General features: G+C 37.9%; 1 protein-coding gene across 2 annotated transcripts; it reads left to right on the top strand.

The window, feature by feature from the left end:
- Positions 1-5,798: 5,798 nt before the first annotated feature.
- On the top strand, positions 5,799-177,300 carry ABCA12 (ATP binding cassette subfamily A member 12). 2 transcript variants are annotated; one of them, XM_019807562.1, is made up of 53 exons: positions 5,799-6,162; positions 17,537-17,630; positions 59,838-59,991; positions 71,753-71,844; positions 74,783-74,880; positions 77,520-77,705; positions 79,192-79,370; positions 85,321-85,433; positions 89,840-89,915; positions 93,461-93,576; positions 94,885-94,991; positions 101,731-101,987; positions 102,085-102,197; positions 103,415-103,539; positions 105,632-105,805; positions 108,632-108,796; positions 109,119-109,329; positions 110,290-110,429; positions 112,210-112,329; positions 115,309-115,399; positions 117,559-117,738; positions 118,309-118,624; positions 121,555-121,669; positions 127,577-127,906; positions 128,991-129,060; positions 129,149-129,283; positions 130,716-130,871; positions 131,784-131,970; positions 134,269-134,487; positions 135,697-135,893; positions 136,662-136,822; positions 138,224-138,460; positions 139,004-139,151; positions 141,731-141,983; positions 142,582-142,668; positions 143,474-143,567; positions 146,271-146,398; positions 148,987-149,074; positions 150,766-150,871; positions 154,805-154,859; positions 155,444-155,621; positions 157,336-157,451; positions 158,676-158,835; positions 159,935-160,188; positions 162,230-162,434; positions 163,553-163,662; positions 163,959-164,100; positions 165,098-165,232; positions 167,282-167,385; positions 168,835-168,927; positions 170,401-170,506; positions 173,392-173,529; positions 175,247-177,300. In XM_019807562.1, the coding sequence occupies exons 1-53, from the start codon at positions 6,094-6,096 to the stop codon at positions 175,352-175,354; spliced, it is 7,791 nt and encodes a 2,596-aa protein (XP_019663121.1). In that variant the 5' UTR covers positions 5,799-6,093; the 3' UTR covers positions 175,355-177,300. The 2 variants fall into 2 exon arrangements, with proteins under 2 accessions (XP_019663121.1, XP_034511019.1); XM_034655128.1 differs by lacking the exon at positions 59,838-59,991.
- Positions 177,301-220,045: the final 42,745 nt, after the last annotated feature.

Below are 220,045 nucleotides of genomic sequence, written 5' to 3'. Positions count from 1 at the left end.
TTTTTCAGCCTGCCTTCTGGGGGAGGGGCCTGCCACGCCGATACTCAGGCAACCCTGTTTGGGTAGAGTCTTCCCTGTCCTCTGCGAGGGGGAATGGGGATGGGCACCCTGTGAGCCGGTATTTCCAGGCTTTTGTTCTCTGGCGGCTTTCCCTGGTGGTTTGCTATGCCTCTTCTGAGAGTCAGAGCAGCAGCGGCTGAAATTCAGCCTCTGTCTCAGAACAGAGAGATCGTGGATCGTTCTCCACTGATGTTCTGGCTACTTTAACTCTGTTTCTGTTGGTGCTGCTCAACCCTGCAGCATCCCAGGCTGTGCGCCCCACACCCGGCGTCCCAGCCCTCGCTTCCAGGGCTGGCGCGTCTCTGTCCTTTGTGTTTCCAACCCCACCAGCCGCCAGTCGTCAGCTGCCCCGTGTGGGCTCCCGGAGCTCCGGAGCTCCCGTTCTCAGTCTGCTGTCTCGCGGGTGCCGTCCGCGAGTCCGCCTGCTCCCCCGTGCAGGTGGCCTGCCAGCTGCCAGCCGCCCCGCGAGTGCTCCCGGAGCTCCCGTTCTGCTGTCTCAAGCGTGGTCCGCTCCCCCGTGCAGATTGCTACCGCTTCCCGGCGCCCTGACACGGCGGCTCCCTCCCCCTTCTGTTTAGCTTCCGATATCTGTGCGCGGTTTCACGGCTCCCTGCTTCATACCTCTTGATACTCAGCGCTGGAGATGTTCATTTGTAGAGATCCAGATGTATCTTCCTGCGTCTCAGGCTGATTTCGTGTGTTCCTGCTGGTCTGGTACCTATCCAGCTCAACTCAGGGGACCAGCTGAAAAAGGGGTCCCCTACTCCTCCTCCATCTTAACTCCCCTCCTCTCTTTCTTTCTTTTTTTTTTTTAAGATTGATTTATTTATTTGAGAGAGAGAGTGGGGGGAGGACCAAAGGGAGAGGGAGAGGGAGGGAATCTCCAGCAGATTCCCTGCTGAGTATGGAGCCCAACATGGGGCTCAGTCTCATGACCCTGTGATCATGACCTGAGCTGAAATCAAGAGTCAGATGCTTAACCGACTGAGCCACCCAGGTGCCCCCAACCACTAACATTTTTATCTTCCCACAGCATCAGTTTTATCTCACTTTTTCTCTTTAGAAGAGTTGCCAGGAACTTCCCATTCTGAATCCTCAAAATGGCATCCTGAGTTCTTTAGCATTAAGGTCCCTCACTCTTCAAATTTGATCTGCTACCAGTTCTTAGAACTAGTCAGGTCAGAGCTCTCACCATTCTCCAAAGATATAGACTTAATCCTCAGTCCAGTGTTTCTGTCCTCGGGGCTCAGAGTAGATGAGGAGAAAGACTGACTATGACAGAAGGTAATAAGGAGTTGATTATCTTTATAAACGGAGATCTATAGGAAAAGAGATGAAGAGGTGATTAATTCATCCTGGAGTGGGAGCATGGTGGGTGGAAGAGCTGGGAAAGGTTTCAGAGAGGAAGCAACACTTGAGTCAGTTGTTTAAGAATGAGCACAATTTCATTTTGGGTCAAGGGAGCAGCACAACAGAGCCTGAAAGTGAATAGTCTTCATCCAAGGCATTACAGCAGATGGCAGCAGGGATGATTGAAAGTGCAGAGACACATCTATTGGAGCTGGCAAGGGCCACACTGGGAACTTCTTTGCTGTTCTACCAAGCGCAGCCTTCTTTTTCCTGACTTCCTGGTGCAATAATTCTTTGTGCACTTATTTTGGCAATAATTTTTCATTTTCAATAAATCTCTACAAGTGATTTATGGTTCCCTAGAAAACCAGGGAAAACCCTGAAGTTCTTTTCTTTCCTCTCCGTTCTTCCCACACAGTACAGTACACAGGATTGGAGGGAGTGTGACACAGAGATGAAAAGTATTGATGTAGGAGTTGAGATCCCTTCTCACCATCCCCATTTCTAACTGGGTGATCTGAGGCAAGTTGTATCCTCTCTGAATATCACTTTCTTCCTCTGAAAATGGGGATAATGCCACTTTCTACATGATAGCCCTCCTATGATGATTCAGTAAGAGCTTAACAAATGTTTGCAACTCAGTTATTCAATAAGCATTAATTGAACGCCTAGTATAAGGCAAGCTCTATGTTAAATCCCATTATACAGTAATGAGATATACAAAAATAGGCTTTATAGTCTAGTATTTATTATTATTAATGTAGATATTTTATTAAAACAAGTTAATGTATTTCAGCTATGTCAATACCCTATTCATGGCTGGGCCCACTCCCTCTTGCCATGTTCCTGGAGTGTGCTACATGATGACTGATTGCCAAGAGCTGCCATTCCATTGCTTACGGTGCCTGTTAGTTACACAGTTGTGTAGCCTTGGCTGAGCCACCATTCTAACTAGGTTCAGTAGGTGAAGTGACTCTGGAGGTGATCCTAGATAAGTCCAACCTTAGGAGGATAACCATGCATGCTCAAAACTAATTCTGTACATGGCTCAGTCAGATTTGGGCTGTTTGAACAGTTCTCCAAAACTTATCATTACTAGAATTCAGGAAAGCACAACGCTGGAATCCTAGGATTAGCTAATTTTTGTGCAAGCTATTCCATGATAAAGCTATCTATATTTTTTTGATTTTACTGTTGGCAAAGTGAGCACACAAAAGCAAATACTACCTAAGTTCTGGTAGACTCCTTGCTTGATAGAGGGATGCATCTGTTGATCACCAAGAAGTAGAGTCAGCAACATCAAAGAAAGGTAGGAGAGACAGATATTATGGTTCGAGACTTGGAAGTCATCCTAAATGCAACCTGGGTCTGCTGGCCCTGGCAGAAGCACTGGAACACTGAGTAACGTAGCAGATCACTGTGGTCCAGCCAAATTGAGTAATTTAATTTCTCAGTACAACTGTGGGAATCAAATCTGTCAACAGTTTACTGGTAAATGTATTCATTCATGGATTGTGTATTATTCTAATTTGCCTCTGTTTATTTGCTTTTTTTTTTTTGCAGTTTAGTTTTTTCGCTTTTTAAAAAACATTTTTTTTTTAGCAACTATGTGTCCTGGGTATGACTTATTTCTGGTTGCTAAATTGTTCTTTCTTCCCTCAAGGGGGACTCCTAAAATATCTGCCAAAAGCACCTCAACCTGTAGTCAGGTGTAGGGCACAAAGCTGTATCTTTCTCTGTGTTAAACAAAATAGAAAAGATTTCACTATCTTTAATCTCCTTCCACATTCTCTTCCATTTCCTTTTGGTTTGTCTAATAATTGCTTTAAGTTCTATTCTGATCAGAGATTATGATTCCTGATTTACATAAGCTATAGCTTCCAAGATTAATGTTAGCTAAGGCCTTTTCTGAAATGAAATCATGAAGGATGCTTTCAAAAGTAAATATTAAAAGAAATTTGAAAACCTGAAAGGAGAGAGTAAAGCAGATATGGCCAACATAGATGCCAGAATATAGATATTTAGAGTGGGGCAAAATTTGGAGGTCTCATTGTCTATGTACCCCACCTTAAATTACTTTGAATTATGTCTTATGAAAGAATACCCCAGTCCCCAAGTAAGTGTGTGTGACACTTAGAGTTATGACATTATATGCCTTCCAGTATAAAGGAAACCCTTACATATATTAACACTTAATGCATAGTTTTGAAATTACGTTGAAGAGATAAATCTTCTGGGAAGTCATGGGTTGTAATAAAATACATAACCATCATCAGAAAATTAGAGGTAGTAGATGAAGGTGTCCAGGCAAGAGAACAGCCTGAGAGAGAGACTCTTTAACCAAAGTTAAACCAACAACAGAACAACTCCCATGATTACACTGGAAAGATGACAGGCAGCTACTAGGAGAAACCATTTGATACTTTTAAAGCTGGCCTCTCATCTGCATCAGTCACGTGGTGAATCAGTACTTTTTAAGCTCAAGTAACCTGACTGAATTAAGTGACTCTGAGCACTTGTAATATCCCTTGATAGGTAGCATCACATCCCCAAATCCCACCTTGACTTCACAAGTGCACAAGTGAATAATATTTGTGAACCAACCATTAGTGAGTTGTAGATTGTGACAGATGACAGAGAAAGAAAGCAGGGAGCAGGAGCTCAATTCATCTGCAAAGCTTGAAAAAGCCGGAAGTTCTTGGACACTGAATCCTGGAACTGGTGAAGGAGGGTATTACCTCCAGAGGCACCCAGTGTCTGAAGAGCACCTTGTCTTTAACCTTGTTCAGAAAAAAAAATTCAAGAGCCAAATTCTTGATATTCAGGACTGACTGCCTAATGGGGATTGGGCTTGGAAAGACTCATCACAGTAGGGACAGAGCCAAAGGTGAGGTAATGGGCATGTGCCAGCATGGCTCCAATCAGCTCCAGGCTGGCTGTCATCAACATTGCAGAGTCGGCATGAGGACCAGGAAGCTGAACCAGCATTTGAACTCAAACATTGAAGGGAGAACTGAAACATTGCTTTTTACTGATTTCACAAATAGAACGTTGATCGATCATAGAAAGGTGTGAGGTGTGAGGACGAAAGGAGGGTTTCACTAGCCTTGGCTCAAATAGTCTCTTCAATATTCAATTACATTCAACAGCAGTTATTGAGCATTAATCATTCTAAAGTATTTTGATATAAAATAGTTTATGATCTTAGAGTTGACAATCTAGTGTAAAAAATAAGAAACACAGGGTCCTTGAGAGAAATATAAACAAAGAACTATGCTGGATTCAAAGGCAGGTGAGAGGATTTCCTAAGGGTATTTCTCAAAAGGCATCATAGAAGGCATCAACCTGAGGATGATATTGAGAGGTAGGATCTTAGAGAGGGAGGAGTTTATCTCAGGTTAGAGGAGATGGCATAAGCAAGTCAAGGTCCAGAAAGCAGAAGTATGTTTGCACATTGTAATATGCATGAGTTTGGCAAGCAGTCAGACTGTAGTGGACTATTGAAAAAGTGGCTGGAGCCAGGTTGTGGAGGCACTGATATCAGAGGGAGTAGTTTGTCATTAAGGTGTTTAAGCAATGTTACTCCTGGAAACCTTTATGCCAGAGTTCTCCTTCGCATGTATCCTGAAATCACAATTAAAATTACTTAATTAGAAAGTACCTTGAATAATTTAAGCATAGAGCCTTTTTCTTTTCTCCTAATTTACAATAGATTTCTTTTGCTGATTTGGATATTCACGTGCACTAGAACTCTGCTATATCATAAAGTTAGTAAAGTCCTGGGTCAGCCTGTGTCGTCTTTAATTATAAAAACCCAAAACAACATGACTTTCCTGCAATGGATACATGAACCCATCCCCCAAATGAGGGAATCCATTGTATGTCATTTATTCCACCCACAGACTACCTTTTATTTTCTGAAATTTGTTTAACCTAATAAATTGTAACAGAAGGTGAAACCTGGGCAGCACACATAGTTACTTCCCTCCAAATCAAAGCATTCCACTTAAGTTCAGGCTAAAGATGGAGACTTTCTCCATGGTTGAGGTTCAGAGTGTTTTAGCTGAGCTCTGGCCTTATTGAGTTAAACCACTCTTAATGACAATTTAAATATTATGAGTCACTGGGCCCAGAGTCTGTAAAATGCTATGTGTCCTGCCTCTGCTACTATGTAGAAAAGAAGGCGAGAGAATGTAGGACAAGTCCTACTGGCCTGGCAAGAGTCCCACCTAATTCCTCATGACGTGTCCAATGCAGGTGACACCTTCTGGAAGGTGTGATAGGCAGTTAATTTCATGGAGAGTAGGAGGTGTGGGTTCAGCTTTTTTTTTTTTTTACAGTAGGGCATTATCTGAATGATACTTACTCATTGTCTATTGAGGCTGGACTTCATGCAACAAGCAATAACTGGATGTTATTTTAAAAATAAGCAAAGCCACTGACAGGTCTGGTCTGGGTTCTTGTTTCAGAGGGAAGAGTTGGTTGAGAAGTGCTCCTTGGTCAAGGATTAAGCCGAAGGAAAAATCCAGCAGCCGAAGAACTGTGGGTTTCTTACCCCAGCCCTCAGGAAAGCTATGCCGTGAAAGGGCTTTGACCCATTGATACAGCAAGTTGGACAGGGTACCAATTCTTCTGTGGGTTGGAGGAAAAGAGAGGAATTTTTTTGTTCGTGGTGTTTGAAGGATGGCTTCCCAGTTTCATCAGCTTCGGGTGCTGGTCTGGAAAAATTGGCTAGGTGTCAAAAGGCAGCCGGTGAGTAGAAAAAGGGAAGGGGGGGTTGCCCAGGGACAGTACTCTAGGCAATCCTAAAATGTGATGTTAATAAGAGGTAAAAAGAGAAGAGTTTTAAGCCATTTTCTAAAGCAGAAATAAGATATTTGGAAAACATCCCTATGTCTGTCTTATAGCTAATGGGGCAAGTCTAAACATACCCCCAAAGCTGCCTTTTGATTTCAGTAAATTGAAAGGGTAAACCAGGACATGCACTTTGTTGCTGGTTGAGTTCGAACTAGTGTTGAATTCTAGGTTTCAGGTCAAAATGCTTTCAGAAATTTTCTTAATAAATGTAGCTAAAAATGAGATGAAGAAAAATATAAGATGAAAGGAATAATAAATGGGAAGAAATGCATTTGAAAACCAAAAGTGATGGAAAGCTTGTTTGAAAAGTAAGATATAGAAAGGAAATTGTTTGAAGGCTGTTGGTATAGAAAAGCTTCTACAAAATTTCAGTACCTAAAAATTATTTACTAGAAATGCCAAACAAGAGTCAATATCTATGCCATACTTCAGGAGTATTATTGAATCACTTAACTTTACGGCTACAGTCTGTCTACTTTATTTATTGCAACATCTTTTTTGTGTTCTTACGTTCATGTTGCTTTTTAAATTACAAAGCTAGCTATTAGATCCTCATCAGTTAGGGCGTAGGGAGATTGAGAAAGGAATTGGCTTCTATGGGTCGTCACATATTCAGAAGAATGTATGAAAAACAGAGAAATTCAAAAAGGCTTGCCATATATTTCACTTTAGAGTGGCAATTCCCAGACTCAAATGAATAATATAAATATCATGCAGATAATGTGGTCCTGGAAACCATCTGTGTACCTAATCTCACTCTGAGTTTGCTGGCTGTGCCTGACACCTTACTTAAGTGTTGTGATGTATATATTGAGAAAGAGAAGGAATGTTACTCAGCTTTGTGAATGTGGTGGGTAGGATTTAAGAACCAAAAGATGTTATGTGATTGTACTGGTGTGGGGTTTGGACATAAAATTTTAAATCATTAATATTTTTTAGTTAAATCATTAGTGTTCCTTTTCAATTGGAAACAACACAAAAGAAAACCTGCCATAATTATTCCATGGTAGGTTACATGTGGAATTCAGCAGGAAAAGAGTCTGGATATGTGGTGTGGTCAGAAGATGAGAGTTGGTTTTTTGGTAATGCTTCTTGAAAACTGCATGACCTGAGTAGTATAGCTGTTCTCTGAGTACTGGTTTTCCTCTTTGCAAAATGGGTCCAGGGCCTACCATATCTGTCTCATAGAGTGGTAAGAACCAAATGTGCCAGTGTATTTCAAAGTGCTTTACAAATGGTGAGACACTTGGCAAATAGATTATAGAGGGATTTGGAGTGATGTGTGTGTCGTATTTTATTCAAAGAAATGATGAAAGGAAATCCAGGAGAAGGGAGTATGGGAAAGAGGAAGAAGTTTATATATAGTTCAGTTCTTAAGTGATGAAAACTCACTAGTCAAAAATAAAAGCAGAGAGGAACTGAAAACATATCTGTTATTGCTGATAAACTGAATGCTGAGGTTGTATATTTTCCTTACAACTCTATTTTACCTAAAAATTAAAAAGCCCTCAGGTGAATACATTTTTTTCATTGAGAAATTTTATCTTTAGAAACCGTAATAAGTCCTTTCCTTATCTGTAAAGTAGCTTGTATATCAATTTTCTACTTTAGAGTTTTTCTCTATTTTAGTCAATTTCTGTTGGATATGGCATATTTAAAGGAGGTAGAACTCAGGCATGCTAAAATATTTTCACCATGATACCTTGTATTATTCTTATGTAGTCAAAATCCCTAAAAAGCCCCTGGTAATTATACTTTTGCCCAAAGAAAGAAAATACATGATCTGTTAGTTCATTTGGGGATATCAGAGGGTTCAGATCTTAAGGCTACCTTGAGACCCAGGACAGGTTATGTGTTGGTTGCAGGAAATGAAATCAGAAATAGTTCTGAATTTGGGGAAATACAGAAGTCCCGCTTGATTCCATTATGACCAACTAGAGGAACACAAGAGACCTTTAGAAAATGGTGGTGCCCAAAGGAGAAGGAAAGACAATTCTAGGTGGAGGGCAAGAGGGCAAAGAAAGGTACATCCCTTCTTCATAGGTTGGCTCGGGCCAGCCCTATTTCCTCCTCTTGGAGAGAGGACGTGAGGACACAGGTGGAAAGGATATATATGTGATGAATGAAAAAAATTGTGAAAAGAGAAACAATAAACAAATTGAAAGAGAATGTGAAAAGAAGAGGTATATAAATTTGAGGAGAGGATGTAGTCTGTATGTAGTGACCGGACTTTTGTCATCCACCAAGCAATTATTTAAAATGCAAGTATTTTTATTTATCTCATAATCTTTCTGAATATGATACTTTAAAAATGCCGTTTGATACTCAGGAAAATAGAAATGAAGCTATGTGACACTGGAAATATATAGTCTTTAGTGAACGTTAAAGAATAATCACTACCAAGACATCCTCCTCCACTGTGTTTTTAAGAGATTCTATCACAAAGCAAGATGGTGGGAAGGATAGTCTGTAAAGGAAGAAGTTAGGAATCTACTAATGGAGAAACAAATGACATACAAGAAAAAAAAAACAAGAAAAACAAACGTATAGTGAAAAATATTAGAGCAGGGATTACTGAGGAAATATATTATAAAAATATACACTAGAATAGAAAGTGAGAAAAAGAATTTCAAACACTTATATAGTCTAAGAAATAGAACGGTACTAGAACAAGCTAGATGTTGAGTTTGGCTACAAAAAAAAAGGAAGGCAGGGTTTTCAATTTTGGAGGTGACATCCCTCAAAATTGTTCTGAGAGTAAATGTTTCTCTTTAATTTTTTAATAAAATCAAACATCAGAATTCTGGAATATTTGGGATTATCTAACTGCCTTAATTCTACAGGGCCCCAGAGAGCTCAAGGCACTTGTCCAAGGTGACACAGTGAGCTTAAGGACCCAAAGTCAGATTTCCCCCAAAAAAGATTTATTCTTTTCACTACCTCCTGATGCCTCCCTTTTGCCACTGAGTTGAGTTTCCTTTTCCAACATTCTTGGATCCCTGCTCAGAGTTCAGTCCACCAGTGAAGAGATCATATTTACTAAGGAGGCCTTAGATATTGCTGATTTTCTAGTATTAGTGGTTACTTCAATTCCCAATTATATGGCAGAAAAAAAAGTGAATGCAAAAAGGGGTGTGAAAAAAATACATTAAGCACCAACAGAAATGTTAGGTAATACAGAAAATCAATTAGATGCAGTTGCTACCCTACTGGGCTTGTAATTTAATTCTAGAAATAATACAAAAATGAAGACACATTCCACTGGAGATGGCTAGCAACAGGGAGGCTCACCTAATGAGATGCTAGTTAATGATAGGAAACTGAGTCCTGGCACAGCAGAGACTGCAGGATGAAAGACTAGATAGTGCAAGATCAGAGTTTATCTTTCATTAAGAAGATGAATTCTAAATAGGCATATCAAGGATTGACTTCAGATCTCTATAGAAGTGGAATCTAATTCCAGACTTACGACAGAAGAAGAAAAATTACCTTGAGCTATTTATTTTAATCTAACTGTTGGGCTAGGGGGTCACACTTTAGCTCAGTTGGTAATAGAACCAGTTTTTCTATCACATTCCCATAACTTGACTGATTTCTAACACATTTTTTTTTTAAGATTTTCTTTATGTATTAGAGAGAGAGAGAGCAAGCATGCACATGAGTGGGGAGAAGGGCAGAGGGAGAGAGAGAGAGAGAGAAGCAGACTTGATGCTGAGTGCGGAGCCCTCAGGTCAAGCTCATGACCCTGAATGACCTGAGCTGCACTTAACCAGCTGAGCCGCCCAGGTGCCCGATTTCTAACCCTTTGGCTAAAGTTTGATACTTCCTCCCCAGTCCCCATCTTGCTCATATAACATCCCCTCACAGTGTCTAGAGAAAGAGGAAGTGCTAGTTTCGAAATTTTGGAGAAGTTGGTCAATGCATTAAGGTAATGTTTTGACTAAAGCAATTTAGGATTAAACTGTAATCTCAAATTTAATTATAAATTGGATTAAAATAAACTAGGTCCTGAACAATTCAGGCAAATACCTGATCAACTGTCCCAGGCCCATTTACCTCTTCCAGATCTATATCATTTATTCCCTTAATCCTTTTTAATTGTTGAAAAAAATATTTAGATCTACCTGTTGATATTGGTGCTTGTCTCATAGCAGACATGCACGTTTTGTTAGTTTAGTCAAATGATAAAAAGCAAATGAGAGGTGCCTAGGTGGCTAAGTTGCTTAAGCATCTTGATTTTGGCTCAGGTTATGATCTCACAGTTGTGAGATCAAGCCCTGTGTTGGGCTCTGTGCTGAGCTTAGAGCCTGCTTAAGATTCTCTCTCCCTGCCCCGCTACTGCCCACCCCCCACTGGCGCACTCTCTCTGAAAAGAAAAAAAAAAAAGCAAGTGAGGTGAAGGTGTTTTAGGAATGAGAGCAATAGAAAAATAGATTAGTTTAAAGTCCAATAAAAGGCGTTGCTTTAATATATGCATCCTAGAAACTTTACCAATCTCAAGGGGTGCCTAGGTGGCTCAGTCAAATAAGTGTCTGCCTTCTGCTCAGGTGATGATCCCAGGGTCCTGGGATTGAGCCCTGCATCAGCAGGGAGACTGCTCCCTCCTCCCCACTCTTGTTCTCTCTCAAATAAATAAATAAATCTTTAAAAAAAAAAAGAAAGAAAGAAAGAAAATTTACCAATATCCAAAATGTATTGTAATCTGTAAGTATAAATTTCAGAAAATGTCCTCTCTTCCAGTTTTTAGATGAGTTGTTTCTATGGATGGCAGTGTTCAGTAGCAGAAAGCCCAAGTAACTGAGAGCTCTGCCACTTCTGTTTGCTTGTTTTGGGGGGTGGAACTAAGGTTTATTCCAGATCTAAAATACCAACCTCCTTCTTCAGAGCATGAACCTGGGAATCTTCTTATTACCACCAAGTAACAGTCATTCTTGATTTATGGGACAATGCAAAGGAAAAGAACGGGAGAAGAAAGAAGAAACAATGTACTGTATACGTGAAAAGTTGGGCATTTTTTACTTTGAAGCTTGTAATAAAAAGTTATGATTCTAGGGGCCCCTCCATGGCATAGTCAGTTGAGCGTCTGGCTCTTGGTTTCATCTAGGGCCTTGGGTCTCAGGGTCTTGGGATGAGCCCCACCTTGGGCTCCACTCTCAGCAAGGAATCTGTTTGGGATTCTTTCTCCCTTTCTGTCTGCCCCTCCCATTCGTACTCTCTTGCTCAAATAAATAAATAAATAAATAATTTTAAAAAAAAGTTATCATTCTAGGTTAAGGGGCAACTTTTAAATGGTTTTCAATGCTCTTATACATTGAACTAATAAAAGTATAGTATTGTGATCAAATAGAGCTAGTATTATATCCTATAGTGATTTGACCACACAGCTTAATGATAACTGTTCAGCTGCTGAAGCCAGACTCCTAGGGTTCAAATACCAGCTCTGCCATTTAGTGGCTTATGGAATGAAGGCTTATTTAATCTCTTTAAGATTCTGATTTCCCAACTGCAGGAGGAAATGAGGTGATTATATTAAATGAGAAAATGCATGTTTAGTATTTAACATAGCATCTCACACATTTTATTTTATTTTATTTTATTTTATTTTATTTTATTTTATTTTATTTATTTATTAGAGAGAGAGAGAGAGAGACAGCGAGAGAGGAAACACAAGCAGGGGGAGTGGGAGAGAAAGAAGCAGGTTCCCAGCGGAAGAACCTGATGCGGGGCTTGATCCCAGAACGCTGGGATCACGCCCTGAGCCAAAGGCAGATGCTTAACGACTGAGCCCCCCAGACGCCCCTGGCTTTGCATTTTTTAAAAGAATTACTTTAAAAATAATTTCTAAATTTTAAATTTTGGAACAGTTTCAAATTTAAAGAAAAGTTGCAAAGAAAAGAAAAGTACTGTTAAAGAAAACAGTACAAATAACTTTCTTTGTAGAGCCAGTTGAGATTGATGCCCCATTACCCTGGATACTTTAGTGTCTCTATTTTACAAACAAGGACATTCACCTTCATAACCCAATATCACCTTCAGATCTTTAGACACAATTCAGGCTCCATTATTTGTCCCAATCATATCTTTTATAACAAAAGATTCCAGTTCAGAATCACGTTCTGCATCTAGTTTTCATGTCTCTGGTCTCCTTCAGTCTGTATCAATTGGTTAGTGTTTCCTTGACTTTTGTGACCCTCACACATTTTGAACCTTTCAGACTAGTTGTTTTGTAGAGTGTCTGTCGTTTCCATATTTTGAGACTCTGGCTATTTATCTTTGGTAGGAGTGCTACAGAAACCATGCTGTGTTCTTGCCCCATTGCCTCACATCAGGAGGTACCTGATGTCACTTTGTCCCATTTTGGGGGGAAACTATTTTGAGACTGTGTACCTATCCCTTCCTCATTAAACTTCCAATTTATCTGTTTGCTTATGTATTTATACCTATATAGATTACAGGATTCCTTGTTTATTCAGTTAAATGTAATTTTTTATTGTGTTAACATATTTTTTTAATATTTAAATTTGGCCAGTGGGTCAAATTTGATGCTCGAGTTTGTGATAGGCTGGTGTCTGTGTCATATTGCCATCACCCTCATTTTCTTTTCTTTTTTTTTTAAAGATTATATTTTTTATTTGAGAGAAAGAGAACATGAGCAGTAGTGAGGGGCAAAGGGAGGGGGAGAAGCAGGCTCCCTGATGAGCAGGGAGCCCAATGTGGGGCTCCATCCTAGGACCCTGAGATCATGACCTGAGCCAAAGGCAGAAATTTAACCAATTGAGCCACCCATACTCCGCTCTGCATCATTTTCTGACATTCTCTAAGCAGTATATCTATCACCCTTCTCTCTCTCTCTCTCTCTCTCTCTCTCTCTCTCTCTTTGTATGTCTGTACATATATTCTGTAGCTTTGGCTGGGCTTGGAAACAGTGACACTCCAATAGCAATGAGCACTCCTAGCTCTCAGCTGTATACTTAAAGAAGCTAGGGTTTCTTGGAAAAGTGGGTATTTCCAGGGTTGGGACAGAGAAAATATATAATGAGGCAGAAACAACTTTTCTGAAACCAGAAAAAAGGAAATAAATAAGTTATACCCACCCATTTATAGCTAAGTTTCATGTCTCTCTATGCATTTTGAAATCCAGGCATTCATACCCGTATCTTTAATTCTAACCCAACACTATAGCAGTCTTGTTTTCCTGTTTTTCATGTTAATAATTCCCCTGATGGATAGTGAGAAGCCTGGCTCCTCCCCAATAATGTATTTACTTTTTTGGTCTACCACACTGTGTTGAAACCAATCCCCTGCTTCTCACCATGAATAGACACCCTCCTTACCCCACCTGGATTTTGACCTCCCATGTCTGACTTCTGAACTGTGTGTTTCCTCTTCACCTTGTTAGGGACCCACCTTCTCTGTGTTACTGTGGTGCCTTCTGTCCTACTATGGAATAGCCTTTCTCTAGGCCTCTGAAAAAGGATTTTTAGGTGCTGAATTGTTCCAGAAGGGAAAGGGAAGAGAAGGAGAACAGAATGGGATATCTCAATGGAAAATAAACCCTGGAGAAATAAGAGACAAATGCTATAGCCCACTAAAGAACTTTACACTACTCAGTGTGCATATGCCTTTAGATGTCAAGAGTGCGGGGTAGGGGGTGGAACACAAATGAGATATAGAGGCGAATGTGAGATAATTAAAATATTAACAAAAATATGAAACTTTTAAAAACTGCTTTTCCCTTAGTTTTCAAGTAGCTCCAATATCTATATGTGTAAAATCAATATATCAGCCCTTTCTCCAAACAAACAAAAATGAGTCATGGCTCATTGGTTTAGTATTTGGATACTTGACACTGCATTTGCTTCTAGGTTGTTTATGATAATATTGAGAATGGTGTTGGGAGCAATCCTGCTGCTATGAAAATTTAAATTTTGTTTATTTCTTTCTTTTGTGATTAACTTGTCAACCTTAACATTCCCAAGATCATAGTATGGAGGGCTTTGTGTTCATTATCCTTCTAAAATGCAGTATGCAGAAATATTCTCCAAACCTCTCTGACCTAAAAATCCCAGGGGAAATCTTTTGATAATAGATTGCTTACAGGCTTGCTGTAGTTTTTGCCTATAACAGAGTCCAAATTTCTTAAAGTATTCTGATACAGATTGCATTTTTGTCTGACTTAAATCATGTCTAAAATTAATTTCAATGTTTATCAAAACATCCTCATGGAACCATCAAATTAGATCCATTGAAAGACAATTTAAAGATATCCCATGACATATGCCCTTTATTTTAATGTGAATGTACGTATTTGTTGGTACAGTTGGTCTCTGTTGCCCACTAATTCTCAGGAGGTTGCTATAGAAAATGAATAGATGCTCCTGAAAGTAACTATGGGGCACTAAACCTTCTCAGATGATTTTTTTTTTAAAGAATAACTATGACTTCAAATATAAAGCCACAAACATTAAATTTTTAAACCCCAATTCTTTGTAGTCTACATTTCAAATAAGTCATATAGAATAATAATAGTACCTGTATCTTCAAAGAACAGACTCTCATTTTCTAATGTATCAGGGACTAGGCTAGAATAACACATATTTCTATAACACTTACATTTTTCTGATAAACTTTTTGTAAGGCATTATTTTTTCCTCAGAGTAGGATAATTTTTTTAAAAAAATCTAGTCTAAGTATCTTGATATTCAGATCCTCATCCCCTCTCTGCTTCCCAACTGGGTATGTGACTGTGGGTAAGTTAATGGATAAAGCTGTGCTAACCTTCTGCAACACGGAGAATAAAAAAAGAAATTTGGATCAGATCAAGGTTTATTAGCCTCTACTGTGTCATGGATGTCTTTATCAGGCTGGTAAAGCCTATGGTCCTTCTAAGAATAGTGCTTTGAAATCAACAAAATAAATAGAATTACAAATAAAACCAATTATATTGAAATTCAGTTATTAAAGTATTAAAACACAAATTTATGATATGGTAGTATGTGTTTCTTTATTATAGCACTAAATAAATAAACAAATATGGTAAGCCCGTAACTACTATAATTTGTAACGTCACCATGAGTAGAAACTGACCTTTGAGGTATCTGCAACAACACTAATGTGATTTGAAAATATCTGTGATTTTTATTTGTAACAAAGTCACAAGTACTTCTAAGAACATTGTGGCTTGTTGCCCACATTCATCATTAATGGAAATGCTAGATTTTGATCAAAAGGTAGAGAAAATAGAAGTGTAATTTTTTTTTTCCTTTCCAAGTTTACAAATGCCCTGAATGAATTCTATCCATTAGTTAAAGGAACTTTCCTACAAAAACATTCTAGGACTTTATAAACGATCCTGCCAGTTAGGTAAGGTGGCATACATTTAGAACTACTCTACTCCAAGTGTGGTTCATGGACAGCAGCAACAGTGTCACCCACCTGCAGCTTGTTAGAAGTGCAGAATGTCTGCCCGACCTCAGATCTACTGGATCTGAATCTGCATGTTTCCAAGACGCATAGGTGATGTGGTGTGCACAGTAATGCTTGAGAAGACTGCTACGGATGAAGCTGTTCAGCCTGTCTGGGAGCTTTTTAGCTACGATCAAACCAAGTATCCTAGGATTGCTTAGATCTACAGTCAACTTCTTCCATTTGCTAAAAATTTGCTCTTAAACCTGCAGTCCAAGAAGTTGGTTACAGGCCTTTCAGCAAGGACAACAGTGCTGTAGACACCCAATTGAGATTTTCATAGTTACTTCAGGATCAATAATTGAGCAAGATACCAAGAGCCCCAGGCAGTAGTTTGAGATTTGTCAGAAGCAGATTGTCTCAGAAGTGGTAGGGTATGGGGGAAAAGTGGTAACAAGTCTGCATAGAAACATAGGTCCGAGTTGAACTTTATTAAGCGTAGGCAAAGCAGAAGAGGGTGGTTCTTGTCTCACAGAGTTGAAGAATGAACCTCGCGGACAAAAGAGAATGAGCAAAGTAATAGGATTTTATTAATCAAGGATACAGAAAAAGCTCTTAAGAGTGAGAGGGGTCCCAACCAGATTGCCAATGTGGGCCTCCACCAACAGTCTTTTATTTAGAACTGACCAGAGAGCTTGTGGTCTTAACATTCTTGGGATGTCTTGGTTTGAGTAAGGACTAGCCATCTTTAATCGCTTACTTCTTCTTTGGGGTCTAGTCATTTTTTTGTCTGCCATAAAAAGAACCCACCTCTGACAACCAAGGCAGGGTGGCCTGGTTTATGCCTCAGCATTTCAGGGATTTTTGGTGAGCCTAGTCATGTAGTCCCCTACCTATCCCTCTCTACCTAACCCTGCTTGTCCATTACTCATTGGCAGTATTTGTTCTGTAGGGTTTGGTTTGAGCACTGTTAACTGTTTGCATATCACAGTTGATGTTCTTGCGAATATGTGTTTTTCACTGCTCTGGAACCAGTTTTATAGGTGTGTAAAATATTAAGTAGTTCACGTCTTATGAACAGAATCATGTCTATGTGGCTAGAAAAGCCACTCCTGAAGTATCTTATAGTGAAATCCTCTAATAGAAATTTCGGTGCAGTGTAAATTTATCGAGCATCTGTTTTGTACAAGTGGAAATTCAGAAATGAAGAAGACACTGTTCCTGCCTTAAGAGAATTGCCAATTTATTGTAAGCCAAGAAAAAAATATATAGATAGTTAGATAGATGATAAGAGTTTAAGTTCTATGATAAAAGCAGACACAAGATACTATTTATAGTGGTATGGGGGGGTGCATAGAACTTTTTAAGTTCCCGTTTACTCATCTGCTCATTGACCCACACTAATTCATTCCTTTACCAATGTTTATTGAGCCATTATCCAATGTCACACACTGATCTTTATGGTTGACTGTAGAATGCTGACATTGGAAGTGGTAGGTCTAGGTTGAGATTATTTTGGGGTTTTGTATGCCCTGTTTAGAATGTTGAACCTTATCCAACAAGGAACTAAAAGATTTTTAAGTAGGGAAATTACTGATGAGATTTGAATTTTAAGATCATCACTCTTGGGACAGAGGATGAGAGGTGACTCTAAACGGGGCTTCTGAAGCTCATTTTAAGGAAGATAGCATTCTTGTGTTCACTTCGAGTTCTCTTGTAGCTTTAAAAATCTCTCATTCCTTTCTAATTAATAGTATTTACGAGCAAATATCTGGTTTGTGTTGGAATTTTATGTGTTGTACTTTTTGTGAAATTTTTAGTTCAGCAACATAATTAACATTTTTTTCCTGTCATTATTTTGCAGCTTTGGACCCTTGTCTTGATTTTATGGCCAGTCATTATTTTCATAATTTTGGCTATTACCCGGACCAAATTTCCTCCAAAAGCAAAATCAACTTGTAAGTAAATGAGATTTGTTTGTTTCCCTAATTTTAGGATTTCGGGATTTTTTCCCCCCAAGATTTACTTACTTAATTTGAGAGAGCAAGAAAGAGTGTGTGTGTGTCTGTGCACATTGGGAAGGGGCAGAGGGAGAAGGAGAGAGAATCCTAAGCAGACTCCTCACTGAGAGTGGAGCCCAACACGGCACTCAGTCTCATGACCTTGAGATCATGATCTGAGCCAAAACCAAGAGTCAGACGCTTAACCAACTACGTCACCCAGGTGCCCCTAATTTTGGGATTCTAGTTAAAATTTATTTTGATGCCTCCTTAGTGTTCTATTCTAAATTTTTAAATAGTGTTTCCACTTGAAAGTATTTGTATAACTACTTAGTGTGTTTTGAATAAAACACACTGCTTTTTGAATTAGTTAGAAAGGTGAGCCTGTAAGATTTATCTAAAAAATTATGAAGCAGGTAGGAGCCAGAATATATTTTAATCTTTGTAAAATTTTGACTCATTTATTATTCACCTCATAATGCTCATTGTGGTATGTACGACACAAATAAGTGGCAGTCTCAAGCCAGATCATCCTTTACTTTCATGTTGTAGCAGAAACCATAGACTGGTATTTGATCAGCTGAACAAATGAAATGCAGAGTACTGTACAAATCTCTTCTCTCTCTTCAGGGCTGGTATGAGTGGTGCAAACGTATCAACACATTTAGTTTGAAAGAACATTGTTTTCCAGTTGGTGCTATTTTAGCTACGTTATTATCATTACCTAGTTGAAAAATGGGCACCATGCCAACTCAGGCCATTATTTCCTTTTGGATCCAGAATGGAGATGCAGGAAAGCCTCAAAGAAGTCCTCAGAACCGAGGGGGATGAGCCCAGTGATCTGACCGGTGGCTTTTTTTTTTTTTGCTTTTGTTCTTAAACTTTGGAGCAGTTTTCTTGGTAGAGGAGTGAAGGTTAGGTGAGATGCTTGATGTCTCACAAAGCGGTCATCTTCTGAAAAGCTTCTCGTAGGCCAAATTTCTGTAAATCAGATTGTATTTCAGGTAAATTATGGTAATTTGCTATGTAAAAGAAGACTATACTGAATTATTTGTAAAGAGAATAATGAGCTAGTGACTTTAAAAAAATAAGGGGTTTTCAATCACCCAGTCCTAAGAAGATGACAGCCATGGCAGAACCTTGATTCATACACAATAGAATAATTTGGAAGAGAACATCAGTTCAATTAGTGTAAAGTATTTAAACTCTTGGTGCTAGAATAAATAATTCCTTACATTTGAAAAGCACCTTTCCATTTCTAAAGGATTTTTGCTCAAGTTATTATGCAGAGTTGTTGATGAGATGTTATTAAGTTGTTTATAAAAGCAGCATAATTGTGTTCTCTTCATACTGTGTGTATATTAGTTCTTTATAACAGATTAAGTCCATTGTATATTGTTGAAATTTATGTATTCTTGCTTACCTTAAGTAGCATGGACTTCAGAAATAATGCATTCAGCACATAAGGATAAACACTCTTTGAACTGGTTTAAGATGCTAATTATCAGTTCACTAACAATAGTGACAAAAGGAGTTTATTAGCTTCTTTCAACAACTTATTTCTGCCAGTTTCTTGTTTATAAGGATTTTTTCAGTTATGTAATGAGTTTCTCTCAAAAAAACTTACAAGACAGAAATACAAGGAGTGTGAGTGAGTCTTAATTGGTGCTACCTGATGGAATTTAGAGATTCATGGAGGAAACCATGGAGAGCACTTATAGTTCTACTAAATTATGAAGAAAAAATTGGAAAAATCCATATGATGAGTGCTTAAGACCTAATCTTTCAAAGGTTCTGCAAAAACACAATATCCAGAAGGAGATGAATAACCACCTTTTACTATGGACTTATGGTTTTATGCTAACAATAGTTATGAGGTGATTGTCTTTATGTTTGTGGGTAGGAAAGAACAGAATTATAGGGAAGTTCACACATTGGAAGTATTTCTGCTAGTCTCTCAGACCTTATAAGACTCAGTTAAAAATAGTTTATTGTTTTTATTAGAACTTTATGAGAACTATTAGAGGGAAAGTACCCTCTCATTTTACAGAGGAGAACACTGGGGCCCAAAGAGAATGTAATTTTTCAAAACTCAGTCATGTGGGATAGGAGAGAAAGGTTTTGGAAACTATCTTTACTTTGTTCTTGAGATTTGTCTCATACTTTACCCTCTTATACATAGAGCCAAGATACAAACTGTGTCCAAAATGTCAACTCATCCTCTAATCAAGCGAGTATAAAATATAATTTTATAATTGAAGGTGCTATCTGTAGAGCAGAGTAGAGAATCTGAAACTAGTATAGATGCAGTTGCTTTTTCTCCCTGTTGTGGTAGAGAGGGAATAACTCCAAAATGAAAATTTGGATTCAGGGATTTTTATTCTTTTTTTTTTAAATCGTTGTTTTTCTTTGTTTCTCATATCTATTATAGTGAAAGATTAAAGGGAGTTCATAATAATCAATGATAAAAATAAATATTTCTTGGTCTCATATGAGCCTGATGGTTAGAGTGGTGATGGCCGTGTTACTCAGTTCACAGTGGAGAAAACCAGTGCCCAGAGAGAGTAAGTAACTTGACCAAGATTGCACAGTTAATAAGTGGTGCTGTCAGGATTTGAACCCAGGCAGTCTGACTCTAGACTCTCGTTTTAAGCTTATGGATTCACATTTCTTACATCTGGGAGTCAGTACTAATTTCTCTTGTTGCATTGTTTAGGTTTCAGAAAAGTAGACTAAAAGTTAGAGATTAGGAACATAAACACCCCATCTCTGTCTCTATCATGAAATCAAGAAATAGGAGGAAAGGTGCATTACGATGTATGAATCAAGAGTCCAGTGAAGACATACAAATGGCTAACAGACACATGAAAAAATGTTCAAAATCATTAGTCATCAGGGAAATTCAAATCAAAACCACACTAAGATACCACCTTACACCAGTTAGAACGGCAAAAATTGACAAGGCAAGAAGCAACAATCGTTGGAGAGGATGTGGAGAACGGGGATCCCTCCTACATTGTTGGTGGGAATGCAAGTTGGTACAGCCACTCTGGAAAACCAGTGTGGAGGTCCCTTAAAAAGTTAAAAATTGAGCTACCCTATGATCCAGCCATTGCACTACTGGGTATTTACCCCAAAGATAAGAACGATTTCTCAACATTTGCTGCAACATGGACGGCACTGGAGGAGATAATGCTAAGTGAAATAAGTCAAGCAGAGAAAGACAATTATCATATGGTTTCTCTCATCTATGGAACATAAGAACTAGGAAGATCGGTAGGAGAAGAAAGGGATAAAGAAACGGGGGTAATCAGAAGGGGGAATGAAGCATGAGAGACTATGGACTCTGAGAAACAAACTGAGAGCTTCAGAGGGGAGGGGGGTGGGGGAATGGGATAGACTGGTGATGGGTAGTAAGGAGGGCACGTATTGCATGGTGCACTGGGTGTTATACGCAACTAATGAATCATCGAACTTTACATCAAAAACCAGGGATGTACTGTATGATGACTAACATAATATAATAAAGAATATTATTATAAAAATTAAAAAAAGAGTTATCCTAAATATTAGTATTCAGTGGAGAATTCTGCCTTTCTCTGACTAATTCCTCATGAATCATTGTAGTTGTAATATCATCGAAATCAGGTCCCGTTTAACAGAGTTAAAATCCTTTCTGGGCTACCGTGAGTGCTTCAGTGCTAGGCGGGCAACAGAGAAAGGAAGAAACTCCAGGCTACACTTCAGCTGAAACTCAGCTATGGTGAGAAAGGAGTTATCTCGTGGGCACATTATGCTCCCAGAATAGCTGGGCAGGTGTGTAGGACTGATACATCATTTAGAACAAATATAATTAGTGACTCAAAGGGCTCCCTCCACGGTTTTCTTACTGAGGGATGTCTGGAGAAGTCTGGATGTTTGGCGAGCCAGGAAGCTGCTGCATGTCTGCCATGGTGAGCCCCTGTCCTGTGCATGTTACTTACTTCTTTTTTTTTTTTTTTAAAGATTTTATTTATTTATTCAACAGAGAGATAGAGACAGCCAGTGAGAGAGAGAGAACACAAGCAGGGGGAGTGGGAGAGGAAGAAGCAGGCTCACAGCAGAAGAGCGATGTGGGGCTCGATCCCATAACGCCGGGATCACGCCCTGAGCTGAAGGCAGACGCTTAACCGCTGTGCCACTCAGGCGCCCCATGATACTTACTTCTGGCACCGCCTGCCTTCACTTACGCCCTTCTGTGTCGCCAGACACAGCTTCGTAACTAGCTTCTGCAAATAATAAGTCCCAGGAAAGGAAGGCTTCCCAAGCCTGGCAGACGGGCCCGGATGCTTCTTGTTCACGTAGAGAAGAAATGGGCTAAGGCACCACATTTGAAATAGTTCCAACCTCTTATAATCTGTACATGCAGTGACTTGTCAGGAGGCAAACTTTAAAGCCAAAACATCATGCTTAGGAGCAAAGATAAACATAACAAAACAAACCCTCAAACGCCTTTAGACTAAGCCCAGCTCTTATGTAGTGAGTAATCTTTGTCTCCTTTCAGCACGCACATACCCACGAAGTGCCGGCCAGCAGTTCCTAATTTCTGCGGAGCCCACTACTTTTCAAGAACAAAAAAAACCAAAAAACAAAACAAAACAAAAACCACCCTGCCATCATGAGATAAGTGGACTCCAAAAATTGCAGTCTTGCCAAATAACGAGTCACATTTTTATGAAGTTAATGAAAAACAGTATTTTTCAAGTGGTCGAAAATACCACTAAAAGCACAATGGAAATTATACTGTGTAAGACTGACATAGCCTGGATCAAACTCTATCTCGAGACCATCACTTTTAATACCTCGCCTCCTCCAAAGAGAAGAAATTCAGCCCATCTCACATCTGAAAATGAGCTGCTGGTGGAAGGCAGGATCCAACTGCTAATTGAATTGCATCCAAATGTGTGCCCTGAACACTACCCATCTGGGTGTGACTCTGTAGCTTTGGTAAATGCACGATCACCATGACCAGCATGTCTTTTGACCTCCAGAGCATACCTTTTGTCTTCAGGGATGCAATAAAAGTACTAATGGGGTGAAAATTTATCGAACACCTTAGTACATGTCAGACACCGTGCCGAGTCCTTCACATAGATTTCCTTAGTGGATACATCGTCTCTATAAACTACGTAGTATGATTGTCCCAATTTTAGAGATGACAAAACTGAGGCACAGAGATGCTAAGTAATCTACCCATATTCACATGGGTACTATGTCCCCGAGCCTGGATTTTAAACACTGTTTTACCTGCAGATTCCGTAATTGTATTCAGGTCGTGATTGCCAGCAATGGCAATCCTAAGGTCCGGCTCATTTCCGTTTACAGCACCTCCTTTTCTTCCTCATACCACCTGTTAGCACTACCGTAGATGGAACACGGCTATAAAATTGAACTCTATTGGCTTTTCTACTTGTCAGTAGCTCTAGGAAGAAACGTGAGAAGGAAGATTGAAATTATTGATTAATTGGTGGCTTGTGGGATCCCTGCGTGTTGCTGTCCCTACAGTCCCTGAATTGTTAAGAGGAAGCTATTGTGTGGTTTTATGTTGAAAGAGCCGATGAGAGTTGTGAAAGTCAGATGAGCCAGGCTTTTTCTGGCCCTGCTCTTGCTTCTGACGTTCCATGTGGCCTGTTTTCAGCGAAGGGACGGCAAGTGCATGAGGACAGGATTCCATTCTGGGGTACACCATGCTCTCCAGCATGCTTATGATTAAACAGTAATAGTTGAGGCACCCATAGTAAATAATTTCCTTTTCTATTTTGATTGGCTCAAAATTAATGCAAGTTTTGTTCTGGGAAGCTCAGAACCCATCATCATTCATCTCCTGCCAGGTGTTGCCCCACCTGATTTCTCCATTCTCACGTGTGCCAGCAACACCAGGCAGTCTCCCAGCTTAGAAACTTCTGAGTCATCCCTGACTCCTCCCGTTCCTTCACCTCCCATAACCACGAGCCTTTGAGACAGAATCTATCTTGTGAAATGTGTCCTGGAGTTACCCCTCCCTTTCCATCCTTCCTGCAGTCCCTTGCTTCAAGGTCTCATTGTATTACACTTGTGTTTCTTCAGTAGCTTTTTATTTTGGGGGGGGGGCACTCTGGAAGCCCAGCCTCTAATTCTTCCCCCAGTGTATCACAGATAATCCCTTAAAATATTCTTTGGGTCTATTAAGTTTCAACTCCCCTTTGTCCTACTTTCAAGACCTTCATAATCAGGATTCACCCACCCTTCTGTTCACTGTGCTCTGCAGTATGAGGCCTTTGCCTAAAGAGGCTGTGTTCATTCCCATGTTCATTCCCACTTGGACACACATGCTCATGCCTCTTCCTCCTCGTCTATCAAAAGGCAAGCTCACATCTAAGGCTTACCCTTTTGCCTTCCCTGCTCATTCAAAACTCCAGTTATTTCTCCTTATATCTCTCTTGTGGATGTACAGGCTAATGGTAGTTTTTGAATGCTTTATGCTTTAATCTCGACTCACTCATTAGACAGAGAGTACATCAATAGCAGAAATCATGTCACAGCCTCACACTCATATCAGATACCACATGATTCCTACCAGAGAGAACAAAATAAGAATGTAATAAATCATTCAGAATTTAGTACAGTTTGAAAGATATGGGTGATTGGATTATAAAATTCACCCAGACATGCATAGTAATAAAGTTCAATGTGAATCTGAGATAGGTAAAGGGCAAGAAGTTAGCTTGCTTTTGGTTTGGTTTTACTTCTGAGATCCAGGTAAATCTGACTGTGTCCTATCAAAAAATATCTCTAACATTAATATCGGGGCAAGAAAAGGGATATAAAGCTCCCTCACTCCACCCCAGGTAGATCCACCTGGGAATTTCCCTCACAAATACCTAAGAGTTTGTGTGAATGTATAGCGAGATTTTTTGTGTGGGAGAGATTATAGCTTGCTTCTTGCTTAAGTTTCAGAAAATGTGACAGCAACTTTTGAATTTCCCAGCCAAAGTGCCATCATTTACTTCTATCATCAGCAAATCAGTAGTTAACAATTTTGGAGGGAAACATTACCCTTTAGATGGCACCATGGAGATAAACTCTGTGAAACTAAAAAATGGAGACTATGACTGTGTCCCCTTGCATTCTGCACCGAGCTGGAGGAACCCAGCAGGAGGGAGGCAATGTGAACATGGCCTGGGCACACTCCTGCAAAGGGGCAGCTGCAGCTCCTGCTGGGGGCTGCCCATCTCCCCCTGCTCCTATGGGAAATTCTGCTGTGCTCTCACGCAATGCCGATGGGCACACCCTGATGCCAGATAACAGGACAAAAGGATTTCCCAACTAATGACCTGTTAGGCTTGGTACACAGAGTTGCATCAGAGAGCCGGAAATATCTTGAAGTACAATAGAACTTAATTTAACAAGTAGGAAAATAGGGGCACCTGGCTGGCTCAGTCAAACATTGGGCTCCTGGTTTCGGCTCGGGTCATGATCTCAGGATCTCGGAATCAAGCCCCAGGTTAGGCTCTGTGCTCAGCCAGGAGTCTGCTTGAGATTCTCTTTCCCTCTCCCTTTGCCCACCCACTCCTCTCCTTGTTCTTTCTCTCTCAAATAAATCTTAAAAGAAAAAAAAAGTAGAAAAATACAGAGTAAATAGCAGCTTCTGATTATACAGCGGAAGATTTCTTGTCTTCTGAGTTTTATTCCCCCATCCTTTCTGCATCATCCCTCCTTCTGATGACTTACCTTACTAGCTTCCCGGAGGTGACAGCCCCACTGGCATCGTCTCTGGGGGCTACATGTCTTCTCTTTTTCACTCCTTATCTCTCTCCTTCCCTTCATAAAGAGCAGAGGGGCTGCTGTTACTCTCAGGTAGGGACTTCTAATACTCAAGTCTATATGATAAAGATACATAATTTATTATTTATAAAAGTCTCACTAGTAAGTCATCTCACTCAGTGGATGTTTCCAGTATACTCCTGAAGCTAAGAGGCAGATTTAACAAAGTTCAACCTATTCTTCACTTATCCAAGAGCACAGAGCCCAGACACAGGCTCCAGGTGAGGGTCTGGCTCTGTGGTTGGCTGATGGTGTGTTTTCCCGAGTAACTATTAAGCATCCTAATAAGTATCACCCAGGAAACCTGGTCTAGGAAACCTTAGTCATTTTCTGTTGCTCTCACTATTCAACTTTTCTCTTGCTCTTTGATTAGGTCATATTATGTCTTTTGCTTTGATAAATGAACCAGTGTATATTTTTAGAATAGAGCAGCCCTCATGGAAGAAATGGCGCAGCATACGGTATTTGCTGGTCTTGAGTCAGTTAGAATTTTATTGTGGATTCAAATTAGAATGACTTATAATATTTTCACATTAAGAAAAATAAAATCTGTGGTTATTTAAAAATAAAATATTTTGGTTTGGGTTATATATTTACATATTTATATTTATATGTAAAATTATTATTGTGAGAGGCAGTATAAGGGCTTAGAGTACAGACTCAAGATTCATACTGCCTGGATTCAAACACAAGCCTTAAGTAAATCTCTTGGATGCTCTGAGCCTCAGTTTCCACATTTATATATCGAAACTAATAATAGCACCCACTTCACAGAGTTATTGTGAAAATCGAATGAGATAATATTTGTTAAATACTTAGATAAATGTCTGGCACTTAATAAGAGCTGTAATTGTGTTGGATTTTATATTTTATATTTATATTATTTATGATATTATATAGATATAGGGTATAACATCAATCATTGACTATCATTGAGCTAATCTAGTATCATATTACTTGACAGATAAGATAACTGAGACTCAGAAAATTTAGGACTTGATTATAGTTTCACATTTATTCTTGCTTCTGTCCCATATTTTAAGGGTACCTGTTATGTCTGCGCTGATCAAGAAAGCCATGAACCCTCAGAACAATCAGATCTATAGGAGGTTAATAAGTGTGTCAGAATCTGTAATAAATAAATACGCAATGTGGTAAATTCCACAGTGGAGGTAGGCTCAAAAGCGAATCAGCAGAGGAGAGAGAGAGTCCAGACAACCTTACCTGAGATCAGGGCTGGGACTATGGGGATACTAGTGCAAGCAAACTTGGAGTGGTTAGCAAAATCTCGGTAATCAAGGTCAATCATATTTCAATACAATATTCTAAAATATAAAAATTAATTTAAAAATTCTATGATGAACAACCATGAGAGACTGTGGACTCTGGGAAACAAACTGAGGGCTTCGGGGTGGGGGGGGATTGGGATAGGCCAGTGATGGGTATTAAGGACGGCACGTATAGCATCAAGCACTGGGTGTTATACGCAAATAATGAATCATGGAACACTACATCAGAAACTAAGGATGTACTGTATGGTGACTAACATAACATAATAAAAAATTATTATAAATTTAAAAAAATTCTATGATGAACAAAATATTAACATTTTAGATAAAGTCAGGCTCAGTATTACTGACTTCTTTTGCCTTGGGCTCCAGTGTGGCTCCCACAGCAGTGCCTGTGATATCAGGAACATCTTCACAAGGAAGTCCTACGTCTTAGCATGAGTTTTAATGAGGAGGAGTTTGTCAGCTAGACAACCAGTGTCTGCATTCCTCACAGACAGCGACCAACATTAGTGGGGCCACAGGACATGACAAAGTTAGATATGCCAGGAATTAGGAGTTTGTTTTGTCTGGAAAAGGATTTTTGTTGCAGGTAGGGAGCTGAGGCTACTTGGTCAGTATCAAGAAGACTGAACTTTATTTTGGAGAGGATGAGAAGCCGTTTGAACTTTTTCTTAAATTAGCTTGTTTTAAATGTAAAAATATAACATGTTCATATTTTTTCTGGTCATGGATATACATGCTTATTATTTAAAAATAAAATATGTATGCATATTGTAAAAAGCAGAAGTCCTGCATAATCTTGCCTTCTAAAGATTTAACTGTTGTTACCATTTCAGTGTACATTTTCTCAAGCTGTTTTCTACGTATAAATGGATTAACTCAACCACTCTACCTTAATCCAAATCATATAAATACACCTGCTGAAAGATGTGGATTACCCTGGGCTTTCTAAACAGGAATCTGGTGGTGGTGGTGGAGGGGATGGCAGAGACGAGCTGGATGATGAATGGATGAGGTGCTGTAGGGAGTGGGGCTGTGAGGACCAGACAGTCTACAGAACTCCCCAGGTGATGCTGATGCAACTTGAAGTGTGAGAGCTACCTTTTCCTTTCTTTTCAGTTATCTTCTCAGTTATCTTGTAAATCAGTTGCTTTTTTACTAGCTCACTACTGTGAAAGTCAACCAGGGAATGGATTTAATTCTTTGATTAGTTTTGGGGAAAACTTTGCCAGCAATCCCTGCTTCATTTTAGCACTGGATCTCTCACTGTAGTCCTCAGGATGCTAGAAGTCACACACCATTTTCATGTCTTATGAAGATCACATCTTCAGGGCAGTTGAGGAGAATGCCTCCACTCTGATTAGTTTGATAACTAAGGATGAGAGTGTTCATGATTTCCTGAACTTGTATGCACATGGGTTTGTCAAGGATGATTTCATAAATGTAGTTGCATGGGAATCTAGTTCCACTTTGACAAGTACTGCACACGCTAACATAGTATCGCTTACTTCTAGCTTCATAAATATCAGGAGAATGAGAAAATGTCAAAAATTGGTTTGTGGAGGTTCATACTCTACAGATGTGCATAGGCTGTGAAGAGTAGGTCTGTGTTCAGTCCTCAGGTTGCTTACAGTCTAACTCTGGAGTGAAACACATGCACACACACAAGTTATATGCCATAATAGCTTTAAAAAAAATTAAATGTAACTAAAGTAAATGTTAAATATAGCTCTGGGTACAGTGCTTTGCACGTAGTGGGAACTCAAATATTTAGTGATTAATTGACAGTAACATGTAGTAACAGTCCAAATACTTAGGAAAAAAAGTATTAATAAGTCATATTGGCAATAAAAACTACTGAAAGTTTTAAAATTATTGTGCGCTAGTTTCATCAAGAATTACTGCAGGACTTAAATTAAACTTGAAAGGAAGACAAATGAATGTGCTGCATATGCAACAAGAAGAGATGTGCCCTTCAAGACTGAGGAAGGTCATGATCAAAAACTGACTGAGGATAGGTAGACTGGATCAGCCAATGGAGAGTGTCAGTGCTGGAGAGTAGGAGAGACCAAGCTGCTTCTGATCATGTGAGGCTTTCAACACTAGACCGAAGAGTTTGGATTTTCCCCTTATAGGAAAAGAAACACTAGAAGGCCGTGAAGAACCATTTAGTTTTTCTTTTTCCAACACGGGAGATAAACTAAGGGAAACTTGAAAAGGTCATCCACCATAATTGTTTATCTTCACCCAGATGTTTCTATCATAGGCTCAGTTATCTATCTGTAAGAAATTTCCTCCCCGAACTCAACAGCAACAACAGTGAACATTTATTATCCTCCAGTTCCCATGGGTCCAAAATTTGGGAGTGGCTTAAGTGTGTGGTTTTGCCTTAGGGTCTCTCATGAGATTGCAGCAGTTTTACTGGAGTTGGCTTCCTAGGATAGCTTGACTAGGGCTGGCGGATCTGTTTTAAAGGTGGATGGCTGACATGCTTAGCAGGTTGGTACCAATTGTAGGTCCCAAGTTGTGGCTTCTCTCCACAGGCTGTTTTAGTGTTTTCATGACATGGCAGCAAGCTTCCCCAGACCAAGCAATCCAGGAGACAGTCAGGCAGATGCTAGCCTTTTTATGACCTAGCCTCGGAAGCCTCCAACCACATTCTCTTCATTAGAAACAAGTCACTAAGCCCGCGCTCATATTCAAGGACAAGAGAATTAAGTTCTATCTTTGGAAGGAAAAAGTGTCAGAGATTCTATAGACACATTTTAAAACCACCACACAGACTACCAAGAGTCAGTGATGTAATAGTAGTATGTGCTGAACATGCTTGAAATATTCAGCCCCACCATGGGCGAGTTCTTATCTGCTCGAGGCCATACTGCATTCCTCACACCTAGCACAGTGCCTGCCTGTGGAGGCATCATTACATATTTTTTGAACTATTACTGTTTTATAGATGAAGATTCTTATTTTCAGAGGTTGTAGCGACAGATCTAAGTAAGTGTTGAAGCCAAGATTTAATCTGGTCTTACTACTCAAATCCACTTTCTACTCCCAATGCTATCTGTCAAGCAGAATCATTCATCTCTATTAGAAACACTCACCTTGCTGTTGGCATAGCTACCAGAACCACTCTCTGGAATATCTCCTGGTACTTAGTCGTCACCCAACAAATATTTGTTGAACAAATGAACAAGTTTGGTACAATACCTGAAGGCTAGAGATACAAAGAAATCTGTTCAAATTTACTTACAAGTCAATGGAAGACCGTGAAATACAGGCCAGAATGCTTGCCTCTTGAGCAGGTTATTATTTTGTCATATTCATTGAAAGTATGCTGTGTTTAAAGTGTAGAAGTGAGATACTAGAAATAGAGAAAATGTAGAGTTTCTGTGTTTTGAGCAGCTTATGATCTGATGACCACCTGCAAGGAATCTATGGAGAATGAACTTTATATCATTGCATCATTATTTTGAATATAGTCTCTTTGAGAGTGGGAGTGGAATAGAGTAGAAATAACTGTGCATCATCTAGAATTTCCCTCATGTGAGTAGTATTCTGCTTTGACATTTAACCCATAGACAAAAGGAAACAAATACATTTGAGTAGAGCATGACATACTTAAGCTCTCACACACCTTTCTACACAACTACTAATGCTATTACTCTGACAGATTTTGTACCAAATTGAACCTAATCTGCTTTGAAAACTTCACTTGCCTCCATTGAATCCTGTTAGTTCTAATTAGCTGTTTTAAGATTGCATGCTAAGCAGAACTCTGAAAACTAGAAGAAACAAAAACAAAGCAACAGAACTTTGTTATAGATCACATTTCTTTTGGAGGCATGCCAAGAGCTGAGATTTAAGGTCTTTATTTTGTTGATTTATCTTTAGTTTTATGTGGAAATTTGGCATTACGTAGATAATCCGGAAGGCAAATGACAGGGATGAGTGAATCTCATAGGCGAGCTCAGTTTTGGGGTTATTACGAATCCTGTGTTAACATTAGGTGATGTAACCAAACCTCCAGAACAATAAGCAGTCCGTTTTCCTGCAGTGTTAATTCAAAGAGTATCAAATTTTAGTTCAAATAAAACCTAAAGCAAATGAACAAGAGTGGGATTAGGTTAATCTTAAACATTACGAAGGTTGCTTAAGGTATTAGAGCCATGTTCCCGATCCCTACTTTCGTTGCCTAGATTTCTAGACATCTAGATGCACACACCCACTGAACACTCAGCTATTCATTAAACAAATACCCATTTATCATAACACTGTGTGGAATCTAAAGGTGAAGAACACAGGCTTTTTAGATAAAAATATCAATAATCAAGTTGTGAGGGCAAGACTTACCGTGCCTGACCCTAAAGCGCATAATCTATTACATAGTCAACTTTGATAAGGAACAAAGAACAACAGATGCACTAATTTAAAAAAAAATACAATCCTTGGAGGCTAGAGAAGTTAGCAAAGCTTCATATTGTGAGTAGGACTTAAACAGCATCCTGAGGAAGGCTAATAGGATAATTGGATTTGCATGGAGAAGAATGGGACTTTTTTTTTTTAGATTGTACTTTTTTTTTTTTTAAAGATTTTATTTATTTATTCGATAGAGATAGAGACAGCCAGCGAGAGAGGGAATACAAGCAGGGGGAGCGGGAGAGGAAGAAGCAGGCTCACAGCGGAAGAGCCTGATGTGGGGCTCGATCCCATAACGCCGGGATCACGCCCTGAGCCGAAGGCAGATGCTTAACCACTGTGCCACCCAGGCGCCCCTAGATTGTACTTATTTTTTGAGAGGGGGAGAGAGCACAAGCAGGGGGAGTGGCAGGCAGAGGGAGAAGCAGGCTCCCTGCTGAGCAAGGAGCCGGATGCGGGACTCAGTCCGACCTGAGGTGAAGGCAGACACTTAACTGACTGAGCCACCCAGGCACCCCAAATGGGACATTTTTCAAGGGAAGGAAGTTCATGGTGTTGGGGATGTAAGGTGAATGGTCTTTACCTCAGGCAACCTTCTCTGAACCTCTGTCCTAGGTTAGTTTTCACCCCCACTCACCCCTCCTCTATATAATTGTGATCTACAATGCATGTATTTATATGATGCTTGTGTCTCTGGTCTCTAATTCATGAGGCCCCTGCATAAGCTTGTCTTTTCCACCAAATATCAGCAGTGCCTCCCAGTAAAGAAGACACCCAGTAAAGAAGTTTTTCCTCCCAATTCCATCAGATGCTACTGAGAAATGAGCTTGAATGGGTGATACAGGTCCAAGAGACCCAGAGTCTCAAATACCAGGGTGATGTCATTAGGATGCCCTTACCTGATAAGCAATAAAAAAGATCACATGGTAATGGGAATATTGTATTTTGTGTATATTAATCAGATAGCATGGGAGATTATATCAGGGTGAGTAGAAGGCAGGAGCAAGAAAAAGAATTACACATTTATTGAAATTACAAAAAGTGGTGGGCACTGTCACTAACACAACTGATGAAACAAATGGGAAAGAATGAATGATACTGGGAAGTGTCAGTAGGGGATGGTAGAGATTGGCTTTGGGGGATAAGGAAATAGTTGGAAATGAGAGAGCTCTCGTAGTTTTTAATCTGCTATAATGAGAAAATAGAGCAGCAAAAACTATAACAATAGTAATGATCCCTTTATGTAATATTGTCTTAATTATTGTAAAAATCTTGAGATTGAGAGAGTCATTATTCTGATTTCCATTTTACACATGAGAAACTCAAAACTCTAGGCAAATTGAGACTACTGATCAAACCCATGGGCCTTTGGTCTGGTGTTCAAGTCCCAGTTCAACCTTAGTGACCTTGCAAAGTCACTCGACTTCTCTGAGCCTTGGTTTCTTCATCTGTAAAATGAGGATAATCAAACTACCTATCTCATAGCATTTTGGAGAGAGTTAAATAAGATAACACATCTAATAAGATAGCATGTAATAAATTAATCTGTGATATCAAAGAAGAGCTTACCTATAGTCTACTGATGTATATAGTAAGTGCTCAGTGAAAGATTTTGATTAGATGGCTTGTCCAAGATTAAACAGCTAGTAAGTGGAAAAGCTTGTGACTTGAACCCGGGCTTTTTGATGTATTTATTACACATATCTGTTGATATTAGGGGGGAAAAATAAGACATAAGGATAGAGTGGTGAAAATATTTGTCGCTTACTGGCCAAAGGACAACCCTTATTTATTGCAGTCCATGCATTAAGAAGTTGCATCAGAAACTGGGGATGTACTGTATGGTGACTAATAAAACAAAATAAAAAAAAAAGTACTCATCCGATGATGGAAGAGAAAAAGAAAACTGTGTTTCTCATCTTAGTTCTGCCAATCTAAATTATCCTAAAATTTGGGAAGCGATGTAAATTGCTCTTTGGTTTCTATGCTTATGTGCTAGATCATATATGTGAAATTGTGCCAAGAAGCACCCTGGATAAAAATCCTCTTAATGCTAAATTAGTCCTATAATCTTCAGCAACAGCCAGTGTTAATGGAACTTGTTTCTCTTCGTGGGGCTGCGCTTTAAAACTGAGGGCAATAAAAATGGTACATCAACTGTTTATAGTTGAGAAGCCAAGTACATTTTAATAGAACCAACATTTGAAAGAATTCTACTCCCTCCAGTAGGCCCCGACAGCAATCACACAGGAAGAGGAAATTGATGAGAAAATATTTTCTGAGAGCAGAAATATTCAGAGGATTTCTGGCCTGCACATTCATTTGTAAAAGATAGCCCTTGTTTTATTATCATATCCTTGCTAATATTTGTTTCGATTGCCTTGCATAAGGGGGTTCCTAATAGTTTTAGAGAATCAATAATCACTTTTTTCGTTTTGAGATGTTCTTGTCCCATTCTTAGGAGAAGGCACATGGATATCACAAAACAATAAGCAAGAAAAGATTATACAGTTTATAAGGAACCTAGTTAAGCATAAGTAAGGCTTAGGGGAAAAAAAAAGAACAACTTCGGCTATAGTTAAAAAGAATCCAATCAATCCAGAGTAGGTATTCATTCACTTTAGTTATAGCTGTCATATCTTTGGACCCTTATTTGTACAGTAGAAGTCAGAAGCACCAAAACCTTCTTTGTTTTTTTTTTTAATTTTTATGGGGAGGTTATAGCTTTTATTTTTTTATGATTTTTTTATTATATTATGTTAATCACCATACAGTACATCCCCGGATTCCGATGTAAAGTTCGATGATTCANATGATTCATTAGTTGCGTATAACACCCAGTGCACAATGCAATACATGCCCTCCTTACTACCCATCACCAGTCTATCCCATTCCCCCAGCCCCTTCCCTCTGAAGCCCTCAGTTTGTTTCTCATAGTCCATAGTCTCTCATGTTTCATTCCCCCTTCTGATTACCCCCCTTTTCTTTATCCCTTTCTTCCCCTACCGATCCTCCTAGTTCTTATGTTCCATAGATGAGAGAAATCATATGATAATTGTCTTTCTCTGCTTGACTTATTTCACTTAGCATTATCTCCTCCAGTGCCGTCCATGTTGCAGCAAATGTTGAGAATTCGTTCTTTCTGATAGCTGAGTAATATTCCATTGTATATATGGACCACAGCTTCTTAATCCAGTCATCTGTTGAAGGGCATCTCGGCTCCTTCCATGATTTGGCTATTGTGGACAATGCAGCTATGAACATTGGGGTGCATATGGCCCTTCTCTTTACTACGTCTGTATCTTTGGGGTAAACACCCAGTAGTGCAATGGCTGGGTCATAGGGTAGTTCAATTTTTAACTTTTTAAGGGACCTCCACACTGTTTTCCAGAGTGGCTGTACCAACTTGCATTCCCACCAACAATGTAGGAGGGATCCCCTTTCTCCACATCCTCTCCAACAATTGTTGTTTCTTGCCTTGTCTATCTTTGCCATTCTAACTGGCGTAAGGTGGTATCTCAGTGTGGTTTTGATTTGAATTTCCCTGATGGCTAATGATTTTGAACATTTTTTCATGTGTCTGTTAGCCATTTGTATGTCTTCATTGGAAAAGTGTCTGTTCATATCTTCTGCCCATTTTATGATTTGTTTATTTGTTTCTCGTGTATTGAGTTTGAGAAGTTCTTTGTAGATCTTGGATACCAGTCCTTTATCTGTGGTGTCCTTTGCAAATATATTCTCCCATTCCGTGGGCTGTCTCTTAGTTTTTTTGACTGTTTCCTTGGCTGTGCAGAAGCTCTTTATCCTGATAAAGTCCCATAAGTTCATTTTATCTTTTATTTCTCTTGCCTTTGGAGATGTGTCGTGAAAAAGGTTGCTCTGGCCGATGTCATAGAAGTTGTTGCCTATGTTCTCCTCTAGAATTTTGATGGATTCCTGTCTCACATTGAGGTCTTTCATCCATTTGGAGTTTATTTTTGTGTATGGTGTGAGAGAGTGGTCAAGTTTCATTCTTTTGCATGTAGCTGTCCAATTTTCCCAGCACCATTTATTGAAGAGACTGTCTTTTTTCCACCGGATGTTTTTTCCTGCTTTATCAAAGATTAGTTGCCCAAAGAGCCGAGGGTCCATTTCTGGGTTCTCTATTCTGTTCCATTGGTCCATGTGTCTGTTTTTGTGCCAGTACCATGCTGTCTTTGTGATCACAGCTTTGTAGTACAGCTCGAAATCCGGCATTGTGATGCCCCCAGCTTTGTTTTTCCTTTTCAACAGTTCCTTGGAGATTCGGGGCCTTTTCTGGTTCCATACAAATTTAAGGACTATTTGTTCCAGTTCTTTGAAAAATGTCCTCGGTATTTTGATCGGGATAGCATTGAAAGTGTAGATTGCTCTGGGTAGTATGGACATTTTAACTATGTTAATTCTTCCAATCCATGAGCATGGAATATTTTTCCATCTTTTTATGTCTTCCTCAATATCTTTCAAAAGTGATCTATAGTTTCTAGCATATAGGTCCTTTACGTCTCTGGTTAAGTTAATTCCAAGGTAACGTATGGTTTTTGGTGCTATTGTAAATGGGATGGATTCCCTAATTTCTCTTTCTTCAGTCTCGTTATTCGTGTATAGAAATCCAAAACCTTCTTTGAATGAGTTCTGGCCAAGATTTGATTTTTTTTTTTTTCTTTTTAAATTTGTTCCAACTCTCCCAGCTATTTCAGTGTGCAGGGACCTTAGCAGATGCCTAGTAAGTATTTACTAGATGGATGGATATAGGAGTGCTTTATGGAATGACTAAATCAATGCATCACAGAGGTTTCCCCCAAAATACCAACTTCCTGTTTACTACTAAAACTCATTTGAGGAGCCACTGTGTTACATCACCAACATCATTCAGCATTACCAATAACCAGTGCATGATCATATCTAGGGATTAACAAGCCTTCGTCCAAGAACAGGTTTCTTCATTCTCATTTCCCTTTCTTAAATTTCATCTCCTCCCATTTATTAAAATCCTTGTTTTTCACTGATGACAAAGAACCCCAAACTAAGCTTCTGACAGCTTTGTTTCCAAATCTCCCAGTCAACTCATGATAAATATATCTAATCCAGCTCAACTCAAGCTACTGAAATCTAATGGCTTTTCATTATGGTAGACTAACTCAACTGCAATACCTAAAGAAAAAAAATTAAGGAAATGTGGGTTTGTTAGAAGTGTTCAACAAATCTATTACTAACTCCCTTTTCTTCCCTTTCTCCCAAACTGGCCATTTCGTAATGTGGGGAATGGATCTCCCATCCTCCGAGTGATCCATAGCAATAAAATGGTACCATCCTTTCCCTTCAATTTCACACCCTTCAGTTGCCAAGTCCAGTCAGTTCTTCCTTCCTAATGAAACTCTTCTGTCTTTACCTCCACTGCCACTGTCTTAGTTTAGGTCTTCCTCCTATCTCTTTGCTAGGACTACAGCACCTTTTTATCTGGTTTCTGCACCCCTGATCTAGCTCCCTTTGGTCTATCATTTATACTGATGCCAGTTCTTTTCCTTTTTTTTTTTTTAAAGATTTTTTTAAATTTTTAAGTAATCTTTACCCCCATTGTGGGGCTTGAACTTACAACCCTGAGATCCAAAGTTGCATGCTCCACTGACTGAGCCCGCCAGGCACCCCTAATGCCAGTTATTTTTTGAACCAAATATTTCCATGCCATTGCCATGCTTAATATCATTCTGACTCAACATTACTTTTAGGATAAAATCCAGACTCTATCACATGGCACCTAAAACTGTTCATGTTCACACCTAACTCTTTAGCACCCTCTCTGGCCGTAATTCCCTCCCTATCAGTCACAGCCATGTACTTCGCACCCCAGCGACTTTCAACAGACTACGGAAATTGCTGCCATTATGTTATAAGTGGGGTCCAGAACATCCAGTCATGTAAAATGCAGGAGCCTGTTTTGCAAGGATAATGAAATGACCTGGTGAGCCAATTGCTTTATATCTGAATTCAAGTTTTTGCATTATCGTGGAGTTTTATTGTACTTCAGCCTTCTCAAGGGCTTTCTTACATTTATGCCTTTGCATATATTATTTTCTCCTTTCCCTGTCATTCTCTCCATTAGCTCCAAGTTGTCCTTCAAAACTCATGGTAGATGGCCTTCTCTACCCCACCTGCCCACTTTACCTTCTGCCACAAATTATATTAGAAGTCCAAATTTCATACTTTAGTATCAAACACAGTGCATGACCCTGTCACATAGCAAGTATCATGCCAATGATAATTGTTTAGACACATGCTTCTTTCTTTTCCTTTATCTTCCCAAACCCCTCATCTCACAGACACACACACACACACACACACACACGTATTGTGCATGTGCACACACCATTTAGGATAAGAATTTTATTTTTCATATCTGTATTTGTTCTAAATACACAGCCCAGTGGCAAGCACAAAGAATAAATTCATAATCTAAGTAGAAGCTAAAGATCTGCATTTGCAGTAAACCATTGGAATAAATATTTGCTGCTTCGTGCTTTCTAATCTGTTAGAAATATCCTAAGCTGGGCACCTAGGTGGCTTAGTTGGTTGAGTGTTGGCTCTTGGTTTCAGCTCGGGTCATGGCCTCAGAGTTGTAGGATCAAACCCCGAGTAGGGCTCTGCATTCATTGGGGAGTCTGCGTCTCCTCACCCTCTCTCTTTCCCCCTCCCTCTGCTTGTGTTCTCTCTCTAAATAAATACATAAATAAATAAATCTTAAAGAAAAAAAATTCTCTCCCTCCCTCTCGGCTCCTTGGCCCTCCCCACTCCTTATCCAAATATATGTATATAAATATATATCCAGTATATAAATATATAGCCAGTTTGGTCATTCATGATCTCATTAGATTCTTCTTCATAGACAATAATTGTCTGATAACTTGAGATAAGTGAACCTATGGGTTTCCTCCCTCACAATCTTTTTGGCAACATTTGCAATGACAAGTCTTGCAGTTTGCCATCCATAAAAACATTTATTGGCAAGCATTCACGAAAGAGGTCACATGAACCTGTTCATGAAGTTCCATAGAGTCCCAGTTCCTTGTCCTTGCAGGCACTCTTAACAAAGGCCTTACTGGAACGTTGCATTGGAGACACCTGTAACCATATGTCTAGTAGCAGTGGGCTTTAGCCCAGAATCACTTAGTTACTGCTAGAGCACAGGACTGAATGGGACTCCTAGACCGCAATACACTCCTGAGGGTATCAGGACCCTGGGTTTGCTGATCTTCACACCTTGTTCATGCAAAGGTGGAGGTACATTTATAATATTTTCTAGCCAAGCCACATTAACTTCAACACCATCCATTTCACCAATGAAAACTTGCCTCTAACACCTCTTACGCTTCCTAACACATTCCAGGGCTGCCTGAAAATAAAAGCAGGAGAAGCATTGCCTTTGCAGAATGTCATCCTAACTTGGGTCCTCCTAGAGTTTCTCATTTAGATTTAACTTCTCCTGGACTGTGTATCCCTGATTTGGGAACTTCAAAAATTAATAGTCTCTGAATTTTAGGTTAGAATTAACTTCAAAATTAATGGATAGTTGCTAGGTTAAATTTAAGGAACACACTTAACCCACTGTATCCTAATGTATTTTCAAGTAAAGTATCAACTATGTAACTTCAGTTACCTCCTAGATCTTATGGACAATCGCACTGATTTTTGCCAGCCCCCTCCTAAAGATTGTGCATAATAAATGCCGCTGACAGCAATGAATTTTGGCAGAAAGATTGGTTAACTGAGCACATACTTTCCTGCCACAACCTAAAACATTTCCCATTTCTTACTCCCTCCTATGTTCACCTTAAGTTGTGAATGCTCTCTCATTGTCCTGTCTTCAACCCAGGGGTTCTGACTTCTACCACCATTATTACTTTTTATGTTTTATATTAAAATTATAGAATGGTCTTCTCACTCAAATTTGAGGTCTGTCGATTACATAGTATCATTTGATTCTTCAAGTGCTTATATGTTTAATATCCTTGTGGAAGCATATTGATGCTTTGTCAAACATTTCTGCCCTTCCTCCTGCTTTCTACTTTCCCTCCTTGTGGCAGTAACTCTTTGTAGCACTTTTACTTGCACATATAAAGTGCTAGAATGTCTCTAGAACGGATGAGTGACATTCCAAGTTACGGAAAGGAGAAACTTATCCTTGTCTGCATAATGCTAACATGAAAGAGATGGAATTTCTGCATACAGAAGCCAATTAATTTAGGCTAGTTCTTGTTGGAGTAAATCCCATTATAAAACTATTTATGCATGAGAAATTAATATTTATTGTACCAGGACTATGGTGAATCTTTTACATATAACATCTCATTTGAGCTTTACCATAGCACTTGGAGATAGACGCTGGTATCTCCTTTTGTGTCCTGAAGAAAAGAGGAAGTGAAATCAATTGTTTCAAGTCACATAGTGGTGAAGCTAAAGCCATGATCTTAATTCCAGGCCTGGGCTATCACCATACAAATTCTTTTTATAACCTATTGCCAAAAATATTTTGAAATCTTGATCTGGGTCACTTAATTTCAATTAATACTTACAGCAGCAAAATCTAATACATCTAAAGTACAGGGAGCTCGTTGTAATTGAGATTTAGATGCTGTAACATTAGCTTCTTGCATAAGCACCAGACACTATCATCAACTCATTGGTTCATTTGTTCAATCAATAATATTTTTTGAGCTCCCATTCCAACCATACTTTGACAGCTCTATCTGTGGCATAATATCCATCATAAACCCTTGCCGGCAAGTCAAATTGACCTTCATGGAGAGTTTGTAACTAATAGGATCCTAAGTTCAAATGAGCATATTGATCTCTGTACAGTTGGGATAAAAGTTATGAGAAGTTTCTGGCCCAACTCCCTCTTTGGAGGGGTAAGGATTTTAGTCTTAGTCGCTGCAAATTTTGGCTTAATCTTACAGCCATTTCAGGTCAGTAGAAGACTATCGTTGATCTTAGCGTTTGTATTTCCTTCTCCAATTTTAAATCTTAGGCTTTAAAGAACTACAGAAAGACAAAAACAAACATTTTCTTTGAGTAATAAGACAATCAACTATTGTTACTCAGATTGACATTTAATGAATAAAAGGTCACTACGCTTTTTTGCTCCTTGAAATAATGCTGTCTGTAAGTGTAAGTTGTGATTCACATGTAAATTACATATTGATATGTTGGGTGCAGTTTGAAAATATTCTTTATAAGAAAAAGGTGGAAAGAGAAACCCGTAATGATAATATTAATATAAACATATTTCCATTTTGAAATGATGGCTTACAGGGAAAAGATACACAGCAGTTAAAGCTAAGTCATTCAGCATGGCATACCACATAGATTTGTCATTGGACTGAATGCCCATTACTATTTTTTTTAAGATTTTATTTATTTATTTGAGAGAGAGAGAGAGATCATGCACAGCAAGGGGAGGAACAGAGGGAGAGGGACAAGCAGACTTGGTGCGGAGTGTGAAACCCAACCTGGACCCAATCCCACGACTCCAAGATCACAACCCAAGCCACAATGAAGAAACGGAAGCCCAACCGAGCCACCCATGCTCCCCTGAATACCCATTATAAGCCACTTGACATGCCACCTGAACTACTCTTCCTCAGCACATCCACCTAAACTAGGGGTTTCAACCTCATTGTCCCCAAGAGAGCACCATGATGGTAGTATATAGAACTTCCAGTTAGTATTAACATAGAAAAATAATGAAAAGTGGTATTATGCTAATCCAAAAGACAACTGAGTGTGGTTGATTTTTTTTCCCTTCTTGCAAATTCTTTCTGGTTTTTCAGTGTAAAGGGACTTTGCCAGGTAATCTCTTAAGATGCTCAAAGTCAACTAGTGTTTTTAGATCACAGGGTATTCCCAGCCTTTCTCTTTGGTTCCTATGTTGCATCCAATCCTCTCTGATACTTTTGTACTGAATGCTGATGTCTAGATCTCTCATTCTGATGTCTTACTCAGGGACAGCTTCATGCTCAGGACAATTTCCAGCTTATTTCTCAATCAAACTTTCACATTCCACTCTTCATTGCACCAGACACCTGTTCTCTCCTAGGTGAATCTACATGTTAATGACTAATAAACACTAATCCCTGTGAATAAATCAGATATTCAAAGCCTTACATATTTCAGGTAACATAATCTGGTTTAAAACCATACATATCCAGGAGTGCCGCTGGCCTGCTCAGTGGTGCGTGTGACTGTCGNTTTAGAGGTGGGGGGGCACCTGGACCTCCATCAGCTTTCAGATCACACAATATAAACAGACTGATATGGAGGAAAGAGTATGGGATTTGAAACCTAGTTTAAAGTTCCAATTTTGTTACCTACAAATGTCACTGAGCTTTTATTACCTAATCTATAAAAGAAGAAATGATGCTTACTTCCCATGTTTATGTGAATGAGGCTCAAATGTGATGTTATTCGTGAAAGTCCTTTTAAAGCTGAAAAGCATTAAAACATGCTAGAGTTACATATAGTTACGTATGTTATTATAGTAGTTACGTATGTTATTATTATAGTAATTGAAAAAGACACTTGCTTGAGCCAACACTTCAAGATCAAGCAAGTTGTATGTATTCCAAGAGCTACAAGAGGACTGGCAGTTAGCAAGGGGTTTGTTTTGGAATGGTGGGTCACAGGCTCAGGTGTTTATGCATCAGCCTCTTCATTGACTCTTCACAGGCCATTGATCCTTCTTGTCCCTCAGTTAGGCCTGAAGACTATCAGGCTGGAAGCACTGAGGTGAAAGAAGGCAAGTGCTTGAACAAGGAAGATTGCCCCAGGCCTATACTCCTGTGAACTCTGTAGCACAATTATAAAAGTCTTATTGCAAAATATAAACAAAATGATTCATTTTAGTGGGTGGGAGAGACATCCTGTTGTTGGAAGTGAGTCGAGCATGGGGGCTGGGAGGAGTCCTACCTAGCGCTAAGGTTTGGACTTTATCCTGAAGGTGGGAAGGCTGCTCAGAAAAGAGAGGGTTGACACCTTATGATGGCATTCCATGTCTGTGTTTGGGCACTCGCGTCCTTTCAGCTGAGGACTACATAACTGTGTAACACTCTCGGTGAGGACAGTTCCAGTAGTCTAGAAACAAAAAAATACCTAACGTCTTTTTAAGGTTGGTTTTGTGTTAGAAATTGCAAAATCCTCTATTTATTTCATAGTGGAAGAGAACTCCATTCTGAATCTCTTCTTTCTGAACACGCTTTTTTTCCCTGTCTGAATTTCCTCTCTTGCATTCTCTTCGGCTCTCCTAAAGACATGTAGGGGTGTGTGTGTGTATGTGCATATGTGTATATGTGTGTGTGTAAGTACACAAATAGATATAAAACATATACCATGCAATAACAAATACATATAATATGCTTAAACGTACAATGTTAAATGTTATCTCTGTGATGCATTATAAAGTAAGTAGTGTGTATTAGGGTATCCCAGTGTTTAAAAGTAATTCACCATTATTTAGGGGAAAACTAATTGTAAATCCTCTCATTTTTGCTTGTTCGTTTTGTCAAGAAGTGAAGGTAGATAGACTAAAGAGAGCCAATCAAGATTAATTTTAACTGAAGCTTTTGAATACAAATATGTACAACATCGAATTTGACGAGATAATTAGTATCTTCCTTTTCTTGGCCAGAAATTGGCACCGTAGAACCAAATTAAGGATAAACCAAATGATTCTCAACTTTGATCATCTAATTCTTAATTCTCAACCAACTAATGGGGGAACATTCTAGCATTAGTCAAGGAAAGATTGAAAAGAAAGTAGTAAAGGAAAGGAAAGGAAAGGAAAGGAAAGGAAAGGAAAGGAAAGGAAAGGAAAGGAAAGGAAAGGAAAGGAAAGGAAAGGAAAGGAAAGGAAAAAGAGGGGAGGGGAGGGGAGGAAAGGAAAGGCGTGGCTTAACTTACACCTCCTTCAAAGAGTTACCTTGTTATTCTAGTCCTGTCGGTATGAAATCCCAGTTACCGCAGTAAGCAAGAAAATGGAGTTGAGTGGAATATGGCACTGAAGATAACAATCTTGACTTCCCAACAGAGCATCCCACTGGACATGGGAAGGAATGGTTGTTACTTATGGCCACTGACTGGACTATCTCCGGTGTATCATTCACTCCTGCCCTTTCTTTTCTAATCCATAAGGTGTAAATAAGTAACTTTTCTTGGGGTGCCTGGGTGGCTCGGTCAGTTAAGTGTCTGCCTGCCACTGAGGTCGTGATCCCAGGGTTCTGGGATTGAGCCCTGCGTAGGGCATCCTGTTTGTGGGAGGCCTGCTTCTCCCTCTCCTCCCCATTCATGCTCTTTCTCTCAATCTCTCTCTCTCTCAAATAAATAAATAAAATCATTTTAAAAAGTAACTTTTCTCTTTTAAATCTCCCAGAGCAATTGTTTCTTAGATTTTTAAATATCTATTTTTAAAGCATTTTGAAACTTAATCAGGAATGTTTTAATTTATGATAAATCATTGCAAATTTCTGACTCTTAGCTGCATCTTAAGGGGATAGTATCCACTTTATGTTTTTTAAGGAATTTTAAGAAACTACACTAGAAGTTATTAATAATAGACCTTATTTCCCTGTCAGCGAGCAAGAAAAATGATGTGGGACTGAAGATGCAAAACAGACCTTCCAAATACAGGCAGATTACTCTGAATTACTATATGTAACAGAAAAGAAAATAACTTTAAAGAGTTGTTGTAAGAATTACAAATGATATATGTCACATAAAGGAATAATTATTAGAAATACAATAAATTATAGTCATCCCATTTATCCTTTGTGGCATCCAGCCCCAACCCGTATTTTGACATCAGTCCTATTATTATGTCTAACTTTAATTTCTTCCCAACTGTCTATATTGCATCTGATTTCATCAGCCTTTTTAAATATCAAAAGTTATTGGCCTGGAATTTAAAGTTTCTGTTAACTATTTTCTAAACATTTTATTAAGTAACACAGAATAAGAGCTGTCCAGTGTTGCCAAAAGGAATAATTAAAGAGAGTCTGGTGCTTTGAGGGAAATCGGTGCCTGTCTAGTAGCAATTAAGCAAAAGCTGGCAACTCATTTTGTTGACTTGATGATACAAAACAAGAGGGACAATGATCAGGAAGAGATAAAATTGAATTGGAAGAGTTTGATGGAATTTACCCTGACTCCACTGTTCCTTTGAGCATAGTAAGCAGTCAGTGAAGTCACATCAATTTTGATATTTGAAAACTGAAGATTGGCTTGAACTTTCAGATATCTTCCATGTTTCATTTCTATTATTTACCAGTATTCTCCAGGACTGGCCCTCATGGTTTGATATTGAATAGCTAGTAAGACCCCCTGATTGACACTTTATTGTCTCAAAGCCAGAAAGAAAGTGTTGTGACTTCTGAGTTTTAGTCCTTTAGCTTCATGTAGTTGCTCATGTTTTTCTAAAAAGAAACCCACCAGTGTCTACAGAAGGGTTTTCTTGTGTCTTACGGCACAGCTTTGTACTTCTTTCACCATTTCCAGGTATCGAATTGGGAAGAGGGGTTGGTGTGAGGAATGCAATTTCAGTGTCTATTATCTCTGAAGATGAAGCACTTGGAGACTTTTTGCATCCTTCTGTTTTTCTCCACATCATTAGGCTGAAAGAATAAAAGCATCTGCTTGCCTCAGATACAAAAGAGGCTGCTACAAAGTCCACTAAATATGCATAAAAAGAGACAAGAAGGAAGAAAAAAATTATATATTCTAAGCTACTCACCTAGTTGATGTGCTGATTCATATCCCAGTTTATTTTAATTATTAGATGTATGGGAAGGATTTAATTTCATTGTTAGCCCAGAGAAGTCTAATCCTGGAAGGGCAGTTCCAAAATAGGAAAAGGGGGTTGGGGGTGCCTGGGGGTTATTGTGTCAATTACATATAATTCTCAGTTGTTAATGACCCCAAAATAAATATGGGGCAGCTGGGGTTTGTTTTACTAACATGGTGAACTCCCATGTTTTCTCCTGCTCCTCATTAGTCTTAAGAGTGAAGGTAGTTATGGTTCTCTTGTCCACCAACAGCATTTCCATGTTATGTCCTTAAAAGGTGTTCAGTGGCCATTCTGGATTGAACTGAATGAATAATGATGCTGCATTGCTAACGTAGATAACACATATTAGAATAATATCTACCCAGAAAGGATAACAAAGGGCAAATTTATTAGCTGGGCTGCATAAACTAAGACTTTTAAAATTAAGAGGGGATCTGAAGGCAATATTGCTCACAACTCAAGAGTAACAAGAATTCTCGGATAGCAGGCATGTGGTAAAGTCAGAGGAGTCTATTAGATCAAGATTCTCTCAGATAGGCAAGAAGGACAGAGGCTAAGCACAATGCCCCATGATCTTGTGTTACTCTCATCCACACAATGATGGAAACCACTGACCTGAGTTTGGCAGTGAAAGCTGTAGGAGCCTGAGAATGACAGGGCATTGCTTCCCTTGGTTATCATTTTTAAAAATCTGAAGAAACTGCAGAATGAAACTGATCCACTAGAAAAGCTGTATCATTCACCATTAATTGTTGAGAGTATCTTTAAAGAGCTGCCAGCTGGCTAATAGCTAACCTGTTTTGTTTTGTTTTGTTTTAATGTGAGAAAAGAGATCCTGGGAATTCACATTAGGTGTGGGCCAATTTTTCCTTTAAGATAAGGAAAAAAAAACTGCCCAAGCAGTTCATTTGATATAGTTTTAATAAATTCAGTTATGTCTTTTTAACCTGCTGAAAGTCCTTGAAATAATTAACTGAGTATTTGCAGTTAGATAAGCCAATAGTAGTTGGCAGTTTGTTGTGATCTTCCCACAGGGCTCTGAATGAAGGGCCCTTTAAATAAGTTGGGGAACAAGTTAATAATAGATAAAAGGTTAGATCCCAGATAATTCTGAAAACCAGTTGAGATACGCAAATATGTAAAGTGAGAGCATGACAATCAGTTTGAACAGTGTGATGACTTTTAGAAGCCTAGAAACAATTTTAAAACGTATTTATTAATGATTCAGAAGCAATGCAAATAAATGGTACCTATTTGCCAACAACAAGTTTGGAGGATTATGAGAAACTCTTGAAGGACTTAATTAAGCTCAGTAATGGGGTAAACACAATAGCAGATGATGCTCAGTGGAGAGAGGATAGAGGTAATATATAATGAACAGTTTGGAGTCGTGCATTTAATGAGTTCTGAATTAGCCGTGCCTCTCAGGAACAGAGACTCCCAGCTAGTATGGTAATAAACTGGACAAGGAGGACAATGGATTAAAAAAAAATAGATTAATGAGTTACTCACAACATTGACAAAAAGTGCATGGAATTTATCAACCCAGAAAGCATTGTTATAAAGCTATTCTTGAACTGGCTTGTAGGTTAGATTGCATTATAATGAACATTCTGTGATATTTCAGTAGCTAAAACTTCCTAAATTTTAATGTAATTCCAGTATACAGGTGGTTCCCAACTTAACGGTGGTTCAGCTTACGATTTTTCACCTTTACTATGGTGTGAAAGCAATATGCATTCCGTAGAAACCATACTTCGAATTTTAAATTTTGATCTTTTCCCTGGGCTAGCGATATGCCTTAGGATCTTCTCTCATGATGCTGGGCCAGCAGCCAGCTGTAGCTCCCACTCAGCAATAGGCTGTGTGTTCAATCATTTTGCTCAACTGTACGCTAAATCTGAGTGTTCTGAGCATGTTGAATGTAGGCGAGACTAGGCTATAATGTTCAGTAGGCTAGCTGTATTAAGTGCATTTTTGATTTTTGATTATAGCATTTTCTTTTTTTTTTTTAAGATTTTATTTATTTGACAGAGAGTCAGAGAGCGCAAGCTGGGGGGACTGGCAGAGGGAGAAGGAGAAGCAGACTCCCCACTGAACAGGGAGCCCCACATGGGGCTCAATCCCAGGACCCTGGGATCATGACCTGAGCAGAGCCAGACGCTTAACCGACTGAGCTACCCAGGCGCCCTGGCATTTTCAACTTACAATGGGCTTACGGGGATATAATGCCACCATAAGTAGAGGAAGATCTGTATTATCTTTAAAAAGAAAAGTGTGTGCTATTTCAAACATATTGGCAATCATAAAAGCAGCGCAAACATTCATGTATCGAATTCCGAACTTTATCAAACCCTAACATTTTTAGCCATATTTCTTTCAGGATCATTTGTTTAAAAGAAATGAAACATTAAGCTACCATTGAAGCCCTTGGGTAAACCACTCAGATTCTAAGTTCTCTCCTGCCTGCCTGCATCCCTCTCTCCCTCCCTCCCTTGCTGAAGGATGTCATTACAATTTAATTGGTGTGTAGCATTCCCATGCTTGTTTTATATTTTTTACTATGTATTTATATACCTGACTACATTATATAATGTTACTTTGCAGGCTTTGGGTATTATTTAACTTTGTTGTTGTTGTTGAATAAGTTATGTTTATTCCTCCTTGCAGCTAAGGAGGAGTGCCCACGGTGAGGAACTGTACAGTGACTCAGTAAGAGGGTGCTAGAAGGAACCTATTATAGGAGTTGGACTTCGGGTGACAACTGAGGAGGGTCCTAGGAAGCAGAGCTTTGTTCTGAAATGGGTGCTCTGAAGAACCAGGGATCATTCCAAGATTCTTTGCAGAAGGATGTCTTTGATAAAAATTCCTTTGCTATGTAGTCTATCAAGTGGTTCTTTCTCTTTTTCCCCTTTTATATGTCTCCTAGTATAACTGTAAGGGCTTTTTCCAGCTTTATTGAAATATAGTTGACATATAGCATATTAGTTTCAGATGTACAACATAATGATTTGGTATGTGTATATATTGTGAAAGGATCACAATAAGTGTAGTTAACACCCATTACTTCACATGGTTACCAATTTTCTTCTCATGCTGAGAGCTTTTTTTATTTAGATTCAATTAGCCAATGTATACTATACCATTAGTTTTTGATACAGTGTTCAGTGTTTCATTAGTTGCGTATAGCACTCAATGCTCATCACATCAAGTGCCCTCCTGTTGCCCATCACTGAGTTGAGAACTTTTAAGATCCACTCACTTACCAACTTTCAAATATATAATACAGTATTGTTAACCAGAGTCACCATGGTACATATTAAGTGCCTAGGACTTATATATCTTATAACTGGAAATTTGTACCTTTTGACCAAGGCTTTTAAACTTCATAGAAATGGTACCCCAACCTAGCATCCTTTTGCACCACACTTTTTAGACTGAACACTATGTTATTGCTCAGCATGGCATTTTGTATGTTTAGTTCCATTGATTTCTGCAGCTTTAGTGAATTCATTTTGACCACGTATGCCCCATGCATAGATAGATCACAGTCTTTTTACCCATGGTCTTTTGATGAGCACCTAGCTTATTTTTTCAGTTATTTCCAATGGTATTGTGATGGATGTTTTAAATATGTCTCTTGGTGTATGTGTGCACATGTCTCTTGGGGTATATCCCTACAACCGTGCATATTTTAAACTTTGTTCAATGTGGTCAAATGCATTCCATGGTGATTTTACTGATTTACTTTTTCCCCACCATGGGATGAGACTTCCCACTGCTGTGTATCCTCACCAACACTTGATATTGTCAGACTTTTTAAATTTTTGCCAATCTGATAGGTAAATGGAATCTTGTGGTTTCTATTTGTATTTTTCTGAATTATTTCCTTTTAGGAAAAAAAAACTTTTTTTCTTAGAAAAAAATCAGAAAATACTAATTACCATGTTAGCATTTTTTTTTCTCTACAACTTAGGAAAATGCCCCTTAGGGATTTTTCTCTTCTTTTTTTCCTAATGATTAAAAGTGATTCTACATAGAAGGAAAGAGAAGGCCCTTAATATGTTGTGGTTACAAAGTAAGCCATAGGTCACTTAAATTGTCTCTTTATGATTGGCAGAGGTCTTGGTAAGAGAGTCTCTGGTTTAGGAGAAAGTCAAGGCTGACAAGAAGATGAGGTTGCTACCTGCCAGCAGTGCTGCTTGAAAGAAAAGGTTGTGACATACATTTTCCACTGGCAGGTTGTCACACATATCATTTGCAAATAGACGGAATATGAATACCAAAGACATAAATATTACACAGGCTGTTGAGAAGTGATAGGATCCAAAACCAGACACTTTTTTTCCCAAGTGAATAGACCATCTGTTGAATTAGAGATGTTACTAAGCTTCTGTGTTTATGGGACTTTCTTTTTTTCTATGCAATGACCCTGAGAATGTACTTCAGTGGCTTTTATTTTTACACTATAACACATATAATTCTCTGTGATAACTGAGATTTCCAAATGAAAAAAATAGTTGTTAGTAGCATACCTTTATAAGGGTAATTACTGAAATTCTTTTCTCCATATCATTACTCTTAATGGGTTACTGAGATCACATTTTAATTTCCAAACATAATTTTCATCTTATGTTAAGTGCTTAATACTTCAGCATGGCTAATCTCCTTTTACGGAGATTCTTCTACTTGTAATAGTTTGATGGATGGGTGGTCCAGATTTATGTTTCCTGCATAAGTGAGGACATGATTCAAGGTAGAAGGTCCTGGTTGCGTAATAAATCATTTGCATAGGATTAGAAAGATGCTTTTTTAACTCTTGCTCCTGCTTGGTGCTTCACTCACAAGAGTAATTCCTAAAATTTCTGCCAATATGTAGTTCCTGGCAATGACTCATAACTTAGTCCAGACACCAGAAAGGCAACTGTTTGGGAAACAAGTTGAAAGGGACCCTTTTTCTGGCTAACTCCCAAACAACTTAGGGATAGGACCCATTAGGGATGGGTCACTGGGATGGTGAGTCACTTTCATTGGTGCTCCTTTTCTGGGTGGAAGCAAATACACTAAGACCCACTGAAGTTCTTGGTGCCTAAAAGGTATGATTTCTCTGAGTATGGGAAAAGCTATACCTCCCCTAATACGTTTATTTAGTCCTATTTTATTCTGGGACACTCTAAATGATTGTTTCTGTAGTTCCTTAGGTCACTCAGATTCAAATTTGCAGCCAACTTCTAATAACACACATACCTTTGGCTCTTACTATTGTACTGGCTTTATTCTTTCCTGTGCTTGTTTGCTCTCATTCTGATTCCTCATTACCTTATTTTTTCCCATTATAGAGTGTGTACTTTTATAAGCTTCCCCAAATCCTTCTGGAATGAAATTCTCTCTCCCAAGCAATGTCTTAGACAAGTGTTACTGAGGGACTCCCACAAATAATAGTCAGGCACCGTTGTAATGGACTTCACAAATAAACACCAAGGTTCTTGTTGAATTACTGTATTTAAGCCAAGTTAGTGAGATGGCAGCTTACAAGTAAGTTCTAGTACATCAAGACTCAAAGCCAAGATATTTCCTTACATTAAAAGTTCCCTCCTGGAGAGGAAGGAATAAATAAATATCCAGTTCCAGATTCCTTTTCAGTTGGGAATATGTGAGATCATGAGTAAAGGTACTGTTTTCCAAAGTGTGACCTATGGAATGTTCATTCCCAGGAATCTTATATAAAAACAGGAAGAAAAAGAAAAAAAAACAATTAATATTCTGTACTCAGGTTTGTGGAAATGTGGAATTAACTACAGGTATTCATGTTTTTTACTGAAAAACTTCTCAGAATCTTTAATATGCAAATGTATTCTGGCTTTCCCAGAACAGGAGATGAAGCTTAGTTTCCTAAACTCATTTGGCCCCAGAGCTTGGTTTATGGAAATGCTTCTGCCCCCCCCCCCCCTCCCCCCCCAGCCACAACCGCAGCATCACACTGGAGACCACCATGGTGGTGGGAGAAGAATCGATTCTGCAGTTCATCCCTGCTGACCCCCCCACCCCCACCCCATGCACAGGCAGGTTTGAGTTAACTCCCTAGACTGCTGAGTGCTATCACTGTGGGTAATAATTAGTGCAGCACTTCCCTGACAAATCCGAAGGAATGCAGTGGCACAGGAGGAAATACCTCCACCCTTTACTTGATGCTAACAGATGTCACTGGATCTGTGGAAGGGGGCGGTGTCTCAGGGGAGTCTGTGGCTGATGGGGCGCAGCACAGTGACTCTCAACCCACTGGTACCAGGTCTTCTTGATGTTGGCAATCAACCCAGCCATACACCAGTGTGGATCCAGCTTCAGATCAGCCCTGCCCAAAGGCTGTGGGGCACTTTCCTGGTTAGCTGTATCTAAGAAGAATTAGGAGACTAAGTTTTATAGGAGGAATGTTCTACAATGGAACAAGAATCTAGGGTTCATTTTTCTTTTAATGTTAGATTGGAAGGAAATAAAACAATTGCCAAGATTCTGTTTGCAGATGGCCATGGCAAGGAAGATTTTTTAAAATGCAGTTGTGAACCTTTGTTACTGCTGAAAGACAAGCTTCAGTTGGTTACTGTTAGTCCTGTCTAAGAAGACAAGTGGACCCTACTCACCCAAGAAGAGTTGTAGAAGTCAAGATTCCTTGCCAAGTGCAGATTTTAATAGTATTAGTGAGTATTTTTAAACTCCAAATTCAATCCATGTTCATTATCTGGCACGTATGAATTCAATTATTTCTCCTAGCCTTGAATCAAATAATTTTGTTTACAATTTAAATAAATAAATCAAGCCATGATCTTTGGAAACCGTCACCCAACAGGGTCTCCTTAACCTTCAGAAAGGAAGGAGGCACATCTCTTCTGGAAACGAAGAAAGATGGGTTATGGAGCCCTTTGGGCTGACCATCAGTTCAAGCGTTCACTTAAGGATCAAAGAGGTAACATGCAAAGAGATAGCAAGGTCCCAAGTCTAAACTGCCATATCCCTTTATCCTAAAAGTAATAATAAGCCAAATATATAAAAAGGGCAAGAATCTTTTTACACCTCCTGTAGCACCTGCAATTTTATAGCCAGGGTGTACATTTCAAAACCTGTTGGTTGTGGTACTTGGAGACAACTCTGAGAATTTGTGGGAAAGCTCCCAGACACCATCTCAAATGACCCAAGGTTTGTTCTTGGTCTCTGTGGCATAGAAAGATGCCATCGTTTTGAGCATAGGACCTTCTTACCCACTGCTTTAAGGATTAAGCATCTTGCCGCAGCTCTCACTGCCAGAAACAGTCTAACTTTTTGCCAAAGGATTTGAACTTGGAAAAGCACCTGTATGATGGAGCAAGACTTGCCTGGGGAGAATTGGGAAGAATGTATCATGGTGCCACACCCACGGAGCACGCAGTAGTTGAAACACTGTACCAGGTGATAAAGGTACATATTATGAATTACGAGGGAGAGAAACACCTCATGCAATACTCCTGACCATTCATTGGTTCAAGGCACAGAGATGGGAGGCTAGGTGGAGCAGCACAGTCCTGCTCACTGCGTGGTAAATGACACACATGATGCAACAGCAGTCTGACGAGCAGTGGGAACTCCGGATTCCACGCGGCCTTCCCTCTCCAGTCTCCACAGTGCCTTACACAAGTTCTCTGATTAATCTTCCTTGTGCCCTGTGAGGTGGCAAGGCCCATTATCCTCCATTTGGTAGATGTGGAAATAGAGACACAGAGACGTTAATTGACCCCTGGTGATTTAATGAATCAGCATCAAAACCAGAAGTGGTACCTGTTTTTCAAATTCTCAGTCTGCTCACTCCAAGATATACTAAAACTTGGCCGAACAGAATGTTGTTTTCATTATATCATTATATCATGTCATATATCATATATCATGTAATTCTGGATCCATCTCTGGCACTTAACTTTTCATGTGACCTTAAGCAAATTGCTTGATCTCTCCGAGGTTATCTGCAAAATGGGCATCACCCTTGCCCTGCCTGTCCTATAGGACTGTCATGGGGCTTGTATGAAATGATCATTGTTTAATTCCACCAAAAAACAGGAAGTTTTTTTTTCTTACCAATGTTTTGCTATTTATTTTCAAACATATGCTGTTTGTATACATAATATTTCTGACAATTTAGGAAAGCAAATGACTTCTATATGCATTTTATATAATGAAATTGTGATGAGCTTTGAAAATAGGTGGTCTTTCTCTCATACACACACACACACACACATAACCTAGAGATATATTTTTAAAATGTTTAAATGAAATATTTCTTATTTTTAAAAAAATAAAAGGATGAGCCTTACTTAGCACCTTACTCAGGGCCAGACACACAGTGTCTGTTCGGTAAATACTCACTAAATAGATGATAGCTGGATTCTCTCTGTGGATAGTAATTTCAGTGGTTGATATTATAGATGTCGATGTGTACTCACTAGATTTTCAAGAACCTGAGACCTAAATAGCCTATGATAAGTATTACTGGTTTTATCAATATTGATTAATCCATTCTTATAAGGCACATAAATATAATTCAGTATTATCCATTGTACTTACTATCAGTTGAACTTACTGTATCCATTGTTATCTACTGAACTTATGGTAATATGGGATAAAATTTGAAATTTTGCCCTATAAATAATAAAGATAAAGATGAATATTATGTTAAAGTCCTAGATCATGTAGTCTTCCTGTGACTTTAGGGGTTCATTCATTCATTCATTCATACAGTTAATAATTGTTTGCACTGTGTCAAGCATTGTGCTAAGAACTATGTAAGATTTTTCTTTCTTTCAAGTAGCTTATTCTTCATCTAGTCTCTCAAAAAGTGCAATTTTATTGAGCTAGTGACTTTGCCTGAAGAGTCAAAGTCATAATCAGTATTAAACCCTAGGCTGAAGTCTCTCTGGGTAAAAAAAATTTAAAAAAAAAAAAAAAAAAAAAAGCCCTCATTCAGAGAGATTAGAATCAGGAAGAGCTAGTGTATTTGAGTTTACGTGGTGAAGAGTTGGGGAACAGGACACTTCCCCTCAGGGATCAGCTCTCTCCTCCAAATGGAAAGGGCCTGTGAAGAACCAGAATAGTCCTATGGGTTCCTGATACAACGTCATAAAATAATTTAAAAGGCTAGGTTTATGCCATTTATATTTTTAATTATGTCTTAAAAATGTTGTTGAGATCAAAATTTGCCGGAAAACTATAAGAATAAAAAGACTTACTTTAATAAATTATTACAAATATCCTTCTGAGATTTATTTCCTTTCTCATATTTTCTTTATTCTTATCTGGTTATTTGTTTATAGGTGATGTTTCTAGATACACTTGTCTCATTTTGTACTCTTGTCATGACGAGAAATTGTTGTGGTGTTTCATGAGGAGACTTACCACTTAATTGCTCATAAGGCCTGATATGTATTCTGCTAATGTGACCCTGTATCTAAAAAGTTAAGAAAACTATAACATGCCAAATGAATAACTTCGTATTTTAAAAAGGCAGAATTTCCTTCCAAGGTACATCATTCATTTCTTTACTGGGGTAAAGACCAAATTCCTTTCACCTGGAAACATGAAATACCATCTAGGTTGGGTTCTGACCAGCTTTGAGAAAAACACAAAGAAACGCAGTGGAAGTTCTCCAATATCTACCATTATTATAATATCTACAGATGTCCCCAAGGCAGCCTACAGAATGCTTCCTAAGCCTAATGATGCCAAATGGAAGCAGCTTCATTATTGAAAAGACTGTGACATTTCTTTCTTTAATAATACAGTAAATAGAAAACAGCACATTTGTGGATAGTGCCAATGAGCAATGTGCTCCTGAATTTATTATGGAAGTGGGCCAAAATTCTCCTGTGGAGGTGAAAAAGGAAAAGAAGAAAAGGAAGATATTGGGGGAAATGTGAGTAAAGAGATACAGGAGTTGGTGAAGGGGGAGTAGCAGGAGAAAGAAAAGAATGGAAATTGAGTCAAAAGAAGGGGTGGTCAGTGGAAAGGAGAGAACAAAAGACTGAGAAATCGAGTAAAGGAGATATTAGGGATATTAAGTAAATTAAGTAAGATGAAGGAAGAGAGAAAGAAGGATGGGGAAGATGTGAAAATTTAAGAAGGGAGCAAGGCAGGAGAGGGAGAGGGACAAATATGAGGTCATCCCCCCAGAGGTTGGCAAACGAGAGCCTGTAGGCCAAATCCAGTCTGTTGCCTTTTTTTGTAAATCAAGTTTTATTGAAATACAGTCAGGCCCATGAATATACACACTATCCCTGGCTGATTCCATACCACATTGATGGAGTTTAGTTATTGTGATGGAGACAGTTGAGTCTCACAGCTAAAAAATATTCACTGTCTGACTCTCCTGCAAGTTTGTAGTTCAGTCCTGTTGTTGGCAAACTTTAATGTGCATCAGAATTACCTAGAAGGCATGTTAAAATAAAGATTGCTGGACCCCATCCCAGAGTTTCTGATTGAGTGAGTGGGATCTCAAATTTTTATTCCTAGTATGTTCCCAGGTGGTGCTGATGCTATTGGTCCGGGACCTGTGCTTTGAGAACCACTGCTCTAATCTTTACATTATGTCACACAAGTATTGTACTGTGTAAAGAATTTTGTGAAGAAAGGGAAAGGGAAACCAAACCTGATCCCCTTTTTAGGTAAACATAGATGTATAGGTTGATATCACAATTCTTTACAGAGTATTTTTTTTTAATTCTTAAACTGACTCTTTTAATAATGCCAGTTTCATTCTTTAAACAATGAAACTGAATTTGATTAATTAAAAGCTTAGCTAATCAGTGATTTATTCCTAAAAATATTTTATAGTTTGATTTGATTCAACTCCCTGAAACAATGTTGGAATCTGTCAATGTTACTATTTTGTAGGTAATATTAACTGTGTCCATTTTATGAGAGTAACCTCTCCCCACCCATGAGTGTTTGCTCAGACAGCTTCACTGACTCTGCCTGGAGCCCCTGAGAAACTAAACCATAGGAGAATTGGGATCTTGCTTACTACTCACCCACCTCACTCTCAGAATATACTATAGTCTTCTGCTCCAATTTCCCCATGGAATTGCAAGGGCTTCGATACTATTTCTCCTGGAGATAGTCCTGAATGCTGTTCTGAGTGTAAGACCTCTGCGAATCATGATACCAAGGAATTTATCTTGCCTTAACCCTCCATCCTAAGCCCCAGAGATGGTGTGTTTTTTTTGTTTTGTTTTGTTTTGTTTGTTTGTTTGTTTTTTACTTACAAGTAGTGCTGTGGTTTGCATAGTTATGGTGTTCCTCTACGTGTGTCCTTAAATTTGTGCTCTGGCTGTGAATGCGGGCAGCCAGTTTTTAGCTCTAACTTTGCATGCTCCATGCTTGCTGCACGGAAGTCCTGTGAGGGATCGAGAAACGTTTTTCTTTTTCCTGCATGCTAGCATTTACAGATATAAAGAGAAACATGATTTTGGAACCTGAAAGTGCCAGAGACACCTTCAGAATAGAATGAGTTCAACTTAGAATTAGCAGCTCTTTAAAATGTGTGATGGTTTGATTCCACCATTGCTCTGAGTGGTTACTTCCTGACACACACGTAACCGAGATGGGCAGAAGACGGGGAAAAAATCCATTCCCCTCCCTCAAAAACCACTAAAGAGTTGAATTATAGTTAGTTTTAGAGCATCTCCAGATTACGTGAAAAAGTTTCTATGTATGAGAAACTATATTATGGATATCAAAGAAGGATGTGGCATAAATATATGCCACAAGTCTACCATACTATGGCGAATGAGTGAACACTTAAATCAGTGATTGTTGTTGCAGCAGATTTCCTTATCTTAATGAGTGTGTGGTTCTTAGTTAAAAGGTGAAATAAATAATGCAGGCAGTCCATGCTGTGCATGGCACTGTGTTTACTATACATGTTCACACCCAAACCAATTCCTCATTTGCACGAACCCATTGTAACAGGTTAAATATCAGTTGTCAGAAAATCCGTGTGAAGTATGAACTGTCTGTACTTTGAACATTGTAGGAACTTTTAAAAAGTTTTTAAAGCAACCCTGTGATGAATTTTCCTATAAAGAAGGCATATCTGTAATAATCACACTGAGGAATCTTGGGTTTAAACGCTTCCAAGTTCCTCTCTAATAATTTGAAAGTTATAATCAATGCCAGAGGAGCTAAAATTGAATGTCATGTGCCGTCTCTTTTCAGATCTTCTTCCCGTGATATCTTTTCCCTTTTTTCCCTTGTCTTCCTGTTGTGATACGGCTTCTCGTGAGTTGCTGTTGTTCTTAGCACTGCCTGGCTCAGCTATTCCATAACCTCGATAAATGGCACATGGCAAAGGAGTCATCAGCTTCTGTTGCCCTGCTCGCTGCTTTCCATTCAAAGGACCCACTGCATGTGTTTGAGATCAAACAGGAATAACACCATTTGCAGACCCCCACTCTGGGAGAGCAGCTGCCGTTGGGATCTGTGCAGTAGGGTAGATCACCATTAGGGCTGAAATTTCACCACAGAATTATAAAGGTCTTGCTGTTACAGTCCACTGTGGCAGAATTTTGATAGACAGGTGATGTGAGAAGTTAACGGGCAATTTGACTGACTCTCCAGCTCATTCAGCGAATTGCACTACAGTGAAAACAGGGAAGGTCCACCTCCCAGTGAAGTTTCCACTGGGTTTAATGTTAGGAGAGATGCCGGTCTTTCTAGCGTCAGAAAAGGATGCATCTTAGAAGGTAGTGGTGAATAGTTTGGTGGATTTAAGGTTTTTCCAATTTCTTCTGAATTTCTAAAACTTTAATTCATACCAGTCTTATTTCATGTATTAGTTTCCTATGGCTACTCTAACAAATTTCCACAAACTTAGTGGCTTTAAAAAAAACCACTAACTTATTGGAATCAGGGTTGGGAGATGGGTGAAATAGGTAAAGGGGATTAAGAGGTGAGAACTTCCAGTTACAAAATATATAAGTCATGGGGATGTAAAGTACAGTATAGGGAATATAGTCAATAATATTATATCAACTTTGTTTGGTGACAGAGGGCAACTAGACTTACTGTGGTGATCATTTCATAATGTATATAAATGTCAAATCACTATGTTGTATACCCGAATATAATCTAGTATTATATATCAACTATACTTATTTAAAAAACCCACCAATTTATTATTTTACATTTCTGGAGATGAGAAGTCTAAAATTTAGTCTTAGTGGGTTAAAAATTAAGGTGTCAGCAGGGCTACATTTCTTCTGGAGGCTCTAGGAGAATTTGTGTCCTTGTCTTTTCTAGCATATAGAGCTTGCCTGCTTTCCTTGGTTTTTGGCTCCTTCCTCCATCTTCAAAGTCAATGGTACACCATCTTACAACCTCTCTTTTTTTTCCCTCTTTGCTTCTGGCCAACTTTCTTATTACCCCTTCCTTTGTATTTCCAATTGTCTGTATGTAGAGCTGTATTTAAGTGACTTAGATCAAATTTATATCTATTATTCTCTCTGCTAATATATTAATGCATGCTTAACTGTGTTGCTCTCACTATTTTCTTTTTTAACGTTTCCTCTTTCTTTTTGTAATGAAAATAGACTTGTACTGACACTCTTTTTGACAGATTCCTGTAGAAGTTAAGGTTTTGCTTTTTAGTTTTCAGCTTGGAATTACTCTTATAGTTTCTAAACCTGCCTTTTTGAAAGCTCATTGTCTCCATATTCTCCCAAAAGGAGGAACATAGTGTTTTAATATTAGACCTAATGGCAAAAAAGTTAATGCTTTACAGTTCGCCTGTTTCTTGACACTTACATGCCATTATCATTTTTATAAAGCAAATGTTAGAGTGAAGGTTACAAAACCCTTTACTCTTGCAGTTCTTGTTTTCTGTGATCTTAATTGGGAGAATTTATTTATTCAATTATTATTGGTTTTTAAATAGGAAAAAATATTGTGTGTATAGGATAATTAATCTTATTTATGTTATGTTAAATTTTAAGGAGACCAAAAATATTTCCTGGTATCTGGAAGATTGGCTGCATTTATAATGACTTTGATAACAAAAGAAGACATGTACATTGTGGGAAAAAATAGTTACTATATAATTAAATGAAAATAAAAATCATGTGAAATATATCTCTGAGGAAATCCCTCCCAGTTTTTTTGTTTGCTTGTTTTGTTTTGTTTTGTTTCAAGATAGAGAGACAGAGATAGTGAGAGAGAACATAAGCAGGAAGGAGAGGGAGAAGCAGGCTCCCCACTTAGCAGGGGGCCCGATACAGGGCTCAATCCCAGGACCTTGATGATATGACTAGAGCCGAAGGTAGACACTTAACTCACTGAGCCACACAGGTGCCCCTGTTTTAGATTTTTAAATATACTTACATTTATATATTTTTTAAAGATTACAACTATTCTGGTCATGCTGTTTTGTGATCTACTCATTTTAATTGGCAAGATATTATAACTATTTTCTATATTATTTGACAAAATTTTTATTAGCCGTATTGTGTTTTATCATATGGATATACTCTGATTTATTTTTAAAACACAGACATTCTTGCAGCTAATTCCAGGAAAAGAAATTTGTAGGGCAAAGGCATTTTTACATTTTTTTGATACATTAGTGGACCCAGATAGTCATAATCCAGAAGGTAATTTCACAAGACAAGAGTTACTACACTTCCTTCCCTTCCAAGGCAAATGCCATAGTGATGTAATTATTGTTTTTTGTTTTGTTTTGTTTTTTAATTTCAGGTTACCTTGCACCTCGAAACCTTCCTAGTACCGGCTTCTTCCCGTTCCTGCAAACCCTACTCTGTGACACAGACTCTAAATGCAAAGACACACCCTATAGGCCAAAAGATCTGCTTCGTAGGAAAGGGATTGATGATGCACTATTTAAGGACAGGTAAGGGCCCTTCCCGAGTGTGTTCAGTTGTTTTGAGAGATCAGAACTTGTTTCCTTATGAGAGATTCAGGAAGCCCTCCTGGGTTAGATATACGACTTTATTCTCTATATCTGCAAATGTGGTGATGTAAATATGAATGAACAATTTGGGTACACACTGGAATTACCATGTTTATGTGGGAGTAAGCATAATCTATTTTGGATGGATTACCCAAACTTGGTGGCCAAGGCATTCCTCTTTAACTTCCTCAGAGATTCTCTGTTCTACCTCAGATTGTCAGTGACACATGTCCTAAGCTTGATCACAAGCTTCAGATAAAGGGCAATGTTAGGGGTATTATCTCCTGGAAACTTGACATATTTATATTACTCTACATGGTACTTCCAGATGTAACAGACACCAGGAGATGCAAATAAGGAAATTAAAGTTTTAGAAATCGAGGGTGCCTGGGTGGTTTAGTCAGTTAAGCATCTGACTTCTGCTTGGGTTGCCATCCCGGGGTCCCAGGATCAGCTGAGCATCTGGCTCCGCATGCGGCAGGGAGTCTGCTTGTTCTTCTCCTTCTCTCTCTGCCCCTCCCCCCACTCATGCTCTTTCTCTCTCTCTCAAATGAATAAATAAAATCTTTAAGAAATAAGTGAATAAAGTTCTAGAAATGAAATCAATAAAATTGAAAGTATACTTAATAAATAACAACCTTTAAGTGAGGTTCATATGTATCCTATTTTGTGGTGTAAGAGGCAGCTGAAGAATAAAGATAACGTAGACCACTTACAACCTGACTATAATCTCAATTTTCTGTCCTGGGATTCTAAACCTAAAGAGACTCCAGGAACCCACCTGTCTGTAGAACTGAAAACAATATTGTTATCAACCATGAGCTAATTCTGGCTGGAGATTTTTTTTAAGTGTTTCTCAAGGAAAGGTTACATTTATCTCTAATCAGAGATACTTGATTCTGAAATTTTAATTTAACTTCATTGGTATTTACACCATTTCTCTATTAACATTATCATCATGATTTTGGTCATCGAATAGTATGGGTGATACTTTAATAAGAGAGAGCAACAGCAAGCTGTTTAGCGTAAAATATAAACATATCAAGAATTGTCATGGACAGTAGCTCATAAAACGCAATTGTTTAATTGCTAATTCACACTGGTTTTGTTGTTTCAGTAAGTTAATGAGTCTTCATGCTTAAAACATTCTGATGTTCCTTCATTCATTTATTAATTTATTCAAGAAATAATGACTGAGAAATTTCTATGTGCCAGGCACCATTCTAGGCACTATGACACAGAAGTGAATCAGACAAATCCTCTACTCTCTTGTTACTTGCATTCTAAGGAAAAACAAGCAAAAAATGAGCAACCAAATAAATAAATAACAGAATTACTGGTAATAACAATTGTGCTAGCAAGAAAAGAAAGCAGGTTATGGGCTAGAAGTTGAAAGTTAGGAAGTCAATAGGGTGGCAAGAGAAGGCCTCTGCTAGCAGATGACATTTGGGTAGAGACCGGCAAGGACAGGAAGAGACCAGCAACAGCATATGAAGAGAGTGTTCCAGGCAAAGCAGCAGCAAATAATCCTCAGGGGGTGGGTGATAAACCTGACCATTTAGAGGAACAGAAAGTTAGCTAATGTTAGTGAGAAATGATACAAGGGGTAGGGAATATGTCGAACAGAAAGACAGGAGAGAGAACATGCAGAATCAAACATACAGGAAAAGGGAAGGGATTTGCATTTTATTTTTAGTATAATGAGAAGCCATTGGAAGTGTTAAGCAGGGAGATGACATGACATATTATGTATGAAACCAGCATGTTCTAAGTGCATACAAGCATTACCTCAACTAACACCTGCATTACCCCTGCAAGGGGACCAAAAGCTAATGAGAGCCTGTACCCTCTTGTGTAATCAGAGTAGAGCTAAAATGGAAGCATGACCTCTTGGTTGTTCAACTAATTCATAGATGGTCTGTGTGCCCCATGTGAGTGGTGAATTAGGTATGATCTGTGCCTATGTTCTAATAGAAAAGGGAGTATTTTAAACCAGTTATCATCATGGGAGAGAGTGCAATGAAGAGTACCAGAAAAGTAATGAAGGAAGACACCTTCCATATTTGAAGCACAGAGAGCTTTCAGGTGGAGTAATCAGGTAGATCTTCACGAGGGGGTTGTTCCTGAGATAGACATTTCATGAACCAAAGGTAAGAACAGACTTGGAAATACTGATGTCCCTTATTAACAAATTGGACTGCAGCTCTCTCTGGGGCTGTCAACTTTACATCTTTTTTTTTTTTTTTCATGAAGAACCAAGTTACAATGAGGGAAATTGTTAACAATATCTAAGACTATAAATGTACCTTCCCCAAAAAGAGTATTTTTCTGTCTGATATCATAGAGAACCACAGTTACAGAGTTGTCTGAGATGAGCCACTGAGTTGGTTTTGGAACTAGAGTTAAAGTCCAGCTTTATTTTATACTCCGTTGATGATTCTCTAGGCAGATGACCATGTGCACTTTTTTTTGTTTTATTCTAACCCCCAGGTAGTTTGTCTAGCTCAAACTGTATATTGCTGTATATTCAGTATTTTCTCTAAACTACCAAGTAATTGGAACTTAATTTAGAAAATTATGTTCAATAATAAAATTGCATTAATGATATTTCCCACCATGCTATTAACTTTTATGGTTTATACGGCCGTGCAGTGAAACTGGGGCATGGCTACTGGGTAAGCGGTTCCACTAAATTGCTTCCCTTTGGTAAAGGAAGATTCACCAGCATAGCTTCATTAAGACACAAAACAGTCTTCTTTTCTGTTCTGTAAGTGCAGGGAAGAAAATGCCATCTTTGGCCTCATCAAAAGAAGCCCACCATGTTTATTTTAATAGACTCCTCTTCTTGAAGACGGGATCACACTGCTGCCAGGGCCAGTCGCCAAGTGTTTTGATGTTTTTGCACCGGCACCAGCCTTCTCTTATTAAATTCATACTTCTTTAGGCATTAGCTTCAGGATGAAGCGCTTTGAAATAAAAATCCAACACCATACTCAGCATCAACTCTAACTACCTAGCTGGAAAAAGAAACATTACATTTGTGCTTTTCTTGCTCACTTATACAACTGATGATCCAACATCACAGGACTTACCCTTGTGGTCCTTCCTCCCTCTGCACGGCCTCTAAGAATACATCAGAACAGTGGGAGCCCCTGGCTGTGCCATCTTTCACACAGTTGGTGAACAGTGAAGATCGCCCTCCAGAGCTCACAGGGTCATTTTTGGAGAAGTGGTCAGCATTCCTGAGAATCCCGTGGGAGAATTGCCTCTGTGGATTCACTCCCTGGCTCTGTCATGCCGACACACATCCTGACCTGTGCTTTCCAAACTCATGCCTCTGCTCCTATTGGCTTATACGGAACTTTTAATAGAGTTAACCATAAGTTATTCAGGGATAATTTTATGTTTCTACTGTTTAAAGATTTCATTTTTTTTATTTATTTGAGAGAGAGAGAGTGAGTGTGCGAGTGCAGGGAGGAGCTGAGGGAGAGGGACAAGCAGACTCAGCACTGAGCGCAGAGCCCGACATGGGGTTTCATCTCCCAACCCTGAGATCATGACCCAAGCCGAAATCAAGAGTCAGATGCTTAACTGACTGAGCCACCCAGGCACCCCCAGGGATAATTTTAAAATGCCAGGGCTTTTGTTTAGTGCTAGAAACTATGGTTGTGTTTAGAAACTGGTCTAAAGATATCATTAGGAATGTAAGGTAAATGGAAGTGGAACAGATGTGTGTCCACGTTTGAAGATAAGGGTGACGAGGATGTGTAGGTCTCATACTGTGTTAACCTCAGAGTAATATATAACCATTTTGTAACCATTTTAGAATCATTTAGTCATGTAAAAATTAAGGGCTAAAGTTTTGTCTATCAAAAAGCAAAGGGGTGGGGATATTAACTGCCATGCAGGCAAAATTGTTAATTCACTGAGTAATAGTGTATTGAATGTGTACCGTGTGCTGAAGACTCTGCAAGTCAGGGCAGATACCAAGATGTATAAGGTGTGTCCTGTGCTCTATGCAAACTTACAGTCCAATGGGAGAAAGAGACATATGGACAGGTAAACAGGTAAATTACCATATAACATGGTAAATGTGATGAGTATTTGTTTAGGTCTCACTGTGCCCAGAGCATGAGACAACAAAGGGTGGGAGATATGTTATTGGAAAGGAGAGAGGTTTGGGTGGAGCGATGTCTGGAGAATCTCCAGAGGCCTTTAAGTGTGTGATCATTAAGGACAGAGAGGGTGGTAGATCATGGACTAGAGGAACCTGTGTTTGACATAGGCCACAGAGAAAGAATCCCAGAATTTAATGAAAGTGAGAAAGAGAGGCCCTTGCGTGGCTTGGAGGAATAGACAAATAGTGATGGAAAAATTTATAAATTCCCTTGTAGTGTTGCCAGATTAATCAACCTGTTTCAGGACTGGGTAGAACATACTTTATGTAGTATCACCTGAAAGATACTGTGATGTTATCTCCCCCATATTCTGTTTGTTTCTGACACACATCTACCCCCTAAGACATTTCCTCATCTGTCCATCATAGTACCTTTAAAAACTTTTCGAAGGTATTAGTTCAGATACATATCTCTAAAGTTCCTCCTAAGAATAAAAAAAAAATCCTAGGACAGAGGAACATACTAAGACATTTTTAAAACTTAACATCTTAATAAAGGTTTTTGGATTGGTTAGCGGGCCACCTAGAAAAGACATATATTTTAAACATGGGCAAGCAGGGATTATATCTGAAGCACAGATGATTCTGAAAGAATGAACATTAAGATGAAATAGAAGAGAACAATGAAAAAAATTAAGATTTTCCTGTGAATGGCATCTGCTTGGTTGTAGCCAAGAAGGACAGCTGCATCAACTCAGTAAGGGGGCCTCAATGGCATACAGTGTCTTTATTTGTAGCTAGAAGTCAATAATAAATGTCGTCTGAAGCTGAGATCAGAACTGGCCTAGAGCACATCTCCTATCTTCTTTCCAGGTGTCATTATATACCTGTGTAATTATTCTGGGGAAAAGGGGGGAAAATATAAAAAGTTTAACTAACCCTTAGAGGCAAAAAAGAATGTCAGAATTTTCTTTCTAGGGCTTGCCATATGTGCCTTCCCTGAAAGTAATTCTTTTTATAGACAAAATTTACCGTGGCACACATGGATACCACCTACACAGGTAATCTTTTCCACTCACAGGAAATAGACATCCAGTGTGAGTGCATAAATTCTACCATTATGATGATATCTATAAATGTGACATTTCACAAATGTTGCTGTTGGTAGACATGTCTGAGAAGACGAAAAATCTACTCTGGGCCTAGTTTCCCTTCCAGTATCTTAAATTTAACATTTGAATCTGAGCTGTTTCTTTCATTGAATTCCATTCCAAAATTGGGACCTATAAATGCCACCGGGGCAGAACCTACTTCTCCAGCACCATACAGGAGAATCCCTTAGACATCCCAGGGTCCTGTACAAATATCTGGGGCCCTTGAAACATAGTTAACAGATCCTATGGGCCACTTGGAAATGTAATGCAGGCTTTCTTGCCCCACCTAGAGGGTTGGATTTTGTGGACTCATGTGAGCCTGTGTGCTGGATTCAGGGGGTTTCTAAGTTTTGCATTTGCTTTAATATTCTTCCCAGAAATACCCAGTAGGAGATAGATTCTCTGAGACTTCCTCAGAGCTTTTGGAGTTCTTGAAGAGGATTTTTGGTGGTTGTTGTTGTTTTTTGTTTTGTTTTGTTTTTTTCATTATCTCTAAGCCAAGCAATCTCTAGGAAGTTGGAATGATTTTTTTTTAAAAAAAGAAAAAAAAAGCATTTTTTTAAATTTTAAGTCAATTAATTAACATACAATGTATTATTGGTTTGAGAGGTACAGGTCTGTGATTCATAGTCTTGTATAATACCCAGTGCTCATTACATCACATGCCCTCCTTGAATAGGATTTTTAAGTCTCCAGAGTTCGTCCTAGGGAGTGGGAATGGGGATGAGTCATCACAGAATCTTATCTGTAATAGTCTATTGCAGGGTTTTTCAACATCAGCACTATTGCTACTTGGGGTCAGATAATTCTTTGTTGTGCTGTGCATTGTAGGATGGTCAGCAGCATCCCTGTCCTTTACCCCCTAGATCACAGTAGCACCCCCCCCCCAGTTGTGACAAGCAGAAAACACATCTCTAGTCATTGCCAAATGTCTGCTGGTCAGGGGGCCAAAATTGCCCCCAGTCGAGAACCACTCTGCTAGTGAAAAGGTGAAGGAAAATGTTTAAGGTAGGAAGAGCTTTGAATTAAGGTTGTGATTCTAGAATCTTGCTCTATAAGAAACACAAATTAGATCTCTGATTTAGCAGCCCCTGTCATGTGTTCTCATTGTCCCCTGTGCATATCCTTACTTAGCTATTATTATTAGCTCAAATAACTACCATTATTAGTCAAATAACTCTTCATTTGACTATTCCATTATGTTATATATGTAGTGGGAATTTAATAAATGTTGGTGAGTTAATCAATAAATATGGTAGGTACAGTGCATGATTATACATTAATGTCTGCCATGCCATTCCTGGGTGTTTTCTCTTTAAGGACCTTTGCAGAAACAGATATGCAACAATGGAGGGCGGGCTAAGTAATTAAAAATATATGCTTCCTTAGCTATCTGTTCTTCCAAATGCTATTCCTTATTATCTAGTATTCAATGATTGCCACGTGCTAGGCCTCCTCCCATCTGCCAGTGCAGTACATTGTAGTCTTTTCTGAAGAATTATATAGCTTAAGAATGGAAAAACTAAGGGGCGCCTGGGTGGCTCAGTCATTAAGCGTCTGCCTTCGGCCCAGGGTGTGATCCTGGTGTTCTGGGATCCAGGCCCACATCGGGTTCCTCTGCTGGGAGCCTGCTTCTTCCTCTCCCACTCCCCCTGCTTGTGTTCCCTCTCTCGCTGGCTGTCTCTATCTCTGTCAAATAAATAAATACAATCTTTAAAAAAAAACAGAATGGAAAAACTAATCATCACTACAAATGAAAAACTCCTTTCATAAGTAAACTTATAAATAAATAATAAAATGAAAAAGGGATTACAAAACCCGGGGTGAGATCCTTTTCCTTGTCCTACTCACTAGCCAATGCTTACAGGTCCAGATCTGTAAATAATAAGGGTACATCCATTTGGTGTCCGGAGATTTTGAAGTTTCTAGTATTTCAGAGGGATTATATCTGGAGCACAGATGCATAAGAATGGGACTTCAGCTCCATCCTGAAGATTGTGCCTGTGCCATTATTTTTTGACAGTTAATATTTTTGAGTGCCTAGAATGACAGGACCCAGACAGGCACTGGATAAGCACATCTGTGTAGTACTCACAACTCTTGCAAGGTAGGTATGTCATTCCTAATTTGCAGATGAGGAAGGCAATGACTGAAGTGTTTTAGGAAGTGGTGGAGCGGGGATTCCAGAGGTATCTTCTAACTCCAGAGCACTTTCTGCCACACCCCAGCATTACTGTCTCTTTTTATTTAATCAGTCATCTGATCTTATGGTCTAATACTATGCTAGGTGTTTGTAATAAGAAGATGAATGATACCTGGTGCCTCCTTCCAAAGATGTCACTGCCTAAAATGGCGAAGTGGTAGGAATAGGTGCACAAACAGAATGCACTAAGAGTCGGTATGCATGGAGAGAGTACTGTTTCTCACCTCTCGTTCCACGGCTGTTGTACTCTGTCTATAAGTGTGGTCATGCTAATGAGAAAGTTCAGAGAGTACCATTAACTCAGTAGTACTGACTACCTTCCTGCCCAGCATTAGTAATTTTTTTAAATTTTTTATTATGATAATATTAGTCACCATACAGTACATCATTAGTTTTTAATGTAGTGTTCCATGATTCATTGTCTGCATATAACAACCAGTGCTCAATGCAATACAGGCCCTCCTTAATACCCATCACCGGCCTATCCCAATCCTTCACCCCCTTCCCCTCTGAAGCCCTCAGTTTGTTTCCCAGAGTCCATAGTCTCTCGTAGTTCATTCCCCCTTCTGTTTACCCCCCCCCCTTCATTCTTCCCTTCCTTCTCCTACCGATCTCCCTGCTATTCCTTATGTTCCACAAATGAGTGAAACCGTATGATAATTGTCTTTCTCTGGCTGACTTATTTCACTTAGCATAATCTCCTCCAGTCCTATCCATGTTGCTGCAAATGTTGTGAAATCGTTCTTTTTGATGGCGAGTGATATTCCATTGTATATATGGACCACATCTTCTTTATCCATTCGTCTGTTGAAGGGCATCTCGGCTCCTTCCACAATTTAGCTATTGTGGACAATGCTTCTATGAACATTGGGGTGCATATGGCTCTTCTCTTCACTACATCTGTATCTTTGGGGTAAATACCCAGTAGTGCAATTGCTGGGTCATAGGGTAGCTCTATTTTTAACTTTTTGAGGGACCTCCACACTGTTTTCCAAAGTGGCTGTACCAACTTGCATTCCCACCAACAGTGTAAGAGGGATCCCCTTTCTCCACATCCTCTCCAACATTTGTTGTTTCTTGCCTTGTCCATTTTTGCCATTCTAACTGGAGTAAGGTGGTTTTGATTTGAATTTCCCTGATGGCTAATGATTTTGAAAATTTTTTTCATGTGTCTGTTAGCCATCTGTATGTCTTCTTTGGAAAAGTGTCTGTTCATATCTTCTGCCCATTTTTTGATTTGATTATTTGTTTCTCGTGTACTGAGTTTGAGAAGTTCCTTGTAGATCTTGGATACTAGTCTGTTATCTGTAGTGTCATTTGCAAATATCTTCTCCCATTCCATGGGTTGCCTCTTTGTTTTAATGACAGTTTTCTTTGCTGTGCAGAAAATTTTCTTCTTGATGAAATCCCACAAGTTCATTTTTTCTGTTGTTTCTCTTGCCTTTGGAGATGTGTCATGAAAAAGGTTGCTCTGGCCGATGTCGTAGAGGTTGTTGCCTATGTTCTCCTCTAGGATTTTGATGGATTCCTGTCTCACGTCGAGGTCTTTCATCCATTTGGAGTTTATCTTTGGGTATGGTGTGAGAAAGTGGTCAAGTTTCATTCTTTTGCATATAGTTGTCCAATTTTCCCAGCACCATTTATTGAAGAGACTGTCTTTTTTCCGCTGGTTGTTTTTTCCTGCTTTGTCAAAGATTAGTTGCCCATAGAGCCGAGGGTCCATTCGTGGAGCCTCTATTCTGTTCCATTGGTGCATTAGTAATTTAATAGGGACTTAAAAGAATTAATTACCTTTGCTTGGGTGAAGTAAACTGCATTTCAATATATAACCTTAATTCATCTTTTTACCCACAGTGCTCTCTTGTACATTTATTTTGTAGTTTCCATTTTTAGAGTTTAAAGACAATAGTTTTTGTTGGGGCGCCTGGGTGGCACAGCAGTTAAGCGTCTGCCTTCGGCTCAGGGCGTGATCCCGGCGTTGTGGGATTGGGTCCCACATCAGGCTCTTCCTCTGTGAGCCTGCTTCTTCCTCTCCCACTCCCCCTGCTTGTGTTCCCTCTCTCGCTGGCTGTCTCTATCTCTGTCGAATAAAGAAATTAAAAAATCTTTAAAAAAAAATTTGAAAAACATCAAAAAAAATAGTTTTTGTTGTGCAGTGACAGTGGACATATGCTGTCACACCACATTTTGTGAATACAAAATAAAACTGGGGTGGGGGGGATTTGTAGGAAGTTGAACAGCAAAGCCCACTTAATATCCTCATCTCTCACCCCAAAAAAAACGCACAGCAAAGCCACATACAAGGAGAGGGATCACCTCCCCACTCTTGTAATATGTATTCATGAGGGACCATGTAACCATGGGTACTTCCCGTGGTCAATGACAGATCTATTAGAAGAGAGGCCTCCATGGTTGCTTGTCTGGAAGCAGCCCATTTTACTGTTGAGCAAATTGAGACCTGCTGAGCCAGTGGCGTGCTGGGAAAGGGAACAGCTTGTCTTTCTTTGGTCTTTAAAGAATATTTGAAGGAGTAGTTTTAGGTTGCTTCTCTGAATGTGGGAAGATGGGCAAGGTGTCCTCTGTCTAGTAGATGCAGCTTTTGCTTCTCTAAACTTACATTTTCTTGTTTCCTATCACCTCTTCTATTTTTCTCTACCACTCCCATTTATTATTCAGTCTCTGTTTTCTCTTGCTCCTTCTTTGCTCATGTTGATCTTCGTTATTCTCCCTTTGGTTTTTGGTGCTGTCCCTGTTCCTTAAAATTTTTATGAAGGCAGTTTTCCCCTTTATTTTCAAAATGTGTTGATATTCATAGTATTTCAAGCCTAACTAAAAAAAAAAAAAAATGTTGTGAAAAAGAAAAGTGAACCCGACTTCCTCAAACTTTCTAAAACTTCTGTTGAGAGAAGGGAAAATGTACAGGTCAGTTCTTATTTTTATCTGAGCAGCTTTCCCATACAAATAGTCAGCATAAGGAATGTAAAAAGATTTAGGAGAATACAGTCATGGTCATGAATAATTCAGATATACATTAAGAATGCAGAACTTTTGGAGCAACCAGTGCATTTTACAGAGAATATTGGAAAAACACTAGGGAATGAAAACAAATATCACCTCTTCTTATCATTTTTACTAAAAGGACAGACTAAAAGAAAAAAATCCCAATTATAAATCACAAAGTACCCTGGAACCATGATTCAGATCTTACCTCTAAAAAGGAGGTTAAATTGAACCACAGCAGTGAATAGAACTTCTTGCTTTGTCACTATTGTATTTTTATATCTGTCCTTATATATCTTAAATAAGGTTTTTTGTAAACAACTACACAAAATTCACCAACTTTTAGGGATTCCAAAAAGTATTCACATCCAGGCATCTGGACTGGTTTCACTCTTGAAATATATACATTTATTTTAGGCATTTACTTTAGGTATATCAAGTATTTCCATTTTGATAATCAAAAGGCAGTGAATTTTTATAAGGAAGGTTACTAAAGGTCCAGTAATGTTTTCTTCCAGAAGCTAGTGTGATCACGATGTATGGGGATTCCAGGCACCACAGTGCTATTATTACCACATTGATACGTTCAGTACAATAAAAGATCTACTTACATCATTATACATTCCTTTAACACCTGGTGCCACCTGTAATGACAGCAGCCACAGGACTTGGCACAGACTAGATACTCAGTAAATGTGTGTTCCTTCTTTCTTCCTTGAATCTGTCTTATAAGTATTCAGTTTTGATAATCTTCAAAAATGCCATCTATAATTTAACATATAAAACTTGTTTTTCTTTCAAGGTTGACAAATAAGCAGTCCCTGAAGCTCCGTTGGGCTCTTACCTATTTGGGGTCCATCATCTGTTTAAAAGGAAAAAATATATGTGTGTGTGTGTGTGTGTGTGTGTGTGTGTGTGTGTCATGATTACTTTCAATATTTAGCTCTAATGTCTTTTTAAAATAATTTCCTTTTTATAAGATTAAAGTAAAAATAACTATTTTAAACCTCATCTAGGCCATTTTCTCTGAATAAAAATTTACCTTGTAGGACACCTTATATATTCATTGGTGTATGGTTAGGTGAGTTCTTCCATTACAATCCTGGAAAGTAGATTAAAAATTTGTAGGTCCTTGGAGAGCCCTGCAATATGCCACATAATCCATTGCTGTAACTAACGGAAATTAATGTGGATGAAGTTACAGAGTTCCTGCTTTTTCTTCACTAGTGAAATTCTGAGAAAGTCATCCAACCTGGAGAAGGACAGCAATTTATCCCTCCAGAGCACCAAAGTTCCAGAAAGAAGGCACACATCACTTGGTAAGCTATTCTCTTCTGTTGAGTTTAGGGTAGGCCTCTTGGAAGAGCCAGCAAGGTCTAATCTTTGAAAGGGTGATGTTTTAACTTTTCAAACAGAGATGGAATGCCTAGAATATTCCCAAGAGATGTAAATATTCCTTAAGGTTGCCTGAGTGTGGCAGTGCAATTACACAAAGTTCTTGAGAATAATTGGAAATTAAGTTCTTACTAAAATACTTTAGGAGCAAAAGCCTAGACGGTACTAAATATGATGTTGAGAATTACACAGCTTCCCAGAATTGGCTAGGGACTCCAGTTGTCTGCAATTAGATGATGCTGGGATGGTTAGAAAGCCCAGTAATAAAAAAAAATTACCATTTGCAACAATATGGATGGACCTAAAGGGTATAATATTAAGTGAAATAAGTCAGAGAAAGACAAATACCATACGATTTCACTCCTATATGGAATTTAAGAAACAGATGAACAAACAAAGAAAAAAGGGAAACTAAAAAACAGATTCTTAAATACAGAGAACCAACTGGTTGTTGCCAGAGGGGAGGTGAGTGGGGCAGGAGGGATGAAATAAACGGGATCACTCATCTTGATGAGCACCGAGTATAGAATTGTTGAATCACCATATTGTACACCTGAAACTAATATAGCACTGTATGTTAATTATACTTCTATTAGAAAAAAAAAAAGTTATTAGGTGAAATCTCAGAGATTTACCCAAACTTTACATTTTAGAAATGAGGACTCTGAGGCCCAACAGAGTTACCTGCCCTGTCTATGCTTCTCCATCAGACTTGATTCTAGAGCCGCAGCCAAGCTGGTACTCTTTCCACTATACCCTTGTTCCTCCCCTTCAGTGCTTAGTATCACAGTCTCTCAGTGGGACTGTGTGCTTCCTTTAAAGCTAGGCCAGGGGCCTTCACACTTCAGTGTGCCGAAAACCTTCCAGCTGAGCTGCCTGAGCCTTACACCCAAGTAATTCTGATGCAAATGGTCATGAGACACTCATTAGAAGCCATAAATTGAGAATAAACTCTCAAAACAGCAGGACTGTTTTACATTTATTTGACAAATATTTATTGGATGCCTACTATCAGGTAAGCTCAGTCTTATGTCCTGGGGATTTATTAGTGAATGGAACAAAGATTCCTGTGTGTTTGGAACATGATTGGTGCTCTGGAAAAAAAGAAGTACTCTTAAAAATGCCATGGGATATGTAAGGTTCTGTAACGTTGTGTAAGTTGGTGGCTACTGTGGAAAACAGTATGGAGGTTCCTCAGAAAATTAAAAATAGAAATACCACATGATCCAATAATTCTACTACTGGATATTTACTCAAATAAAATAAAATACTAATTTGAAAAGATATATGCACCCCTGTGTTTATTGTCGCATTATTTAAAGTAGCCAAGACATGGCAGCATCCTGTTTTCACTGATAGATAAATGGATAAAGAAGATGTGATACACACACACACAGAGAGACAAATACCATATCATTTCATTCAGAAGTGAAATCTAAAAAACAAAATAGATGAATAAACAAACAAGAAGAATCAGCCCTATAAATCAGAGAACAAACTGATGGTTGCCAGAGGGAAGGACGTGGGGGGACAGACAAAATAGGTGAAGGGGTGTGGGAAATATAAGCTTCCATTTATGAAATAAATAAGTCACAGCAATAAAGGTCACAGAGTAAGGAATAAAGTCAATGAGATTGTAGTATTGTTGTATGGTGACAGATGAGAGAGCATAGCATAACATATAGAGAAGTTGACTCACTGTGTTGTGCACCTAAAACTAATGTAACCTTGTATGTGAACTATAGGCAAATAAACAAACAAAAAACTATGACTTTAAATAACAATCCAGTGCAAGTTGATGGACCAAATGACTAAGGTCCTGCATTAATGTAGCAGGAATACAGTAGTGAGTGGTTCTGAGGAGTTAATGTTCTGTTGTGAATGATCTGAGGGTATTTGGCTGGGTAGCTTAAAGCACAGTAGGAAGATCATAGTGTTGTGGTCCAGTAAGCTTTGCTTTGCTCAGTAGCCACAGATTATGTTTCTACTCTGGCCGCTCATCTCACAAATGTATTGCCTGATCCAGAGGAATCGGTTGGTAAATTCTGCAGCCCCACAGGCGTTATAACAAAACCTAGATGGGCCCTCCCGATGATAGATCACTGTATCTTTGAATACTAAGGTTCTTTGCTGTGAGTATAACAAAGTGTCTCTGTCGAGAATTTCTGAAAGGTAACATACTAGCTTACTGAACATCCGTGCTGTATAGGTATGAACATAATCTTCTAGCTAATGCTCCTAACCCAGGACACCTGCCACATCATAAATAGTACTAGACGAGGCTACTTTGAGAATTACTTAATTACAGTATGCTGTAGTTTGGACTAATTGCTTCATCCCATTTATTTGATCTGAAATATCTTTCAAAAGAAAACACTTTGGGGAGGAAAGAATTTATGATCCTAAGCAGATTTCAGCCTCCCAATTGAATAATTAAAAAGACAACCATTATCACCAGATGTGCATTGGCAGATCCTTTGAACAGATGTTAGATATGATGGATCTGTGGAGCTCGTAGAGGCACCTCAAGTCCTCTAAGCCTACACAGAAATGATTCACTTTATTAGGCAATAATATTGGTGATGAAGTTTAATGACATAAACTGGAATGAAAGCAAATGACATCTAAAATGATTGGAAAAAACCCAAGAGCAGACCAAAACCATCACAATTTTATGTGAAAAGAAATAATGATGGGATTTGCCATTTTGCCAGTACAAAACTTTCATGGAAGATGCGTATTTGAGCACATTCTTGCTGTGGGGGATGTAAGGGCACAAGTGATATTTATGGATTCTTATGTGAATCTGCCCATTTTTGTGTATCTGTTTAGAATGCTAATCTATTCTTTCTTCTGTTACAGCCACAGTATTTCCCAGTCCACGTTCTGTTTTGGAAAGTACCAGAACGGATACTTTCAATGGTAGTCAAGTCCTTGCCCGGATCCTTAATTTGGAAAAGGTAATTTCACTCAGTTTTGTAATGGACTGATAATAAACAGCAGTTGAACAAATGCCTCTGAGGTTAATAAAAGGACCTCCCACATAGGAAGAGATTTGAGACCCCCTCCCATTTGGAGTAGCATCTCAGGAAGATTCTTCTCTCAGGAGCTCTTCCATAAAACAGCTTAATTCTCAGACATTCTGGATTCTTTAAGGTCTCGGACATTTATTTATTTCCCTGTTAAGTGCCTTAATCAAACTTAAGATTTTCCTTTAGTAAGAAATAGGGTAGCATTATATATGACCTCCTAACTTTCTGAAACAGGGAAGAAAAATGGTATATGACAGCAAATGAAGCTCTAATACAAAACTTGCTGCCTCATCCGTACTGATAATGCCTTTGCAAAATTTGAAGCTATGGAAAATATCTCCCTAAAGTAGTAAAATCCTTTTCTTTGGCATAGTTTAGAGAGCTTAACTATACATCCTTCTTATTTTAAGCTTCCAGATTGCAAATAATAATAATAATAATAATAATAATAATAATTTCTATCAGAGGCATAAACTGGCAGCCTGTGAGCTAAATGTGTGTATGTGTTGGGGCGGGTGGATTTTAGGAAATTGAATTTGAATGCCTTTAGACAGAATGGGTACCCTTCTACTGACCACAATCCCCCCTTTTCCTTACTATCTTTCATCCAGCCAGATTCATACATTTATTTGGCTGGCCTTTGCTTTATGTGCTCTTCAGAAATTAAAGAGAGATCGTTTTTCAACATTTGCTAATAGACTTTCTCTCTCTTTCACTCACTATCTCTCTCTGTCTTACACACATGCACACATATGCACATTAAATAATATATTCATGTTTTATGCAGTAGACATTTCTTCCACCTGGATGGAACATAGGTTATAGAACATAGCTTTAACTTCTGTTCATATTCCAGTGATCATAACCTCTGTTGCTTAATATGTCTCTGTTACCTCTGAATTAACATTCTGTGTAAGTGAGGCTTCTCAATAAACTGGTTTATATAAACAAGCCAAAGGACAACGCAAAAAGGGATTCCAGGAAAGGCACTATTACCCATCAAGGCAATTCTGACAGTGCTGGTTGAAATAGAAGACTTTCCCATTCAGTTTAGTCTAGATGTTGAAAGTCTAGCTCTAACAAGAATAATTTTTGAGATACCTAAAACTCCCTATTTGGCGTAAGAAGCCCCCAATATGCTCAGTTAATTCTAATTTAAAGGCTCCCTAAATCAGACCAGTATATAAATGGGAGAAAGTTATTTTATTCTATTCTATTTCCTCCATATTAGTTCCCAGAAGCACAAAGTCTTCATTGGATCAGTTAAATTCTTTAATATCTAGAGTAACAACACTGTTCTTAAAAATACGGCTTCATTGTATTGAAACTCCCAAGTTCCCTTTCTCATATGGAATGAAATTTCAGAATTTTGTGAGGCAGCACAGAGTCGTATATCCAGTGGAGATAAGTCAAAAATGAATTTTCTATGTATAGATACATATTTTTAGAGTAGTTGGAGCAGGGAAGGGATGTAAAAATTAGGATGACATATTGATGCCTGTGTCAGCAGTCTCTCCGATTCCTCTTTCTTTCTCTACTGTTTTTTGCAACCCTTGCAAAAATGAGTAGAGAAATCATTTAGGAGTGAGTGTATGTGTAATGTTAAGAAAGAGATATGGATGAATGACTAGAAGACTTGGCATTTAGAGTATATTCTATAATAAGTGGATCCCGTCTGGTTCCATTCACTTAGAAGTTGCGTCACTGGAAGGCAGAGTGTAGCTTTTGTGACATAATCTTAAAGGGGAATATAAAGTTAATTGGCCCTCACCTCACAGGGTTTTAAGAATTAATTGTTAGGAAGGACCCATTAAACATTATAACTAAATATTAATTGGCTCTGTAAATACCTAAACAGCTTAAAATGGTGAATGTGATCACTATTATACCCGAAATTAGTGCTGTGTCTGGTGTCTGTGACTGGTCTGTGCTGTGAAATATACGGAGGATGTAGGATTCCGTTATGAAAACGCTTTTCAATTATTGCTGTTGTTAATTATATACTTTTATGTATCTTCATGTATATGTTTCCCTTTTCTCTTCATATGTGTAATTCCTAAATGGAATATTTGCTTTATAAATGAAACATAATCCATGTTGGTCCACCTCTCTAAAAAAACATTATGGGTGTTAGATACCAAAGCTCATCTTCTCTGGAAGTCTTCCAAAGATGGCAGCCAGTTTCCCCGTGAAGTGTCACAAAGAGTTAGGACACCCAAGTCTGCTAAGTGCCCCGGAAAAACTCAGGTTTTTTAATCTGAAGATTTTTGTCAGAAAAGATCTGGTGCATTTAGTTTCTCTGGTCAGAGACAGGAAATTAGCTCAGTTAAACAAATCATATATGACTCATTTAAAGCGTAACAATGACAAGAATTAACACATTCACACATTCTCTTGTAACTTTTCATAAATAAACCAAATGTATTTTAGTGTTATTTTAATACTAGATATAATGCAGGGCCTTAAAATGGTGATTGTGAAGGCAAGTCAGTTTCCTTGAAGACTAGACTACTTTGTATCTATATTTATTAACATTCTTATCCCACTCTTCTCACACATATTTTTAGCTGTTAGAGCAAAATTCAACTTCAGAAGACATACGAAGAGAACTGTGTGAGAGCTATCCAGACTATACCGTTCATTACGCCTTCTCTTGGACAACTCTAGGGAAAAACGTTTTTAACAAATTTTGCCTATCCAATATGACCTTTTTAGAGTCTTCTCTCCATGAACTAACAAACCAATTCTCTCAGGTGAGTGTAAATATTGTAATTTGATCAAGACCTCTTAAGCAATGAAAGGAAATGTATTGTTTCCATTCTCGTATCCACAAAGTGATTCAACTTGAGTTGGAGTTAAGTCCATAGCCCACATGGACTGGGAAATGCTGACTGGAATATGTGCTCACCCTTGGCACGGATTCCTCACACAGAGATTCACACACAATATCTAATTCTAAGTCATGTCTGCTTTCCATTTAAAGGTAGTGTCAGTTTAATAATTTAACTATTGGAGCCATATAACTCTCAGAAATTAGAATAATGGGTTATCTTTTTAATTTTTCTCACTAACATCAAACCTACTTTGAAAAGCTGAATTTTGATGAAACAATATATCCCTCTCCTCAAAACATTTTACATTAGGGACAAGGACTTTGTACTGTAAAGTAGTAATGACCACTTTTATGTGCTATTCTTAAACTACGATATGTAGAAAAGTCACCCATAGTCTTTATTTAATGAAACCCCACATACAATGAAAGACCACAAAAACACTCAGAATTTTCTCAAAATTTTATCTTCTTGATTCTCTGAATTTTATTGTAATTTTTGTTAAGTACCAGAATGCTTGAATTACCTTTAGTAATCTGAGTTTTCTAGTGCACCAGATTAGAGACACTGTTAATAATAACCCAAATTCAACACAGAGCACTTAAAATGCTTTCTAAACAAATTCAGTAGTCATGTAGGGTAGAATGTATGCTTAAGAATACATTGTTCAAAAATCACATTCTCGACATGAAAGAGCTAGAATTACAACTGAACAAAAGCCTGACTTTACCAGTATAAATGAGTTTATTAAGAAAATTACTTTGGGTGGGAATGTAATGAAGAAATACTTTACTTTGAAAGTACTTGCTGGATCCTATGATCCAGAGCAGGAGCAAAAGTCACGGTTTTTATTTGTTTGCTAATAATATAAGATGTGATTATTACATAGGTTCCCTCACTATAAATCATTTACTATAACTAAAGTTCCTGGTATGGCTGCAGAACTTTGGAAATATTTTCTTCCATTAAGTATGTTTGTTTGTGTAGTTATATTAGCAAATATAGTAGATTTAAGGGTTCTGAACCCAAATAATAAATAATATAAAGTCTGCTAATAGATACAGAGAAGATATGTCTAGAAGTCCTAAACCAGATCCTAGGGAAAAGCAAAAACATTACTCAGAAGATAATTTCATTTTAAGAAATTAATTTTATTTCCAAAAATGCAATTTAAAATATTTTGTATAAATACAGCTCTGTTAACCAAAATTTCTGGAGGTATAGGAAAAAATCCAATTATGTTTAAGGATATTAGAAATGGTTATAATTTTTCCAAGTAAAGAATGACTTAAAACTATATGACAATCAGAATTACGTGAAAATCTAAATTTTTAATACTTTTGAAAACAGTACGCCATGTGATTACAAATACTGAATTCCCATTTTTCCCTGTCTGTCATTTTGTAAGGTATCAAGTGATCCCAACAACCAGAAGACAGTATTTCTGGAAATAGTCAAAATGCTGTCCTTCTTCTCACAAGTCCAAGAGCAGACCGCTGTGTGGCAGCTTCTTTCCACTTTTCCGAATGTGCTCCAGAATGATACAACACTAAGCAGTCTACTTGATGTTCTTCGAAATGCAAACAGGTAAGAAAATATAAGAATGAAGGGGGACAAATAGGTCTTTTTTAAAATTTTTTTATTATTTAGGGCATTAGTGAAGCAAAGAAAAAACACACACTGCAGTCATCAGGGTTATCCAAGAGTATACGAGGGAGTGAGGAGGGACACTGATCTTAACAAATCTATTGTCGGTTGTTATTGCAGACCTTCTGAAAAGGAGGTGTGTAGCGGGACCAGTAGTAGATTACATTGGCTCAGGCTCATTCAGGGACAACCAGAACTCTGCATATAGCATTTAAAATGCCCAAGAATAAACTGTCCCATTGGGTTTGAGTTGATACCATCCAGTATAAAACCACCTTTTGGTTGGAGTTTTAAACTGGGCTACCTCAGTGGGGTTGGCTCCCCGCACGTGCAGCCAACCTGTAAATGCTCTTTCTAAACCTGCATATTAGGTTGGCTTTATTTGACATAATATGACCAAAAATTTGAAATTATTTTTGCAGGAGAAACCCCCTTTAAAGGCTACTTTCCTTATAAAAAGTTCAGAATGTAGCCAGCATTTAAAATTTAATGGACTTGTACTTAGGTTTCGACTTTGACTCCTGTCTAGTTAATTTGGAAATGTGCATTAAAAAGAACAACAGCAACACTACATCAACAACTATCAATTATTGTGTCTGTTACATACCACTTTACTGAGCCCTTTATATATACCACATTCAATCCGACAACTAAACTATTAGTTACTTTGTAAAGGAGGTAATAAGAAGGTCATGAAAATTAAGTATTTGATGATTATACAGCAAGGAGGGTTTAAACCTAGGTTTTCTAACTCCAGAATCCAGGCTGCCTCTCTGATATGTCATTAAGAGCGCAATGTATTCTGTCCCTAATGTCTGAGGTACCAGAAGAGAGTGTTCTCATATTCTTTGGAAAGCTTCCAAGAGCTTATGTTTGTTCAAAGACCTTGTAATAAGACCTTATGTTGGTACATTAATCTCATTTGATCCCACAACAATGCTTTGAAATTGAGACAACAGATATCCCCATTTTTTAGAAGAGGAAACAAGCCCTTTCCAATGACTTTCCCAAGGTTCAAGAACTAGTAAGTGACAAAGGTAGGACCTGAAGTCAAGGAATCTGAATCCAAGAGCTATGCTTTTTCCACAATAGCCCATCATAAGTAAATTACAAAAGAAACAAGATATTAAGAAGTTCGGTTCTCTAGACTGGTCCTCATTTTAGCACGTAGGGTAATTTTCACCCAGAATTTTGGCACTTCATCCTCTTGCTCGTATTTATATTCTGTCTTAACAAGCAAACAGGTAAATCAGTTAAAGGAGAAGGAGAATCATTTGAATCATACAACATAGCAATAAAAAAGAGTCAAGGTAATAAACCGACCACAGTAAAACATAACTACACACTCACTAGAATGGATAAAATTTTAAAAGATGGACAACCCCCAATTGTTGGCAAAAATGTAGAACAAATAGAACTCTGGAAAACAGTATGATAGCTTCTAATGAAGTTGACAGTAGGCCCATATGATGTAGCATTCTACTCTTGGATATTTACCCAAGAAAATGAAAACATATGCCCACATGAAGACTTGTATGCTATGTTTACAGATTTATCTGTAATAGCTAAAAATTGGGGGGAAAGAACAAATATCCATAAATAGAAATACAAAAGAATTATAGTTTGTTTATACATTGAAACTACTCAACAAGAAAAACAGATTACCAAATCACACAATAATGTAAATAAATATTATGAATATTATGCTGGCAAAAGAATGTAAACACTCCACCTGCCCCCCAAAAATAATACCTACTGGATGTCTAGATATTACCCCATTTATATGAAGTTCTCAAATGATAGAATTAATAATTTATAGTGTTACAAATTTGATCAGTGGATCCCAGAACAATGGTGGGAGTACAAGGAAACTTTCTGGGGATTATTGAAGTGCTTTGTATATTATTAGCATGGCGGCTATGAGAGTGTATACATGTGTTAAAACTCACTGAATTATCACCTAAAATAGGTGCGTATTATTGTGTGTGAGTTATACCTCAATGAAATTTGGTTAAGAAACAACAAATAAAAAACAAAAATCCCACTGAATAATATTCTATAGAACATAGGAGATCCAAAAAATAATTTAGGGTTAAAAATAAATAAGTAAATAAAATATTTTAGGCATTATTTTGGTGAAGTAAATTATAGAGGATGGTCATTTTTTGTGGTTATTTTAATTATCTTAAAATTTAAAAGAAAATTATTACATATTATATAGCATTATGCAATAGAGCGTGCTGTCTGGTAATGATGACAAATGTTGTAAACCAGTCTACATAATAATGAAAAAGAAGACAGAAATAGCTTCAAATATTTTAAAGTAAATGACATATCAGGCACTTGGGTGGCTCAGTAGGTTAAATATCCCACTCTTGATTTTGGCTCAGTTCATGATCTCATGGTTGTGAGGTTGAACCCAGGGTAGGGCTCTGTGTTGGAGCCTGCTTGGGATTCTCTCTCTCTCGCCCTCTGCCCCTCCCCCCACTGGAAAAAAAAAAGGTAAATGACATTTGACTTTAAACAACTCTTTTTTTAAGTTGCAAATATTTAATTTGGTTTTTTGTTGCTAATTTATACACTTGTTCTTTCTAATACTATAACCTTTGGCTATCTAATATAGCTTTCTAATGTGGATTTTGACTAAAACTCTGAATTTTTAACTTTATTTAAATTGTAAACACTGATATTTGATTCATTTAATGGTTTTCATGTGTCATTATAATGAAATCTAAATACAGATTAAATATTTTCTTTTTTTTTTTTTAAGACTTTTTAGAGAGAGAGCATCTACATGCACAAGCAGGGGTAGGGGCAGAGGGGGAGAGCGAGAGAAATCCTCAAGCAGACTCCCCTCTGAGTTCCCCAGTCCCCTCTGAGGCCTCAAGCAGTCCTCCCCAGGACCCTGAGATCATGACCTGAACCGAAATCAAGAGTCAACTGCTTAACCAACTGAGCCACCCACACTTGCTGAGATTAAATATTTTCAGTGAAAATTGAGCATCAGAGTTGAGATGCTCCATAAATACTTTTGATATTGATTAGCTATTGAAGTGATAATATTTTGGATGGATTGGGTCAATAGGATATTTTATTAAAATTAATTTCATCTGTTTCTTTTAACTGTTTTAACATGACTACTATAACATTTAAATATGTGGCTTGCATTATATTTCTGTTGGAGGGCGCTTTTTAAGCCATTTTTTAAAGATAAATCTTTTTTATTATTATTAAACTGTTAGTGTTATAAGAGCCATAATTTCCTCACATAAATTACTGTATACCAAATTAAGTTCTCATTGGTTTATCTTATCCTTGTTGATCAAGTAATAGAGATAAAGGAACCCCACAAAAACTTCAGTCATTTTCTTCAACAGCTTTTTATTTATTTGAGTTGTACATCATGTTTTTTTTTTTAAGATTTTATTTATTTATTTGACAGAGAGAGACAGCCAGTGAGAGAGGGAACACAAGCAGGCGGAGTGGGAGAGGAAGAAGCAGGCTTCCAGTGGAGCAGGGAGCCCGATGAGGAGCTCGATCCCAGGACCCTGGGATCACGCCCTGGGCTGAAGGCAGACACTTAATGACTGAGCCACCCAGGCGCCCCAAGTTATACATCATTATTAACCCATCACCAAAACCAGATTACGTAATGTTAATCTCATGACAGAAATTAGCAAAAATGAGCAATCTCAAAAAATTCAAGAAGTATATATGGAAAAATTATATGTGCTTGTCACCATTTATAGAAAGCTGTGAAGAAATACAAATCATGAAAATTCTTTCATAAAATTATCTTTACTTACAAGGTGACTTTTTGGATAACTTCCATTTTTATACAATAAAGAGCAGGGGAAAATCTATGAAATAAAATAAAAACATTTTAATCAATAAATGGTTCAAAGGATTTCAGAGAGTATGAGGGCTGGGTATCTATTTTTTAGTTAAACGTTTTGTTAGAAAAAGATGAATTAACTCTACTGACATTTTATTAATGATATTAATAACAGTAATGCTCACAGTTATAATGAGATTGCCAATTGTTCAGTCTTTGAAGGTGTTACTGTGAGACAGCAGAGCAGGTGATTCAGGCAGAGGGCCAGCTTGGGTGAAGGCTGGCAGAAGTCTATAACCTGAGACCATCTAACTGGTCCCCATGGTCACCAGGATTCAGAAGCACCCCAAAGTCTGAGAACCAGGAGATTCTTAGGGCAAATATAAAAATGCCTGAGGTATCCACTGTTATGTATATAGAGCAGAGATGAAAAAAACAACTGTGCCTCTATGGCCAAACACAATAACGAGTTAACAATGCCCGTGGGCTCTGTGCAGAAATGTTCTGCCCTCTTCCCGCCCAGCAGTGTTGGGGCAAAGTTTCTGTGCCAGAGGCAAGATGTAGAATGGAAAGAACATAAACTCTGAAACTAGACAAAATCAGCTGTACTTACGAATAGCTGGGTAACCTTTGTCTACATTATGTTTAATTTTTTGAGCTTTAGCTTTCTGATTGTAAAACAGGGCAAATAAAGTGGACTTTAGCGAATTATAGAGGACTAAATAAAATTATATATACATTTATTTACACATATGCACATACCTATATGTGTACCTCATACTATACTAGAAACTAGAAGACACTCAAAGTTTACTTTTCCAGGGATGCCTGGGTGGCTCAGTCAGTTGAGTATCTGCGTTCGGCTCAGGTCATGATCCCAGAGTCCTCAGGCTCCTTGCTCAGTGGGAGCCTGCTTCTCCCTCTGCCTGCTGCTGCCCCTGCTGTGCCCTCTCTCTGACAAATAAATAAAATCTTTTTTAAAAGTTTACTTTTCCAAATACAGCTGTTATTCATAGCTAGGGAACTGAAATTAAATGACCTTAATCTAAATATTAAAAATTTCAAAAATATTGTAGAAAACCATGAAAGTATGTGCACATACAATATCTATTGCTGGAGTGAGCCTTTAGTTGACGAGGATACATAGGGAAAAACTTAGCTAATTTGTACATTTAACCCTATGATGGCAGATTGTTAATAAAGCCTGTTGTTCTAGTTATTACTCGTGTAAGTTAAAGCATTCCCCTTGATTATTGATATAAATCACAGTATTTGGGGAATTCAGATGTACAGTGACAACTTTTTTTAAATGGATAAAAAAGACATTTCTTAAGAAAGAAATTCATTTTTGAAAATATGGAATGAACTCCAATATAAGTGAATTTTATGATTGGCCTTGGAAAGTGCAGACTGCCGATCTTACTTTTAACATAAAAATTCTAGGAAGATAATGCCAGTTAGTCTCTATTACTTTTGAGCTACCCCTGGAGTAGTGCATATGGGACACTTAGAGATTAGAATGCTGTCTATAATTAGGACAAGCTCCATTTTTTTTCGAGAACATTACCATTTGTTTAGCAAAAATAAATTTTAATCAAATGTTTAAATAATTTTTATTCCTGAAACAGTTTCCTTTCTCTCTGGGCTTGATTTTTAATGAAAATCATTTTTAATGAAAATAATTTCCAATATTTAATTTTTCCCTTAAAAAGGAAAAAAAGGAACCTTTGCATTGGAAAAAAGCTATTCCTAACCACTTTTAGTCTTAACAGAAACAACTGATGTGAATTTTACTCCCTTACTTATAGGCTGTTGAGTTCCCGAGTCTTTAGAATCTGGGAAACATCTTAAAACGCTCTGTCTGGTTCAAGAACATTTTGGGGGGATTTTGTGGATGAACAGACAAACAAGTAATTAAGTGACAAAAGCAGCATCTTGTCTGTTATGCTATAAGAATAATTTTCTATACTGTTATCATTTTCTCCTTGAATTAACCTTTTGTTTTTGTCTGCAAACCCTGAACAATGCGATCTGGTTTGTTTTTCAACTTGTTAGCGCGCTGCTGGTCGTGCAGAAGGTTTATCCACATGTCACAACTAACGAAGGTTTCAAAACTATCCATAACTCTGTTAAACATCTGCTGTACACTCTGGACTCTCCAGCTCAAGGTATTGTACTTCCATCTTACTGTATTCAGTTACGGGACACGAAAACTCTTAGAAATATGAAACATGGTGCAACCGAAGTAATCATTTGTAGATGATACTATTCTTCGATAGGCAAATATGCCTCGACTAAATCTGGATGTCTAGCTAATCAAAGAGAGGGAGAAATGGCTGAAAAAGAGGCTGTGACTTTCTAGAATTTTTATATTTAGGTGGAAATGATCTTTCTTAGCTTATAAAACTATGTTTATACTTGGCATGTAAAATAAATATGAGGACCAAGCCTCAACAAATAGATTTCTACCACTTTTTGGAACAAAAGCCTACACTGAATTGCAGTATTTTTACCCTCATTTCCAAATTTTGGCTTTTTAATTGGGATGAATCTTTCATTGGTAAAAATATGTCCCTCAGTTAGCCATCTTGAAAATACATGAACATCAGCATATGAATAGATTGATACAAATCTGCTGTCATTCCCAGTAAGACATGCTATGGCATGTTGCTAGTGAGTCATACAATGTCGCCTTTGCATATATACAATAGCATTATATACCACATACATGCAAATATGCAGATGTATACACACAGACACATATAGGCAAAAACTGAGGGCCATAGAGAATAAATCTCTACTTTCAACTACCAAGTAAAATGGTTAACATTTACCTCTTCCGAATGAGTTTAGAATTACGTTTTCTCAGCTGATTTGTCAGTTTTCAAATATGTGGATTTTACCTTTGGATTACAAATTAAGTATCCTGAGAGCATCAGGTCACAAGCTGATTGATCATTATACTCTTGCTCATTAAACTGTTAGTTTTCATATGGATAGCAAGTTTGGATAGGCTTTGTAGAATTCTCATTGGATCATCTAACATGCCATTGGAAACCAATTTCTGTTAGGCTAGAGCATTTTTTATATCTACAATTACAGAATTAATGACTAGCTTGCAAGATTGATTGTTATTAAATTTAATGGTCTTGACAAACATTGTGAAAAAATGCTTGCTCTTTAAAAAAAAATCCAGGCCGGAAAGCCAGACTGTATACTAACAAACACTAATTATTTCCTCTATATTTTTTTTATTTGCATTTTGAAGACTTGAGAACTTTGAGTTTCTTCCTACCATTCTTTTTCTTTTCATCTTCAGACTCACACCTTATAATTTTATAAAGTAAAGGGATAAAGTTAAAAAAATTCTTACAAAGGACAAAAGCCCATCAGTGGTCTGCTTAGAAGCCAGAGAAGTAAGCAGCACTTCTAATTAACTGAGGCATCAAAACATTTTTCCGGGTGAACAGTACAGCTCAGTTTTCAATATTTAAGAATGGCCATGTCTTATGTCTATGCATATGCTAATGATTTTGGCGTGTATTAAAACATGTCTTTGGATGGTCAGGTTGACCAGGAAATACATTCAAAGAAATGTGTTGCTGTTTATAAAATTTGAGGTGCTTACATTCGTTTGTTTTTTTAATTTCCTACACTTGTGACTTCATCAGTCTGAAGATTAATACAGTAGCATTAAAGTCAGTTCCTGAAAGTCATTAGCCCCAAATCCCTACCTGCTTGAGCAGAAATTTTCTGGTCTTTGAAAAATTCTTCTAGGTATTTCTGGGAATTCTTCAGGGAATTAAAACTTGTCATTTGAGGCCGAACCAGTGACCCTAGTTTAACAACTCAGGGGTCTCTAGCCCCAGGAACAGATACCTGCCATGTTGCCAAGGCCACCTGGTGCTTAGTCTTCATGGCTTTTAGCAGTATTTGTGAAAACAGCACACTTCTCCTTTGCTTTGTACTCAGTTAAACAGGAGTGGGGTGGTATCTCACTCATAGTTGCCTGGGCGATCTGTAATGTATGACAGAGCTCAGGTAGCTTTGAAAGTCTCACACCACTCTTTCAAAGAAGGACAATAAGAGGCAGTACTTTTTGTGTCAATGCTAAGTGCTCTACTATTTTAAATCACTTTCTTCATGAAAATAAGTCTATGAGATAGAATTATTATTCTATTTTACAGACAAAGAATCTGAGGCATAGGGAGGCTGGGCACTTTGCCTGTGTTAGCCTCCTAGCAAGTGACGGATCTGAGATTAGAACCTGGATCTGTCTGTCCCCAAAGCCAGTTACCTTGAACTCTTTTGCCAGATGGCCTTACTCACATTTACTTTCTGGGACATACACACACCTGATTCCATGATACTTCTTGTGGTCATGCAAGTACCTGCCATCATCGGATCTCAGAATGGCTCCCACTTTTAGCCACTATAGAGTTTGACTCATCATGACAGATTCCTTCCCACGTAGGTTTTTCTACAACCATCCCCCCATTCCTGCTCTGATTCCTACGAACCTTTCCCATCCCCCGTCTGAGATTCAGCACTCTTTAAGGTTTCTTTAGGAGACTCCTCAGCAACCCTGACAATATGGAGATTCTAATGAACAGGAAGAAGATTGTCTCCTAATGTCCTTGTCTTAGGGATCTAATTCTCAGCTCTGCCCCAGTTAATATGCTTTAGTATTTCCGTTTATAAACATTGAGTTTTGAGAACAGAGATTATCTTTGTGACTCATTGAAGTTTGCTCTTTTGCAAAGTAGTAAATATATGAAATTACTTCTTTAAATGGCAAGCCATCCTTACTGATGAAGAGGTTATCTGTGCACTAGATTTCTATGTCTATGCGTGCCATTTTTAAATATGCCTAATTCTACAAATAAAAAAGAAGTAAAATCTTAACTTTTTAAAGATCTGTAAAGGTTTCCACTCTGTTTAGTGCATGATTTCTTCCAAAGTATTTTATAGTCCAGAGGGAAAAGTGGCCGGGGAAAGGTCCCTACACAATGCCAAGTCTATCAATGTCAAGATATGTACAAAGTTAATTTCTATTAGTTACTCATTTTAATAGCTTGATGAGGAAGAGAAACTCCATAACCACATAGTATACAAATGCCAATAAACTTCCTCAGGATCACATACGAATTCAAACTGAGCAAGATTTGATCTTGGAAAAATGGTTTATATACTTTTACATTGCAAATGTATAAATCTCAGCAGAGCCCTATCCTTGATTCTTCTATATATGCATGCCCACAAACAATAGGTATTACCATTATTAATTAGTCTTATTTATTCTGGATATCTTCATTCTTGGTTCTTTAACTCACTGATGCATTGCTATCCCTAGAGTAATAAAATTCAGCTGCACCTTGAGCAGAGCACAGGAGAACTCCGCTCTGCTGAACAGGAAAACTGAAAAAGCCCTGTGCCAGGTACTAGGAACGGTACATTACTCATACATCACTGATAAAGAGGTGGACAATGAGGTCTTTCATTTAGTGATAGTCTTTTTTACACACGTACTAATTTAAATAAACTCCTTGATCAGCACCAGAAAAGTATGGGTGATTGCATAGTTTTGCAATAGGACTTTTATGGAAAGCCTTTAGAACATACTAACTAGGGACAATGGAGGAATTATTAATGTCAGTAATAAAATATCCTATTGGAAGAAATTGGATCAGTGTTAAAAATACCAGCACTGAAATATACTGGATTATAAGGAATAAGTAGTATCTCAAGAGAGGCCTACAAGAATTGATCCCATTTCCCTAAGGGCCTGAATGAAAGGTTTGGATTTATGATTTTTGTTTATGCAGTAGCCATTAAAAGTACTCTCATGTTCAATTTTTCATGTGAATACTGTTGCACACTTACTCTTTTATGATGCAATGTTATGTGGCAAGCTGAATCAGCAACGTATTTAACTTTGAGGGGCAATTCACAGTGTTGAATTAGACTTTCCCCTACAGTTTCTATTAGTTAGCGATTGCCTTCCACACTTTGAACCTTCATATTATTTGAGACCACTCAGAACGGTTCTGTTAATATGAGCAAATCTGCATTCACAGCTGCATTCAGTTGAAATCACTGGCTGCTTTTTAAAGATGGAAAATATAGATAGTGATAGCAGATGTTTCCTAAGGCTACATTCTTGACAACTGAAGGCAAAAAAATCCAGTGACCCGTAAGACTGAAATTGGGCCTCATTTGATAAACAAATCACATGGTAGACAATCTGCATTATAGTATTCAACAAGAGTCATCTATGGATACAGGTCTTAGGATAAAATAATGTAACGTTTTGACAGAGAAAGAATTTCTTAGAAATGCATGTGCTTGACCACTGGGGTTATTCTGATTATGAGGCATCTATTAGCTATAAATATCCTGAATGTTTCCAACAAAAAGAGCATAGATATCTTTTGTAAAATCCTTTGAAGAGAAAGTCTGCAGATTTTTCTGCATTTTCTTCCCATTTATTTACCTGTGATGATTTTTGCTAAGAAAAATAAATCCTTGAAGCAAGTATGTTAAGCACTTACTTATATAAATGTCATTTCTGTAGGTGGCTCTGATAATGAGACACATCTGTGGCATGAGGAAGATGGGCAGTTACTATCCCCAAGCAGCCTGGCTGCACAGTAAGTCTGTCTTTGTTGGTCTGTTGGTTTTTCTAAACTAGTAGGTAATTTGCCTGAATAAGCAATCAACACAATTTATAAACATAATTGATTTATCAATTTGTAAGACTGAAATAGAAAAATCCACTATTGGCTGACCAAGAAAAGGACATAGCTGAAATGTAGTGAGGTTGAAATTTATTTTTTCATATTATCCAGTGACACTTTTGGAGAATGCAACATGAGTATCTCTTTCAGTTGTATCATCATACATAACTAAATCTAGTGTGTCCTGTCTGGATTGGTTACCTTATGTCTCTGAGGAAAATCTAGGTGGAGGTCCAATTTTCAACTTTTTTAAGGTCTTTCATTATGAAAGTTGCAAAAGCATCCAATTGTTCACTTTACGATTTATTTTGGTCTTTAACAATCACAATATTTTGTAAGCCAATCAAGGTAATACAAAATTTGTTTGCTTCCGTAGCATTCGCTTAGGTAAAACTGTTTATAGATAATTTAATTTTGGACTCTTATTGGGGCATGTAAATATGTTGTCCCAGAAATAGGCAGTGGAAATGACAGCAGCAGCATTGGCTTCTAAAGACCATTAACATAAGCAGTTCTCTGAAGTAACTGTAATAATCATGGTAGGGAATGCATGAGGTCGCCTGTAGAAGCTGATTGAAGTAAATTCCTATAGCTCAAGGCAAATTTAGAGACTAGACGGCCTGTTATGTAAACGTTGTTTTGGCCTGATAAATGATACTATCGAAATTTTTTGACTTTAGTCCCAAAGGATACGTTTCTGTGCTAATGGAAATTTGTACAAATAAAATCAAATGGCAGGACTTACTTTTAGCCATTTTTTTTTTCTGAAATAGGATCTATTCAGTTGTTTATAAACTTCCTATTATTTAATGAGAAGTTCTCCAACTCTGGGTGAGTTCTAGGCGAATTCCGTAAACAACCACCTCCAATGTCTGCTCCCACATTTTTCCTCCCCTAAGGTGGCTGAACCAGGTGCTCTTTCCAGAGCAATCAAGCAACCGTGGACAATTTCCCCCTAGTTAGGATGCTGTGTTCCAAAAAGTCAGGTCTTTTATACACATTCCTTATAGAGCCATCAAAAATTCTTTTTTAAAAAAACTTTTGTATTGAGACAAATGTACGCTTATTGTTGAAACCAGGTACCTTTATCAGAGCCTTGAGGCATCCATAGCATTGATAATACTAGCACTTCAGAACACAAATTCCACAAACAATGTATTTGCTGGCAGCTAGCTGACAGTTTATTAGGAAGAATTCAATACTTTTAAGATGGTTCTTGTTGAGATTAATGAAAGTAAGGGATTTTTTTATCTTTGGACTTCCTTTCCATTCCTATTTTAAAATAATCACAGAGTGGGAATGTTTGGCATAAAATAAAAGATATTTTTGGTCCAGAATTTTCTAAAGAAGCCTGCTTAAAAATATTTTCTCCTCATTACTCTTCTCTCTCATTGTTTTTGTTCTAAGGTTATTATTTGTATTATTCTGTTTATGTGTGTGCACACTCATGCATGCACACACACATAAGTTCATCCTTCATTGCAAACATTCTTAGAAAATAAGTGGGATTATATACAAAAGATACATAAACTAAATGGTTAAAGGAATAACTAGATGTTTTTGCTAAAGCAATGCACATACATATGGAATCTTAATTTTCAGAATATATTAAATGTAGTCGCCAAAATCTTGGCAATCAAATGTTCTTCCTGAAACTAAGAGAGTGGCTGAGATAATAGTTCAAGGTCACTGTTAGTGCAAAATTCTTCTACTTCTATTTTAAGCTTGAAAATTCACCAGGAGAATCCCTTGTATCATTCAACATGGAAGAATATTTTGCTATTGAGCACTATACCAGGATGCAAATGGCTCTATGCTATAATAACTACAACACATGGAAATGGTTACTTTTTTTTTTTTTTCCAGTGTGGAGGCTATCAGTTGCACTTATTTTTATTTTTTTTTTTAAAGCTTTTGTTTACCTGAGAGAGCAGAGTGAGAAGAGCACATTGGGGGGAGTGGCAGAGGGAGAAGCAGACTCCCTGCTGGGCAGGGAGTCCCACCCCAGGCTGTATCCCAGGACCCTGAGATCATGACCTGAGCCAAAGGCAGACGCCTAACTGACTGAGCCACACAGGCGCCCCTATCAATTGTATTGAAATGAAGGTCAGCTATCTGACCAATTAACTGTGCTCTGACTGCCACACTAGAGAATTCTCTTGCCCTCTTGCCATAGATTTTTTTTCTCTTTAAAGTTCTTCAAGGACCCAGTGGTATTAACCCACATCTAAATACCCTAAGAGTGGGGCGCCTGGGTGGCACGGCGGTTAAGCGTCTGCCTTTGGCACAGGGTGTGATCCTGGCGTTATGGGATCGAGCCCCACGTCAGGCTCCTCTGCTATGAGCCTGCTTCTTCCTCTCCCACTCCCCCTGCTTGTGTTCCCTCTCTCGCTGGCTGTCTCTATCTCTGTCGCATAAATAAATAAAATCTTTAAAAATAAATAAATAAATACCCTAAGAGTGCTTTTACGTTAATGCAAACATTCTCCTACATGTTTACTAGCTGTGCCAGGATAAGGCTCTTCCCTCAGTATTTGAATAAAATCTAAGTTAAACATCTGACAGAACTAGTTAATTTGTGTATTGTGTGTCCCCAAATCAGCTATTGATGTTTATTCTATCTCTCCTGTACATGAAATTCAATCATAGACACTAAGGGAAGATGTTACAAAATAAAGAGATGCAACCTTATAGTTGAAGTGACACGACACACACAACACACAAGTATGTACTCACTCATACTGACGCCTCCGAAATCCTAGGCTGTATTTTCACATGCCGGCCAGGTGGAAGGGAGACTTGAAAGTGGTTAATTTTGAAGCACTGAATTGGTGGTTTAAAGAAAAGGAAGGAAATTATATTCAGTTAGATTCCACTATTTTTTTTTAAAATCATAATTAAATAAATTTAAATTTATTTGAAGAATGTTGTAGGTGGAAGGGATTAGCATATCATGCAGCCCCCTACATCTCATTTGACAAGGGAAGAAACTGAGGCCCAGAGGGGTTTGCCAGATTTAAAGGAGAAAAGAAAAGAAAACATAGAGGACTCATAGGTTGTACTTATATTGAAAAATTATTCATTATTAAAAAAAGAGAAAAGAAAAATTATTCATTGTTTATCTGAAATTCAGATTTAACTGGTAGTCCTTTATTTCATCTGGCAACCCTAGCCCTGTAATTTTTTTTCTTTCATATGAATGTGCCTAGAAATAATCTTAAGATCACTTATGACTGGATATTTAAGTAAATCTACAGATAATGCCCACGAGGAAGTAAGTGCTCAGAGGATACAGAGCCAGTGTGCACTTTGGCCAGAAGGAAGAAGATGTTCTGTGTCACAGTTTCAATGCCCAAGACAGCTGATGCCAAACAACCAGGGACTTAGATGATCTCAACAAAATAGCTTTATTCTCTTTTTATATGACTTAATTTATATATTCTTTTCTAATTTTATAGGCTCCTAATACTGGAAAACTTTGAAGATGCTCTCTTAAATATATCAGCAGATAGTCCTTATGTTCCTTACTTGGCGTGTGTGAGAAATATCACTGATGATTTGGCCAGGGGATCAGGTAATACTCTTCTTAGTAGTCAAAATGCTGCTTAGGGTTGTAATTCTGTTCTAAAAAGTAGTAAGTCTTTTAAGACATTCACTTAAAAAATCAAGAGAAAGGTTTTTAAAAGATTTTAGTTTCCATACGCATGAGTTTCAGCTTGGTAGTTTGGTATATGAGGGGAATATCTAATTGTATGATTATATTATTACTTCTGTTCCTGCTGCTGGTACCGCTGGCCACCTGGATGAACTTTAATGAATGATGGCCATGTAACAGAGACTATGATAACGACCACCCAGACAGACTTGCCAACTTTCTGGAATTAGTTCATAAAACCCTTAATGACATTTTCTGTGTCCTTAATAATCTTAGTTATCAAAAAATAATGAAGAATGATAATATAGACTTCCCAAAGCAAGTGTAAATTATATAAACAAAGGATTTTTGTGTGGCAGACTATTTTTGCTTCCCACCCTTACACACCTTCTTTTCAATTTTCTGCCTACATGGACAACCGTGAAGATGACATTTAATCAAATGTCTCTTTTCCTTTTTCAAGAGAAAATACCAATTTTTTTCAAGGGATCTTGAAATACCAACCTTTTCCAAGGGATCTACATTCACTTTTCCCACACCAAAACAGTTTCTTGAGACTTAATGGCAAGCAAATAGCACAAGTATTTAAGCGTGGTCTCTGTTTACTAGGCATGAATTAATCAAGGTTGGAAGGGCATATATGTGTCACAGTGATTATGCAATCTATTCTCCCCAAACACTTCAACTTAACAGTATATCCAAAAGTCAGAAATACAAGCAGATTCGGGGCGCCTGGGTGGCACAGCGGTTAAGCGTCTGCCTTCGGCTCAGGGCGTGATCCCCGCGTTGCAGGATCGAGCCCCACATCAGGCTCCTCCGCTATGAGCCTGCTTCTTCCTCTCCCACTCCCCCTGCTTGTGTTCCCTCTCTCGCTGGCTGTCTCTATCTCTATCGAATAAATAAATAAAAANTAAAAAAAAAAAAAAAAAAAAAAAAAAAAAGAAATACAAGCAGATTCAGTTCACAAAGAGCCAAAAATGCATAGCACCTTTGCTAGAAATATTTTTGTCTCTATGCATAATATTATGAATATTTTAAAAATAATGAACTCTGTAGTCTCTATGGTTCAAGGAAAGGTTAAATTTTCACTTGTCTTATATTTAGATTGAACTAGGCCATTATCTTAGGAAAAACTTAACAATAAATTAGGATAAAGGTATTTTTCAAATGGGTTTCCTAAATGACCTTGTAGTTCACATAAGGTAACTCTTCTCTCTCCCTTTACAGAAAATTTAAGACTCCTGCAGTCCATAATTTCATTTAAAAAATCTTTTCTTCAAAATGGTTTTTATGAGGATTACTTTTCTTCAGTTCCTGAAGTCCTGAAATCAAAAGTAAGTCATGAAAGAAAAAGTAAATAAATAAACCTTGACGTTTCTATACTACTGTGGCAAAATGTATGTTCAGTTTGTTTTAAATCTGTATGTTCATAAATATTGGTCCTATTTTGACTAGATTAATACCAGAAAAGGGGGGGACAAAAGTGTTCTTGTGCTATAAAATGGCATTTTGTTCTTAATTAGTGGATATCTCCATATGATATGACCCATAAAGGCCTAATTACAGTATTCACATACATAAAGGAATGGCTAATAATATAGTTATCTCATTAAACTTCATAATTTCAGAATAGTATTCATAATATGATTTCTAATTTAAGTTGGCCTCAGCTTTTAAAACTATAAAAGTTGTTCTTAAAAGCTGGTATTTAGACTTCACAGTGTGCAAAAGTCTCAGAAGTTGACTAACCTTATTTTTCTTGTCGTCAGAAGCAGAAACTAATAAATCATATTAAGATGTATGATATTAAACAGAGGAGGGAAAGCAACAGAAAAAGTTTTAAACTCTGAAGTTTGAATTGGTTCACATTTATCAATTATTCTTTGTTTAGCTCATGCATATAGTATCCAGGTTATCATGATAATTCATTTCATTTCTTAAATAACCCTGTTAAAATTTGAAAGCAACTTTCCTAGTAAGAACAGCAGTTTAATTGAATTTATGTAGGCAGGGATAAAGCAAAATTAGAACCGGTTTATTCAGGGCAAGCAAGATGACTTTCTGTATAGTCAACATGGTCTAATTAAGCAGGCATCCAAAACATATGTCCATGTGTATTATAAGTAGGTGATGCTAGTGAGATTACCTACATTTTGTCCTGGTCTTCTACACAAATCACAATTTCTGATGCACCTAATTTAGCAGTATCTTAATTTGTTTGTGCAAATGAAAAGGAAGTTATGCATTCATCTGGAAAATTCCTATTCATCCTTCAAGGACAAGTTTAAATGTCACTTCTATAATATTAGAGTATTGCCTTTCTCCCTGTTTCCCAGCGAGGATAATAGTTTTGTGTCACATAATATTTACCTATTCATTCATTCAATCCATCATCTCTGATCCCATAACACTAATCTATTTCTTTAAAAGATGTAATCTCTAACCCCAAAGTCCTTATAGCAATCCACTGTAACATTTGGAAAAGCAGGCTGATAATTATGACACAGTGAGATAAGTGTTGTGGTATGTGGATAGACAGGATTCTGTGTATGGAGGTGGGAGATTTAACTCCGATTGTAGGAGATGGAGGTAGAGAGAAGAAATTTCATGGAGGAGATAATGCTTGCTCTTACAGGCTGATAGGATTAGGTTACAGTCCTACATTGCACACATAGAGACCTGAATTTGTTAAGACAGAGGTGTGAACCTGTAGAACAGATATAGGTTACCTGTAGTCATGTGCTCATCCGGAGCAGAAGGTGCCTTTGGGAGAGGCAGAAAAGGGGACTGCAGAGAGTCTGGGCCCAGATCCCAGAGTCCTTTTTGCTTAGTCACAGAGTTTGAGTCTGGTCTGGAAAGTTGTGCATTTGAAGAAAGTAACATTTTCATTTTAGAAAGAGATCTGTCTGGGAGAACTATGGAGTACAGATTGGAGAAAAGCCAAGTAGGTAATTTTTTCAATAACCTAAGCAAAAAGTGAGCCCTGCCCTTTGTCAATGGCAGAGAAAGAAGGAAGAGCTGGTTTCAAGAATGGGGTAGGAGGTTAGGTGACACAACACAGCAGCCAGTGGGCAGAAGGAACAGGAATCTGATAGCAGTGAGATTTCTGGCTATTGGAACTTACTACTTAGCATTATAACTTGTTGTGTAAGTAAGGTCTGTTTCCCTCCCTAAAGGCTAAACTCAGATAAAATGTTGCTTTCTGTGTCTCTAAGGCCCCACATTTAGCACATAGTAGGAGCTTAAGACAACTCATGGATATGTGAACAAATGAGGGTGTTAAAAAAGAGCCCTAGTGATGTAATTGTGTCACCTGGACAATTATTCATTGTAGTTCTCAACTTATGAAGAAACCAGGCAGCACAAAATATACACCAGGGAAATTGAAACAATACGTTCTCAATCATTTACACTCATGGAATGGGAAATAGTTGTAAGAATAATTTAAAACAGCATCCAAGTTTAACATACTTCTCCACTTGGAGGTTACACTATGAAAAAAGTTCTAGAAGCCACATAAGTGGAAATAAACTGCAGTCCTGTCCCTTGGGTAGAAAATCTGTTGTCATTTACAGCAAGCATGGCTGCTATCTGCAATCGACAGAACCCCTACATTCCAAGACTGAGCTCCGTGAGGAACGTTGCTAATTCTGTCCCTCTACTAGTATATTCTCAGCACCAGGCGTATAGTCTGACGCATGGAGAATATTCAGTACATATCACTGAAAGAATGAAGATAAATTCTTAGAGTTTTACAGAAAGAGATGATTTAACTTCCTTGCTTTGCCTTTTCTGGTAATTATTGTCTTAATAGTGATAGTTAGGGCCTACCCACTCTAAAACTTGTGGCATTTCTAAGAAGGTTTAGACCCTCCAAAATATCAAATGCTTGTCATCCAAAGGTGATTTCTCTTTCTGTTCCTACCCCTTTCCTAGTCCTAACATTGTATTCTTCCCGAGCATTTGCGTTTTCTCCTTCCTTCATTGAGAGAGAGGTGGCTTCCTGATTGGGGAACTACACATAAAGTGAATATTCCCCATAGTGGGCAGAAATATGGGTAATGCAATATTTTTATTATAACACCTTCAATTTTTTTTTTTAGATTTTTATTTATTTATTTATTTGACAGAGATAGAGACAGCCAGCGAGAGAGGGAACACAAGCAGGGGGAGTGGGAGAAGAAGAAGCAGGCTCATAGCAGAGGAGCCTGATGTGGGGCTCGATCCTATTAACTCCGGGATCACGCCCTGAGCCAAAGGCAGACGCTTAACCGCTGTGCCACCCAGGCGCCCCAACGCCTTCAAATTTTTAAATAGGTTCCTTTCCCCTGCCAAGAGCCCAGGAGCATTGCTGTTTTATCACTTTTATACCTATGATATTTTGAGGGTTTGTTTTGTTTTTGTTTTTGAGGGGGGCGGGGTCAGAGGGAGATGTAGAGAGAGAATCTTAAGCAGGCTCCACGCTGAGCTTGAGCCCAGTGCAGGGCTCGATCTCGCCACCTTGAGATCATGACCTGAGCCAAAATCAAGAGTTGGACACCCAACCAACTGAGCTACCCAGGTGCCCTGATATTTTGAGTTCTTATTTAAATGTAACTACATTTCTGATTCAGATGCATTCAAGGACCACGGGCACTGGGGAATCCAGTCACAGCTAGACATGGAGTTAGGTATGGGTCATTGCTCAAGACTGACCTGAGCGCTTATTCACTATGTGGACTAGGGTCATTATAAAGGAGAGAAGGACCGCACATGAGGTTCTGACAAACCTACAATCTGGATTTGACACACTTTTGAAGACAGAATTTTAATTCTTTGAATTTATGATTTTTTTAAAAGATTTTATTTATTTATTTGACAGAGATAGAGACAGCCAGCGAGAGAGGGAACACAAGCAGGGGGAGTGGGAGAGCAAGAAGCAGGCTCATAGCGGAGGAGCCTGATGTGGGGCTCGATCCCATAACGCTGGGATCACGCCCTGAGCTGAAGGCAGACACTTAACCGCTGTGCCACCCAGGCGCCCCTGAATTTATGATTCTTAATGATCCATGAAGCTTCTAAAAATTTAATGCATGTATTGCTTTTAGAAGACAGTAGTAAATAATGACAAATACTAAATGACCATCAGTTTGCTCCTTGATGGATGTGCCCCACAATGCATTCCACATTATTGACCCTGAATTAAACCCTTATTTCAGAGAACCAATTCTACTTCAGTAGCAGGGCTAGATTTCCAATTTCTCCTTCAATAACTTTTATCTTATCAAGCCAAGATTATAGTGTATAGACTTTTACTGGTTTCCCATACATGTATGTCAAACTTGCAATTAAAAAATATATTCAGGTCAAAAAATATATATATATATACATATATACGTGTGTATATATATATACACACATATATATATACACACTGAGTAAAAGTCTCACATTTACTATACCCTCAAAGCTTGATTAAAACAAATTTATTGGGCTACCAGTATTTATCCTTTTATTTAAGAAATCACTAAAAGTCGCTGGAAGATGTGGCAGAAAGGCTTCCCTCCATTCATTAAAATTTAATCATAGCTAGTATTTGGAAAATCAAAGGAAGGAATAGAGTGGCAAACCCATAGTTACAGCTGGTAAAACAATTGGACCTGTAATGGAAATTTTCTCATAGAAGTAAGACTAGTGAGTAGAATTTTAATATGCATGAGGCTATTTTAGATAGTTCAAAGCCAGAAGTCAATTAGAATATTAAATACAGTAAAAAAAATAGACCAATGATATTTACTATCTAAGATGATCAGTGTTTAATTGCTACTATCTACATGTAGTTACTTTAAATCTTTCATCTAAGACACATAATTGTGCCTTTCCCATTTGATATATGGAAAGAAACATCCCTAAACATTTGCCTGTATCATAAAATATTTCATTTCTATTGAAATGCAAATTCTGATTGAAATTGAGTTGCAATGACTGACACATATATTTGCTTCCTTAGGTGTTGCTCCAAATTATTTGACTTCTTTTTTTTTTTTTTTTTTTTTTTTTTTTTTTTTTTTAAATTTTTTTTTTTTTTTTTTTTTTTTTTTTTTTTTTTTTTTTTTTTAAAGATTTTATTTATTTATTTGACAGAGATAGAGACAGCCAGCGAGAGAGGGAACACAAGCAGGGGGAGTGGGAGAGGAAGAAGCAGGCTCACAGCAGAGGAGCCTGACGTGGGGCTCGATCCCATAACGCCGGGATCACGCCCTGAGCCGAAGGCAGACGCTTAACCGCTGTGCCACCCAGGCGCCCCTAAATTATTTGACTTCTATCTCTCTCTCTATGTTTCTTTTTTTTTTTTTTAGAGACAGAGGAGGGGGAGGGGCAAAGGGAGTGGGAGAGAGAGAATCTTAAGCAGCCTCTACACTCAGTATGGAACCCAGCGTGAGGCTTGATCTCAGGACCCTGAGATCATGACCTGAGCTGAAATCAAGAGTCGGACTCTTAACCAACTGAGCCACCCAGGTGCCCCAAATTATTTGACTTCTTAAAAGGAATATCTTCCAAGCACAACAGAACTTTCAAGCACTTCCAGAGAACAAAGGCACCCAGTTTCCCTCAATAGATAAGAGGGTAGAAGATAATGTCCAAAACAGTGGAGACACTTCTGAAAATCCAAGTATATTCCCAACCATATTTTAAATGCAGTCTTATTAAAATGCATGTGGTTCACATGCTGTATTTTTAAAAAGCTTTTTTCTTGTCAATGAATTTTTTGTGGTAAAATACGCATAATGTAAAATTTACCACCTGAAACATTTTTTAAAGATTTTATTTATTTATTTATTTAAGACACAGAGAGAGAGAGAAAGCACAAGCAGAGGGAACAACATGTAGACAGAGGAGCAGATTCCGCTGAGCAAGGAGCCAGGTGAGGGGCTGGATCCCAGGACGGTGGGACCATGACCTGAGCTGAAGGCAGCCGCTTAACTGACTGAGCCACCCAGGCCCCTCCGACCTGAAGCATCTTTAACTGTACAGTTCAGTCTTGCTACATACATCCACATTGTTGTGCATCCAATCTCCAGAGCTCTCAATCTTGCAAAACGGAATCCCTATACCCATTATAATAACACCTATTCCTCTCTCTCTCCCTAGCCCCTGGCAACCACAATTACACTTTCTGTCACTACATATTTGACTACTCTGCACTCCTCATTTAAGTGAAATCATCCAGTACTTGTCTTTTTGTGACTGGCTTATTTCACACAGCACAAGGTCCTCCAGGTTCATCCGTGTTGTAGCACGTGTCAGAATTTCTTTTCTTTTAAGGCTGAACAATGTCCCGTTGTGTATCTCTCTGACTGCATTGTGCTTATCCATTCACCTGCCAGTGAACACTGGGGTTGCTTCTGCCTCTTGGTTAGTGTGAATAATGTTGCTATGGACCTGGGTGCACAAATATTCATTTGAAACCCAACTTTCAATACTTTTGGGTATATACACAGAAGTGGGATTGCTGAATCATACAGTAATGCTGTTTTTATTTCCGAGGAAACTCCATACAGTTTTCCACAGTGGCTGCATAATTTTCCATCCCCACCAGCAGTGCACAAGGGTTCCAGTTTCTCCACATCCTTCCCAACACTTGTTTTCTTTCCTTCTTTCTTTTTTACTTACCGTAGCCGTCCTAATGCATATGAGGGAAAAAGACTTTTTTTCCCCCAAACCCACTTTGCTGTCTGCCTTTCCACACGATTTAACATATAAACTAAAATATAAAGTAGTTTTAAGTATTTGTGATTTACATGGGATAAAAATAAACCACATCTTTTTAAATCTTTGAATCTACAAGATCTGAGTCCAGTTGGGAAATACAGATCTAATAGGTCCAAAAGTTTTATGAAATTTTTAAGAAAGCAGTAACCTCAAGTGACAGAAAATAATGCTTTGCGGTAAAACTTGCCAAATGCCAACTAATTAAACACATATGCACAATGTTTTTTTTTAAGTGAATCAATTTTGGTTACTTATTATCAATTACCAAATATTTATAACAATGTACCTAATCTACTTCCACTCCTTCCCCTTTCTGGAAAGCTGTCTCAACTTCGAAACTTGACTGAACTTCTTTGCGAACCTGAAACTTTCAGTTCAATAGAAAGAATGTGCCAGCTTTCTGACGTGAGCTTTGGGAACCTATGTGAAGAAAGTGCATTTCATGTGCAGCTCCTCGAAGCAGCAGAGCTTGGCACTGAGATAACAACGAACTTACTGTACCAGGACAATATAATATCTAAAAAACTGAGGGATTTGCTCACCGGGGATCCAAGCAAAATGAATGTAAACATGGATTGGTAAGTATCTTCATTGCCTGTTTCCTTGGTGAAACCCATCTCAAATAATTATGGCTGTGCTTAGTTCAGTGTGGTCTTCTCTTCTGTTTTGTTTCAGGTTTCTAGAACAGGCACTGCAGATGAATTCCTTGGAAAATATCACACAGTTAATGCCGTCCATAGAAGCCATGCTGCATGTCAATAACAGCGCAGAGCCTTCTGAAAAACCAGGTGTTTCCCCATCCATATTTTAAGTGCTGTCTTATAAGAATACGTGTGATTTTCATGCTACAGTTTAAGAGAGGCTTTTTCGAAGTTCCCAACCAAATCTACTTTGTATCTGCCCTTACACATGAGAAATCTGAAGCTTTCAAATATGGTTACTTGTCTAAAATAAACACACAGAAAGCCAGTAGAGGATGAAATAGGGAAATTTGATTTCACAGCAAAAAGACCTTCAAGATTTTAACTAGTTAGATCATTCACCTTTTATTTCTCTGATATATTAAAGCACATTAGCTAGGCTGGAATTTATTTACCTCCATGAAAATAATCTGATTTAAAAAATAAAAAAGATGCACTGCTGTCTATAGAAATCTCAATTCAGAACCTCATATTAGTATTCAGAGCATCATGCCCCATGCAATATGTTTCTTCTTTGCATAATACCTCAATACTGAAAAGAAAGGCCTTCAGAATTTTGGACAACAGGCAGCCAAAAAATTCAAAGGGCACAAAGTCCAAAAATAAAGGGGGCATATTTGCATAAGGAATACCTCATGAAGAAATCAAAGATATTTGCAGAATGGAGATTATAATCTGCTAAAATAAAGTCAAAATATCATTTGTTATGCATTAAGTGACCCAGATATGAAAAAATTATAATCACTGTTCTAAAAAAGTTTGAAGTTAAATACATTCCATTTAAAAGTGAGGTAGTGACTATTAAAAATCCTTTATAAACTGTAACATGCTGGGCAAAGTTAAGGAAAAGTGCTTTGCAGCATTATGTGGCAGATTTAGCAAACCTTGTCCTAAGTTGACAATATTATATGATCCGAGGTTGAAAAGCATTTTGAATTTGTGTGATGTTTTAAATCAAATGGAAGGATATATATTTAGTGCATTATGTAATCAAAGTCTGTGAGGAAACCATATTTTTTTTTGAATCAACCTTGTGTTGTAGACGTCTAAGGAAAATTTATAACCCAGAACAATCTATTACCTTGGGTCAATGATACCATAATTGGAACAAGGCTAAATCATATAGAAATAGATCCTAAGATGCAAAGTTCACCAAAACTGAGAGAACTCTGCTCCTCACACAAGACATACATGTGGAGTGTATGTTTTAGTCTAGAAGATTTCTCTAATGTTAGTACGACAACTTAAGAAGAATTACACTGCAACCAACACGTGCTTTGTTTTCTTTCTTTTTTTTCTCGCAGGTCAGTTAATAGAAATGTTTAGAAATGTTGAAGAGCTGAAGGAAGAACTGAGGAGAACAACAGGCATGTCCAATAGGAGTATCGACAGTCTGCTGGCCGTTCCTATCCCTGATAACAGAGCTGAGGTGGGGCAAGATGTATTTGTACCTACAGCCAGATCCTTAAAGTTTAAATCATGTGTAGTGTTTGTTGAGCACTTATCAGTAAAACACTGAGAAGCTGCTTGCAGATCTGGTGCATTTTGTATGCAAATGATAAAATTAGAGGCTGAGTTCCTAGTGGGGTTAGAAGAAAAGTCCTGAAGCAAAACGGTCACCACTGTTTTTTCATTTCCTTCTAGTTTTCCTTCTCCTTCATCTTCCCTCCTTTGTGCTCACTTTTTCCTTACCTCTAGAAGGTTTTCTTAAATCAGGGGTGCCATCAATAATTCTGTATATGCACAATCGCAATCACATTTTCTGAGACAAATTTACACATCTGTTATGATGACATCAAAGATTTCAGTAATCTAATTGGGAGAAAAAAACAACAGACCATTTACAATTTGTTGAAGTGAATACTCAGTTTTGCTTTTTAAAAGTCCGAAGACAAGACATAGTATATAATATAGATAGCATCCAGGGAACTCTGGGCAAGTTTGTGGGTATAGTGAACATGTTTGGGTGTGAAAATTAATAAGTCAGTTCCTCATAGGCTGATAATAGGGTTTTCCACTCGAAATGTCTCTTCTTTTATCCCTTTTCCAAGTCCATTGTCTGGAAATGTCATAGAAATTTTCCAAAAGAACTGTAGAGCTTAAGGCCTCATCCGTTCAAAACTTAATGTGACAGAGTGTGTCATTTCTAACCACAGCCCAGCTATTCTCCAATATTGGATAAAGTTTTTTGAAAGCCTTGAAGACTGCCTTTGGGATATATTTAGGTTTACTTGTGTCCTCTTCATTGGTTCCCTCCTATAAGAACTAAAACTGCTTTGCCATCCCTTTTTTTCTTCTTGTTCTAGCAAGTAGTCATCATTGTCCTTTTCCCTTTGATCTCACCTTTTATTCATTTTTTTTTAAAGATTTTATTTATTTATTTGACAGAGATAGAGACAGCAGCGAGAGAGGGAACACAAGCAGGGGGAGTGGGAGAGGAAGAAGCAGGCTCATAGCAGAGGAGCCTGATGTGGGGCTCGATCCCGTAATGCTGGGATCACGCCCTGAGCCGAAGGCAGACGCTTAACCGCTGTGCCACCCAGGCACCCCTCACCTTTTATTCATTTTATCCTAAGATCTGATTTTAATAATCAAGCGCTTGGCTTCTGAAGAGTAGGTTCATTTTACTAAATAAAAACATGTAAATGGGGAGTGTACATTCTTAATATTTTCAGAAGGAAAGAGAAAAGTTTCAACAATTTTGAATTTCCTAAACTTTTCTCTTGGTTTCAACTCAATGGCAAGAGAGACTACTTACTTCTCATATACACACCTCACTTTTCAGATGGCATCACTGTCCAAGATGGTTGATTCAAACTATTACATAATTCTGGGCTTTTTGGTTTTTGCCCTTTATCTCTTCATAGAGATACCTAAAGGTTCTTGTGTAAGATTAGAACTTCAAATGATTTTAAAAACAAAATGCAATTTAAATACACTAAATAAAATTTTAAAGGGAAAATGAATCTTAAATGAATATTTTCCCCAAACTTAACTCCAGATCAATTCTTTCTTGGTGCCATCACTCACCCAGTTATTCAAACAAGAAATCTCAGAATCATCACAGACTCTTCTTTGTCTTTTTCTCCGTCTTGTTTCTTAAGCTTTCCAGTGAACTCTGGGCTCTCTATAGTTTTATTAATAGTGGCTAGTGCTTTATTTTTGTTTTCAAGATTTATTTATTTATTTGAGAGAGAACGCGTGTGTGCACAAGTGGGGGGGAGGGGCAGAGAGAGAGAGGAAGAGAGAATCTCAAGCAGACTCCATGCTGAGCATGGAGCCCAACGTAGGGCTTGATCTCATGAATCTGAGATTGTGACCTGAGCTGAAGGTAACTATTGGACACTTAACTGACTGAGCCACCCAGGCACCCTGTGATTAGTGCTTTAAATGGGAAAAAAAAATTGAGCATAATTTATCATATTTTTAAATGAAATCTAAGATTAAAGAAAAACCTTTCTTTTGAGAGAGAGCTCTCAAAGGATTCACAACTAAAATATTCTTCTTCCTCCAACTTGCAGATTATTTCTCATGTGTTCTGGTTGCATTCTTGTGATGCTAATATCACCTATTCTAAAATGGAGGATGCGATGAAGGAATTCTGCAGCCTGCCTCTTCCAGAAAGATCCCGGCAGTCTTACCTCATTGGACTCACCCTTCTGCACTACTTGGACATTTACAACTTTACATACAAGGCAAGTTGCTGTGGCTGAAATATTTCATAGTCACAGTTTAGTATAAAAATATTTGATTACATGAGTATGCTCCCTGATACTGTAATAAATGAGATATGTTTATACAGCTTTTCGAATTATAACTTTATTTTAGAGCTAAATAGGACCTTAGTGATCATACCCTGCAAATTTGCACATTTTATAGATAGGAAATTAATATTATTGCCTGATTAACTCTCAGTTTGTATATCCAAGGCCACGCATTAAATTTAATATATATAATACTAAAGTATGAAATACAGACGTTTTGTGTGTGTATGTTTACAGTGAATGAGCATTAATTTGATAGGATAATAAAGATTAGAGCAAAGTCTGTTGTTGGGTTTTGTTGTTGTCGTTTGTGGGGTTTTTTTTTTTTGTAAAAGAAAGTGGGGGGGGTGGTGTTAAAAATCTGTGTGTGTGTGTTTTTTCCATCAATTTAGAAAGAGGCTACTGTTACTTATGTAACAGTACATACAAAAACAAAAAACAGTACAACAAAATAAATGGGTCATTATCAGAACTTAGAAAAGTCAGTAATGACTTCATCTTACAATAAGTAGATGCTTCATAAGTACTTGTGTAATACAAAACTGAACAAAAAATATAAACACAGAAGAATTAAACACCCTTTCCACCTAGGTCAAAGTTATTTACATGTTATTACAAACACTGAAAATAAAGTTTTTCCCTTTAAAGTAAGAAGAACCGGAAACAACATGGCTGACTTTTGTTGTTATAGCAAAGGGGGTGAAAATGTTTGGACTAGTTATCAATAATCCTATTCTGGGCCATCATTTTCTCACACCTATATTTCTGCAATGGCCTCTTAATTGGCCTCCCTGCCTCCACACTTGCAACCTCCCCACCACCACCCTGCCCCACCATCCCTAAGCAGCCAGAGTGATCCTTTTAAAACTTAAGTCACATTATGCCAACCCTGTGCTCAGTACCTGCCAGTGGCTCCCCAGTCTAAGTAGATCCTCCAGATCCTACAGGAACCCTATGATGTGCAAAACCCTTCCCATCTCTAAAATTCTCTTTCCATATTGGTGACACCTTGGGCCCATGGCTGCTACATGGAACCACTCAATATTTCAAATGCCAAGAATAGTGCCAGGCCCAAAGAGGCCCTCATCAAATACCCATTAACTAGACAAATGGTTGTTTTACATAAACTATTAACTTAAATGCATATGAGGTGAAATTACCAATTTTGTTCATCTAAAATGTTAATCCTTATTTTATAATGACTCTGCAGAGCAGATACCAAACCAAATATTTTTTGTTGAGCCTAGTAATTAAATACAAGCATTTGACAAGCAGAAGACCATTCCTACTTCTTTTAGGTATTGCAAAGAAAAATAATGAAAAATTTCTCATCGCTAGTCAATTTATTTCACATCAGTGTAGGAATGCCCAGAATTTTGATGGAACTGGAAGAAAAATTGAAATGTTGACTGTAATTTAGAAAAAAAAAATAATTGAAATTAGTATCTGTGCTGGTGAGGTAATTGTGTCTTCACAATATCTCTCCAACTGCATCTTGTGCTCATAATGGTGGTCTTTGACTTTCCTGGATATCTTAAGAGCTTTCCCTCTTCATGGGCCTCACACATCTTTCCTGCCCTGCCTGTAACATACCTCTGCTTATTCTTCCTCTGCTTTGTTCTCCATTGGGGTGCCATGGGGGAGAGATCTTTCTTGATTCTTAGCTAAACTCTCTCTGCCTCCTCGTATTCCCCAGTCTTTTCTTATTGTTTTATTTGCAATCTGTTCCTTCTATTAGACCAAGGCTACTTGAGTGGAGGGACGGTATCTCTTGGTGTACCAGTATACCCATCCCCTCACCCATGCTGGGGACATAGCAGGCACTCAATTAATGCTTGGTGATTAAATGAAAGAGAGAGTGAAATTACTTTAAAATTTTAAAATGTTTCCAGTGTATCTTCATGCAGCAGAAAAGCATTGTAGGATTATAATTAAACTTGAATCACATGAGCTTTTTGACAGAACTTTTCTGATTTTAAGGATCATATTATGTGATTTTTTAGCAACAGTATATCCATGAAGAGTTATGTAATTGACATTTGCCCTTCTGACTTTTAAAATCATTTATTTTTGGCAACTTTATTGAGGTATAATTTATGTACCGTAAAATTCACTTATTCAAAGTGTCCAATTCAATGATTCTTTTGGTAAATGAATGGAATTGTGCAACTATTACCACAATCTAATTTTCAAACATTTCCATCAATCCCAGAAAAAAACCTCATGTCTATATGCAGCTATTTCTCATTCTGACCTCTAGCCCATGAGACCCCTGATCTATTTTCTGTCTCTAGAGATTTGCCTTCTTTAGACATTTTATGTACACTGAATCATACAACACATGGTTTTTGTTTGGCTTTTTTTACTCAGTAGAATGTTTTTGAATTTCTTGCATATTGCAATATGTGTCAGTATTTCATATTTCATATCTTTTTTATTGCCAAACATATTCTAGTTAAAGGACGTACATTTCATTTGTCCATTCATTTGGATCGTTTCCACTTTTTTGGCTATTGTGAATGATGCCACTATGGACCTTCACATACAAATCTTGGTGTGGACATATGTTTTCATTTCACTTGGATAAGTACTTAGGAATATAATTGCTAGGTTGCATGGTAAACTTATGTTCAAGTATTTAATAAACTTCCACATTTTTTTTCCAAAGTGACCATGCCTTTTAAGATTCTTACCAACAGTGTGTGCGGGTTCCAATGTCTCCACATACATCACTTATTTTTATTCTGTTCCTGTTAGGTATTTTTCCCTAGGGAAGATCAAAAGCCGGTAGAAAAGATGATAGACCTCTTCATGAGGCTAAAAGAGATTCTCAATCAGATGGCTTCCGGCACACATCCGCTGCTGGATAAAATGACATCCCTGAGACAAATGCATCTGCCCAGAAGTGTTCCATTAACACAGGTAGGAAAGTCACCTAGTAATGTGCTTATTGGGAAATTCCTTTTGTCACATTAACTTTTATTCGAGATTAGTTACAATATATTCAGCTACAAATATAGTACATTGGGAAAAAGCACCTGCAGGAAAACTCTTACTCTGGCAAAGTTGTTGCCACTTAAGTCAGTGAAGCTCAGCATTCTGCATTTACATTTGGGGTACATGTTTTAAAGGAATTAGGGAAGCTATAAGGTTACTCTAAGCATTACCAGGTTTTTGCCTATATTGTTCTCAGCAGCATTTACAGCTTTCTAATGTTAATAAATCATGGATTTTTATCTCATAGGCAATGTATAGAAGCAACCGGATGAAAACACCCCAAGGATCATTTAGTACCATCTCCCAAGCATTGTGTTCCCAGGGAATCACCACTGAATATTTAACTGCCTTGCTGCCCTCTTCTCAAAGGCGAAAAGGCAACCACACCAAGGATTTTTTGACTTATAAATTAAGCAAAGAACAGATTGCTTCCAAATATGGAATTCCCACACATACCAGTGAGTATACCTCAAAATCAACGTAGTAACATCATCTCCTGACAACATGGTCTGCTGTAGCTTAGCCTTTTATAATCAATGAAGTATTAGTTTTCCTCAGCACTACTACAGCACTTACCACACGCCAGACATGTTTGCGTATTCACTGATTCACGCTTTACAACAAGCCTGGGAGGTGTTCATACTAAGGGGAAATGAGGCACAAATACAGCAAGGAACTGGCCATGGTCACCCAACCTGAAAGCATCAGAGCCATGATCGGAACTCAGCGGTCTGCTGCAAACTCTAGCCTCTTAACTACAACATTGAGAATTCATCCGTCACAACATCACCGTCCTTGCTAGTAAATAATACTTCTAAAAACATCCTTTAAATCTGCTTAGATAATATTTTTCTTAACTTTCAAGAATTAGAAAGTTGTACCACACATGGAAAAGTTCTGAATGCAACAGAACTATAAACGTTTAGTGGCACATCGACCCCACGATGCTTGGAATGTGAAATTCCAGCAACTGGGCTCTTCCACATAATATTCAGGTATTTACTATAGCAATTGGATTGACTCATTTCTTCATCTTTTTACTCATTCAGCATTCATGGACAACTCTTATGTATGTGGTACTACTATTCTAGTAGCAGGTTTTTGTATATTTTCTGAAATTAAGCATTGGTGAGGTGAATCTGTTGGAAGATATCCTGAAATGTGATTTTCAACCTTTCTAACTCCTCTTGACAAATGCCATCCTTTATTATAGGCTTGATTATTGGGTTAAACTTTCACGACTAAAAAAAAAAGATTTGTTACTATACTTTCTTACTTTGATGCCAGAGGCCTCACAATTGTTAATAAGGGAAGTAAAAGGGATGTATCTTTGGGTGTGATAATCTGTGTCAGTTTACCATAAGGTAATAGATTTTAGATTCACATACTAAATGGTTTTTTTCCCTTTTTCCTTCCAGCACCATTTTGCTTCTCCCTTTATAAAGACATCATTAATATGCCTGCTGGACCTGTGATTTGGGCTTTCTTGAAACCTATGTTGTTGGGGAAAATTTTATATGCACCATATACCCCCGTCACAAAGGCAATAATGGAAAAGGTTTGACCATTATAACTCAGAGTTTCTATCTAGGGTACTAAGATGATTTTAAAGTAATCAACTTCCAAATTTACTATAGCTGACTCAGCTTTCTTTATATCTTACTACTATTACTGTTGACTTTCTGAAACTCTTAATTCTCAAACTCTGCCCTGTATATGTATAAACAAAATAGACTGGTTGGTAGACCTTTGAAGAGACATGAATCGTGTTGAAACTTGAGAATGAGGTTAGTTGAACCAAGACTTCAGATTTTTCAGCTTATCTCCAAAAGCAGAAATTTTTTCTACAACTTGTGTCTAATTTTCAAAGTGTGTAAAAATAATGGCACTAGAAAAAAATAACATTAGAGCATTATATAACTAGTTTGAACAAAAACAGTCCCTAAATTATAAATTATTGGCTTCATATTAGGTTGCACAATTCAGCATGTTATGTTTATGTAAAAGATAGCGATTGAGAAAGACATTATTAATAGTAACTATACTTATCATCTACCCAATTTAACCATAATTACATTTCTCTCCCAAATTTTAATGTTAGCTTTAATGATTTGAATTATTAACTTGCTACTTTTAAAATGATAGAGTGAAAGTAAAAAAAAAAAGGAGATCTCTGCTTTACCATTTCTTGGTCATTAGACAATAGTTTTGGTGAATAAAACGTTATTTTAGATCTATATAAAAATGGACATGAGTTCATCACTGGTTTCTAGAATGTTCTTTGTTTCTGTTGTTTGCATTTTGATACCTTATTTGCTTTATTGGCTACACTTCTGTATAATTTTTGCATAAATGAAGTCGTTACCTGCTTATTTCCTAAGTGCAGTCATTTTTTTGTCTTTCCTTTTTGTTTGGTTCTCTTTTTCTCTCCTCTTGATCTTACTTTTTCTTTTATGTAACTAGTGATTTTTAGCACTCAAGGATGTGTTTTTCTGTAATTTATGCACATTTCTCTAATTCTTTATAAGTTATTATGCTAGTCACACATTCATATGCAGAGTTTTTTGTCATTGTTTGCATTATTAAAATGAGGTTACATTAGAATGCTTCTCTACATATTGCTTTATTCACACAACAATACCTTGTGGAAATTCTTCCAACTCAATTGGTATAGTTTAATTCATTCTTTTTGAAAATTGTAAACTTTTTCATACATAGAATTTACTCAGCCAATCCTCAATTGTTGGGTGTTCATTTTGTTTCCAGTGTTTCCTTTTTATTTATTTTTTGCTAATGTAAATAATGTGACCGCAAATACTCTCATGCATATTATTTATACAGTGGTATTTTTATTTCATTGAGATGATTGTTTAGGTTTGAGGGATTGAGGAATAATGTATTTTATTTAATGACTGTTGTCAAATTGCTTTCCCAACAAGGCTGTAACACATCCATTTCCACCAGTAGTATATGTAAGCATCCTTCCCCTATCCTTGAACTAGGGTACTTCTGTAGTGGTAAAGTTAAATGTATCATTGGAAAAAATGACTAACTTCTGGAAACTTCAGAAGGTATGTCCTCATTTTGACTGTAAATTCACTGTGGATAGTGAAGCAAACCCTACATTTTCCAGAATTGTTAAAAGTGATTTTGACCCTATTAGAAGCTGCCATTTAAAAACTTCTGACCATGTGGGAAATTTCTGACACTGTTTTTTTTTTTTTTTACTAGCTCCACCTTTTAGAACCGTTTCTTAAAGCTCTGTAACAAAATAAGATACCTTTCTGAAATATAGGAAAAATAGTAATGGACCAGATCTGTTTTTCTTTGTCTTTTAGTCTAATGTAACTCTGAGGCAGCTGGCCGAATTAAGGGAAAAATCTCAAGAGTGGATGGATAAATCCCCCCTTTTCATGAATTCTTTCCACCTGTTAAACCAGACAATTCCCATGCTCCAGGTAGGAGACGGCTCTTTCTCTTCCATAGGAATTATTATTCTTTGAGATTTTAATCACTTTCATTATGGAAATTCGCAGATAGTAACTCAGAATCCATATTCAATAGATTAAATTGCCTGTCCTCCAGAGAGAAAATCTGAGACAGGATAACAGATCTGTCACTCACATTCAGAATCATCCTCAGCTCCCATGATGCATCCTTTCACTCTAATTCAGAGATAAGCCATCTTACAGGTTGAACTTGATTCATAAATACTGACATAAATCTTGTTTTCCAAAAATAAAATGCAGTAAAAACTACTTAAAATATGCTTATTTTATTTGTTCCTCCACTTTAAATTATTTTTTTGCTATCTTAACAGAACCAGAGTTCCTAAAATATTAATATTCTGAAGAAGAACATTAAATTTGGGGAGTTCTTTGGTTGAAACATACGACACTCTAGGTTAAAGATTTGACAGTGCAACTCAAATACAATGCACAATGGTTAAAAAGTGTAATTGGCAATTCTTGCAAAAGATACAAGGTTTTCTGAAGGTGATGAAAATAATGTGAGGAAACGGTCCAATCACAAACAGAGATGTTGACAACCAACGATGGAGCAACAGAATCAGACCAGTTACCAGCTAGAGAAAGGAAAACTGGCAGGAAGGAAGGCAACATAGGAACTTCAAGAGAGAATGGCTTGCATATCGAAGTATTGAGAGAGGCCCAAGGAAGATTGATGGAGAGCTAAAATATATTTGCCACTGCTTCCCCAAAAGGGCCTTCTTATAATCATGCTCAAGGAGCTAAATATAGAATAAAGGATTTGTATGTAGCACACGACTTTGTCAGAAAAATTACACCCAAAGATGCTTTGCTCAGTCTTTGTTTTGACTAACGATTGGCACATAGTTACAATTACAATCTGGCTCTTATTATAAACAATATATAAAGTTTATGTTATAATATTATAAATAATAAAATACATTTCTGAAATATATTTAATAAGTTAATTAATTTAAAAAGTAAACTTTGATCAAACAGCTTCCCCAAAATTTACTGTTAAATTTGGTCCTAATTTTAAGTATGTTCATTTTAAGTGCCCCCCCCTTTTTTTTTGATGAATCTTATAACAAAGACCACTTGAGTAGTACTTTATTGACATATGTATTTTCCTAAATGGAAGATTGCTCCTTTTTTCCTAAAACTTTTTTCCTGTGGAGCAGGAAAAAACCCTACACATGTGATTTCATTAAGGAACGTTTTGTTGGCTAAAACAGTGAATGAACAAAAGACACAATCTATGCTTCATAGTTCCAAAATGCAGTAATTTGCTGTAGAGAAGCTCTGTGACCATCTCCATAAAGAGGCCATCATCTAATGGAGCAACTTTATTCTGTTCTAGACCAAAACAAATCATTATTCTCAGTTATTGAGGACAAACTTATTTCTACAAATGTACACAGAATTTGAAATTCAAAGCTTTTAGCGTCACACCTGGCTTTGCCAATGTGAACCTCGAGACAAAAGATGTAAGACACTCGATCTACAGTTTATAAATCTCTAAAATGAGTGTCTTGATAGCCACTACACAGATGTGTGAGGATCATATGTGTGGAAGCATATAAAAATATTACTTATATATCCTAGGACTGATTGCAAAAGGAGTGGTGGGAGAATGGCCATGTGGCTCTGTGGTTCATCTTTGAATTGCAACTAACACAGGGCTTTGTTTATTACTAATGCTCTGATTCAGTTTTTCCCTGATGCACAAATTACTTCCTGGTAAATAGTGAGACTTTAAAGGATTTGGCTTAGCACAGTCTGAGTATATCATAGCCATTTGTCTACATGCTGCCAACTACTCTTAGATCCCTTAGCACCTGTGGATTTAGCAAATTAATTCTATTGTATATATTCTCTGTTAATACATATTATTCATTATCATATATCTCTATGATAACAAAACTGAAGATCTTGGTAGGAAGGACAGAATAATAAGTAGTACTGACTTGTCCTCTAAAGGGAAAACCAACTTAAGCCTGGCTCACATAAAAACTAGGCAATGAATTAACACATAGGATAAACATCTTTTTAATCAAGTTGAATTCTCTGCCTTCAACTTTCCCCTTGGCCCTTACTGATTTTGTGTCCTCAAGGGACCTCAAGGTGTTATGGAAAACTGTGTGAGAAAAGTAAGGTAAGCTGTATTAGACAGTGCCCAGTACACAGTAACGTCTCAGTAAGTGTTGGTAGAAGCTATGTCTGCTAATTCGGAAGATAGCTATAAAGTCTTTATGTGTCAAAGCATTTACGAAATTTTCAGTCTTTCCATGGATATAGAGTAATTTAACGTTTTATCATCAGTTCATTTTTCTATGTTCACATAATTGTGCTTTTTACAATATAAAATGATAGTGTAGCAATTTACATTTGACTGTCCTGATAAGATGAGTCATTTCTACCTGCTTTACAGAAAAGTAACACGGAGCTGGAAAAAGCCAAGTGCTTGCTGAGAGCCCACAGCTAGGGAGTAGTAGGAGCAGGGTACACAGTCAGCTGTGGTATGAAATTCCATGTAGACATCACAATGTTTAGAAGTTGTTTTAGTTTGTTTCTGTTGAACAAAACTCAACTATGAAATTCAGCCACTACAGTTGTGCACAGCATATATCAAAAAACAAATGATGTAATAGCCATGGGTAAACTGACTGTTAGGGTAAATATAATTTCTTATTGTTGATAATTAGATCTGGCTACTTTAGCATGCTGACCAGTTTGTCTATAGATAAGAAAAAACCCAGCCTTTCTAGTCATGAGCAGCCGTGTACCTTCTTTTTCTTTCTCAAGGACTTGTATGTGAGCCCCACAAGGTGAGGCACTGGTACTGCAGAGTGGGGGTTACTTCATTTCACTGAAGGTATTATTAGAGAGACAATCATTAGACACGTTTTCCTCTTGTATTGAAACTGATTCCCTATTATTATTTGTTAGAATACTCTAAGGAACCCCTTTGTGCAAGTTTTTGTGAAATTCTCTGTGGGACTTGATGCTGTTGAACTATTGAAACAGATAGATGAACTCGGTAAGTCCAGATTCACAAAACTTCTGTTCACTAGTCGTGTCAGAAATGTGAAAAACATGGTTGCATTTGAAAACATTTTGTTTTTTTCTGTATTTGATTTTTAGCTAGTTATTCTAAGTAGAATCTTGGATATATCTATCCGTCTTTTCCCCAGATAGTTGTATAATTACAAGTAGTAACAACTATGTGGATACCCAGTATCTGCAGTTAGTTTCAACAATTATATACTTCCTGTAAATGCAGCTTTTCCTGCAATCATTGGTCGGGTGGTAGGTTGCTAGAAATAAGAGGACACTTTTTTTTTTTTGATAACTTGATGAAAAGCAGGTCCTTAAGGACAAAGGAAAATGAAATGGTTTATGTCTGGCTATATTTAACATTTTATCTCCACTGGCCTCAGTATCAATTTGACTAACCCAGAACGTACCTGGAAGAAGTTATTGAGTTAGCAAAAGCAAAACAAAGCAATGAAGACACTCAAAAGAAAATAAACGTGAATCAGTATTCAAGGTTGGATCCTCCTCTCACGGTCATTTAAAAGGAACAGGCAAAGAGGATCAAAGGAAGCTGTCTGAGCTTATGCATTCCCTCTGCCTCATCCCCACCTTCAACCTAAGGGATGCAAGACATCTGATTCAGTCTGTGTCTGACTCACTGTTGCTATGCAACCACAAGTATGAGGAAGGGATTGAGAGCATCTGAATTTGGCTGCAGTAGAGCAAGTGCCCCTCCTCCTCCCTGGTGCTACTGGGACATAAGTGACATAGGTTGTAAACCAGTAGGGAAGAATTATGCTTACATTTGTCTTGTATATAGTTGTGTGCACTTCATGATAGTTGACTGAATTTGACTGAAGAAAGATATTAGTGGATTTATTCTCTGAAGCTATCATTTGGGTAAGAAACCATTTGATACAAATATCAAAAATATATTACAAAGTTCACAAGTTTTATCTTCCTAACTTTAGATATAGAAGGGGAGTTCTAGAATTTAAAATTAGACTAAAATGAACGTAGCAGAGACTTGATGTTCCTATAATTGTATATGTAATTTAGTATCTAAGAGTTTATATAGTTTGAACTGAGGGAGCACTGACCCTCATAGTTCTTGTTTGATCCTCTCTGCCAGCATGTCTAAGGAATCCTTGGTGTTGTGTTGATTTCCAATGGCCACTGGAGGCCACTGTTCAACCACAGTTTTACCCCTCCCCCACCAATGTCTGTATCAAACAAACCATTTCACTTTAAATTCTAATGAGAAATGCATTTAATAAGCTGCCCTCTGTGAGAAATTAAGTCTTACATTGGACTGTGGAAGAGTCATGTTTGGGTTCTGTGAGGAGGGATTTATGATACTCACAACATTCTTGGTATTCATGACGATCAAGTCAGTGAAAATTTAATTGGCCAAATGATTTATTAACTTGCAATTTCATATTTACCCTTTGTCTCGGTTGATTTCCTCATAAGGAATCATGAAATTGAAGAGCAATTAAATCCTCTTTCTTCCAGAGTAATTACCTGAAATAAAATCTTGATCATTTTGTCTAGATTAATACAGATATCGATAGAGATAACTCACATAAGGTTTTAAATCAAACAGTTTAAGAGAAAGTTGTTCACTATGTGGCGCAGATTCTCACAGTCTCCTAAGAAACGACTCTGCAGCATGCCTTATTGAATGATAAAGTTTATTTGTTCTACCCAATCTACATAGATTTTCCTTTAAGTTCTTACATTCACATTATCTGAATAAAGTGAGTGTGTCCATTTACTGTAAACTTCCATCTCTAGTTTTCTTCCTGACTATGTGGATGTATTTTTTAAATTATTCACCTTTAGCCACTGGCTAACCTAATTGTTGCAGAATATACTTTTAAGTTGGCTCATATCACTCTTTGAACTTGGGTCTACTCTATCAGTACTAGCTCAATGTTCTGTTCAATGAGTATTTGCACATCTGGACCCATTTTCCCAGGTGTTACTAGATATTTTTATTACCAGATATTTTAAATTCTAGTAAAATCTACAACTTCCTATTACTCATAATCTAAGTAAGTACTGACCAAAAAGTCAGTATTTTGTCCCATTACTACTAGAAACAATATTACAATACAACATTATAATGTATGTTTTGTCTGTTTTGTTTTGTTGCTTTAGATATTCTAAGGCTGAAATTAGAAAACAGCATTGAAATCATTGATCAACTCAACACACTATCTTCCCTGACAGTAAATATTTCCTCCTGTGTATTATATGACCGTATTCAGGCAGCAAAAAGCATAGATGAAATGGAGAGAGAGGCCAAAAGGCTTTACAAAAGCAACGAACTCTTTGGAAGTAAGTGTTATTCTACTAGAGTTTGTGCTTCTCTTTGTACTAAAATTGGCCAAATTCTTCCCTCACCCCTTTCATCGAGAACTCAGGAAAGTAGTCTGGAGTGGGGGAGGGTCACTGTCCCCTCTGATGTCCTTAGAAATGAAAACCTTTCATGTAGTCAACCCACTATATTGTCTGACAAGACTTCCACAAGAGTATGATTTTGTTGGCATGGTTAAAATGAAGACTGAAATGGATTACATAGTTACAGGGTGAAGTTGAGTCCATAACCAGTCAAGATTATTCATTTTATTGTGTGTGTGTGTGTTTTTTTTTAATTTTAGTAAGTGGTTTAGAGTGATATATTTAATCTGGCCACTTAGTTTGTAATTATATTCTCAAACTCCTGCTTTGAATCTCTGAAGTTGTCACTTCCAATTGGCCATCTTTTCTGTAAATTAGGAGCCTGAACTTACTGTCACATTACAAACTCAGTTGCCTGTTTGGCTGCCCCCTAAGTGTACCCTCCAAACAATGAATAATGTCAACCATAAAATAACCTTTCTGCTGTTGTTGCCATTTTATTTTTAGGTGTTATTTTTAAGCTTCCTTCTAACAGAAGCCAGCACAGAGGCTATGACTCTGAAAATGTCTCACTTCCTCCTGTCATAAAATATACCATCCGCATGAGTCTCAAGACTGCACAGACCACAAGAAGCCTAAGGACCAAGATTTGGGCTCCGGGGCCACACAATTCTCCATCCCATAACCAGATCTATGGCAGGGCCTTTGTTTACTTACAGGATAGTATTGAGAGAGCAATCATTGAATTGCAGACTGGAAGAAACTCCCAGGAAGTAGCAGTCCAGGTCCAGGCAATTCCATATCCCTGCTACATGAAGGACAAGTAAGTCCCTTTTAATAGCCAACCACTTTTTTGAGAACTCATTTCTGCGTATTCATTCACATGGATCAAGCGAAAGACTCTTTCATGAAATTTTTGTCAAATGCTTGTTTCTAGGCAAGGGTCCACACCACAGGGCACAGCTCCACTCTGGCTGCCTATTGTTACCAGAATGATGGTCAAGTCCTTATCAAATCATAACCTTTAGCTTTCCAAGTACTGTGGCACTTGATGCAGGAGAATTGGACTCCAGACCTGAGTGCGGGGCTGCACGATTTGGATGCTACCCACTTTCTACTGGTCTTCCCTTTCTCTAAACAAGACAATCTTAACATCTCTTCCAACTCTCAAATTTCACTAAAAATCTACAAGTGCATGGCCAATCTTAAGGAAGAATTTTGATAAAACACATTATTGATCTCTTAAGATAAATATTATGCCATCTGAAACTATGTTATGCACTACCAATCCACTTGCTAGGAATCTTCATCTAAAATGGTTTTGCTGGGGCACCTGGGTGGCTCAGTTGGTTAAGCGTCTGCTTTCAGTTGAGGTCATGATCCCAAGGTCCTGGGATCAAGCCCCACCTGGGGCTCCCTGCTCAGCTCCCTACTCCCTCAGCCTTTCCCCCTGCTCCTGCTTTCTCTCTCTGTCTCAAATAAAATCTTAAGAAAAATAAAAATAAATAAAATGGTTTGCTAAATGGGCAAAAAGTGTAAAGTATGGTTTAGACAACTGAATTTGAATGGTCAAAAAATCTGCCAGTCGAATAGCAGTGACTGGCTCCTCCACTCTGATTGTAGCAAGGCTCATCCTCCTACATAAAAGCTGGAGGCTGAATATCACTTAACAGAAATTGCATTTGTTATCCAGCCCAATTACTGCAGTTTATATACAATTCGGATGGTTCTGGGCTTTTTTTTTTTTTTTTTCATTTTTCTTTCTATCGATGCGTCTGTCTCCTTTGGCTGCTTCAAGAGCTATAGATGAAATGAGGTCATGTAACCCTCTGTGCAGCAGTGATACGGGGAGACGGATGAGGATTCCATCCATGAGCTGCCAAGGTTAGCTGCTTATTGTGGAGGCGGGTCAGTTCCTTGCAGCCTGAACTGTGTGTGAACCGCAACGGCTTGCGTGAGCAGTAAAGACCTGTGGGTTCAGTTAAAAGAAAATTCTCATCTTATTTTCCTGCTCATCTTTTTCCCCTTGTAAATTTTGGCACCTAGGATGGTGGGTACCTGGATTTTCTTTTTTAAGAAGAAAAGTAACTGTACTCTGCTTTCTTCATGGGAGAGTATGACCATAGTATCTTCCAAATACATATAAATTCTTTATTGTATACAAGTGCTCCCACATATATTATTTCCTTTGTTCTCCCAACAACCCCAGTAAGGTAAGAGGGAGCAGGTGGTATTAAGCATATTTTCCTGATGAAAAAACTGAAATCCAAAAGGGTTAAGTAACATGTCCAAAGTTGTATAGCTAGTACCTTACTGGCCCTTCAATTAGGAAACCAGCATTTTCTCCTTATATTAAACCAAAGCTAAACCAAACCAGTCTTAAAATGCACAATCACTTGGAAGAAACATTACAGGGAATATGTTATTAACGAATGAGGGCCTTTGCCTAATTCTAGGGCCAGAAACACCATTAGGGCTGGACCTGAACCAAGAGAAAATTCATTTTACGAATATTGTTTAAGTGCCTACCCCATGCCAGGCAGTTTCCCAGGAACCAAAAAAATTGGATATGGCCCCAACCCTCACTCTTCCCTCATCCAAAAAAAAGCCCAAATAATCCTCATATCTTTGATGGTGATACACTTCTGATGTTAAAGTTATAATGAATGATGGTGATGTCATGTTCCATTAATATTTGCATTTTTCATGAGGAACTTGAAGGTAATTCCTTATCCTTACAGATTAAAAAGGAAATGGCCTTGGTACTGATCTCCAAGTGAAAATGTCAGTGGAGACTACTGTGGAAAACAGGTCAATTTAGAGTTCCTCTCATTGAAAACTACTCATTTGCCTTACCCCATAGAAAGGTGGCTAGTGTCAGAACCATGGTTCTCAAACTATGGTCCCTGGACCAACAACATCAACATCACCTGGGAAATTTTTAAAATGCAAATTCTTTATCCCACTACAGATAAAATAAATCAGAAGCTTATGGGTGAGGCTCTGAAATCTGTGTTTTAGTAAGCCCTTCAGGTGATTGTGATGCATGGTTAACTTCGAGAAACACTGCATTGGAACTTTCTGGTGTCATGGGAGACCACTCAGGAGTATATTTGGAACCTGATGAAGCCGTCCAGTGACTGCCTAGTTTAGCACATTATCAGAAAAGACATTGCTATACTGTGTATGAAACATCTCCTGGAGCATTACTTTGAGGAATCCAAGTTCTTTGTTTGCATTTTAAATTGAATGCTTTGAGTTTTATTTTATTTCATTTGGGAAATTTAGTTTAATAATAACTATGAGCTTCTAAAGAGTAGATAAATACAGTAATTTGGGAAGATATAGCTTTTAGCTAGATAAACCAATCATCATCTAATTTTATATCTGCCTTTTAGATAAGAATTTAGTTTAGACAGAAGGGTTTTGAGCTTTGCAATTATATCTATGTAATAATTATTTTCCTAGACAAGACCTACTCAAACACGCTCTAAACAATATGGTAATTTTATCTAACAGTCCAGAGCTGTTTTTCACTTTTGCAACATTACAGTAAGAAAATCATAGGTGTACTGTTAAGTCAGCTTCACATTTCATAAATAAGGGAGCAATATTAATGACTATTCTCAATTTCAAAACAGGAGTATAATTTCACTGTAAGAGGGGATGTATTCTTTATATATTACAATCTGCATAGATGGTACTCATTTGGGTTGCTGAATTTTTGTTTTTATGTTTTTGTTTTTCTTACAGCTTCCTAACCAGTGTCTCTTATTCTCTTCCAATTGTGCTCATGGTTGCCTGGGTTGTATTTATAGCTGCATTTGTAAAAAAGCTTGTTTATGAGAAAGATCTCCGGCTTCATGAGGTATGTCGAGACTCTCCTCGTATTATGAATAAGATCTGTTTGTGTAATAATTACTATGATTTTCACCATGGCGATACAAACTCAGAAAGCCTGACCTGCTCCTCATGAATTTAAAAAGAAATATTTTATGAATCATAAAGGCAGCTGATACAGCAATATTTTTTTTCTTATAAAGTTACATAGAAGTCATTTTATAAGTGCCTTTGAAAAATGAAATATAAATAATTCTGAATAAAATCTGAGTACAATTTATGATCCTAACAGTAATTTTGTCCAAGAAGTTCCTATAGGACTTAGGATCTAACTCAGGAAGTTTAAATAATAACAGTAAGAACTAGTAAGGTAGGAAGACTGTTGGCATGGTAACTAAATGAGTCCAAATGAAAATAGACACAGATATATGGACATAGACACAGACGTAGTCATAGACAAACAGATGGCTTGTTCCAGCTCCCATGAAGCAAATTCTCTTTCTGGTATACCTCGTCTTCTTCAATTATCTTCTTCTCTGTCTTCCACTGACTCATGATTTATAGCAACTAAGAATTTCATGTTATGCTACTGACTAGGTTAATAATATAATGATGAAAGACAGGATCTGGGATGTAAAGCATGATCTGTTCTGGAGCATGTTCCTCATCATTATCTCCAGATCCCAGGTATCTTACTTCTTAGGATTCATGAAAAAGCGTTGTGTGATTTGGGGATTGTGTTGGAATAAGAACTATGTTATCTGCTCATCCTGTCATGAGTCCATTCTTACACTCACTCCTGCAGCGAAAAGAAAGCAGAAACACTTCAAAACTGGGGCACAATAATTCTTGCAAGGCCTGGCTGACAATCTGACATAATGAGGTTAGAGTAACCTGTTAGCCCACTTGCGCTTTCCAGATTGACTTTGCCAGTGCTCCCAGGCTATTGATTCTTTCTCCTCATAAGGTACAAATTACTGCTTCATGTTTTCTGTGAGCTCAGCCTCAGGTTTCCAGGGGTATCCTAGAGTTTGAACCTATACTTCTTACCTTTTGTATTTGAATTCTGGCTGATCCTCACAGCTGCATTTTTATATTTCAGTTATAATTTGGTAAACTCGTCATCAGCTGGTTTGAGCTCCGTTGTGTTCAGGACTGTGTGCAATGCTTTCTCAATTCCAATTTAGTAACTCAAATCCATGCCCTAAACCAGAATTTTGGTTGCAAGCGCCTACCTTATATTTCTGTTTCAGGTTCCTGGTACTCAGAAGTGACTCTTCACAGACTAAAGGGAAACTTTAAAGTAGAAAACTGTGATAGAAACTGAGTTCTTTTCTACTTCAAAGTAAAGATCTTAAAAGCAGTATTTGTGGCAGAAACACCCAGTAGATATAAGTATTCTATTGTGTATATATCATACACACACTGTATTATTTTGTGTCTGACGATGATGCTCTCTGAGTGCATCTGTAGATGCCACAAAAAAATCAAAGCATAATGAAGAGTTCTTTCTTAACTGAAGACATGAACGACATACTTTTAATGATGAACCAGTTTCTGTTTGGTAGCTTTGTGTCTTCATTTTGCCTGCATCTACTTACAAAATTTAACTACCCGATCTTGGCCGTCAAAGTCATATAGTGGAAGATCACTGAACTTGGAATCAGAGAATCAGGCTTTGAGTCTTCCAGTTCACTTGGACTCAATCAGTTAAACTTTCTAAGTCTTACCATCTAGACTTAATTCAGCAATATATTTCCAGAATGTGGCTCTCTCACTGCCATAACAAGAAAGGCATTCAATCATCCATACTTTATCAATTCTAAGGTCAAGATTTTTTTTCCGTTGCTTCTTAAAGCCTCTGAAATTGGGATGCATTTGATGAGGTGTCATCATTTATTTGGTGGTGATTTTTCTTTCTTGCTGCCACATCAAATAATGGCATGTCTTAAAATCAGCAGCATCCTAAATTCAAAGGAATGCAGTGTATTTGTGAGATGAATTGATGGAACCAGGGGTGGAATGAATGGAATATTCTCAATGCCTCCTGCTCAGCCTTCCTGTACTGCCCATGGTTCTCATCTTACCTCCTCCTTTTAGAAGTGAAAAATCTGGGGCGCCTGGTTGGCACAGCGGTTAAGCATCTGCCTTCAGCTCAGGGCATGATCCTGGCGTTATGGGATCGAGCCCCACATCAGGCTCCTCCGCTATGAGCCTGCTTCTTCCTCTCCTACTCCCCCTGCTTGTGTTCCCTCTCTCGCTGGCTGTCTCTATCTCTGTCGAATAAATAAAATTAAAAAAAAAAAGAAGAAGTGAAAAAGCTAAGCCCAGTAAGTGAGAGGTGGCTTGTGAAAACTGAGGAGTTAGTTAGTGGTAGATCTAGGTCTGGAACTCAAATGTCTTGACTTTCAACCAAACCTTTCCACAGCATCGCTGCTTTTCTTCTCACAGTCTTATTTTTGTAGCATAGACCCTTAAAGACTTTTGAAGATGATGATGGAAAATCTCTTAGGTTACCAGAGACTCAAAATCACTTTTTAATACCATCATTTTAGTATTCACTAAGTTCTAAAGCTTTTAATTCCCTACATCCTTCTCATTCCAATTAAATAAAAAAGGTAAAAAAAAAAAGAAAGAAAAACCTTTTTCCTTCTGTAATTATTGTTAAATCTGGGCAAGAAAACCAAGGTAGTTGCTATTTCAATGAAGCCCTTAATCCTTGACCTTGTTATAGTATGACTCCAGTGAATTCCTTTAACTTGAGGAATTAGCACAAATATTAATGCCCAATAAGTTTGTCGATGAAATTAAGCCTGTAGTTTAAAAAAAGAAAAGAAAACTATTTTGAAATGGCTTTCAGTTGGGTTTTGTTCTGTGTTCCTTTCTTTTAGCAATTAAAATATTAAGGCTATACAAAAACTGATTTACAACACATGGAAAAATACTTTTTCACATTATTTTCTTGATTTATGAGTTAGCTTCTAATATAAGTCATTTATGGGGATTTCAATACTTATATTCAGCTGGAGACAAAATTTGGAGTTTTTCTATCTCAGTTCAGATAGATAACCTAAAATATCTGTGGTCTGGAAAGATGTTACCAAGAATTATGTAAGGGATTTTAGTTCTTTGGTGCTTCACTTTAGACAGTGTTTAGCTTTCTTGATAGACACCATCCATCATACGAGTGGGGATTTGGAACATTGCAGGTAGTGATCACAACATCCTTTATAACTCACTAAAAAACAATAATATAAAAATCTAGTGTTAAGAAAATTTTTAGTTGAGGTAGAAAATGGTATTACTCCTTACAAATTAGTGCTTGACAGATATGAATATTTGTGATTTCTTTCCCTGAAAGCATTAATGTCAATCCCTGTGCATAAGCTTCTCTTGAATGTGGCAACACATTTATCCCAAATCTTACAGAATCCCTTCTCGTTATTTTCTGCCATAAACTGGAGCAAACTCTGACCACTGTAGAGGGTTTTCCTTGAGCAACAGGTTATCAGATATTGATGAATTGCTTCAGGCAGGTTTGGGAGGCTTGAGACAAGTGATTCTTTGATTGGAAAGCTGGCACCTGACATATGTCACTATGAGGAGCATCTAAGGACATCCAGGAAAGTGTAGCCAGACGTTCTCTGTGGGCCATCTTCCATCAGCAACTTTGGTCTTATTTATTATAAAGAAGCTGGCAGTGAATCTGGATAATTTATGGATAACTTACATGCTCTCATTGCTCTTTCTCTTTATGAATAACAGCTGTTCTCCTCATGGCATAAAATCCTGAAGTTTAACACTGAAATTTCGTGCTAGAATGTTAAATAGTAAACACTTTCGGAAGCACCTAACTCAGTCCATTTCAGTAAGAAACAGTGATCATTCTCCAACTTTTACCAACTCTCAGGAATAGGAATCTGATTTCGAGTCTCGAAAATATCAAAATTACAGTGATAAACACCTGTAGTCTGGCCTTCAGGTTTGCCAGATTATCTTTTAATAAGGCTATGAATGGAGAATTTTCTGGATATATAAATGTTTTATACTGCAGCTATCAATTTTTGGGGAAGCAAGTCATGTTTGTTTTGGTCAGCTTGATCTCATGTCCTTGATAGTGTCCTAGATATTTTACATCCACCTTGTGAAATGTATTGACATTGTCTCCTACTGACATACACTGCTGGAGAGAAGATATTTTTCATATAAGCCACATGAAATTAGGTAGTGAATATCAGCTTTGGAGTAGTTATATGTGTCCCATAACTCCCCAGTTAATTATAAACTCAGTTAAATCTCAAAACACAAATAGGAAAGGCAATAAAAAAAGCTAACATATCATGATCATATTTGAATAGGAGAGTGTCTCTAAAATGCAGTTATCGAACATGACATGGTAATTTTCTCAAATGGGTTGGGGAGCAGCGTAAAAATTTTGAAAATAAGACCTGTGAGGTATTTTCTCATACTGATATGTAATTTCGTTTTCAATGATAGATGCATAGCAACTGGAGGAAACCTTCCATAGTGCGTCTTTGCTCCATGCTGGTTTTTTTACTTTGACCCACCCTTCCATGCCTATGGAAACATAAGTTGAGTCTTTACTGCAAAGGGCGGGAGGGCCTGGGAGGAGAGAAGCAGTAAGGAGGGAGGAGGGTGAGGAAGAGGGCAAAGTTAAGAGGAAAAGCCACAGGCTTTTTCTCAGTGGTGATTAGCTTAAGGCCCACAGCTTAGACTGTTGGCAGTCAGGTAGCTGTTTCCATGGCAACAAGAGGAGCAGCAGAGTTATCAAAATGTGATAAGTTGCAAAGGCAGGAAGTAAAATTCACTATTTTACGTGTAGAGCAAAAGATTCAGCACATTCCTTCCCCCCCCCCCCGACAAGTTAGTTTTAAAGGAGGAGGACATTGAAAATCCTTGATTTTTACCCAAAACACTGGATTATAAAGCTGTTAGTGGAGCATTTCTTTTGTTCTTTTTTAAAATGGACTGTTAGTTTCATAAGCTTAGCGTTAATCATGTTTCGTTAAAACTGGAAATGAGGCTATCCAGGTTCCCCCGAAGTGCAACATGTGACCAAATTCAAGACAACCAAGATCCAGGGGAATTTACGTCTTTCAGAATCTCTTTGAGTTAATGCTCAAACGCATCACGCTGGCTGTTTTTCTACCTTAGTGGAATGCCTTGGCCTCCAGGGATATCACTGAGTTATTAAAGAATATAAATTGAGAGAGAGGTATAGATGATCTCAGATACATGAGTTCATTTCAGGTGCATGAATGTCTTTCTGGAAAACATAGGTGACAAACCTGCCCTAAACTCCCAGTGATCTTAAGAATGGGGAAACTGTGCCAAAACACAGAAAGTCTCCCTCTAAAGTTCCATGTTTTAATTCTTACGAGTCAGGTTTCTTCTCTTTCTCTCAGGAACAAGAGTACTGATTGTGTTGTCCATTAATGTTTCTTTTTTTAAAAAATGGAGTTTTATTATCTCAGTCCCTACACCAAATTTGAAATAAACCATGTTTTTCTATGAGCTTGAAATACTCATGACTGTACAAATGTCAAATTCATGTTGTAAAATTCTGCAGGAGACACCATAAATTTTGATAATCTATTCTAAACTAATTTAATCTGGATACATCAGTTAGATACCAGTTATAAAATGAAATTGGAAAAAAAAAAAGAACCTCACCATCCAAATCATCCATTATACTGGGGCACTCTGAAAGCATATAATTTAAAATGGGCTGATGTAAATGGTCATATTAATTTTACATAGCAAGCATGGACAAATCCTTGACTTTTGAAAATCATTAAGATGTCTGGTTCCATATATATGAAGAGTCTCGTGGACATTTTGGCATGGTGCAAGAATCATTGCTATTTGAGAGAATATTGGCTCAAAAGCGGCTAACGCTTTTTCCTTTCCGCAGTACATGAAGATGATGGGTGTGAACTCCTGCAGCCACTTTTTTGCCTGGCTTATAGAGAGCATTGGATTTTTACTGGTGACCATCGTCATCCTCATCGTTATACTCAAGTTTGGCAATATTCTTCCTAAAACAAATGGGTTCATTTTGTTCCTGTATTTTTCGGACTATAGCTTCTCAGTCATTGCCATGAGCTATCTTATCAGTGTCTTTTTCAATAACACCAACATCGCAGCCCTGATTGGAAGCCTCATCTACATCATTGCCTTTTTTCCATTTATTGTTCTGATTACAGTTGAGGATGAGTTGAGCTATGTAATAAAAGTATTCATGGTGAGTCAACTGTCACAACTGAATGGCCAGGGTGTGATAAGAATTGATTCTCCTTACGTTTTTAGACTCTTAAACTGAAAGTTCATTTATCTAATTGAAAGGTTCTATGATTGCAAAATAAGCTTAACTATCCTAATGAGAGTTTTTCCTATATTGCTGTATACTGTACAAGCATAAGACAATGAAAAAGAGACTTTTCTTAACAGCACTTCTGTTAAGAAATAATTTCTGAAGAAAGATAGTTAAAATGTACTATGGTACATTTTAAAGATCATCAAAAATTCTGACTTCTTCTCTGGTCCAATCCCTTAAATATCTTAAAACCTTTATAACTGGAGTTATTCTCCTATATAAATAATTTTCATGGTTTTCATAACTAACACACAGTATTACTTATAGGCATAAAGACAAATGCACTGACAGTATATGATCAATTTTGAGTTCTTTTCTGCTTGTTTCAATTCAAAAGTATTGAATTAATTTAAGAAATTTAATGAAATCGTTAAGAATACTTTGAAATTTGGAAAGTAGAAAAATAAATCTCACTGAGAGTCATATTGAAACTTTGGTGTTTATGGAAATAGTGTTGAATAACTTTCATTTAACATTAACTGCTTTGGGTTAAAAGGACATTAAATTTCTAATGTGTTGCATTATAAGTATTCAATCGATTCGTATTTTAGTGTATTTTAATTCATAGTACTTCTGTTACCTATAATCAATTTATGAAGTAAAAACATCCTCTGGTTCATAATGGTTTTTTTGATTTTAGTCTTAACATTGCATTACCCTGTAATTATCTATTTTATAAATTTCTAAGGAGCATTTACTAAGTATAGATACATGTTTTGGATTTTTGACAAATGTTTTTCAAGTTGTAATTTTCCTGCTTTTGTTTTCTGCTATTCCCTCCTCTCTTCCTTCAGAGTGGTAGTGTGCTTGGTAAGAGACCTCTGTATTTTTAAATGCGCTTAGGGAGTTAGTGTCATTTTTACCTATATAAGTGTCCAAAGTTTTTAGTATGTTTAGATCCCTCTTTCACAAAATCTATAAGAACTATCATTGCCGTTTATTTTCTTCACAGAGTCTGCTGTCCCCAACAGCATTCAGTTATGCAAGTCAATATATTGCAAGATATGAGGAGCAAGGCATTGGTAGGCTCACTTCCTTTAAAACTGGATTTTAGTTTTCACAACTGCAGTATGTCTCACAGAAGAATAAATGTATGTGTTCACTTTTTAGGTCTTCAGTGGGAAAATATGTACAGGTCCCCAGTTCAGGATGATACCACTTCATTTGGCTGGCTGTGCTGTCTAATCCTAGCTGACTCTTTCATTTATTTCCTTATTGCTTGGTATGTCAGGAATGTATTCCCAGGTATGAACATATTTCCTACAGATATATTTTTCTATATAGTTTTCATAATTATAAATCAGCTAATGTAGATTTTCTAATATTTGGTTTGCTATATACAGTCTCAAAAACAAAAAAACAAAACAAAACAAAAAAAAAACTTAGATCCCAGAACTAACCATAATTTTCCAGGATGAGATAATACACTGGTGACTTCTTTCTCTAATGTTCCTTTATTTTATTTTATTTTATTTTAATTATAATTTAAATTTTAATTAGTTAACATACAGTGCAATATTGGTTTCAGGAGTAGAATTCAGTGATTGAACACTTACTCACAACACCAAGTGCTCATCCCAACAAGTGCCCTCCTTAATACCTATCGCCCATCTAATCCATCCCCACCCACCTCCCTCCATCCACCCTCAGTTTGTTCTCTATTGTCAAGAGTCTCTTATGAATTGCTTCCCTCTCTCCCTTTTTTTTTTTTACCCCTTCCCATATGTTCATCTGTTTTGTTTCTTAAATTCCAAATATGAATGATACCATATGGTCTTTGTCTTTCTCTGACTGACTGACTTCACCTAGTATAATATACTCTGGCTCTAGCCAAATCATTGCAAATAGCAAGATTTCATTCTTTTTGATGGCTGGGTCATGTTCCATTGTGTATGTGTACCACATCTTCTTTATCCATTCATCGGTCGATGGATAATTAGGCTCTTTCCCTAGTTTGGCTATTGTTGGTAATCTGATGTTCCTTTAAAAGATGAAGTGGATTAAGAAGCATGGAATCCAGTCTTTTCAAATAGGCTTTTGAGATGTGATAAAGCAAAAACCAGGTCTCTTAATTCTAAGAATTTACCAAATTCCAATGGAAAACACCAGTTGGGTCCCCCATCCTAGGTCTCAAGTAGTCATCACTTTTAACATGCTTGAGAGCTTTTCCATTGTTTTATTGATGTTTGTACATTTTCCTGATCTTCTAAATGAATAAAAGAATATCGTTCCATTTATATAAAATTCCTATAAAGGACAAATATAGAGATAGAAAGCAAATCAGTGATTGTCTAGAACTTGGTAGAAGCAGGGGTTATCTGTAAATGGTCATGAGAAAACTTTTTGAAGCCAAAATGAATGGGTGGTGGTTCGAATGCATGGATGGTGGTGATGGTCACACAACTTTATATTTACTAAAAATCATCTACCCCTATACTGTGATGAGTAAATTTTATGCCATATAATTATACCTTAATGAAGCTGTTTTTAAAAAAGAATAAAAGAGAGCTTACCTTTTTTGCTTTACTTTGGAAACTGAGACTACACTTTAGTTTGATATAGATCAAAGACATGAAAATACTTTCTGAACCGTATATAATGTTCTGTTGTTTAGTTTCTGATGTTTCATGTTAACAATCAACTAATATTTACTCTTCCTAATACATTTTCATTACAGGTACATATGGTGTGGCAGCTCCATGGTATTTTCTAGTCCTTCCTTCCTATTGGAAGGAACGATTGGGATGTACAGACATGAAGCGTGAGAAAAGCAATGGCCTTATGTTTACTAATATCATGATGCAGAACACGAACCCATCTGCTAGTAAGACAAGTAGGTCAACAACAAGCATTATTATGACAGAAGTGATATAAAATTTACATGACTAGTGATTTTAATTAGGTTTTTCTAAATGGTGAAATTATCATCCTTTTAGTCATGGATGAGTATGTCTACACATATGTGTTTAGACTCTTATGGAGATTAAATTGTGGCTTTTTCTGGGCTCATTAGCTCAGTTGGTTAACATATGGAGCTAATTAGGCCAAGATTGTAGATCCCTTTGTGGTCCAGTTAGACACATACAGAGAAAAATTTTGTTCCTTGGCCACAGACTACACCCCCTAGCCATCTGTCACTAGTCAAATAGAGTAACCAAGTTATAAGTACAGATAATTTATCATAGCCCATCACCAACACTGGACACAAACAGTTGAAAGCTCATGACTTACTGACATTGGGTAAGTAGTGCCATCTTTACAAAGTAAGGATGACCCATATCCATGGTCTATTTGTGATTCCTGAAGCACATGTAGGTAGTAATCAATGAACTGGAATCTATAAGCCACAGATCTGAGCTGGCCTTGTCACCATAAAATCACACTTTGTAGACATTTTTTTCCATAAGTTGGTATTATCTTTTCTGATGAGAGGAACAAGACTTAAAAAGACTAATATTTGAGATCTTTGAATAAAGGAGAATTCATTATTATGATACTGTATTCTACGACTACCTATTCTGACGGAAGGGTGATACCAACCTTAGAGAACGGGGTTCCTCACTCTCATTCATTCTTTAACCAGATGACAAGGAGGCTAAAGATAATAGATCATTTGTTTCCAGAATTATTTTTACTTAGAGGGCTGTATTGTTATAGTCTTCAATTTTTAATTAAGGAAAAGTCTAGCTCTAGCTGCCTTTTCCTTCTTTGTGAGCTTAGAATTCTTCTCTTCATTTCCTTCCAGGTCCTGAGTACATTTTTCCCTCCAACATTGAGCCTGAACCTAAAGATCTCACGGTTGGGGTTGCGCTGCATGGGGTCACAAAGATCTATGGCTCAAAAATTGCTGTTGATAACCTCAATCTGAACTTTTATGAAGGACACATTACTTCATTGCTGGGGCCCAATGGAGCCGGGAAAACTACTACAATGTATGTTACTTTTTGAACACTTACTTTTTGAACACTTTTTGAACACTTAATATTTCCTCACCTCTTTCATAAAGAATAATGTTATTACATCTCCCAGATGGATTAAGATAGCTCAATTTGTTTACTGTAAAATGGAGTCTAAATCATAGGTCCCAACCTGCATGCTCAAAAGCCAGATCAGACCCACCCGGTACTTCTTAAAATTTTTTATTTAGTGCCAATATTTTTAAATGGAGAAATGTCCCAATAAAAAGAAATGTTCTTGACATTTCTTGGATAATAGGAAGTTCAGGCAACATTGGGTCCACAGTCCTAGGTAAGGACAGTTGGTTGGGCCTTAGTGGTGACTGTTCTCTTAAAGGGGACATCTGCTTTCTGATTTATTCCTGTTCCCACAAATCTGCACTGTCTCATATGCCCAGTCTGTTCCCTTTATTTGCATTTCTATTCTGGCCTATGTATAATTTTGAGTTTACACACTCTGCTATAAACACACTCAGCCCCAGCTGCTCCTCGCCTTGATTTATGAAGAAAGAAAAGAATCACCAGCCATCAGATACAGATCAAAAAGGCTAGGAGCGGTACATGGGCTGTTCTTTCTCACTCTTCATTTAACCGGCATTTTCCTGTGTCCAAAAGGAGAAGAGATTCAAATGTTTTTAAAGTGACATTCTTTTGAATTTTTTTTGTGACTCACTGCCAGTGCTCTACATGGCTTCGCCGGAAGTCAGTGCTAAGATGCTGTTGCTGCCCTGGTCCTTATTTGAGAAAAAGTGTCAGATGCTGGATATCCTATTTAATATCATCATAAGTAAGCTCAGTGACTGCCAAAATATATTCAAATTAATTTTTCTTTTGTAAATAAGAGGGGACAAAGGAAGGTCATGAAATGAGTGAATGTGCAGCTGCTCTTATTTATAAGGCCTGTTTAAATTCAAAGTTGGCTTTCTAGTGAGCATACAGTGCTTAAAAGTAGGATTTCTAATAGGCAATAAGAGACCAATGAAGAAAAGAGATGGAGAAGGCTCTTGAAGAGGCTCTAATTTTAGCTGAGAAAGTCTCAATTTTAGTCTTCTGAATATAAAGAATGAAGTATATTGTTTGTGGTTCAGTGTGTTTTTATGGGAAGAATTGCATATAATATCGATGCCCTATTTAATCCACGGTAGTCATTTAAGGTCTATTATGCACAAGGAACAAGGTACTAGTTAGGTACTGAGAGAGAGAGTGATGAAAAAATAGGTCCTTTGCCAGATTCGTGGAGCTTACATTTTACTGGAGAAGAGAGATATTAAATACTTGCCAAGTTTACTAACCATCTGAAAGATGATGAACAACCATCTGATAAGATAGAGAATAATCACAGTGTAGAGAAAGGGACTGAAGGTGACCAATGTTCACATGGGAAGGTGAGTTAAGAGACTCTGATGGGGGCACCTGGGTGGCTCAGTTAGTTAACCGTCTGCCTTCGGCTCAGGTCATGATCCCAGGATCAAAGCCTGCATCGGGCTCCCTGCTCAGTGGGGAGCCTGCTTCTCCCTCTCCCTCTGCCTGCTGCTCCCCCTGCTTGTGTGCTCTCTCTTGCTGTCATATAAATAAAATCCTTTAAGAAAAAGAGAGACTATGGTAGTCAGGAGCAAGTGGCAGTGTGGCTTGCACTGTGGTGTGGCTAGGAACATGGGACATATGGGTGGAGGTGGAACACTAAGATAGAAGAAGGATACAAACACAACTTCTGGATTCCAGGCTTGTGCAGCCGGTATATAGGTTAATCATATGGTGAAAGAGGAACATCAGTGGGAACACAGGTTTGAGGGCAAAGATCCTGAATTAAGTTTTAAGCATGCTGAGTTTGAGGATCCTGTAAGATGTCTCATGGAGAAGTGACACTGTCTGTTGGATGTATGGTGCAAGCCTGGAACTGAGTGATGAGGTCTCGGCTAGAGTTGTAAGTTTGAGACTCCATGACTAGAGATACCATCTGCTGCCAGGGAAGTGTGTGAGTTTTTTCAAGGAGAGAGCGTACTTGCAATTAAAGTGCACAGCCATGATCGTCATTGCTACCACAGCCCCATTCCCATCATTGTCACTGGGTAGTATTTATGTAATGCTCTAAATAATTAAAAGCATAAAGGTAATTTCGTATTTGTTCCCATTTAATACCATTTTATTTTGTAGCTTGATCTTGCCTGAGGAAATACACTGTAATATTGTTTGCTAGTGCCTGAGATACATTTAGCCCTAAAATCTAGCCTAAATGTTTGGTTGACACCTAATTTATCATCTCTTCATTTTCAGCTCCATGTTAACTGGCCTGTTTGCGGCCTCAGCAGGTAACATCTTTGTTTATGGAAAAGATCTCAAAACAGACCTCCACACTGTACGGAAGAACATGGGGGTCTGCATGCAGCACGATGTCTTGTTTAGTTACCTCACTACCAAGGAACACCTGCTCTTATATGGCTCCATCAAAGTTCCTCACTGGACTAAAAAGCAGCTACATGAGGAAGTAAAAAGGTCGGTTATAGCAGCAACCAGGATGTGCATTGGTAACGCCTCTCAAAAAGAGGTCAAGCTATGGTAATAATGCCAATAGGAACATAGGAACAATAGGAATATGTCACAAAACAATTGGTTTTTAGTTTTTCTCCTTTTCTGGTATTGTATACATTTTATGTCATTATCTTCACCAGCCAATTATTACACTGAAACTGTATAACTCTCTTCATCTCAGGCTACCATATTGCCCTAAATCCTCTGTTTCTAATGGCTGCTATACCAGGCCAAGCCTCCTAACTGGACACCCAGCTTCTCCTCTCCCTTATATAGTTTATTGTTCAAAGAGCAGCTAGAGTGACCTTTTTAAATGGCAGATCAGACCTTATAACTCCAGGGTTCAAAGCCCTCTGTGGCTTCCCACCACACTCAGTGTGGAACTCTGTAATGTCCTTGTCAAGGCCAAGAGGCCTTACATGACCTGCCCATATCTCACTTCTGATGTCATTTCCATCTACTCTCCCCCCATTCACTGTGCTCTGGGCACACTGGCCAAGTCACAGGCTGGCTTGTGTTCCAGCCGACAGGGCTTCTCACTTACTGTTTCCTCTACCTAGAGCAACCTTCCCCAGATAGCCACTTGACTCACTCCTCCACTTTCCTGGTCTCTGATCAAATGTCACCTTCTCTGAGGGGATGACCATATATAAAATAGATGCTTAAAATAGCATTACCCAGGCACTCCTTATCTCAGGTACCCTGCTTTATGTATTTTTTTATTGCACTTGTCACCACCTGGCAAATTATAAACTTACTTGGGAATATGTTTCTTAACTGAATTTTATCTGCATCCCTCCTGATACATACACACACTAGAACCTAATCTCCTTATGGGTAGGAATATTATCTTCACACTAATTTCCTCCAGCAGCTAAAACATGGTCTGGCACAGAACAGGCAGGCCCTCCATATATATTTTTCAAAGAAACAAATAAAAAATGAGCCATATATATATTCCATTGTTGTATGTTCTGGGTATTAACTTTGTGCCTCCAACTAGATGATAAACAACAAAAAAAACTATATCATGAATCCTCAACAGTGTATTGCACTTTGCTGAGTATGTAATAGTTGTTTAGTAAAGACCTATTACTTAAAGTGCTTATTGTATTTTTTCAATATTCAAATATTTTATCTGTCAAAAGTAACCACCATACATTATTTTTGAAGGACGCTAAAAGATACTGGACTGTATAGCCATCGTCATAAGAGAGTTGGAACGTTGTCAGGAGGAATGAAGAGGAAGTTATCCATATCTATAGCTCTTATCGGTGGATCAGGGGTAGTCATTTTGGATGAACCATCCACTGGAGTTGACCCATGTTCTCGCCGAAGTATATGGGATGTTATATCCAAGAATAAAACTGGTATGAGTACCTTCTTACAATTTCTGTACCCAGCAGTCATAATTTTGCCCTCTGGGATGCATACAACCAAGTTTACACCTTTTCTATTTAGAAGCTCCATTAAGAGTCTCAGATGAGGTCTTCCCCTTTTCAAGTCTTCTCTTCCTGCCACTAAATTTCTGAGTTGGTCAATTAATATCCATGTTGTTGAGCACTTCACTGGCCTTTTTGAGAGCATGCACAGCTGATAGAAGTCCCAAATTCTGCCTCCAGGAGCTTAGAATCTAATTAGAGATACCAAACATACACAAACCAAAATAAACTGAAAACAGGCTAAACAAGTGCTAACAGGATGTGAAGCAAAGAAGCAATCAGAGTAGAGTGGATTAATCAGAGAGGAATATTCAAAAAGTGTTTAAAATTGCTTCTTCATAGTGAAGAAAGTGGGGGAGAGAGACAGAAGCAGAGACAGAGGAAAAATGAAAATGAAGACAAGGGAGCAAAGAAGGAGTTGCTAATGCGCATGCTCTAAATGATGGACGTTTAGCCTTTCGGCACCGTAAATGCTTATTCGCTGCCAACATATAAGAAAACAGCCCTAGATATTTAGTAACACCTCTTCTGAATTCCTCTTTGTTTATTTTGAAAGCTGCTTCTGGTCAGTTTTTCAGTTGGTTCATAAAACGTGCCTCTTCTCATAAATCACAGGATTTACTTGTGCTAACTCTGTAGATCTCGAGAACTGTGTCTACATTTTTCATTCTCAGTTGTTTCCTCTGTGTTTTCAAGCCAGAACAATCATTCTGTCGACACATCACTTGGACGAAGCCGAAGTGCTGAGTGACCGCATCGCCTTCCTGGAGCAGGGTGGGCTGCGCTGCTGCGGGTCGCCATTTTACCTCAAGGAAGCATTTGGTGATGGGTATCACCTCACGCTTACCAAGAAAAAGGTTTGTAAGAGAGAAAATATACCTCATTATAGGGTCATAAATTAATTTTTCTGTGAAATGGAGGCAGAATCTCTCCAACTTTATGAACTGCTAAAATTCATTACTAATATATTAGTTTCATGTTTCGCAAACTTGAGGGAGCATCAGAACACCTGGAGGTCGTGGTTAAACCCAGATTTCTGGCCTCACCCAAAAAGTCTCCGATTCAGTAGGTCTGGGATGGGGCTCCAGAATTGACTACATTTCTAACAAGGGCCCGCGTGATGCTGATGCTCCTGGTCTGGGATCTCACAACGCGAACCAGTGCACTAGGTTTTTACATTAGGCTATCGATCCTCTAAAAAAAGGATCTATAGCCTAAGGTCATTGGTGGAGGATCAGCCTTTTAGTTTCCCTAGCATGTCAGTCTATAATACTAAAAATTAGATTTTTTGCAATAAAGCGAATAAAGAGAATACTGTGTAGTTGTGTATGCACCTTCTGATCAGTACCCCTCAAGTGACAATGTGAAGACCAATTCAGGCCAGTGGTGCTTTGACATCTTTGAAGAACAACAGTGCTGACTAAGGACCCCTGTACCACCTAAAAATAGCATATGATTATCAATACTGTGCAAGATGTGTATGCCATTAGGTAGGCTTTGACTACAGTCATTTATTTTACATCTGAACATCCTAATGACTTCCTAATAAAAAGTAGTTTATTGTTATATTCATTAATTCATTAAGAAATGTATGTATTAGGTGTGTGTTTTGCCTTAGTGTGTGCCCAAAGCACTGTTCTAGATCCTGGGGATATAGCAGTGAACTGATGATATTAAAATCTCTACCCTTATGGAGTTTATATTCTGATAGATTTGGGGAATTCAGATAATACCATTGTTAAGTGTATTATTAAGTATATTAGCAGATGATAAATGCTATGGGTAGAAATATAGAAGAGGAGGGGGAATAGGGAATGCTGAGTGGCGCCATTTTAAGTAGGGTGGGAAGAGAAGGATCTCTGAGAAGATGACAGTTGAACAAGAGTTGGGGCTTGGGAGAGAAGGAGCCATGTCACCATCTGGGGGCAAAGGAACAACAATTGAGAAGGCCCTGAGGAGGGTGTGCCTGAGTTCAAAACTCCCAACAACACAAAGAGGCTGCTATGGCTGGAGGAGGGCAGTGAGTGGTGGGCAGTGAGGCTGGAAAAGGGATGGGGCAGGCGGGAGAATGGAGCCAGTAGAACAGTGACTGTAGACAGCTCTAGGGACCCTGTGGGACAGGGAGCCTTTGGAGGAGGGATGTGTCATCTGACTCAGGGCTGGGTGGCCCGAAAGAGTCTCACCACCCTCTGATGAGGGCCCTTGGGCATCAGCACAGTGTAAAGACAAGGGAGTGGTGACTTCTGGTTTGTCCCTAGAGTCCAAATCTAAGTGCAAATACAACATGTGACACGACGGCCGTGACAGCAATGATCCGATCACACCTCCCTGAAGCCTACCTCAAGGAGGACATCGGGGGAGAGCTTGTGTATGTGCTTCCTCCGTTTAGCACCAAAGTCTCAGGGGCCTACCTGTCACTCCTGAGGGCGCTGGACAATGGCATGGGTGACCTCAATATCGGGTGCTATGGCATTTCAGACACCACCGTGGAAGAGGTGCGTTTCCTCTTTTCTTCAAGCTGATACAACTTCCTGTTCCCTGAGAATAAATATGCATAGTTCTTTAAAAAGAGAAAAGAAATATTTTAAATAAATATTTCACAAAATCAGAAAATCTTAAAACTATCTCAATACCATTCTTATGTAAGATTGACTTCTGAAAACAAACATGTTTATCCAGTTAGAGAACACGTATCCTTCATATACCAAAGTGTTTACTTGGGTGGGGTGGGGGATGACTGAAACAGGGGAAGGGGTTTAAGAGATCCAAACTTCTAGATAAAAAATAAATAAGTCACAGAGATGAAAAGTACAGCATAGGGGATGTAGTCAATAATATTGTAATAAAATTGTAATATTGTAATAAAATTGTATGGTTAAAAAAATGTTCACTCAAAGTCACTGTCAAAAAAATTCATTTAAAGTCACAGTCATTTGTCTCAATAAATGTAATAAAAATTCAAAATCAAAATTGAGCTTAAAAAGTAGATAGGACAAACATGTTTTATGTTAATGAAGTGTTCTGGCTTCTCTTTCTAGGTCTTTCTGAACTTGACTAAAGAGTCACAAAAAAATAGTATGAGTCTTGAGCACTTAACACAAAAGAAAATTGGAAATTCCTGTACCAATGGCATCTCAACTCCCGATGATTTGTCTGTGAGCAGCAGCAATTTCACAGACAGAGATGGTATAAATCTAATGTGCATATTTTGCTTAATTCCAGTAAATGACATACATGAGAAAATCACAGGGCAAAAATTCAGCTTCACATTTTCTTTCTAAATTCAAAAAGAAGAAAGAAATATAAGCTTTTCTTTTTTTAATATGCCTAGTATTAATTAAACAAAATCAAATTCCCTATTTCAAAAATATTTTGAAGAACGTGAAAGAACTTGCTTGTTAGGGTGCTGGTGCCTACTCCTTATACCCACCAGGAGTCATTTTCAAGATGTTAGTTACTACAGCTTCAGATTTGTGTTCAACAGGTTAAAATCCTTCCTGTGATTGGTACCATCCAACAATGGACAAAGTTACCTTGAAAGGTAGCTGACTCACTGCTATTAGACATATTCAGCAGGGGAGTCATCCGAAAACTGTTACAAAAAGGGAGCCATCACTCTTTAAGGGGGCCTTTTGGAAAACATATCTAAAATCTTTCCCCTCTGTGAATAATTCAAGTGCTGAGAATATTCAGGCTCTGAGAATAAGCTTTTGGGGGAGGGTCTTAGATTTGATGAAGTCAGACTCCATGGCTAAGAACCTGTAACATTGGTTGCCCCCCACCCAATTCTTCACACAAGATAACGTTGAAAAATTGTGCTGCTTGATATTACTTTGAGGGATTGGGCTCCTTTGAAAATAACTTTTATCCTCTCTTATTCTCTTTCTGACAGTTAATTTATGCCTTTGGAAACACTATTTACTTAAGGAAGCATATAGTAAAATGATACATAAATTATGGAATAGTCATTTCAACAGTTTGCTTAACTTGGAAAAAATCTCTAGGAACAGAACTTTTAATTAAACATTTGCCTAGCTCTAAAACTTAGAAAAGATCATCTCTGATGTTTGCATAGTTTTGGAACTTGGGAGTCTCATTTGTCCTCTGCCATATTCTTCATTTATCATCTTTTGGGGAATATAATTGTCGAGCCCATGGAATTGAGGACTTTGATTAGAATGTGGTCATCTGCTTCAGGAAGTAAATGTTTTGTATTTGCCCCTGCATTTGTCTCATAATTTGAAACTATTCTTTAGTCAAAATGTTTCCCTCATTGACATTATCTTTTAGAAAGCACATTTGCTCCATTTGACACACCTGTAAGTCATCCACATGTAATTTCTCAAGAAACAGAAAAGCATACTAATTAACTTAAAATATTCAGCTCCTCTGCAATTCCCCTTTGCAGAGATATGAGTTTGCATTTAAACTTGTTCTCTCTGTTTAATTGGAATTCATTTTAAATTAAGCAGCTTTGTATTTTTCCTTATCAGCTAAATGAAGATCATAATTTTTTGTGCTGCATAATTTGTGATGAAGAATTAAAAATATCCACAGTGTTGATGGTCATCTTATCACATGTAGAGAAGTGCTCAGCCGCAGGCCCTCAGAGAGAATGTTATATTTGTAGGGAGGGCTATGACAGTAGTTGTAAGAACACTATTGAAGAAGCAACAGTTTATGGCCTTCACAGCTCCTCTTATGTTCAGAAGCCAGGGAGTTTTTCTCCACACCTGAAGAACATTCCGGGGGGTGGGGGTAGTGTAGACATTTGTTTCCAGTGAGTTCTTTTTTTTGTGACTCTAGTGGTAAAAATGGAGCTTTGAACTGCCATATAATCAGTCCAAATGTCTGAAGAGAATGTAATGAATGAGTGTTTGAACTAGAATCACACTTTGGAGGAGAGCATTTCCCTTTTCCCAAGTGTAAGGTGAATTCACTGAACCTCACATTAGAAAGAGCCAATTAGACTTAGAATCACTAAGTTACCCACAGTAGGAATGAGTTAGACTAGGCAGATGGTTGCCATTTATCTTTTTTTTTTTTAAGATTTTATTTATTTATTTGACAGAGATAGAGACAGCCAGTGAGAGAGGGAACACAAGCAGGGGGAGTGGGAGAGGAAGAAGCAGGCTTCCAGCGGAAGAGTCTGACATGGGGCTCGATCCCAGGACTCCGGGATCACGCCCTGAGCTGAAGGCAGACGCTTAATGACTGAGCCATCCAGGCGCCCTATATCTTTTTTTTTTTTAACTGAAGTTATGCCTTGTATTAGTTTATTTCATATTAGTTTCAGGTATTAGTTTCTGTTTATCTTATTTGCATTCAGTCTCTTGATAGAAGCTGTCTCTTGAATATCAGTAATTAGCAATACGTACCAAGCAGGCATTGAGACTTTGGAGATCAGGGACAATATTCATTTATCAAATTGTGGATCTCTCCCTTTGATGTGTAAAATGACTATGTATATAACTACTAATGTGTTATATATAATGATTTATAATTCACAAAGCACTTTTATATACAATTCTATGACATGGAAAGACTCAGGCCCAAAGTTAAAAAAGGAAGAGATGAACCTCATTTCAGAACCTTCAAAATACAAGCTATTCCTACCACATTACATTATACCATCCACCCATGGTTTTTGAAGTTACCTTGTCACATGATTTATCAGTCTTTTCCAGAACCGTATCAAATCTCTCCCTCTCTCTCTCCCTCTCTCTCTCTGTATTTCTCTCCACCCCCCCTTTTTTTTTAATCAGATAAAATCCTGACAAGGGGAGAGAGATTGGGTGGTTTTGATCTGTTACTGAAGAAGATCATGGCTATCCTCATTAAGAGATTCCACCACACCCGCAGGAACTGGAAAGGTCTCATTGCTCAGGTTATCCTTCCCATCGTCTTTGTCACCACTGCCATGGGCCTTGGCACACTGAGAAATTCTAGCAACAGTTATCCAGAGATCCAGATCTCCCCATCTCTTTATGGTACCTCTGAACAGACAGCCTTCTATGCGTAAGTTTCTCTCCTTTAAAACATCTCCCCAGTACCTCCATGCAATGGAATGCATGCAATGCTGAAGAATAAAGAGTTATGAGGCACTGTACCTGATTCTGCTGAAGGAATGGACAGTTTTAATTTATTGCAACGTGACACTTCTATTGCCAACAAATAACTTTTTAAGAGTTTTTGTGTTTGTCTAAAAGTAAACTTATCATAGGTCTTTATTTTTAATGACTAGACTTTAATCAAGAAAGCCAGGCTAGATGTGGCTTCCCAATCTGTTGTAATATATAGCAAATAACTTTTTATTGGCCTCACAAATATTGGATAATAAGGTCAGAATTCTGCATAATGTATTCCGTACATACAATAGGTGATCACTAAATGTATGTGATAGTTAGGAGAATAACAAGGCAGCCAAGGAGAGAGATGTGCTGATTTTTTTCCATGATACTTCTTTTTTTTTCCTGATACTGAGTCTTTCTCGGGTTTTTAAGAAGACTATCCCATAGACAGCATATTTTATTTTTCCAAATTGCTCATAAGGATGACTTTAACATGGAAGAGTAGTGGAGAATCAAGAATTTATTTCTGTCCTTTACTATTACAGGAATTCTCACCCAAGCACACAAGGCCTGGTCTCAGCAATGTGGAACTTCCCTGGCATCGACAACATGTGTTTGAACGTCAGTGATCCGTAAGTGGTCCTCGGCATTTTTTGTTTTGTTTTTCCTTTGTTTTTGACACTCCAGTTTATGTGTGTACATGTGTGTGCGTGTGTGTGTGTGTGTGTATGTATGAATGGGTGTGTGCTGCAGGCTGGAGAAGGGCCGCCCCTGAGAGAGATCTGTATTGAACAGATTTTCTCTCTCCCCTCTAGTTCATTCCATGGCTATGCTGTGCTGTAATAATAAATGTCAGGGGCTTTATAATTTTAGAGTTCTCTCATGTGCATATTGCCCTTCAACAACCCTGTGAATTATTAATCCCATTTTTAAGATGGAGAAACTGAGACTCATGTGGACGGAGATACTTGTCAAAAGACAATCTAGATTGTAAGTTGTTCAGCTAAAACTAAGACACAAGTCTGTGGCCTCCAATCCCTTTGCGCTATGCAGGATTGCCTATTGGACCTTCCAAGATGGTACATGGTGCATATGAACCTGACGTTGGTGCACTATTTTGCTAAAGTATCCCCTTCCTGTCAGAGAACAGGATGAAAGAGCAGAGAAGAAAGGGGTCAAAAAGCCCCATCCTTCCACATTAAAACAATTCAGTGAGCTTTGGTTTCAACACTGTTCTATCAGGAAGTGCTCTCTTATCCCCTGTAAAATGTCAAACCATTTGACAATGGTAGTGTAATGTATATTTGAGTTATGAAAAACCAGCAAACTGTACCTAAGACTGTGTACCTGAATTTAATACCAAATACTCGCTTATATGCTCATACATAAACATGAGAATGCACACATACCTCACTTTAATATAATTCTTACTTGCAGAAGGTGTTTAAAGGAAGACAGCCTGGGAAAATGGAGCACCAGTGGGGAGCCTGTCACTAATTTTGGTGTTTGCTCCTGCTCAGAAAATATCCAGGTAAGATGGAATTCCATTTCAGTGAAGTAGGAAAAGGAAAGGAATAAATATTGAAACTTGAAAGATCTATCCAGGTTACCAAAGAGTCAATATAATTTCATTTTATGGAAGCTAGTAGCTCAGAGATGTGGAGCGGGGCAGCTCAAAAATATTGCCTTTGAACTTCAGGTCACTGTTTTAAATCCATCTCAGAACAAATTTCCAGAGGCAGATAATTCTATGACAGTCTTTGTGGAAACCAACTAAAAATGAATTTTTGCTCTCAGTTCAGTTCTAACCAGAAAGCTCTATGTTTCAGACAACAAAGCCACCATAACTGTCATATTTGAAAACAGAGTGAGACTGCCCATTTGGTGGTCAGCTATGAAGTTAGTTATGTGTAAGTCCAGAACAGAACTCCCATTTGTCTCTAAGGAGCACCTCTAGCATGCAAGAAAAATCCACGTCCTGATAGAAACAGAAAAGATTATCCAGCCATCCCTTATGCCATCTGTATTTTATAGATACATACCTTACTTTTCTAGGCCCATCAATTCAACATACTTTTAAGAAAACCAAATTCACTGGGGAAATGAAAGATTGTTGAAGAGAAGAGGTCACTGTTAGTTTCCGAGAGTGACTAAGTTGTCAACTTCCTTCCCCATAGGAGAGGAATCTAGCAGTGTTTTCTTAATAGAGTTGTGTCATTGAACCTTGAACTATTTGTACAATGTTTTGGAATGAAAATGTTCTGTAAATGCAGCCTATTTTTATGTTTTTATGCAAGACAGTTACTAACAATGAAAGCTGAGATCCCACAAGCATCTTCTGGAATCCTTGCCTATTTCAATACCAGTCTTACCCACTGCTCAAAGAGTTTTCTAATCCCTCATTTAATCTGGTTTATTTCTGAAATTCTTCATGAATTTTCTGTAGGTCACTGTAAGAGTCAACTAACCTAGTATTTAAAGTTGGAATCTAGATAAATTTCATTAACTGAAGGAAAAAATGAGAAAGAGAGAGAGAGAGTGATAGCAAGAAAAAGACTTTCTAATTATAGAACAATGGTTACAATGATGGTTACCAGAGGGGGTGGAATGGGGGATGGGTGAAATAGGTGATGGGGATTAAGGATCGCACTTGCTATGATGAGCACAGGGTGATGTGTGGAACTGTTGAATCACTATATTGTAGGCCTGAACCCAATATGACATTGTATACTAACTAACTGGAATTAAAAACTTTTAAAAAATATGTAAATAAATCACCAAATAGTGTATAAAACTTTGGACTACCTACTCCTGCTGAAGACATACATAAACTATGGGATCAGCAATGCCATTTGTATTATATTCCCATCAGAAGTGTGAATATGTTCACCGAGAGGCATATACTAGATATTCACAGCAATACTATTTGTAATAGCCGCTCAGATTCCCACCAACGGTAGAGTGGATAAATCAAATGTTATATATTTTCACAGTGGAATTCTATGTACAGAAAAATGGGAATGCTTGATCTAAACTACACACATCTTACAGAGGAACTCACAAGTGAACAATGAGTGGAAAAAGCCAAATACAAGAGAGTATACATAATACAATTCCATTTATATAAAGTACAGAAACAGGCAAAACTATTCTGTGCTGGATTCTTTGGGAATGGTAGTGATTGGAATCTGGTTTCTGGTTACATGGGTGTTTAGTTTGTCAAAATGCATCAAGCAGCATACTTACATGTGCTTTTCTGTAATTCCACAAAAGATTAAAGCTAAATAATTACATTGTATACATAAGGGTGTCTCTAATTTTGGAACCAGTAGCATTCTATAAATGTGATCTAAATGTTGACCCAACTTGATATAAGGTGAAATTCAGCATTCATTTTTTAAAGCAGTCTGCAGCTTTGTCTCAGTGCACACATGTGGTGCTCCCCTCAGGCTCTGGGGCATCATGTGAAGGGGTGGAAGGAAAAACTGGAAAAAAGCTAGGCTTCTCCCAAACTAAACTTCATGTCAGAGAAGCATGGGAAGCTTCAGTGAAAAGTAAGTGGTTTCAGGAAATGCACAAAGCTTATGGGTATAAAAATAAGTGGTTAAAACTAAGCTCGGAGGTTGGTTAATAGTAATGTACCAATGCATTTAATTTTGACAAATACGCAATGGCAGTAATGTAAGATGGTAACAATGGGGAGAACCGGGTGAAGGGTATACAGAGACTCTCTATTAAATTGCAATATATGTGAACTTGAGCTCTGACACTCAGGTTTGGTACCTTAAAAACGATACAACACAAACTTCCCCATTGCTGTCACCTGAGAACTCATGTCCCTTAATGTCATCTTTTCAATTCTGGGCAAACATTTTTTTCTTTCCTGTGAATTATTGAGGGAATTTTGATTTATCTTAGAGTTTAATGTTTTTCTCCATGCATATCAAACTTGTTGCTAGTACAGTGAAAAGAAAATTGCACATTGGTTTACTTGTATTCTTTTTGGCTTCAAGTGAGTCCTAAATATACGTAAGTATTTATATAAATAATAACTACTCTAATTTCTTGGAATAGGAAAATGTGTTCCTTTTCAAAGTTCTTCAGAGTCAGAAGACAGTCTTATCACACCCTACCTGTTGGACCAATAGACAAGTCGCGAGACTGAGGCTCCTTGACATTGTCTATTTCCAAAGCATTGGTCAGAGAGAACTTAATTTTCAACTTTATTTTTCAGGAGTGTCCTAAATTTAACTATTCTCCACCTCATAGAAGAACTTACTCTTCTCAAATAATTTACAACCTCACTGGGCACCGCTTGGAAAATTATCTTATATCAACTGCTAATGAGTTTATGCAAAAAAGGTAAAAATACTCTATTTATAATATATTAATTTAGCATATCTTGCTTTCAAATTTTAATGGCACCTGCCTTCTGAACTTGAGACAATAGATGAAAATTTCTGGGACATCTAGATTTTTTAGTCGGCTAAGTGTCCGACTCTTGGTTTCGGCTCAGGTCATGATCTGAGGGCCTTAAGATCAAGCCCTGCATCAGGCTCCCCACTCGGCAGGGAGTCTGCTTCTCTTCCTCTCCCTCTCCCTCTTCCTCTGCTCCTCCCCCCTGCTCATGCTCTCTCTCTCTCTCTCTCTCTATTTTTTAAAAATAGATAAAAAGTTCTATTATTTATGTGGTTAAATTCTCTATTTTTTTTTAAAGATTTTATTTATTTATTCGACAGAGATAGAGACAGCCAGCGAGAGAGGGAACACAAGCAGGGGGAGTGGGAGAGGAAGAAGCAGGCTCATAGCGGAGGAGCCTGATGTGGGGCTCGATCCCATAACGCTGGGATCACGCCCTGAGCTGACGGTAGACGCTTAACCGCTGTGCTACCCAGGCGCCCCTAAATTCTCTATTTTATCAAAACAGTCTTATGTATGAATTTTTTTTTTAAAAAAAGTCAGTCTCCTCAAATTAATACTCATTTGAGAAAATTGAAAAGCAGTGGGGGTTTTTTAGGCTACAAAAATGTATTGTTAAACATATATATATACACACACACATATATATGCACACATATATATAAACATATATATATATACACACACACATATTTTTTTTTCTCTTTTTGAAGCAAGAATGTTACTGACTAGATTATGCCAATTTGGAGAGGCTTTTTTTTTTTTTTTTAACTTAATCCTAGGACCCTGGGATCGTGGCCTGAACTGAAGGCAGACACTCAACCGACTGAGCCACCCAGGCATCCCCAATTTGGAGAGCTTTAAGGCATGGCTTTAGGTGACAGTTGGCCTTAGTTCCAATATGACTCTCTCAAACTTAGATTATGATCTCTGTGTGTGGATAAAGTGTCCATGTATGGCAAGGCCACAGGCTCATACCTAAGCCACCTACACGTTTGCCATGGATGTAAGGCTGTGGTAGGCTTGTAAATGGGATACCGTGGATGGACCTGGAGGACACTCTGTATGCTGAGTGAAATAAGCCAGACACAGAAAGGCAAATACTCCATGATCCCACTTATATGTGGAATCTGAAATAGTCAAACTCATGGAAGCAAAGAGTAGAATGGTGGTTGCCAGGGTCTGGGGCTCGTGAGAAATGGGGAAATGTTGGTCGAGGGCTACAAAGGTTCAGTTATGCAAGATGAATAGATTCTGGAGAGCTAATCTATAGCAATGTGACTATAGTTAACAATACTGTATCGTATACTTGAAATTTGCTTAAGAGAATGTATCTTAAGTGTTCTTACCACACACGCACGCATGTGCACACAAAAAGAAAACAGTAACTATGAGGGGATGGATGTTTAATTAGCTTGATTGTGATTATTTCACACTATATACATATATCAAAACATTGGGTTGTACACCTTGAATATCTACAATTTTTATTTGTCAGTTATGCCTCAAATAAAGCTGGGGGGAGGGGAGTTGGTTGTTTTGCAATAACTACTGTTTCCTCCTTTCCTCCGTCTCTTCCCTCTCTTATTTCTCAATGTACATAAATGACTGATGTTCACTGTAAAATAATTAGAAACTACATGTAAGCAGAAATAAAAAGAAATTTCTCTCTACCCAGATATAACCGCTATTGATTGTATATCCTTACAGAAATTTTCTAGACACAGATACATGTAAATATTTTCAACAAAATGAGGTTTATTGTAAACAAACATTTCTAAAACCTGCTTTTAAAAAAATAAACAATACACTGTCGTGTTCTTTCCAGGTCAAAAATACAGCTCTGTAGCATCCATCACATTTAGGGTGATAGTCACAAGAAGATGAGTCTACTGTGACTGCACCATTATTTATTCAACCCAGACCTAATTTAGGACATCGAAACGAATCTGTTCTTAAAATTACTGTTCGGATTTTTTAAATCCACTTTTTTTTTTTTTAAGAAACTATGAACTGACAAGTACCAGGGAATTCTATGGCACAATTCACCTTCAAATACCCAGGAAGAGAAAAAGTATAGCACCAGGGGACAAGCTAGGGGGAAAAGTCTGGAGAATTGAAGAAACAGAGCCATTTGAAAAAAGATGAGAACTGCTCTTTTATCACTTTGGTATTAAATCATTTCTTTAAAAAGGATTTCTCAGGGCTAAAATACTATAATTTTTGACATGGTGCATGATCCAGTTAAGTTGAAGGAATTGGTTAGATTACGTATCATTTACTTTCAGAATGATTATTCCACATATGCAATTGTTTAAAAGGACTTTTTACTTCTAGTTATAATGTACACTTTAGATTAAAATATAAAAGAAATCAATAAAAATATAAAATATTTGTCAGGTAGTATTTATTTCATAGTTTAAATGTGTTCCTAATGGAAAGAAAACATTGAGCCCTTGGTCAAACATTTTAGATCCATTTGTGAGTATTTTCTCCATTAAAAGAAATATAAATTTTGTTATTCTATATAGGTATGGAGGTTGGAGTTTTGGGTTGCCTTTGACTAAAGACCTTCGTTTTGATATAACAGAAGTTCCTGCCAATAGAACACTTGCTAAGGTAAAGTATAACCTTTCTTCTAGGATGTCATACAAATGAAAATGTGAACTTGAAATGCTCAAGCATTTTCATGAGGCAAAAACAAAACATGGGTGCAATCAAGTTGAGAAGCTGTTCGGCAGAATGCTTTCCCTGTAGCACTAGGGTTCCAGTCCTGTGTATTTACCCCAGGGAAACATGTATACACAAGCAGCGGGGTACATATAAAAATTCACACAACCTCATATGTCCATATACAGTAGAATAAATGAATTGTGTATTCATTCAGTAGAACTTTCAGCAATGAAATGAGCTCAGTTCCATGCAAGCAGGTAAATATCCCAAACATTACTAATAAGCAAAAGAAAAAACAACAAAAAAACCCACCCTTAACTGTGATTGCATTTACCATAAACTTTAAGAGTAGCAAAACTCTACCATATCGTTTAGAGAGAGTATTGTGGTGTTGAGGGACACAGAGAACCCTGGAGAAGATGTTCCGGATGCTGGCAATTTTTGTTCCTTAACTTGAGTGATGGTTCAATGGGTATACTCCTTTTATAATTTTTTATTAAACTATTCATTAATATTTTATGTATATTTCTTTATGTATGTGTTACATGTTGTCATCCTTGTTTCTCGCAGAGCGTGGATACTTAACAGAATTTGATGGAGATAAATGCTCCTACTGGCTTTCCTTTTTTTTTTTTAGACTAGATCATACCTATGCTTTGAAACAAGCTAGAGTCACAGAATCACACATATATGATCCGTAGTAGTCTCAGGAATTTTAAACCATCCTTCACATATTTCTCATTTCGTAGTAAGAGACATATATAGACTTGGGGGAAGTGGAGAAACTAGTATTTATTTAGTAACTGTGATAATCCAAGCTATAGTATCACCTGTTACACAAACTGCCCGATTACATCCTCACAACATTCCTATGAGATAGATATCATGAGGCCTATTTTAACCAATTTTCATAAGGTCATATAGAAAGTAGACAGTAGAGTTGGAGATTTGAATGCCTTCTTCCCGCCTTTTGTTCCTTTCCTTCCTCTCTTCACACACACAGTAAACATTCTTGCATAAACAAAGTTCTAATATTAAATAATTTCTCTCTTGAATTTTAAATTATCAACTGGGTTTCTTGAATTGAAACACAGCAGTATTTTAAATTCTTCTGTTTTTGACAGAAAAGGTAAGGTTTATAAGTGGGAATGGAACATTAGTGTGGTAATTTACAGGTTATCAATCTTGTTGCTAAGGACACAATATTTGTGTATGTATTTGATTTCTTTGTACAGCCTGGCCTAGATGCCATTTGTTGTTACTATCATTATTACTGAGGATGCCTTAGCCCAGTCCCAGACTCCCTATACACTAGCCACAGAGATGGAGATATTAACAATATCTCCAGTTTATTTCAAGTTTTGCCTATGGAGAAGGTACAGAATAACTAATAATTTACTGCTATCACACAGGAGAAAAAAAAGTGTTTTTCCCAATCTCTGCCCATCTCTAGATTGGAGACCTGGAGGTGTGTGGTCAACACTCTTGGGGAATGGTTCTAATCTTCCAAGATAAAATAAGTTATTGGGAAATTTGTGCTCTTCTTTTAAATATAAATTCTGTGGGCTGTCAGGTGTAAAGGCAGCCAAATTTATTTGAGCACAATACTGATCTTGCCTCCTTTTGGAATTTAACAGGTATGGTATGATCCAGAAGGCTATCACTCGCTTCCAGCTTACCTCAACAGCTTGAATAATTTCCTCCTGCGAGTTAACATGTCAAAATACGATGCTGCCCGACACGGTAAAGTTACTTATACAGAAGCTTCTTATATTGCAACTTTTGCCTCTCTCCATATAAAAATGCATGTTAGATCCTGTTTCCCCCAGGTATTTTCTGGTATCTAAATCATAGATCTTTAAAAGGAATCTGAAAGTAGTAACTACCACCAGATGGAACTTTCTGGATAATCTCCTTAACTTCGGGTTAATTTAGTTTCCTCATTTATCAAATCAGGATAATAATGCTTACTTCATCCTTATTGCTGCTCTCACATCTAGTAGTTATAACTCATAGGAAAACATATTATTATTTACTTGTATATAGGCTAAGAAATTAAAAATACTTACATGCTAATAATTCTAAACATGAAGCCAGAACTTTTAAACTAAAAAGTTCTATACCTGACCTAAACTGTTACCATTGAGCCCTTACCATATGATATGTGCTTTATATGAAATATTGCTAATCCTTATCAACAGCCTTTCAGGATTAATATTATTAGTCTCTGCTATTATTTCTCTAAGGCTCAGAAGTGAGATTTGAACCCAGGTCTGTCTGACTCCTGCCTCTTCATTTTTCTAATACTTCTCTGGACTCAACCAGGCCTCCTTCCATTGGATTTCCCAGGAGGCATCCACACAGTTTTCAAAGCAGGGTTTGGGATTTGAAAGAGACTGATTTCTTTTTTCTAACTCACTTACTGTTCATCAAACCAGAAATGCCAACATCTTCTTTCATCTCCTTTCTGTTGGGCAGAATAGTGTGTGCTGGATGTTCCGGTGATTGTAGAAGTAAATTACAGAGTCAAATACTCATTCTAGCAAGAGAATCTTTCAGTCTTCATTTTAGAGACAACAGTATTTTTTTTTCCCCAGCTGCTTTGGCATTTTCCTAGCTGGGGGAACCATGAAGAAAATAACAAGACTGATAGACAGCCCTTAGATCTAGAGCGTGATGAAGGGCATAGTCAGAAGTGGCAAATTACTGGGTGTTATACGCAACTAATGAATCATCGAACTTTACATCGGAAACTGGGGATGTACTGTATGGTGACTAACATAGTATAATAAAAAATCGTTTAAAAAAAGTGGCAAATTAAATTAAATGGTAACTAAAGCTGGATGGGTTTGGTATAACCTGGTTTGAAGTACGATTGAACACTTGACTTTTGGTAGGATGTCTTCATCAGAACAAAGGATGTTTGCTTCTGTGACAGATAACGAAAGTATAAGAGCTGTAGAAATGCTAAGTAGGTGAGAACAGGAGACCAATGCCACTTTCCAAGGGTGGACTTTTGAAACCCGTGTTCAGTTTTTTATTAGTAGTATTCTTTGCCAAGACCAAGGCAATCTGGATCACTCTGGACTCCAGCAGGCTTGTTGTGGTTCCTACCACTGCATTTTTCAAGTTACAGAATTTGAAGAATTAAGAATTCCGAAACATAAACTTTATATTGACCCTAAAAGGAAATTTATATTTCAAGTTTAAAAATAAGGCTTAGTTTGAGTTATGTAGCAATTAGTAGTAGTGTGGTGCATGTATATATGTGTGTGTGTGTGTGTGTGTGTGTGTGTGTGTGTATATATATATATATATTTTTTTTTTAACTTTTCTTGTGTAGACTCATGAAAGTGGTAGCTTTCCACCCTCTCAGGAAGGAGTTTGATTTTCTTCAAAGATGAAATGTCACCCTAAAATATTACTATTGTTTTGTAATGCATGTATGGTGTCTGCCATGGTAATACTGTCTTTAAAAATCAACTCAAGTTACACTCCTGCCATCTCCCTCCCCCAACTACACCAGCTGTTTTAAGGCATGTTTGTTGAATTCTGCATGAATTGGGATTTTGCTTTAGCTATAAAGTGGATTTTCTTTGAATTCTAACGTGCTAGTAAATATCTTTTAATTAGTTTTCCCTTGCGATGTCAATACCTATTATTTTCATGGGGTTCCCTCTAGTGGTTAGTTTAACATGAAAATTCTGTTTTCTTCTCAAACAACATAGGTTTGCTTGTTTTCTCTAACAAATGTTCTGCAACTACAGTCTTTTCCAAATATACTGGCACATTATTCCCTCCACCCTCAGTTTCATTCTGACCCTTTATTGCATTAGTAGTAATGGTCAATGGCAAGCATCTCATTTTAGGTTGACAACTTATAGAGACAACAGAACCAGATAGTGTGTTATTTTTAACGTATATTGTATATGGGGGAAATCATTGAAATTTTGAAATTGAATTTGATTTAATAAGTATTCATTGATCACTGTACTCAAGACATTGTGCTGGATGCTGTAGAATCCACAGAGAAGATTTCCATATACATCTTTAACCCTAATGCATTTACTTTCTGCTAAAAATATGTGTAAAACAATTGGTTCAGCATCATTCTTCGTAGTGGAGTAAATGCATTTGCAAAGATTCCTCTGGTGAAATAGAGTAAGTTCTTGATTCTGAAATACCAAGCAGAAATAAAAGAAATGTTTCCCCCCTGCCTATATTATAATTCAGCAGTAAGGTTTAAGTAGGGCCCCAAGGAAAACTCAATCTCAGAAAAAAAAAAAAAGAGAGAGAGAGAGAGACCATTAATTTACACAAAAGAAAAGTGCATTCCGCTATAATGTGATTATAGTTATAGGCTGCATTGATTGTTGTTAGTTTCTTTGTTTTGCTTTAATTTATTTTTTAACATGTAACTATTACAGAATTCAACCTCAAAATACGTTACATTCTACTTAGGAAAAATTGTAAATTTAAGTTAATGGAGAGAATATAACTTTAGAATAATTTTTATTTGGCTGCTGTAAAAGGGTCTTAATATTCTGATATAATAAACATACACGATATGAGCAGTAAATGAGAAAGTCCTCGCTCAGCTTAGGACTCTGTAAAAACAAGTGTTTAAGGAATAGCCTCACTGCCATCCCCTGCCGTTCTTTTCCAGTTACTCAGACTGTATAGACTTCGCCTTCACACTGCAATCCCTTGGGAAACTGCTGCCAGCCGCCCATTTTGGCTATGGCTAAGTATGGCTATCAGCATGCTCTGATAAGAGGAGAAAAGAGCCTTGCTTCTAGCTCAAAAACTATAACTGACTATGGGACATCCCAATAATTTAGGATTGTATTGGATTTAAGTGACTACTTTTTCAGAGCCAGCTAGTTCTCTGAATTCTCTTGGAACTTTATGTCTCAGTGAAAATCCTCAGGGATGGCTGAAACCCCCAAGCCTTACCCTGGTAGAGGCCTAGAAGAATAGTTATCTTGGAAGAAGTAAAAGAGGAGGGATCTTCTCAGGCTACAGTATTTTCCCAGCAAAAGACAATAAATAGGAATGGGGTGGTCAGTGTTGTTTAGGAGATCCTCGTATAATTGTTCTAAATACCAATACAGTAAGTGCTACTCAAATACAAACATATGTGAGTAGATGGAGAGAATAACATGGAAAACAAAAATGTAATAAAGGGGAAATGCTATATAAGAAATGTAAATTCTTGGGGCGCCTGGGTGGCTCAGTCTTTAAGTGTCTGCCTTCGACTCAGGGCGTGATCCCGGGGTGCTGGGATCGACCCCCACATCGGGCTCCCTGCTCTGCTGGGGGCCTGCTTCTTCCTCTCCCACTCCCCCTGCTTGTGTTCCCTCTCTCACTGGCTGTCTCTCTCTCTGTCGAATAAATAAATAAAAATCTTTAAAAAAAAAAAAAAGGAAAATAAATGTAAATTCTTGCCCCCTCTCCCAAAATTCCGTACAGAATGTGAAAGCATTTTTTTTCGTTTTATATGAGTGCTATTAATTGTCTGACATTGATGAGACTGGGTGCGAGGAGCTATTTTTCCTTCAAAATAGTATCCCCAAAGTAAAATTATAGCATAAGGAGGAAAGTATTATGTATTATTCATCTAAAAATTGTTATTTCTGAATATCTACTAATGAAAAGAACTGTCTCTTCTTTAAGGCATCATCATGTATAGTCATCCCTACCCAGGAGTGGAAGACCAAGAACAGGCCACGTAAGTAGAAATAGCTGGCATGACTTCTCACTCCTTGGCATATAGTCAAGCCTCTGTATAAAGTACTATAATTGGAAATCACAGTTGTATCTGAATGAATGTCAATCTAGAAGAGCTGTTAATATAAGTCACTGACTGGGATAAAAGGAAGTTTCTGAAAGTCTGTACAGTGAGGTTGCCAAGTGAGCTTGCTGACTATAGCAGAGTCAGAATCTGCTGCTTTTATAAGTCAAGTGCATAAGTGCTTCATCATTTCAATTTCCCTGCATAGCATTTAAGTACTATTTCTATGCTCAAGAACTGTATATTCCTTGCATACACCCAGTAACTCTTGGAGACCGAGGTTTATTTATTTATTTTTTTAATCAAATATCCCTGGTCAGTTTGGATGCACTAGAGCTCTATTATGCGGGGTCATAGCCGAGTCACGTAGAAGATATTATCTGGCTGCCTTGCAGGAAGGCTTATTTGTGTCACAGCCAAGTCTCATACTGTTTGTTGATGGTTTCAGTCATGAATCTTTCTGAAAAGAAAAGAGTTCCAAAAACTTATGTATGCTTTCCTCTTCCTATTGCTCACTACAGAATGAGCAGCTTAATCGATATTTTAGTGGCACTCTCCATCCTGATGGGCTACTCTGTCACCACCGCCAGCTTTGTCACCTATGTTGTAAGGGAACATCAGACCAAAGCCAAGCAGCTGCAGCACATTTCAGGCATCAGTGTGACATGCTACTGGGTAACAAACTTCATTTATGACATGGTGAGTAACTTGTGTCATTGAAGGAAAGACAGAACTGATTTGGGTAGAAGACATCAGTTTTAGGGGCGTCTGAGTGGCTCAGTCGGTTGAGCGTCCAACCCTTAGTTTCTGCTCAGGTCATGATCTCAAGGTCATGAGACTGAGCCCCATGTCAGCCTCCACTCTCAGAAGGGAGTCTGCTTGAGATTCTCTCCGTCTCCCTCTGCTCCTCCCCAGAATCACACTCACTTACACACTCTCCCTCATTCTAAAAACAAATAAATAAATCTTAAAAAAAAAAGGCAGCATTATTTTTATTCATCCTACCTTGTTCAGATTATTACAAGTCAGTAAATCAAGGAAAAAAAAATAATTTGCCTCAGTCTTACAGTCATCTGATAGTTAGAGGAAGGATCCACCTCCCGTCATCTCTGTGGTCTGAGGACGGTCTATATCAGATTCCCCAGGACATTGATTGAAATGCAGATTCCTGGGCCCCAGTCCAGACCTACTAGTTCTGTATCTTGGGAGTGGAACCAGGATATGCTTTTTTTTAGCAAAATCCTTTAAGTTATTTTATGCATACTAAAGTTTGAGAGCCACTGCTGTGGAGCAATAGAAGTTAGCAAAATAGCCTTGCCCAATGGTACCAAATAATCAAGCTTATAAAAATTTAATCAACTAACAGTAAAAAATGTGAAGCAGCGGTCCCTGATGAATGACAGATTAGAGAAGATTAGCTGGGACAATAGAGGATGAATTTCATTGATAGCTCTCTCGTTTGCATAGATTGGTCCCAAAGTTCAGGTGGGTTCTCTTGATTCCAAATGTGCCAGTATTGGCAAAAAGCCCGGGAGGTGTTATGCATTTGCCTGGTGATTATGGCAAAATTGTCTGAGTTGCTGTATAGATCATTGGCTTGAAGAGCTGGAGAGTAATTAACTGCATATCCACTTTGTTAATGTATCCAGTGAGGTCTGAAATGCGTTTGCTGAAGAAGTCAAATCTAAAAAGAATCGTAATGACTCCTCTGGACTTAATAGGAGCTTTAAACCCAAGAAGGCTTAAAGTACACATTTCTGTGAAGGGCTACTTACTACTTAGATTCTGTTGTCATATATCTGGTGCTTATTCCAATTTCGGAGATTCCCTCCCCGCCCAGCAAATTAAATTACCATCTCCTTCATAGTGTGCATCTTGCTGCAACCTGCACAGCATTTAATATTTCTGTTTGTCAATAAAACACTGACTTCTTTGTTCATATACCTGTGATTCCAAGAATGTGGGGAACCTGCCGCCCTGCTCTTTTACCCAGAGTGGCTCACACTAATAACCAAGACTTAGAAATCAACCACCGGCCAGAGTTCCAGCATTCAAAATGAAATCACTATTTTGAGGACTGAATCTAATACTAAGATACCTGACTGTCTTATCTTTCACACTGAACCGCTGTCACCGAATGATCCCAAGTCTCCAAGCCCGGAGGCAAGAACTCCGGGGACTCTGTGTACATCTATAAAGATGGAGACTGGCTTGACCTTCTATTGCAGGAAACGAAGTCTAGAGTGAAATCAATGTAAAATAAGCCGAACATTGCAAGCAACAGGAACTTAAATAAAAATTCATTCCTTCACCTATTTCAAGGTCAACTTGTTACAGTTTTAATTACGTGGCTATTGATGTTTTTGGAAAAATATTTGCCGTATATCAAGCCTTATTTTACATATTCCCACAGGCCTTCTACTTGGTGCCTGTAGCATTTTCAGTTGGTGTCATTGCGATTTTTAAGTTACCTGCCTTCTACAGTGGAAACAACCTAGGCGCCGTATCTCTCCTACTTCTGCTGTTTGGGTAAGCTGCAGTGAAAGAAGAATGAACAAATTAAGTGTTCTTAGGTACAAGCAGAGCCTAAATCTCATTAGCTAATTTGCAGTCATCTTGGGGTTTCAGTAGCCATGAGTGGTGACTAACAATACATTACAGTTGTTAGTCCATAGTTTGTAAGGTACAATACTTCTGAAAATGAATGTTATTGTTTTTAACAGAAATATCTAATATTAACAAGTACTTACGGGGTACTGAATGTCATGCTTAGCAATCTACACACGTAATTTAATTTACATAAAAATGGATGCTTTAGAATGATCAGAAAAATGTGTGCATGTGTATGGATTTATGTATTGACAAATCACTGAGCATATAACATCATAAGGTATGTGTGCTCATGTATGTGTTTTTATAGATGTCTAACACATACAATACTATTTCTGTGTTAGGGCAATACAGGTAGTACAGGTTGATGTAATCAGTGCGAGCATAGCAGTTCTGTCTGCCCCGAGTGCATGGGTAGTATCGATTGACTTAGCAATGTAGCTGGTGAAGGATTACTTTGTCTCTAGTTCTTCTCCATCACTGGAAAGGTTGCTCCAGTATTTGCTCAAAGCAGGACATCCAGCTTCTGAGCATTCCCTGTCTGCTTAGCTAGCTTACAATAACATCATTATTTTTCCTTAGGTTTAAATTGTAAGATTTATATTGATTGAACTCTTATTTTTGAGAAAACAAACAAAAAACTTCCCTGGGTAGGATGACACCATGTCTGGCAGGACTTAATCTGTAGTGATGATTTAGAACTACTCAGGTGTCCTTGAAACAGAAGCTTCTTACTATCACCAATTTAAAAAATCCAAAGAATTTGTCAAAAAATGTTATAAAAGAGAGATCTGACTATAAGAGATCTAGCAACTTACCCCAAATGTTTATTTTCAAAACCCTATCAAAGGTGCTGCTTGTTTCTTTGTTTAAAGGATAATGTCGGGGCGCCTGGGTGGCACAGCGGTTAAGCATCTGCCTTCGGCTCAGGGCGTGATCCTGGCGTTATGGGATCGAGCCCCACATCAGGCTCTTCCGCTATGAGCCTGCTTCTTCCTCTCCCACTCCCCCTGCTTGTGTTCCCTCTCTCTCTGGCTGTCTCTATCTCTGTTGAATAAATAAATAAAATCTTTAAAAAATAAAAATAAAAAAAAAGGATAATGTCAAGGCATAATTTTAATCCTTATTATTATTAACATACAGGTATGCCACATTTTCTTGGATGTACTTGCTGGCTGGGCTCTTCCATGAAACAGGAATGGCTTTCATCACTTATGTCTGCATCAACCTTTTCTTTGGCATCAATTCCATTGTTTCCCTGTCAGTGGTGTACTTTCTTTCCAAGGAAAAGCCTAATGATCTGGTAAGGTCCATTATTAGTCCGCTAAACTTCAATAAACGTATGAAACATTTCAACATGTTCAAGGTGGAAAGATTTTCTGTATTTTCCATTATCTAATACAAAAGAGGAATTTCATTTAATTCTATTAAATTTAGTAGAGGAGAAACTACAGCCTTTTAAAATTCTTTTTAGGCTCCATCTAGGTTAATGCCTATGATTATACTTGCCCAGTGTCAAAACTATTGACATTTGATAGGGCTTGAATGGGGTGATGGAGGTGACATCAAATATATTGTATGACACTATAAAAATCATGCAACCAGTTGGTCAGCTACACTTTTTACTTATTAACAAATTGGTATGGTATGGTAGTAGCAAGGACAATGGCTTAGTTCTATGACTGTGGGTTAGAGAAAAAACCCAATTCGTTCCTTTTCAATCATGTATTGGAGTCTACTTCATTGTAAGCATCACTTTCCGTTCAGAACTGACAATTATAATTAGTGAGAAGGGAAGCACTAACAGTGCTAGGCGATTGAATGGGAAAGAATAGAGAGGAAATGAAGTGAACTGAGGAATAGACAAGCACACTCCAGAAGGAAGAAGACAATTCATGAGTTGCAAGTGGTTGGCCCAAGTGTGAATAATGTGAAAATGAGCCATTTGTTCCCCATCGAGATAGGATGTATCTCTTTTCTCACTTCACCATTTTGGTCCCTCTTCAAGTACAAATTACCTAAGGTTCTAAAACTTTACCTTACCAAATACAACTTTACTCAGGCACAACTAATATCCTGTATCAGACCCCAACACCTTGGCTATTTCTGCATTCCTAGGGTGTAAGGCAGGGCTAGAAGTGATTCAACCTCCAGGATTTGGCCTGACCATAGATCATCTCAAGGAAAAAATAATCCTTTTCTGCTTGAATTTTAGTCATAAATCTCCACTGTTTGTTTGTAATAAATACTTACATATAAATTCAGCATACATGTGAAATAATTGCCAATCTAGATGAATTTCTCAAGTTTTCATATTTGTCCACATCTAGTTTTACATTTTTGTCAATTTGTTAGAAGTCTAACACTGAGCTTCATTTTTTTTTTCTCTTCTCTCATTTCAGACTTTAGAACTTATTTCTGAAACCCTCAAGCGCATTTTCCTGATTTTTCCACAATTCTGCTTTGGCTACGGTTTGATTGAACTTTCTCAACAGCAGTCGGTCCTAGACTTCTTAAAAGCATATGGAGTGGAATATCCAAGTGAAACCTTTGAGATGGATAAACTGGGTGCAATGTTTGTGGCTCTGGTTTCTCAGGGCACCATGTTCTTTCTCTTGCGGCTCTTAATCAATGAATGGCTAATAAAGAAACTCAGGTAAATAAAACGAAAACATAGTATCTGACATCTGTGATAGAACTCAATTCAGATTATTTAGGAAGGGGTCTATAGTCCTCTTTCCATTAGTAAAATGGAAATGTTGTGCTCAAAAAGCTTTAAAAAACTGTAAGGTAATTCACCATTCATTGAATTCGGTAAATAGTTATCAAACCTTACTATAAATCTGCGAGTATTGTTGTAGAGTGAGAGAAAAAAAATTAAAGAAGCTCAACTATTAGGCTTAAAGAGATTAAGATTCAGTGGTGGAGAGAAAACACATACATAAACAAAAGATGTAGTGTTTGAGTTGAGTTTAAAAGGATGGATAGAAAGTAGAAATGAGGAAAGAGGACTGAGTGAGTAGCATATTAGCAGTGGGTTTGGGAGAAGAAGATTGAGTAAAGAGAAAACAGAATAATAAATAAAAAGAAATACACATACCATTGACCCAGCTACTCCATTTCTAGGATTTTTTTCCTACAGATATGCTCACACACATGCATAATTATATATGTATAAAATCATCCATCATTAACAACCATTCTTAATAGCAAAAGAATGTGCTGTTAACAACCTAAATGTCCTCCATGTAAGAATTGGTTCAATAAATTATATATGTTTTTTATAAATGAAACACTATGCAGTCATTACACTAACACAGTTCTGTATGTAGTATTTGGGGTTCCTGCTGATATTAAGTGAAAAATGCAAGTTCAGAACTTCATGTAATGTTTATTACCATTTGGGTTAGAAAGGAACTATAATTTATGCATACATATGCATAGACTATCTCTAATTATAGGTGCCCTGCTGAAGAGAAATGTACAGAGTTGAAGGAAACTTATTTCTCACTCTGTATTCTTCAGTACCTTTTTAATACATAATGTGCACACATAACCTAAGGAAAAATAAAACTTAAGTTAAAAATAATGAAAAGAATGACGAGCAGAGATTGAGCAAAAAAATTGTGGCTTGTATTTGAGAAATGAGTAATACAATGGATTAGAACATAGAATAAACGTAGTGAAATAGTGGGAGCTCAAGCATGTGGCCAGAAGACTATGGAGTCTATTGGATACTTGGTTAAAGAGATGATTTGGACTTTATTCAACAAACAAATAGTAGTCCAATAAAGGTTTTGACCAGAAAGCAACCTGATGAAATCGTGGTTTAGGAGATGTGATTCTGTGGAGGTCCTACAGATTAGAATGGAAGAGTCAGAGACACTGGAGCGGTTTGAGATTCCTGAAGAATTTAGATGAGAAAGAATGAAAGCCTCTGATGGTAATTGAAATAGACAGAACATGATTGATGACTGGGTGTTCCAGGCATTTCCAGTGCTAGGAGACTGACATGAGTAGATTTTGGAATGGGGAAGATTTCAAAGAAAACATCACAGTTGGAATCTCTGGGGATATCATTAAAAGAAACAGGGACATTGGGAGGAAAACCTGAATTGATTTGTTGAGTTTTTAAATTTTGTATTGTTTGGTTTGCTTTATTATATGTTAGGCAAGATACTGAGGTGGGTTTGAGACTTAGTTTTCAGGGCTGATAACCTTAACATATTGGCTAGCACCTAGTTAAGACATTCACAGTTAACAGAACATAGAGGAACATTCATGTCACTGATAAAAGAAGAAATAAAAAGTATTTTTTTTAAGAAGATGATAATTGATTGTGGGTTTGTAAGTGTTGGGTCTTACTAATGACTCTGGTCTCACTTTTAGGAAGTAACTTTCAAACCCAAATGGACACCCTTATTACTAAAATCAGGATTCTGAATTATAACAGTAGATCTGAAAGCATTTAAGGCATGGAAAGCAGAAGCTATTTTCCAAATACTATATTGAATATGGTGAAGGGCATCCGTACTAATTTTTAACTTTTATTTAATAGCATAATGCCTAACAAATTTAAAACAAACCTAGTGTGTGATTGCACACTTTTAGTGAAGTGTGACTCCATTAAAACACGTCAAAATTGAGTAGTGCCATTTCAGAATCATTGATGCAGAATCACTGGGTCCATTTTTTAGACTCCTCTTCAGAAAATTTAATTCTTCACCTGTAATGGAGACAATAGATGAAGATGAAGATGTGCGGGCTGAGAGATTCAGAGTGGAGAATGGTGCAGGTGAATTTGACCTGGTCCAGCTCCATCGTCTCACAAAGACCTACCAACTGATCCATAAAAAGATCATAGCTGTAAACAACATCAGCATCGGGATACCCGCTGGAGAGGTGAGGAACACTGCTTCGTTCTGAACGGTCCTTTATGTTGGCATGTTAAATGACAAAAATCTTTATCTTTTCCTGTTTTTTTCCTAGAAATACAGAAGTCAACCCCTGAATATCTTGATGGATTCTGTATATAAAATTTACACATGTCCATTTGTTATTTACCCTCTAAGTCTTCTCTCTTAACAGGGAGGATTCACCATACCCCAAGTCCTGAGCCGCATCCCAAGCTGCTGTCCTCCCTGGGGTGGACTGTCAGTCAAGATGCCTGTGCAGGGTGTTCTCTTCAACTTCTAGTTTGATAGCATAGTGAAAGCTAGTGAAAGATACATAAAAAGACCGGTGGTCAGAAGTGAGATCCTAAAGCTGCATCCATATTTATTCTTATTTATAGAAGAAGTACTGGAGCACCTGTGTGGCTCAGTCAGTTAAGCATCTGACTCGATTTTGGCTCAGGTCATGATCTCAGGGTCATGAGACTGAACCCCACATTGGACTCCTCCTTAGCATGGAGTCTGCTTAAGATTCTCTCTCCCCTCCCTTTTCCCCTCCCCTCGTGTGCTTGCTCACTCACTCTCTCATAAATAACTAAATCTTTAAAGGCAAAAAAAAGAAATATTGAGGCAGCTTTGAAAGGAGAAGGAGAATGTGAGCATTGCCCTTAGTTTTTGGGGCAGAGCTGCAAACCAAATGCATCAAATGTATTCAACAGCATAAAGAAATTATTGCTTCAGTGGCTTATTCAGTAAAGTTGTGATTTTTGTGTGAATAATGTGAAATCTATAAATATAATTACTTTGTCAAGTTAGCATATCTTACTTGTGGGATGTTTTGTCATGTCACACAGGTAATGTAATATAAGATAATATGTAAAATAAGTCCTATGTATATATACAAATGTTCAGATGATTAAAGGAAAAAAAGATGTAAGTAACCATTTGTTAAAAAGAGAAAGTTTTATCAAATGCCAACAGAACATTACAATACCCATGAATATTCCAATGATTTTTTTTTCTTTGTAATTTATTTCACCCAGGGAGAAAGAGGAAAAGATTATAATGCCTTTGGTTTGGGTTAAGATTTATACCTTTTTTTTTTCTTTTTTTTCCCTCTCTAACCAGTGCTTTGGCCTTCTTGGGGTGAATGGAGCAGGAAAGACAACTATCTTCAAGATGCTAACAGGAGACGTAATTCCTTCAAGTGGAAATATTCTGATAAGAAATAAAACTGGGTATGAAAAACCATGGCTTCAGCTTATCAAGCACAACATAATGACATGAAAAAAATAATTTAAATTAACTCTTTGTTATTTTGTAGTTGTATTATTAAGACCTTAGGGAAAAAATAGCTGTTCCAGGAGGTGGAAATTTTTAAATCTCTACGTGTGATATGATGGTGGGATATTTTACCTTTTTTATTAGAATCACTAATTGCCGTGACCGACACAGAGTTGCCTTCCCCATATTTGGGGATTAGAAGGCACATACCTTTTGAAACTTATCTGTATCTTTGCTTCTCTGAACTCAGATCCCTGGGTCATGCTGACTCACACAGCTCACTAGTTGGATACTGCCCTCAGGAAGATGCCTTAGATGACCTGGTGTCTGTGGAAGAACACCTGTATTTCTATGCCAGGATACACGGAATTCCAGAAAAAGATATTAAAGAAGTGAGTATAAGTGTGAAAACTAGTTCATTTGAAAACCATTACTGTTTCTGCTCCCTTCTCCTCACTGTCACAACTAAGTTGACGTCTGGAAAACTATGGCATTTTCTTCCTGTCATTGACCACTGAGGCAGTCTTACCTCAATTGTGAATATCAGATATGTGCCTGTGAACTCAGCTGCAGAAGCTCCTTTACCTGTGTTTGCTCAGTTGCCTTTTCAGAACTGTCTGATAAAGGATCACACTTGCCGTTGGCTCAGGGCTGAGCATTGGTTGGTGATGTCTGCACATCCTCCAGTGTTTCGATAAGTTCTGAAACATGGAATTCCCTGCATACTGCCCACATAAAATCTAATAGCTTCTGTTTAGATTTTTTAAATGTGGTTTTGTACTTCACTGCCATCATTTGCCTTTTTAATGGACTGGCTAACCCTTTGGGCAGCTCTCTCTATTTCTACAACCCTGAGGACCTGATGAAATCCTCCTAGGAGTCCACTATTTGCCAGAGCTGTTTAGCTACAGAAATAGACTCAAGAACTCATGATTCCTAAGTTAACGTGCTGAAGTTTTGATACTGGGTCAGTTTTAAATAGACAGAAAGCCTTTGTGACAACTTGCCCCCTCCGTAAGAAGAAAGATGAAACAGTGAGAAGCCTGCCTTGTAAAGGGTAGAACTCTGTTTTAGCGCTTTTAAGTTGTATAAAGAAATCCTGCAGAAAGTCCAATCCAATTGTAAACACACACACACATTTGGGGGGAAAAATCCCATTTGAAAATGAGCCTCCACAGAATTGCTTTTATCTCTTTAAGTCATTATTAATTTTTAGGTGGACCTTTAAAAGTAAAAATAAAATACGTTGGGTTTAAATATTTGAATTGTTTTCAGGTATGTATTTCTTCATTATAGAACTCTCTTTCACAATTATCTTTTATCCATGTAGTGCTCTTAGGGTTTTGATGGGGGAAGGTCAACAACCTAACTCCTGTTTTCCACCCACAGACTGTTCATAAACTCCTTAGGAGACTTCACCTGATGCCCTACAAGGACAGAGCAACCTCTTTGTGCAGCTATGGCACAAAAAGAAAATTATCCACCGCACTGGCCTTGATCGGGAAACCTTCCATTCTCCTGCTGGTAAGAGGATCATTGTGGAAAGGGAACTGCATAATTCGACCCACATACCCAATAGCATGTGTAACATTTTATTGTCATCATTGCCATAAACCTTTCCTGAGGTCTTGCTGTGTGCTGGTTATTTTGCAACACATTTTACATATACCACCTCATTAAGGGAATTTATTTTTTTTGAACATTTTGTTTATTTGTCAGAGAGAGCACAAGCAGGGAGCATCAGGCAGAGGGAGAAGCAGGCTCTCTACACCCAATGCGGGACTTGATCCCAGGACCCTGGGATCATGACCCGAGACTCAGGCAGATGCTTAACCAACTGAGCCACCCAGGCGCCCTCATTAAGGGATTTTATATCAGCAAAGAGCTATGGCTAGTCCGTTTCAGAGGAAACACTTGTTACGGGAATAGGAAGTAGCCAAAACGAATTCAGGATATTCTAATAAGTAATGTTATGGAATATAGAAGAATTTGATTGCCCGTCATTGGAGAAATCTGTTGTTAGTAACTCATCAGGTGAACCAACGTATTTTCCAACTCCTCCTAAAATGGAAAGACACAGTTTAGGGTGATGTGTTGGGCTAAATTTTCATTTCCCTGTTACTTACCTAAGTTTGTGATGTGATAATATGAGTCTCTATTTTATTTGAATTCTTTGATGCAAGAAGTACATTACACATTTATACTTTGGTTAACAGCTGGAAAATTTAACTCATCACCTGGAAATACAAATTACCCATAGAGGTGATCAATACGGCATCCTGCTCCTCAGGCCAAACGTTGTGAAGGGGCTTATTTCCGAGAAATGAACTTGCCCTTTTTTTTTTTAGAAGATCTCCTTCATTCAAGGAACTCCAAACTTCAGAAGAGTTTTAACTGTATGCAATATAAATTCAGCTGTAAATCACCACGTTATTCCAGGGATTAAGTCCTACAGAGGACCAAAGCATTTAAACCACCCATCTACATGATGTGCAGCCTATCTTTCCATAGTACCAGAAGCTTATAATGCACTACATCCCTGCCCATCAATGCTTATGGTGGAATTTTATTGTCTAAGTGTCCCTTAACTTGAACAAAACAATCCTTAAGCACCCCTGTGAGATAATAGAGGTAAAATACTTAAAATGTTTAAAAGTGCTATGCAAATGTTACATATTAGTGAGCAGAACTGAAATACAGGCTATGAGAGAGCACTATCATATTTTCTACCATATGCATTTGCCCTATATGCTATCGTCTTCAAAAACAGGAGCAGTGACAAGCTATCCTTTCTTGTTTCCCCAAATCAACACTCATTCCTTTAATCTCTTACTATAAAGACAAGCCTCAGATAATCCTACGTACATACTCTCCACTGCAAATACATATCTTTAATGATGACCTAATCTCGACCTCTGATTTGTTAATCATCTCTTAGAATCTATTGTTGTTTGTTTAGATTATCCATTTTTACATTTTCAATTTTGTGTCTGAACAATTTTCCAAACCATCATTTATTTTAAAATATAATTTATATTTTCTACATGGCAGTTTCTGCAGATCTTATTTTTACTCCCCCGAGAGGATTCAATTTCAATTAATGACATAGAATTTAAAATACACCTCAAACATATTAACTGAAAAAATCAAATTATGTTCTGTGGGCATCACATGCTGTATTATCACTCAAAGCCACAATTCTGCTATCAGGAGCAAGGTAGCAATCTTGTTGATGTAGCTTCAGATAATATCTGTGACAATGTAGTATTAAATGCAGAAACTCCACTTTGTCAGTTACTGATGCAGATTTTTTTCCAAAGAAATATGAGACAAGTGTAAAGTAACAGGGTGTCAGCTTCACTGAGACACTTTTTAAACAGATTGACAATTTTAAATGATTAATTTTGAGCTTTTTGACAGCAGCAGAAAGAGCCTATTAAGTATAAAACAAGTTAGTCACAGGACTTCGCAAAGTGATTTCTGTTCTAGGCAAGTGAGACGCAGTGATTCATGTAAAGAACCTCATCAAAAATTAATTAATTCGATAAATTTTTCTTGTAACTTTCTATTAAGGATGAGCCGAGCTCTGGGATGGATCCGAAGTCGAAACGGCACCTTTGGAAGATCATCTCAGAGGAAGTGCAGAATAAATGCTCCGTCATCCTCACATCTCACAGGTAAAACTCATGTGGGAACTCGAAAGCCACGGACAGGATTTTAGGAAGAGAGCTGGAAGAGAGAATCCTACATAGTATGTATGATAATGAACCCACAGTTGGATTAAAGTATTATGTGTTCATAGCCGTGGGAGCAAGTCGGGCAGGTTTCATGTGAGAATGCAGGTCCTGTGGTGGGTAGGATAGGACCTAAACAATCTTTTTAAAACAAATCTGTCTTAGGGCACCTGGGTGGCTCAGTCTGTTGAACGTCCCATTCTTGGTTTCGGCTCAGGTCATGATCTCATGGCTCTTGAGATCAAGCCCCCTCCGGAGGCGTCTGCTTGCAGATTCTCTCCCTCTGCTCCTCCTGCCACGTGTGTGTGTGTGTGTGTGTGTGTGTGTGTGTGTGTGTGTGTACGTGCTCGCTCTCTCTTTCTCTCTAAAATAAATGAATAAATCTGTTAAAAGAAATTTAAACACAGAAAGTAAAAACAAACTTCTCTTAAATGAAGAGGGACTTATGACTCTCTTAATTTAATGCTTCTTCCCTATTGCCGTAAAGTTCATCATCCTCAGCCTTGGTATGAGAGGCCTTTTATTGTCTGGCCTCGTCTAAATTTCCAGTCTTTTTTTTCCTGTGACACCCCCACTCCATTCAGTCAACGTGAATGACTAGTGGCTCCACATACACTTACTGCCCTTCCTATCACTGTCCCCTCCCTCTGCCTGTGCCTTTTACCTGAAACAGTCTTTTCACAAAATCCGAGTTCTGATCTCCCAGGCTGCCTCCGTAAAGTAGACCCTTCCAGTCAATTCAGTAAAAAAGCTACTGAAGCATTTTATCTGTGCCTTTCTTGTAGGGTTGGCCTTGTATTAAAGTCATCCCTTCCCTGCAATTATCATCCCGTAGAAAAAGTTCTAGATTTGTTTATAATTAAGAGATGTGTTCCTATCCTAGCTTTGCCAAGCACACTATATGTTCTGAAGCCAATCTTCCAATTTCCATTCACTTTTGTATGAAGTGGAGAGGATCTCTACCAGTTGTCATAGTTCTTGCAATGAGAGATTATATAATTAAGTACAGGTTAACTAGTTATAAATAACAAAACATAAAAGCCAACTGAATATGGAGTATGAAGCATCATGAATAGTTCAGGATTATTTTGGAAGCACTGCTCAGGGAATGTAGGTCTTGAGCCTAAGCTTGAAAGAGGTTGAAAGAAATACTGTGTTTGATGAGAGGGCATTCCAGGTGAGACAGATGGCTGCAAGCTGGAGAATAAAGAGTAATAAGCCCTATGTGAAGACATTTAATTTATATATTAAAATGTATTTGTTGTGTCCTTCAAGAGAAAAGACATTTTAAGGAACTAAAATTGTATTTCTGAGGTGCCATAATGAAACATTTAAACTTATGCTTATGAGTACTTCCTGTGCTCAGGATTCTGATGTGATTCTGTCTTTCAGCATGGAAGAATGTGAGGCTCTCTGTACCAGGTTGGCCATTATGGTGAATGGAAGGTTCCAGTGTATTGGGTCTTTGCAGCATATAAAGAGCAGGTGAGGGGCTTCTGCGTGGCTCAGTCCTTTAAGCGTCTGAATCTTGCTTTCAGCTCAGGTTGTGATCTCAGGGTCATGAGATGGAGCCCCACATCAGGCTCTGCACTCAACGGGGAGTCTGCTCAAGATTCTCTCTCCCTCTGCCCTCCCCACAGAGCTTGCTCACCCTCACGTGTGTTCTCTCTCTCTCTGTCTCTCAAATAAATAAACCTTAAAAAAAAAGGTGAAGAACAATTGCATTGTTGAACATATGGTGTGAGGAAGTCAATCTAACAGTACTATACTTACCTTCAAGGATTATTCAGCAGCTTGTCCTGTAATGAGAAGTAAAACGGAAAGAAAAAGTTGATCTTCGATTCACCTTAAAGTTAAATTATCTTACTAAAAGGTCTTTTAAAAAAATCCACAGGGGCGCCTGGGTGGCACAGCGGTTTAGCATCTGCCTTCGGCTCAGGGCGTGATCCCGGCGTTACAGGATCGAGCCCCACCTCAGGCTCCTCCGCTATGAGCCTGCTTCTTCCTCTCCCACTCCCCCTGCTTGTGTTCCCTCTCTCGCTGGCTGTCTCTATCTCTGTCGAATAAATAAATAAAATCTTAAAAAAAAAATCCACAACACAAATACTCTCAGAAAGTAGTTTTCAAGAATTTACTCGATAACAAGTTAGACCTTGACAAGTACATAAAGGCATAAATTTTTATTTAGTGTGTTCATGTGCCATTTGCACAGGCTTTTAGTAAGCTGTTCAACATTTTTACTGCATTCAAAACCTTTTAATCAAGAATACATTGGGGTAATGTGCACAAATATCATACTATCAAATTAAAATTGAATTAATATTTTATATTTGCAAGAGTGCATATGCACTTATACATATCCATGTTAATCTCCAAACTTCAGGGTGTTACTTTATGCCTTTATCTGTACAACTTGGCTTCTTAGAAAATAGTATTAACCAAGATAAGTAAGAAAAAAGGATGAAAGAGACATTATACATTGTTCTTAAAGAGTCTGTTCTGACTTCTTTACAAACTCTATTCTTGGGCAAACAGCTAGCATATTGATTTAGTATTCATTTTTAAAACCCTGGTGACTTTAATCTTCACTTTGGACACCAAATCTCCAATGACTTGCCTTTTAAGACCTTGTTTGTTTTAAATTAGAAAGTATTTAACCCCAGATATTGACATCAATTTCCAATTCATTGATGTCAACGAAAGCCAGGTTTTTGTTTTCTTTCTAATACAGCTTTTGTCCAAGCAGTGTGACTTTGTATAGCATAGAACTAAATAAAAAATCATGGCAGTGCACTATTTCCAGTCGTAACATACCTTGAACTTTTATGGCAAAATGGCAGTCTTATAAGAAAAGGGTCTATAATGGTCAGCTTGGGTCCTATCTCATTACCTAGAATTCCAGGGGAGTTATTTCAGCAAAATGTAACTCATACCACATTTTGCACTTTTTCTTTCTAGGTTTGGACGAGGATTTACTGTCAAGGTTCACTTAAAGAATACCAAAGTGAGCATGGAGGCCCTCACAAGGTTTATGCAACTGCACTTTCCAAAAACATACTTAAAAGTAAGTAGGAAACTGTCCTGCCTTTTGGTCTTGATTGGTTTTGATAGTCATAATCTAATGTGGATGCTTGCCATTTTCAAGTTAAGCGTAGCTTTATTATTAATCTTAATATATTTATTAGTTCAAGGTACATAAGGGACTCTGAAATAAACTTAGTATGAGCAAATAGAATCTTCAAATTAATTATATCATTTTATAGCTCTTTAAAAGTAATGTAGTCCTGGGGCACCTGGCTGGCTCTGTCTGTAGAACATGCGACTCTTGATCTCCGGGTTGTGAGTTCGACCCCCAGGTTGGGTATAGGGCTTACATTAAAATACACACATACATCCATACATAAAATGTAGTATTTTATATATCTCTATTTCTCCCTCACAAAGACTTTATGACCATACTATTAGTTTTTGAGTTGTGTACATAACTAGTTTACTAATTATATATATTAAGGAACTGAGGGATGACAGATACATGATCAAGGACATTTCTTCTTACCAAAAAAAAAAAAGTGCAGAGTTCCAGAATGTCATAGCTAGAGAAGATTACCTTCTTGCTCCTCTCATTTGGAAGATAAGCCCGCAATGGTTTGAACAGAACTGCTTGGAAATCAAGTTCTTAATTCCCACACTAGTTGAAACATTGTTCACTTAATTTCATCTTGTGTATATATATCCACAGATGGACAAGCACAGATACTTGTATGTATCTCACATAGCACATACTTAAAATAAATGCATGTGACAAAAAAAAAATCTTTATAGCATCTTTGATGTACAGGTAGTTTGTACAAGATGATTATAGCAAATGAACGTCTTTAAAAGAAATCAGGTGCGGAGATGCCTGGGTGGCTCAGTCGGTTAAGCATCTGACTTTGGCTCAGGGCATGATCTCAGGGTCCTGGGATTGAGCCCCACGTGGGGCTCCTGCTCAGCAGGGAGACTGCTTCTCCCTCTGCCACTCCCCCCACTTGTATTTTCTCTTTTCTCTCTTTCAAGTAAATAAGTAAAATCTTTAATAAAATAGAACAAAAATAAAAGAAATCAGGTGAGGAATGGAGGCGAGAAAGTTAAAGGCTTGGGCCAAAATCCAGCTCTGCCTGTGTTATTTCCAGCAAGACATTTAAAGTCTCTGAGCCTTCTTTTTCTCCTTTGTGAAATAGGAGTGATGACATCTACTGCACAAGACTGGTGTGAGAGACAAGTGATAAAATGTCCACAAAGCTACTTCATAAACTATAAGGGACCATATTAATGTGACGCGATTGTAGAGAGCAAAAGAGAGCACATTTTTTAAAACAATTCTTTTATCTTTATAAAATACCTTTGCCTCAACCTCCCAAACCTTGGCTAACTTCTCCAGGAAATAATAGCTTTTACAATCCTTATCAAAGTCCATTTTCTACCATATAAATTAAAATCAAATTTAAAAATTAAAGGACACTTTGCTTTACACAAATCACAATAGTGCTTTTTCTTTTGGTGAATTTGCAGGTTGAAATCTGTGTTTATTCACTGAGTGATGAGATTACATTCACCTTGGTCTGTTTCTTGTGGGACCAGGGCTATACAAAGCAAATGCAGTGATCATAAAAGTCTCATTTCTTTCTAAACAGACCATTCTTTACACGTATGTGGTGGTTTCTAGATCTCTAGAAGAGAAATAGCAAGAGCAACATTTTGGGAATAAAAATAAGCCTGATTGTGGTGACAGATGTGATGCATCCACAGGTGGATAAGGGGGGTTAGGCAGTGAGCAAGGGAGTGAGAACAGGAGGGGTTTCCGGTAGCGGAAGTCTTGAATCCCAGGTGCAATTCACTATCTCGATCTGATGCATAGAGGTTGCAGGAGTAGGTGCTGGAGTAAGAACATATCTTGATCAAATAGCGCTCAGGAAAGATGATTCTAGCTGCTTCGTGCCAGAGTGTATGCATGCAGATTCTCGGCCACAGAAGAGGCTGTGGCAGTTACTCAGATACGGAGTGGTGAGACTGGAATTCGTGTCGATGGTGCAACTAGAGAGGAAAGGTTTAAATGTGAGACTCATTTTAGAGGATATGGTAACTGATTAAATATGTAGAAAAGCAGGATGTTAAAGATGTTTCAAGGAAACAAGAATAGATTACTAAGTAGATGGTGATACTATGGACTAAATAAAGCAATTGGAAAGAATTTTAGAGTGAGTTAAAAAAGAATGTGGCATTTTCTTAAAGATTTCATCCGAGAGAGAAAGCTGACACGAGCGAGCACGAGCGGGTGGTGGGGAGGAGCGGCAGGCAGAGGGAGAAGCAGACTCCCTGCTGAGCAGGGAGTCCAGTGTGGGGCTCGATCCCAGCACCCCGAAATCATGACCTGTGCTGAAGGCAGACGCTTAACCGACTGAGCCACCCAGGCTCCCTGAATGTGGCGTATTTTAATGAGATTTTTTCCTACACAGCGCTTTTGAAATCTAGTCTCTTTAGCCAATATAAATTGAACAGTTAATCCCTAGCCTTTTAGAACAGTTCTCACATTAAAACAAAAAAAATTTTTTTTCTAAATGTGATCTCTGAATAAAGCCTTATGTGAGCTGACCATAATCCGACATCTAAAATACCATTTCACAATATTTTTTCCTAGGCAAGACTATAAGGACTTTATAAGTGCACAGGAATGTAGACTACTTTGGAATTTTCATTAGGTTTTTAATTTGATTTCTCTTTGACACTTGTAAAACTTTTCATCTCATCATTGCAGGTTGTTAGCTACAAAACATAGCCATCCTTTACAGTGTCTCATCATTGTCAATGGAATGAATTTCAGTATTTTCCTTAGCTCTTGGTGAAGTCATGTCTAGTCAACTCAATATTATCTGACATAGCAGAGTAAATTTTTCCCTTTTGTCCCCACAGGATCAGCACCTCAGCATGTTGGAGTATCATGTGCCAGTCACGGCAGGAGGAGTAGCAAACATTTTTGATCTGCTAGAAACCAACAAGACTGCTTTAAATATCACAAATTTCTTAGTGAGTCAGACCACCCTGGAAGAGGTAAGCTGGATACCATGATCCATGTACATAATGCCACATATTAATTTTTACACATTCTGGTTATTTCTTTTTAATAACGTTTAATTTGTTTGTAATTGAAACAGTTTCTAAGCTTGCACCTGAAAAACTTAATTTATTTTTAACTGCATTTTGGGATGTTCAAAAAAAGTGTGAAAAGCATTAACTATTTTTTTAATGGAGAAAAGAAGATTTTTCCTTTCTATAAGACATTTATAGGGGCGCCTGGGTGGCACAGTCGTTAAGCGTCTGCCTTCGGCTCAGGGCGTGATCCCAGAGTTCTGGGATCGAGCCCCACATTGGGCTCCTCTGCTGGAAGCCTGCTTCTTCCTCTCCCACTCCCCCTACCTGTGTTCCCTCTCTCGCTGGCTGTCTCTATCTCTGTCAAATAGATAAATAAAATCTTTTTAAAATAAGACATTTATATCCATTAGGTTATATGAATATGTAAAGAAACAAAATGTTATTTTCACCTGTTAAACAAATAGATATTAACACTTTCCTCGCTTTCTCCTTGTTAAGTTTCTTCCCCCCTCCCCCCTCTTGGTAGGTTTCTTAAAAAACATTATTGATTGGCTTCCTGGGTTAGCATAGGTTGGGGGTTTCTAGAGAGAATTCAGTGCCAGACCTGTAGATGTGCTAGATTCAGGCAACCAAAGTGGTAAATGCAGAATTTTTTTGTTTCACTCACATCATATGACTTAATTATGTTATATTCAATAACTAGAGGCTTTACGGGTCATCCTTCATCATCTTCACAATGTGTTGATCTTGTACAGCTCAACCAGCCTGATGTACAGAACATTTAATAGCATCTATCATCAAGACGGGTCTAAACGTTAGGCCTCAGGGGCCTCTAAGTACTGTATTTTATGGACAATTTTTTATGGGGGCTTTAGGCAATTACGGCTTTACTGACCCAGAAAATTTAGCCTTTGACTTACAATCAACTACAGGACCATGTCTGACACAAAGTAGACTCTCAGTTTCTAGAGGAATCTGTGACTAATAGACTTAATGATTTTAAACCAAGTAATAAAATTCTGTCTGTTAAATAGTTGGCTTACTGAACATAATGTGGGCTCTCTGTACAAATTTTATTTTAGTACATTAACTCTTGAAACTAGTGAAATTTCTCTCAACATCATCATATAAACATTTGATAATGGCTTGGCTTGGGTTCCTGGATTATACTTGATAGAGATATTAATGTGAATCTTATAAATACAGATATATGGTTTTAGGGATTTAATTATAGTTTTAGATTTATATTACGATTATAGTAGTAGGTATAGGTTTTATTTTCAAATCCCAGTTAAACTTTTTAAAGATTTTATTTATTTAATTTTGAGAGAGCGGGGAAGAGCAGAGGGAGAGGGACAAGCAGACTCTGCACTGAGCACAGAGTCTGACATGGGGCTCAATCCCACGACCCCAAGATGACAACCTGAGCTGAAATCAAGAGTGTGACACTTAACCAACTGAGCCACTCAGGCAGTGCCCCCGCCCAGTTAAATTTGAATATGTAAAAGGAACACTAGTGAGAGTGTGTATTTTTTTGTGGACATAAGTCTATAATATCTAGTTTTCTTTTTTTTTCTCTTTCACTGTGTGTGTATATGTGTATGTGTATGAACTAACCTTATTTCTTCCATTGGCTTACCAAGTACTAATGAGTTTATTTGTCTTGAACAATCAGGTTTTCATCAACTTTGCCAAAGATCAAAAGTCCTATGAAACTGCTGATACCAGTAGCCAAGGTTCCACCGTAAGTGTTGACTCACAGGATGATCGGATGGAATCATAGTACCACCAGAAAAGTCAAGCTCAGCAAACAGCCAGTGGCTTCCTTTTAAGGAAGAGCCACAGAAGATATCGCTTCCACAAACTATCTTAATGTTAAAGTATTACACTATATGGAAGGTACAGTTGTGTAAGACTAGCAAGTAACTAACCGTAAGCGGAAAGTGTTTTCCCTAAGTCAATGAATGTTGTTGCTACTGAAATGAATTTTGGTAAACTCAGTACTCTGACTGTGCGAATGTATACGTTGGTGGTTACAATGCAAAGGTGAAACCACTTGAAGATAAATGTCTTAATTTATTACTTTTAATAAAAAGACAACTTAAAAGTCATGGTTATTAGTAGCTGAAAAGCAAGAGTGGAGAAGAAAAGTAAGATAGTTTGGGGTAGATAGAATTGGGAGAACAAACAAAATAATTTTTTTCAAAAAAAACAACAGAATGAGCATCATCACTGGTACAGATTAACAGTGGCAGGAAACAGTGAGCACAATGTCTGCAATGTACGTGGTGTGTCATTTTCGGTGCCTGGAAATATGTGGGGTTTGCTGAACTCCAAAAAAGTGCCTTTGCACAAGAATGCCATAGTAGGGCAGTTTACCCTGGTGGTAAACAGAACTTAGATTTACTCCTGCCAGGCCTTAATAGTAGTAAGGCACTGAGCAGAGCAAGAAGCTACTTGTTCTTCATGTGAAACAGGTGTGTCAGCCGAACAGAAACAAATACTAAAAACTGATAGAAAATACATGTGCTGCTGGCAGGCGACATTTTTTTAAGATCTTACAGAAACCCTCATATTGTGGGTCTCTCTGCAGGAAACATTCCTGTGGAGAGAAAATGAATACGGAGATAAATTTCAGCTAATCACCCGGCTGACCCAGGACCATGCATATGGCTATAGGATAGACTTCATAATAATGCCAAATTATATGGCCCTCGGGGAAGGTGTTTTATGTAACGTGTGTGTGCGTGTGTGTGTGTGTGTGTGTGTGTGTATGTGTGTGTACACATTTGCCAACTTTGGCATGATTGTATCGGTTTCAAAAACCAATAAATTCGAAGTTTAGAAAAAATAATTCATGAAGTCATTTTATTTGTTAGGGAAGATTCAGGAACCTGAAAATTGGAGTCATGTGACCTACAAGGTCCCACATGATCAGGTCCCTCCTGATCAGATCCCTGCTCACCTCTCCATCTTCATCCCTTTCTTTCTCTTCTTCCTCTTTAGGGTACAGCCATGCTGGCCTCTCTTCAGTTTTTCCAGGGCACCAAACCCTTTCCCATCTCCAGACCCACTACTTGAAATGTTCTTCCCTCCTCTTTGTCACTAGACTATGCTAACAGTCTTCAGAAGTGTTACTTTTTCTCACAGAAGCTTTACTTTTCTACTTCCTCAGTTTACGTCCAGTCCCTCTGTTTTAATACTAAACTTTATTGTACCTCCTACTTTTCTGTCAGAACATGCATCCTAATTTGTAATATATCCAGGCTAAAAATACACATCTTAACAGATGGCAACAGAATTTCGCTTAGAATAGAAAAGCCTACATTGAGTATAATATGTAGATATCGCTTTCGGGGTGGAAGTTGTAACTCAGAGAGTATGGATGTCTTCAGGAGCCCAAATGAAAAAAAAGGTGGTCAGGCTCCATGAAAGAATAAAAGGATTTGTTTATTGTTCATTGTGTTTTATTGTGGTGAGACTGAGTGGTTGGTTGGTTGCCTGCTTGTTTCTGAGCAATGGTAGGAAGGGAGGCAAAGGGCAAGGAGAGAAATGGAGGAAGGAAAAAGCAGGGAAAGCTGAGTATTAAAGAGAGATGAAAGTCCAGTGAGAAGGTGGAGTGTTCGAGTGGACTTTCAAAACCATGAATATCCAAATACATGTTCATATTCATTCACTGTGGAACCGTGCTATGAACTGTCCTTATGACTTCTAAATCTTCATTAAAGTCAGCCACACTTACAAATGAGTGTCGAGTAAAAATTGAGGAAGGGATGGGTGGTTGTCTTCTTTGAAGCAGATGAAGAACAAAATCCAATAATACATTAAAAAAATCATTCACCACCATCAAATGGGATTTATTCCTGGGATGCAAGGGTGGTTTAATATTCAAAAATCAATCAACATGATATATCAATAAGCAAAAGGATAAAACACATATAATTCATTTCAATAGACTCAGAAAAAGCATTTGACAAAGTACAACATCCCTTCATGATAAAAAGCTCTCAACAAGGTAGGTTTAGAAGTAATATACCTCAACATAGTAAAAGCCATATATGAAAAACTCACAGTGAACATCAAACTCAATGGGGAAAAACTGAGAGCTTTCCCCTGAAGGTCAAGAACAAGTCAAGGATGTCCACTCTACCATTTTTATTCAACATAGTACTGGAAGTCCTAGCCTCAACCATCAGACAACAAAAGGCACAAAAGAAATAAAAGGCACCCAGATTGGTAAGGAAGAAGTAAAGCTCTCACTATTTGCAGACAACATGATACTATATATGTAGGAAACCTGAAAGACTCCACCAAAAAAACTACTAGAACTGATAAATGAATTCAGTAAAGTCATAGAATACAAAAATTAATGTGCAGAAATCTGTTGTTTTTCTATACACTAATAATGAAGCAGCAGAAAGAGAAATTAAGAAAACAATCCCATTTACAATTGCACCAAAAATAATAGATACCTAGGAATAAAAGAGATGAAAGACATATATAATACACTGATGAAAGAAAATGAAGACAACACAAACAAATGGAAAGACATTCCATGCTCATGGATTGGAAGAACAAATATTGTTAAAATGTCTGTACCACCTAGAGCAGTTTACACATTCAATGGAATCCCTATCAAAATTCTTCACAGAGCTGGAACAAACAATCCTAAAATTTATATGGAACCACAAAAGACTGAATAGTCAAAGCACTTTTGAAAAAGAAAAGCGAAACTGGAGGGATCATAATTTCAGACTTCAAGTTTTGTGGTAATCAAAACAGTCACGAAAACAGACACAAAAATGTGGTCTTCTCACAAAAATAGACATAGATCAATAGAACGGAATCAAAAACCCAGAAATAAGCCCACAATTACATGGTCAACCTTTGACAGGGCAGGAAAGAATATTCAGTGGAAAAAAGATAATCTCTTCAGCAAATGGCGTTGGAAAAACTGGTCAGCTACATGCAAAAGAATGGAACTGGACCATTTTTCTTACACCATACACACAAATAAACTCAAAATGGATTAAAGACTCATATGTGAGATCTGAAACCATAAAAGTCCTAAAAGAGAGCAGAGGCAGTAATGTCTCCAACATTGGCCATAGCAACAGTTCTCTAAATATGTCTCCTGAGGCAAGGGAAATAAAAGCAAAAATAGACTATTGGGACTGTATCAAAATAAAAAGCTTCTACACAGCAAAGGAAACAATAAAATTAAAAGGCAGCCTACTAAATGGGCAAAGATACTTGCAAATGACATATCCAATAAAGGGTTAGTATCCAAAATATATATAAAGAACTTACAGAACTCAACACCAAAAAAAAAAAAAAAGCTAATTTAAAAATGGGCAGAAGACATGAATAGACATTTCTCCAAAAAGACATCCAGATGGCCAACATCAGTGATCATCAAGGAAATTCAAATCAAAACCACGATGAACTATCACCTCACACCTGTCGGAATGTCTAAAATCAAAAGCTCAAGAAACAACTGTTGAACCACTGTGGAAAACTGGTGTAGCCACTGTGGAAAACAGTATGGAGTTCCCTCCAAATGTTAAAAATAGAACTACCCTACAATCCAATAAACACACTAGTGGGTATTTACCAAAAAAAATACAAAAACTGATTCAAAAGGATACATGCACCCCTAGGTGTATAGCAGCATTATTTACAATGGCCAAATTATGGAAGCAGTCCAAGTGTCTGTCAATAGATGAATAGATAAAAGAAGTTGTGGTATATATGTGCAATGGAATAATATTCATCCATAAAAAAGAAGAAACTTGCCATTTGCAATGACATGGATAGATCTGGAGAGTATAATGTTAAGTGAAAAAAGTAGAGAAAGACAAATACCATATGATTTCAATCGTCTGTGGAATTTAAGAAACAAATGAGCAAAGGGGGAAAAAAGCAAGACAAACTAAGAAATGGAACCTTAACTATAGAGAACAAACTGCTGTGATGTATGGAAGTGTTGAATCGCTATATTGTCCTCCTGAAACTAATAAAACACTGAATGTTAACTATATTGGAATTAAATTTTTTTTAAAAAGTGCAGAACAGTGATGGCTTCACCACAGAGAAGCCTAAAGGCAGAGGAGACCCTGAAACAAGAGGCCTGGATATGCAGAGTGGAGCTTCTGACCCCATCAGTGATGGATCTGGGGGGTCCCGGCCAATTTTATCTACCCCTCCATAGACAGGGAAGCCCAAGCTGGCCTCTGCACTGTAGTCGTTGCGCTCTTATTTGAATGTTCATGTAGTATTTCTCTCCCTCACTAGACATGAAGCTCTGTGAGGACAGAAAATCTATTTTGATCTTCCTAATTTTCCCACACACACACACACACAATGTGTATTTGTAGCACTCGACAAGTATTTGTTGGTTAAATGGATGAATGAATAAATGAATGAGAAACAAGAAGCTGGCATGATTGGTATGAAAAACAAGCATCTTTTTCAGTATAAATCTCTGAAATGCAGTGAAGTTCCCCAAGGGGTAGTTTATTCATGAAGAAGAAAAAGGAAGTATGATGCTTTCTTCCAGATTAGATATTACAGTGAATCCACTAGCGTGGGAGGATTTTGGTATCTTCTTGGGAATCAGAATTCTAATGCTTTGCTTTTGTACATTTCTGCCCATTATTTCTTTCTTTTTGTCTGTAAGGATGTACCGCATAAGGGTTTCATGACATTTTTACATATAAGTAAGGAACATACATGAAAAAGTATTTGAACCCACATCCCTTTGGATTGCTCTGCAATAGAGAAAATGTTTTGAGAATTCCCAGTTCTCGGAGGACCACCTCCACTCTGGATAATATGAACAGCATCTACTTTTTAATATGAGTTATGTGAATTACTTCCGAGGATTGTGGCAGTCGTCAATTCACCTATAAAGCCTGATTCTTATAATATTAAAACATTTGGTGCAAAATCAGAAGAATAGAAAAATGATATGTACAACTACTTTCTCCAGCAATGCTCTCTGCCTGAATGATGGATCCATTCTCCTAGGAGATAATCCCATACTCAAACAGCAGGTGTCCTCCTGGGCGAGGGTTGGGGGGAACAGAGTAGGTTTGAGTCCTCTTACCCCCCACAGGGCCTTGGGAGCCTGCTGGCTTCATTAATGTAAGCTTCTCCATGAAGTTTTTAAATATAATAATAGCAAGCTAAAATTGAATATTATTTCCTTTGAAATCATTTGTTATGAAATTAATCCCATCCCTCCCTTGCTTATAAAACCAGACTGGTTTTCTGTAATCTGTAAAATGAAATGCAGACTCTACCAATAATCCCCAAAGTATTTCATCATCCAGCTCCCAGTGCTTCCTCTTCTCTTCTCCATGTAGTCTGTGCTCCCACTTCAACGCATTGCTTGCTGTTTCTATCATGTTAGACCTTTCCTCAGTTCTATGGCACTTTGTTCATACTACTTTCTTCTTGGAAGACCTCTTCCCTGTCCTCACTTAGTTTTTATCGAGACACTTCTCTTCATCTTAGTTACCACTCTTCTCCTGGGTTTTCTTTTTAAGGAGACCTGCCCAGAAAGCCTCAGGCAGAGTTAGTTGTTGCATCTTCTGTTACAAAAGCACTTTGTGCAGGGCTCTGCTGGAAGCAATCCTGTGTTGCCTTCCTCTTCCCACTACTCCCTATGTTCCTTCGAATGGTGAACTCCTTTCCTTCATCCTTGTATCACCCACATCCAGCACAATATCCACATACTGTTGTCAATAAATCTGAAAGACCAAGGGAGTCCATGTCAATTTAGAAATATTTTCATAATTTTTGTTCTAATTTTTTTGTGATTATGTTTGTTTTTAACTTTAGAAGAGTAGCCATGAAAATTTAAAATTAACTGCTGGGGAAAACTATGCAGATGGCTAATATTTTAAATTAAAATGTTGATCCCACATAAAACACATCTCAATAAAATGCCAAGCATTGGACATATTATTTTATTAACAGTATTGCCTAATACAGCATTTGCCCAATAATATTAAAATAAAAATACTGTATAAAATCAAATACTTTCATCCAGATAGAGTGATGCTTAATCACCCTCATTGCAAAGTGTTAAAATCAAGCTAAATTATACAATGAAAATAACAGCAGCTACTACTAACAATTGTTATGTGTTAAACACTGGGTCAAGTGTGCCATATTTGTTAATTCTGACAGCATAGTTTCAACTTACTAGCCCCTTTCTATTGACAAGGACACTGGAGATTGGGAAAAGGTCATTATCTATTCCAGAATGATACAGTAACAAGGTAAATTTGACTCCAGGGACTATATTCTGACAAGAAAAGAAAAAGGAAGGAAGGAAGGAAGGAAGGAAGGAAGGAAGGAAGGAAGGAAGGAAAGGAAGAAGGAAGAGAGAGAGAAGAAAGGAAAGAAAGAAAGAAAGAAAGAAAGAAAGAAAGAAAGAAAGAAAGAAAGAAAAAGAAAAAGAAAAGAAAGAAGAAAGAAAAGAAAGAAAGAAGAAAGAAAAAGAAAGAAGAAAGAGAACGAAAGAAAAAGGGAGGGGGAAAAGCAAAGGAAAAAAAAGAAGAAAAGATTGAGTATGCTGACTTAGATACATAAGTTCACCAATAATTTAGGTATGCTATATTTATGGCTGTGTTGACCTGGTGAGTGAACTGGCCCCGGGGGCCCTAGTTACGGCTCCCTTGACTACTGCAACACAGATCTCTGGCATGAATGAAAAGACTGTGTCCCTGACTATCTTCTTCCCCCCAGGAAGCCTCCGGAAAAACCCTAGCCTTCAATTCTGCCTCCTCTGAAATTCCTCATGAAGAAATCCAACCACGTCAACTAGACATACAAAGATTTACTAATCATTTCCATTTATTTTAACTTAAAAGAGTTTGCTTCGTACTTATTGGGATTTTGCTGTTGTTTTCAATATAGTAGATGATTTTGTTATTTGATTTATTTCCCCATCTTATATCTTTTTCATTTTTATGTTTTCTTATTCCATTCAGAGGGAAACAATCTCCCAGTGTAAGAAATCCAGCACTATGAAATGGTATATGCCCTAAACAATTTATGTCCAAAGTGTCTCTTTTGACACCATAAAACAGATTTTCAATTCTTGTTACCTGAGGCCCATTGAGAAGTCTCTAGGAAAAGAGGAAAACCTCTCACTTAAACTACTGCTCTTGGCAACTCAGAATCCTCAAAGACAAAAGCTCCAATAACCAGCCCAAAAGAAATATTTAGTACTACCAGAGACGCTTTCCTTTCCTTTGTCTGAAACAATTCAGCCAGCAAATGAAGATATTTGTTAATTAAATATTATAGGACTAAAAAATTGGAAGCAAGGTGCCCCAACCAACGCACATAGTAGTTCAAGAATGAAATAAATGGAAGGTCCTACCAAAGGAAAACCTCTCATATAACTTCAGATTTAAATCCTACAAATTTCTGTCAGATTCTTTAGTGAGAGCACAAACACACTTTAACTAAGCTAAAAATTTTCCTTTTTACACTAACTTGCTTTAAGAACTTATCTGATCCCGTATTAGGTAAAACTTCGGAAGTGTTCTCCCATTATAGAGGTCTTCCAAAACCCTTCCTTGATAATGAAACTAAAGTATGGCTCATCTTGTTAAATAATTTATCTTCGTTAAAAAGGGAGCTTATAACCTTTCTTAACAAGTATGACCTGTCTAGCATATCAAGATTCCTCTGTGAATAGAGGATCTATAATATGACCTACATGTATAAAGTATATTAACTATTGAGTACAAAGAGTTAAGCACTTTTTAATTAATAGTAGTATTCTTTTGCATATCTAAGGAGAGAAAATAGGTTGTCATGGCATAGTGGACCTTGTGAGATGGCCCCATTCATCCTCACCTACTGTTCTCATGTGCATGGGCCATCAGTTCTTTCTTGAGTGTTCATAAGACCTGTGACTTGCTTCCAACCAACAGAATATGGCAAAGGTGATTATGTCACACCAGACTATGATACTGCCTTGCTAGGAGCCTCTCTCTCTTCCTGGCTTTGATGAAGTAAGAGGCCAGATCGTGGCCCACTTGGCAAGACATTGCAGGCAGCCTCTGGCCCACAACTGATAAGGAACTGAAGACAGACTCCAGCTGACAGCTAGCAAGAAACTGAGACCCTCAGTCCCATGAAATGCAAGGATGCAAAGGCTGCTAACAATAACCTGAGTTTGGAGACAGATTGTTCTCCAATTAAGCATGCAGATGAAAAATAGCGCTGGTCAACAGTTGGGTTGCAGCCTTGTTGATAACATTCTTCCTTCAAATAATTCTTCTCAAAGTTACTCATTACTCATTAAATATGCTATTAACGATCCTATCCTGGTCTTCAGGATGATTTTTCTTCCTCTCTCTCTGCTTAAGATATTAACTCTTTGACTAACTTTTGTCCATACCTAAACCATTGTTATAAGTTACAGAAGGTCATCCTTTGGACCTAGCCATATTTTATCAGCTACTGATGGACCAATCTCTATAAGAGCTAACAGTTACATTACAAGGTATACAATTTCATTTTTTATAAAGCAACTTTATATGTGTGAAATCACCTGACCTCACAGCAACCCCACGAAGTGTTATTGCCCCAGATGAATAAACAGGATGAAAGTGATTTAATAACTCACTTAAAGCAACAAACACATGTATTAAATTACAGTAGCTAGTTATATTTTGTGTCTGCCTTAAATTCTTTCCCAGTTTCCCTCTTCTGATTTCTGTGATTTTCTTGGTCCTATACAAGGTTATCTCCATGAAGCTGCCAATGATGGTGGCCCCCTACCATCCCAGGTTACTGTGGGCACCTGACCCAGGATGGCCGGAGTACCTGATTTCTCTTGATTGCTTTGATTAGTTTGGATATTAACACGTGACCCAGTGAAGTTGGTCAGTCATTCTCAAATTAATACTTAATATGGGAGGGAGAGATGTTTCCTTTTCCTGGGATTGCTAAACTGGGTAGAGACGAGTCTAGGGCTCCCAGTTCCCATCTTATCCATAACATAGAAAGAGCTTTCATCCTTAATGAAGTAGAGACAAGCAGAACTGACAAACGGAATAGTGGACAAAGTCCTGCTGACATTTATTTAGCCACAGAATCCAGCCAAGCCTGAAGGACTACTCTGGCATCTGTGGAGGACACACTGTAGGGAGGCAAAGCAGAAGTCAGGCCAATCTGGGAAACTAGTGCAGCAAAATTAGGCAGTAGTTGCAGAGATGATAAGAAATGGTCAGATTCTGGATATACTTTGAAGGCAAAGTTATAACTTGCTGCCAAATTAGTAAGGAAAGTGTCAGAAGAAAGGGAGTCAAAGATGAATTCAAGGGTTTTGACCTGAGCAACTGTGTAAATGAAATTGTCATTTGTTGTAGAATGATGAAGCTGGGAAGGCAAAGGCAGATTTAGGAGGGAAAATCAAGAACTGGGTTAAGGTACATTAAGTTATACTTATTAGACATTCTAGAGGAAATGTTGAGTGAGCTGATAGATCTGTATATCTGCAGCTCAGGTAAAGGTCCATACTGGACAAAAGGGGGTGAGTCATTGGTGTATAGATGGAAATTCAAGGCACAATTGTGGATGGGATTATTCAGGGAGATGAGTGTGCCTAAAGCAGGAAGGCAATCTAAAGAGAGCATCCTGGAGCATTGCACTATTTTTGAGGGAGAGAAGGAACATCCAGAAATAATTTGTAACACGCAAGTCAAGAAAGTGTTTCTTAAAAGTGGGGAGTGACTCGGGTGCCTGGGTGGTTCAGCAGGTTAAGCATCTGATTCTTGGTTTCAGCTCAGGTCGTGATCTCAGGGTCTTGAGATCAAGCCCTGCTTTGGGCTGAGGGCTCAGTGTGGAGTCTGCTTGAGATTCTCTCTCCCTCACCTTCCCTCTATCTCTTCTTCTGCCCCTCCCCTCTTTTCTCTCTCTCTCCCCCAAATAAATAAATAAATGAAATCTTTAAAAAAAAAAAAAAAGTAGGGACTGACCTTGTCAAGGCAGCTGCTAAGTAGATTAAAATAAGAACTGAAAATTGGCCATTTGATTTATCATATTCATATGTGACCTTCACAAAAGAAGTTTCTGTGAAATGATAAGTAGGAAAGCCTCAGGAATGAGTGCAATAAAAAATAGGAGGGAAAGTGGACATGAAGTATTTAGTTAACTTTTTCGAGAGAGTAAAGGAAAGGGGAACAGAGAAATAAGTGGTAGTGGGAGAGAAATTACCAGTTACATCAGAAGAGGGATCTCACATGTTCTTATTGGGGCAGGAAAGGGTCAAGTTTGCCAGTGGTAGCACCCTCTGCCTCTGATGGTCTTTGGATTGGGCAATGCTGCCTGCTTCTCGGGTACTATTTTCCCCGTAGGACTAATGGGTAAAGCTTGGGCTGACATAACGTGTAATCTGGTCTTTCTTGGCTTGGTCAGAGTCTGGTAGTGCTTCCTGGCTGACTCCTTCCTCCCCCTGGGCTGTGCAGTTCACCCTTAGCACAGAGGTCACACTGGTCCTTCCAGAATGGACACGATGATAGGAACATGGCTCTCAAGACAGGGACCATGCCACACTCTATTGAAGGTGGCTACACTGAGACCCAATGCTCCTTTATCGTACTGTCCTGTGCAGTCTAGTTTACTTTGATGTGGCCTGTCCCAGAGTGATAGACAGCAGCTTGCCTTCCACATTGTTCATTTAATGAATATTTAACACCCAAGGACACCCACACTCCCATGTCAAGGGAGAGTAGAAAATTGTCACTATGTTTACTCTTCTCTCCTCTTAACCTTCTCTTTCTTCCTTCTGCACTTAATTCCCCAAAAGAGAAAGCAGGCAAGCTTTTTCTACGTCTGATCCCCCTTTTAAAGGAACAGCAAATCCTAAGACAGAAAACATATTTTTTTCATTATAAGAAAACCCTGTGATTTTGAACTCATTCTCTAGTTTTCCAGGCTAGCTTATTAATTTAAATGGGTCAGAGGAAGGAAAGTCAAAGAAATATAGCAAGTCCATTCTTAAAATACTGCCCTGTCCTTCAGAGTCACTGTCCTGCCTCATATGCCTATTGTGTTTGTTATAAACTGAAGAGTATCTTGGCTTTTTCCTCCACATTTTTTTCCCTAGAACTTTTCCATTCCCTAATTTCCTTCCCTATAATCCTCCCATCCCTAGCAGATACATGCCTTGGAACGGCTTGATAATCAGAAAGACAAACGAGAAAAATCTCCAAAGGAAAGGGCTAGAGCAGGTCTATCCAGACAAATCTTTCCACACTGACTGGCTTGTGTTACCTGTCACTACACTTCAGCTCTGCAGGCTCAGAATAATACCTTTACAGCATTAAGGAGACATAGCTCCCATGGGTGGACTCACATTTAAGTCCAGAACACTGATGGATAAAGCATGAATGCCTGATTATTGATTTACAGTGAGAACTTGAACTGAACATTCCTATCCCCCAGGCAATGCATTTTCTCTCCCTGCAAGCATGCTGCCTAGGAAGTCAGACTTTCATCAGAAGGTTGCTTGCTGAGAATAGACTCAGGGCAAGTTGAGTTAATTACATGATTCCAACATTTAATGTCATCAGGCCTCAAGCCTGGAGCCTCCATTTCCGTGGTGTGGTATACCTTCAAAAGACCCATCCTTCATTCTAGAAAATGTCTGCCCTTGTCAGAGCTAAGTGCACCCTGAGCCCTGCCATCTTTTGTCTCTGAGAAGCTCCTTTCAATGCTTCTGTGGCCAACAAGCTTCCTTTTTGAAGAACACTTATTTCTTTAGACATGATAATACTGCACTTTCAATCAAGATATAGTTCTTCAAAGGTAGTGATTTTATGATTTCAATATTTATTGGTTGTAAAGCTTAACTCAGAGCAATGTGCCCAAACTTCCCTCATAATTAGAATCACTCAGGGCCCTTCATTAAAAAATATCTAAAGAGAAAGGTGCCTGGGTGGCTCAGTAGGTTAAGCATCTGCCTAAGGCTGAAGTCATGGTCCCAGGGTCTGGGATAGAGCCCCGCATGGCATCAGGCTCTCTGCTCAGCAAGCCTGCTTCTCCCTCTCCCTCTGTTTGCCACTCCCCCTGCTTGTGCTCTTTCTCTCTGTCAAATAAATAAATAAAATCTTTAACAAAATAGATATATACAAATATATGAAATAGACTAGATAGATGATAGATAGATAGATAGATAGATGATAGATAGATGATAGATAGATAGATAGATAGATAGATAGATAGATAGATAGATGATAGATTTTCAGGCCTTCCCCTGGAGATTCTGATTCAGTAGGTCAGTTATCAGGGAACAATCTGTATTATTAACAAACACCCATGTGATTTTTATCTACAGGGAAACTGGAGAACCATTGTTATAGAGGACAATCTAATGCACCTTATTTCTGTGTTCTTGACCGGGCTCCTCATTATGCCAGCTTACACCAACAGCACCATGTATCTACACTTTCATAAGCAGCTCATAAAATTGACCATATCAGATCTAACAGGCAGCATAAAACAAGGATTGGAGAATTACTTCCCAAACTTAAGTATATATATGAATTGCCCAGGAATCTTGTTAAAACACAGATATTGATGGGCAGGTCAGGTATGAAGCCCAGGTTTCTGCATCACAGGGATGCCACTGGTGCTGCTTCTCAGACACACTTTGAGACTAGAGGTTGACCTCGGAACCAGTTGTCTTGGTTCAACTCCCGGTTTTGAAGTTCATCACCCAGTTTGGAGGTTCACTTCAAGTTGTCCTAGCTGGGTGACCTTGGACGTTTTACTTAGCCCTTCTGTAACTCAGTTTCCTTGTTTTAAAAGTGGAGATAATGCTAGTATCTACCTCCCAGGATTGTTTTGAGGATTGCATGGATGTCAAAAGTTTTAGAAGGGAGGCCCTGTGGTAAGTTCAGCATAAATGATAACTTTCATTAATATCTTGGTTCCACGGCTTGTTTTCAGCTATCAAGACCAGTAATGAATGCAGATTTAAATACATTTTTGTTTAAAGTGTGTCTTCTAAAGGAAAAAATCATAAAAGCAAAATTTTCTATGGCTGACCTGATGACCCTTTACGCTTAACATAACGGTTCTATAATGACCTCTATGCAATTTGTTGATTCCAGGAATCCCCTTAACTGAATTTCATTAAGCCCATTCTATTTAAGGTATCTTTTCATGCAGAAAAGAGTTACAACAGAAGACCTCTAGTTGACAAAATAATTTCCATCTTAGTCTGAACTGCAGTTGTTACAAAACTATTCCTTTGCTTCATTTTTTTCAGGTTACATTTTCACAAGAAAGGATCAAAAGTATACCTTTTTGTCTTCAAAAAGAGAATTTCCCTAATTTAAGATGATAAACTCAGCTCAATTTGGCAGATATTGGAATTCAATAAGTGCTTGTTGAATAAATGGGTGCATGGATGGATAAATGAAAGAATAAATGTGATAAATCCTAAAAATCCTGTTTCAACTTTCTTCTCAACAAAATCTAAGAGTGAGCTCCAGAAAATAATATTTTAAAAGAAAATTACTTTTGGCATACTTTATTATGGTAGCTTCTAATCAGTGATGCTCAATTTGAGCTGCCCATTGAAATTACATGGGGAAATTACATTGATTCCAGAGTTCCACCTTCCCTGGAAAATCTAATATAACTGATCAGGGTATGGTGTGGCCAATGGGAGTCTTAAAAGGTCTCCAAGTGTTTCTAATGTACAGTCATGGTTGAGATCAATGGTTCTATCTTCTGTGGATAATTGATATCTCACTGAAAAAGTTCAAAAACAATATATAACTCCTTACACTCTTATCAGGTTTATATTAGTCTTAGGTTCCATAGATAGAATTATACATTGTATTACCTCAATATAAATCCCAGGTACTAATGTCCCTTGAAAACTTGTATTATAGTCATGCCATTAAAATTATAATTGGAAAGAAGAGCCTTTTGAGACATCAGATACTGGTTTAAAATGATGTGGGGTGCCTGGCTGGCTCAATCGGAAGGGCATGAGACTCTTGATCTCGGGGTCGTGAGTTTGATCCCCACGTTGGGTGTAGAGATTACTTAAAAATAAAAGTCATAAGGGGTTCCTGGGTGGCTCGGTTGGTTGAGCAGCCAACTCTTGATTTCACCTCAGGTCATGATCTCCAGGTTGTGGGATCGGGCCCCCATAGGGCTTCAAACTCAGCGCAGAGTCGGCTAGAGAGTCTCTCTCTCCCTCTGCCCCTCCCCCTGCTCACTCATGCTCTAAATAAACAAATAAATGAATAAATAAATAATTAAAATCTTTTTTAAAAAATATTTTAAAAAATAAAATAAAATCATGTGAAAATTAATTTATGCTGTAGCCTTTTTTCTCTTAAACTTATATTTAAAAACTAATGTGGCTTTTTAAAAAATGGATATGCACCAACTGCCACATGCGAGAGAAAGACACAGCTGAATCTCTTTGGGGTCATTATATCCCCCCAGGAAGCTCTTCCCAGCAACTATCCTATATAAGATCACCACGATGATCATCCGTTTGCTTTTTTAGCCAGGTGGTTCTACAAACCTTATAGGTACCAAAACAGCTTCTAAAGTATTTGTCCCATCTGCTTTTATAATTGTTGCTCTGTTCTTTCTCATTTTCTTAAAATATAGTGCAGGATATGAATCACGTTGAACTGTTCTTAAAGAGAAGGCTTTGTCTCAGCATCATATGTGAATCATTTAAATCTTACCTAACAATCCAATTAAGGTATTGAGGCATGATGTTATGTATCAGTGAGTAAGAACTACCACAGAAAATTGAGTTTTCTTAGTAAATTGATTGCCTTCACAAAAATGGGGGCAGAAGTATACTTCTATCTCTAGATTTTAGACTGGAAAAGTAAAGGGTTCATTACAATATTTTAGTGAATTACATTTTTTATACCTCGTGAATAATTTGTCAATTTTTAAAATTTAAATATCTTTTAATAAAAACAAGAAGTGCAACAACGTAATATATTTTTTTAATATTTTTTAAATTCTGTTAAAGTAACATCACATAAGTAGACAGATTAAGATTTAATAGAGGTAAAATTTTGCTTCTCAGTTAAAAACTAAAAAAAAATAAAGCAGTAGGCATTTATAAAATACTTTCTCTCATTTCTCATTTTCATTATTTTATTTCAGTAAGATGTTTATGTGAATTTTAAATTACTTAATATATTTCTACAATCTCCCTCAAACTTAAAAAATTACATATAATATGAAAGTGACTTTTTGACACCACTCCCAATTTAGGCTCCATCTTTATCTCCCCAGAGATAACCACCACTGTATTGCACTCCTGAACTTTTTAGACTTTTAAATAAATTACAAATGAGGATGCATATGTACATGCCAATAGAAAATAGAGATGCTGGCTCTAAATCCAAGCTCTGGACCCACCTTTACTGTAAAAACAGAATAATGGTAGATGAAACGTAATAGATAACACAAAACCCTAACTGGACTCAACAATAAGATAAACAGACCCATGGACCATAAACAGCTGAAATAAGAGCCAATAGCAGGCAGTCATCATGGCCCCACATTCAGCCCCAGGGGAATAAAGGGGACTAAAGTTACCCCAGGTGAGCTGAGGAATACCATAGCTCAGTTACTTAAGCACCCTCAGTAATCCCTCTTCCTCAAAAATAAACAATGGATTACCTTAGCGTATATAGAAAATCAGATCTCAAGGGTAAACACAAGACAATTTGCAAATATCTTCATGAAAGTGGAGAAAGGTCACATGCATCTGTTACATTCTTCTTCATCATTTCTTTCCTCCTATTTACTACTGTTTTCCTACAGCCTTTCAAGGGCGTCTGTGGGATCTGTACATGCCAGTGCAGACAAAACTGGGGTATTATGTGTGTAGAGAATTTAAAAATAATAATAGAACCAACTATAAGACATTGTTTTTTATTTTCGCTTAGCTCCAGCAATTCCAAAGAAGGTCAGTAATAAAATACTCCTACCCGAAAACATCTTCTGTTGATATGAATGCTAAAACCTGAGGTGGTTACTACTGAGCTTTAATAATAAATATATATGTAAGCTTCAAATCTTATCCTGGGCACCTGTGTGGCTCAGTTGGTTAAGTGTCTGCCTTCCGCTCAGGTCTTGATCTCAGGGTCCTGAGGTCTCTGCTCAGCAGGGAGTCTGTTTCTCCCTCTCCCTCTGTGTTTGTGCTCTCTCTCTCTCTCAAATAAATAAATAAAATCCTTTAAAAAAAGAGAGAGAGGGTCGCCTAGGTGGCTCAGTCGTTAGGCGTCTGCCTTCAGCTCAGGTCATGATCCCAGCATTCTGGGATCGAGCCCCCATTGGGCTCCCTGCCCAGCGGGAAGCCTGCTTCTCCCTCTCCCGCTCCCCCTGCTTGTGTTCCCTCTCTCTCTGCCTCTCTCTCTGTCAAATAAATAAATAAAATCTTAAAAAAAAAAAGAGAGAGAGAGAAAGAGAGAAAAAGTGATTTATCCTTTGATAACCATTGTATTCTTTATGGAGGAAAATTTGGAGAATTCTTGGTTATGAGTCCAGGACAATTCAGAATCCTTCAAGCTTGTGCGGGTATAATTTCTGCCCCCAAGCCCTCTGGAACTTTGTATTCCTGCATGTAAACAGGTTTTAAATAAACAATGATAGTACTGTGATTGTAAAAATGATGAAACAGCACTTGTTACTTGCATTCTGCTTTTTTATGTAGCGACTTTGAGTTTTATTTATGTTCAAACATTTTTGACTGCACAGGCATTTGAAAGCTGCTAGAATCAATTCCAAAGAAAGAAAGATGTGGTGAGTATTGGGATTGCTGGAATTTATTGTGAAATGAGTTTTATAAATTTTTGACAAGCTTTTCCTTATTTTTAAGACTCACCCTATTTGTACAATTGTTGGTTTGAGAGTAATATTCAAAATTAAAATTAATAAAAAGCGTTCTTGGATTGATGATGGACAAAGATAGATGAAACCATCTGGCCACACTTGTTAGTGAACTCAAGTAGGCTAAAGTGTATTCTGCGGGAGCCACTAACAAATTTGCAGCAGGTGAGGCTTGAACATGAAACCATAATGTTATTATTATTCATTTAGCAACAGATCACTGTGTAGATATATTATTTTTTCCTTTTTATAGCAAAAAAATTAAGATCATTAAAAAGAATCAATCCATCATATTTTTCCTTTGTTGAACAAAGTATTTATTTTATTCTCTAAATATGTTAGTATTTTTTTAATGGCATGACTGTGTGTGAATAGAAGAAATCGTCACTGTTTTGATTATTTTTCTGGTGACTATTAGTTTTTTCATGATAATTATTAAAAATAATTTTGTCAGATAGAGGAGGGAGATATTAAAAGGAAAGTCCACTCTCAAAGTCATATATGCTAGGCAAGCACTGCTCACCCACAGCGAAATCTCCCACTTTCTGAAGCTGATGGCTCCCAGGCACTGATGTAACAAAAGCACAGTTTTGAAATTGAGAATGAGGGAGAAGGTTAATAGTCTCAGTATTATTTATATCAGAAAAAGAGGAGTTAATTTATCCTAACTCGTTTACAAATGGTAGAAGTAGATTTAAGACTAGAGGTCACAAATGGGCCATCCAAAAACCAGATCCTGTGCAAAGACGTGTTTTACTTAAGCTACACGTTATGGAAAAGAAGAAGGAGCCAACATGTTACATTCTAAATCTGGGTTTGAAATTCAAGCATCTAGTCTTGAAAAATTGCAAGATCTGACATCCCGGGACCCCCTACCTTTGAGTGACAGCAATTAGCTAGAGATACAGGTTTTGATGGAGCACAATGCCCACCCTTCCCACCATGTAGACCTTATGATTGCCCCTGGCTGTGTCCATTCCATTCTGTGCCTGCCCTAAGAGGCCCTACAAAACTTGCCCACCAAGTTTACCCTCCTCCTGCCTGCTTCGTTTTAGTTTTTAACCAAATAATGCTCATGGGACATGAGCATTTCATTCATTCATTCATTCATTCATTTAACAAACATTTATTGAGCACCTACTATGTTCTGGGCAGCAAAGATACAGCAATAATAGTATTTACCCCTGCGGAGCTTACATGGTGCTTGAGGAGGGACTTGGGACAGAAAACAAATGTGTAATGATACATTTTCAGACAGTGTAAAGAGTGGCTGAGAGAGTGGAACAAGAAATTCTCACTACATTATCCCCCAATTTTGGTGGGTGACTGGTGTAGTATATAGTTACATGCGCACTGGAGAAGTTATTGATGTTGAAAATTTGAACAGACAAGGCTTCCCTATGTATAGGAAAGGGGAATTGATGGTTTCATTTGCTTGCAAATATGAGCTCTAAATATAAATGGGAGAAAGTTGCCTGCTTGGCTGAGGAACCTTAACTCTCCTTCAGCTTGAGAACATGATCAGAAGTAGGGAGAACAGGCACCCTGGTTGCTGGGGGCATTCCTGCTTTACAGCTGTAGCCCAAGCTTAGATACTCGTAATGCTCCCTTACCTGCTCAAAAGTGTTATTATATGATCAGTCATTTATTGGGAGGACTATGTAACATATTAAATAAATTATATCAAACATTTAAAAATGGTTATACTATTTAGAGGGCAATAAAATATCATATAATTTAAATATTAATTCTGTCAGATACCATTCATCAAATGCATCCTAATTTTGAATGAACAAAATACTTTCAGAAATTACATACTTCCCAGTAGCTGAGGACTGTTGGTTTTGTGCTCGTTATTACATCATTGTTTATTTCCTTTGAGAGCGACTAGGCAGAAGGCATGAGGCTTGTGAATAAAGGACTTGCTGCTAGAGAAAAGGTTATTAACACTAGAACGTATGGATAAAGAAGGAAGCAGGATTTCCTTCCATGGGGTGTTTTAATCATTGAGTGCATCACGTCAGCTGTGGTTATAGAGCAGGTTTTATTTTATGCTGAAGGATGTAGTCTGGAGATGGAATAAGTAGTTCTTTGCCGATAGAAGGATAAGTAGCTTGAAGATGGGGATTTGAATGGAGGGTTCTGAGAGCTTATAGGAACTGGGAGCTAAGTAAGACTATTCACTCAGCTATTTGCTTACTTTCTTTAAGGATCTTAACAATAATCAAACTACGTCCTCAGCAGCCAAACTAAAGAGAAGAGATCCTCAAAGAGCTGCTTTGAGAGACAAGATCCAAACCTGCCCAGCAAGTTCCTCCCACAGCCAAGTCCACACTCACAGCTCCTCACCCGGATACCAGCTTCTCTAAAGAGTGCACAAAATTCCTTTTTGAGTGTAATTGAAGGCCATATTTTCTGGTCACAGTTCAATATATGTAGTTATTAATAAATTGTAAACAAATATCTCACCCTCCTTTTATGATGTCTTATGAGATATTTTATTTAAAGCGTAAATCCTTAAGTACTGTTCAGATGTAAGGTACAATTAGTACTGTTGTTATTTCTATATTACAAAATTTTAAGATGTGTAAAGAAAAAATTTACATGGCAAATTAGTGATGAAATTTGAATGGAATTGGAAAGTAGACTCCATGCTACTTCTAATATTAGAGAAACAACCATAAATGAATCAATATGAGCCCTGAGGTGTTGCATCATTGTTATGCAAAAAATGTAATGGGCTCTTTATCCTATTTACCCTTAACTGAAGGCCCCCCTCCTCCCTCCTCAGTTCCTTAGCAAATTAAAATTTGAAATTGATATCAAAACCCAACTATATATATGTATGTTATAATTTGTAGTGTGTAATTGCACTAATAAACTGTATTAATGTAGGTTCAAAAATCCCTTTTTGAACCACCATCCAACTTCAAAACAAGCTCATTTTTCAGAAAGAACAGCTTGTAGCCTATTATATCCCCCAAATAGACAACATAGCAGAGAGGTCAAATGGCATTCTTTAAGAACAAACAGTTTTCTTCATCTTCTTGGAAAGGAAAGTCTATGCAGAGGATACTTTTCCTCTGAATCGATATTATGTGTTTTATCCTCTTCAAAGTACATAACATTCACTAAGACTTTCAAAAGAAAAAGAAATATACTGCAGGTAATTTCTAAGTGGCTGCATGCAAGGTGTAAATTTGCTAACTGAAACAGCATGATCCTCCCCTGATCATAAGAATGACCATGAACATACAGAAAAATAAAAAACAATGAACTAGAAAAAAAAAAAAGCATCTAAAAACAATCAAGGCCGTTGAGTCAGGTGTGATTTTCATAATGGTGTTTGTCTCACCGTTCATGGTCCTACCTTTAATTCAAAATGAATTGGTTCCAGTGTTAGCTTTCTAACCACATGGGAGATTTTTATCCTTAGTTTATCCTCAGAATTGTTGCTGACATTAGGATGATGGAAGATCTCACTGCCCCTTCCTGATACCATCTGTCCTTGTTGAAAAGTAAAGAAAGATTCCTTCAAAAAATGGTTTATCTTATTATTTTATTTCATTTCATTTTCTTCTTCTTATTCTTCTTCACCATAAAATCTAAATAGGGTAGGTATTTTAATTTTAAAATATATTTCTTTTTTTTTTAAGATTTTTTTTATTTGACAGAGAGAGACACAGCAAGAGAGGGAACACAAGCAGAGGGCTGAGCAGGGAGCCCAACACAGGGCTCGATCCCAGGACCCTAGGATCATGACCTAAACTGAAGGCAGACGCTTAATGACTGAGCCACCCAGGTGCCCCTAAAATATATTTCTAATGGAAATACTTTGTTTTCCAAAAGAGTTTATTCAGACAGTTTTGACTCAATTACTTTAATAATTATTTTCAAATAAAGTTTTCATTATTTAATATATTCTAGGGTGCAATTTTCCTTTTTTTATAATAATTTTTTATTATGTTATGTCAGTCACCATACAGTACATCCCTAGTTTTTGATGTAATGTTCCATGATTCATTACTTGCATGTAATACCCAGTGCACCATGCAATACGTGCCCTCCTTAATACCAATCACCAGCTTATCCCAGTCCCCCACGTCCCTCCACTCTGAAGCCCTCAGTTTGTTTCCCAGAATCCATAGTTTCTCGTGTTTCATTCCCCCTTCTGTTTACCCCCCTTCTTTCTTCCCTTTCTTCTCCTATCAATCTTCCTATTTCTTATGTTCCAAAAATGAGTGAAACCATATGATAATTGTCTTTCTCTGCTTGACTTATTTCACTTAGCATTATCTCCCCCAGCCCCGTCCATGTTGCAGCAAATGTTGTGAAATCGTTCTTTTTGATGGCTGAGTAATATTCCATTGTATATATGGAACTCATCGTCTTAATCCAGTCGTCTGTTGAAGGGCATCTTCGCTCCTTCCACAATTTAGCTATTGCGGACAATGCTGCTATGAACGTTGGGGTGCATATGGCCCTTCTCTTCACTACGTCTGTATCTTTGGGGTAAATACCCAGTAGTGCAATGACTGGGTCATAGGGTAGCTCAATTTTTAACTTTTTAAGAGACCTCCACACTGTTTTCCAAAGTGGCTGTACCAACTTGCATTCCCACCAACAATGTAGGAGGGATCCCCTTTCTCCACATCCTCTCCAACATTTGTTGTTTCTTGCCTTGTCAATTATTGCCATTCTAACTGGCATAAGGTGATATCTCAGTGTGGTTCTGATTTGAATTTTCCTGATGACTAATTATTTTGAAAATTTTTTCATGTGTCTGTTAGCCATTTGTATGTCTTCTTTGGAAAAGTGTTCATATCTTCTGACCATTTTTTGATATGATTATTTGTTTCTCATGTATTGAGTTTGAGAAGTTCTTTGTAGATCTTGGATACTAATCTTTTATCTGTAGTGTCATTTTGCAAATATTTTCTCCCATTCCGTGGGCTGCCTCTTAGTTTTTTTTGACTGTTTCCTTGGCCGTGCAGAAGACTTTTATCTTGACGAAGTCCCACAAGTTCATTTTTTCTTTTGTTTCTCTTGCCTTTGGAGATGTGTCATGAAAAAAGTTGCTGTGGCCGATGTCAGAGAGGTTGCAGCCTATGTTCTGCTCTAGAATTTTGATGGATTCCTGTCTCACATCGAGGTCTTTCATCCATTTGGAGTTTTCTTTGTGTATGGTGTGAGAGAGTGGTCAAGTTTCATTCTTTTGCATATAGCTGTCCAATTTTCCCAGCACCATTTATTGAAGAGACTTTTTTCCACTGGAGGTTTTTTTCCTGCTGTGTCAAAGATTAGTTGCCCAAAGAGCCGAGGGTCCATTTCTGGGTTCTCTATTCTTTTCCATTGGTCTATGTGTCTGTTTTTGTGCCAGTACCATGCTGTCTTTGTGATCACAGCTTTGTAGTATAGCTTGAAATCTGGCAACATGATGCCCCCAGCATTGTTTTTCCTTTTCAACAGTTCCTTGGCAATTCGGGGCCTTTTCTGGCTCCACACAAATTTAAGGGCTATTTGTTCCAGTTCTTTGAAAAATGTCATTGGTATTTTGATTGGGATGGCATTGAAAGTGTAGATTGCTCTGGGTAGCATACACATTTTAACAATGTTTATTCTTCTGATCCATGAGCATGGAATATTTTTCCATCTTTTTGTGTCTTCTTCAATGTTTTTCAGAGTGATCTGTAGTTTCTAGAATATAGATCCTTTATGTCTCTGGTTAATTTCGAGATAACATATGATTTTTGGTGCCATTGTAAATGGAATGGTTTCCCTAATTTCTCTTTCTTCAGTCTCATTGTTCGTGTATAGAAATGCAACTGATTTCTGAGCATTGATTTTGTATCCCGCCACATTACTGAATTGCTCTATAACTTGTAGTAGTTCAGGGAGTGGATTCTTTTGGGTTTTCCATATAGAGTATCATGTCATCTGCGAAGAGAGACAGTTTGACTTCTTCTTTGCCGATTTGGATACCTTTTATCCCTTTTTGTTGTGTGATTGCTGTTGCAAGGATTCTAGTACTATGTTGAATAATAATGGCGAAAGTGGGCATCCTTGTCATGTTCCTGACCTTAAGGGAAAGGCTTTCAGCTTTTCCCCTTCAAGAATGATATTCGCTGTAGGCTTTTCATAGATGGTTTTTATGAAATTGAGGTATGTACCTTCTATCCCTACACTCTGAAGGGTTTTAATCAGGAAAGGATGCTGTATTTTGTCAAATGCTTTTTCTGCATCAATTGAGAGGATCATATGATTCTTGACTCTTTTCTTGTGGATATGATCTATCACACTGATCGATTTGTGAATGCTGAACCACCCTTGCATCCCAGGGATGAATTCCACTTGGAATTAAAAGGATTATCCATCATGATAATTATCATGATGGATAATCCTTTCAATGTACTGTTGCATCCTTTTAGCTAGGATCTTGTTGAGAATTTTGGTATCCATATTCACCAGGGATATCGGTCTGTAATTCTCCTTTTTGATGGGGTCTTTGCCTGGTTTGGGGATCAAGGTAATACTGGCCTCATAGAATGAGTTTGGTAGTTTTCCTTCTGTTTCTATTTTTTGAAACAACTTCAGGAGAATAGGTATTATTTCTTCTTTGAATGTTTGGTAGAATTTCCGGGGGAATCTGTCAGGCCCTGGACTCGTGTTTTGGGGGAGGTTTTTGATCACTGCTTCAATCTCTTCATAATTAATCAGTCTGTTTAAATAATCAATTTCTTCCTGTTTCAGTCTTGGTAGTTTATAGGTTTCCAGGAAGGCCTCCATCTCTTCCAGGTTGTTTAATTTATTGGCATAAAGCTGTTCATAAAAGTTTCTAATGATCCTTCCTATTTCATTGGTGTCGGTTGTGACCTCTCCACTTTCATTCATAATTTTATTAATTTGGGTCCTTTCTCTATTCTTTTGAATAAGTCTGGCCAGTGGCTTATTGATCTTATTTATTCTTTCAAAGAACCAGCTTCTAGTTCTGTTCATCTGCTCTACTGTGCTCCTGGTTTCTAATTCATTGATCTCTACTCTAATCTTGATCAACTGCTTTCTCATGCATGGGTTAGGCCTGTTCTTCTGTTCCAGCTCCAGCTTCTTGAGGTGAGAATATAAAAACTGCATATTAGATTTTTCTATTCTTTTGAGTGAGGCTTGGATGGCTATATATTTTCCCATTAGGACTGCCTTTGCGGTGTCCCATAGGTTTTGGACCATTGTGTTTTCATTCTCGTTGGTTTCCATAAATTGTTTAAATTTGATTTTTAATTTCCTGGTTTACCCAATCATTCTTGAGCAGGATGGTTCTTAGTTTCCAAGTGTTTGAGTTTCTTCCATATTTTTCCTTGTGATTGAGTTCCAGTTTCAAAGCATTGTGTCTGAGAATATGCCGGGAATAATTTCAGTGTTTTGGTATCAGTTGAGACCTGTTTTGTGACTCAGTATATGATCTATTTTGGAGAAAGTTCCATGTGCATTCGAAAAAAAGGAGTATTCTGTTGTTCTGGGGTGTAGTGTTCTGTATATATCTGTGAGGTCCATCTGGTCCAGTATGTCATTCAAAGCTCTTATTTCTTTGTTGATTTTCTGCTTAGGTGATCTGTCAATTGCTGAGAGTGGAGTATTGAGGTCCCCTACTATTAACGTATTATTACCTATATGTCTCTTTATTCTGGTTAAGAGTTGGCTTGTGTATCTAGCTGCTACCCTGTTGGGGGCATAGATATTTATAATTGTTAGATTGTCTTGTTTGATACACCCTTTAAGAATAATATCGTGTCCTTCTGTATCTCTAACTACAGTCTTTAGTTTAAAATCTAATCTGTCTGATATGAGAATTGCTGCCCCAGCTTTCTTTTGAGGTCCACTGGCATGAAAAGTGGTTTTCCATCCCTTCACTTTCAGTCTGGATGTATCTTTAGGTTCAAGATGAGTGTCTTGTAGACAGCAAATGGATGGGTCATGCCTTTTTATCCAATCTGCAACCCTGTGGCATTTTATGGGAGCATTTAGGCCATTCACATTGAGAGTGATTTTTGAGAGATATGATTTTAATGATGTCATGTTGCCTGTGAAGTCTTTGTTTCTATAGATTGTAAATTTCTGTTCTGTATCACTCTTGGGACCTTTTTACTGTTATAGAACCCCCCTTAATATTTCCTGTAGGGCTGGTTTGGTGGTTACAAATTCAGTCAGTTTCTGCCGTTCCTGCAAGGTCCTTATCTCTCCATCAATTCTGAATGACAGCCTTGCTGGATAAAGGATCCTTGGCTGCATGTTCTTCTCAGATAGAGCTTTGAAAATACCCTGCAAACCCTTCCTAGCCTGCCAGTTCTCTGTAGACAGGTCTGACATAATTCTGATATATTACTTCTGTACGTAAGGATTCTCTTCCCCCTGCTGCTTTCAATATTGTATCCTTGGACCTAACATTTGCGAATTGCACTATGACGTGACGTGGTGTAGGTCTGCTCTTATTGACTTTGGGAGGGGTCCTCTGTGCCTCTTGGACAAGAATGCTTGTTTCCTTTGCCAGATTAGGGAAGTTCTCAGCTACAATTTGTTCAAATATCTCTTCTAGACCTCTCTCTTTCTCCACCCCCTCGGGGATGCTGATGATTCTGACATTGGAACGTTTCATTAAGTCAGTAATCTCCCATATTCTACATTCTCGAGATTGGATTTTTTTTGAGTCAAGTTTCTGTTTTAGCTTTCTCTTCTACCATCCCATCCTCTAATTCACTAGTTCGTTCTTCTGCCTCATTTACCCTGGCTGTCAGAGCGTCTAGTTTAGACTGCAATTGATTCATAGTTTTTAAATTTCTGCCAGACTCGCTCTCATTTCTGCCCTTAGAGATTCTATATTCTCATTAATATTTTCGTTAATATTTTTTTCAAGCCTACACATCATCTTGACTGTTGTTACTCTGAACTCCATTTCTGACAATTTGGTTATATCCATATCCATCATTTCTGTGTCAGAGGCCACAGTTTCTGTCTCCTTTCTTTGCTGAGGGTTTCTCCTCATCATCATTCTGATGAGGAGAGGTTGCGGGGTTGCCCAGAGCCCAAATTATTGACCAGGACCCAGGCAGTGTGCACTTGTTTTATAGAGACCTTAGGGATGTGGGCTTCTTGATTTTTCAGCCTGCCTTCTGGGGGAGGGGCCCGCCGCGCTGATACTCAGGCAACCCTGTTTGGGTAGAGTTGCCCTGTCCCCTGCGAGGGGGGATGGGGATGGGCACAATGAGAGCCAGTATTTCCGGGCTTTTGTTCTCTGGAGCCTTTCCCTGGCGGTTTTCTGTGCCTCTTCTGAGAGTCAGAGCAGCAGTGACCGTATCCTAGCCTTTGTTTCAGAACACAGAGATGGCAGTCTGCTCTCCACTGAGCTCTCTTGGCCTGTTTAACTCTGTTTCCATCAGTGCTGCTAAAAACCTGCAGCACCCTCGGTTGCGCGCCCCACAGCCACTCTCCCAGCCCTCGCTTCCAGGGCCGGCATGTCTCTGTCCTTAGTGCTTCTAATACCGCCAGTAGCCCCCAGTTCCCGCACGTGCTCCCGAGCTCCCTGTTTCAGTGTGGTACGTACGTGCTCCAGAGCACCGGTTTTCAATCTCCTAGGGTCCAATTTTCATCCATTTTTGCAGGTGTGAAATGTTTCAGAATTAAAAGAAAAATAAACCTTGGTCAAATGTCTCAGAAATCATCAACTGACTGTAAAACAGACCTGATGGAAGAAAATCTGCACTTAATTATATAAACAGATGGAGGACTGTGATATTCTTTTCTTTATAGAACTAATAGATATAAAACTAAACATACTCATCATAAGATCCAGCAATCATACTCCTTGGTATTTTTTTTTAATTTTATTTATTTATCTGACAGAGAGAGAGAGAGCACAAGCAGGGGGGGTGGCAGGCAAAAGGAGAAGCAGGTTCCCAATGCAGGACTTGATCCCAGGACCCTAGGATCATGACCTGAGCCAAAGGCAGAAGCTTAACCAACTGAGCCACCCAGGCACCTATACTCCTTGGTATTTACCCAAAGGAGTTGAAAACTTATGTCCACACGAAAACCTGCCCATGAATATTTATAGCAACTTTATTCATAACTGCAAAAATGTACAATCAACCAAGATTTCTTCTGTAGGTGAACTGATAAATAAACCATGGTATAGCCAGACAATGGAATATTAGCACTAAAAAGAAATGAGTTAACAAGCCATGAAAAGACACAAAAGAAATTTAAGGGCATATTACTATGTGAAAGAAGCCAGTTTGAAAGTGTTACATATTATACGATTCCAGCTTACACGACATTCTGGAAAAGGCAAAAGTATGGAGATGGTACAAAGATCAGTGGTTGTTAGTGGTCGGGGGGAGGGTGAACAGGCAGAGCACAGAGGATTTTTAGCAAAGGGAAAATACTCTTTGGATATTATAATGATGGGCACGTGTCATTATACTTTTGTCTAAACCCATAGAATGTACAATACCAACAATGAACCCTAAGCTAAAGTGTGGTCTTTGGGTGATTGTGACCGTCAATGTAGGTTCATCCCGGGTAAAAAATATAACACTGTAATCAGTGATGTTGATAAGAAGGGAGGCTATGCATATGGCATGCTAAGGAGTATATGAGAAATCTCTGTACGTTCCTCTCGATTTTGTTGTAAGCCTAAAACTGCTTTAAAAAGATGAAGTTAAAAAAAAAAACTAACAAAGAATTGCTTACAATACTTTTTGTGCCTCGAGATGGGAAGAAGGCTCTACTTAGAAATGGTGAGGCATGAACACTATGTGGCATGATTTTTCCAAGAATCATAGCCAAGGTTTGACATTTTTGCTGAGATATGATGAAGGAGTTAGATAAAGACGCAATGGAAAATAATTCTAAGTAAACCTAAAAACAAGCAAAACAAAATGCAATGGTGAAATAGGATTCACTTCTTACTGTAAAACATATGTTTTAATTTAATTTTATAAAGCATTACTGATAATATCTGCATGCTATTCCCTTATTAAATGAAAGAACCTATGTGTCCAATTTTCATTTTCTTTCCTTCCATTTATTTTAATTTACCAGGGGAGAGGAGATGACTGGGAAATTCATACAGTTGGAAATACACCCATAGCGGTCCATAATAAAATCTCTGAATGATCTTAATCATTATGCCAATTACCATCAGTTCAGTTCTCATTGTTTTTGTGTCCATGAGTGGGGGGAGACTGGGTGGAAACCTATAGCTGTGACTTGAGGGAGAGTGAGCCAGATCACGTGATCTGGCTGAGCAGTCCCTCCTTCCAAGATGCATTATCATTAACATTCCATGCAAGTGCCGTTAAACTGTAAATATCATCTCTAGAACATATACACATTAAGTCGCCATCTGTCATTAACATTTTAGGTCAGATTATTTTACTAGATTAGCCCTAGATCATCTAGTACAGAAGAAAGACCTAGAGCAGAGATTCAGAGCACCAGCAGCCCTCTACCCTGATCCAGCCTTCTCACCTACTTTGTTCCCAATGGCATAGTGTTGGTAGGCAAAGCATTTTAAGTTGCAATTATTTGCCAACATTTAAAAAGGCAATTTCCTTTTGAAATCTAAATTTCTCTTGAAAATCCATGTCTCACACCATGGTCTCCCCCACCTGCCCCAGACCCCTATTGCCAGGTGTAAATCATCTACAGAAATTTAATGGCACTGCTGCTTTCAGATGAGATCTGCACATCTCCAGTCTGTCACAGTTGCTTTCACCTTGGAGTCTCTCCTAACCCAGAGGCTGGTGTTCTATACCTTCAAGAAGCCTCTTCTGACCATTCTAACTGAAGAACTAAACCTGGTGACTCTTTATCCCCTTTTTCTCTTTTACTTTTGATTATACTTAACCGTTTTCTGAAATACAGTTGACCCTTGAACAATGTGAAGATTAGGGGTGCTGACCTCGTTCAATCAAAAATCTGCACCTAACTTTTGACTTCCCCAAAACTTAACTACTAGTAATAGCCAACTATTGACCTGAAGCCTTACTGATAATATAGGCAATTAACACATATTTTGCATGTCATATATAGTATATACTGTATTCTTATAATAAACTAAGCTAGAGAAAAATGTTATTAAGGAAATCATAAGGAAGAGAAAATACATTTATAGTACCATACTTTATTTATGGAAAAAATCCTCATCTAAGTGGACCTTCGCAGATCAAACCCATGTTGTTCATGTGTCAGCCGTAATCTTACTTACCCACTTGCCTACTTTCTTATCTGTGTCTCCATCTCTTTTTTTAAGATTTTATTTATTCATTTGAGAGAAGGAGCTAGAGAGCATGATCTGAAAGAGGGGACAGAGGGAAAGATAGAAGCAGACTCCCCAGTGAACAGGGAGCCCAACGCAGGGCTTAATCCCAGGACCCTGGGATCATGACCTGAGCTAAAGGCAGACACTTAACTGACTGAGCCACCCAGGTGCCCCATGTGTCTTCATCTTCACTTTCGAATTGAAGTGCCAACCTAGCAGATATCATGTTATCCCCAAGTGCCTGGAACACTGACTGATATATGCAGACACCCAATAAATATTTGTCAGATAAGTGAACACATTTATCATCATGCCTGCGTTGCTGTTTCTCATGGAGCAGATAAGTATTTCTCAATACCCATGCCATTATCTTAAGGCCCTGAGATAAGGAGATACAGTCTAAGAAATAAAAATGCAATCAGAGTCTTGGGACTGCTGATATCTGTTGGTATCTGGGCACTTGGCTATATGCATGTAAGAACGATGGGCACTAAACCAATGTAATGAGCATGCCAATTAAGATCATTCTGAGACTTTGTCATGGACCACTATAGGTGTATTTCCAACTATATTAATTTTGCAGTCGTTGTCTCTCCTCTGGTTTAAATTACAATAAATGGAAGGAAATTTTTTTTTTACATAATAGTGTTCATAAAAGTCTAACCTAACTGATTAAGGTATGTGTTATTTGGAGGCAGGAGATTTGAGGAAAAAGTTTCCATGTAAAGCTATGTTTCAACTAGATTCTGAAGGGTAAGTGTATCATCTACGTGGGTGTCTATCTGTTTCTGGGTCCGTTAGCATTACCGGAGAATCTCTCAAAAACAGGCTTCAGAATTCTTAGACCCTGAAGAAAAAAACAAAAAATGAGAAAGAGGACTGAAATTGAGGGCAGAACCCATGATTTGTTCACTGACTGTCCCCAGAATCCATCAGAGTGAATACTACTAGGTGTTCAATAAATATTTACTGACTTAGTGAACTGATAGAAATAATCAGATTCTGGGTTCTTAATGGCTTCTGCTGGTTGAAATACTCCAGGCCTTAAACCTAATGTCTTAGCTCAATTAGGCTTCAATGAAATGACTACTGGTTTTGCTGTATTGTGTCTTGGAGGGAAAGCCATTTGTTACCATGAAAAATAACGATTGTTTTAAGACCTTTGCAATGGCCTGTTGCAGCTCTAGCAGTTTGAATGTGATGCCAATCTTGTTTTTCATGTTAGGTTCCATACACATTTTTAAAATATAAAAAGGTTCTGCGTCCTGTCACCAAGCAAATCCAGATAGAATTAGACATAAATATTCATTAGAACTTTCCTCCACCTTCCCTTAAAAACACTCTATTGAAATGGAGATTTTGACTTTTAGGATAATGAAGAACGTAAAAAGCCTTTATTCCTGAAAAATTAATAGATTAATAAAATGGTATTTCTCTATTTTCATTAGGATGAGGTTTTTTGTTGTTTTTTTTTTAAGAAAATTTCAATGTACTGTGTTTGTTTTTGTCAGGAAAGCATGTTATCTTTCAGAGAGTGGAGTAACTCCTTAATAATGTGCTGTAATGTCTGTATTCTCTATTAATCCTCAATTAAATGCAGCCACAATTGCATTTATTTTGGTGCTTGGTGGAGATTTGGAAGGTCTTCTCTGTCTTTGGTTGAAACATAGCAGGGCTCTGCTCCTTCAGTTGGGAACTTACTAAACAAGCCCTCTTAAGTCCCCTTTGTGACTGTTAGAGATGTTTTTTTTTCTACCAAAAGAAGGAAACAATAAAGGAAGTTATTGTGAAGATTTCTAAATCCTTGCTTACACAGTGTTGTTGAGCAATATTTTGCATTAAAGTGTGTTTGTTTTGTGGAGAGGACCCGTATGCATTTTAGATTAAAGTAGAAAACTATGAAAAGAGAAATACGCTTTCAAAATATTCCTATTCTGGAACATTCAGAAGAAGGTAACATCTTTGTTTTGTTGTTTGATTCTTTTTAGTTGTCTCTTTTTTCCCCCAAATGGAATTGTACCACCCCTGGAAAATCTAGATGTCTCCTCAGTGAATCAAGCCAAATGAAGAGAGATGATTTAATGTTGCCCTCTGCCTCTCACACTGTGTCTATAAAATCTAGCTTCGATTTGAACAAAACAGGTGCCCTGGTGTTTTCGGTTCTACATCAGCTGTGGAATATAATTATAGCATCGATGTCTATTTAATCTGATTGATTTTCCTTGTGTCTTTGTCCATGTTGAGGGCCTTGTTTCCTCATTATTTTACTAGTCAGTTTGTCTTTGCCCATTCCATTGAAAGAGTGTGATTTGGTTTAGCTCATCACATCCTATTGTTTTTTATTACTTGGAACAGAAATATCATAATAAAGTTTCTTTTCCTTTTCTATGTTTAAGAGGGATTTCTAAAATTTACTTGAAAGAAATCCAAGAAATTCAATTAGAATTAACCTGTGAATCTCTCCAAAAATATCTGTAATATACTGATACAAATTCCTTAGCAAAACAAACAAAAATGTACTTTAAATAAAATGACACTTAATTCTTAGTAACTTTATTTAAAAAAAAAAGTGATATAAACTTCCAGATAGACAACTCTTGTCTTCCCAGCTGGCAGATTCCCCCCTCGCCCCACTTGTTCCTTAGTGGCCCAGATGACATTCAACTACAGAGTCTCAAAATGTCACACACAGTTTTCTTAAATTTCCTTGCAGCTAGGTCATGGATATGAGACCCAGTCCCAGCAGAATGGATCCAAAGGGAAGTTTTCTCAGAAGCTTCTGGAAAAGGTTTTCCTTCTTTTTAAAAAAGATATGTGGAAAGAAACTACATTGGGGGGGGGCAGATGTTGTCATCTCTATATGTGATACCTAAACTATAGGTACATTCTTACATCCAAGAGGTGCAAGTACACCTAAGTTCCAAAACAAAACTCTGAGGATGGAGAGACCAAATACAGAAAGACCTGACTCCTTCATAATAGCGCTAAGCTGTTGAACCAATCCTGAATTCAGCTAGCGTTCTTTTTTGATGAGATTATTATATTACGTTTGCTAAGCCGTGTAAGGTGGATATTCTATTACTTGAAGTCAAAAGAATACCAAAAAAAAAAAAAATCACATTAACTGATAGGAAATTTTATTTCTATTATGCAATGCAGAGCTATATCTACATGAAATACTTACCTAAAATTCTGAATCACATTGATTTAATAGTATCTACTACACCCTCTTACTGAAGCTAAAGCAAACCTCTCCAATAATACTTCCTTTTCTGATTCTGTATGAAAAATCACACCTAAATAGATTCAGATTCTAGTGGCATTTCTCCCCTTAAATATTGTTATTGATCATTTGGCTGGAGCTCTCTGTCGAGTGGCTTTTATTTATTTGTTTGATTTTCATTCTGTTTTTTACTTCGGGATGGGGTTGGAGGAGAATCTCTACAACAGCAAATAAAGCTCAGAACTAAAGTAGACTGACAGCTAGGAATTTCTTTTTTAAATTAAAGTATCGTGTAATTGTGTAGACACACATCCAAACACAAACTAAAAATTGCCAATGATAAGCAGTTTTTAAAATGTGCAGAATCCACTCCCAAACTGTTAGAAGTTATAGAGCAATTCAGTAATGTGGCAGGATACAAAATCAATGCTCAGAAATCAGTTGCATTTCTATACACGAATAATGAGACTGAAGAAAGAGAAATTAGGGAATCCATCCCATTTACAATAACACCAAAAACCATACGTTACCTTGGAATTAACTTAACCAGAGACGTAAAGGACCTATATCCTAGAAACTATAGATCACTTTTGAAAGATATTGAGGAAGACATAAAAAGATGGAAAAATATTCCATGCTCATGGATTGGAAGAATTAACATAGTTAAAATGTCCATACTACCCAGAGCAATCTACACTTTCAATGCTATCCCGATCAAAATACCGAGGACATTTTTCAAAGAACTGGAACAAATAGTCCTTAAATTTGTATGGAACCAGAAAAGGCCCCGAATCTCCAAGGAACTGTTGAAAAGGAAAAACAAAGCTGGGGGCATCACAATGCCGGATTTCGAGCTGTACTACAAAGCTGTGATCACAAAGACAGCATGGTACTGGCACAAAAACAGACACATCGACCAATGGAACAGAATAGAGAACCCAGAAATGGACCCTCGGCTCTTTGGGCAACTAATCTTTGATAAAGCAGGAAAAAACATCCGGTGGAAAAAAGACAGTCTCTTCAATAAATGGTGCTGGGAAAATTGGACAGCTACATGCAAAAGAATGAAACTTGACCACTCTCTCACACCATACACAAAAATAAACTCCAAATGGATGAAAGACCTCAATGTGAGACAGGAATCCATCAAAATTCTAGAGGAGAACATAGGCAACAACTTCTATGACATCGGCCAGAGCAACCTTTTTCACGACACATCTCCAAAGGCAAGAGAAATAAAAGATAAAATGAACTTATGGGACTTTATCAGGATAAAGAGCTTCTGCACAGCCAAGGAAACAGTCAAAAAAACTAAGAGACAGCCCACGGAATGGGAGAATATATTTGCAAAGGACACCACAGATAAAGGACTGGTATCCAAGATCTACAAAGAACTTCTCAAACTCAATACACGAGAAACAAATAAACAAATCATAAAATGGGCAGAAGATATGAACAGACACTTTTCCAATGAAGACATACAAATGGCTAACAGACACATGAAAAAATGTTCAAAATCATTAGCCATCAGGGAAATTCAAATCAAAACCACACTGAGATACCACCTTACGCCAGTTAGAATGGCAAAGATAGACAAGGCAAGAAACAACAATTGTTGGAGAGGATGTGGAGAAAGGGGATCCCTCCTACATTGTTGGTGGGAATGCAAGTTGGTACAGCCACTCTGGAAAACAGTGTGGAGGTCCCTTAAAAAGTTAAAAATTGAACTACCCTATGACCCAGCCATTGCACTACTGGGTGTTTACCCCAAAGATACAGACGTAGTGAACAGAAGGGCCATATGCACCCCAATGTTCATAGCTGCATTGTCCACAATAGCCAAATCATGGAAGGAGCCGAGATGCCCTTCAACAGATGACTGGATTAAGAAGCTGTGGTCCATATATACAATGGAATATTACTCAGCTATCAGAAAGAACGAATTCTCAACATTTGCTGCAACATGGACGGCACTGGAGGAGATAATGCTAAGTGAAATAAGTCAAGCAGAGAAAGACAATTATCATATGATTTCTCTCATCTATGGAACATAAGAACTAGGATGATCGGTAGGGGAAGAAAGGGATAAAGAAAGGGGGGTAATCAGAAGGGGGAATGAAATGAGAGACTATGGACTATGAGAAACAAACTGAGGGCCTCAGAGGGGAGGGGGGTGGGGGAATGGGAGAGGCTGGTGATTGGTATTAAGGAGGGCATGTATTGCATGGTGCACTGGGTGTTATATGCAACTAATGAATCATTGAACTTTACATCGGAAACCGGGGATGTACTGTACGGTGACTAACATAATATAATAAAAAAACATTTAAAAAAAAGAAGAGAAAAAAAAAATGTGCCATAATGTTACAAGGCTTAATTCCTTTCGAGTACACAAAAGGAAGTCTTTTCTTATTTTTCTTGCAACCTTAAACATACTTCTCAAAAGAAAAGCTGCCTCTTTTAAGTTAATACCAACAAAACAAGTGGGTAATTTATAAGCCTGTCACCTACTCATAATTCAGAATAGCGGAGTTACCTGATTTCTTGCAGCAAGGTCAGAATAGAGTTCTAATTTACCGTGGGTAATTTGGATGAGAAGATGGGCTTCAGGAAGAAAGTAAACAAGCACACTCCACTTTGGCTGATAGCCTAGATAAATGTAATGTTTGAGTGGAGTCACAGAAATGGGATAAGGATTAATGGAGAGAAGGAAACATGAATTTCACATTAAAAAGATTAGGGAAATCCCAACCTTTATTATAAAATATCTGTGAGCCTATAAAGATGATTTATAATACTGGAAAAGCTTTAGATATGCTTTGGCTAATGCCCCCGGGAGGCTCAGAAAACATAATCCAATTTACTAGTGGTGTACAAAAGAGACATACTTTAAAATAATTGCTATTTTCAACTGTAGCCTTCATGGAGCTATTGGCATCTAACCACAACATGAGGATTAACAGAAATTGTTAAACTGCTGCTTTAAAAATGTGATATTTTTGTGTCACATATTCCACAGCCCGTGGCATGAAAAGCCAACTGTGGAAAAGGATTGGTTCAACTAATGTGCACACCCTACCTTGGCTGAGTCACCGCAGAGAGGCAAAAACAGAGACACACTGGAAGTCACGAAGCAATAGCACCTCTTAATTAAGCTTTTTGAGTCATCCAATTGCTATTCTCTGGGAAAACAAAGCTGCGGCGATCACATATAACTCATGGTTTTGAAAGTCCGTCCTTCCTTTTAGGCATCTGCTTTTTTCAAAACCTACTGGAGGACTTGGAAGCATTTTAGTTCAGGATTAATTGTCAGACCCAATGAGGAATATGGGAAATGTATTTACCTGTCTTACCTCTCAGGCAGTCCTATTTATCTCTTAACCAGGTTTCCTGGAGGACTTTTCCATTGTGAATTATGCCTTAGAAAGAAGTGGGCTCCAGAAATTTGACTTACATCTGTTTTACTTTGGCCCAATCATCAGCCTAGGAAAGACTTTCTGCTACAGGCTATTATGATTGTTTATTCCATCCTGACAGCCAGTTTTACGATGTATGTATTAAAGCAGCATTGAACCAGACTCAAGCAATTCTCTTCTAGCCCCATTATTGGTATGATGAACTATTCAGTATTCAACCTAATACAGACTTCAGTAAACAGCTCGAAATCTACCATCGCCGCAGCTCATTTTCATGGCTGATTTATCCAGAGACACTGCGTCACACCCAAAAAAATCCTGGCAAGTGATCAAGGGATGTTGATTAGCTTAAAGAAAATGTTAATATTTCTGAACTTCCACCATCCCTCTGACAATAGTCAGAGAGTAGATGCAGTTTTCAAAAGAGGCTTAAGACGCTTCTGTTTAAGTTTACCAAAAAAGTTCAACTCCAGTAATTAGCTGACTCGAAGGCATGATCGTTCTTTGAGGTCAGACCGTGAGATAAAATATGCTATGTATAAAAAATAACATCTAGTCATTCAAATAAATACTGAACCCCTTCCATGTTTGAACATTGTTCTAAACACTAGCGATACATCTGTGAACAAGAAAGATACAGTCGCAGGGATGCCTTAAAATACAGCCACGTATGTGAGGCGTGGGGATACATTGCTGTTAAAAGATAACACACAAGGGGCTTGGCTTGATGATTCTTACACATGCGTGGTGAATCCACAAGAGTTTCTTATTTTTCTGTATTTTTTTGAAATGTTCCATTAAAACCCTTTTAAGGAATAAAGAACATAAAATTTCCAAAAGAAGACATAAGAAAAACTATCATTTTTGTTGTCATGGGGTTGACAATGTAGCAGGGAGGGAAGATAAACACTCTGCAGGTACTTAAATGTATTAAGAAAGAATTAAACTCAATATCATTAGTCATTAAGAAAAAAAAAACCTAAAATCACAATGGATTCCACTAAATACCCACAAGAATGGCTAAAGCTAACACCTGAAATACCCATGAGAATGGCTTAAGTCAACACCTGAAAATACAAAATATTGATAAGAGGCAACAAATGTTAACTCTTAAACATCTCAAGTAGAACTGAGAAATTGGACACTTTGGAAAATGATTCGGCAGTTGATTAAGCAGTTCAATATACACCTTCTGCGTGACCCAGAATTCCATTCCAAGGTAATTGGTAACAAGGAACAAAACTTAGCACTTCTGAACCCATATTGCTTTTATTGTCTTTGCTGCTGTGACCTACAGCTTGGAAACCTCTGCTTAGCCCTCCCTGAAGGTAGGCACGTTACAGCTAAGATTTGCAAAAACTGATCTTTACCCAAAACCTGCCTCACCTGAGGAGGTAAGGAAGCATGTACAGAAAGGACGATGACGGTTCAGGTTGACAGGCATGACATGACCACCTTCCTATACCCAAAGACCTAGTGAGTGAAGACAAAGAAGTGAAACGACCTTCCTCAGATGTCTACAGAGGTCATACAGAAGTCAGTCACCTTTTGACTTCAAGCTGCCCCCCCCCCCGCCCCCATTTCCCACTTTTGCTAACTTAAAAGCAGCTTGAATTTCATGCCGGGGGAGATGTTTCTTTGGGATGATAGTCTGCCACATTCTTGGTTTGCTGACTTTCCGGATAAGGTGGCTTTCTTTAACATCTTGACTCTTGAATCATTGGCCTGTTGTTCTGGAAGCAGAGGAGCTTGGGAGAAAGGGCTCAGGGCCAGCCCCTTGCCCCTGGGATTCTGCGGGTGAGTCCCTGGCAGTCACCGGGACCTGCGTTCCACGGGCTTCCCTGGCTGTTGGGACAAGTCTTGGACAAACTTCTGCCTGTCTGTGGACTCCAAAGTAGGGTAAGGCGCTTCGGCGTGTGCAGTCGGGACTCCCACTCCCCTCCGTTTGGGCTTTTCCTTGGGGTGGAGGGGAAGCCGCTTTGCTTCCATTTGTCTGCGGTACCCTGTTGGAATACCTGTTGGACTTTACCTGATTTGTTTGTGAACTGGTTCGTTTGCATTTGGTTTGTTTGTTGCTACAGCTTTCAGTCAACCTTTGGACAAAACTGGTCATGTTGGATTTGTTTTATAACAGAAAGATCATTGAAAAGTAGGCCTTCAATTTGTCTCCACAAATATTAGCGACTCAGCTTTCTGCCTCCCATTCAGTTGACTCTAAACGGGAGCTTTGGGTTTAGTTCTTAGTTTGTCTAGGAAGCTGTTTGGGTCAGTCGGTGAATCTCTGACTTGGGGAGGAAAGCATGCTAACAGAGGTACTCGGGACTTCATTTTGTTATCCTTTCTTTGGCGTTCTTTCTGCATTGTTGCCTCGGCAGGTGGGGAACACTCCTTCTGTTCCCAAAGAGGGCCCATTAGGACATATTTGGAACACAAGGTGCAGAAGGCTGAAAGGCAACCGGAGAAAATGACTGTTTCGCAGGAGGGAGAGATTGGAGAGGGAGAGAAAGGAGTGTTAGTCCAAATTTTGAATCTGCCTCTAGCCTTGTGGGCAGCGCTCCTGCGCCTCTGCCTCCCCGCCCCCCGCCCCTCCTGCACCAAAACACCACCCGGGCCGCTCTGGGCCCTCCCATCCTCAGTGCCTCCAAGGCCATGGGCTCCTGCTGCTCCTACCGTCACTCTCTAGGAACAGAAAGCCCCCCAAGCTGCTGGGTCACCTCCTTAGGAGGTTCAAACCAGAGCACCTCCCAAGACAACACGAAGGGGCCCAGCCCCCCCCCCTTTACTTAAACGGCCCACTCCAGATTCCTACAGGAACCCCAGGTAAAATTGATGGAGTGGAACGGGTTGATTGACTTGTTAGTGGACGCAGGTGCAACATATTTGGTAGGAGACACTGAGCTGGGTATCAGACTCCTCAGGTGAGGCACCTGCGGGGCTCCGCTGGGTAAGCACCTGACCCGTGATTTCAGCTCAGGTGGCAAGATTGAGCTCCGCCTGGGACTCCACTCTGAGCGTGAAGCCTGCTTAAGATTTTCTCTCTCCCCCTCTCTGCCTCTGCTCATGTGCTCTCTCGCTCTCTCTCTCAAAAAAAGGATAGTTTAAGAAAATAAAATAAAAAATAAAACTTCTCAGGCTACGTCAGTCACCAGGGTATCTGGAAAAGCACTAATCCTTCATTCCTGCAGCCGTCGGAATGTCATTTGGGGACCTTACACTAAAACATAGCTTCCTGTATTTGGCTGAATGCCCATCCCTCTTTTGAGCCAAGATCTCCTTTGTAAATTAAATGCTCACGTGACTTCTTCACCAGGGCAATTGGACAGTAGGGTCCCACTGAAGCTAGTCTTAAGCCTGCAAATAGCTCTACAGGAAAGGAGTATCTGCTTAATTGGTCTAAAGGCAAGAACTTGTAAAAAACTGGGCATTGTGAAACTCAGAAAGATGAAAACTAACCCAGATGTTTTTCATGCTAACGTGATCTGAAAAAATACTCGATATTAAAGCTAATTCAAGGTTGTTGTTTTAATTAAAGTAGACATATCTTTAAAGTTATCAGCATTACATGTAAAACTTTAATTCAACCAAGGTTTACTGAAGGTCAGATAAGTTCATGTTATCTCTATTGCAATTTGTCAGTAAAGATGACTTAAAATGGTAGCTAATTTTGTCTGTCTTGTGAAGTTATCATGGAAACCATTAAGAGCAAGTAGTTTAATAAAAAAGGTTTATAGGTAAACTTTTAAATAGCTTGCAAAATGTTTGGTAACCTAAAACTGAAGTTTAACTAGGTTAAATGATAAATTGTGTTGAATTCGTTGGATATCTAAGTCTTTTCCAAATAAGATAAAATACTGAAACATTAATTACTAAACATAGGTTTATCTGCTTTGGGCTTCCAATTCTAAAGGTAAATTTGGGTCTGCTAGTAAACCTGTTTTATGCTTTACTGAAAGTTGTACTTTGAAAAAACATGTTTCTAGAAATTATGAAGTAGTTCATATATTGGTCAATCTAAAGAAATCTGGTGCAATAGATAGTTCACTTAGTTTTCACTGGAGACTAAGGTTTCTAAAAGTTACAGTCTGGTAAATGTAATTGAGACTGCTGGAGATAAGGAAAGTGCCTCTGTAGGGAAAACAGGAGATGTGTAAGAGAGGTATAAGGAATGGGAATATATTTTTGTTGAGGGGAAAAGAAAGTAATTTTGTCCTGAAATGAGACCGATTATTTAGAGAGGGAAAACTTAGGACAAAATAGAAGTGAAAAAGAAAGTTCTAGAAGGTTTGTGAAGAGGAATCTTTAGAAAAGAATTTTATGCATGGTCAGGACCAAGATTGAAATGACTGAGTTTTGTTTTTTTTTTTTATTTTAATTATTTATTTGACAGAGATAGAGACAGCCAGCGAGAGAGGGAACACAAGCAGGGGGAGTGGGAGAGGAAGAAGCAGGCTCATAGCGGAAGAGCCCGATGTGGGGCTCGATCCCATAACACTGGGATCACGCCCCAAGCCAAAGGCAGACGCCCAACCGCTGTGCCACCCAGGCGCCCCTGAAATGACTGAGTTTTAAAAGAACATTGGTATAACATTGGAATTTGGGTTTTCTCTTTGTTAAAAAGACAAAGTTTTCTTGGATTGTTGTTCTGCTCTTGATAAGAAATTGTAAACAAAGTGGTTTTTTTTTTCTTTATCTGTCCAGAAAAACAAAGCTTCTGTGTTTTGTCTTTGTCAGGTCTTTGATTACTTAAGAAAGTTGAAGCTTCTCAATATTAGAGGAGCTAAGTTTTGCTAATAACTGTATAACCTTCTGTTGAACCTCTTATTGCCACCGTGGTTAGTTGATTACACATTCAGTTTTATAATAATTGTAATCCTATTTAGTCACGTGCTTTAGAACCGTCTGAGGTTTTTAGAAACTTCCCCAAAATGCACATTCTAAATGAAGTCTTTTTGATGATTTAGGCTTGTTTATTTGGTATGTTAATTTCATGGAATCATTGCCAAACAGGTGATGATAAACCTTCTTATGTTATATTGTGTGAGTAAATGCTATAGCTGTCCGGAAATAGGAAAATTCCTAAAGTTTTCATATGTCCCGGTGGAATGTCATCATGTGTGATTCTCATCGTTGAAATGTTGTGTGTCACAAAAAGAACCAAATTTCCTTGACAACTGCCTCATAGTGAACTCTCATCAGATTTTTGACCACAGGCACTTTTGAGTCTTGTCATTTACGCTTCTTTTTTACTCTGATGCTCTTGCAAGTGTGTTTTGGCTTCAAGGAGATTCATGGAAAGGACTTTTGACAATTACAGGATTCTGATATCTTTAAAATCATAAAACTAAACTAAGAATTTCCAGAACAAATGGAAAAAGTACATTCAAACAGGATAAAAATTAGTAACATGGGATTAAATGAATTGAGAAAGATGATTATAGTTTTTATGACTCTTTTTTGAAACAGGGTTGTTTCTCCATTGTTTATTCTTCCAGATTTAAGGAAATGTTCTCTCTTAAGATATCTATGACTTACAGGAAGTGTCTGTGTAGTTAAGCGTCCGACTTTTGATTTTGGCTCAGGTCATGATCTCAGGGTCATGAGATGGAGCTTTGTGTTGGGTTCAATGCAGAGTGTGCTTGGGATTCTCTCTCTCCCTCTCCCTCTGCTCCTTCCCCTGCTTGTGTGTGCTCTCTCTCAAATAAATAAATAAAATCTTTTTTAAAAAAATGGTATCTATGAATTGCAGAAATTTGATAAAATATTCCTTTGTAAACAATTTGAAACATTTCTCTTTTCTCCCTATGTGAACCCTCCAAAACTCAGACACTCTCCATGAATATTCTTTTTTTCATGACAGTTATAGTTATTGGGATAAGTTCAGTGGGAATCTGTTCTCCTTATAACAGAACACCATTGGAGACATTGGTTATATTACCACGGCTTTGACTGGAATGTCATATTTGAGAGAGACATGCATAGACTCAGATATGACCAGACAGCTTTAAGGAGCTAATGTTGATTTTCTGGAGCTAGTAGAGCCCCTTGGAAATGCTGGTCTGACACCATGCTTACAAAATTCCCAGCAGCCTTATCAGGTGTGTCAAGAATGTCACTTCCTGGCAGGTGCAGGAACTTCAGGTTATTTTGGGGACCTTGATAAGGGAGGAATTCACCCAAATCTACAAGTATTATGGACAAATGTGATAGCAAGTATTTGGCTTGGCTTTTGAACTTGAGAGGCTATTAAAAGTTCAATCTAAAATTTCTTATAAAAAGTTCTAGCAAAGCAGATTTTAAAGAACCTATATGGTCAATTGCCAGTCTGATGTGCTTATGTAAATAATAAGGCCAAGTTTGTTAAAACTGGACTTACTTTACAATTAGTTTTAATTTGGCTACATTTGATAAAAATGAGGGTGATTTTAGACAGAAAAATTATGTTTCAAAAACACACCTATGGGGCACCTGGGTGGCTCAGTTGGTTAAGCGTCTGCCTTTGGCTCAGGTCATGATCTTGAAATCCCAGGATCAAACCCCACATCAGGCTCCTTGCTCATCAGGGAGTCTGCTTCTCCTTCTGCCCCTCCCCCCACTTATGCTCATGCATGCTCTCTCTCTCTCCCTCTCCCTTTCTCTCTCTCTCTCTCTTTCACTCTATCTCTCAAATAAATTAAAAAAAAACACATCCTTGTGGATGTTAGATTCTAGTTCTGATTAATTGTCTTTGAGTGTTTGTTGTTTGCCTATAAAACTGGCTGAATCCTGAATTCTTGTGGTTTCCTCAAATATCTGGCTATAATTCTCCAATTTAAGGTTTTCAGTTTTCTCTCATTCTCTTGACTTGAAATCATTGAGAACTACAACCACCCTCTTACCTAAAGCTCTGCAAACTGAAGCTAAACAATTTGAGGTAAACTTTAGAGAAATCGCCACGATAGATCATATCATGATGGTCTCTGTGCCTGTTGCACTTTGGGCCACTCAAAAGGATTACCAGAGACATTTGAACTGCAAACCAGAGAAATCTATCAGCTTGTCACTGCCGGTCCCCACTCCATCTGAGGATGCTTCGAGCCTGACATCAAAAAATTCTCTCATGGGCAGCACTTGGGACTCAGACACTGGATTTATAATTTGTTCCAACCATTAATCTGTTTTTCTTTTGTTTCCATAGAAATGCCTATGGTTACTTCTAAGACCTCAATTCCAAAAAGAGGCACTAAGGAATATTTCATAAGTCAACTTGTTTCATTCCAAAGTTGCCCCTTGTTGACCCCATCCAGCAGAAAGTAGTCTGATGATAGATGATGTCCCATTGTCCCTGATCTCACAAGATTGTGGAGTGAACCTTTGACAGTGGGGAATGGTAACAGGGAAAGAAACTTAGCATGTCTGACTCCATATCACTCCTATTGCCCTTGCTGCTGTGACCCATAGTTTAGAAACCGCTGCTTAGCCCTGTACGTAGCATGTCACAGGCAAGATTTGCAAAAAACTGCTCATTACCTGAAACCTACCTGACCCACGGAGAGAAGGAAGCATGTGCAGAAATACCTGCTATGTTTCAGATTTACAGGAACAGCATGACCACCTTCCTGTATGTAAAGACCAACTGACCAAGAGCAAAAGAATCATACAACCTTCCTTGGATGTCTACAGATATCAGTCACCTTCTGATTCCAACCCCCTCATATTTCCCCCTTTTGCTAACATAAAAAAAGCTTGAATTTCATGCTGAGGGGAGATGTTTCTTTGGGACAATAGTCCTCCATGTCCTCAGTTTGCTCACTTTTCAAATGAAATAGCTTTCTTTACCCCAACATCTTGCCTCTTGACTTAGTCCGTCAAGCAGAATGAACTTGACTTTGGTTATAATAACCCAAGGAAATGAAAACATGTCAACATATAAAGACTTGTATGTGAATGTTCATAGTATTTGTTTACAATAGCTGACACCTGGAAACAACCCAAATGTTCATCAAATCTTGAATGAATTAAACCAATTGTGGTATGTCCATATGATAGAACCTACTCATCAACAAAAAGGAATGAACTAGTGATACGTACCTAATACATTAATCTCAAAATCATTATGAATGAAAAAAAAATAGTCCTAAAAGACTGCTTACCATATGATTCTGTCCATATGAAATTCTAGAAAAGAGAAACTTATAGTGATGGAAAATAGAGGAGTGATTGCTTGTGGGTAGAGGAAGTTGATTACAAATGGCCCTAAGGGACCTTTTTAGGATAATACAAATATTTTATTTCAGGATTATTGTGGTTACATTATTGTATAGTTTGTCAAAACTCATTGAATTGTATACTTAAAATCAGTGATCTTTATTGTATATAAACTATACATCAGTAAAGCTGACCAAAAAATCCTCCACATAATAAAAGAATTACAGGATGCTATTTGAACATGAAAGAGGAGACCTAACATGAGTTTAAGGAGTGGCCTCCCTAGGGAAGTGACATTTAGGATATTTAGGTTGAGACTAAAGGATAAATAAGAATTCACTAAATGAAAAGGAGGTTAAGATGGCGGAGGAGTAGGGGACACCTTTTTCAGCCGGTCCCCTGAGTTGAGCTGGATAA

This window comes from Ailuropoda melanoleuca, chromosome 2 (genome assembly GCF_002007445.2).
Source record: "Ailuropoda melanoleuca isolate Jingjing chromosome 2, ASM200744v2, whole genome shotgun sequence".
NCBI lineage: Eukaryota > Metazoa > Chordata > Mammalia > Carnivora > Ursidae > Ailuropoda > Ailuropoda melanoleuca.
This window is presented reverse-complemented; position numbering and strand designations above follow the sequence as displayed.

Excerpts from the sequence above, each read along its gene's own strand:
- ABCA12 (XM_019807562.1), top strand. The coding sequence starts at position 6,094 with ATGGCTTCCCAGTTTCATCAGCTTCGGGTGCTGGTCTGGAAAAATTGG. Across the intron at positions 89,916-93,460 it reads CCAAGCAGCCTGGCTGCACA|GCTCCTAATACTGGAAAACT; the intron begins GTAAGTCTGTCT and ends CTAATTTTATAG. Across the intron at positions 130,872-131,783 it reads CCCATCTGCTAGTAAGACAA|GTCCTGAGTACATTTTTCCC; the intron begins GTAGGTCAACAA and ends ATTTCCTTCCAG.